At 42.0% G+C, this 288,358-nt stretch overlaps 1 protein-coding gene across 1 annotated transcript; it reads left to right on the plus strand.

The window, feature by feature from the left end:
• Positions 1–7,813: 7,813 nt before the first annotated feature.
• On the plus strand, positions 7,814–126,859 carry LOC124796437 (proton-coupled amino acid transporter-like protein pathetic). The gene is made up of 11 exons (XM_047260631.1): positions 7,814–7,926; positions 75,699–75,707; positions 110,764–110,849; positions 112,033–112,167; positions 112,900–113,050; positions 113,399–113,520; positions 113,802–113,886; positions 116,717–116,998; positions 118,156–118,334; positions 118,739–118,905; positions 123,921–126,859. Exons 1-11 carry the CDS (start codon positions 7,870–7,872, stop codon positions 124,160–124,162), a joined length of 1,515 nt encoding a protein of 504 aa, XP_047116587.1. The 5' UTR covers positions 7,814–7,869; the 3' UTR covers positions 124,163–126,859.
• Positions 126,860–288,358: the final 161,499 nt, after the last annotated feature.

Here is a 288,358-nt window from a genome sequence, read left to right on the forward strand (position 1 = left end):
TAACGACAGTACCAGAAGGCACGACATGATAATGACGTGCAATCTCTAAATGAAGATTAATTATTAAAATGAACTACAGAAATGAATAATAAGCTACTCAACTCGCTGTTTGTTCGTAAACGCCAGTTTCCATGACCAAATGAATACAGAAATTGTGCCCAATTTTCGTTTGACACAACATATTTGTTTTGTCATGGTGGACGTAGAATAAACAAGAATACGACCATTTAGTTTGCATTGGAAGAACTTTGCGTGTTTTTCGTCTAAAGCGTGAACAATAGCGTGAAAGTTAGTCCACATATCGCTCCTCGTCTAATGGAACACATTTGCAGTTGTGTACTTTACATCAATTAATTTTCTCCTGACGCCATCCACAGTCTCGTGAAACATAGCTTCGTAAAAGTCATCTGATGCTGACAAGCCGCGCGGGATTAGCCGAGTGGTCTCAGGCGCTGCAGTCATTGACTGTGCAGCTGATCCCGGCGGAGATTCGAGTCCTCCCTCGGGCATAGGTGTATGTGTTTGTCCTTAGGATAATTTAGGTTAAGTAGTGTGTAAGCTTAGGGACTGATGACCTTAGCAGTTAAGTCCCATAAGATTTCGCACACATTTGAACATTTTTTTGATGCCGACAATCAGTCATTTCACCATGTCAGTGCGACTGCACAGCAGAAAAATCGTGAATTCATTTTCCGTTCTAACAATACGTCACGACTATCCTTACACTTATTTGTGCTTCAGTAAAGGTGCGTCCACACGATGCCTTTTTTCCGTTCAACTTTGCGCATGCGCCAACGCTTCCGGAAGCGCACCAACGCATGCGCATTTGTGCATGCGTCATTTCTTCGAAATGGAGACCGTGCGTAAGGGTGCATTGCTTCCCCGATTCGGTGAGAATCTCTTGCGCTGTTTAGCAGCTTGTACACCCATATGTGTGTGTCGTAGTGTGGTGTGTTGACGTTATGTTTTAGTGCGATTTATTTGCAATAATGTCTGTTGACTCGAAAGAAAGTAAGCTGAAAATTATGTATGCATACAGAAAAATACAAGTCATATGGAACTCTGCTTTAAAGATTATGTGAATAACAATTTTAGGTATGATGCCATGAACTTCAAATGAGAAAGGTATAACTTATGAATACTCTGGACAAATACTGATTTTAGGGAGACTTAACAGCACAGCTTTTGAAGACGCTGATATCTGAACGAAAGAAAACGTGGGAAAAGTGGAGCTCCTCAACAAGCTACTCTCCTGGTACTATAGACAGAAATGAAGAGCACTGATGAAGTAAAAAATATAAAATAGGAAAACACAACTTTCGTCCTAGTGAATTCTGGTGTCTACAGCGTTATCGAATTTTGATGAGCACGAGAATGTTAACCTATCTACAATCTCTCTTGAATGAAGAAATTGTGTAAATAACTTTTAATAAAATCAAATTACATACTAATAGTTAATTATCATTCACAGAATGGCGAAGTAGGTGTGGTATTGTACCTCTCAGTTTCAGGAATAATGTGAAACCGCGCTCCTGCTGCGGTTGCAGGTTCGAATCCTGTCCAGGGGATGGATGTGTGTGATGTCCTTAGGTTAGTTAGGTTTCAGTAGTTCTAAGTCTAGGGGACTGATGACCTCAGATGTTAAGTCCCATAGTGCTCAGAGCCATTTGAACCATTTTCAGGAATAATGGCTGAAACGAGTTGCTCTGAAATGCTAAATAAGTTGTTCAAACTGGTATAAAGGTCGCCAGTTGCCAGCTAACGAAATGTTATTGCTAGCCTTATAGCTGTATTTTCCTAAGCAGGAATTCTTAAATCTCGGTATGTCCAACTTTCATGGAAATATGGAAACAAAACGTCAGAGTCACTTTGTATTTCTCGTGCCTCTGCTGTCAAGATATTATTTTACTCATAGTCGTCTTGTGTTCACGTTTTCTGTCGCCTTTCATGGCGAAAAGCGCTGCACAAATTGCAGAGCAAAGCAATAGGTCCATGGCGGACCACTTGCATAATGAGACAACGTCTGGACACGAGTACTCTCATGCCTTCCTGCGCGCTTTCTAGTTTTTGTACATGCCCTTTTGTTCCCGTGCGTCAGCTATTGTGCGTGAGGAAAAGCTCATCGTGTGGACATACCGTACTCTTCGAGTGGGCGGGCTGGGGAATTTCGGAATTTCGTATTGCTGAAGCGTAACTCAGTGCCCTGCGACGTGGCAGTTCTAGGTATTTGTTTACCTTAGCCACCTTCGCCCCTCCTTTCCTCTACCCCCCCCCCCCCCTCCCCACCAGTCCACGACTCAGAGCCCTCAGTACTGTGTTTTTTCGTTAGGAAAACGGTAGTGAGGCTCTCCGTACCCCCCACGTTACTCGTATTTCTTTCAGGTAGTTTTGAACGTGTGCGCCATTTTCACTTTATCCAAGCAAAGGATTGAACTGTAAAAGTACTTTCCCACGGCAGTATTTAATACATAGATCGAAAAATATGTAAGTGACTTTCTTCTATTTGTTTCTAGGTCCAAAGATTTTATAAAGTTTGAGGACATACTTGCGTACCTTCAAGAGCGCGACGAAGCTGAGAGACTTGGAATAAGTCTTTCTGAGTTAGCTGAAAGGGAAGGTGATCTGAGTGACGAAGAAGTCCATTTCAGCGAGCGAGACCATGAAACTAACTTCAAACAGGAAGAAGTTCGGAAATTGGAATTTACTTAGAAAAATACAAACTATCAAAATGGAGTAAGAAACCTGCCCCTAAAATGAAACTAAGCCAAAAAAAAGTATTACAAAAGTTTGAGCCGGTCTTACAAGCTCTTCAAACAATATTTCTAGTGAAATTGCTGAGTTTTTCAGGTTTTTTCGCAACTGGTATGATACAAGTGGTAGTATCCCATACTAACAAATATATTAAAACCTTACAACAAACTACAAACGTAAAAGAAATTATAAAACTAAGAATAGATATGAAATTACGACATTATTCGGCGTTTTATGTTTGATGGGTATAAAGGTCAACATCTAAATGTAAGAAGTTTGGGAGTCAGACGGTACAGGTATGGATATCCTGAGGGCCACAATGGGCTATAAGAGATTTCTGTTTGTAATGCACTGTTTTCTCTGTCGTACATAAATAAATACTCTATTTCTGCCCTTTGTTGCGTATTTGCATATTTGTATCATGATTTACTTCATTCAGGTGCTGACTGAAACTTTTCAAACAAATATATAACAACATTACTGCAAAACGTAAATATTAAACTAATTCCTAAATGAATTATAACTTATCATAGAAGGTGGGTACTGAATATCTCACGCGGCTAGGCATGCAAAAAGAAAGAAGATGCGTGGCCACTCGAAGGGTAAGAGAGAGCGAGTCGACGAGTGTGAAGCGACGGCATCGCCACGCTTCTCAGACTCGTCATAGTCGTTGATATACCGGGTGATCAAAAAGTCAGTATACATTTGAAAACTGAATAAATCACGGAATAATGTAGACAGAGAGGTACAAATTGACACATGTGCTTGGAATGACATGGGGTTTTATTAGAACCAAAAAAATACAAAAGCTCAAAGAATGTCCGACAGATGGCCCTTCATCTGATCAGAATAGCAATAATTAGCATAACAAAGTAACACAAAGCAAAGATGATGTTCTTTACACGAAATGCTTAATATGTCCACGATCATTCCTCAACAATAGCTGTAGTCGAGGAATAATGTTGTGAACAGCACTGTAAAGCAAGTCCGAAGTTATGGTGAGGCATTGGCGTCGGATGTTGTCTTTCAGCATCCCTAGAGATGTAAGGTGTGGGATGCGTCACCAATAGCCTCTCCCACACAAATGTCAACCTCTCCGGCACGTGGTATCCCCTGCTACGCTAACGAGGCTCTGGCGACCGAGTTTCTCCCGGGATAAGGAGAATCCTCTACTAAGCCAACGACCTTCTAGAGGGCGGATGAGCTGGTAGAGCAAGGGCACCCTCTTGTCCTTGGAGTGAGAAATCACTCCTAAAGACGGAAGAATCACCAAGGGTAGTCAACGGCATAGGATGCTGAAGGCAACGGGAAACCACAGCATTAAAGATCCAATGGATATCCCCAGGAAAACTCATCATGGCAGGGTTCAATGTCAAATTATCCGGAGTTTCAACTCCCCCACTCGGATCTCCGGGGGGGAGAGCCTTGAACAATGCCACAAGTAAATACAAAAATAATGCAACAATAGCAACTTGGAATGTAAGATCATTATACCAACCAGGCAAAGTAAATAATGTTATACAAGATATGAAACGCCTAAAAATTAACATTTTGAGTGTAAGTGAAACAAGATGGCCTGACTCAGGAGAAATGATCATTGACAACATGAAAGTATATTACTCGGGAAATTCTGATAGCCAGCACAGGAATGGGGTAGGAATAATTTTAGATGAGTATGCTAGTAAATCTGTCAAAAGCATTTTACCAATCTCAGATAGAGTAATCAGTCTACATTTACAAACGAAACAAACAAATATTAATTTAATCCAAATCTATGCTCCAACAGCCGACAAAGACCAAGAAGAAATAGGAAAATTTTATGAAGAATTAACACAAGCAATAGGAACCTCAAAAAGCAGAGACATTATTATCATCATGGGAGATTTTAATGCCAAAATAGGTGAAGCAAGTGAAGGTGATCTTATTGGACCTTTTGGTTTAGGAACAAGAAATGAAAGAGGAGATTTGCTGTCACAATTTTGCCAGGAAAACAATCTGTCTATTACAAACACTTTTTTTAAACTCCCTAAACGAAGACTTTATACTTGGAAATCACCAAGAGACTGTAATGAAGAAGTTTGCAGAAATCAAATTGATTTCATACTTATAAACAAGAGGTACAAAAATTCTATTCATGGTGTGAAAACATATCCAGGAGCTGATATATTTTCTGATCATAACCTTTTAGTAGCAAAGTTCCATGTGAAACTGAAAGCCATACAAAAGAAACAAAAGAAGGACTATATAAATACAACTATTCTAAGAGACCCCTTGACTAAACAAAAGACTTCTGAAGAGATTAATAAGGAATTAGTTAGGATAAAGAATAATCAAACAGAAGACATTGATGGCAAATGGGAACTTATAAAAGACACATTAAATAATGCATGTAAAAACACAATGGCGACCAAACACGACAACATGAAAAAGAAGTGGATGACAGAGAAGATATTACAATTGATGGAACAAAGAAGAATAGTTAAAAATAGAGATGAAAGCGAGTATAAAGGATTACATGCAGAAATACGAAAAGAAACACGGCGAGCAAAAGAAGAATGGTACAAGGAACAATGCTCTGAAATTGAGAGTTATGAAACAAGACATGATAGTTTCAACTTACACAAAAAAGTTAAAGATTTAGCTGGACTTAATAAAAAGAAAAGTACAAGTTTATTGTTAGATAAAAATGGCAAAATAATTCCTGATGTTAAAGGTAAACTGGACAGGTGGACAGAATATGTCAAAGAACTATTTGGAGATACAAGAAAAGATCAAAAATTTTATGATAACATGATCGGAGAACGAGGACCAAGCATATCGAAAGAAGAAATATTACATGTTATCAACAAATCAAAGACAGGGAAAGCCCCTGGACCGGATAAGATACCAAATGACATCCTGAAACTCATAGGAATAGACCATATAGATATATTTGTACAATTGTTTAATGATATTTATAATTCGGGAATTATTTCTAGGGATTGGTTGACATCTACCTTTGTTACATTACCCAAAAAGGCTAATGCCAAAACTTGTAATGATCACCGTACAATAAGCTTAATGAGTCACACCTTAAAGATATTTCTAAAAGTTATACACCAACGAATATACAAAAAAGTAGAAGAAGGTATAAGTGAAACACAATTCGGTTTTAGAAGTTCCCTCAGTACAAGAGAAGCATTGTTTGCTTTTAACATATTAGCGCAACGATGTATGGAGGTTAACCAGCCACTATATGTGTGCTTCCTGGATTATAATAAAGCATTTGACAAAGTTCGTCATGATCATCTCATAGAACTGTTAGAAAAGAAAACACTTGATAAGAAAGACATCCGCATTATATATAATCTCTACTACAATCAAACCGCAACCGTGAAGGTAGAAAATGAGTTATCGAATGATATAGAAATAAAGAGGGGTGTGAGACAAGGTTGCGTTCTCTCACCCTTATTGTTTAATATGTATTCAGAAGACATAATCCAGGCAGCTCTATCAGATAAAATAGCTGGCATTAAAGTGAATGGGCTAAACATTAACAATGTTAGGTTTGCTGATGACACTGCACTACTAGCTGGAAACCTCAAAGATCTACAATTACTTCCTGACAAAGTCGCAGAAAAAAGTGAAGAATTTGGCTTGACTCTTAACGTAAGCAAGACTAAGTTCATGGTGATATCTAAAACACACCAACAAGAAAATCTTACAATCAATAGGGAAAGAGTCGATCAAAGTACGTAAATTTAAATATCTCGGAACAATTGTAAATGAGGAGATTGAGAGCTCAGAAGAAATTAAATCGAGAATAGGACAGGCCAGAAGTATCTTTAATAAGATGAAAAATGCATTCTGTTCGAGAGACATTTGTTTAAACACAAAAATGAGGTTGCTAAGATGCTATGTATTCTCAAAATTATTATACGGAATGGAAGCGTGGACATTGAAAAAGAAGGACATGAACAGTTTAGAAGCTTTTGAAATGTGGGCATATAGAAGAATACTTAGAATTAGTTGGGTGTCGAGGATTACTAATCAAGATGTCCTAAGAAGAATGGGAAAGGAAAAAGAATTAATTAAAATTATTAAAGTAAGGAAGCTACAATATTTAGGCCATGTTATTAGGGGAGTAAATTACAAAATATTGCAAATAATACTAGAAGGGAAAATTTGTGGGAAGAGAACGAGGGTTAGAAGACAGACATCCTGGATTGACAATTTAAAAAATTGGTGCAACTGTTCAACGTCAGAACTCCTTAGATCAGCCAAATCAAGATCAGAAATTGTCATGATGACAGCCAACCTTCTTAGAGGAGACGGCACATGAAGAAGAAGAGATGTCGGTCGATCACAATACACTTGCGACTTCAGGTAACCCCAAATCCAATAATCGCACGGACTGAGGTCTGGGGACCTGGGAGGCCAAGCATGACGATCGAGCGCCATCTGTCGGACATTTTGTGAACTTTGTTTCTCTCTCTCTCTCTCTCTCTCTCTCTCTCTCTCTAATAAAACCCCATGTCATTCCAAGCACGTGTGTCAATTTTTACCTCTCTATCTACATTATTCCGTGATTTATTCAGTTTTCAAATTTATACTGACTTTTTGATCACACAGTACAGTGGGAATGAAGGAAGCCCGGTATCACTGATGTGACAGCGGCAAGTTGATTTGTGGGTATGCAACCCGAACATCAGACTCGTCCTCTCTCCGTTCATGATCTCTAGCGGACACACGCTTTTTCGAGGAACCACTGGCGAGCTCAGAGAAGGTGCGGACCAGTCAGGCAGCGCCCGACTGGAGACTGGAGTGCCAGAGGCACCGTGGCCACGGCGGCGGCGCTCCGCCGACCAGCTCCAGAGGACGCGGCGGCGCCAGGTCGGGGAGCTGTGACGTAGCGCGTCGGCGTCGCGTGGCTGGCGCAAGGCGGCGGCGCACGAAGTGGGGGCGGTGTAAACCAGAGCGACGGCCCAGGGGTGGGGGCGGCAGGGAGGGGAGGGGAGAGGGGCACGTGACGTAGCCCGCCGCCGCTGGAGAGAGAGTACGGCGCGCACACGCGTCGCCGGTTCATTCGCGGGCCAGCAGTCATCAAGAGCAGAGGACACCCAGAAGCTAACGGACACCATGCCGGGACACCAAGTGCCACAGCGCGTCGCGGCCAACTCCACCAAGGCTCCAGAGGTGAGTGGTTCCCAGCAATTCTTTACTAAACTACTACACGACTTTTGCCTATTTTTCTTTCCTTCAAAATAGCACCCGTTTATTCTGGACGCGCGCTTTTTTTATGTAGTTGGCATGAAGCACAACAGTGGCGCAAATAATCCGCACACGTCTTACCCTAAATAAGTAGACAGCACGTAGTTGTCATAGCGAACCCGATGACATTTTCGTAGTGCTGTGCTTCGCAGCTCCTCGACCTCATTCGGTTTCTGGTCGGGCGCTGCCTTGGCTTTTGGCAACCGTTGTCAGCCTCCAGGTACGGCCGTCTGGCACCGCAAGGTAGTTTGTGGGTCGATGCGATGCGGTCACTGACCACGGCAGACTCTCCCTGAGCGGGAAAAGAGAAGCGTTCACTCCACGTTCAGCCGAACATTTTCTACACTATGTGGTGCATAATCTGTTGGATTACTGTGTGAGTCTGCCCAGACTGTGCTGGGGTTGGTGCGGTTATCTGCCCGCAAGGATCACTCTATAAAAATAGTGGAAACGTCCGCGTGAAGTCAGGTAAAAAGACGTCGAACTGGTGTCTTAAGATTGGCAAGTATCTTTCAAGAAGGACAAAAGTTAATTTTCCTGTTTTTCGATAAATATAAATATCTGGTAGCCTTTCATTGTGCCGACTGAACTACACCTCGAAAAACGAGGCAAAACTGCCTAAGCCGGGACATCGAGCTTATACAAAGAAGAGAACCGCGATTTGTCACAGGCTTGTTTGTTGCGCATGAGAGTGTGACGGAAATGCTAAGAGCTCTCGACTGATAAACATTCGCTGAAAGACATCAACATTTAGCAAAAGTCTGCTTCGAAAATTCGTAGGAACCGGGATATTCTGCAGATGTTTGCAAGTCGCTCCCGGACTGAACTCAACGGTAAAATTAGACGAATAACACTCCACACTGAGGCGTATAATCAGTGCGTAGTCACTATTTCGATGAAGGATGAATAAATCTTGATATGGGCTCCAACAAATACAGCTGCACACTTAAACGGTGCTTTTCGGAGTTTAGATGTACAATGTGTTGGACAATCAACTGAGACAATTTTCAAAGCAAATGAAGTTAATAATAATGTCATTGTACACCTTCCCAAGCTTTTTCCGTTAATTTATATATTTGTATCTGCATGTTTGTCTCTGAAATTTCTGTGAAGCTTTATTCTGTGTTGGCGCACATTTTAGTCATCCCTCGAGTTGTCATGATAATGTGCAGATTATAGGCTTATAATGCTTGAAAAAGTTTATTAATTGTGCACCTCCTAAGAAAACCGAAAAGGGCTACTACGCCACACTTGAAGATGTAGCGGCGCGGAGTTTTCTACGCAACAGAGGGGTAAAAAAATGGCGGATATCTCAGCGCTCACGTCGTAGCTCTTAACTTGGTCTCGTGACACTGCGAATGTGGCATTCTATCTTAATAACGCACAACTTTCTGTGGGATGGTCTGGCGTCTTGACGTGCCATGGTGATTCACAAGGAAAAAAATAAATATTGTAAACAGTCGGTCAGCTACGCTATCTCAATGAGACTACAACGATGGAGCGCCCCTTATCTGTCAGCAAATTTGGAGTTTCATTGGTCGCCTAATTGCATTTTCTCAACTGTTTCTCTCCCTGGGTAACACTGTGTGTGTCATGTATCGTTCCTTCACGTTCCTGCAAAGCAACCTGGATCGGTTTGTCATCGTTTGCGTCAGCAATAAATTGCGTTTCTTTTTTTTTTGTATATTATTACAACTAAAGACAGACAGGTTTCCACTCTTCTGTTTGCCTTCTCTCGAATCGTCCCGTGAATGCTACTTGAATGGTTGTGGATTCCGATGTCCTGTGTCTTGTTACGTAAATGGCGCCGTAGCCAAATGAGGGCCACGGACTTTTGCGAAATAGTCGCTCGACTCGCAGACTGTTTCCGCATTCACTCCCCCTTCGCTCCATAATTTCGCAAGGTTTTCCAACCATTCAAAGTGCCATATCTGTCGGAGAATGATTGCTTGTTCGTGACTGTTAACAGGGATATTACTGAAAATGAGAGACCACACTGAGCCTACATTAAAGTTAATGGATGTGACGTGTGATGTGTTTTATTTTCATTTTACGGAGATTTTCATTCTAAGCGTTACATGAATGATAGTAGACACAGTCACGGTGTTGTCAGTGTCAGCTACAGCACACCTTAGAAAGCCCGAGTATGGGTAACTATAAGAGAAGTAAGCTTTTTGGTTCATGTGTCCTGTTGATTTTTTTAAAAAAATTAAGCTTTCAAAACAAAAAGAAGTTGTAGTCAGTCAAGTACAGAAAAGTCTGTTAATCACGATCCTTATCACTGAAAGACTCAGTAGTTGCCGTCCGAGAGATAGTATCATTAAGGCAGTGATGTTTGACAAGCTAGAGAGGCGAGATTAAAATCGTAGAGTGATATATTCCATATTTCACCCAATTGACAAATAGGTCGATTATTTTTACAGATAACGTAAGTTGATGCTTCGCCTGTGGAGCTGCGGATGAACGAACGAGAGTTGCTAAATTTGCGACACACCGTTTCCCAACGTGGGCGTTACGTAAGAGCGACTCAATGATCATATGTCACAGTTCGGACCATAATTCTTACCATCTGGCGGTCACGTGCACTTGAAGCCAGCTGTTTCCCTTGATTCAGTTTCTATGTCTCATGATGTGGAGAGCAGGCTGCTGTAACTCACGACCTAACGTACATTCTGACATCGACGACTAACTTTTCTACTGGAATCTTGCAGGTTGGCTAGCCTACATGCGCGGATTATTTTTCACCCGAGAGAGATTTTCCGCGTAATAACTCTACATTTCGTGGTGCAACATAGTCATTGCGTGTGCATATGGATATATGCCACTGCCTAAGTGGGTTCGCTCTGATTAATCTGAGGGCGCGGGTGGGCGGCTTTTTTTACTGTGTGTGTGTGTGCAGCGCATCGCGCCGATAAGCAACTTTTACGATCGATCCACAGCCACCCATTGACTGGCGTACGTACTCGATCCATTCAAGCAGATGCGACTACCGAGCAAAGTTGACATCACTCGTTCGTTCTCCTTGACCAACAAATTAGACTCGTGTTCCAGAAAGGACTCTACCGTATTATCTCTAACTGCTCCAAAGTTGTAATACACTGGTGTACAGAACGTAACGACAAAAGTAGCCTCCGCGAGATGTGTCACTGCCAAGTAACATAGTTAGATAAGACTTGGTCCGTACATAGAAAGAACTGGTATAGTGCAGCACAGAAGCTAACTGAAAGAAAAACGCAATGACAGGAACTGAAATGACACATTCATTCAAAGAAAATAATTCCAATGAAGTCTTTGTAATTCATGTTGGTTCCCTGGACATAACAAAAAGCGGGATGTGGTTCTTAATAACGCGTGTGGTCACCACAGAGTACAAAGATTGTTCTGCAACGTGGCCCCATGCCGCCCACAAGATTGATAAGGGTTTTTGTGTAGGGTTTCCCATTCGTCCATCAGAGCGGTTGACAACTAAATGGCTCTAAGCACTATGGGACTTAACATCTGAGGTTATCAGTCCCCTAGACTTAGAATTACGTAAACCTAACTAATCTAAGGACATCACACACACCCTTGCCAGAGGCAGGATTCGAACCTGCGACCATAGCAGGTTGACAACTGCTGGATGGTCGTTGATACATGTGGAAGTGCTACAGTACATCTCCCCAACGCATCCGACACATTCTCGACGGGATTTAAGTATGGGTGACGGACAGACCATTGCAACCGCCCAGTATCCTCTCGTTTCTCGAGCTCCCCCAGCTGCGTTGTTTGATGCGGGTACGCATGAATTCAAGTCAGAATGCACCCCTGGAAAGGCACATGTGGGGAAGGAGTACTGTGAAACAATTACTTTGGCCGCGTAGTGTACCGTGTTCGAAAATTTGAAGGTCAGTACACACATACAACATTATTCCTCTCCTCAGCGTGACACCTGGGCGATCAAATCGACCATATTCGACGATGCTCGACTTACCCTCATAGGGCGAGGAGTGTTGTTGTTGTTGTTGTGGTCTTCAGTCCTGAGACTGGTTTGATGCAGCTCTCCATGCTACTCTATCCTGTGCAAGCTTTTTCATCTCCCAATACCTACTGCAACCTACATCCTTCTGAATCTGCTTAGTGTATTCATCTCTTGGTCTCCCCCTACGATTTTTACCCTCCACGCTGCCCTCCAATACTAAATTGGTGATCCCTTGATGCCTCAGAACATGTCCTACCAACCGATCCCTTCTTCTGGTCAAGTTGTGCCACAAACTTCTCTTCTCCCCAATCCTATTCAATACTTCCTCATTAGTTATGTGATCTACCCATCTAATCTTCAGCATTCTTCTGTAGCACCACATTTCGAAAGCTTCTATTCTCTTCTTGTCCAAACTATTTATCGTCCATGTTTCACTTCCATACATGGCTACACTCCATACGAATACTTTCAGAAATGACTTCTTGACACTTAAATCAATACTGGATGTTAACAAATTTCTCTTCTTCAGAAACGCTTTCCTTGCCATTGCCAGCCTACATTTTATATCCTCTCTACTTCGACCATCATCAGTTATTTTGCTCCCCAAATAGCAAAACTCCTTTACTACTTTAAGTGCCTCATTTCCTAATCTAATTCCCACAGCATCACCCGACTTAATTAGACTACATTCCATTATCCTTGTTTTGCTTTTGTTGATGTTCATCTTATATCCTCCTTTCAAGACACTGTCCATTCCATTCAACTGCTCTTCCAAGTCCTTTGCTGTCTCTGACAGAATTACAATGTCATCGGCGAACCTCAAAGTTTTTATTTCTTCTCCATGAATTTTAATACCTACTCCGAATTTTTCTTTTGTTTCCTTTACTGCTTGCTCAATATACAGATTGAACAACATCGGGGACAGGCTACAACCCTGTCTCACTCCCTTCCCAACCACTGCTTCCCTTTCATGTCCCTCGACTCTTATAACTGCCATCTGGTTTCTGTACAAATTGTAAATAGCCTTTCGCTCCCTGTATTTTACCCCTGCCACCTTTAGAATTTGAAAGAGAGTATTCCAGTCAACATTGTCAAAAGCTTTCTCTAAGTCTACAAATGCTAGAAACGTAGGTTTGCCTTTCCTTAATCTTTCTTCTAAGATAAGTCGTAAGGTCAGTATTGCCTCACGTGTTCCAGTGTTTCTACGGAATCCAAACTGATCTTCCCCGAGGTTGGCTTCTACTAGTTTTTCCATTCGTCTGTAAAGAATTCGTGTTAGTATTTTGCAGCTGTGACTTATTAAGCTGATAGTTCGGTAATTTTCACATCTGTCAACACCTGCTTTCTTTGGGATTGGAATTATTATATTCTTCTTGAAGTCTGAGGGTATTTCGCCTGTTTCATACATCTTGCTCACCAGATGGTAGAGTTTTGTCAGGACTGGCTCTCCCACGGCCGTCAGTAGTTCCAATGGAATATTGTGTACTCCGGAGGCCTTGTTTCGACTCAGGTCTTTCAGTGCTCTGTCAAACTCTTCACGCAGTATCGTATCTCCAATTTCATCTTCATCTACATCCTTTTCCATTTCCATAATATTGTCCTCAAGTACATCGCCCTTGTATAGACCCTCTATATACTCCTTCCACCTTTCTGCTTTCCCTTCTTTGCTTAGAACTGGGTTTCCATCTGAACTCTTGATATTCATACTAGTCGTTCTCTTATCTCCAAAGGTCTCTTTAATTTTCCTGTAGGCGGTATCTATCTTACCCCTAGTGAGATAGGCCTCTACATCCTTACATTTGTCCTCTAGCCATTCCTGCTTAGCCATTTTGCACTTCCTGTCGATCTCATTTTTGAGACGTTTGTATTCCTTTTTGCCTGTTTCACTTACTGCATTTTTATATTTTCTCCTTTCATCAATTAAATTCAATATTTCTTCTGTTACCCAAGGATTTCTACTAGCCCTCGTCTTTATACCTACTTGATCCTCTGCTGCCTTCACTACTTCATCCCTCAAAGCTACCCATTCTTCTTCTACTGTATTTATTTCCCCCATTCCTGTCAATTGCTCCCTTATGCTCTCCCTGAATCTCTGTACAACCTCTGGTTCTTTTAGTTTATCCAGGTCCCATCTCCTTAAATTCCCACCTTTTTGCAGTTTCTTCAGTTTTAATCTACAGGTCATAACCAATAGATTGTGGTCAGAGTCCATATCTGCCCCTGGAAATGTCTTACAATTTAAAACCTGGTTCCTAAATCTCTGTCTTACCATTATATAATCTATCTGATACCTTTTAGTATCTCCAGGGTTCTTCCATGTATACAACCTTCTTTCATGATTCTTAAACCAAGTGTTAGTTATGATTATGTTGTGCTCTGTGCAAAATTCTACCAGGCGGCTTCCTCTTTCATTTCTGTCCCCCAATCCATATTCACCTACTATGTTTCCTTCTCTCCCTTTTCCTACACTCGAATTCCAGTCACCCATGACTATTAAATTTTCGTCTCCCTTCACAATCTGAATAATTTCTTTTATTTCATCATACATTTCTTCAATTTCTTCGTCATCTGCAGAGCTAGTTGGCATATAAACTTGTACTACTGTAGTAGGTGTGGGCTTCGTATCTATCTTGGCCACAATAATGCGTTCACTATGCTGTTTGTAGTAGCTTACCCGCATTCCTATTTTCCTATTCATTATTAAACCTACTCCTGCATTACCCCTATTTGATTTTGTGTTTATAACCCTGTAGTCACCTGACCAGAAGTCTTGTTCCTCCTGCCACCGAACTTCACTAATTCCCACTATATCTAACTTCAACCTATCCATTTCCCTTTTTAAATTTTCTAACCTACCTGCCCGATTAAGGGATCTGACATTCCACGCTCCGATCCGTAGAATGCCAGTTTTCTTTCTCCTGATAACAACATCCTCCTGAGTAGTCCCCGCCCGGAGATCCGAATGGGGGACTATTTTACCTCCGGAATATTTTACCCAAGAGGACGCCATCATCATGTAATCATACAGTAAAGCTGCATGCCCTCGGGAAAAATTACAGCTGTAGTTTCCCCTTGCTTTCAGCCGTTCGCAGTACCAGCACAGCAAGGCCGTTTTGGTTATTGTTACAAGGCCAGATCAGTCAATCATCCAGACTGTTGCCCTTGCAACTACTGAAAAGGCTGCTGCCCCTCTTCAGGAACCACACGTTTGTCTGGCCTCTCAACAGATACCCCTCCGTTGTGGTTGCACCTACGGTACGGCTATCTGTATCGCTGAGGCACGCAAGCCTCCCCACCAACGGCAAGGTCCATGGTTCATGGGGGGGGGGGGGGGGGGAGGGCGAGGAGTAGGAACACGTAATGCACCCAGGAACATTGCTGAAAGTGGTCGTTTTGGCGAGCCCGGTGTTATGGTATGGGGAGGTATAATGTTGTATGGGCATAATGACTTTCAAATCTGTGAAAAAGGTACACTCACCATCAATGTTATTGTGACACTACTCTTTTACCAAGTGCATCTTTTTCAGGGGTGCATTCTTCCCAGACTTCGCTTTCATGGATGACATTGCGCGAGCCGGCCGGGGTGGCCGAGTGATTCTAGGAGCTACAGTTTGGAACCGCGCGACCGCTACGGTCGTAGGTTCGAATCCTGCCTCGGGCATGGATGTGTGTGACGTTCTTAGGTTAGTTAGATTTAAGTAGTTCTACGTCTAGGGAACTCATGACCTCAGATGTTAAGTTCCATAGTATTTGGAGCCATTTTTTTAACAGTATCCACGGTACTGGGACCAGTTTACGTCTAATCTCATGGGTCACCATATTTCCGCTGTTTGTATAGCATAGCGTCGCGTATTATTCATGGCAAAATTTGCTACATAAAGCCTCAAGTCGAGGAACACCGATTGTTTACTTTTACAATATAACACTGTAAACTGATGTGTATACATTGTTCCTTACATGCAGAAAGATATTTGGCCAGCATGGCACTCGTTGACATGAATGAGCGACAAACATCCTAGAAACCTTGTCAAGCTCCATTGGCCGGCCTGTCCTGCGCAGATCTCACTGGAAAAACAAACTCGCGCAAAATTTCGTTGATGATTGATGTTGTCGTACATGGCACTACGTTGTTACATGATATGCACGCAAATTCACGACTAAATCGCGTTGTGTTATGTACAATCGACAGCGTTCCATTTGCCTTGGCTTTTTCCGCTGTTATTCTAATACGGGAATAAACTTGTTAATACTATGGGAATAAACTTGTTAATAGTCTGTAAATGTCAGCAACGTTAAGGAAACGCGGTGTCTTAAAAGTCATATCATCGGAACTCTATTTAGTTTCCTTGTTGCGTCCCCTGTCCAGTAAATGATTCAGCACGATAAAGTGTAATGATAAGTAGTGACAATTAGCACCGACGTTGGCTGTTGTTGTCACTTCGTTTTTTTTTAAATAGTACTTCATTTCTTCGCAGAGTGCGCGTCTAGTAAGTTGCCTCTTTCGCTCGTTTCCGCCGGAATCATCGAGAAACTATGCGAGGCGTAAAAGTCTGAATAAAAAAACAATATTGCCTCAAGGGTGGAGTCAGGGCCGTCGTGTAATGTGGCACGCTCTCGGGTGTCTGTTGCATCATACTCGCGGCTTCAAGTTGCGGAACCTGACACCCTCTACAGCTTGTCTGCATGTGCTATCGCGTGACACGACTAACGGAGTCTCCTTCTTTACTCCGACACCGCCGACTTCTTACTACTCATTGATGAGGTGCCTATCATCTGACGTTGCAAAGTCGGACCAATTATGGACACGGGCTGTACGTGAAAATCGTGTCCATCAGGACGATTTTCTCGTCTCATGCTTATTCCGCAGGATTCCTTTATCTTCTCTGCATTGACAAAAAGTTAAATCGTTTGACTTACACGAAGGTGGTTTGGTAAGTCTGGTAAAAAAGCAGTAAAAATGTTTGTTTCGTAAACAACGCACCTTACTTCTCAACATAGCCTCCTTTCAGGGATTTACACTTGGTTCAGCGATCCTCCAAATTTTTCATCCCACCGGGAAAATAGGTTCTGTCAAACTATGCAAAATGCTCGTTGACTGCAACTATCACTTGCGTATTTGATGACACTTTCTTCCCAACAAGCCAAAGTTTTGGATTAGGGAACAGGAAGAAGTCATTTTGGGCTATGTCTGGTGAATATGGTGGATGAGGAAGCGATTGATGCACCTTAGCTGATGCTTGAGATGGTACATTATCCTGGTGAAAGAGCACTATTTTGCGTGCCAACCTTGATCTTTTTCCAGCCAACGGAAGTTTCAAACTATCCAACACTGAAGTATAATGGGGTCCAGTTATGGTTCCGCTTTTCTCCAAGTAATCTATGGGAATTATTCCTTGGGGGAAAAAAATGGTGGCCTTCGCCATCGCCGAACCAGTTGAAAGCCATATTGACTGTTTATGGACCGTAACTTCCATAAATATGAAAATGTTTTACAAATATCGCTACCAGTCACAAACTTTGTTGACTGCTTAAATAATTTAATTAGCAGTATGTACCCAGGTAAGACCTCATCATCAGCCTATGGTGGCAGTACATGAAACGTTTAACTCAAGTTCACATAGATATTAAAGTTTGTGAAGTTTTGGTATGTGCTGTGGTTATCTTTGATCTTATTGCGTGGCAGTCTTCTAGAAGTTTATGAACAATGGCCCGCAGGTTTAAAAGAGCAATACAAATAGACCTACCTCGACACATCGTAGGAAGTCTACCATGTCACAAGAACAAGGATGAACACAGGACATACCGAGACTATACAGAAAGGGATTTACATATCTATAGCAAGTGTATATATACAGAGAGCAGAATCTTAAGGAAATATAGCTCACCCATGAAACAAGTGGCTTACAAGGCGTTTGTTCGACTGACTCTTGAGTATTATTCATCAATCTGGGACCCTTAATATGTAGGACTAATAGAGAAGATACAGAAGATCCAACGAAGAGCGGCACGTTTCGTCACGGGATCATCCTTAATCGGCGCAGAGAACGTTGCAGAGACGCCCAACAAATTCCAGTGGTAGACGCTACAAGAGAGGTGTTGTGCATCACGGAGAAGTTTACTAACCAAATTTCGACAGAGTACTTTCCGGAGCCGGCCGCGGTGGTCGTGCGGTTCTAGGCGCTGCAGCCTGGAACCGCGGGACTGCTACGGTCGCAGGTTCGAATCCTGCCTCGGGCATGGATGTGTGTGATGTCCTTAGGTTAGTTAGGTTTAAGTAGTTGTAAGTTCTAGGCTACTGATGACCTAAGATGTTAAGTCCCACAGTGCTCAGAGCCATTTGAACCATTTGAGTACTTTCCGGGAAGAGTCGGACAGCTTATTACTTCCTTCCACCTGCATCTCGCGAATAACCAGGACGAGGAAATTCGAGAAATTAAGAGCTAGTACAGAGGCTTACCAACAATCGTCCTTCCCACGCGCCATTCGCAAGTGGAACCCTGAAAGGGGGGGAGTTCAGTTAGTGGTACCAGAAGTACCCTCCTCCATACACCGTCTGGCGGCTTGCGGAGAACTGATGTAGATGTAGACGTGCACTTGTGTTAATTTTTTTTTTTTTTTTTGTCCTGCCACTGTAGACTGATGATGTCTAATCTCGAAATATGTTGCTAATTAAATAAATCGGTCAACAAACGTTTCATATTTACACAATATTATTGCACTTTTTATGAGCTGTCTAAGAAGACCATCAAAATATTATTGTACAGTAATATCGACCGTCTAGGAGCCGCATAAGATAGTGTAGACAGCCGCAGTGCGGCGGAGTTGATAGAAGTCGTGCCCGTTCAGGAATTCGTTGCCGGTAAATGGACTATCGGAAATCCCCCTCCCCTCCCCCCACCCTCCGCTACCCCTACACACACGCCAGTGGCGCTGGCGCCATTTATGAGCGGAAGGACAGGTCGCGTCTTGTCTGCGGCCGCCCGACCCGGCCCGCGTTCTTCCGGCTGGCTGCTATTGTGCGGTGGCCCGCCCTTTTTCCGCGCCGCCGCTACCTGCACCTGCATTCTGCAGTGAAAGCGGCCAAGCTGGGCTGGGCCGGCTATTGTCCGCCAGCGAGCCGCGCCCTGTCTGCTGACGCTGCTGTTCCTGGCGCCAAAATGCACACGTCGCAGGTGCCGCACCAATACGTTGCATCTACACCGTCGATCACTGATCACGCTGTCTGGTGATGGGTACATATTGTACTGTTGTCACTTTAACCCCTTTCTAATCTCTTCGGGGATGCTGTTAACATACGTACCTCCGTGATCCTAGGCTTTAAATGTAAAGAAATGTTCAGATTTCCAGCCGAATTTCTGCTACTAATCACTTCGTGGTGACTAGTTTCTAACTCCACTGTTTTCAGATTTGCGCTCATCATCAGGTACATTTACTTTGAACAATCATAATTTTAAAATAATAAAACACTCACAACTAAAAAGAAATCTGTGTTCGCCTGATAGCCAAATATTCTGTACTGCCGTCCAATTATAGAATTTACAGTAAGAGAACAAATATAAATACGTTCAACCTTTCGTTGTTAAGGCAGTTTGGGAGATATTTGTGTCAGTTGCGTATAAAACGTGTCAAACTTTCTTTTTTGCGTGGTACCATAGGCACTGAAAGATTTATATTTTATGATTAAAAGTCCGCGGACTGGCTGTTTTTCGGTTTATACACTGTGTCCAGTTCTGTCAGAGACAGCAAAGGACCTGGAAGAGCAGTTGAAACGAATGGTCAGTGTCCTGAAAGGAGGATATAAGATGAACATCAACAAAAGCAAAGCCGGCCGGTGTGGCCGAGCAGTTCTAGGAGCTTCAGTCTGGAACCGCACGACCGCTACGGTCGCAGGTTCGAATCCTGCCTCGGTCATGGATGTGTGTGATGTCCTTCGGTTTAAGTAGTTCTAAGTTCTAGGGAACTGATGACTTCCGGCGTTAAGTCCCATAGTGCTCAGAGCCATTTTTCAGCCAACAAAAGCAAAACGAGGATAATGGAATGTAGTCGAGTTAAGTTGGGCGATGATGAGGGAATTAGATTAGCAAATGAGACACTTAAAGTATTAAAGGAGTTTTGCTGTTTGGGGAGCAAAATAACTGATGATGGTCGAAGTAGAGAGGACATAAAATGTAGACTAGCAATGGCAAGGAAAGCGTTTCTAAAGAAGAGAAATTTGTTAACATCGAGTATAGATTTGAGTGTTAGGAAGTCGTTTCTGAAAGTATTTGTATGGAGTGTAGCCATGTATGGAAGTGAAGCGTGGACGATAAATAGTTTGGACAAGAAGAGAATAGAAGCTTTCGAAATGTGGTGCTACAGAAGAATGCTGAAGATTAGATGGGTAGATCACATAACTAATAAGGAGGTATTGACTAGAATTGGAGAGAAGAGAAATTTGTGGGACAACGTGACTAGAAGAAGGGATCGGTTTGTGGGACATGTTCTGAGGCATCAAGGGATCATCAGTTTAGTATTGGAGGGCAGTGTGGAGTTCCAGAAGGAGTAGTCAATATGCAGGAATATCAGAAGAACGATCATTCGAAACAAAAAGACTAATAAACATTGGCTCTAAAAAACACATCTTACGAGCTGTCAGCTCTTCTTCATTTTCGACAGTGTGAAACAAGTCCCTTGTACAGCAAGCTCCTTGCTTTCCACATTCTGAAAGGTGGCAGCATGCACCAAAACAATAAATAAGTAAATAAGTAAATAAGTAAATAAATAAGTAATCATGGTCCGCTAAACTGCATACATTAAGAGTTACGAGCATTTTTTCAGCTTCACTACTGTTTAATACATAGCTTCTATTCAACAAGTGTTCGTAGCTCCTAAGGTATATGTTTTAAGCTCATCTTTACTTGCTAGTTTTCCTTGTTTTGGTCCATTCTCCAAAATATGGTAAGCAAAATCCTTGTAGTAGAGGAGATTTGTTTCATAGTATCAAAGATAAAGACCTGCTCATAGCTCTTAATGTATCCATTCTAGAGGCTATGTTTACCAGACTTCTTTGCTTCGAATGATCGTTCCTGTCATATCCCTGAATATTGACCGTATCTCTTGGTACACACTGCATTGCTGTAACGTATTTCAGAGCAGGAGCTTTCACTCCGGAAATAAAACTGAAATACAGTCAGTCGACGGACATTTATTCATAAAATATGTATCCCTCACTGCCTCCGTGCGCCACTTGAAAACATTATAGATTCATTAAAATTTGTGTCGCCTGGTCGGGTGATTAAGACAAAAGTACGAGTTAGTAATTACGCTGGAGTTACCTCTTCGAAATACGTACCGGAAGCAAAAACTGAAAACGGTCAACGGACATTTATTCATAAACAATGTGTGTCAGTCAGTTAGTTCCCATCTCACCATGGCAAGTTGTACCTCTCTATAATTTAATTTTAGCCCTGAAAGTCTCATCCTCGAGCGTCCATTTTATTGCCTAAAATCCCATGTTCCTGAATTTGTGAGAAAAGTATCGCTTCTAAAGAAATTTTCTATAATTTCCAGCTTCCTTGTTCCTGTTTACCTAATCAAACGTGGTGCTCCTCTAGTTCCAGTAGTGGTCCTGGATTCGTTTTTCCTTCCGTTCAGCTCGCTGTGGGCATATCCATATTCCAACTGCCTTCACTCGGATCTTCTCTTGTTTCTACAGAGTCCAGCTTTCACACCCACAGAGATGTGTCTCCACATGAACAATTTTGAGAAGAATTTCTCCATTCCTACAAAGATGTGTCTACTTATAAGAATTATTATCATAAACAAAAGTCTTTGATTTTCCTAGACCAATCATTATATCCGCTGCTATCGAACATCTAGTATCTTCTCATAATTATTCTGCAGAGAAGGCAGAACTGCTAAACTTGAGACTGATTTTAGTGACACCAGTCCTCATTTCCATGTAGGTCTTTTTAACTATTTCCTTATTCCCATTAATGCCGATTTTCTTCTTATTTATTTTTATATTCCTGTTTATTAATACAACATTTTGTTGAATGTCTTTCTGAATCTGAAAAATTCATTGCGGTAAAATCGATGCGGTACTTCACTACTGAATTTAATTCGTTTTCTGTATGCCCAGCTCTTCAGAGGTGGTTCGGGACCTTGGATGTTCAGTACAGAACATCAAATCAAGTACCTTTTAGGCGTCTAAATTTCCGAACTGTTATTTTATTGGGCTACCAGTTTCGGTGCTATATTACGCCATCTTCAGGCCTCCTGGCTGACGTGTAGGAAGATTCCAACCCGGGTTCCGATCAATATAGAGGCCAGCATTCAAAGGCTGATGTCTGTAGATTTTTGAGACAGCGATCACTTCAAACATCAGCTGCCGATTCTTCATTTGGAGGAATCATAAGATGTGGCATTTCTAGGAAAGGTCGCGTCAGAAAGGGCCTTCGCGATGCACCAAGCCAATTAAAATGCGGGACATCAGACAGATTCTGAATGAAATCTTCCATATCCTCTGGGCAAAACGCAACGCTCGTCCGTGTCTACCGGAATGTATCACCGTTGGAAGATCGCAAGGAAATACAGAAAGACTAGGACACAATTTCCACTAGGTACAATGAATGGCAGCTCTGTTCTAATGTGGGTAAATGAAAGATAATGCCTACGACAAGGAGAAAGAAACCAGTGTTATCCGAGTACAGGGCTAGTGGCGAAAATATTGAGCACGTCGCATCGTAAAATTATTTAGAGGTAATACCAAGAAGCAACATGAAATGGGACGATCTCGTAAAATCAGTATCAGGGAATTTCGTTGGAAGACTCAGGTTTGTTGGAGGATTCTGTAAAAACGCAATTTATCTGTAAATTAAATCGCATAAGAGGCGGTAATGCGACTGTTTCTGGAGCAATGTCCTAGCATCTACAGTCCTTATTAAGTGGGCACGAGAACAGACATCGAACTAACGGGGATCCTAAGAAGAAGGACGGCGTAGTTCTTGCGAAACCTGAATTGGAAAAAGCCTGTGTGAATATTGGGCTGTCACCATCGAACATGTAGTGAAAGGAACATGGGAATAAGGTAACAGAAATTAGGGCGTACGGTAGCCATTTTACTCTCGCTCAATACGCGCATAGAATAGGGCAGAAAAAGGATAATCTGGTACGAAGTACTTCTCACCGAGCACTGTTCAGTACCTTTCTGACCTTATAATTAGATGTAGATGGACACGCCCATCCAAAACTTTCAGTGTCTGTGGCCTCTGCACGAAATACCGTTACGGCAGGGTCAGCAGTGCGGCGCAGGTAGCAAGAAGCCTGTGTGGGAGACCTAGGTCTAACGGGAGCCGCAAGGGCGACCTTCTGCCACGGCTGCACAAGGACAGAGCACTGTGGCACCTCACCGTCCACAGTGCAGTTTTTGCCGCTGGCGCGACAAGCGAGATCCTGTACTGCCGAGGAGGCCGCAGTGCACTGGTCGTAGCTGGGTCCACGACGCCGCTGACTGGCTGATGAGTTACGGGGGCGGCGGCGGAGATTATTAACGTGTCACCAACGTGATCATAGAGCATTTGCTCATCTGAACAAAGATGCAGGAATCGTGGCCTGGAAATGATTAATGGTAACCACGGAAAACCTAATAATACCAGACGGAGAATTAAACTCCGCTCCCTTCATATTCAACGCCACCTTCCAAATCCACGTGCCACTGAAATTATTGCATGAAGGTTTCTACACAGACAATAGATTACTGCAACAAGTCATTGTGGTGTTACACGTCTACTGCACAATCAAGATTTTCAAGGCAACAGAAAACTAACATTATGCACTGTACTTGGGAGGGAAGAGTGGACTAGTGTTCAGTATCAAGATCACATGACATTAAGCTTCAGTTAAAGTAAAAGGTAAAAAAAAGTAACAAATGAAGGATGAGCGGTCCAGAGAAATGTTAACAATGAGCAGCAACACTAGGGTTTGACGTAGCATCTCGCTGTGCTGTGCCGACGGCGGATGGCAGTTGTCCACAAGGCCTCCTGTGATGGACACTGCATACGCAGATGAATCATGTTGATTGCTCCGGGACACCAACGAAAGGGAGGCTGTGTGACAGGCTGTGTGTCCCTGCTCGATCCTGTTTAAAAATATGGTCCATGAAAGAAAAAACAGACTGGCAGGGTAGACACTAGTTTCTATTGGACCCCAAACGGCCTTTCCTACAGAACGGTATATCTCTAACCAGAGAGTTCTGAGGGAACTACGTAGATCTGTTGAGCAGCCGTTACCTTGCTGATCCTAACCGACAGCTACCTTCCTTCTTCAAACCAAGGACCTCCTCTGACGGTCAACGACATGTGGTGACCACCAATAACTACTGTTTGGAAGTCATTGCCCTAAAATCAGCGTGGCCCAAAATTGCTCCTGTACGGAGGGAATACTGTTAAGTATTTTCCGTCCCGTTCTCGTCTCGGGGGCACACAGACAACCAGCAAACAGGGCTTTTTATTTTAATTTATGACTTGACTCCCTTGCAAAATAAATGTGATATCACTTAACCATTACCATATCTTCGATAGCGTGGATACAGACGCCAAACATCCTCTAATCCCATAAGCTGGAGGGTTCGCTCGTCTGCTATGCTGAGATCGAGTGTTTTTGGACCTTGTTTTATTCGGCCAGTGAGTTGTTCCAGCATTCTGGTTGCCCTACATGGACCGTAGTGATCGTACAGCAAGATCACGCGAAAAATGGTACAATTTTCACGATGGCTCTCGAAAAAGCGTGTTCAATCCACTCTCGACACGCCTACACTACAGAGCTTTGGAGTCAGTTCTTTCATCGTAAATATGCTAACTCCCTTTCACTCCCTTGCTTCGGAAACTAATGGTCATCCACTTTTGTATTTACATGGCGTTACTTCCTCTGACCTGGATCTAGAGATATACTCGCAAGAGACTTCGTTTTTAACAAATCATTTGCAGCTGCCAGTCGCGTGAAAAAAAAAAAAAAAAGCACCATACATACCAGACCTTGGCATACCATGTTCGGTACTCGCTAGCAGTGAAGACAAAATTTAAAAAATTAAATATATGTACACACACTTATTCACGTGGTGTCATTACCGGTTAATGTTTGAATTATTAGCAACTCGTTAAATGTTCCGTTTAAAAAGAAAGAAAAAGAAAAAGGGGAGTTAGCAAAACGATATGAAATTATATTACTTACCCATAATTGTGCAAAAATTTGGTTTGATACGTGATCTAGTTTTCTAGTATGTTAACATCCTTCATTTTCTTTCTTTTGAAGCAGATCATGTGACGATGGCTTGGTAATACGTCGAAAACGGTAACACTAAAGATAGCATTTGAGTGATATACGTGTAAAACTGAAACACATGAGGAAAAAATTAAATGTATAAGAATCGAAACGCAGCAGCAAGTGTTTTGCTGTTAAGATCAGGGTTTAACGTCCCGTCACAGTTTTAAATGCGAACATTTTAGGTTAAGCTTTACTTGAATTATTGACGCTAAATGAAACAACAAGTTTGCTGTTACGAGTCACTGTTCATTTATCTCCACGACGCGTTTCAAAGGTTTAAACCTCCCTCATCCGGTGGATTTACATTTGTTAGTATGAAATGTGTATGTGTTGTGTTACGATATTTTGGAAGACCTTACGGCTCCGTCTACAGATACGTTCTGCCGGCCGGTGTGGCCGAGCAGTTCTAGGCGCTTCAGTCTGGAATCGCGCGACCGCTACGGTCGCAGGTTCGAATCCTGCCTCGGGCATGGATGTGTGTGATGTCCTTAGGTTAGTTAGGTTTAAGTAGTTCTAAGTTCTAGAGGACTGATGACCTTAGAAGTTAAGTCCCATAGTGCTCAGAGCCATTTGAACAGATACGTTCTGTTGTCAAAATAATCCAAAATCATGTTCTGAAATAGTGGTTTGTTTCTCCACTAGAAAGTGTCGTAAGTTCTTCCAAAAAAAGTAACACACACACGTGTCATACTAACAAATGTAAATCCACCTTTGAAACGCGTCGTTGAGATAAATAAACAGTAACTGGTAACAGTAAACTTCATTAAGTCCCGTTAGAGATTAGTGACATTTGTCAAGAGTTACGTTCTGTGAAGGTAACCTCTGATATTGCGCCTCGGTAGTGCAATGGACGCGGATGGGTGAATGTGAGGAGACTACCTGCGTTGTAGACAGTCAGCTTAACCGTAAGCGAAACGAACAGGCAGTGGAGCGTACCGGGCAGGAAGCAGCAACCGTGGGAGGGCCGTATAGTACGGCGCCGACCTGCTCGTTCCACTGCTAGCTGCCTGCTAGCTGCTGACGTTCCAGAGGAGGTGCCTTCCCGCCTCCTGCAGCCACACAGTTCGCGAAAGCTAATTCCGTCACGCCGCTTTGAAAATAACTCGGCTGCCGGCCTTTTCGGCGCCGGCGCCGCCGTCGTCACCGGAGGCTCGTTCTGCAAGTCCGCGGAGCTGCTATGTCCGCTAGCCGCTAACAGCAGTGACAACAGGGCAACCTTGTCTGCTAGCGGCTTGGCTCTTCTGAAGGCGCGACTGCGTCTGACGCCATGTTGGTTCCCATTGGGAAGAAGGGAAGCGGCACATTAGTTGACGGGTTGAATTCTCAACCTCTTCTGAGATAACAAGTGGGTGGTTACTGGAAGCTGATTTATAACTGAGGTTGCCTACCTTCCACGGTTTCCTCGATGATGTATTGTTGTGAATTCGATGTGAGGACGCTGTTCGTTGGGTAACACACCCGAGATTCGTCGATGATCAAAAGCTGCTCGACTGCGGTGCATTTTACTACACTGACAAAATACACCTTCTACTTTTGTCTACCTTATTTTCCGTGGAACGGTGCGTTCTCAAATCAGATTATTTCCTCTTGTTTCGAAAAAGAAAGGAGGAAGATTACGGTTTAACATCCCGTCGATGACGACATAGTTAGAGGCGGAGCACAAGGTCGGAAACGGGATGAGAACCGGTCGTGCCCTCTCAGAGGAACCACATCGGCATTTGCATGTAGGGAATTAAGAAAAGGAAAATCTGGAGGGCCGGGCGGGGTTTGAACAGCCGTGCACCTTAATACAGCCCTTGTTTGATATAGTACACCAGACCTACCTTTAACTTCTGGTTACTCCTTACTGACAATGAAAATTCTGTAGTACCAAATTAGTGAACTCACACGGGATACGAAGCTCTACAGGTTGTAAACAAGCCGTATATCGGCCAACTTCCTCGAGTAATTTGTTCTGGCACAGTAAAATGCGGCTAACTTCCTCTGAGTAATTTGTTCTGGCACAGTAAAATGCCTTAGCCGGGTTTGAAGAACGGCTGTTTTTGTCATCGCAGTAGGTTCTGATCAAACACAATAATATATTTTCAATCGTTTGATGTTCCACCTAACCAAAACTTTCAATTGCCTTTCATATTTCTGCTTTTTGTTCCTGTAGGGCCGGCCGGAGTGGCCGAGCGGTTCTAGGCGCTTCAGTCTGGAACCGCGCGACCGCTACGGTCGTATGTTCGAATCCTGCCTCGGGCATGGATGTTTGTGATGTCCTTATGTTAGCTAGGCTTAAGTAGTTCTAAGTTCTAGGTGACTGATGACCTCAGAAGTTAAGTCCCATAGTGCTCAGTGCCATTTTTTTTCCTGTAGGTCTTGAAAATAGTTTTCCAAACTTAAATTCGATATAGGCTATCACTGCCACTGTAAGTAGTTGACATAATATTCGTACACAATCTACGTATTTTACAGCGAAATCACCGAACTAAGTCTATTTTTCTAGAAACAGCTTTTTAAACTAATTTCCTACTATTTCAAAAGTAACCGTTGCATATGTACACTTTTCCAGGCAGTAAGTAACTAATCGCTGAAGGCAGAAGAGTAGGTACTGAAACCTGACAGAAAAAAAAAAAACACTGAAGGGAATAATTGTGTCACAGTGATTCTTTCCTCTTGTAGAATTAAAAAATAGAAGAAAAAGATCTATAATTTAAAAATGAAAGTGGAGCACAAAACAGAATGGAACTGAGGATCATTTAATGATAGCGTTTGGCGTGAGTCAAAAATCGGACAAAATTTGTCCATGAAATACACTGTATGTCGTAGATTCTTACTTTAGCAAACAATGTGCCTCCGTTTTCTCTTTACATTAGTTTTCGAAGTACAATACGGTCTAAAATTTCATCACAAGCTTCTAACAGAAGTTTTGAGCCATGTGAGGAACCCGAAAAAAAAAAAAAAAAAAAAAAAAAAAAAAGAGAGAGAGAGAGAGAGAGAGAGAGAGAGAGAAAACCTCATACATAGTTTCTGACCTGACAGAATCGTTTCCAATATGATACAGAGCTAACTTAAGCGGGCTGGACATGTACTGAGGTTGCCATGAGATTGATACCAGTCAGAGGTTGTGTAGCCGACTGCACGAGACGAGTGAGGCCTCAAATGAAATGATAAGATAAAATCGGCGGAGGTACTGCTGAGCAGTGTATCTTCCCGAATAACCGTGGGCGTTAACGTGTCGCTTCCAAGATTCGGGGTGGCGAGCCTGTCCCAGATCAAATTGGCCTCGCGGATTAACAGCGAGGGCTGGTGATCCTGCCAACCTGCATGTGTTTTTTAGGCAATTTCCCACACCCATCCAGGTAAACACCGGGTTGCTACCTACGTCTCGCTCCAGATACGTGCTGTGCATACTTTTCGAAAAACTTTCTCACGCTTGAACACGATATTTATTCCAGACGCATACAGAGATGGTACACAGATTCCGTCCCCGGGGGAACGGTAGCCAGCCATCCACTGTCATTAACATTGCCACAACCAATGTTATTATGCCGACGCCGTAGAGAAACGGGAAAGGGCTACGAAGGGAGACGAAAACTGACTAGGCACGAACAGCCATCGACAGGGAAACACGGCGAGGGAGGGGGAGGGGGGAGGGGGGGGTCTGGAGCAAGCATGTAGTTAACTCGGGCCGAAGTGGTGACTAAGCAGCAGAGTTGCTTTTAAGTCAGGACAGCTGAAGGACACAGCCAGAGCAGACGAACCAGGCAAGATTTTCGTTTTCAGAACAAAACAGATCGTCAGAACAAAACAAACCGCAACTATCACTGAAACACTGCGATTTCCGAAACCTAGATATTGTGCGTCGTACAGGGGAACGCCTGAACGTACCCTGATCTGTCGAGGACGCGACAGAGCTTCCTGCAACAGGTGCTGACGAAACCGAACGTGAGGTTCACTGCATATAGCAGAGTGCAGGAAGGCGGTTTCGAAAGCGCCCTTGCCGGCAAACCGGTTCCATCAGCAGCGGCAGGCGTTGCCGCAGGTCGAGGAGAAAGGACCGCACCGCCTGCGGTCGTGACCGCCCGCCAGACTCCTTCCGGGGGTTGTCGTTCTCCTCCTCCTATAATGGTAGGTCAGGACCGTCTCCCAGACTAGCCACGTCGTAACGGCTATTCTTAGCCGCACAGCCAGGTGGTCTCAATAGCCCCCAACTGTGTAAACGTTCGTAACTGTGGACGACGTGCTCTTCCGGAGAGAGCAGCTGACGAACATTAAATGGTAGGCACAGAAGCAGTAACAGTAGTGACAGTGTAAAAAGCAGTATTAGAGATCGAAATAGTGATACTAATGCAGTAATGTGGCCCTTGAAACACTTGTTCTCTGCTTAAACTGTTGGTGTTTTTTGTTTTACAATGACTTATTGGTACTCCCTCTCTGACGAAGGTATTGATGTGATTTTCGGTCCGAAGACTGGTTTGATGCAGCTCTCCGCTCCTGTCTGTCTTGTGCATAACCTACCCTGCTTAGTGTACTCAACCATTGTACTACCTCTATAATTTTCGCCTGCCCCCCTCCCCCCCCCCCCCCCCACTTCACTCTAAGACCAAATTGACTATTCTTCAATACCTCGAGATGTGTCCTATCAACCGGTCCGTTCCTTTAGTCAGGTTATGCCATAAATTTGTTTTCTCCTCAGTTCGATTTAGTACTCTTTCGTTAGTTATCCGACCTACTCAGGTAATCTTCAGCGTTCTCGCGTAGCACCACATTTCAAAAGATTTTTTTCTGAACTTGCCTGAGCAATTTGCCGCCCACGTTTCACTTCCGTACAAGGCTAAAAGTTCTGTAGCGTCCTTGAAGAAACCTATCCCAATATAGTTACTGTATTTTGTAAGAGCGTTCTCAGTACCGTGATCAGCAATCTGGGTGACTGACGTAAGCGGTAGCTGGGCATATATCATATTAAAAGCAAAAAAGGCCGCTTCGAAAAGCACAGACCTCCTATTGGAGATGGAATGCATTTGGTTTCTCCTGAGGTGACTTACCCAGCCAGTTATAAACAGGACTACCAGCTACGGTACCACTTGACACTTTTCACCCTAACAATTTACATTCAGAGCTGAAAGACACAATACCCTCCATTTTTTTCACTTTTTTCCTACCTTCCGGTGTACACTTGAAATCAGTGTAGTGCTACATGTGCAGCCCCGAATGTTTCGCTAACTCTGCTTAAGAAGATTATCTCATATGTGGGAAGCAGAGGAGTTTTCTAAACCACTTCTGGCGTATGTTAGGATGGAATCAAGCCCACACTCACCTCCTTCCCAACCACTAATCATGGTTCAATCGAGCTTGAGCTTAGTCAATAACGACCACTCTATAGACGACGCCTTAATACCACATGTCTCCTAAAAAAGTCCCACGTTAATAGTTTTCAGCTTGTAGTCGTAGGTAGTGTAAGCGTATGAAACCTGCGACTGCGTCGAGTGTTTGTTTCTGTTGTAGAACAGAGTAAAAACCACACCTGTTTACAGAATTCTGGCACGCATAAGCCCAGCTTGTTTATTGTACTATCAATACACGGCCCATCGAAAGAATTGCTGACCCTCAGTTCCAGTTTGGTTGACATAAACTTCCGATTACGTAGGTCGCAATCATCTCCACAAGCACGCACGACCTTAATGCATTACGCTGCCACGGCCATTCCTAAAGCTATTTAGATTGCAATTACAGCTTCCATTGAGTCAGACTACTGTAGACTTCGGCTTGACTCAAGTACAGGAAGTGTATTGTTCGTCCTCCCTCCAATGTTCCCATGCAGCTGGTATTACGTCCACTATTTCCTGAGATTCGACGACGCGAGAAACTATGGTGTCGCAACAGAAAGTTGCTGCTGTATGCACTCCAGCCGGAAGTCGTAAAGGCACGAACAGATCATGTGTCGTACGTCCGAAGGGAAATAAACGCGTGTATCAGTGGCAGGATGCCAGTTGCATAAGAAACGCCCGACGTTTACGATGCAAACTGTGAAAGTCAATTGAGCCCATTTCTTGACGTTTATTTCCTGGAAACGATCGAGTTGCATCAGAAAATGCTGTTTCTGTGCCTTTTTCTAACGAAGGAGCAATTTGAGAGTCTACTTTCCCTCTTCTTACAAACATCCAACTGTCTTCATACGACGGCTGTCGGTCTACGTAGTAATATACACTCTCTCTAGCACTAAAAGGTGCACGAAAGAGGGTACTTTTTGTAAAGTGCAACATCGTTTCACATAACTTATTTACGGAGGTTCAAAAACGGGTTCAAATGGCTCTGAGCACTATGGGACTTACCTTCTGAGGTCATCAGTCCCCTAGAACTTAGAACCACTTAAACCTAACTAACCTAAGGACCGTAGCGGTCGCGCGGATTAAGACTGTAGCGCCTAGAACCGCTCGGCCACTCCGGCCGGCTTTACGGAGGAAATTTATGAAGAATTACTACTTATATGACGCTGTGCGTGTTATTATTAGTCTGATTTTATCACCACTGTCTCTACTGGGACAACACTGGAAGTCTAAAGAATATTTGCTGAGTCCGCCCTAAAAACTGAATCGGATTCTCGTGAAATATTGGGTATTCTTAAGAGTATCTGCCAGTTAAGATTATTCAGTATTTCCATTACTATCCTTCGACGAGTATACAGTGACGTAAATCACTGTGAGACAAGACGGTGAATGCCTTTATGGAAATATGGTTGAGGCTGACGATGGAACCATGATTTTACTCGGGCGTACATCTCTTCGTTTGCATCAAATCGATGACCTCGAATGTCCTTCCCGCAGGACTCCAAATGTATGGAAAACGTATGGGGAGAAATCTGGACTGCATGGAGAACGCGTAAGGACTTCCCAGCGAAATTTCTGCTGCTTAACTAAACAACTCACCAGCAAAATGTGCACTCACATGTTGCCAAATTTGTTTCGCTTATGCCGCGCCGGCCGCGGTGGCCGTGCGGTTCTGGCGCTGCAGTCCGGAACCGCGGGACTGCTACGGTCGCAGGTTCGAATCCTGCCTCGGGCATGGGTGTGTGTGATGTCCTTAGGTTAGTTAGGTTTAAGTAGTTCTAAGTTCTAGGGGACTTATGACCTAAGATGTTGAGTCCCATAGCGCTCAGAGCCATTTGAGCCATTTTTTTGAGCTTATGCCGCGGAAATTTCGATGGGAAGCCCTTACACAGCCTTCATACAGTCCCAATCTCTCCCCATGCGTTTCCCATATGTTTGGAGCACTGTGGAGAGACATTTGGGCCGTCAATTGGGTCGGACGGCGCACGCTTCAGTACAATAACTGTTCCGCAGGCAACCGTAAATATTTTTTCGTGAAGGCACTGACCGTCTCGTCTCGCATTGGAACAAAAATATTAACACTCATGACGATTACTTTTGAGATAGTAAACGGTTTACTTATTTTTTTCCATTTCTCTCGTTTTTATTTGAGTTCCCCTTCCTGCATCTGAGCATGCAGTACAGCTGACGGCTAGTCCCGCCGGTCCTGTCACGTCCTCAAGGCTGCGGCAAGTTGGGACAAGCTCGCACGAGACTCCGCCGGCATTCCATCTGCCGCAGGGTGTGGTCTTTGCCGACACGCACGCGTGCCTTTGCGTGGGCGTGCCAACACGCAGACGTCGCGCGTCTGTGGCCCCGCTCGCGACCAGGAAACGAAATCTCTCAATGCCTTACTGCACGAGTCTACATCTACATTCATACTCCTCAAGCCACCCAACGGTGTGTGGCGGAGGGGTGGTATGATCACCTAGGGCCTCTCACGTCAGGTGCACAGCCTAAGCATATCTCCATTGTTTTTTTTTTTTTTTTTTTTTTTTTTTTTTTTTCTAGTATCAACCTGGGGGGTCTCACATCAAAGTTGTTGAGAAATTTTATGGGTAATGAATACCAGTTACCAACATATGTGCCAACGTTATCAACAACCACGGACTTTGCAGTGTATAAGGAACTTCACTCCTTTCTGTCAGAATCAAATAGAGAAATATGAACTAACTGACTACACTGAATAACTTTGTATGATTTCAGAATGTCGTTTTAGTTGTTTCCGCTTTTGTTTTATAGCACCATTAAAGCCTGTATTATTAATTTGGGCCGGCCGGTGTGGCCGTGGGCTCTAGGCGCTTCAGTCCGGAGCCACGTGACCGCTCCGGTCGCAGGTTCGAATCCTGCCTCAAGCATGGATGTGTGTGATGTCCTTAGGTTAGTTAGGTTTAAGTAGTTCTAAGTTCTAGGGGACTGATGACCACAGATGTTAAGTCCCATAGTGCTCAGAGCCATTTGAACGATTTGCCATTATTAATTTGGTTTGTTATCTAGACGCGTTATTCTGATTTATTTACATGTGGTGGTGTGAGGGATATACTCAAAGGAGAATAAGGCAGTTACATGAGCTGGTATAGATTTCATCTAGGAGTGGTAGACGATGTACCGTTGTAGGATTTGGAGGCAGTAAAAACTGACCTCCTGACAAATTTTTCATAGGTAAACGCGAGTCAGATCGAGTATTGTAGAGGATACTGGAGAGACGCAAGTTCTACAAATGCAGCTGCTACCCAAGCCTGCAGGTTGTGCTGTTGTGTTTGACCACGAACAGCACCTGTGAGTTCCGCTTAGTTGTGAGTGCGTTATTTCGGAGCTACGAGAATTCTAACATGGAAAAATTGTTATTGCTCGTGTGGTCGGTGCTTCCGTAACCAAGAAAGTCGGAGTGTTTGGTGTTTCAAGAAACACCGTACCGAAGATTTATACCTTATACAGGGAAAGCAGAAAACAGCATCCGCTAGGTCACAGCGTGGACGAAAGTGCCTCACTGAAGATGACTGTGACGAAAAATAAATAGGACGACGGATGTAAAAGTCACTTTAAGACTGAATGTCGCACTAGCGAAGCCTGACAGCTTCAAAACAAGACGAGGGGTGTTCCACAATTAGGGAATTACAGGGCGAGCTGGCATTGCAAAACCACTAATCAGTGATACAAATTGCCCGTAACAGGAAAAACGTGCTCCCGAAGCCATGAAACCAGGACTATGGAAGCATGGAAGGAAGTCATTTGGTCGGAAGAATGTTACTTCACACTGCTGCAAATCAAATCAAATGGCTGTAAGCACTATCGGACTTAACATCTGAGGTCATCAGTCCCCTAGAACTAAGAACTACTTAAACCTAACTAACCTAAGGACATCACACACATCCATGCTTGAGGCAGGATTCGAACCTGCGATCGTAGCACCAGCGCGGTTGCTGACTGAAGCGCCTAGAACCGCTCGGCCACAGCTGCCGGCTCTGCTGCCAATGTCTGGCCGAGTTTAAGTCCTAAGAGTGAAACATGGTGGTGGTTTCTTGTTGCTTTTCACTGCCATATCGTGGTATCCCATGGACTCCACGGTTATTCTGTAAGGTCTCATTATTGCCAAGGATTTTTTTTTTGTTTTTTGGGTCTTCAGTCTTCTGACTGGTTTAACGCGACCCGTCACGAATTCCTCTCCCGTGCCAACCTCTTCATCTCCGAGTAGCGCTTGCAACCTACATCCTCAATTATTTGCTGGAGATATTCCAGTCTCCGCCTTCCTCTACAATTTTTGCCTCCTACAGCTCCCTCTAGTACCATGGAAGTCATTCCCTGATGTCTTAACAGATCTCCTCTCATACTGTTCCTTCACCTTGTCAGTATTTTCCACATCTCCGATTCTGCCCAGAACCTCCTCATACCTCACCGTGCCAGTCCACCTAATTTTCTACATTCTTCTGTAGCACCACATCTCAAATGCTTCGATTTTCCTCTGTTCTGGTTTTTCCACAGTACATGTTTCACTACCAAACGTGCATTTTCAGAAATTTCTTCCTGAAATTAAGGCAGATGTTTGATACTAATAGACTTCTCTTGGCCAGGAATGCCCTTTTTGCCAGTGCTAGTCTGTTTTTGATGTTGCTTTATCCGTCATTGGTTACTTTGATGCCTAGATAGTAGAATTCCTTAACTTCATCTACTTCGTGACCATCAATCCTGATGTTAAGTTTCTCGCTGTTCTCATTTCTGCTACTTCTCATTACATTCGGCTTCCTTCGATTTAATCTCAATCCATATGCTTATTCATTAGATTGTACATTCTATCCCGCAATTTATGTAATTCTTCTTCACTTTCACTAAGGACGGTCAGGACTACGTGACCATTTTGGCTGATCAGGTTTATCCCTTATAAAATGTTTGTTCCCCAGTGGTATGCTGAGCTCCAAGATGACTGGTCCTCTGTTCACACAACTCGCATCGTCCAGGACTGGTTTTGTGAGCACGAGGATAAATCTTCACACCTCCCCTGGCTACCAGTCACTAGATCTCAGTATTATTGAACCTTTGTAGTGTACTTTGGAGAGAAGGGTGCGTTATCCGTATCAATTCTGTAATGGTACTTGAATTAAGTAACCGTTATGGTACCTTACCTGAACCTCTCGATACCAGGAATATTCTACTGTATTTCTGTTAACTACTTAACATATTTCTGAGACAACATTCAAATTTGATTTCACTTTTGATACATCGATATGTTTATATTGCAATGATATTATTCTTACGTGTATTCTTTCTTTTGTCACTATGATCTTTGACGTACTTGTTACTCTGATTTTTGGGCGCTTAAGCGATTATTAGTTAGTTAGTTGTTGCGTTGTTAGAGAGTCGGACCTTGAGAAAGTCAAGTCTTGGACGTCATGTTGGAAAGATGCATATTGTAGTTGGCTTATAAAATGTGAGGAAGATGTTTTCAACAAAAGTGTAATCTCCAAGAATGGTTTGTGAAGCGCATCTATAAAACTTTTGAATATAGCACGATAAAACCTAGGCCTCTTTGCATCCGAGCTTGGAATCATAACCACCTAGATTTTCAACGATTGAGCCATGATTTTACGACGAGACCTGCGTGGGAACCACAAAAACATGAGTGCCTAGTTTTTTCATCATTACATGAAATGACTATTAACTGTGCTTTAATGACACCTGCCACATAATATGACTGATGTTGCCCGAAAATGCAGTATTTAGCAGCGTGAGCAACACCACAATCGTTATTAAAATTTTGACCTTTGTTGTGGTAGGGTTGTTAGAACTTCCACCGCCTTTACGTTAACTTCCACTGTTTTGTGAGAAGAATGCTGTAATATTTGCCTGAAAACCGTAAAGGAGCTTTGTTTATCGATTCCGTGGAGACTCTGTTTTGTACCGTATTAGGCATGACAGTGTGCTGTTGGTCTTTCCATATTTTTGTGCAACCCCTGTATGTTCGGTCGATGTGTAACTTGAGTCCGCTGTGGACCTCCTGTGGGATGGTGAGTAGGAGAGTCTCTACGCTAGAGGGCAGTGCCAGATTGTTGTCAAACCACGCCGGTCGGAGTGGCCGAGCGGTTCTAGGCGCTACTCTGGAACCGCGCAACCGCTGCGGTCGCAGGTTCGAATCCTGCCTTGGGCATGGATGTGTGTGATGTCCTGAGGTTAGTTAGGTTTAAGTAGTTCTAAGTTCTATGGGACTGATGACCTTGGAAGTGAAGTCCCATAGTGCTCAGAGCCATTTGTCAAATCACTGGTAGATTGCTTTTGGCGAGAGAGCCTCTTCACCTACAACTCGACACTGCTGTTTGACGTTCCACGGCCACGCGCCGCGTCAGCCAGACCCCACCACCCAGCGGCAAGTAGGCCAGGAGCCCGTATGAGCCGCCAGCAGGGCTGCAGAGGCCGGGAGCACGCGGGTGCTGCGGTCCCTGCCGCAGGCGCCTTCCTCCCGCCGATGGACGCCGACGCCCGTAGTGGACGCCGCGTATAAATAGCGAGCATTGTGCCACCGCCGCCGGCCTACATACTTCCCGCGCATCTCACGGCCTCGCCCCCAGCTCTATCTGCACCGAACGGGAGTGCCTCTCCGGCGTGGCTCCGATTGGTCGTATTCGCACCACTGCGCCTCTGTGCTCGTTTGAGGCTCGTCGCCGATCTCTTCCGTTACCTCACATGAATCCAGGATAGCAGCCGGTACCATTCACTCGTGCCACATTGCTAATGCTTGCTACCTTTGAACACACTATGAACCTCTCGCTGCACATCTCTGCTCTGGTAAATCGATAAGGCGGGTAAGCTCGACTGTCCGTCCCTCTGTGTTGGCATGCTTGGAAGGGGCACTGAGACTAACAACAGAAATGTTTGCCAAAACAGCAAAGTTTCTTGACCCTGCGTGTACGGCTTCGTCAAAGATTTATCATGAACAGACAAACTGCACTATTTCGATAACTACCCTCCCTTTCAAGTGAGAGGTCAACGATGGACACGGAGATGCATGAGGCCCAACTGATATACTGGCTTATAGGTCTTCGCTCTAAAAATGAAGCACTTGGCGAGATAGGACAGTACTTTCCTCACAGGATTAATACACGGAAGAACTCCTTCGGAAGGAACAGACCGAAGACGACGAGATAGTGAGAGCTAGGATTGGGGAACGATGTAGATTTAGATGGTGAAGGAAATTGGTGACGCTCTTTTAGAGGAAACAGCTTTAAACGATTTAGAGATGTCGTGGGAAACTTAAATCTGGATGGCCGAACGAATATTTGTGGTAAGTTCCTATGGACCAAACTGCTGAGGTCATCGATCCCTAGGCTTTTACACACTACTTCATCTAAGTTAAAATAACGCTAAAGACAACACACACACCCATGCCCAAGGGAAGACTCGAGCCGCGCGTGATTAGCCGAGCGTTCTAAAGCGCTGCAGTCATGGACTGTGCGGCTGGTCCCCGCGGAGGTTCGAGTCCTCCCTCGGGCGTGGGTGTATGTGTGTTTGTCCTTAGGATGATTTAGTTTAAGTAGTGTGTAAGCTTAGGAACTGATGACCTTAGCAGTTAAGTCCCATAAAATTACACACAGATTTGAAATTTTTTTTTGGAGGACTCGAACCTCCGACGGGGGAGCCGCGCGAACCGTGGAAAGGCGCCTTAGACCGCGCAGGTACTCCTCGCGGCCCGGACGAGTATTTGAACCACTGCTGTCCCGAATAAAAGTCCATTGTCATACCAGTGTGCCACTTCGTTCGGTAGTCCTTCTGTCCTTCGGTCGTCTAGATTGAGATTTTTGTGCATTATTCCTAAACTGCCGAGGCCATACTCCTACCTTATCTTTGCGCCATTCGAGCTTGTGCTTCGTTCGTAATAACTGAATGTCAACGGCAGTCTCTCTTCGTTTTAGAAATGAAGAAGCACGATACACGTAAGTCTCAAATGATAGTTTAATGAGTCACGCCGCTCGTGGGCGTCGACAGCAAATAAGTGGACACAGCTATGCTACCGAAAACACTTTGGGAAGGAAGTTGATGATATGAAGAGATTAGTAAAATTGGACATCTGTTTGTTGATGAAGCGTCCCCGTCTACTTTGAACTTTGAATTTCGTTGTGTGGCTTATAGTAAAAAAAAAAAAAAAAAGCACCGAATAATTCCTTTATTGAATTGCAACTGATTTTTTTATGGAATTGTATGGGACCAGCCAGCAGTACGATAGACACATCGATAACGTGGTTAAGAACGTACTGGTCTCTATTATGTACTGCTATCGACGCTGATCTAGGATTATGGTTATGGTACATAACATGAGAGAAGCATCCAGCAGTGGCTGGAACAACAGGCCTTAGATATTCAAAACTTTTGTGGTCCTGTAGGCTTGAGCTGAAATTTTATATCTGTAACGAATGCCGTGTTGGCTGTATTGATTATCACTGTTCTTCCACAAGAAAGTCTGTTTTTCTTTCGTTTTAAATACGTAATCCCCTTTTCATGTCTCTCGTCTATAGTAACTATAACTTCAGCTCTATTTCATTTTTTTTAACTGCTGCAATTTTATTCGAAGACAGTGTCTATATCTTTCCGCACATTCCTCTCTCTCTCTCTTTCTCCTGTTATGGCTATACTCTATGGGTTACTGCGGTGTAAGCGTGTTGCTGCGTGGCCCAAAATGTAAATTTCTGCCTTCTGCTGTATTCTTGCGAGGGTGCCCATTTAGCCTGGGTTTGAGGAGTGTTGCATTTGCTGAGTCGTACTTGGTTCTGCCTACTGTTTGTTGCTAAGCGTTGCTTTAGCACTTTTATTGCATTAATGGCGTTGGTACGGTTGTGGATTACGATATCTACTTATCCACACTGTCCACAAATATTTATATGTATCATATTGATACGACGTAGTGACTGTGACGCTATATTGTTGCATACTGTTGGTTACCACCGTTTGTCTAGAATTCGAAATTTGTTTCCAGTGTTTAAGCAGCTACTTCCCGCACGTGACTGTATCTGTTGACGCACCTAAACTACGGTGCAGAATTGAAGTCGTGTTGAGAAGCTGAGTTTTCCGGTATAGTTACGAGATTGTAAAAAAAAATTTTTTTAATAAATTTTCAAACTAAGAACTTTAGTTCTAATAAAGTTATAGTACTTCTGTTCTTTGATCGATTAGAGTGTTCATCTTCATAGGCTGTCTTCTCATGTTATTGGAACTACAGCATAGCTTGGAGGTGTGGTTATTTTCCTGTATTGTATTTGTGTTCCATCCCTAGTTGATTTCTTCGCGTATAAAAAATATTTTTGAAGCTAAGAATAATATTAAGTCAATTTGTAACGGAAATTAGGAAAATTTTACTCCAAACGCTGGGAAATAAACGTTCAGGCGTCATATGTATGTATTTCTTAGGTGCATAATTACAGATCTGGGGTAAATTATAGGCGTTGGTCACACAAGTGATTGAGGTGGCGGCAGAAAACAGGGCAGAGAATGCCGCCATTCTTGCTGGGAGGATACCTCAGTTGTACCCGCAGCGACTATAAATACGTAAGTTTGGTGCCCTTGGCTTGGCCCGCAGATCAATACTGCTGCCCTGTCGGAGGGGGGGCCAGTCTGGCCACGAACACGCTACCGCCGCGCCGCGCAACTAGGGCAGGTCAGGGTGTCTTGGCTGGCTCAAGGGTCGCCCATCTCCGTAGGCCCTTTTCTCACTTGTCCGGCAGCCGACTATAGGGTACAGCGTACGCGGCCGTGCCACCGACAGTTCCAGCAGACGATTGCCTTGCCGTCACCACACTGGAGTGTGTGGTAGTAGGGACTTACTGAACTCTGGTCCCATCACACCGTTCTGGCTCGAGACTAAGCAGTACTAGAGGCAACAACAGAGTGTATATAAATTCATTCATTCGGCTATTATTTGCCTTCATTTTTGTTCTCATAACTTTTTTTTGTAGTCTTATACACGGCACAGGAAACAGAACTGTAGGATTAAGTTCTTTAGTGGAAGAATGGCCAGGTTTGTGGGACTAAATTCTATCTGTTGCCGACAGCCAACGTCTGTATAGGCTGAACAGATCAGCTCAAGAATGTCTTCTTGCGGGGTAATGAATTCAATAGTCGGCCATGAAGGTCATCGAAATTCGATATACTCATTCGAAAGTGTCAGAAGAATTTTTCAGGATAATTCTTGCAATAGGACGTGAAACCGTCCGCATTCACAGTTTTTTTTTAAATAAACCAGATGAATTTGTTTCTCTTTCCTCTTTTGAAACGATGATGAACTAAAACCGATTCCATCAATTGTCCACGTTCCATTATGTCGGGACTGTGCTGAGAGACTGGGAAGAAATTAAAACAAGCGGAACTCGTGTGCCGTGTACAAAAGCAGCCGGATAAATTTGTAATCGCAGAGGCAGCGTTCCGTGCACATGGCTGCCGGTTGAATGTGTTCAAATGGTTCAAATGGCTCTGAGCACTATGGGACTTAACATCTGAGGTCATCAGTCCCCTAGAACTTAGAACTACTTAAACCTAAGTAACCTAAGGACATCACACACATCCATGCCCGAGGCAGGATTCGAACCTGCGACCGTAGCGGTCGCGCGGTTCCAGACTGAAGCGCCTAGAACCGCTCGGCCACACGGGCCCGCGGATGAATGTGAAATGAGCCTAAGAGTCCATACACGCTCCTCTTACATCTAAGGTACGATAGACAGATAACGGATCGTCATCTCAGACTCCGAAAGGTCGGATCTTCAGGTTAATGTCACTCCTCCGAGTCTGTCTCCGATAGTTTTGAAACTGCGATTTTACTGAAATTTGAGCTCCAAACATCCGAACGTCAAATAGCTGACAACGTTACCATCCATATATTCAGGCTGGACGAGGGAATTTGATGTCTCGCGAGCTGCCTCAGTTCACCATTAACCGATGCCTCTCTTTACAGTTCGCTTCAATTATGTCGCCCCTTGTGGAGGATTGGTGAAATGTCTCTAGAACCCTTCGTAAAAGAGAAGAGTATTCGACATCTATAAACTGGAAACTGCCCATAATGACCTGCCTTCAGGACATAAACTACATGCAGACAAGTCACTAGTAATTTTAGTATCTTATAATAAATTAATTAATTCTGAAGTCCGCGAAAAACTGTCTCGTATTCTTATATCCCAACGTGATACCAGAAAATAGTGAAGAACCTAAATGGAACTTTGTATGAGCACTACAACTGGGCAGACAACTCCACCACCACTTGCAGGAAAACTTACGCTTGTTTGTGTCCCCTACGGAAATTTCAGGATATATTTCCACGGGACGCGAAGCAGACAATTGTGCAATCACTCGATGTAAAGTAACTCCGCTATTGCGATATAATCCAATACGACAGTGGTTAATATGGTCAGCTAGAATGATTGCAGCGAGACAAGATCCGCAACTATGTTAGCTGTAGCAGGTACTCAGTGTGCCTGCACACCAATGCACCATATTAGAAATTTAAAAGAAAAGAAAAATGTCGGAAAATCCTATCTCGATTGCTGTACTACACCTTTGGAACAAGCAGCTCTGCGCACAATACATTGCCCTGTTTAGTTTACGAAAGTACCTGTGGCAAATCCTTTTGTCAACCTCATAACTTTTCCCTGGTAAAAAAATATGATTGGCTTCTCTCTGCCAAACAGTAAAGCAAATTCTTCCATTTTTCTCCCAGTTATGCTTCTTTCGCTTTTCACTTGACGTCACTTTCTTTCTCTCTCTTTTCGGTATTTGTCTTCCATCACATTTCTTTTTCTGTCCCTCGCCCACCACTTTTCTCAAGTCCGTTATTGCCAGTGACCTCACTCTACACCTATATCTACGTTTACACTCTGCAAGCCACCCAACGGTGTGTGGCGGAGGGCACTTTACGTGCCACTGGCATTTCCTCCCTTTCCTGTTCCACTCGCGTATGGTTCGCCGGAAGAACGACTGCCGGAAAGCCTCCGTGCGCACTCGAATCTCTCTTAATTTTACATTCGTGATCTCCTCGGGAGGTATATGTAGGGGGAAGCAATATATTCCATACCTCATCCAGAAACGTACCCTCTCGAAACCTGGACAGCAAGCTACACCGCGATGCAGAGCGCCTCTCTTGAAGAGTCTGCCGCTTGAGTGTGCTATACATCTCCGTAACGCCATCACGCTTACCAAATAACCCTGTGACGAAACGCTCCGCTCTACTTTGGATCTACTCTATCTCCTCTGACAATCCGACCTGGTATGGATCCCACACTGCTGAGCACTACTCAAGTATAGGTCGAACGTGTGTTTTGTAAGCCACCTCCTTTGTTGATGGACTGCATTTTCTAAGGACTCTCCCAATGAATCTCAACCTGGCACCCGCCTTACCAACAATTAACTTTATATGATCATTCCACTTCAAATCGTTCCGTACACATACTCCCAGATATTTTACAGAAGTAACTGCTACCAGTCTTTGTTCCGCTATCATATAATCATACAATAAAAGATCCTTCTTTCTAAATAAGGGTCAGTTGCCACTCCCTGCACCAAATGCCTATCCGCTGCAGATCTTCCTGCATTTCACTGCGATTTTCTAATGCTGCAGCTTCTCTGTATACTACAGCATCATCCACGAAAATCCGTATGGAACTTCCGACACTATGCACTTCCCTGTCTTTTTTGTTTTAGTTTTCATAAACTGTATTAAACTCTGTTCTTTTGTACTACAACTATGACTTTTTCCACTGCTTATGTTACAGTTCTTGAGCGTGAAAAGTGATCTCAATGAAATGCACGAGCTGTGACATTTCCAACTATTTCAGTGAAGTCGAAGCAAATAGTGGGAAGCGTCAAATTAAAAAAAAAAGCTATTCAAGAAAAAAATGACTTCAATATTTTCGCTCACTGCGGATTATGAAAAATGCGCCAAACTGGAATACGAAAGAAGTTTTGTTACTTAGGATCTTGAGGCAGCCAGTGGCATATGTAACGGGATTGTACCATCGACATGAGTCACCTTTTGCGATATCATATTGCCGCAAAACAAATGAGGAAAAGAAAAATATGATGTTATCATCCGAACAAGTGGTCTCGAGTGTTAATCAAATACACGTGGCGGCGAATGCTGTGCCGGGAGTCGTCAGACGTGGAGGCCCTGAATTACCGGCGACCTAGACGCAGCAGTTGTTCGTGTGGAACGGTCCGGTTGACGAGGGACGCGGTTAAGTACTGGCGCCGGCAGATAAGGTCCGCTGGGAGCCACCCGGCGTTTGCGCAACTCACCTTCCAGACCCGCGCCGCGCGCCTGAGTAAATTTGTTCAGGTAATCGCCTTCCGCGAAACCAGCAGACTGGAGGAGGCAACGCTGGCGGGGAAGGATAAGCTATCTGCGCTAGGAAGAACCCACGGTACGGCACTGCGGCGAACTTCACTAACTTGATGTCAGCAGCGCCCGGAGGTACATAACTCTCGCACTCCTTGGCGCCTCGTTAACGAATGAATAGGCAACCAATGTGCGCAGTAGAGACAGGAGAGAATGCACACTCACGAAACTAGGGAACAATGGTAATCATGACAGTGAGGCGACTGTCAGCCATTGCCTTCGATTTTAATCTGAGGCGCAACAGATCGAAGTGATAAAAATTTTTATAGGATAAAACACCAAAAGGAAATGTGATGTGCAACTGAGCAGGCGTCTTGTACTATAACTAATTTAAATACGAACAAACTAAAGACAGTAGCAATCACTGGTAGCATAAAAGAGGATGAAGTAAACTACGTAAAAATCGAAACTGGTACTGCCCCATCAGATCGGATTACCTACCCATCTAATCTTCAGCATTCTTATGCAGCACCACATTTTAAAAACTTGCAATCTCTTCTTATCTTAGCAATTTACTGTTCACATTTCATTTCCGTACCAGGCTGCACTCCAGACGTATACCTTCAGAGAGTGTGGTGTCACTGCCAGACACCACACTTGCTAGGTGGTAGCCTTTAAATCAGCCGCGATCCGTTAGTACACGTCGGACCCGCGTGTCGCCACTATCAGTGATTGCAGACCGAGCCCCGCCATACGGCAGGTCTAGTCTAGAGAGACTCCCTAGCACTCGCCCCAGTTGGACAGCCGACTTTGCTAGCGATTGAGCACTGTCTACATACGCTCTCATTTGCAGAGACGGCAGTTTAGCATAACCTTCAGCTACGTCATTTGCTACGACCTAGCAAGGCGCCATATTCAGTTACTATGTCTTCTGAACAGATAATATTGTGACTCATGTACCGTTCATCATTAATGGATTAAAGTTAAGTATCAAACTAATTAGGTCCGCTTTCTGAATTCTAATTCCTTGTCATGTTCCAGACCTCACGTCAGTGTAGTCCTTCCCTCCTCACGGCAGCCTGCGCGAGCTAAAACGCGTGCATTTCTGCCTCCACGAGTAACACGGTGTTGGCTCTTCTGCCAACACAACAGAGAGGACTTCGCCAAACTCTTCAAGTTTTTTAAAATAAAAATCTAAATCTTCACTCTGCATGTCTACATATTTAGTTCTCAACGTAGTCACCCCGGCGCTGTTGTTGATACCGCCGCTGTAGAATGTTTGACTATGATGACGGAGCCACAACGTCACCTCTCCTTACACCGCCCCATCACTATCAAAGCGAAGTCCTTGAAAGTGTTCCGTAAAGTTTGGAAAGAGACAAAAATCGGATGGGACCAAGTCGGGATTGAATAGAGGATGATCGATGACAACGAATCCCAGGTGGCGGATTATTACAGACGTCGCAGGGCTCGTGTGTGGATTGGCATTGTCATGATGAAGGAGACGGTGCTCCATGTACCGACGAATTCTTCGAATTCGTACTTTCAGTTTAGCGAGGGTCTCGCAGTATCTTGCAGAGTTTATCGCGTTGCATTTAGGCATAAATTTCAAATGCACCTCACCTTGAACATCTCAGAACACTGTAAGGTTGTCTTTTCCTGCTGCGGGCATGATCTTGAACTTCTTTGGCGTATGTGATCCTTCGTGGTGAAACTCCATTGATGCTCATTTGTTTTCGGGGTCAAACCTGTGGACCCACGTTTCATCAACTGTCACAATGTCACTTCACGCTCAAAACGCAAAAGACATTATTGAAAAATGTCCAGTCTCCTCTGTTTCACACAGTTTTCTGTGCCGCAGTTCTGCAGTGATGGTCTGTAGACGCTCCCGTGATATGCCATGCTTACCTGAGATCTGTTTCTGTATTATCCGACGATTTCCTCTGATGAGTTCATCAACCTAATTCCGATGAGTCTCGTCGGTTGCCATACGCGTTCGCCCACACTGAGCTCTGTCGCACACGCTTAAGTTAGCACCACCGCCGATTCCTTGATTACGAGCACATAGAACCCAACGTCGCATATTACTGATGTCCATACAGTCATCACCGTACACAGCTTTCATTCTTCTGTGGACGCACGTTTTCTGCGATTAGAAACTCGATTATAGCATGTCGTTTCTCACGCAACAACATATGGCTCTGAGCACTATGCGACTTAACTTCTAAGGTCATCAGTCGCCTAGAACTTAGAACTAATTAAACCTAACTAACCTAAGGACATCATACACATCCATGCCCGAGGCAGGATTCGAACCTGCGACCGTAGCGGCGCAACAACATAGTTACGTTACATACCGATATGTTACTCGCTACAATTTGGAGCCCTCTAGCGGCAGTGGGTTGTCACTTGCGTCGACCGAGTAATGTCCATGGAGTGTAATACCTCAAGCGATATGGGAACAGAATAAAAAAATCAGAGGCGTTGCTTTTGAGTGTGCACTCGTTCATCAGACTAGCAACCCGCCCGAGCCTCGCACGGATAGCACTGCCTCCGACCTGATGACTTGTTTATAATATGCAGTGATGTACACAAATCTTTCTAGTGAATCAGTCTAGTAGAGAAAACCGTATCAAAATCCCTACAATAGCTCCTGAGGTTAGCCATGACTTACAGGCATAAAAACGCAGTACCAGTGGACTTTAATTTATAATATTCATAGATCCCTCTTTTCCATCGTCAAAAATTTTGCTGCACATATGCAGAACCAGTCTACTACATGTAATACGTCATTTCCTAATCTAATTATCTCAGCATCGTCTCGTTGTACTCGATTTCACTCTATTACCCTTGTTTTACTTTTATTTATATTAATTTCATAAACTCTTGGCAAGACACTATCTATTCCTTTCAACTGATCTCCCAAGCCCATTGCCGTCTCTGACAGTATCGAACTTCAATGCTTTTATTTGTTCTTTCGAGCTTAATTTTCTTTCCAAATTTCTCCTAGGTTTAAATGCTTCAAATGGCTCTGAGCACTATGGGACTTAACATCTGTGGTCATCAGTCCCCTAGAACTGAGAACTACTTAAACCTAACTAACCTAAGGACATCACACATGTCGATGCCCGAGGCAGGATTCGAACCTGCGACCGTAGCGGTCGCGCGTTTCGAGACTGAAGCGCCTAGAACCTCTCGGCCACAGCGGCCGGCTTCTCAACTACTGCTTCCCCTTTTATTTCCTTCAAATCTTATAACTACAATCTGGTTTTTGTACAGATTATAGATAACTTTTTGCTCCCTGTATTTTACCCTCGCACATTTTTATTCCAAGAGTGTATTCCACTCACATTGTCAAAAACTCCGTCTAAATCTACAAACGCTGTGTACATACGTTTTCCTTGCCTAGTCTATCTTCTATAATAAGTCGTAGGGACAGTATGGTTTCGCTTATTGCTACAGTTCTCCGGAAAGTAGGTGGATATAGTACTGCAAAAAAGGAAATAGTTTATGGTCTAACATACCGTCGACTACGAGGTCATTAGTGACGGGCAGCTTACTGCACGGTGGAGGAGCGTCCATTCCGCAGGTGGCCTGTGTGTCAACAGGCTGACCTCAAGCGCAAAAACAACGTGCCTCAGTAAGCAGTGGCACAGTAACTAGGGGGCCGTGACGCCGGCGCTGAGAGCCTTGTTGAGACAACGCCAGCACCGCCGCCGCCTCCGCCCTTGATCCAAATACTGGCGGCGAGACGGGCTCACAGGTGACCTATTCTCTGAAAGGTGGCTGCAGAAAGAGAAACGCGAGGCCGCCGATGCTACTGGCAAGATGATGCACCGGCAGCGTCACAGCACTCTGCCGTCCATTTATAATCAGTCCTCAGTCAGACAGCTCTAACCAAGGCGCCTTAGAGAGTTCCTGTGATAGATTTTCCTTGTGAACATTCATCAGTCACGTCTCCGTTAAAGACCCTGAATAACTGTAGCCTGCGTCGATTTGAGAACATCTATCAATAGTTACGAAGTGAATCGTTGAAATGCCTTCACCCTGAAGAACACAGATATTTGGAAGAGTGACATTCTCAAATTGTAGCGCTCACTCTATTTTCAAAAATGCTCCCTTATCCACAATTATCTTGATGGTAGGTGGTGGGCTTATGACTGTTACAATTACCGGTTTCGAATCATATGTCATCATCAGCACCAGTAACTTGCTACCGAAGTTACACGAAAGTGATCGAGATGGGCACTAGATGTCTGTCTCAAGTTTTACTTTAGTAACAAGGATCTGGTCGAAACCAGTAAACCGTCGTAAGTTCGTCAAATGCAATCAAAACAATTATATATACACTAATGGCCATTAAAATTGCTACACCATGAAGATGACGTGCTGCAGACGCGAAATTTAACCAACAGGAAGAAGATGCTGTGATATGCAAATGATTAGCTTTTCAGAGCATTCACACAAGGTTGGCGCCGGTCGCGACACCTACCACGTGCTGACATGAGGAAAGTTTCCAACCGATATCTCATACACAAACAGCAGCTGACCGGCGTTGCCTGGTGATAAGTTGTTGTGATGCCTCGTGTAAGGAGGAGAAATGCGTACCTCCACGTTTCCGACTTTGATAAAGGTCGGATTGTAGCCTATCGCGATTGCGGTTTATCGTATCGCCACATTGCTGCTCGCGTTGGTCTAGATCCAATGACTGTTAGCAGAATATGGAATCGGTGGGTTCAGGAGGGTAATACGGAACGCCGTGCTGCATCCCAACGGCCTCGTATCACTAGCAGTCGAGATGACAGGCATCGTATCCGCATAGTTTTAACGGATCGTGCAGCCACGTCTCGATCCCTGAGTCAACAGATGGGGACGTTTGCAAGATATCAACCATCTGCACGAACAGTTCGATGACGTTTGCAGCTGCATGGACTATCAGCTCGGAGACCATGGTTGCGGTTACCCTTGACGCTGCATCACAGGCAGGACCGCCTGTGATGGTGTACTCAACGACGAACCTGGGTGCACGGATGGCAAAACGTCAATTTTTCGGATGAATGCAGGTTCTGTTTACAGCATCATGATGGTCGCATACGTGTTTGGCGACATTGCGGTGAACGCACATTGGAAACGTTTATTCGTCATCGCCATACTGGCGTATCACCCGGCGTGATAGTATGGGGTGTCATTGGTTACACGTCTCGGTCACCTCTTGTTCGCATTGACGGCACTTTGAACAGAGGACGTTACATTTCAGATGTGTTACGACCCGTGGCTCTACCCTTCATTCGATCCCTGCGAAACCCTACATTTCAGTAGGATAATGCACGGCCACATGTTGAAGGTCCTATACGGGCCTTTCTGGATCCAGAAAATGTTCGACTGCTGCCCTGGCCAGAACTTTCTCCAGATCTCTCACCAATTGAAAACGTCTGGTCAATGTTGGCCGAGCAACTGCCTCGTCACAATACGCCAGTCACTACTCTTGATGTACTGTGGTATCGTGTTGAAGCTGCATGGGCAGCTGTACCTGTACACGCCATCCAAGCTCTGTTTGACTCAATGCCCAGGCGTACCACGGCCGTTATTATGGCCAGAGGTGGTTGTTGTGGGTACTGATTTCTCAGGATCTATGCACCCAAATTGCGTGAAAATGTAATCACATTTTAGTTCTAGTATAATATATTTGTCCAATGAATACCCGTTAATCATTTGCATTTCTTCTTGATGTAGCAATCTTAAGGTCCAGTTGTGTATATTGTTAGGGGGCAGAGCTACGTATCACTCCGATAGGCTACTCTATTTTCATACATGTAAACCGATTCACTGTAGTCTTGTATGAACACTACCGGAGCGGTATCGCATCGCAGTGGATAATGCAAGAAAGAAAAAAGAGTACTGTAGCGGTGCGGTGTGCAACACTGCCCGCTACCGATGAGGGTAGAATCGACAAGCCCAGCTGCTGCAAGCGACGTCACATGCTCAACATTCGTCGTCCACTTTTTGGTATGTGCTTTAAATTGCTTGTCTTAGCTCATCTACATTGTTTCAGGGGTTTTCAACCGTTAGTAAGACTCGTCTTTGCTCTGCTTCTAACACTTCCCGCAAACACGTCACGCAACTTATTACCAGATGTTTTCTGCACGGTCGTTACTATGCCACTAAGTGGACTACGACTGTCAGGATAGACTAAACGTTTTTGGCCCACGCGTCCACATTTCAACGCCTGACCAGCTGCCAAGGGGATAATAAGGATTAATGGCTTGCTCTAGCCACATGTACTTGGAGGTACTAACCAACCTAAAAACATACTTATAATAGCTATAATTATTAGCTTGAAAATGACGTAAACATCACCGTCCTCAGTCAGTAATAGAAATATCTGCAGTTATACCTGATACACTATATAAATTTCAATAAGCGGGATAATATGTCTTGTTTTATTGGAGCATTTAACTTGGTGCAAAATTCGGCCGAAGGAGTAACATGTATTCGAAGGCACTTCGTGCTCATTTTCACAAACGTACATACATATAGAATTAATTGGAGCAGCTATCTGGATGTAAGTAAGCGTTTCTGCGTAAATTTCCTTCGATGTGCGAACGTGCAGTAAAGCTTTCGAGAACATTTTTTTGTCGCCTTTTATTGTAGAACTGACCTTTTAAATGTTAATAAAATAAAGCATGTTGACTAACGGTGAGACTTTGGCACTTATCCAATAAAAGATATCTGACTATTTTCCCTAATTTAGGAACGCTGTGCAAGCGACACGAAACGAAAGAAACACATTCGATACATGCAATACAGCAAAACATATTATTTGTAACTGCCATCGTTACCTTCATTACCTACAAGAATCGTTTAGTGAGGACAGCAAACAAATAATTATGCATTTTATTACAAAACGCTGAATAGGAGGTGGTTTTTTCTTTCTTTCCAGAGTGATCACTTTTTGAATATAGACGATATTATTGTTGAAACAACAATAAGACATGATTTTTCGTCACGTACCAGCCTTCTAAACATTAATGTTTTCAATTAGCCAACGCTGTGAAAATGTATGTCGTGTAATAACTACGTAAGTGTCCCCTCGCACGAGAAAATTGTAGCTGAAAAACTGAATTGTCTCAGTTTCCATTCATTTTTCAGTAGTTTTCAATGTGGATTGTCAAGTAGGTGAGCAAGCTTTTAGTTGGAGCAAGAGTACGCGATCCTCTTTTTAACTAGTGGTGTTGGAGAGCAAATTCCGGACAAGATTGCCCCTCGGAAACCAAAAACCGTAAGCTTGGAAGCGGTCTGTCTTTTCTTTTTCTCTTCCGTGGAGCGGATTACCAAATTACTCTCCTTCAAAGGATGAATGTTACGTGTATGAAAATTGCTCTCGATCGTTTCTTTGGAGCTTATGACAGAAGAGACAAATTTTAACCGTGGAAGTGTTAGCTCTATTGCACAGGTTTTCCTTTGTCACGATTGTTTGTAAGATACTAGTACACCCAGTATATATAAACCTGTCGTATGAAATCGCTGGTGTTGAATAACTGCGGTATTCACACTAAGAGCTGAACGGAAGGACATCTAAAACGGCCCAGGGTTTCTTTTTCCCTTCTGGTTGCCTTGGTACTGTGAACAGTGCTGCCTGCCGATAGAAAACACTTGATTTCCGTTCTAGTTTCTGAAGAATTGAGGCCATGCAGTTTGCGGCCGTCGCAGGAAAGTTTTTCCAGAGTCGTAAAGCGACTGTGAAGAGCGCTGGCTGCCCGAACCAAAAGCGCCCCGCAAACTCTCTTACTGGTTAGACTCTTCAATCTAAACCGCAAAATAAACAAACGCGACGAAACAGTCACAGTAAATAAACACTGAAAAAACACTCGTTGATAGAAAAGATAGCTTTCCGATACAGAAGTGCGTCTAGGCCAATAGCAGTCGTTCTGCTAACTTCTTTTGCAACTGGGTCAACGATTTGTGACATGGTGAAGCTTATACAGCCGACCGTGGCTCACTTTTCACGAAGAAGCCGGATCTGCTATTCGTCACTGTTGTTGATACATCTAGGATTACTAAGATCCGGGATACACCACTAACGTTACTAGTCCCATCGGATCCCAATGCTTAACGCATCCATCTCTCACCCGCAAATCCAGCTGACAGCTGCCCCGTTTTCGTCTTTCTATGCGAATCACTTACAAGCTCTTTAAGTGGTGCTTTTGGAAAAGGGTCAGGGCTGATCTCGTTTATCTCGTTTGCATGGAGTTCCGAGATTTTTATTGCACATCTATTTTGTCAAATAAATGCATAAAGACTCCCTCAGGTAATTTATGGTCTCTTGTTCGAAGCTTGACAGGTGTGCGTTTTGGTATCGATTTGAAATGACAACAATCCTTCTTTACAATGTTCTTTTTCACAAACTATTATCAACATTCCAACTTCCAATCTTTATCAACCATGTACTGAGTCCTTTACTTGTAATCTTAGTAGACAACCGGAATTTACGTGGGTCCGAGAGTATATCAGCTTCGATTTCACAGTCCGCTGGTGTTGGTGAGTTACTCTACACCTATGCGGGGATTGTAACCTAATGATCATAAGTGTAACCTAATGATCGTAAGGTATGGTCAGCCGTTTTCCAGCATCCTGTGAAAACCTCATACATTTCTTAAGATCTGATTGCCCTTTGTCTGTCGGAAGAAAGAATCTGGATCTGTTCTTTGGCATATTAGGTATTGTGGATCACAAAGTATTTTGGAAGTTGCTTAACAGAACCACACGTCTCCGTCATCGCTTCCGTTAACTTCGTACATGATTTTCTCTCATTCACAATAGTTCGCCGTTATTCAGTTCCCATACAAGTCTGGCTAATTAACCAAAAATGAAATTCATTTATTTGGCGTGAGATTGGTAGTCAACTGACGTTTTAAGCGTAGTTTTTTCCAATACATCCATACTGGACAGAAACGCCACTTACTGGTGTCGTCTTATCAGAACTATTTCACTATAAGTGGCGTGAGGCATGTTTAAATTGCTTATCTATCATAAAGCATTTCGACTTGCCAGTAATTATCCTTGAAATAATTGAAGGTTACAAACTTGGCACAAATACCACTTATTCATGCGTCGTATCTACAAGTCCATCAAAAAACTTTAAAATGTTTGTGTTGAATAGATGGACGACGCAAAACGAGCAGGTATAACACGTCAAGTGTAGTTGGAACACCACTTGGGTATTATCAGGGGCGTTGAGTAGTTTCGTTAAATGTTTTCTCCACTCGTAAGGAACAAATGGGAGCGGCGTCGCCTACAGGTTCCCAAGATCTGAGACGTGGGAGGGAGAAGATATGTGCTTGAAGCTGAGGCGGGTTCAGCGAGTAGCAGTCGAGCTCATTCTCTTTCTTTAACGTTACATTACACAAGAAAAGTGACATTCTACGTGATTTTTTAAGAAAGCGCTAAACTTTGTTGCTTCGTTTCTTAGCAAAATGTGGGCGGTTCTCTATATCTTCAACATTCAGAAACTGAATAATAGCAATCTGCTTTTACGGAAGCGTTTTTTTTTTCTTTGCTGAACTGTCGGGAACCGAACACACTGATAATCCCACTACTTCCGAACAACACTGAGTGAAAGAAAGAACGATAAAGTCGATTCAGACAACAAAAGACATTTTCACATCTTAATTTTGGTACTTCAACTGTGATTTGCAGTTATGATTTGAAATTCAGGTATGCATCCTGGAGTCACATAAACTGATATGCAGTTTCTATGGGCAGGGACTAGTTAAATAATGCCTCATCTACAGCCAGTGATCTATGTCGCAAGGCTGGTTAATCTTCTGGGGAAATGTTCAGGTAAATGTAGCGTCTAGTGACTATGAGAATTCGAGGAGCGCGTAATACACTACAGATTTACAAAAGTTTTTTCAAGAATATAGGATAAATATTTTATTTTGAAACACAAGTGCAGAGCTCCCAAAAATAAAAGTATAGAAATATTTCTGGAGCTTGGTATTACCAGCGTATTACAGGAATAGTTACTTTCTGCAACAACCTACTTGAACACACGCAGTGGTGCATTCGTAAGAGCGCTGTATGTACCTGATGCGCCTGTAAAGTACTACTGGATGCCAAGACTTGAGATAAAGTCGTCTAAACGTTACACTCAAGGACTACACAAATTTACATTTTTTTTTTCTTTTTTGTTTCAGTCAGGTTTAGAATACATTTCGTAGGAGCCGGACATAAAAGAAGCAGAATGAACATAAAGAAAGCGACAAACAAACAAACAATTTTGCTGGAAGGGCGACAGGCTGAGAAGCAATGTTTCCAATAAGAAAATTCCTGAGGCATCTACGTGAAAAATGGAGCCCTGAAGACAGAAGGAAGTGAAACGAAAGATTGAAATGTGTGTCTCATCAGGTCGTTAAATACGGAGAGGTGATTTATTGGCAAAAGGAAAGGTGAAGGGATGGGGGCGCAGGAGATTAAATCCGCCATGGCATTTGTGATGGAATCATTTTGACGCTCGTTTGACGTGACTTAGGGAAACCCCAACAATCATCAGGCGAGCTCGCAGGACAGAGATTTCAGTCACGAATACGTGTCTGTATGTTGATAACGGAAAGCGCCGACGCCTGAGCCGGTCCAAAACTTTTGCAATGGCAGCTTACAGTATACTTGTATTAAAATAACTCAGCGACTGACAGACTGCAGCGGCCAGGAGTGGTGTTGTCGGAGTACGGCCATCCGTGTTAGACAAGGCTGTGTGTGTACCTACAACCAGGCAACACGGCTAGCTCATGCCACTCGAGAAAGAACCGCGATTGGCTGGCGGCTGGCTTCTACCATGCGACTCGTTGAAAGGTCCATCACAAAGCTATTTAAATTTTATTATAACGTTAGTCACTCAGTTGGTGATCGTATGATCCACTCGATTCGCAAGTGCGGTATAGCTCTTCAGAGAACTAAAGAAGGACGTTCGTTGTTGTTCAGAATACTGAACTCGAAGTAACACACATTAGAAGTTACTTGAACACACGCAGTGGTGCATTCGTAAGAGCGCTGTATTTTTTATTTTTATTTTAATAATGGTCTGTTGTAAAGCCGTTTCAGCAAAATAGCAAGGGGGCTGGTAACAGGACAAAAAGAATCCCAATTCGGAACCTTTGGCTGGAGATTTCCGCTTCAAGTATTTGCCTTACTACGATGTGAAACCTCTCGAAATCTTTCGTCAGATTCCGGAGATGGGAACTACTTTTAATTTAATTCTGAGCCGATATGTCACAGACAAAAAATATGGAAGATTAGTGTATGTGAACGTGTATTCGTACATAAGTACACTATTTCGGTGGCTTGCTCGAGATGTAAAGTGTACCTGGCACGAGGAGCGGGGTGAGCAGCGTCATATTCAGTAACAGCTCCTTACGTTATTTTCTGCCACTTAATCGACTGTGTGCTTACATGCTGAATATCGTGTTAGCTTTCTCCAGTGACCCCCACCCCTCTCTCTCTCCCGCCAGCAAGCGCACATCGCAAAAGTGCCAGGGCAAAGAATAATATCGTTCTTTATTTCGCCCGTCGTAAGCTGTGGTGAAATAAAAGCGTCCCAAAGCACGCAGTAAGTCGACGTCGATAGGCCTTTATGGCTCAGCTTAATGTACGTTTCTGACCTTTAGAAACGCCGAAGTGACAGGAACGGCACGTTTGCAAGTTCTTGCACTTAGATATGACCTATTTCCTCCAGGTCCCTGCTACTGACTTGTTTGCGCTTCCTTGTCTTGAAGGATAGTCATTTACACATCTGACTCCGGCGGTCTATTCTATTACTGTGCATTGTGGTCTGTCGGGTTGCGGTACGCGTTTCTCACTGTCAGAACCTGAGTTCTTTTCCCGCTGATGACCGAAGTTTTCCTTCAACGGAAAAGACCGAGCAACATAGTACACTATTCGGGAGGCTGCGGCTTTCAAAACCCCATCCCACCATCCAGTTTCAACTAAAGTCTGTTGAGAGTGACTGCAGCCAGCTACGAATCCTTTTATTTCATCACTGTTACAGATTTTGTATCATCAGTCTCATCTTCAGATAGCTGTAATTGCTTTGCCGCATCTTCACTGTCTTTAGCAACATATCATCTTCTCCTGCACGCTATGAGAATATTTAAGCACACGCAGTGCAGGAGTAGACAACATGTTACTTAAGACATTGACGGTGTGATAGAACCGTTGTATTCGTCTGGAGATGGGAATAGTTACCCGAAACCGATAATGGCGATGAAATAAAAGCTTTTTAATGGTATCTGCGGCAGGTTACGGTCTGTCTCAGCAATCATTTCAAACTGCAAATTACTGTAACCAGTCACATTTTCTATACTCTCCTTCAATCACTTCAGAGGATTATAGCCCCATCGGGTGGATTTATGTCACTTAACAGGGTAAGATACAGTGTGTGTATGGTTTCTTGGTAATCTACAGCACTGTCTTTTAGCAGACAAATACTGCTTTTTCACCCGTGCATTATTTACTCTGTGTACACTTTTCATAAACGGAACCAAAAACAAAAAAAAAAAAGGTCGCGCAGTGGTTAACACACTGGAATCGAATTCGGGAGCACTACGCTTCAAATCTGCGTCCGGCCATCCAGATTTAGATTCTCCGTGATTTCGCCAAGACGCTCCAGGCAAATACCGGGGTGGTTCCTTTGAAAGGGAACAGCTGAATTCCTTCCCCGTCCAAGAAACAGTTCGAAGTTTTGTTCTGTTCCTAATAATACCCATGCCGACGGGACGTTAAATCCTAATCTTCCTTCTTTCTTTAAAAAGAAAGTGTACGTGATTTAAATATGACTGGAAGAGCAGCCCCGGGCTACCCAAAAGTCGCACACACGATAATTTCGTGTTTATTTACTGACGTAAATCCATCTGATGATGGAGGGTCGCAAAAGCCAACGCCAGAATACGGCATATCGTTTTAAAATTCACGCCTGTACGCGTGTTGGAGGTGGTAGCACCGATACACAAAATTCCGTGGCCAATGATTAATGATCTGCAGTCAGACCAAGATGGCGGGTGTGCTATGAGAATGTACACGACTAGATTTACGCGATTCCAGTGAGCCGAGGAACTGTCGGCAGAGCACGGCCACGGCGAAATTCGTCCCACGCATGGTTATAACTGTATTTAATGGAAATTTTTGTTCAACTGGATAGAAGAATTCCGTAAAGAAGAAAAAAATCACGAATAAGAAACGTAGTTGCCATCCGTGGTATGCGGTGACTGCAAACTGTTTCCCCGTCTAGGGGTATTTCGCTATTCGCGGGACACATCGTTGTTGTGGGTTGCACCAATTTAAGGAACCAAATAAACTTGTTATATCCTGAAATGTCACTCGTTAGATGCGAACACCGCGACAAGAATCCTATGCTGCAGGCTTTTAACGTTTTGTCGAGCGATTGGCTAAGTGTTTAGTTTTTCGAGAGGAGTATGCAGAAAAGGAAAATAAATTTCAGACTAGTACAGGCGGCTCTGGTATCTCTATTCCCGTTTGCAACTTACCGGGTGATCAAAAAGTCAGTATAAATTTGAAAACCTAATAAACCACGGAATAATGTAGATAGAGAGGTAAAAATTGACACACATGCTTGGAATGACATGGGGTTTTATTAGAACCAAAATGCAGGATGGCACTCCACCCCCATATTGCTAGACGCGTAAAAGATCTCTTACGCGCGTCGTTTGATGATGATCGTGTGCTCAGCCGCCACTTTCGTCATGCTTGGCCTAGCAGGTCCCCAGATCTCAGTCCGTGTGATTATTGGCTTTGGGGTTACCTGAAGTCGCAAGTGTATCGTGATCGATCGTCATCTCTAGGGATGCTGAAAGACAACATCCGACGCCAATGCCTTACCATACCTCCAGACATGCTTTACAGTGCTGTTCACAACATTATTCCTCTACTACAGCTATTGTTGAGGAATGATGGTGGACATGTTGAGCATCTCCTGTAAAGAACATCATCTTTGCTTTGTCTTATGCTAGTTATTGCTATTCTGATCAGCTGAAGCGCCATCTGTCGGACTTGTTTTGAAATTTGTATTTTTTTGGTTTTAATAAAACCCCATGTCATTCCAAGCATGTGTGTCATTTTTTACCTCTCTATCTACATTATTCCGTGCTTTATTAATTTTTCAAATTTGTACTGACTTTTTGATCACCCAGTATACAGGGTGATTCAAAAAGAATACCACAACTTTAAAAATGTGTATTTAATGAAAGAAACATATTATAACCTTCTGTTATACATCATTACAAAGAGTATTTGAAAAGGTTTTTTTCACTCAAAAACAAGTTCAGAAATGTTCAATATGGCCCCCTCCAGACACACGAGCAATATAAACCCGATACTCCAACTCGTTCCACACTCTCTGTAGCATATCAGACGTAACAGTTTGGATAGCTGCTGTTATTTCTCGTTTCAAATCATCAATGGTGGCTGGGAGAGGTGGCCGGAACACCACATCCTTAACATACCCCCATAAGAAAAAATCGCAGGGGGTAAGATCAGGGCCTCTTGGAGGCCAGTGATGAAGTGCTCTGTCACGGGCTGCCTGGCGGCCGATCCATCGCCTCGGGTAGTTGACGTTCAGGTTTCATAACTAACCTTTTTCGTAGGACTCTCCATACAGTTGATTGTGGAATTTGCAGCTCTCTGCTAGCTCTGCGAGTCGATTTTCCTGGGCTGCGAACAAATGCTTGCTGGATGCGTGCTACATTTTCATCACTCATTCTCGGCCGTCCAGAACTTTTCGCTTTGCAGAAACACCCATTCTCTGTAAACTGTTTATACCAACGTTTAATACACCACCTATCAGGAGGTTTAACACCATACTTCGTTCGAAATGCACGCTGAACAACTGTCGTCGATTCACTTCTGCCGTACTCAATAACACACAAAGCTTTCTGTTGAGCGGTCGCCATCTTAGCATCAACTGACGCTGACGCCTAGTCAACAGCGCCTCAAGCGAACAAATGTACAACTAAATGAAACTTTATAGCTCCCTTAATTCGCCGACAGATAGTGCTTAGCTCTGCCTTTTGTCGTTGCAGAGTTTTAAATTCCTAAAGTTGTGGTATTCTTTTTGAATCACCCTGTATATTGACTCACTCTCGTGTAATCTTCCGAAATGCCTAGCAGAAAGTATAACAAATGTGATTACTTACAGAATGTTGCACTTTCAAATGAAACTCATAAAGATAACGGTCAAGCCCAACCTAAAATCTTCTCATTTCTGAACAACCTTTATTTGAACAACTGCCACGGACTTCAACGAGATCCATCATGATATGATCCATTTTTAATTTTTCCTTATTTTTTCATTCATTAGATCCTGATAATTCCTCGGTGGTTCCTTTAACAAACACGCAAGCAGTCCCTCTTTCCCAAATACTGCCTACATAATCTGAAACGTCCCCTTAGAAAACTTATTGAATGACTGTGCTGATAAACCTCTTACATTATTTGATTTTCAAACAGCTGAGCAGAACTGAACGTACTCAGACATTTCGCTCCTTACCTATTCTGATCAACACTAAACTGACACACAATATTTTTAGGGCAACGCAATCTGACTTTCAAGAATCCCTACAAATAATGGCCCTGACTAACATTAACCTATACCTTTGACAAATCACTTACCTCACAAAAATCTTCGTTACTTGAACTACTGCAATACAGCGAGCGCCACATTTGCCGGCTAAATAAAATATTCAAACTACTGAAGGCACTAACTACTGATAGGCATAGTTAGCAAATGAAAGATTTTGATAAAGAACAAACAATGTATTTACCTTAATAGTGTTCAAAAGTCATAATATATATATATCAGTTCATGGCATCCAGTCTTACAAATTTACTGTCTCTGATGGACACAAGTCCAGATCATCCGCTCTCAAAACTCCGCCATCTCTCCCCCCACATCCATCACTGCTGGCGGCTCACCTCCAACTGCGCAACGCTACGCGCTGTTAGCAGCCAACTGCCCAACACTACAATGGCGAATATTACTCCAACAATGCAAACCAACCACAGCCTTCACACAGCACAGTCAGTGATTTTCATATAGAGCGCTACATGACGTTACCAACATAAAAACCTAAACAGCCTACTTACAAATCTAATGTTTCGTCTGAAATCAATGCGTTGTCGGAGGCACACTAAACATTACTGAGTAAGAAATGCTAAATGTCATCTTTCTTGGACTCGATGTTTAAGAACCGGCCGCGACGCAGGGACAGAATGTCAACGGGAGAGTTCGCACAGCCGAGGCGAGCTGTGCGTGGCACGCCAGCGCGCCGGCTGGAACAGTTCCACAGGCCTCGTCGCGACTCCTGCTTAAAATACAGCGTCCGGCAGGCGTTGCCTCACAGCCGCTGCCGCCTGTCCAAAGGCCGCGCTGTAGAAACAACGCGGGGCCCCCCAGTCGCCCCTGCTCTCTGCTCTTCCCCTCGCTCCGAATGTCAATAGCTGAATGTGTTGTTGTTGTTGTTGTTGCGGTCTCCACTCGAACAACTGTTTCGCTGCATCTCTCTACCTTGCGCAAGTCTGTACACACCGGGTCGTTATAATTAAAGAGCGGTGTGGGTTGTGTTTATCGTATGGCAGCAAACCTTGATACATATTCTAATGCGTTAATGCGGAACCGATTTACGCTGCAAAAAAATTAGTTCAAATTTTTGCCACCAGGTGCAAACCTGGGGCTGTGAATGCAAGAAAGGCGTATAGAAATGTTTCCATGTATAATGGATTAGGAAAGGCACGTGGGCTGGGAAGGTCAAACAAGTGAGAAAGGCATAACGTTGATGTTATTATTAACCGCCGTTTATACAAGTGGTTCAACATGAAAGCAAGGGATGTCGACGATATTCTGTACAGCGTCAGATTTGCAACTGGTGGCCAAAACTGGAACTTATTTTTTTTACAGCGTAAATCGGTTTCGCATTGATGCATTAGAATGTCTACCAAGTTTCGCTGCCATAAGATAATTACAGCCCACAGTGTAACTCTGTTGGTAGCTGCACTTTAACTATAACCACCTGATATTTGCGTATCTCTCTCTCTCTCTGACTTCATTTAGTAAAACTGCTTTCTCCTTGCCCTCTCTGACAGACCTACTTTGAAGTTTTATTTTTTCTACCTCAGCTGCTATTTCTTTTCCAGATTTCTCCTTACTTCCAGTTATTGCTTTCTTTATGTACACATTGGACGATATGGGAGCGCTGTCTTAATCGTTTCTCAACTACTGCCTCCCTTTCATGTATTTCGGCTTTTAAAAGAGAGTATAGTGGAATAGTACGCAAGGAAAACATTTTCCAAGTGCAGATGCAATCTTTATGCTACGTTAGGGCTGTTCGACCCTGTTATTCACTTTATTATACTGCTCCCTTGCTTAACATATTACGTTGTCCTCAATGGATCAGCACAATCCTAATCGTATACCTCAGGCTGCTTTCTCATCTGTTCCTGATGAACGAATCAGCTTTTCACATTTCACACATTATTTTTTTTTATACCAGTGCACTTCGTCACTTTTAGAAGCTTCCAGTTTCTATTATTCCATTTTCTCTGCTTCACTATAGCAGGATTTCTTCATTTTCCTAGATTATCTACGTTATCAGAATCCTTCGAAATGAACGCAGAGCGTCTTTTCATAGTTCGCAAAAATAATGCTTGAGCTTACAACTGAGCCTCTTAAACTCGTTACTGATGGCTTCCATAACTGATGCCTGATTCACTTGTAGGAAGAGTGCAGTTATGAACTTTAAATGTACTCTTGGACACAAAATTATTACCATGACGTCTCACAATTTTACGTAAATATCCCAAAAAGCATATCGAGTTTGACAAAAACATCGACTGTTTGCTTAGTCCTATTTGCGATTTGGTTACGATAACCGAATCTCGTTCCGAAACAAAACAAAAAAAAAAGGCTCTGAGCACAATGGAACTTAACAACTGAGGTCATCAGTTGCCTAGAACTTAGAACTACTTAAATCTAACTAACCATCACACACATCCATGCCCGAGGCAGGATTCGAACCTGCGACCGGAACGGTCGCGCGGTTTCAGACTGTAGCGCCTAGAACCGCTCGGCCACTAGGGCCGGCGTTCCGGCCTTCACATTCATGTGCAGCCATCCATAGTGATAACATTTATGGAGTTTTCTTAGCTATTTTTGACGAATTCTACAATGGTTCGTTCAATAAGGTGAATGCCTTTACCTCTTTTGCAGCTGTGTCCTTCTGCGCAAGAATCATGCTCTGACAACCACAACGTAGTTGTGATGTCAAATCGTTCTTTTCGTCTTCTAACTGCGACACTCGGCTTCACTAACGTGTCTAGTGCCCACCATGAACCTACAGTGTCCAAAATAATGTGTAATCACACACTTATGGTCTTTCCTCATGTTTCCGATATTCTCTGACGAGTTAGTCTCTACTTCATTATTAAGTAGTACTATCTTGTTGCTTATTCTTCTTCAAATCTTGCTGTTATCCAGGGACAACAAGCTAACATCGCCATGTAAAGACAGCAGCTAGTAATCCATTAACCTATATTACATTATTTTTATGGGTCTGTGTTTATGCTATGGCAAGAAAGAGAGTGAAAAAACGGGCTACTAAAGCAGGCAGGTGATTCACAGTAGTCTTTCAAAGAAGAAACAGAGCACTTGTTCCTATTAATGGTTTCTTTAGCTTTGTTGCGGATTCTGAAATCTTAAACCAGCTGTCGTATGGAGAGATTTCTCGTGTACAGAGCACCTTGTTATCGAGCGGAATAGAGCCTGTATTGCCAATGCCGTAGACCACACCCACAACACGGACAGATAGCGTGTTATTTCCTGGAACATGACTGAAAGGCTGTTATCAAGAGCAACCGGATGCAACCAATTCGTTTCGTATTTTCCACCATTAAAGTTATCACAAATTTTATTTTCCGGTAGTCATAATGCCAATTTATCCTTAAAATTACGAGCAAATATGCGACAAACAAATGGGATGTTAAAAAAGATTTACGATTCCAGAGACTTATCCTCTAAAATCCCTACCCGAAGGTTGATTTCATTACAGCAGCGCCTTCTTCTCCATAGTCCTCTTAGAGGTTGTATGCCGTTTGCTTCGTTCCGCCACAGAAGTGACTTAACATTGTACGTGGACTCCTTACCATTGTGCTATTTGGTATTTTTCACATAACAGACACTACGAGACGTGATAGAAGCCTCAAGTGGCAGGAAAAATGGAAGGTCCTACTAGGAAGCAAAGCGAGGGTGTTTCTTTTGTGGTCTGCACTTATTGTGAGGCTCTGAGCTATACTATTTTGAAGGCAAAAATATCCTCGTCAGCGAACTGAGGGGAAAATCCAGCATATTTTCCAAAAAGGATCGTAGTCTGTTACTTACGAGAAAAAAACGTTAGAAAGATGTACTGCAATGCTGCATCTCGAATCTATAAGATGGTATAACAATTCTTTGAAGGTTATTGTGAGGCACTGAGCTATACTATTTTGAAGGCAAAAATATCCTCGTCAGCGTACTGAGGGGAAAATCCAGCATATTTTCCAAAAAGGAATGTAGTCTGCTACTTACGAGAAAAAAACGCTAGAAAGACGTACTGCAGCGCTGCATCTCGAATCTATAAGATGGTATAACAGCTCTTTGCAGTTCTCTGAATACACCCTGAGATATGCTACCCAACAAAACCTCGTAACAGTTTTTTCTGTTCGTTTTGAAGTGGAAATTTTTTGGCGAAAATAACGTGCTATTAGTTAGAGATGGAGCAAAGTTCATGTGAGCAGAAGAAGAACGAGAACTACTATCGTTCATGAAGTTATTTCGGAAATCGTTTAAACTGATTTAGGAAAATTATTGATAACAGACATAAATTGTCCGAAATATGAAGCTAAGTCCTTCCGAATACGAGACTAGTTCACTACGACACTACGATCTGGAGGAAGACTAGACTGAGAAATCTGGCGGCCAGCAGAAGCGGATAGTGATAAATGAAGGAGATAGAGTTAAGTACTTCGACAGGACGAAGAGCGCATGAAAGACGGACTGAGAAACACCACCGACATGACGAATCTCGTGCGCTGTCCAACCTCTCGTTTGCCTTACGGTGCAGCTGAACTCACGGCGTGCCTGCAACCCAAACGAAGGCTGTCCGCGGTCACGTGAAAGCTCTAGAGAAAATAAAGCTATGACGCCATAGCTCTTCTAGAGGCGGAGCCGCGCAAACACATGTTGGCTCATGGTCAAGAACCTCCCTGTCTGTTTACGCGGCTGCCAGTAAACAAACAGTCGCAGCTTCTGTAAACGTAGCAGTTACCCGCTGCACATAGCAGTTACCCGCGGGTAACTGCAAACGCAAACTCTCCGACCTGGATTCCAGCCGCTGCGTGGGTGGGATTGCGCCGACCGACGGTCTGTTCAGGGCTTCAGGCAAAGTGTGCCATTTAAACAATGTAGCAATCGTGTGTACGCAGTACCTCTTGGGTGACGTAACACCATTCGCCTGCTAACGTCTATTCTACTATACTCAGACAATTCAATCACATGGATTTGCAAAGCAAATTAAGGATTTCTGATGGCGCATTCTAAACATAGTCTAAATTTTGAGCTTTAAATATTGTAGTTTTATACAGTAAACATTTAGTTACTTTCAACAGTGCAATAAACTCAATACGAAACTGAGCATCGGTGTTGTTGAAGGAATGCATTAGCTTCAAGTTATCTAACTAAATCGCGTAAACACTGCCCAATGTGGCAAGAACTGAATTCGGACCCCACTTCACTCAACAACACGTACGGTGTGTTACAACTGTTTCATTTCACCCTGCATCAGTTATAATGGATTAGCTAGCACGTAAGAATCTGTTAACCAGTGGAAGCTTGTGTCCTGTCAGACAGCTATATGCTGCCCGAATGGTGTAGATTTGTACTCATCCCAGTTTTGTGCTCAGTTATAAGACTGATTCTCGAAGCCAAACGCATGTTGCTGTTACCAACAAAAATTGACACGGATGTGGGATAGTGTTTCGCCTTTACTTGCTCTCCATTGGTCATTTTTGGCTTTTACCTAGAAGAAGTTGCAATTGAAAAAAGTAGGGGCCTATTTATAATCGACATATTCTTAAAGAAGTTGTTGAAATACCCATTTGTGATCTTCCAAACATTAATCGGCACGATCAAAACATAATACACACAGAAATTTGTACTGAAATATCTAATGTAAGTTAGCTACCCCAGATCGAATCAGCGAGTAGCTTACCTCAATCATCCTTGCCATGGTCCAACATGGTGCTCGCTAGTTGGCATGATAGTTGTATTTCTCTCTCGTCCACGCATATCATTCAAAACCTTAACATTCAACAAATGTATTCAGTGATGAACAACTAAGAACAGCAAAGTGTGTTATTTCTTTATTTACATATTTTCATGGACGAGTTTTTTGTACCCCTAATACCATCCAAACCATAAACTGCGGTGACATTTTTACACATGTAAGTATTACTATTTACATTATTTACATATTTTAATGGACAGAGTTTTTTGCCCTCCTAATACCATTGAAACCGTAAACTGCATGACATTTTTACACATGTAAATATAATAAATACCAAATCAGTATCCTAGTTCGCTAGTTGTGGCTGCGCCCATCGTTATGTAAACAACTAAATAAAATTGCTATTCCACATGACTTGTCAGCTAAATCACTGGGAAAGAGATGAAATCGATTTCAAAGTCATCTGACTTCGGGCAGAGTTTGCGGATGGCTGTCGTCAGAGATCGAACTGCACTTCTCCACTGTAAGTCACTTGCAAGTGGGAAGGTGAGTGTTAGGGCGATGAGCAACAGCAGCTAGTTACATGGAGCAGTGTACCACGTGACGCTTCAGCCAACGGCGGCATTACGCTGCATCTGACAACAGTGTGTCCTTCGTGGTCAGAGTAGAACATTTAGCAGTGATTTTTATGTTAGTTTAGGTAATGTGAGAGTACTTAGGCATAATGGAGTTCATTAAGCGAAACTAGGCTTGTCCTTTTCTCGTACGAAATTCTACAAACCGTGGATGAGGGGCAACAGGCGTTTAACACAGTGCTCCACTGCGGACTTCAACCGCAGTACGAGCAGACTGAGTAGATTCCCAGATATGTGAGCGACTGGAACGCAAAACATTGTCCTCGACGACCAGCGTTCATCATAGACAAGGATAACGTCAGGATTGCCCCAGGAAGTGTGATAGCACTGTTCTTGTACTTTAAGTACATAAATGACCTGACGGATAGAGCGGGCAGCAGTCTACAACTGTTCGCTGACGACGCAGTGGTGTACAGGAAAGTCGTCGACGAGTGGCTGTAGGAATGTGCAGGATGACGTAGGCAAAATTTCTCTTTGATGTGATGAATGTCACCTTGCTTTAAGCATAGAAAAACGCAAGGTAATGAAAATAAGTAGGGAAAAAAACCGTAATGTTCTAATAAAGCATTACTGGTGCAATGCTAGACACAATTTGGTCGATTAAGTACCTAGTCGTAACGTTGCAAAACGATATAACATGGAATGGGCACGGAAGATCGGTAGTAGAGAAGGCAAATGATCGGCTTTGATTTATTGGGAGACTTTTAGGGAAGTGTAGCTCACCTATAAAAGCAGATCGCGTTTAGAACACTAGTGCGACCCATTCTTGGGTACTGCTCGAGTATTTGGGATCTGTAACGAGTCGGATTAAATCAGACACTTTGAAGCAATCCACAGACGTGTTGCTAGATTTGTTAGTGGTATGTTCGATCCACACGCAGGTATTACGGAGATGCTTCGTAAACTCAAGTGGGAAGTCCTGGAGCGATTTTTTTCGCGAAACAGTATTGAGAAAATTTAGAGAACCGGCTTTGGCGGGTGAGAGCAGAACGGTTCTCTTGCCACCAATGTACTTTTAGTGTAAGGGATGCGAAGACAATCGGTTTTCCCTCGCTTCATTTGCGGGTGAAACAGCAAAGAAAAGGACTAGCTGTGGTAAAGGTGTGTCCTCCACCGCGCTCCGTATGGTGCTTTGAGGAGTTTGTGTGTAGATGTAGATGTAGAAGCGACAGCGATAGCTTTTTGTGCATTTAATTGTTCTAGGAAGAGTCATTAGTAGAAACAGTTCCTCAATGTGCGCCCACCCTATCGTAGTCAGTTAACGAGATTAGGCAACGGCTGGAACGCTTGGTATGGAAAAGCGACAAGCGAGCGCAGTGCGGAGTCCGCTGAGTACTCTCCGTCTCTCTCTCTCTCTCTCTCTCTCACTCTATCTGCGCAGAACGCGTCACACAGCCGGTTTCCGCCTTGCACGGCACTTGTATCACTGGGTCTGCACTCTCGCAGCCAGATGAGAGCCGGCAGCGTTAGCGGGTTGCCTATCAGGCGAGTGTGAGGATACGTGTTTACCTCGCCTTGAGCGTGCACGCTAGGGGGCTAGTGCCAGCCGGTATGACGCGGCTTTGCGTAAGAGGGTGACTCAGCCACGTCCCATTCAGAAACTCCGCACCCAGTTCCCAGAAGCAAAGGTCGCCGACTTGGCTCCGAGCAGTCGCTCCGGCGCACAGGACTCGACTTCGCCGGGAACACTGTGCGAACTCGTTCCCTTTCATATTACGCGGCTCACTGTACGCGAGCCCACAGATACGAGTATACCAGAATCACTAGTCCACTGCGTATCAAATTTATGCCCAGTCTTGATTTCAGACAGTCTCTTCTTCAATGATCACCTTCAGCTCCTAGTTAGTTGTCTTCATACCCACGCCCACGCTCTGCGAAGAGCAGTTTACGGTGACGCCAGTTAGCGGGGCGGGACCGAGAATGTGAATAACTGTGGCTCAGAGTTCAGAAACTGATCGCTGTGGCAATACGGTTGACATTGAACATAACGGTGAACTTCATCGAAATAGCACCTTAACCACATGTTCCAATTTTCCACTGCAGTGGGCAGCTGTTGATTTCGCAACTTTGGCGTTTTTAAATAGTTCTGAGGCTGCAAATAAGCCCAGTCCACTCCTTAATGGTGCCTGTGCCCCGCGTGCGTTTTCTGCATCTGGACTGACCAAAAACTCCACAGAAGCAACATTAACAACTGTCCACTGCAGTCGACAACTGCACCGTACGATTAATAAGGGCTCTCAAGACTTTCGGTCAATAAAACTCCATCATATTGAAAATTAGGAGCTCTGATAAGCCCAAAAAATGGATTCAATGAAAAAAGACGTAAAAAGCTACTGAACACTGTTATGGCACTTAGCATTTTGAACCAAATGCTTGGCTGCTTCAAACAGACTCCAGTTGCCCAAGAAAAAGGAAAACAAACTATCAGAAATGTAAGGAAACATTTATGGTCCTGTACCATTGCTGACTAGCGGTGATGTTGTTGTGATCTTCATTCCGAAGAATGGTTTGATGCATCTGTTCCCGCTAGTCTGTCCATCTCTCCATAAATACTGCAACCTACATCCACGCGAACCTGGTTACTGTAGCCAAGAGTACTCTGTATTTACCATTTTTTTACTTCCCGTACTTCCCTTTATTGCCAAATTTACTATTCTATGATGCCTCGGAGTGTATGCTATCAACCGATCGCTTCTTCTAGACGAGTTGTGTCTTAAAGAAAATCTGTAAAATATACGAAATGAAAATTATTTATTAAGAAGTTATTAAGGCAGAGAAACATCGAAGAAAAAAATACAGTTCTGCGAGTGCTTAAATAATAAGAATACAACCAGCAAATTGGAAACGTATTTAGACACTAGCTGAACTGGTCTTTTTTCTGCCTGTTAATTAGGTGACAGGGCTGGGTGGGTGAAGAGTATAGTCCTTTGTTTGAGTTAGTGAAGGATGTGACCGATGCTCGAAGTTTGCTACTTCCTTGCTTCTTCCGAAAAGCTTCAACATGTCTCTGGGCTTGACATTCAGGTTCGACGAATGGATCACAAAGAATACTACCTTACACTGAGGTGAAAAAAGTCACGGGACATCTGCTAATATCGTGTTGGATCTCCTTTTGCCCGGCGTAGTGCAGCATCTCGACGTGACATGGACTCAACAAGTCGCTGGTAGCCCTCCGCAGAAATGGTCAGCTATGCTGCCTCTATAGGACTTTGTGTTCTGCCTTAGGGCAGGTCTTGTCATGGGAGAAGCCTTGTCAGAGTAGTCCACCGCATGAGCGTCTAGGGACGTGATTCCAGTGGTGGTTTCCCGTTGCCTTCCACTGATGATGATGGAATGAGAACAACACAGCACCCAGTCCCTGAGCTGAGAAAATCTCCGACCCAGCCTTGGCGTGACAGACCGCCGCGCTGACCACTCAGCTATCGGGTGTCGCCTCTGTAGCTGTCCATAACTGCGAAAGTGTTACCAGTGTAGAATTTCGTGCGCGGATTGAGCTCTCGATTGGGTGATCTGGGTGAACAAACCATTCCATTGAACTGTCCAGAAGATCTTCAAATCAACTGCGAACAGCTGTGGTCCAGTGACATGGCGCATTGTCATCCATAAAAGTTCCATCGTTGAATGGTTGCAAATGGTTTCCAAGTAGCCGAATATAGCGATTTCCAGACAACGATCGGTTCAGTTAGACCAGAGGACCCTGTCCATTCCATGTAAAAGCTCACACCATTATGGAGCCACCACCACCTTGCACAGTAGCTTCTTGAAGCTTGGGTCCAGAACTTCGTGCAGTCTGTACCACATTCGACCTTTACCATCCTAGCTGATATCTGGACTCATCTGACCAGGCCACGGTTTTCCAGTCGTCTAAGAGTCCAGCCGATATGATCACGAGCCCAGGAGAGAGGCTGCAGGCGATGTCGTGCTGTTAGCAGACGTGCTGTGAGAGTCAGTTAATGCCATATTTCGCCTCACTGTCCTCACGGACATGTTCGAAGTACGTCCCACATTCATTTCTGCTGTAATTTCAAGCAGTGTTGTTTGTTTATTAGCACTAATACTGCTACGCAAACGCCGCTGCTCTCGGTCGTTAAGTGAAGGCCGTCGGCCACTGTATAGTCCATGGTCAGAGGTAGTGCCTGAAATTTGGTATTCTAGGTAGACTCTTGACATTGTAGATCTCGGATATTTAATTCCCTAACGATCTCAGAAATAGAAGTCCCCACACATCTAGCTCCAATGTTCAGAGTCTGTTACTTCCAATCGCGCGGGCATAATCTCGTTGGAAACCTTTTCACATGAATCACCTGAGTACAAATGTCAGCTCCGTCAGTAATGCCCTTTTATACCTTGTGTACGCTATACTATCACCATCTTTATATGTGGATGTCGCTATCCAGTGAGTTCCTCAGTGTATATCGTCATCTTTTAAGAAACTAAAGACATAGGCAGAAGCTCATTGACCAGAAAATGTACTACACCATTGTTCGTCTCCTTGACGCATAAACTGTGGCCATGAAATTATTTTCGCCCTCACCGATGAGTTCGAGATGAAAGCGCCCCGTGTTATTCTTTCCGACTGCATGACTACCGAGGAAAGGAGAGAATGAATTGTTTGAACGTTGTGCCACCTTTTGAGATGAGAAAGGCTGTCCTCCGCTAGATGAGAAACACTGGCTGTTCACGAGGGAACGAAGCGTCGGAACGGATTTCACACGCGCTGCACGGAGAAGTTGCGGAGTGGTGGCTGCTGGTGTGGACGTCAGCGTCACGGCCGACGGAATCTGCAGACGGCGAGCGGCGGCGGCGTGACGACACGTGGAGGCGGCCTGATCCGTGTCCTTGGGGTGTCGCGTCTCCAGCCCGCCCTCACGCCGCTCCGCTGGAGACTGCGTCTGGAGTCGAACTGTCCCACGCGCTCTCCGTCCTGTCTGCGGTCCCTACTCCGGAATCGCAACTAAATACCCGTAAGACAAATATCGACCCGTTAACCGCAGCCGCATCACCTATTTGAAGACATTGTTGGACTGTACTAAGGACCACTGTGGAATTCAGTTTCATCTACCGCGTGAGTCATAAGACTCCATACAAAGAGTAAACGTGGTGTCTACATTTTATTCATCTACACCTACATTTACATGATTATTCTGCAATTCACAATTAAGTGCCTGGCAGAGCATTTTTCGAACCACCTTCAAGATATTCATCTACCGTTCCGTTCTCGAACGGCGTGAGGGAAAAACGATCACTTAAATCTTCCTGTGCGAGCTCCGATTTATCTTATTTTATCACGATGATCGTTCCTCCCTATATAAATCGGTGCCAACAGGACATTTTCGAAATCGCATAAGAAAGTTGGTGATTCAAAGTTCACGAGGAGATCCTGCCACTCCGAAAAATCGTTTGCTTTAATGATCGCCACCCGAATTCACGTATCATGTCCATGGCACTCTTTCACCTGTTTTCGCAATAATACAGAAAGAGCTGCCCTTCCTTGAACTTCTTCGATCTCCTCCGTCAATCCCATCTGACGCGGATCCCACACCGCAGAGCAATACTCCAGAATAGGGAGGACGTGCTTGGCGTAAGCAGCCTCTTTACTAGATCTGTTGCACTTTCTACGCGATCTGCCAATAAATCGCTGTCTTTGGTTTGCTTTACCCAAACATTACCTATATGAACATTCCATTTTAAGTAATTCGTAATTGCAATCCATAAGTATGTAGGCGAAATTACAGCCCTTAGATTTGTGTAATTTATCGTGTAACCGAAATTTATCGGATTGCTTTTAGTAATCATGCTGACGAATTCACAGTTTTCATTATTTGGAGTCAATTGCCACTTATTAGTGGAAATGGTGTCATATGGTGTTACACTTGCGTTTATATTCCATGTGTCTCCCTTCCATGACGACACACAGTGATAGTCTTACGAGGGAGGCTTATTACATCACGGAGAGATTTTCTATTGACATAGAGAGCACTTTCCGTAAGTGTCAGATAACGTATTACTTCCTCCCACATACATGTCGTGAAGCCACCACGACGAGAAAATTAGGGAAATATTGGAAAACATAAATCTGGATGGCCAGTCGGCGATTTGAACTGTCGTCCTCCGGAATGTGAGTCCAGTTGGCAACGGAACCTGCTCTTTTCAATTTCTTGATAAGTTTTGCCACTGTATCATAGGTTATTTGCGTTCTGTGCGCTGCCCTGAGAGTGTGTGCTACATGGCGTACCGTTCCCAGCCAACAGAATAATGTCAATCCGTTCTTCTTTGGTTAGTGACATTTCTTTTTAATTGGTCCACCTTCCTGAAAATGAAAAAAAACTTCCTCACGGCATTCACTATTTGTATGGAGATTGGTGATTCTTCCTGTACAATTCAGACTCGTGAGCTACCGAATTTGATTCAGCTGCAGTATCGCAGACAGAAATTTTTTGTCGCCACAGTAGAATAGAATAGTTAAGCGTTTAACCAACTGGGATGTCCTCAGGCCAAGTACTGCCTATCGGCGTGGCAGTAGAGTGTAACATGGGCAATACGAGAGATATGTGATCAAGACCATATCGTGGATGATCAGCACACAGGTCAATTCATCTCTAAGATCGTGCAGGCACTGCGATTTTCACGTCTTGCTGCGGTAATAGAGTAATGTGGGTACCTCCATTCGGACAACATCGGTTAAAGAATGTGATCGCCGCCGACTACCGAAGGTTCTAGCAAAGCTTACAATTCACTCACCAGTTCAGCGCCGGTCAACGATGGTGAGTAGGTATATAACGCCGCAGCAAACCGTTTCTGAAGACTACAGAACTCGTCGTCTTACACGTTTTCCTCTGCACACGGAATATCACACGGCACAGGGACTGCCACAGCTATTGAACACTCGGAAAGTGGAAAAAGGTCCCTTGAAAGGATCAGTACAGACCAGTGGTTGAGTTGAATGCGTGGAAAGCCACATGAGATGACACATTCGAGTTTCCACGGAACACAGATCAGTCAAATGGAGAAGGTATGTGTATGAGGTAGGGAAGGGGGAGGGAGCGAGGGGTTCACGAGCGATGAAACGGGTACCATGGTAGTCTGCCATCGTTTTTCATCAGTGGACGATGTAGGATCCTACAGTTCGAACACAGTTCGGCTACAGCACCTCACAAGCGACAAGACAGTACATTACCTTACCGTACCCATCAGAATATGTAAGAAGAGTTTGAGGATCACTCCAGGAACATGAATTGTTCGAGAGTGTATAGACGTAAGGGGAGGCCTCTAATAAAAGTATTTGATGTTTTCGAAGCGTTTGTCGATTTCGAGTCGCCTGAACAAATGTTCATGCTTCAGAATCAAAACTAAGTCTTTGTCTTCACAAATCTTCGTCCTGGAGGGATAGTTTAGGAGCCATCGTCAGTATCCTACATTCGAGATATGTTAGAAAACTGGATCCGATTTCTGCACAGCCCGGATACCAGAACAGGTTATTATTCTTTTTTCCTTGACCATCTTTATTGCCACGTGAACGCCGAATATATAGCTAAATTGTTTAAAATATATTTCTGAGTTTATTTTACCAATGTTTATAGCACATCATAAATCATAATAACATGCATAAATAAATACCGTTAACGGAGTATCTCAAAAATAGAAGACTCAGGAACTTTACAAACCTTTTGGCTTTGAAGGCACCTTTTACATTGGTTTCGGTGTCTATCAATTTACGAACGCAACACAACAAGAGTATATTTTTAGATGATCTTGGAGCAGTTAGGTAAGATCGAGAAATAGCGGAATCTGTGACTCGTCTACATGTGTTAGATATTTGTAGATTTTTAGATGCTCTTCCCGTACTGCACCGAAATCATATTAAAAAACGTTTTTGGTAAATAGTTAAGTAACAACTGACAATGACCACTGTTCCCCTTTCTTGTTCTGTGTGTTAACGCCAAAGCAAAACGAAGGGGGCAGAGGGAGACAAAAACTGGAACACACGCTAACCGGTTTTAGGTTGTCGGTTATCGTCTTGCGACTGATAACCACTGCGGGTAACGTTCACGACACGTACTCTGCGGTGAAAAGTCACACGCTTCTAACAACTACGTGCTGAAGTACATATTCCGAGCAGAAGTAATGGAAAACGTTCATGTAAAACGAAGAGATTTGACCACCCAGAGGAATTAAAAAAATATTCCTTTGATATTAGACAGTGACTTGCAAAATCCGGTGGCTACCGGAAATGAAACCGTTTCTCTAGGGCCCAGAATTGGCGATGATCTCTTCGACACTAGTATGGAAGTTATTTGAGCAATTGAAACTTCAAATCATTACGAAGCAATTTCTCGACTGATAATTGTAGAACAATTGATAGTTTCTCTTCGTTATAGTCTTCACATCAGAGAGGCTAATGCGGTGATGCTTCGACCTTGATTTACTTTAACGAAACGAAATCATTGTTTTCCAGAAACTATTTCTAAATGATAATATACTCCCGAAACAGGAACAGGCTTTACTCTCGTCGACGTCAGCAGTGGGCAGTGAAAAATTTCCTGTCGTTTTCCTACCAGTGCCGGCTCCAGGAATACTGATCACAATGAGTAGATGAATGTCGCAACCAATATGAAAGTAAAATTTGGCGACGCGCGCAGACACTTTTGGTATTCCGAACAGCTGCTTCGTGCACAGTTGTCACGGGCCGTATCTCGCTGGAGAACAATACAGTGTTGCGAATCACCTTGTGTTTTTTTACTTCTGCTGCCTGCGCAATGAATTCCAGATGCGTATCCGCCAGTTGCAACGCCGTGTACGGTGTCTTCACTGGAGAAGAGAGAGAGAGACAGACAGACAGACAGAGGCTCCGAAGTCATCTTCTCGTAGTAAATCTTGGCACACAAATGAAGTTGTGAGGGCTTTTCGCCTGCTCTAGGTCTCGATCGTGCAACAGTGTCCTGCGCGAGGTACTGCATCGCCGTCTCTTTCAAAATACGGTTGAAACTTTCATTTATACACGCACGAGCCCTAAAGCTTTATCCGTCAGAAAGTATCTCAGTAAAGCACACTTCACTGTAGAGTGAAAGGGTCATTAGGGAAATGGGCCATAGGCTGCGTGTAAGTCGTTTCTCTAAGATGTCACTGTGAAGCCTGGTCGGATAGTTCGGCAGGTAAGAGTATTTCTTGTCAGAGGCATGGGTTTGGGTTCGAAACCAAGTCTAACACACAGATCAGTGTGCCGACAAGTTTAGGCTAAAAATTACCTACTCCGGGAAAAGTATTCATCTTTAATCAGCCATACCGTTAGAACTTGAGAGATCACAACACTCTTGTCACTTACAATTTCGAAGAATGAACTACTTACTAATTCGTAATTAGTTTCATGGCTAGTCTTCGGATGGCTGCACACAATTCGTTTGATAGGCGCATATTATTTTTTTCTGTTATGAATAGCAGCCTGTGTTACGTAATACTGTCCCCCTGCTCCCACGATTCTTACGGATACTATTACGTTAAACGTAAAAGAAACAATTCAAGAACTGTACTTGTCTGTTGTTTGTATTAGGCATTTCGTGTCCATTTATTTTAAAGTATTTGTGATTAATGAAGTGTACTGAACGTGAAGGCGACAGGAGTTTCAGAGAAGTAACTGATGAAACTAAGAAATGAAAGTTTTCGCCGTGTAGCTCACACAAATCTGGATTCCTTGGGGCTCTTAATATTTCCTATGATTTTCGGTTGCGTAACAATTGAAATATGCCCCTATGTTTTACATTTGTTAATTATATCTCTTTCGTTCCAATATTGTTCAGTTTGACTAACAGTATTTTTTTCTTTGTTTCATTTCAGGTCTTCCAGGTGAGTGTGTCTCCCTGCTCTGCAGAAACAAAAGAAACGAAGCGCGTAAGTTATCCAAATTTCCATTTTGTTCACCTTTCAGGAATATGCTGTAAAAATATTTCATATGCGTTTCTTGCCATTTTCCCATATAATTCGAAGCTCTTTCGGTTTTCGGGCGCACATCGAGGACATAATTATAAGGGGCAGTCGAATGAAAACGAGACAAATGGATAAAAATAAGTAAATTGTTTATTATTTCAAAAGTATTCACCATAACTATTAATACACTTATTCCGCTGTGGGACAAGACAGTTAACGACTTAAGGAAAAAATGTTTACTGTTGCATGAGGAACCTTGGTTGTACCCGGGCGTGCACTTTTTCGTCCGAACCAAATCGACGTCCACGAAGAAAGATATTCGTGGCCGTCGATTTGCTTCGGACGATGAGGGCACGCCTGAGTACAATCATGGTTCCGCAGGCAACCGCAAACAGTTTTTCCTTAAGACATTGACTAATTGTATTGATAGTTATGGTGACTACTTTCGAAATAATAAAGAGGTTACTTAAATGTTTTTTCCATGTATCTCGTTTCCATACTCTTCTCCTTCCAGCTCTTCGGCTGAAAACTTGTCTTCACAATATCTGGAAGATTTATGGCGAACATATCGTAACAATAAATAATTATGTACTACTGAATACTGAAAAACTGATGGAAACTTAAATCAAATATTGTACAGTATTTTCTGGCACGGGAAGTTTTCAGTGTTCCAAAACTTTGTACTGATCGGACATTCCTGAAGCGTATGTCAGCTTTAAGTAATATAAAGTCAGTGACAAAACGCCAAAGGTGTCATAAAGAAAAGATGAAAATAATACAAAAGAGATGAAGCGTAGAAAAATAATTAGTTTTTCTGCCGTGAGGGTACAGTCGGTTTATTTTTGTTTTAATTTATTTACTTATTTGCAATATTTTTTAAGCATTTAGCTTTCTCATTACAACTAATGGTCGTGAAATGAAACATGTCCTAAGGTACGAAGAAGCTTTTAATGCGAAGTATGCCTCTTGAATGGTTATCCAGCAAAAAATTTTGAAACGTGCTGGTTAGTATCCAAACGTAACTTCACTTGTTTCGCCAACACTAAATTTTATTTGGGGAGGGGTAAAATTACTGTGGCATCACAACCTCTTGGGTGTGCACTTTTCTGCTGGTTTTGTTCGTTTCAGTCGATTATGCATCTGTACTGAGTTTTGTTTGTGCAACCGACTCCTGTTAGAGATCATAAAAATTTTTCGATCTTAACAAATGTAAAGAAACAAGGAAAGATTCTCTTATATTGTAATTGTGCTACTGCACAGATACAGAGAAGATAAAAGACGTACCATTTCTGTGCTTGGAAAAATAAAATAATTTTGAATAAATGTGCAACTGACACGATTGTTTTTATGTTATTCATGTAACATTAACTGCTACGTGAATTTGAGGCAATTTTTGTTTGGCCATCGCTTTCAGGAGAGGTCTAGGGTACTTTTATATTGGTTTATAGTTCGAGGGTGTGTCAATAAGTAAGTCGGAAACGCCAGAATGAGGTAACTAGTTTTAATTTTCGCGCCCTTGGGTATGTTGGAGGTGGCAGCACATGTCACGCGGAAGGTAGCCGATACACAGTGTTCCGCAGCCAATGGTTAATGATTTACAGTCAGACCAAGATGTGCTGTTCGTGTGTACATGACTAGAACAACGCGATTTTTGTGAGCCGAGGAACTGACTGCAGAGCACGTCCATAGAGAAATTCATTCCGTATATAATTAGAACTGTGTTACCGGTCATTAAAACACAAAGTAGTTCACATTAGTATGTTTCTTTTTTTTTCTCGCGCGTTATATTTGTTAGTAAGTGTAGTGTCTCCCTGGTCATTTTAGACGGTATTGTAAGTCCCTCGCAGAGCCTTTCTTCCACTCTGGCAGTGCTTCTCCTCTCGTGAGCGTGCCATGTAGGGCGGCGAGAGGAACTTTGCTTTGCTGTGCTGTGACTCAGACGCCCCTAGAAGGGAACACAGTCTGTATGTGGGCCGGTACCGCGGCGTGTCCTATTCCGTGCACAGCGGGCCTTCCGTAGTCCTCCGCAGCGTTCCCCTGGCCGGTAGGCCACCCATACGGCAGCGCCGCTCCACGGCACGCTTGTCTGCCGACAACGAGACCGCGCGATAAGAGCGGGGCTCGTATTTCGCGTGGCGGCTGGCTGTGTGACGTGGGCACCGACCGGCACTGTGTGCGGCGTAAAAGCAGGTATCTCCTAACACGCCGAAAAAGTTGGTGCCTACTTGCCGGTTTCCACCAGCGGTCGCAGTACGTATACAAGTTAACAATTCTACGAGGACAAAGGGACGATAGTACGGGATGCCAGCGCGTAATGTATAAATTCACGAACGCACGCTTAGTTCAACGACCATATGTGATCTAATTGCGTGTGGACTTCCGCGGCCAGAGTCAGTTGGCATAAAATCTTTCTGAGTACCGTGCCGCGTCTTAGTGTCACGGATACAGTGGTCTGCTGATCAGTAGACCCGGAAGCAGGACCGTAGCCGAAATGCTGGTTTCTCCAGCACAGATTGCACACTATGACGCGGCACGATACTCAGAAATCTTTTATATCGACATATGTGATCTGTTACTTCTAGCCGGCCGCTGTAGCCGAGCGGTTCTAGGCGCTTAAGTTTGGAACCGCGCGACCGCTACGGTCGCAGGTTCGAATCCTGCCTCGGGGATAGATGGTTGTGATGTCGTTAGGTTTAAGTAGTTCTAAGTTCTAGGGGACTGATGACCTTAGATGTTAAGTCCCATAGTGTTTAGAGCCATTTGAACCATTTCCTTTTTTACTTCTAATATCAATGCATGTGCATATGTGATCTCGTACAACTCTCTTCCTGAAACTTAGTTGCTGAGATTTTGAATACAGCTTTGGCAAGGTGCAGGGAAAAACAAATTTACACAATGGGATGACAAATACTCGGCCATGACATTCTACTCGTATTAATGGACGTACAATTCAGCTATGAATACTTGCCTCATTACATCAGCCTAAAAAGTGCGGATGTCTCGTGTGCACCGCCTGGACTTTAATTGTGTAAGTTCTATTCCATAAGTTTCTGAACTGCACGTATACTATACCTACATCTAATGCCGTGACTAGCTTGTGGCAGCCAGGGCACGTGCCCATTGCACCATTTTGGGATGGGCGAAAAAAAGAAAATGAGACAGGGTGAAAGAAAGAAGGGGGGGGGGGGCGTAGCAGTTGGAACAAGAAGAACGGAAGGGACTAGAGGGTGCTGAAATGGAAAGGGTGTGGAGATTAGGAATGACTGCGCTGAGCAAAAGTTCCGTTAAGACCTAGTTCTCCCTGGAATAGGGACGCTTATGTCTCATTTTCAGCTACTAGACAGAGCTTCTCTCGTGATGCTAAGTGGGCCAACGAAACGAAAGTGTAAATAGTATAATTTGCAAACATAATACCAGAAGTAAACAATACAATGATGACGACCTCACACAAATCGATAGATTAATAAACCAAAGATGTAAACATAGTACACCGTTGTCAAGCTGTCAAGAGAAGTTGTCAGTTTTAGAAACGAATTAAACATCTCAAAATAAGTGCTGGTGCAGATTAACTTATCAACATATAATAAATTTCGACAGCATCACTGACAACGGCGCGCTAAAGACTTTTAAAAATTGTAAAGTAAAAATTATAACGTAATTTATAACTAATGAAAACATACAAAAATTATGTATCAGCATCTACATCTACATTTATACTTTGCAAGCCACCCAACGGTGTGTGGCGGAGGGCACTTTACGTTCCACTGCCATTACCTCCCTTTCCTGTTCCAGTGCCCGCATCTCGTGGTCGTGCGGTAGCGTTGACGCTTCCCACACCCGGGTTCCCGGCTTCGATTCCCGGCGGGGTCAGGGATTTTCTCTGCCTCGTGATGGCTGGGTGTTGTGTGCTGTCCTTAGGTTAGTTAGGCTTAAGTAGTTCTAAGTTCTAGGGGACTTATGACCACAGCAGTTGAGTCCCATAGTGCTCAGAGCCATTTGAACCATTTGAACCTGTTCCAGTCGCGTATGGTTCGCGGGGAGAACGACTGCCTCGAATCTCTTTAATTTTACATTCGCGATCTCCTTAAGAGGTATAAGTAGGGGGAAACAATATATTCGATACCTCATCCAGAAACGCACCCTCTTGAAACCTGGACAGCAAGGTACACCGCGATGCAGAGCGCCTCTCTTGCAGCGTGTGCCACTTGAGTTTGATAAACATCTCCGTAACGCTATCTCGCTTACCAAATAAGCCTGTGACGAAACGCGCCGCTCTTCTTTGGATCTTCTCCATCTCCTCTATCAACCCGACCTGGTATCGCAGAAGGAACATTCAACTTCTCGTAGACCTATTGCAGTACCTCGTTCAATCTCGGTGAGATGCTGATAACGGCAATTTTGTCGCCTTAAAGGCATTCTCGGCCAGCATCAACTCACCAGGTCCAATCTCTAAGCTAACAAACGCTCAGGGCCGTTACAGCGCTTATTTAAAGAAAATTTGATTGGCATACTCTTAGTGGCGCTACTAGCGCAAATCTTATGAGACCTGCACGAAACCTAAAGAGACATCATCTTTCAGATGTAGAAACACGCCTACAAACTTTCGTTTGTGTTACACAGCTCCTTGTTGGTGCCGCGATTTCTTTTTCGGTCAGTGTGTTTAGCTTGGGCTAGCATTATGATGGGTCACCATCCGGTCTGCTGAGCACTGTTACACTGTTAGCAAGCGGGGTGCACTCAGCCTTTGTGAGGCAAACTGGGACTTTCATGAGAGGTAGTGGCTCCGGTCTCGTAAACTGACGTACGGCCAGGAGAGCAGAGTGTTGACCACATGAACCTCCATGCCCGCATCCGGTGACGCCAGTGGGCCTTCATGGCCTGTTGACCTGTTCGGGTGGAGTTCAGCTTTAGTGTGAAATTACAGTGAAATGAACACCCTTAGCTGCTTACAGGCGATGACATACGTCAACGGGGACAGATGAAAGTGTGTGCCCCGACCGGGACTCGAACCCGGGATCTCCTGCTTACATGGCAGACGCTCTATCCATCTGAGACACCGAGGACACAGAGGATAGCGCGACTGCAGGGATTTATCTCTGGCACGCCTCCCGCGAAACCCACATCCTCAACGTATTGTCCCGCACTACACTCGTAGTGCCCCCGCCCATTATACTCATTACTCGCGGCGCGTTGCAGATATCCGTAAGAGTTCGGGCATTGTTTGTGCATTCGCACAGATGAAGAAGATGGTAAAGTGGCCGGTGAGCCTTAACTATACAGGGTGTTACAAAAAGGTACGGTCAAACTTTCAGGAAACATTCCTCACACACAAAGAAAGAAAATATGTTATGTGGACATGTGTCCGGAAACGCTTACTTTCCATGCTAGAGCTCATTTTATTACTTCTCTTCAAATTACATTAATCACGGAATGGAAACACACAGCAACAGAACGTACCAGCGTGACTTCAAACACTTTGTTACAGGAAATGTTCAAAATGTCCTCCCTTAGCGAGGATACGTGCATCCACCCTCGTCGCATGGAATCCCTGATGCGCTGATGCAGCCCTGGAGAATGGCGTATTGTATCACAGCCGTCCACAATACGAGCACGAAGAGTCTCTACATTTGGTACCTGGGTTGCGTAGACAAGAGCTTTCAAATGCCCCCATAAATGAAAGTCAAGAGAGTTGAGGTCAGGAGAGCGTGGAGGCCATGGAATTGGTCCGCCTCTACCAATCCATCGGTCACCGAATCTGTTGTTGAGAAACGTACGAACACTTCGACTGAAATGTGCAGGAGCTCCATCGTGCATGAACCACATGTTGTGTCGTACTTGTAAAGGCACATGTTCTAGCAGCACAGGTAGAATATCCCGTATGAAATCATGGCGGTGAATCGAGGAAGTACAGTACATACTGACGAAACTAAAATGAGCTCTAACATGGAAATTAAGGGTTTCCGGACACATGTCCACATAACATCTTTTCTTTATTTGTGTGTGAGGAATGTTTCCTGAAAGTCTGGTCGTATCTTTTTGTAACACCCTGTATATATATACACTAAAATGGTATCTTCTTTCGGACATGCAGCTCATTAGAACGAAATTACAATGAAATGGACACCCTTAGTTGCTTACAGGCGTTGACATACGTCAACGGGGACAGATGGAAATGTGTGCCCCGACCGGGACTCGAACCCGGGATCTCCTACTTACATGGCAGACGCTCTATCCATCTGAGATACCGAGGACACAGAGGATAGCGCGACTGCTGGGATTTATCTCTGGCACGCCTCCCGCGAAACCCACATCCTCAACGTATCGTCCCGCACTACACTCGTAGCGCCCCCGCCCATTATACTCATTACTCGCGGCGTGTTGCAGATTTCCGTAAGAGTTCGGGCACTGTTTGTGCATTCGCACAGATGAAGAAGATAGTCAAGTGGCCGGTGAACCTTAACTAAATATATACTAAGATGGTATCTGTTCTTTCGGGCATGTCCGAAAGAACAGATACCATCTTAGTATATATTCAGCTTTAGTGTATTTAGCTGCCGAGATTTGCGAGGATTTATGCACACACTTGAGTACTTCCGTAAAATTCGTTGTGCCTACGTAACTCGATAGCAGTCGATTAACGTAATAGACAAGTACACGTCTTTTTGACGTCCCTTCCTAGCAAGCTTCGAGTGAAACTAGTTTCCCCCCCTCCGATGCCGTCTCGTGCTCGCCACGTGGCTGCGACCTGCCGCAGCGGGTGCGGCCGCCCGTTCAGCCGGCCGCGGCCGCTCGATGTGACACGGCATCTGGCGAGACGGCGTCGGCCTACCCGGTTGCGCAACGCGCGCGGCTCGTGGGCGGCAGCGGCACACGAAGGCGCCGCCAGCAGGCGGCCGCTGGAACCGGACCCGCCGTCTGCGCGCCGCCGCGCGGTTCAAGGACGCGCCGCAGCCGCTGGCGACCACACGCAAGGACGCAGACACTTGCCGCGGCCGACCGCGTGCTAAGCGCACCCTGCAGAAACTTAGTCGTCACCAGGAGACACCCTACCAGGCTTTCATAATGGTCTCAAGTCGTCGACGAAGATGATGATGATGATGGTGGTGGTGATGTTTGGCTCGTTGGGCGCTCAACCGCGCTGTCATCAGCGCCCGTACACATTCCCAATCTGTACACAGTCCAATCTAACCACTTTCGTGAATGATGATGGAATAATGAGAACAACACAAACACCCACTCCCCGGGCAGAAATCGTCGACGAAGAGGGACCACGTATTTCTTCACGTGTATGCCATATTCTAGGACTACCAAATTGAGAGGATGTTGATTGCTGCGTTGCACCTGCTGTACCAAACCATTTCAGACATTTTATTTGGGGCTATAATCGGGTCATTTAGCGGCCCATCTGAGCTGCAATAGAGCGTCTAAGAAGACACTAGGTAACGGAGGCTATTTAAATGATCGTTGTTGTTGTTGTGGTCTTCAGTCCTGAGACTGGTTTGATGCAGCTCTCCATGCTACCCTATCCTGTGCAAGCTTATTCATCTCCCAGTACTTACTGCAACCTACATCCTTCTGAATCTGCTTAATGTATTCATCTCTTGGTCTCCGTCTACGATTTTTACCCTCCACGCTGCCCTCCAATACTAAACTGATGATCCCTTGATGCCTCAGAACATGTCCGACCAACCGATCCGTTCTTCTAGTCAAGTTGTGCCACAAACTCCTCCCCAATTCTATTCAATTCCTCCTCATTAGTTATGTGACCCAACCATCTAATCTTCAGCATTCTTCTGTAGCACCACATTTCGAAAGCTTCTATTCTCTTCTTGTCCAAACTATTTATCGTCCATGTTTCACTTCCATACATGGCTACACTCCATACAAATACTTTCAGAAACGACTTCCTGACGCTTAAATCTATACTCGATGTTAACAAATTCCTCTTCTTCAGAAACGCTTTCCTTGCCATTGTCAGTCTACATTTTATATCCTCTCTACTTCGACCATCATCAGTTATTTTGCTCCCCAAATAGCAAAACTCCTTTACTACTTTGAGCCTCTCATTTCCTAATCTAATTCCCTCAGCATCACCCGACTTAATTCGACTACAATCCATTATCCTCGTTTTGCTTTTGTTGATGTTCATCTTATATCCTCCTTTCAAGATACTGTCCATTCCGTTCAACTGCTCTTCCAAGTCCTTTGATGTCTCTGATGATCACCATACCCTAAATGAGTGGACTCAATTCGCAGTACTGAAAACCATCACAGAACCACCTTCGGTGTTCACCCCGGTAGCTGCGCTATCAGGGCAGGGGATTTCTAAACGAAGGGGGCCGGATTCGACTCCGGACCAGATTCGACTCCGGGCCAAGTTGGAGATTTTCTCCGCTCGGGGACTGGGTGTTGTCCTTATCTTCGTATCGTCATAAATGATATTACTATTGGGTGGCTGAATGGGCTCGGCCCGAATGCCAAAAAAATAAGAAAAGAATGGACACCTTCGGCTTGAACGACACTCACCACACCCTGCGGGTAAACGCCCAATTGGGTCGTAGGTTCGTTTCACACCTCGCATCATTTGTGAAAGAGACAGAATCTTCGTACCACACTACACGCCCCCAGCCAGAATCTATCCAGTTTCCTTGTTGTTTGGCTCAAAAACGTGCGGATATTTGCCGCAGTGGACAACGCCCTTTCATGAGGTACCCAATTCCCAGTGTCCATTGCATGCAGTTCCCTCCGTAATGTTAGCTTGGAGACTGGATAAGAAAATCCCTGCATTCATTGAAGCAGCAGTTCATGTCAGGTCTGTAACCGATTCTCGTTGACAAGGCCTGAACTAGTCTCTTTCCTGCGGCCACTGCTGTTATGCTATGTTAAATAGCCGCGAATTATACACAGTTTGTTGAAGGCACTAAGACAGTCCTCTACGCACGGCCCAGCTTTATTCACGGACTCGTCATGAGCAATTTCCGAACAAGACAACCCCTTCCTACCATTCTGTCACATATGCCCGTGGACATGTCTTGCTACACTAATTTCATACAACAGACTGCCACATATCTACCACTTACCTCAGCAGTGGAGTCACATGGTACTAGTGCAAAAGTCAGTAATAGTCAATCTGGTCCCTAATGTCTACTAGTAGACTGAAGGCGGTAGGCGTTTTAAAAAACATTTTATTACGTTTTCATAAAATTTTGATCTAAAATGTTTCGTTGGTAACTATTTTTATATGCTTTAACTTGCTGTAACTCTGCTTTATAAACTTCATAAAGCGAAGTTAGTTCCCTACTTTGTAAATTACCATTACTCTGGAACCAGCGGGTGATTAGAAAAATTTAGTAGCAACAGAGATATATAAGTGTACTGCAGGTAAAAATGGTTGGTTACTCCTGTGCTGAACAGGGAATGTGGGCTGTGTTTTGTACCGTGAATTTACGTTCTGCTGACTCGCTGTATCTCCAGTAAAACAGCTTGATTGAATGGCGTCGGGCAGTGGTACCGGCGAGCAGCCAGCCACGCTTGACAAGGTTCAAGGGGGGAAAAAAGAAAGAAAAAAAAAACCGGTGGCCTCGTGGCTGATCCGTACCACTCGACTCGCTGAAATGACAATTATAAAGTTAATTTTAATACAAGCAGAAAAAAATAGCATCACCAAAGTCGCTTTTTATTCGACTGGGCGGCTTTTATACTCATATGATGATAATCCCCTTTGTGCTATAATAATCAAGTGATCTTTCCACATATACTAACACCAACCACGTTCGGTAAATATGTCATGCATGTAAGAGTTTCAACGAATTACGCTCTCCACTTCTTACTTCGCGACGAAATTAGCTCATTCTGTACGTCGGTTTGTGACCTTGACGCTTGGCACACCACCGTACGGTGTTTGGCGGTAATAGTTGTTTCATTTCCATCGATTTCTGTCCACCATATCGTTAAGAACGATACCGCTGTATTTTCTTGATGTAGAAATGCTAGCAATTTTACTTCATAGAAAATTAATCAGGCTACCAAACACACATTCATAGTCAGATTATATGACATCCAAGGCAGCTGAAAACATAAAAAGGTTTTGTTCAAAGGTTACATATTATAAGGGATGGTAACTCCCCATCTGCAGAAAAGGAAAGCTCGTACCTCCACTTTCTTTACATAAGTACAGTGACAACACTGACAATTTAATTTTAACAGAAAGCTCACAAGAAAACATGATATCAATCTGCATACGCTAAGAGCTATCTCAATGGACAATAAAACATGGTTCTCACCGTAACGTTGACTCCATGTTTATACAGATGAATTGGTAAGTCAGAGAGCTGGAAATGCTAGTGTATGTGTAAATAGACTACTCTTTTCTTTTGCTTGTAAAAACTACTTAGATAGAAAAGCTGAGACCATTAACTATTGAACCAACGAGTTTCAGAAAACAGTGATAATGAATGACTCAGAGTAAGCCATTGAAGCTATATCATCATAAAAGCAACAACAAAAATTGGCCAGTGCCAAAGTTACGTCTGGTGTAAACAATTAAAGGTAGGAACAGAAGTAATCTTAATTCATTTTTCTAAGGATCTCGCCGTGATGAGCTATACTCAAGAACAGGTCGGACGAGACTTTCATAACTGACCCTCCCACTACAGACGAATTTCACTTCCTTAGGATTCTTCTAATGAATCTCAGTGCTTTATCTGGCTTCCCCATAACTAGTTTTACCTGGTCTTCCAGACTTAAATTACTCCAGACATTCGCCACTGTACACCCAGCACTCGTGAATAATTTGTCACCGATAATGACGTTAAACAATATCCAGGTCTTTTTGCTTATTTATTCGCTGTAAATTACATTCGGTCATAATGAGGATGTTTTTCATGAATTGCTTAGTCCCATAAGGACTGACTGTTGATATGTCAAAATTCCTTTGATATCTCACTAGTGACTACCACTAAAATATTCAGTGAATGCCGAAGATTTTTTTTTTTCGTTTTTAATAACCATATCTGACAGCACGGTTTCCAGATTCAAAGTACCTGTAGTGAATATAAGTAGCTTGAAGGCTAATGCGGGCGCATTCCTTTGCGCATTTGTGTGGCACTTGTGACGGTGTCACTCTTCTGTATAGGAGGTACTAACTTATTGCGCAAGAGAATATCGCCGAAGGTCGCCGAGCGTATTATATTTCCCCTACTGCGCACGAAAATGTTACGTAACTAGGTAGATTCTTCATTCGTAGGAGTCGATTACGTTCCATCTACCTCCCAGTCAATGCCAACTCTAACAATCAGAAACGTTAGTGCAGATTGCCTGATCACTCGCATTCCCCTTCTTTCTGTTCTCTTTCTGTATTTCTATATATTGATGTACCTTGCATCCCCCTCCCTATTGCTTCAACGAAGACGTTGGTTGTATGAATGCATACAGACACACTTCCTGCTTTAAGACTACTTAAAATAATGTAAAAATCTAGAATGATTCTATCGGCTACTGGTAGGAGCCGAGGTACAGGGAGAATTGAAGCTGTGAGGGCGGATCGTTAGTCGTGCTTGGGTAGTTCAGTTGGTAGAGCACTTGCCCGAGAAAGGCAAAGGTCCCTAGTTCGAGTATCGGTCTGGTACACAATTTCAATCTCCAGGAAAATTCATATCAGCGCACACTCTGCTGCAGAATGAAAATTTCATTCTGGATGACACGTTACGTTTGATAACGTAGCAGTTAAAAATGTTCTATTTTCGCATTTACTTCCGACTCAGTCTACACTAGGATAAGTTATCCAGTTCTTAACATTAGTGGAAGGTCCTAATGTTGTCCTCTGATTATGACAAGGTATCGATGTAATGAGAATGGTTTAAAGAAAAGGTTGCAACTGCATTAACTGTGAATTCCGAGAATCCAACGAACTATTCTGCTAGGGTTTAGTACAACTGCGTTTTGTAATGCCAGTAGGGTGAAGGTTGCAGGTTACATTCTGTAGTATTTCCGCAGTCCGTTCTGAGATAACATCCATGTCCAATATTACAATAGCGATGCTGTGTGTGTCCATACGGCCCTTACCTCATCTACCACATCCCTTTGCTTGGCAGTTTTCAAGTTGCAGATGATTTATAAACTCTGAGTCTTGAGTCTATATGGAACATCACTTCCTCGGCTTTATGTCTGTAAATTGTGGGCTGCTTTTTGTTTGTAAATTATGAGTGCTGGGTAGAGTGATGTCTATGAGTAAAGTGATTTTCTCACCTTTATCGGTCATTATTGCATAAATTCCATTACAATGAACTGTTTCATCAGTTAATATGCTGCAGTTCCAGTAAATGTTCAGCTTTTCGTTTTCTGCTACAGAGGAATCTTTCAGTGACTGATACCACTGTCCCAGTCTGTAGTGGATTATTTTATCAGCTTCATCATCACTTTTCAAATGTTCTGTGGATGCCCTGGTTTTAAATCCAGGCGTAATGTCCGATGTGATCTCCTTCTAATTCCCACGATCACTGCAGCTACCATCTAGTCCTTGCTCCTTCAGAATATATTTCCGGTGGCTCCTCATCTCAACGACATGGTGCATCGCTGTTAGAAAATCGCAAGTTACTGTTAGCAAACCGCACAAATCAACCCGTTTTCAGTACTTCCGCATCCACATGATCGCGGCTAAGGTAGTCTCCAAGTCTGCATGCAGTTCTTTTCTAATCCTTATTACCTTGGTATTAATTATTTCGATCTTAGACTTTGGGACTGTCTGGATTTGTGGTCTCTCGGTGTCGAGGGCATCGCTATATTACTGACGCCGCTTTGCGCCTTGTACTCTACAGCAACAAACGACAGAGCTCCGCAACCCAAAGTGGGGACAGCTAGTGCTTCCTTCTTTCCTTCCTACACTCCGTGCTGTGTGTGAAACGTCGCTGCTGCCAGCCTGGTTTCGGACGTAATATTTTTAGAGCATGTCAGGCGGACGACGTGAGTTTGAGATGAGAGATGAGACGGCTGTCGACGCTCTTTCATCTCGCAGACGCCCCAGCCGCGCATGCAGTCAAGTGGATGGCTATTATTCCATTGAAACAATTGCTAAACCGGTCATCTAACAGGAATAGCGACACCAAGCACTCAACGGGTGCTGTAAATCTCACTACAGCTACCGTTCAACGTACTCCATCACCACTAAGCAACCTGACAAGCGCAATAAAGAGTTCGCTGGCTCCTTCACTCGTGACATTGCAAAAACTGTGACGTGGTCAGGGCTGGAGATCACCAAATGAAGAGGGCAACCACAAAATATGGAGTCTAGAAACGTCACTGTCCCTTCCTTATTTCCGTATTACAGAATTTAATACGGCTCTACACTTTTTGTAAAAGGAGAGGATTTTCGCTTCGACCCCTTTCATCTAGATTGCAATTAGAAGGCTAGGATAGCCACCAATTCAAAAGTTAGCTTTACTAGGAATGTTCCTAGAGGAGATGAGCTACCCTTGCTCTCACTGGAACTGTAAATAAGCCGCCCGCACACCTGTGGGTGTCATTCTATCATCGGAATCACGTCGCATCATCGAATATTTCACGCACAAAAAAGTATTCAAAGGCGAAAGTGAAAATACGTCCTAAAAGGACTCGGGGAACGACGGAGATTCGTATATCGACAAGTGGATATTAGCTTCAAAGTAAACAAACTGAGCTACCACATTCTGATGCTAACTGATTTAAAGCTAGTGGCTATAGTTGTTACGGATGCGATTTATGTAGTTTTTTCGTCATAATTTATTGGTAAAGTGCTTTCGTGTTTTTTGCCAAGCCATCGGTTCCGTTTTCCGCGCACAGTATTTCGGCGGTTTACCTGATCGCCATCTTCAAATAGTGTGTGCGGTGGTCTTATGTGTATTTGCTGCCTGCTTGAAGTAAAGGCCGCTATTACACATAAGACCATAGCTCTCGGCCTTATCAACGAACCACTTCATCACAGACCAGATGACTGTGTCAGTTAACACGTTGTTCGTCTTGGTCCTCCTGTAATGATCTCGATGTCAACGGGACGTTAAACCCCAATCTTTTTCCTTTTTTCTCCGTTTTGGTCATCTTCACAAGCTGGACCACACTTGTGTAGTTACGGCAAATATATTGTGGTGCATACCTCACATCTATATATTATCAACCGCGATCAGTGACACCGCAGTGTCTCTGTAACACGGTGATGTAATCTAGTGAAGTAACGCTGCAATGGATGATTTTCCTACTCCTCTCATCTTTTCTCCAACTATTTATAACCGTTGTATTGTTCTCCTGTTAATGATGCACTACATACAGGACGGCAAACTTTAACAAAACAAATGTGATTCGTGCAAAACTGATTATTGGGAATGTGTCTTCCACTGAGGTGACGTAGCTCGTTGTCTTCACCAGCTGCATCTGTTGCTCCTCAGATGCCAAAAAAATCTTCGATGCTTACGACAGATCTAACCTAGATATATAAGCATGGACTATATTATTTTTGACACCTCAGTTACATTCCTGATACCTCAGCGGTCTCATTAGCACATGATGATGGTGATGTACGTCACCGAAATGTTGTGCTAACTAGACACTCTCATTCGGCTACACCTAGGTTTGAATATCAACGTCATGTAAATCACTCTTCTTCAACATGGTAGTGACTGAGGTTGCACACTTGTAAAACACTAGCCCTCTTCTCCGTAGATGCAGATTTCGGATCCAGATAGCCTGTCTATCTACCTTGGATCTATCTCTGCTTGTATCCCCATTTGCTCAGATAGTACTCCATCCATGACGTTTCATTGCAAACAGACGAAGGAAAGAAAAAGTCTCAATTTGTCTTTGAATTCCTATTGAGAAACGAGCATCATCATAGTTTGCAATTTTAAAAGACCAGCAGATTTATGTCATATGGGGTGCGCTTGTACGAAAAATCGTGATGCATGCACCACATCTCTTTACCATCAAAAGTGGTCATTCAAATGGCAGAGTGTGCATATGCCTATGGAGTGCTTGTCCTCTTAGCACATCTCTGGCTACTCCGTTCGTGACTAAACTCGATTTAATTTTTTAACGATACGTTCGCTATTAGCACACCCTTTTACAGTGCAACAGAACCGACAGGGCTCCCGTTCGCCCGCAGCAACAAATTCAAACGTTCAGTAAAAAAAAATGGTTCAAATGGCTCTGAGCACTATGGGACTCAACTGCTGAGGTCATTAGTCCCCTAGAACTTAGAACTAGTTAAGCCTAACTAATCTAAGGACATCACAAACATCCATGCCCGAGGCAGGATTCGAACCTGCGACCGTAGCGGTCTTGCGGTTCCAGACTGCAGCGCCTTTAACCGCACGGCCACTTCGGCCGGCCAAACGTTCAGTAGGTATATTCATTGTGTCACACTCGCCGTCACATTCTTCGGCGCAGTGTAGGGCCCACGCTTTCATTCAGCATTCCTCAGCAAGAGAACGGAATGACGCATGCGCAGATCGCTCGTGGAGGGGCGAGCGCTCACTGGCATGGGAGTTGAGGCAGAGCCGCCAGCGTAGGTCGGTGCCATTCGCTGGAACGCTTCCAGTTTCTCCAGGGCGCGGGGGACCGCCTATTGGCCGTGTTCCATGCGCGTGGTCGTTGCCTCGTCAGCTGCGAGGCACGCGGAATCCAGCTGTCCAGGCGCGCCGACGGGGGACCCGGCCCGTACATGGAACCGCTGCCAAGCGAGGTCGGTTCCACCGTGCCACGGCGAGGACCGGTTTGTTGAGCTCTGTAGCCGGTATATTTCCGGCAGACAACAGACCTTTCAGGACTTTTTCCTCAAGCGTGTGAGCAACGGCCTTGCTACACGAGACACAGCCAGCCGCCGCTGTTAATTTCGTAACTACTAAAAAGACCTCTTTGATTGAGGAATGCTCTGTAAAGTTTTCCGAACGTTTCTAATGAACAACTTTTGAAACAGAAAAGCAAAAAAGAATGTTATTCGTACATCCAGTTGGACAAAACGAAGGGATCGGTCGACAGGATACGCCCTGAGGCATGAAGAAATCGCCAGTTTGGTAATTAACGGAAATGCGGTGGGTAAAGATTCTAGATGGAGATCGAGACTTGACTGGTGGGAAGGTTCAAATACTTTTAGCTTGCGATGGTTATGCAGAGATAAACAGGCTTGCACATGACAGAGTATCGTGGCGATGTGCATCAAACCAGTATTCCGACTTCAGATTACGTCATCTCTTCTTTACCTCCTCTCTCAAATGTTCTCTTGCACAAGAATTAGTACCGTAATAAAGTTTTTCATCGCCTGAAAAAATATAAAAGTACGTAAGTAATTTTTCGTCTGTTTACAGGTATACCTCGTGCTCGCTGAAACATCCGCACCACAGTACTTTAGCACACCACTAGGGGAGCCAAAAAATAGCGCGGCCTTCTCCATTTTGTCAGTTGGCGGCGCCATTTTGTTTTCGCCTAGGGGCGTGCTACGTTACTGTGATGCGGATATTTCAGTGCGAACCAGGACTGCAGTTGTGTACCTCTAAACAAAAAATTAATTACGCAATTTTATTTTTTCGAGTTGGTAATTAAAACTTTATGACTACGTCTCGTAGGACGCCTTGAAGAAGTATTCTTCCCTGTTTGGTTGTATTGTATTTTGCCATATGAAAAAGAAGTGTTCCTAGATGTGACAATACGATGATTCCAATATTTCCTTTCCGATTGCTAATCGTTCAAGTTACAGATCTGTTTACAACAAAGTACTTGTTCAGTTTCATAACGATGTGATACATTATCTGCCATAATGTTGCTTCAAGATTTTTCAACCCAGATTTTCGAGTCGAATATCTTCAGGAAGCCAGGGGCAACATAAATTTGCACAGTATGATAGCTCTCCGTAACACGAACGCACAGTTCTGTGACTGCAGCGTCTCACTGAAGCTAAGCAGTTCAAAACAGCCCGCACAGCATACACAGACTAGACAATAAATTTACAATTGCTGTGAATACTTTCATTGCACATTGCTGAAGAATCACTTTTCAGCACGTTGTTCAATAAAATAGGATACACCCCAAGATTCACCCTTTGTCGACCATTTTTACGAGCATACCAGATCAGGTTTCATTTCTTACTGAAATACTTCAGTCAAGCTGTTACTTCTCTGGTTTCTTAATCCGTGATATGTTGAAGCTACTACATTTTGCAGTCTTCTTCTGCTCACAAAAGAACTTTCAGGAGGACAATGTTTTCGTTGCTATGCTAGCGCCAGTTACTTCTTGCGTACGTATATAGCTGGTTGCATTGTAGAAGCAAAATATGTCACATGTAGTCTTGTATTTTCGTTACATGCAGTATTTCTGACAATATGTGTGTACAAATAATTAATTCAAAACAAAAATAAAAAATATCTGTGCGCCAGAGACCGGAAATCGGAGCTTTATCGTTCCACAGGCAACGCACTATTCCAATACGCTTCACAATCGCTGCTAATACGCCTCTATTACTCTTCTGGATTCCAAGGTCTGGGTTCGAATCCCGCACCGGCTAACAGTTTTAGTGTGTCAGGCAAATACGCTGTCGCTTACAGTCCACTGCAGAGTGAAAGTTCCGTTCTGTAAACCACCACTGGTTAACGTCCTTCATTAAAATGTTCCAGTTATGAAAACTAACCCTCAGAAATCGTTGTCAACGCCCTTTTCTATGTACAGTACGTAAAAGTAAGTTTTAACAAAAAAAGTAAAAAAAAAAATGGGAGATCACATGTGTCTCCGTTACGAAATGTTATCTTAAAAATCAGCAGTGGAAGATACAACACTGAATTGTAACAATGCGTACGTGGCAAAAATACCGAACACTCAACCATGCGAGTGTTCGCTTCGCCACCCCGTCTCTCTTTTGCTCCGCTCAGCTTCAAGGCCGTTTCTTGAATGCTAGAGAAAGACTTCCGCCACTCCACCTCCCAGAGGAGTCAACGGCTCGGAAAAAATTTTATCGGCGAAGCGTCCCCGTTTTTCTGACCTCCTTCTGGCTGCGCGTGCATTTTACACAACACTTCTGCCCTCTTGTTCAACACAGCCGCTCCCATGTGTGTCTAACTTACTACAAGAACTACGCATGTTATGTCTTAAAATAGCATTTTCTATTATGCAGAATAAAAATCGTTTGACATAGGCGTTGAATTTCATGGAAATAACTAAGTATTAACTGTTCTTCGGACTCGTCGGCGGTTTAACGTAGAGTAACTGAAATGAATCTGTTGGCATTCGATTTGGCATCACTGTCTCCACTGGTACTAGAAGATATTTTCTGTGACAGAGCGAGGCTAACACAAGGCTGCGTGTGAGTGCTGAGGCAATTCCACTAAGTATCTATCCAATTTAAGCTGTCCAGATTCACTTGTGATGAACTGGACGACAACTGTATGAGAAGTGGGTGATCCAGCCACGGATTTATCGCTTGCAATAAGATTTATGTTACTGTAACGCATCTGAAAAGCAAACAGTTCCAACATATCTTCCATCTTTGCTTAGACTGTTACGACCGGGAAAAGAGGGTTCTGACTGGTATCCAATTGGCTCCATCTTTCAGTCACATTCATTTAGGACATAGCAAACCACCAACGTCAAGTACTGTACATATAATAGGGACCTAATTTAAAAACAAAAAATAGCTATTCCTTTTTGGCGTTCGTTTTTAATAAAGTCTATCCACTACAGTCGTTAATTCCGATAGACGACAGTAAGCCAATTGCACAACTGAAGTAGAAGTCTGTAGGAGTAACTACTTGGCTGAAAATCTGCGCTCGTGGTGAGAAAGACAAAACTGAGGAGGAGATAATATGATAAATCGAATCGCTTCAAGTATAGTGTGCACAAGATATAGAAATATTTTTCTTTCTTCCCCCGGAGATCGAACCCACATTATGCAATATAATTTGGTTTGTTTTCAGTCAAACACGTGGTGTCACTGCAATGGCGTCATCAGTTAGTATACCGTTTATCCTGAAATTAATGTTAATGTTGTTTCGCACTGTCTCTCTTTTTAGTTGGCACACTAATAGCTCTACCCAATAATTACATAAATTGCACAATAAAAAACAATGTAACCACTAACGATTCTGCAACAGTGGCAAAATGTGTATGGCTGAAGAGAAGCGAATTTGTGTTCTAGATGAGAAGGACCCAGTCTCCAAAATTATTTAGGTGCAAACGCGGGAGGAACAGTAAAAAGCTTAGAGTTACAACTACTCAAGATCATTGTTCGATAAGACGAGCCGAATATTCTCGATCTGTTTCACAAAGCGGAAACGCCATGTGTCTAGGGAAAGTGTCTAACAAAGGGCGACGTCCGGAGGAAACACCTGCTGTTCTTTTCCTTGTTGCCTTTGCTGTTCTGTTTTACTTTATTTGAAGACGAACAAAGAGTTATCATGTAGAAGTGGTACATAGTAACTGAAGACTTTTCGTGCAGTGTAAGTCTCTGTAGCAGAGATCCCACAATTATCATAGATTTGGACCCTGAGCGTAACAGCACATGTAGTATGACAGTATGTCGCATTATTGTACGCCTCCATTCCGCTGATACTCAAGAATAAAGCGAGAAGGGTCATAGAGAAGGCAGCATACTATAATTTAGGAAGAGTGGTTTCCGTCAACCACGTTACACAATTTCTGCGATGGTTCATTCACCGAGGTCACGGCCTGTTACTTCGTTAATCGTTTTTCAATTGATCTCCGCCTCGATCTCTGTTAACTTCGAGAATGACTAAACGATGAATTCTAGGAGCTCTGTAGTAACCAAAATGCCAGTATCGGTTGCATAGTAGAACTTATTTAAAATATACAGTTTATTATACAGAACTGGTATCGGCCCTCATGCTCATGTTTAGAGGCACAATACAAAAGACAAATAATAATTTAATAAGGTACATAGTCATGTACCTAATTAACTTGGTCAACAGTTCTGTGCAGTTTCTTGATGGAGAATGCATACACGGATTAAGGTTGCTTTAATACATACTGTTCCTACCGGAACATTTTTGGCATTCCTGTCTAAGACAAGATATACATAAAATTATTAAAAGAGTCATAAACACAAGCATTACAACAGCAAAATAATGTGTAGTACAACTATGGTTGACCAGACAGCACGTAGCCTGGTCCAGTGTATAGCATATTGCAGTTACGATTTTTTTTTTACGTTTTGTTCCTTTATTAAAACAACCATATATGTACATAAGCACAAAAACAAAATATTGAAGTGCTGGAACTGATTCAACACGAATTGTATCCTACAATAGACTGAAGAACACATTTCAATGTAGTGCCATTTGTAAGCTTACAAAAGAGAACATAAATAGTAAACTGACAATAGCCTCTTCAGTCCAGACAGAGACATAGAACCGAAACGCAAGCATATATATAATTGATTGTCTTAACTGATTCATAACCGTCCAAACTCAAAGTCATTTGGAGCATACAAACGGATAACAAGAGATCCACAGGATCTTAAATTAATGAAAACGTCATAATGAAGTTAATAACACCATTGAGAAGTCGGGAGTAGTCCTAGGAACTGGTATAACCCCTTATTCGTTGTGTATTTTGTTCGCTACGTAGTCTTGCCTGTGATTTGTGTCCTTACCGGGCTCGAGAATTACCCTACGCCTTGTTTTTAAAATATTATATCTAACATGTTAGCAAACATCTTCCTGAAATTTGGGTAACGCTTCATCTTCCAGCGTGCTGTTCTCATGTAAGCCTCGAAACTAATGAGATTATCTTCTCTATTGTGGATGATGATATACGTCAAAAACTGTCCTAACAGCCACATCACGGTGTTGTTCTTTGTAGCGGAAAAATGTTTCGTGTCCGGCCTGAGCAGGATGTCGGTGCATTGGCTGGCTGGGCTGCTGCGAGTAATCAGGCCCAGCCTCTGCTGCACCCATTTCCAGTTAATGAGATGACCGCCACAAGTGAAGCGATGGCGTAGGGTGTCGACCAGACCACAGCGGACGCATTTATCACTGTCACTGAAACCGATTCTATGCAACCTTTCATTAGTGGGTATAACATCGTTTACCACTTTATACCATGTGGATGCCATCTCAGCAGTGTGGACAATTAAACTGATGTTGTCCCAAACTGCCTTCCAATGAACACTCGGGTATTGAAGTTCAGTGGGATTCCGGACTATTGGAGGTGTCCATCTTTTTAATAACAGGTGCGTCGTCGGTAAATCCTGCGTCAAATAATGTCCATCAATATAGCTTACTTCAAGAAAAAACTGCTTGACATGTCGTAGTTTGTAATGTATTTTACCTACATCAATGGGTGGATGCATATCGGTGGATTTTAAGGTTCGGAAGAGCCAACTGGTTGCTATGAGAGGTTCCTTGTCCAACAAATGGGTGATTCGTTTAATATATAACGCAGTACACTTTCGGTTAATGTCATGCATGTTGAGTCCGCCGGCCTGTCTCGATCAGCTGTGCAGTATCGTTACATTACAGGGTGCCTACAATTTATCTTTACAACTTTTTACTTTAACACCTTGAAAACTATGCTAGATACGAAGAAATGATTTTCATATTTGTGATAGCTCATAAAGTTTTGTTTCCTCATTCATTTACATCAGTGCGAGCACCATTAGTGACACGGATAATGTCTAGTCGGAATGCCATTCGTCTCCATGTGCTACTCAAGATCTCAACGGTGACATATTCAAATGCATTGCGAATGTGTGTCTTCAAGTACTGTAGGTTCCTAACCTTGATTGTTTCACCAGGTCCCTTACAAAACTCCTCAGGAAGAAGTTTAATCGTGTGAGGTCAGGAAATCGTGGCGACCATCGAATTGGACCATCTCGTCGAGTCCACCTTTCCAGAAATATTTTACCAGGTTCTCAGGTTCAATTTGGCGTCAAAATTGTGTCGTCTGGAGGGTAAAAAAAATGCGTTGTCACTTGTTGAAAGTCCTTTGTTAATATTTCGTATAGTTTTAAGGTTATTAAAATCTTGAATTGTAAGGATAATTTACGGACACCTCGTATCTTCGCGTGAACATGAACATACCAATACAATCAAAACCTTCTCGTAGAGATGGGAATGAGTCACTTTCTACATTAAACACGCATTAACAGTGAGTGCCCCACGAATTCCAGGTTTTCCCCCTTGCTCGCTTTCGCAACCACAGTTCAAAACTAGTCCTGTTTGCAACTGACGAACCGAAAATAACCTGTGACTGTGTTTCGATTTGTCTTTTACTCGCTCTCCAACCGTGGACGGAGTGGAAGTGACATGGCAACAGTGTCTCCCAACTGCTCTTGACCTTCCCCGTACTGTCCTGGCATTCACTGGTCTGAAAGATACCCTGAGGCACTAAAGAGTGACGAAAAATACTACTTCACTAGAGTAATGTCAGGTTTACGTATTTTGTACGTGTAACTCTGCTCAAGACGAGCTGCTTTACGCCCAATAACTTTATAATTTTTCTGTCTAGTCCTCTGTATTTACGAGTATTCAACTCTTAAACGCGAGGAGCAATACTGCTTCGACAAAGAGACTGATCAACAGTACACGTGCTCCCCCAGATTGTTCGTTCTTGTATGTAGTGCTGGTTCTGGAAATAGGTGGTGTCCGTTAGAGACTAGGTCAGTGTGAGAAAGAGATAAGAATAAATCCAGTTGTAGTTAGAAGGCACCAAGTAAACGCTGAAGCGGATGTAATCACAGACGACGAACATTGGCAACGCCATTAATTTATCAGTTACAAAGCGAGCAGTGTCAAAGTGAAGCACGTACGTCTGTCTGGTCGCGCATTGGCCCGTTAGCCGTACAGAGCGCTGGGATCAGCACCTCCCGTGAGATGAGTGTCTCCAGCGCCTCTAAATATAACGCCCTATTACGCCAAGTCTGGCCACCGTCGCCAAAGTGGAAGATTGCGGGCCAGCCGTTGTGTGGAAGAGGCGCGCTGGCGAATGCAGAGCTCGCGCGCGGCCTTCTTTGTGGTCGCCGGAAGCAACGACAATGCGATAGCCAATGTAAACGGCCACGTGCCGCCACCAGACTGCCACGGGGCGGCCGTCTCGTGACCTCGACTCTGAAGCGAAGCATGCTCGAGCCATGCGACAGTGAACCCTGCTCGAGCCACTTTCTCATCTCTCCAATTCATTCTTCATCTCTTAACATCGGTTGCCGCCCCCGCTTTTTAAGAACATACACTGTACACAGTACGACTACGGAAGTTCTGTCGAAATGAAGAGCGTTAACGAGCACTTGCATGGGGTGGACAAAAACACGTAAAAATGGAAAAACCATCCCAATCCGGAGTAGGAAAACCTTTGGCATTCAAAACACTTCCAGTCATTTTGGAATGGATAAAAACAGTTCCTGTGCAGTTTCAAAGGAACGCGTCATTTCATCCACTTGCTCTCATAACCAGCCCAGTACGATGTGATCTGTGTGAAGAGGGGTTGTGTCACCTTGAAACACAGCACTGCCATGGGGAACAAACATTGTACCATGGGATGGACCTGATCAGCGGAGCCGGCCGGTGTGGCCGTACGGTTCTAGGCGCTTCAGTCTGGAACCGCGTGACCGCTACGGTCGCAGGTTCAAATCCTGCCCCGGGCATGGATGTATGTGATGTCCTTAGGTTCGTTAGGTTTGAGTAGTTCTAAGTTCTAGGGGACTGATGAACACAGATGTTAAGTCCCATAGTACTCAGAGCCATTTGAACTATTTTTTTGATCAGCCGGAATGGTCACACAATGCTTGGCGGTAATGGGTCCTCGCAGAGTACGCATGGGGCCAGCGGACTACCACAATATGCCTTCCCAAATCATCACTGAACCCCCACCTTTTTCACTCTTAGGACGTAAACTCGGACAGAAGTTAGAAACAGTGTGCAACAAGACTCATCTGCCGAAATGACTTTCTTCCATTGCTCTAAAGTCCAGATTTTATGGCTTCGCTACCATGTTTTCTTGTTACGGGATTTGCATCACTGATGGGTGCTTTTGAAATGCCACCTTTCCCTGTAATTCACTGCTTGTGGAACTCCCTTCCTGTTGTATTGGTGCTGCCATGGTTGAATTCTGCAATGAATTTTGTAGCTGTTGTCCTCCTATGTTCCGTAGCAATCCTCTTCAATGACAGTCTGTTACAATCACTCAACACACACTTCCTCGTCTGTGTTGTGACTTAGCGGATGACGTTTTTCCACTTTCCTTATATGCGGAATAAATCTTCGAAATGGTGCCTCTTGAAACACCGAACATCTCTGTTTCCTTCGTTACGGAAGCACCCATCATATGAGCACGAACAATTTATTCATGTTCTAATTCACTTAGCTCTGTTCTAATACAGTCGCATCTACACAGAACACTGGTCTGACCCCGAGTGACACTTGCAACGTATTCAGAATACTGCATACTTACCGTTCGCGGTAAAATACAACAATGTCACCTGGAAAATAGCCTCCGTTAGTCAAGAAATAACGTATTGGAATGGTTGACGTGAATGTCTTAAAGCTGAACCTTTATATTACTTTTCGGCATTGTTGCTATTCATATTTAAGCATTTATCGTATCTCTTAACAAGAGATTGCAGCTAGCCTGCCACAATGTCTTGCTGTTATTTGTCGGATGCAAACCGTTGGGATTTGGGAGCCATGCTACTTTGTCATGAGCTTCTGCAGGTGGATGTCTCCTGGAGCCAGTTGGACGACGAGGCGGATGTTCAGACACGTCCCATTTGAATGACACTACAATTCCGGTGTTTGCCGAGCTGTTTTTGACCAACAGTCAACTTTTGATATCAATATGAGAATTTTTGTTTCAACTCTTAAAACAAACACCATCATTAACTTACAACACCTTCGTTCAGTACATTCCATTTGTAAAGAACAGAACATCCGTGACACATGTCAACAATTACTACCGGTTTTCCTGGCTGCTGCGGAAGATGGGCGAGCAAACTAACGTAAATGTCAACAGTTTGGACATTTTTTGTCACTAGTATCAGTATTACCGAAAGGATTCGACATTTGGCAGGTGTTCAGTCGCGTTGGCCACTGTAGACGAATTATTAGCAATGTGTGTTTTTCGCTTCCACGACTCTAAGAACACTGACTCGCCCTCGTACATAGTTTGTAAACCGCAGAAGTCATCTCTAGTATCCCGTTACACACCCTTTCCCTGGAATGACGCAGACTTCGATTTTTACGGTGACGGCGATAGGATTGACGTCGCTATCTGGCAGGTGATACCGCTAAGGCCGTAATCACGGGCTGTCAATCAGGACGCCAAAACGAAGCAATCTCCAACTAATTTGCCTACATTTTACCCATGAGACATCGTGTTTCGTGTCTTGTAGCGATACAGCTTCAACCACTGATTAATAACACAAAACAATCCGTGGTAGATTTTTGTGAAGTGGAAGGTAAATGCCACGAGCGCCTCCAAAAGTGATTTCGCTTGTTAGATGCATAATATATCACAGTTTACGAAGGATTTTTGTGATGATCTACAACATTATTTCTCATAAGGCTGATGTGGTTGAATAAGTTCTTTATCACATAATTAATTCGTAACAACAACTAAAAAACAGGCTGTGTGCTCTCTATTTTTTCACTAAACTGAACATTACTTGAATTTAATACCAAGTAATATCATATAGTAATACGAGTTCCTAACTGCATTAGATTTATACCGCGTGATTATTCAGTTTAACTGTATCTTCAGTTTTATTGATAACAACATTTTCTTTTTTTAATGAGTGACAAAAGTAGACTACTAACAGAAAACGAAATAAGACTTTCATAAAACTGTCCCGTAAAAAAAATTTATCTAGAATTATTTAAAAACTTCAACAGAGGTTTTTGTAGCAGCAAAGTGAACAAGCGCAAGTTCGATAAAAGTTTTAGCAGTGTCAGTTTAGGCGTACTTCCAGAGTTACGTAAGACTATATAGAGAACCACGTAATTACGAATTGTACATGAAGGACTACCCACCCTCTGCCTGTAGGATCTCTTTACCTCCTCTAACAACTGATTACTTAGACGCCGTTAGCATACCTGCGCTTCAACAAAAGGGCAGTAAAAGAATGTTTTAAACAACATACAGCGCATTGATCGATGCGTAAATCCTGAAATGATAGGGAGTAGGGTATGTTACAGGACGATCAGATCCACATATTGAGCTTATATTGAGACAGGTAAGTCAAAGGCGAAATTGGCTAGATGGCTTCTGAAGTATGATCCATGATAGCAGTGTAACAATAATGGCTGCAGAATGAGATTTTCACTCTGTAGCGGAGTGTGCGCTGATATGAAACTTCCTGGCAGATTAAAACTATGTGCCCGACCGAGACTCGAACTCGGGTCCTTTGCCTTTCGTGGGCAAGTGCTCTACCAACTGAGCTACCGAAGTACGACTCACGCCCGGTTTGGAAGGTAGGAGACGAGGTACTGGCAGAAGTAAAGCTGTGAGTACCGGGCGTGAGTCGTGATTCGGTAGCTCAGTTGGTAGAGCACTTGCCCGCGAGAGGCAAAGGTCCCGAGTTCGAGTCTCGGTCGGGCACACAGTTTTAATCTGCCAGGAAGTTTCAATAATGGCTGCAGCTACAGGACGGCCATATGCTTGCCATGTCTATATCCGACCAGATTTATCCACAAGGAATTATAATAACAGATATTTCACGATAAAAGGTCCAGCTACCACTTTCATTAAGCAGTTAAAAATTGTTAACAACTAACCCAAAGTTACGCTCCACACTGTGCGAGTCAACGCACCCGAGAGCGACGGCGCTAGCATGACGTAGCTGGTAGCAATCAGAGCAGCGGGAGCTAAAAATAAAAAAGCGATCGCGACCTCGCTGTCACCCTCCCCCCCCCCCCCCCCCCCCTCACCAGGCAGGTGACAAGGGAGCGCAGCTCGCGATCCGCAATTGGCCGTCCTTGGTGGGTACTTGAGCCACTTGAAGCCGTCGCGGGGGATGTTGACCATTACCGCAATGGGCCACATCCACGCGATCCCTGCCTGACGCCGTGGTCAACCTTCGGGACTCGTTTGCAGCTTCGTGGGAAGAGCCGCGCCGCATTGCACAAGTCTATCACGCACTCATCTCATCAAAGCGTCCCGTAACATACGCTGTCATAACAGCTGGATAAGTGCCGTGTATCCGAGAAGTTCTTGTACCACTAGGTCAAACTAGTATATTATGCCAGTTGCTTATAGAGTGAAAGTACTCACAGAGGCCCAATTTGGGCTGTAATTATTGTATGGCAGCGAAACTTGGTAGATATTTTAATGCGTTAATGCAGATCCGACTTACGCTGGGAAAACATTAGTCCCAATTACAATGTTTCTATTGACCTGGAAAGAAAAGGTCAAACAAGTGAGAAAGGCATGATGTTGATTTTATTATTAACCGGCGCTTGCATAGTTAGCTCAATACGAGCACCAAAGACGTTTACTAGATGTACAGCGCCAGATTTGCACCTGGTGGCTAAAATTAGAACTAAGTTTTTTCCTGCGTAAATCGGTCTCGCATTGACACACAAGCACATCTACCAAGTTTGGCTCCCACACGATAATTACAGCTCACTCTGGACCTCCGCGAGGAGTTGCACTTCAATTATAACTACCCAGCATAATGAAGTAATGAAAACCATGCACTATATCCCGTGATTCTGTATGTACACTACCATGCTTTCCACAGAGATCCATGTTCTTTTCGACGTCTTGTGGATGATGTTATGAGTTTCAATTCGAAAGGTTTCCACAACACGTTTGCTCAGTTCTTCACAAGTCTTGCCAACGGTGAGCCACGTGGCACTTGATTATTCTCCATAATGAGTCGGCCGGCGTGGTGAGGTCAAGGCTCCGTGGTGGTCGTTTCACTGCCGATGGAGATGCTACTGAACCACGCCAGATCCAGTAGTCTGGAAATTGTTCATCACGAAGCTCACGCAACTAAATAGCAAAGTGTGTTGGAGCTCCATCCCGCTGTAGACACACATCATTATTGATTTCCATGTCTTCGAGCTGAAGTAATAAACTACGTTGGCGACTTGTCTAAATACAAATTTCTGTTCAAGTGTCCTTAAAAAAAAATGGTCCGAACAGGCATTGTGTTGACATGGGGCGTTTTGTTTTCCGACTCTTGCACATAATAGGGATTTTCCTTAGATCAGAAAACCACATCCCTCCCAATCAAACAGTGATACATCCCAAATTCATCAGAAAATAACACTCTTGAGCGAGACTCGACATTTCGAAATTTGCAACCAAAGTTCGGCCCTCACTGCCTTCCATTTTTAAATTTTTATCTAACGTAATCGTGCCTTGCTGGCCGCGATACTTGAAGTTCTGCTGCTCTTTTGTGAGTGGATTTCATAGGAAACTACTCAATAGATTGAACGAAGGCGGCAAGTCGGGAGAGTGACTTCTAGAACATCCTGTAGATTGTAACAGGAGTTGACAGCGACATGGGAAAAGAAACTTCACTTCATCAGTAATTTTTGAGAACATTTATCGTGGAGAAACAGTGGACTGCAGTAACACAGATACACCAAAATCGCCGGAATTTGACAAGAACAAACCCGCTTTCATAGCCAAGACATGCGCTGCCTCGAATCATGGTGTTGGAACAAATGTTCATTTCCGCTACTTAGCCAGCAAGTTGAGGAGAGATGGTATCTTGTGCAGTTCCTGATCATCAGACTGCCCATTAAAATCCCGACGTTATTTTCACATACACCAAAAAGCTACACTTACCGGGACATAACACTCGTACTGTCTGAAGGCAGAAAGCCACCATGCGTGGCAAGGTTTCCGATTTGGAGGCTAAACTTGCCTCGGGGTCTGCCAGACAATAATGTGATACGACAGGAATATTCATAGCTTTTTAAATGTCGTAATAAGTACTAAAACAGACAAATTCTGTTCACTAAACTCGAAAGAGAATTTCCTGGACATTCATTCCAAGAGTTGTTGTACAGAGGCAGAAATGAACATATCTTTCCTGTATCTGTGACTAAGCTTTCTGCACGCAAAAGCTCTTACAAGGCTCGAAAGACTACTACAGTCATACAAACCTCTACTGATGTTAAGCCGGCCGAAGTGGCCGTGCGGTTAAAGGCGCTGCAGTCTGCGCCGCAAGACCGCTACGGTCGCAGGTTCGAATCCTGCCTCGGGCATGAATGTTTGTTATGTCCTTAGGTTAGTTAGGTTTAACTACTTCTAAGTTCTAGGGGACTAATGACCTCAGCAGTTGAGTCCCATAGTGCTCAGAGCCATTTTTTTTTTCTACTGATGTTATGTATACGCAAGGATATATGCACCCGCTACTTGTTTAGTTCCCTCAAAACCTCTGCGAAGCTAAACACTGTGAGTAAAGTTCAGCTGTAATGCTTAGCAAGTCAGTGCGAATAATGATGGCAACAAAGTGAAAACTAGCAAACACTGTCACGAAATACGTGGCAGTGGCTCTTTACTGAGAAGCTGTTTATTTTTTGTCGGGCTTAATATCTCGTCGACAGCAACATCGCTGCAGATGGATCACTGGCTGAAGTGAAGAATCACATGCGGAAATCACTAAAACATTAAGTTACCAAGTTGCTGTATTTATTCCGATCCTTTCGAGCATGAGTCAACTGGCTTAACCAAGTGTTTCAAGTATAGCAATATACTGGCACATTTAGATCCAAGCGACAGATATTAAAGAGAAGTCTACAGTACAGATAAATAACTGCTCTGAATTATCCAATGCCTCATTAAAAAAAAAAAAAAAAAATTGTTGGCCAGTCTGCAGACGTTTACCGTAACCTAGAGCGATCCATTGTCTAACGAATGTCTTTTCTAGTGCTCGAACGCCCAGATTACGAAATTGTGATAAGTAAATGGTTTGCGCCTTGAACCCTTCCAACTTAAACAACACCGCTCTCATGTCGTCCAGCTGTCTTACCAAACGCGGTAGTGGGCAAGGGAGATTGCAAAATTCAGAATGCCGCTGCAGACTTGTTTACGTCTTGTTCAGGCAACGTAGCAGGTGTGGGTTGGCAAACAATGCAGGGTCAGGTTTGACGACCGAACGTGACGCCATAATGGTTCTTAGTTAACCGAGCACTAAGCGCTCCTAGGAATTACGCTAATGTTTTAATGCAAGAAGTTTTTAAAAAACTGGCACGGTCTTTCTGTCTCCCTTTGCACGAGGGGCTGGCGAAAAAGGCTCCCGCCAACAATGCAGCCACAGAGGAAGCGCAAAAACTGATTTTTTATTTTTTTTAAAGAGTGCTTTAAGAATTAAGTTACGGTTGAGAGACGCTGATCCAAAACTGAAATGGCTTTGAGGATATTTACGACAATGCCAGTAACAGCATCATCCTGTGGATGCAGTAAGTATTCGTTGAAGCAGACTGTCAGATTTAGCTACATTGTCGATTGAATACGAGTATGCGACACAACTCCTAAGCTCAAGTCAGTGACTTAAGCGGTGAGTTTGCTTCGCTTGAAGCAAGGAAACGCAAAATAAAATTATAAACACACACACACACACACACACACACACACACACACACACACACACACATAGTTCCTGGAAAGTGATATTTTCTCAACAACTAAACAATATTGATAATTTATGAGGAGCAAATAAAATTTGTTCTTTATTATACGTCTTACTAAAACGGATGTACATTAGCAGCCATAAACAGTAAGATTTTTTTTGAGGAAGTTTATACAATTTGTTATTTCTTTACTGCAAAGAAACATGTAATTTGGTGTGTGCAATATTTTTATCTACATACTTAATTTAAGTAATATTTTTCAGTAATGCTTCATTTCTAATTAACCTGCTTACAAAATTACCAAATTTGCAAAATCTGAGCAGAATATTGTTCCCGCGCCTAAGTTACGGTCTATGTACAATGTGTTGCGCTGAAGCTCGAAACATTTGTCCGTACCGTCTCGAATACAAGGATGAAATATTTTGGATAGGTAAAATAATTCTTTTTATCATCTGAACTATCGCTGACGAACTTTTTGACAATTTGCTAGAGGAGACTGAAAAGAACACAAGTCGCCCGTCGTGTCATGGCGGCTAGACAGGGCAGATTTCGCAACAGGCAGTGGGAGACCCGAAAACCGTTATTGTTAGAACACGCTTCGTCTAATGGAGAAACGTAACGCCGTTCTTGCCAAGACATCAGCGCAAGTCCCAAACTTGGCTACACTTCACGCAAAGTTAGGAAATCTCCAGCGTGACGGAATGGCGCATCTGGACATGTTCTGGAATCAGTGCCACGTCACATTTACCACACAGTTTGAGCTAACTCGCAATTCATTTAACAGCCTAGTACTGATGACACATTGGTGGAATGAGGACCCAACCCAAGCGGCAGCTTGGGGTGCCAAGTACAGGGCTATTACAAATGATTGAAGCGATTTCATAAATTCACTGTAGCTCCATTCATTGACATATGGTCACGACACACTACAGATACATAGAAAAACTCATAAAGTTTTGTTCGGCTGAAGCCGCACTTCAGGTTTCTGCCGCCAGAGCGCTCGAGAGCGCAGTGAGACAAAATGGCGACACGAGCCGAGAAAGCGTATGTCGTGCTTGAAATGCACTCACATCAGTCAGTCATAACAGTGCAACGACACTTCAGGACGAAGTTCAACAAAGATCCACCAACTGCTAACTCCATTTGGCGATGGTATGCGCAGTTTAAAGCTTCTGGATGCCTCTGTAAGGGGAAATCAACAGGTTGGCCTGCAGTGAGCGAAGAAACGGTTGAACGCGTGAGGGCAAGTTTCATGCATAGTGATGTGAAAGATTCGGTGTTTAAACCTCCTCTACCAAGAAACGTGCCAGAACTGTGAGCTCGCATCAACAATGCTTTCGAACTCATTGATGGGGACATGCTGCACCGAGTGTGGGAGGAACTTGATTATCGGCTTGATGTCTGCCAAATCACTAAAGGGGCACATATCGAACATTTGTGAATGCCTAAAAAAACTTTTTCAGTTTTTGTATGTATGTGCAAAGCATTGTGAAAATATCTCAAATAATAAAGTTATTGTAGAGCTGTGAAATCGCTTCATTCATTTGTAATAACCCTGTAGATAAGAGGCGTTCAAGTCCAAGATTTGTACACAGGCAATATCATAATTAGCAGGAAAGCTCAGAAGAAGTGACAACGGATGCAAATGTAATTGCTAACACGAACGTCGATCTCATACAGAGTTGGAAAAAAATTAATTAGTCCCACGAGAATGAAGAAGTATTTTACCTACGAGTCTAACAATGAGCCTGTTGATGAACAGGAAGCAGAAAGTTCCTTCACGATAATTTTTTCTGCATTGTCGTCCATGAAATGGATTTTAGGTTATTTACACTTATAGTAAGAGCTTCTGCTTTCTGTACGTTATTTATGATCTGCAGACGAGGGATGGTGGAAAACTAGAAGTCGTATTTACGGCTCTTGAGACTGCATTAAATGATGGTGATGAATGTGGCACCAGTGGGAAGGAACTGAAAGATGATGTTTTGATCTTTGTGCCCAATATTCCTGCTGGAAGTGCTCCACATGCCTCGTCAGACCTACCTTATTTTCCATAAAGCAATTTGACATTTTTCTCACGACTTTTTTAACCTTACAAAACCTCTTGACTTATCCTTTATCTGTAGCCAGTAGTGAGAGGAGATTTTTAAAACTCTAGTTGACAAAGACATGCCTTAGGTCAAGAACGTTTATATATGATGGTGTAGAATGTCAACTGTAGCCATTGAAAATGGTACTTAGAAGTCAATAGATTCATATTCTGTTTTGAGAGATTTTGTCAAGTTAAAGGCTAGCAAAAAATTCAGTATAGTGTGACTGTCACGATGAGCACCGCCTCGGTGCCAGGGAGTGCACGTGATGACCACATACTGTGGAGCAGTGAGCCATTCACACAGGCAGAACGCTTCTTGGAATAAAGTGAGCTGGTTAACACTACATGGGTGGCCGACTTCAACAGTTGCTGGCAGAGAGGTATGACTTTGCCTCTGCTATCTCTTGGAAACTTGGCAGGGTCTGACTGCACGGCATGTCAACAGGGCTCCTGAGGCAACTGTTAGCAACTAAGGAAGAACTTGAGAAGACTACATTTTCCTTCTAGTCAGGTGCTGAAGGAAACTTCCATGCTTGTAACTGTACAAATCCAAATTCAGCCTTTGAAGATCCAGATTATTGGTGCTAGATACTGTATCTCAAGTCCTTGGTGGCTAAGTACTGTTGGTGGCTGGTGTGCCTACTTCACTAAATTCCAAACTTCCATTATTTTTGTGTAAATGGCAGTTGAATCTAATCACTGAATGATATGTCACTTGTGCTGAAAAACGTTCTTGATTCATTTCTGTCAAGATCTCCACAAAAACACAATTTAACTTGAATTTATTACATATAATAGTGGTAACTAGATCCTTGAAAGGTATTGTCAATACTAAAATACTGCATAAGCTATGACTGAGCGGTAATTTAGGTGTTAGTATAAATTTATGATGGTGCAATCAGAACCTTCATAGCATATACACTATTATGCAAGTTACAGGAAAGATAGGCATTTATAATGCATGAATTAGCACCATGTGGTCTGGCAGAAGCGTATAATTGCTATTTTACTTTTCATTTAAAGGAATAATTAGTGTCCACCTCATAAGCAACATGTCTGACAATCATGAAGAGGACCTAGTTTTGAATTTTGGTTTTACACGGGATTTTTTTTAATAGAAGGGCTGGAATAGACTGAATGCAATCATGAGGGTGAGAATCCACTTAAATAGGAAATAATAATATCTCTAAAGGTCAGAATGCTGACAATAGACTAGTATACTGATCCCATACTTCTCCATACTGCATCCATTGAAGTTGTTGGCAGACAGTGATGGTGGTGAGTCTCTATTGTGTGGCCTTCAGGATTCAATGATGGAGTCAGTCAGTTAGTACACTGCCAGAAGTTTGTTGCAGCCACATAGTTTTGCCTAGTTATGCAATGGAAACAGGCTGGAGGAAATCTGAGTGGAGTCATAGTCAAAGTTAGTCCCATACTGATCAGCAAGCATTGAAGACACTGTGGGAATCTCAATTCATTGTCCTGATGAAGCTCCTTCTTGAGATGGTTTATCATTACATTCCTCAGATCTTACATGATATCAAGTGCACATCTGTGTGAAACTGATACTTTGAAGCATGCTTGTGCACTTTATTGAGGTGTTTGTATTGTTACTGATGACCATAGTATGGAACAAAAGCATGGTGAAACTCACTACTAGCACATGTCCATCCCTCTCAAATAGTAAAAGGAGGGCTACCAACCACCCCTATACAAGGGATGGATCTTAATTTACAGTGCTACATGTCCTCATTCTATTAGACACTGTGGAAAGGTTTGACTTTCAACACGGGACATTGTTGCAAAATGTGATGATCAGGCACTACCACTTTTCCCTTGCAGTCCAAATTCTGCAATAGGAAATTTCTTTCACCTCCTGGAATGGGTTGAACTATCTCCAACTGAGTGCCACCAAGTTATCATCGGTTGACAACTTCAGCTAAAGAGGCATCATATTTCAAGAGTAGTTCTTCTGCACCATGAGGCTATTTGTCAAATTTTGGACTGTTTATGAGATGCAGATGTGAATGAAGGCAATAAACAGAGAATGGCCACTCACCTAATAAGAGGATGAGTTAAAAGGGGTTTCATCAGAGATTCACCGGAAACGTGTCTCCTGATCAGTGTACTAGGACTTATCATCAGTCGAGCACTAGCAGTACATTCACTGTTTCCTCCAAAAGCAAATATGTGGCCATTGTCTGAGACGTCTGGCAATAAGGTATCAATTAAGTAAGTTACCTGAGACACACAATGCAGTAGGGGGCATTAATTGCTATCAACATAATTTTTGTCAATACATGCAGCACTATCTAATCATATCCAATTTCTCTCTTTACAGGCAGGCAACCTGCGACCTATAATCACTGAATATGATTCCAAGAAGAGAGGCTGTCGAACAGAACTTGCAGACCTTGTTCTTAACAAGTAAGTAATGTGCTCAAATGAAGTAAGCTTAAAGAAACAGTCTTCATGTTTCAGAGTATAAAAAATGTAGTATGTTTGATCAAATGCAAAGATGTAAGTCAATATTACCAGAGGATCTGGTAAAATACAGACAGTGTAAATACATCTCAAACTAACTGGTAGTGGTTGATCTATTAGTTTGGCTGACTCATAGAGAATTTAAAACAAATTTACTAAAGCATTAAAGGAAAAATGTGGTTTCGAGTCAAATAGAGTCACCTGAAGAGGGAGATGCTAGATACAGCATTGATAAGCTAGAATTTAAAAAAGCAATCAGTGATATTTCAGTCACTCTAACTGAAACACACACTATAAAAAAATGAAAATAAGGACACTAGTTACATACAGGTAACACATGGCAGGAGAACTGAAAACAAAATTAATTATGTTACTGACAAAATATAACATATGTACTGAATTCCACTTTGTGTCATACATGTGTCTGACCATACATGTAATTTACACATCTATCTTTATAAGCAATCAGTGTCTGCCACAACATGTTCTGAACTTGTTTTCATCAAGAACTCACACTCTATAAAGTGACTGATTTTTTTTTCTCTCCTTTTAATAAATGTGTCTGATGTAATTCATCAAACTTCAACTAACTTGATGTGGCAGAAGTTCATGTGTTATCTGTTTCTAACTTCATTAACATCTTGGAAACTGGCTAAAAATAGATATCCATTACCCAAAGCATTAGAAATGAATTCTCATCAGAAAAATTTAATTCAGATAGTTGAGAATCCTAATTACATTTATGATTACAAGCTTCACATATTTAATGTAGGAATTGGTTGGTATCACAATCTCTCAAAGTGTGATCTGTGCTTCCACTGGCACCAACCATACAAGATCCATCCTAGCTATTGTCCACTAACACTACTTTACATATTATTTGTTACAGCAATGTCACACAACTTGCTTGTACAATTTTAACTGTTTGTCCTTCGGTAATCCAGATAACACTCTCATAAGTGGGCGTCTCAATCCAAGATTGCAATTCACTGTATGGCTTACATTATACAAACAAGTGTCATCAGAGACATGGTTGTATTTATTTATTACAATCAGGAAATACTTAATTCATGTTATCTGTTTTAAAGTCCCCTTGAGTGTGCTAACTATCCACTTTTTTTCACAGATATAAATGTGATAAAAATGATGTTCCCATCACTGTTGCTGCTGGATCAACTACTCCACTTGTTGAAAAGCCTGCCAATGATGAGGAGCTCGGTTATAACCCCTTTGAACATCGTGACCATCCACATCCCACCACGTAAGTGTTGCTGTGCAGTTTTCTTTATTTCTTGACAGACTGATAATATTATCAAAACTGACATTATGTGTGTAATGAAGATTCTTCTAAGGCTTCTTATGAATAGTGATTATCATGAGCTCTCCGCTTCATTATCCACTGCATGTGCATATTTTATCTCATGATATCTCTACCAAGCATTGTTTAACTGTTTCTATTATTTTAGTTATGGACTCTGCTGACATGTCTTATAGGATTGACATAATTTTTTTTTTTTTTTTTTTTTTTTTTTTTGCAGTAGACCTGCATCTATAAATTTTGAAATAATATTAACACGAGAGAAATGTACATAAACCTCAGACTTTCATTTAATAGTCATTTCCCTTACCCTCAGCCCTCTTTATGAGATTAAACTGAAAGAGTATGTCACTGCAGAAATATGTACATAATAATTTTGTTTCTCTCGGTCAGTTCTGACATAATTATTGACTGCAGCAACAAGACATAATTCACATACTTATGATATGCTTTAAAATTCAAAGTCAAATGCATATCTGAGTACTCTGAGGAAACTATTTATAACAAGAGTTCACATTTTATTGTAGTTTTGTTCCATGTTTTTCACATCTACTGGCTTAGTAGGTCTCCACAAGTTAGGAACATAATTTACATTCAATTTTATTAACTGTTAATATTTTTCACTTATTTCTGTTGTAGACCACTGATAGATTCTGTGATTTTTAACTTTTTCAGTGACTGTGAGACACTAATACATTTGCTAAAGGGAAGTCTTGGATCAGGAATCTTGGCAATGCCTCTGGCATTCTACAATTCTGGTCTCCTGTTTGGCCTTGTTGCAATTTTCATTGTTGGTTTTGTCTGCACATACTGTGTACACATACTGGTGAGTATTTCATGTGATTACTTGCACAAGTATTCATTTAAATATAAACAATCAATAATGATTTTTCTAATATTAAGAATGTAAATTAGATATATACATTTGTAGCATATTTTGATGACAAACTCAGTCTGAATGACATAAGTAGAACTAGTTATATCTCCCTAAGAGAAGAATTACTTTGATAAACATGTTGTTATAAGGCAAAAAGCAATTTCCTGTCTTTATTACCTTCAGTTTACATAAATTTCTGAACAGGCTATGAAATGGTTGAGCAGTTCATTAGAACTGAGTGGATACTTCTGTACACTCTATTTTCTGCAGCAAGCATAACAAAAACCTCTTTTTCAGGTGAAATGCGCACATATCCTATGTCGTAGATCCAAAGTTCCTACGCTTGGCTTTTCTGAAGTAGCTGAAGCAGCATTTTTGACAGGACCACCAGTTTTGCAGAAGTTTTCGGGAATTGCAGCGTGAGTGCACATATTTATCATAAAAAAATTAAATAACTTTTTTGTCAGAAAAATGCAATATTAAAAAAATACTATATTGAAATTTGGATACTGAAATACGTAAAACAGACATGCTACATTCACAAATTTTGTCAAAGTGTTGTTCTGTATTTTCACATTTTAATTACACAGCTATTGACAACCAAATTAAAAAGATTATTTGCATTGAAGTATAGTTTACAACAATACTGTAACACAAGGTATCTATTTCCTGAAAATGTATGAAATTGTTTCTCTTTCAGGGGCTGCATAAACACATTCCTGGTGATTGATTTAATAGGATGCTGCTGTGTCTACATTGTTTTTGTTGCAAAAAATATTAAACAGGTAAGAAATTAGTTAAATTTAACAAATTTTATATAACAGGCTGGCATTGTGTAACTGTTATGTGTGTCTGTTGACCACGTTACTTACGTGTAAAATCTGAGGCATAAAAATTTCTTAAGTGATCTCAGTGCTAGACATGGCCAATTTATCTCTGTTAAACAGTAAAGCAAGTGCTTCCATCTTCTCCTGGCTATCTGTATTTCCATTTTCATGTTTTATACAGTCATGCTTTTTTCTCTATCCCCACCCCTCATTCTGGATGTTCCTTTTTATCTCCCTCCCCCACCTCTTTCCCAACATTCATTGCTACCAGTATCCAGAGTTTTCAGTTTACATCTACCTCCTTATAATTTGTCTTTGTTGTTTCACTTTCCATGAAATTATATAAAATCTATTTTTACTATTTATGGTAACTACTACTGTTACCACTATTTATGTTATACACTTAAAAGTGTTACATGAAAAATCTTAACGCTTTTTTTAATAAAACAAATGTTATTAAAATTCTAGATCATGTTTACATACTTATTTCTTAATATAGTCATGCTTGTAATAAATATGTTTCTCCCAATGAGAGACCTGTTCATTGATACCTTTCTTGTGGAATATTTAACTTCATTGACAGAGGTACAGCCTTACTCTGGCTTGCACCTCTTCATCAGGTCAGAGTGAAGTCCTAAAGGTGCCCTTTCTTTAAGTTTTGGAAACAGACAAAAATCGGATGAGGCCAAGTCTGGACTGTATGGAGGACAACTGATGAGAGTGAACCTGAGCCATCGGACTGTTATGGACGTCACAGTGCTTGTGTGTGGCCTGGCATTGTCATGCTGTGCTCCATGTATGAATGAACTACATGAATTCAAAACTCGATTACAACATGCTGTTTTTCTTGCACTGACATGGTTACATTACACACCCCCTTGTTACACGCTACCATTCAGAGCTCTCTAGTGACAGAGGACTGCAGAAAAAATATATATAAGGAGAATGTTAATAATGTTTGTTTTATTTAAAAAGCTTTAAGATTTTTCACATAAAAGTTTGGAAGTATTACTCTTCAACACACCTTCATAATTATTTCTAAGTGGTGCAAGACTTGTTATAACATGTGCTGTAATTAACTTAATGTAAACTATGTAAAGTACATGGCTGGATGAAAGGATAAATAAATTAATATATGAATAAAAATAAATAGATATATGTTTTGGGTGAGGTGTACAGAATAAATGAAACTGATGCAGTATCATTTGATTGTTAATAGCTGAACAGTGACTAAGCAAATCTGCAACAGTTCCATGAAGGGCAGAAATAATTAAATATGCATTGTTGACCTTTTTTTAAACAGATGATATGTAGAAGGCATAATGATAAACATGGTAATTTTGTTGCCTCTACAGAATTCCGTATGATTCTTGCTTGCGTGCACTCAATTATTCCAGTTTCAAAGTGAAAATACAGAAACATTGTGATATGAGGAAACATTTTGTTTACCTTTTTGTGTAATTCATTGTGACTTATATCACCTATAGTAATTTAATGTGTACACTTGATCTACATCTTCAGGCTAATCCTGACATATTTAAAAGATAACTCTGAATCAAAAATTTATTAGGCTTCCTACTAACATGTTGTCCAAGACCATTTATTTAGTTTGGTTGGTAATTTACCACTACAGTTTTCATGAACTGAGATCAGATTAATATCTTTAGAATGCAATAAATAAATCCTCTCAAGCCACAAAATACATTTTTTAAATGTGTTTCACAGGTGATGTCATTCAGGTTAGGTAAAATGCAGTTTCACATCAATCACTGAATCCAACAATTTATTGCTTGTTATGTAGCAAAAATGCTTGTTATGCTGATATTCTATTTGGATGATGTCATTGGTGTGACTGAATACTAGTTATATACATAAACTTTGCTGTAAAGTTCTTGTTGGGTGTAAATACCTTAGCCGGCCACGGTGGCCGTGCGGTTCTAGGCGCTCCAGTCTGGAGGCGCGCTGTTGCTACGGTCGCAGGTTTGAATCCTGCCTCGGGCATGGGTGTATGTGATGTCCTTAGGTTGGTTAGGTTTAAGTAGTTCTAAGTTCTAGGGGACTGATGACCACAGCAGTTGAGTCCCATAGTGCTCAGAGCCATTTGAACCATTTTTGTAAATACCTTAGGATTAGATAACACCACTCACCAAAAAGCAGGAGCATTTAGTTCTTGATAGGCAAACACAAAAGAAGGAAAACTTGCTAGCTTTCAGTGTCATCCTTTAATGAGTAAAATACACATACACACTCACTCACACACACAAATATCCATTCCCAAGCCCCTCCATGGTGCCGGGCATAGGGCATGTATCCATGTTTGTGAGTGTGTGTGTTTGTGTATTTTACTCTAGGCCATTAAAAGGTAATTCTGAAAGCTAGCAAGTTTTCCTTCTTTTGTGTATGCCGATCAACAATTCAATGCTTCTGCTTTTTGGTGAGTGGTCTCCTTTAATACTAAAGTAGTTATATATGTAGCTGTTGTTATCTGAAAAAAACTGAAGACACAGAGGGTATTCACAAAAATAATGAACTGTTTGAACTGTTTATTCTTGCCGGCCGTGGTGGTTGAGCAGTTCTAGGCGCTTCAGTCTGGAACCGCACGACCGCTACAGTCGCAGGTTCGAATCCTGCCTCGGGCATTGATGTGTGTGATGTCCTTAGGTTAGTTAGGTTTAAGCAGTTCTAAGTTCTAGGGGACTGATGACCTCAGCTGTTAAGTCCCATAGTGCTCAGAGCCATTTTTTTTAAATTTATTTGTTGGTTGTAACTGCTTCTCTTTCTGTCATAGGTTGTTGATTTCTACTCAGAGACTGAGTGGCCTATTCAGTACTACATGCTGATAATGGCTCCTGTACTGATCCTAATCAACTGGGTTCGAAATCTGAAATACCTCTCTCCTTTCTCAATGCTGGCAAACATACTGATCAGTATTGGATTAGGAATTACCTTCTACTACATCTTCAGTGATCTGCCTTCCATCACCAACAGTGGCCTTCCTAATTTTTCATCATGGGGACAACTACCGTTGTTTTTTGGAACTGCCATTTTTGCCTTGGAAGGAATAGGAGTGGTATGTGGAAACAATCAACAATTTATGTGTGGTTTTAATGTTAAATAAATGTTAACTCTTATGTCAACTAATGAAAAATACTAACAGTTAAAAATGGAAATCTTCTGCATTAACCTCTTTTGTAGGATACATTCAGTTTGATTTAATTATAGAGCAGAATTCAAATTAATGAGACATTTTAGGATTTTAAGCTCAATCAGGATATACATTATTAGCACTGCTGTTTTTTACGATTCTGACAACTGAGTCATTGACTTTCACAGTAGCTTGGTTTTTGCACACCAGGCTTAGTGTTAATGTTTTAATGTTTGACTCACTCACCTTTATTCTGAATGATTCTCTAAAGTACTCAACTAATATCTGATTTCGGACATTCATACACATGTATAGAAAATACTTTCTATCACTGTAGTAGTTGCAATATTTTTTTGCTTATCTGTAATACTCAGTAAAGTAATGAGACAGCATTGATGGATGATCCATGAACCTATTCATATTACACGAACAGCTTCTGGTATTTTATATGACTTGTATATAAACCTCAGTGGACTAATTTCTTAATGACTGTCGCAGTCTCTTCTCATAGTTCAAAGTACTTGTACTTTTATTCATTATATATATATATATATATGCAGCCGTCTATATGGGACAAATGATGTACCATACTTTTCTCTGTCACACATCTATCTCTACCCCTGTCCCCATGCCTCAGTTTTTTTGAGTCCACACTTACACTCATTTCCCTGCAGTTTCTATCTTCCTCTGTTCTACCTCCCTGTCTAAGTCACAATCCATGAAACCACTTCATCATGTGCCACACAACACTTCTGGTACCTGGACCAAAGGAAACTCACTACTTCCACATCCCTATCATGTTCTTTCATTACCTCTCCCTGCCAACATGCAGCACCTGCACTTCCACTGCTCCCTGCCTACTTTCCCTTCCTTCCACTTGACCTGACACAACTCAACACCACAGTTAATCAGCAGAGTTGGGACAATGTAGCCACATTTGTGTATGTCCACTGTATTAGTTATCTTTGAAGGAGGAAATTGTCAAAAAACTTAGCAACATTGTCCATAATATTTGTACTATATTACTAATTATCTTAATCAATCCTTAATTTTGTTTATTTAATTTGAATATCTTTTTGCAGGTAATGCCACTCGAAAACAGTATGAAGACACCGACACATTTTATTGGCTGCCCAGGTGTGCTCAATATTGGTATGACAGTTGTAGTGTCCCTTTACACAGCTGTTGGCTTCTTTGGCTACCTTAAATATGGTGACAAGACTGAAGGCAGCATAACACTGAACTTGCCAACAGAAGAAGTGTGAGTATTAATTCAGAGTCAGTATGGTCTTATATTATTGTTCTACATTATTTTTAATACCGTCTAATGTCACAATGTCTATCATTTGTCCAAAGTGCTTAAATATTATCTAACGCTAACTTTCTTAGCTTTAAAACAATATTAAATTTACAGCACTTCCTCAGGACACTTGCCAGCAACATATAGTGTAAACAATTATTACATATACAGCTGACGAATCACCTTAAAATTCAAATAGTAGACAGATATTTGTGATCTGAGTACAAATATAAATTTGTACTGAATACAAACACAAATCATTTTTGGATGTCACTGTATCACATTTTACAACAAGATACAATGAAGTGACAAAATGCCAATGGAACCAACTATGGAGGTCCATCTTTAGTGCGGGTTTGTTACAGACTGGCCCAGTCAGTTAAGGTCATGATAGCGGTGGCAATTTTCTTCACATACGCACTGCAGTTCTACGTGCCCTTCGAGATCATCTGGAAGGCGACAAAACATCGTTTTGGTTCCCGCAAAACCATTGCTGAGTACATACTGAGAACTATCCTCGTTATCTGCACAGGTACATTTGTTACAGATTTAAATGGTTATGCAATATTAATTGCAAACATAATTAATGACAATGAAACATACTAATTTACATAAAATGTAACACAAGTTTATATTCACAAGCATGTGGAATTTTACTGAGTAGCTCATTCTAACATTAAAAGTCTCCATTGCCAAATATTTACTCTATTCCTTTTTTCTAGTAATGTCATGTACTGCCTTTTAGTTTCTGATCTGCTTGTGTCTCAAATTTTTCTGACCTGCCCTTTTTCCTCTTGATATTACCACTTTTATGTGTGTTTGGTCACTCAAAGGTGAAATATTACCGTTGAACTCACCACCATTGATTAAATTATTGAAGATGGATCACAGGCTTAACCCTATGGCTGCTGCAGATGAGATTGCTAAATGCCAGGCTGAGAGCTGTGGTGTTAGCCCCTGATCACATCTACCCACACTAAATCCCATGTTACCCATACAGCCTGCTTTGCACTGTGCTGAATATGTTTGTATGTCTCCTCCTGTTACTCTAGGATTTGCCACCACCAAAATGGACATAATTGAAGGTGTAAAAATTAGCTCCACCCCCATTAATAAGGGACATTTCCAAGGTCGGGTCGCTGTCTGCCTCAGTGGCATGGATAGCTCTACCATAGTTGCAGTCACGGAGAGAGAGGAAGGGGGTGGGGATGGGGTGGGGATGGGGTGGGAGGAATAATCAATCTGTGGAGAGGCCAGTCAAACATGTAGTTCCTGAAGAGGATCAGCACGCTTTTCAGTAGTTGCAGAGGCAACGGGCTGGATGATTGCCTGATCTGGCCTTGTAATATTAAGCAACATGGCCTTGTTATGCTGGTACTACAAACAGGAGAAAGCTAGGAAAAACAACAGCCATTATATTTCCTGAAGGCATGCAACTCTACTGTATGGTTGAGTCTGGGAAAATATTACTTCATTCAGATCTCTATCTGGGACCTACTGAGGAAGATATCATCACTAGGTAAAACAAAAGTGGCTTTCTATGGGTTTCAGTGTGCAGCATTAGATCCCTCAATTGGATAGGATGAAGTTTGATATAGTTGGAATTAGTGAAGTGTGGTGGCAGAAGAACATGACTTCTGGTCAGATGAGTTATAAAAACAAAATAAAAAATAGTGCTAATGTAAAAGTAGGTCTAATAATGAATAACAAGATAATAAAGCAAATAAGCATCTATGAACAGCTTAATGAATGCATTATCATAGTCAACATAGACATGAAGGCAACACCCACAAGAATAATACAAGTTTATATGCCAATCAGCTCCATTCATGATAAAGAAATTAAAGAATGTATGATGGGACAAATTATTCAAATAGTTAAAGGAGGCAAAAATTTAATTGTGATGGGAGATTGGATTTAAGCAGTGTAAAAAAGAAGAGAAGGAAAAATAGTGAGGAATATGGACTAGGGGAAAGAAATGATAGGGCAAGTCACCTGATGGAATTTTGTGCAGAACATAGTTTATCACTACTAATCCTTGGTTTAAACTCATGAAAGAAGATTGTACATGTGGACTAGAGCAGGAGACACTGGTATCTTTCAGACTGATTACATAACAGCAAGGCAACTTCAAAACTGGATTTAAAGCTGCAAAACATTTCTAGACACTGATGTGGGTTCTGACCGTAATTTGTTGGTTACAAACTGCAGATTAAATCTGATGACATTTCAGAAAGGTAGGAAATTGAGGAAATGGGCCTGAACAGCTTTAAAGAAACAGAGGCAGTTTAGAGTTTGAGAAAGAGAATTAGACAATAATTGACTGAAATAAATAGAAGATAATTGGTTTATTTTGAAAAATGAAATAGTGAAAGCAGTATGGGATCAAACAGGGAAAGCCCAGTAGAGCTCTATTAATAACCCATGAGATAAGGTATCTAACTGACAAAAGCAGAAAATATAGATATCTAGTAAATGAGATTGACAGGAAGTGCAAAATGGCAAAGTAGAGATGGCAAGATGAGAAATGTAAGACTGTAGAAGAATGCATAACTTGAGGAAAGACAGAGGTCACCTATAGAAATATTAAAGAAACTTTGGACAAAAGCAAAGCAGCTCTATGAATATCAAGAGTTCTGATAGGAAATCAGTACCCATGTGAAAGTTACTACCACTTTCAGCTTTTCATATTTGGAAGGACTATCAATTACATCTCTTGTTGGAACTATAATTCTACATCTGCTGCTTAGGACCATGGCTTTCAGGATATGAGGAGCAGTTATCACTTACATCAACAGCAAATAATTCATCTTCAGTGCTGCTCTTCCTGAGTATCTCCATGAACTCTTCCTCAGTGCAACCACAATGCCCTGTCATTTTGTTTGCAGAAACGATGATGGGAAAAACATTGTGATGCCAATCCTGATTAACAGTAAGACGTAAAGCAAAGCTGAATGCAGCAAAAGAGGGTCACAACAAACAAAAGAATCCCAACACAATTTAATGGCAGTAACTGTAAAAAGCTACTAAGATATGGGGCGGAAATTCTGCTGTGTACTTATACTCAGAAACAGTACTCAAGTTCCTGAGTGGTGACATGTCTGTATTGGTAAAGAGTGCTCAGCGGTCAGAGAGGAGGTTCAAGTTGATCAGTAATGCTGAAGGAAAATGCAGAGGTCACAATTAAGTTCTTCAGCAGCTTAGTGAGAACAGTGGGGTTTGATGAATTAATCTATCAACAGCAGTCAAAGTGTTAAATTGGATAAGCCTATGGTGGGAAATTAGCTGTGTCTTTTTGGAGGCTAAATTCTAACATCAACTTTAGGTAATTTATGAAAACTATAAGAAACAGATGGGTATTTGTATATTGCTCTTTCCAAATGCAAGTCCATTGTTTTAAACATCTATGCATTTAACTTACTCACAGCCACTAAGCTCTCACTTCCAAGCTTTGGAACATTTCCTCTGATAATGGGAATAATGTTTAAAAGTAACAAGACTATATATGTTGCTCCAAACACCTTTACTCAGTGTATTTATCATGTACTTTTTGTATTATAACTACAATGTAATTTTTCACATGCCAGTAATGCAATAACAGTTGTGTCACAAATAATTTCTTGAAACTTCCTGGCAGATTAAAACTGTGTGCCCGACCGAGACTCGAACTCGGGACCTTTGCCTTTTGCGGGCAAGTGCTCTACCATCTGAGCTACCGAAGCACGACTCACGCCCGGTACTCACAGCTTTACTTCTGCCAGTACCTCGTCTCCTACCTTCCAAACTTTACAGAAGCTCTCCTGCGAACCTTGCAGAACTAGCACTCCTGAAAGAAAGGATATTGCGGAGACATGGCTTAGCCACAGCCTGGGGGATGTTTCCAGAATGAGATTTTCACTCTGCAGCGGAGTGTGCGCTGATATGAAACTTCCTGGCAGATTAAAACTGTGTGCCCGACCGAGACTCGAACTCGGGACCTTTGCCTTTCGCGGGCAAGTGCTCTACCATCTGAGCTACCGAAGCACGACTCACGCCCGGTACTCACAGCTTTACTTCTGCCAGTACCTCGTCTCCTACCTTCCAAACTTTACAGAAGCTCTCCTGCGAACCTTGCAGAACTAGCACTCCTGAAAGAAAGGATATTGCGGAGACATGGCTTAGCCACAGCCTGGGGGATGTTTCCAGAATGAGATTTTCACTCTGCAGCGGAGTGTGCGCTGATATGAAACTTCCTGGCAGATTAAAACTGTGTGCCCGACCGAGACTCGAACTCGGGACCTTTGCCTTTCGCGGGCAAGTGCTCTACCATCTGAGCTACCGAAGCACGACTCACGCCCGGTACTCACAGCTTTACTTCTGCCAGAAGTAAAGCTGTGAGTACCGGGCGTGAGTCGTGCTTCGGTAGCTCAGATGGTAGAGCACTTGCCCGCGAAAGGCAAAGGTCCCGAGTTCGAGTCTCGGTCGGGCACACAGTTTTAATCTGCCAGGAAGTTTCATATCAGCGCACACTCCGCTGCAGAGTGAAAATCTCATTCTGGAAACATCCCCCAGGCTGTGGCTAAGCCATGTCTCCGCAATATCCTTTCTTTCAGGAGTGCTAGTTCTGCAAGGTTCGCGGGAGAGCTTCTGTAAAGTTTGGAAGGTAGGAGACGAGGTACTGGCAGAAGTAAAGCTGTGAGTACCGGGCGTGAGTCGTGCTTCGGTAGCTCAGATGGTAGAGCACTTGCCCGCGAAAGGCAAAGGTCCCGAGTTCGAGTCTCGGTCGGGCACACAGTTTTAATCTGCCAGGAAGTTTCATATCAGCGCACACTCCGCTGCAGAGTGAAAATCTCATTCTGGAAACATCCCCCAGGCTGTGGCTAAGCCATGTCTCCGCAATATCCTTTCTTTCAGGAGTGCTAGTTCTGCAAGGTTCGCAGGAGAGCTTCTGTAAAGTTTGGAAGGTAGGAGACGAGGTACTGGCAGAAGTAAAGCTGTGAGTACCGGGCGTGAGTCGTGCTTCGGTAGCTCAGATGGTAGAGCACTTGCCCGCGAAAGGCAAAGGTCCCGAGTTCGAGTCTCGGTCGGGCACACAGTTTTAATCTGCCAGGAAGTTTCATATCAGCGCACACTCCGCTGCAGAGTGAAAATCTCATTCTGGAAATAATTTCTTGTCTATGCAATAGAACTATATGATTCATTTGACACAACACCATTCAAATTTTGAACTTAAAAGTTTCTATGCTAAGACATTATTTCATGGAATTAACTGTAAATTGAAAACTAGTCCTTTAGATACATAATAAATATGGAAATCTGGAGTTACAATTATTAATGGCACATTTCTGTTGGAATATATAGCAGAAAACAATCAGTCACTCACAAATCTTGCATTATTTTTACTGATTTTTACAAGCAATATAACTATTCTGCATCATTTCTATAAAATCACAAGTTGTTTCTGAATTTCCATCCATTGCTTGCAAATACATAAAAACTCCTATGCCATAATGTTTACAATGTTTGCCATGTCAATTGTGTGTATAAAATGGAACACTTTCTTTACAGTGGGTGTAGCAGCTGCTGTGCCAAATCTAGGACCAATAATTTCATTGGTGGGTGCTGTGTGTTTATCAACCCTTGGCCTGATGTTCCCTGCCATCATTGAATTGGCCACCTACTGGGAATCTCCTGGACTGGGGAGTTATTACTGGCGTCTCTGGAAAAACGTGTTGATCATTCTGTTTGGAGTACTTGGGTTTGTCACTGGAACCTGGACAAGCATACAAGAAATTGTCGAAGAGATGTAAGGATGTGAGATATTAAGGGAGAATTACTGTGGGAACTGCCTCACACATCCTACATCCGTCCGCATGCAAAGGTTGTGGGAGGCTAATCTCAGTAGTCAGTAAACAGAGGCGGATTCAGAGCTTTGTCTACCTAGGTGCAGGCACCACAGGGTAGTTACAGAGTTGGTATGTGATTTATTAAAACCAACTGTGGCACTGGCATTCCCTGCCATAAGCCCTTTTGGGTGTGCCATTTCCAGTAATTTGGAAGAGATAGACTGTTAACATAGATATACATGCCTATTAGACTGCAGAGCTTGCCATATGGTGCTAATGTTTTAGTTAGTGTTATAACCATGTGGCAAGCGAAAAGGGAGCTTTATTAGTGATAATGAGTTAGCAAAGAGTGCCTACAGGAAGAACTAGCTGTTTGCTGTAATGTGTTGAACACGTTTAAGCAAATTTATCTAGTCATAGCCCACAAGCAAATTTAATTTATATAATGTAAAACTGCATTACATGCATTAGAAAACTGCAACATCCATTTCTTTTTGCATTGCAGTTAAAGGGCTATGCAGTAATAGTAAGGGAACAGAGTAATCCAAAACCATTTTGGAGTTCAGTTAATGCAGCAACAGCTTTGTACCAAACATGACAAACTTTTAAAACCATTGTTTGTCATGCACTATAGTCTGTTCCAATGCAGTCTTTCACTGAGCCGCATTCTGTTAATGTTATTAATTGTTTCCGTAAATAAGATACGAGTTATTGTGTAAGGTGCTATCTCAATTGTTTTTTATTGTTATTTAACAAATGTGAATGTAATAATATGTAGATATAGCATGTAAAAGTTGTAAATTTTATTGGATTGAAGAGTAACCTATTTTACTCTTCTTAAATGCAGTATTTGTATACATAAATGGAAAGATAATTTTTAAGTGTTTTTGCACAGGTGGGTGGGTTGGAAATGCTGAATAGTGCCACACAACTAACAAAGAGTTTGATATCAGCTTTCTCAGTGTGCTTTCTTAGAGAACTGGCATGATGTACAACTGCAGAGTGTGAAAGATTTCCAATATTGTTCCTGCTTTTGTTTCTATTCATGTATAATGTGTATGCTGCTATTGCAGTTCAGAGATTAATTTACTTTGATTTCATACAATGACATAAGAACAATTTATTCACATTTTACAAAGAAACTGACATAAGAAACATATGTCTCTAAAATTGAAATTAACTCATTTCACCTGTTACAACAACTTTGCAAAAATTGTCAAGAAATTTAAGAAAGGTTAAGCTCAGCAGTTAATAACGAAGCCAACTGTGATAAATTGTACAATCTAAGTGAGGATTATTATCTGATATTTTCGACAAACACTGTAATGTACAAAGCAGTTATATTTTAGTAGATATATTTTTGTAATGCTGATGCTTTAAACAAAGTTCCAAAATTTAATGATGGATATGAGAAACTATATTTAAACTGTTTCACAGCTTTATACATTTTTTTAAATTTCAATGATGCTCAACATACTATTTTCAAAAAAGCATTTGTGTATTGAATAAAATACTGTTTGAAATCAGAATCAGCAAAAGTGATAAAACTTTTCAGTGATGTTCGCTGGTTTCTGTGGATTATTATTGCTCACTAAAATTCTTAATTATACAAATCTCTGCTGTATAAAAGCACAAGCAACTTCTGTTATGTAGCACTATTTTTCAATTTACTCTGAATACTGCTATCATGAGATTCAAGCAAATTATTGAATCGATTAACCAGTGGTTCTAGTAAAACAGAAGTGAAAATAAAACATTTTTCAAGTTAGATTTCCATGAAGCTTTTACATTTTTAATACTTTCAAGTTTTTGAACCATTACATGCATACTGCATGATAAAATCTTATGACACCAAGTTATGTTATGCTGTTGCATACAAAATAATAGTATTTTCTGCACAGGTAGTTTTTTACAATGAACAACACATTTCAGATATTTATTTTTAATACTTGTACCACATGGAAACCAGCTTCCTCAGTTTTAGTACCATATTAGCCAATAGATTTTCTTTGTACTTTTGAAACAAAGTTCCATTGTTTGATTGATACTGTTGTTAAGTTTTCATGTATGAGTGAAAGAGGCTGTTGCTTCTTTATGCCATATATATAGTGTAGATCTTTTTCTTGGTAGTCTAGTCCCATTCATTGTGTTATTTTGCATCCTGTGTGTATACTGAATGTTCCTGGCAAAGTATTTTGCTCAGAGCTCAGGAATGTTTTTTAGGTGTATTAAGTGGTACAGTGGCAGTCATGCCAAATGTTTGACATTGAAGGTTATTGATAGTTGTGGGGTGTAAATTATTGGAATGCTGTGTGATTGTAAGGTGGTGCTATGAGTGAAAGAAATATGAAAAACGTTTTAGTCTGCAAAAAATATCTGCAGCTTACCAAAAAGAATGTAATTTATTGTTAAAAGCTTCATAATATTGTGCCTATCAGCTGTACTTGTAACTTATTGAACAGATATTCAGTGGAGATTACATGACAGAATGTGCAACATTCAATTGATCATGTATTTGTGTTACACTTACTAGCAGTTCAGATCTGACTGAATATTTATCAGGGACAACATACTTTTTTCTTTTCTTCATAACTTGAAATTGTCTTTGTGAGTTTTTAATTTCTCTATTCATTTTTTTAAAATCTGCAGATGTACTGATGTGACATAATACATATTATTTTACAAAAACTGTGAGTGTTTTATTTGTGGTATCATCTCTTTATTGTCCTTCCTATCTAAGACATGCAGTTAATATAATTGATCATAACATGAAATCAGAAAGATTCTGTGTGTGATGGGGGAGCAACAAAATTGGACCTGGAGTCGAAATCATAGAAGGTTTGGTTAATTGAATCACATGTTTTAAAACTGGTCTGACAATGTATGTACGTAACTCATTTACATTTAATTTCATGGTAAGTCTGTGTTACATGTTTTCTTTACAATGAGAAGTTCAAGGACTCTCTATTACTTTCAGTAATTGTGAAATATGAACTAATCGAGTCATCTGCAAAGTGACCTAACCAGTAATGTTAACTGGTTCAGGTAGTGAGATCAGTGGAAATAAATTAAATAATTTTTTTTATTTCAAAAGATTGCACAGGCATTGCACCATCAGTAGCTGTTACACCAAATGCAACTGATTAAATTGACTTGCTCTTACTCTCCTCTCCTCACAAACATCACACAGTTCGCAGCTTCATCAAGTAGCCTCCTCCACAGTGTTCTGTCTTTGGCAACTACTTTCCTTGCTCCAAGTGTATGATGTTCCTTGGCCACCTGCTCTCCATCCGGGATTGGAATGACTCCTTACCCTCTCCCTTAAAACCCACTTCCTTTCGTCTTCCCCTCTCCTTCCCTCTTTCCTGATGAGGCAACAGTTTGTTGTGAAAGCTTGAATTTTGTGTGTTTGTTTGTGTGTCTATCGACCTGCCAGCGCTTTTGTTCGGTAAGTCACCTCATCTTTGTTTTTATATATAATTTATATATAATTTTTCCCACGTGGAATGTTTCCTTCCATTTTATATATATATATATAAACAAAGATGAGGTGACTTACCGAACGAAAGCGCTGGCAGGTGTGTCTATCGACCTGCCAGAGCTTTCGTTCGGTAAGTATATATATATATATATATATATATATATATATATATATATATATATATATATATATATATAGAGAGAGAGAGAGAGAGAGAGAGAGAGAGAGAGAGTCAGATCACAATTTGGTAATGATGAAGAGCAGTCTGAAGTTGAAGAGACTAGTCAGGAAGAATCAGTGTGCAACGAAGTGGGATATGAAAGTACTAAGGCATGGTGAGATACATTCAAGTTCTCTAAGGTTACAGATATAGCAATAAAGTGTATTGCAGTAGGCGGTAACATTCAAGAGGAATGGACATCTCTAAAAATGGCAATCATAGAAGTTGGAAAGGAAAACACGGATACAAAGAAACCAATGGGTAACAGAAGAAATACTTCAGCTGATCGATGAAAGGAGGAAGAACAAATATGTTCAGGGAAATTCAGGAACATTGAAATTCAGGTCATTGAGGAATGAAATAAATAGGAAGTGCAGGGAAGCTAAGATAGAATGGCTGCATGAAAAATGTGAAGAAATTGAGAAAGATATGATTGTGGAAGTACTGACTGAGCATATAAGAAAGTCAAAAGAACTTTTGTTGAAATTTCAAAAAGCAAGTATGGTAACATTAAGAGTACAATGGGAATTCCACTGTTGAAGGTAGAGGACAGAGAAGATAGGTGAAAGGAGTACATTGAAGGTCTCTACGAGGGGGAAGAGTTGTCTGATGTGGTATAAGAAGAAACAGGACTCAATTTAGAAGAGATAGGCAATTCAGTATCAATCAGAATTTAAAAGAGTTTTGGAGGACTTAGAATCAAATATGGCAGAAGGGATAGATAACATTCCATAAGAATTTCTAAAATCACTGGGGCAAGTAGCAACAAAATGACTATTCATGTTGATTTGTAGAACGTATGATCTGGTTACATACCATCTGACTATTGGAAAAATTTCATCCACACAATATCATCCACAAGACTGCAAGAACCGACAAGTGCAAGAATTATCACACAATACAGGGCTATTACAAATGATTGAAGCGATTTCATAAATTCACTGTAGCTCCATTCATTGACATATGGTCACGACACACTACAGATACGTACAAAAACTCATAAAGTTTTGTTCGGCTGAAGCTGCACTTCAGGTTTCTGCTGTCAGAGAGCTCGAGAGTGCAGTGAGACAAAATGGCGACAGGAGCCGAGAAAGCGTATGTCGTGCTTGAAATGCACTCACATCAGTCAGTCATAAAAGTGCAACGACACTTCAGGACGAATTTCAACAAAGATCTACCAACTGCTAACTCCATTCGGCGATGGTATGCGCAGTTTAAAGCTTCTGGATGCCTCTGCAAGGGGAAATCAACGGGTCGGCCTGCAGAGAGTGAAGAAACGGTTGATCGCGTGCGGGCAAGTTTCACGCATAGCCCGCGGAAAGTTGGCTCATGCCACAACTGGAGACCGACAGCGCCGACTTCATCTTTCAACAGGATGGTGCTCCACCGCACTTCCATCATGATGTTCTGCATTTCTTAAACAGGAGATTGGAAAACCAATGGATCGGTCGTGGTGGAGATAATGATCAGTAATTCATGTCATGGCCTCCACGCTCTCCCGACTTAACCCCATGCGATTTCTTTCTGTGGGGTTATGTGAAAGATTCAGTGTTTAAACCTCCTCTACCAAGAAACGTGCCAGAACTGCGAGCTCGCATCAACGATGCTTTCGAACTCATTGATGGGGACATGCTGCGCTGAGTGTGGGAGGAACTTGATTATCGGCTTGATGTCTGCCGAATCACTAAAGGGGCACATATCGAACGTTTGTGAATGCCTAAAAAAACTTTTTGAGTTTTTGTATGTGTGTGCAAAGCATTTTGAAAATATCTCAAATAATAAAGTTATTGTAGAGCTGTGAAATCACTTCAATCATTTATAATAACCCTGTATTTAACAGCTAATGCATCCAAGTTGCTGACAAGAATAATATACAGAAGAATGGAAAAGATAGTTGAGGATGTGTTATAGGATGATCAGTTTGGCTTTGGGAGAGGTAAAGGCATCAGAGAGGCAATTCTGACATTACAGTTGATAATGGAAGCAAGACTAAAGAAAAATCAAGACTCCTTCATCGGATTTGTCACCCTGGAGAAAATATTTGACAGTGTAAAATGGTGCAAGATGTTCAAAACTCTGAGAAAAATAGGAGTAAGCTATAGGGAGATGGGTAATATATAATATGTACAAGAACCAAGAGGGAATAATGAAGTGGATGAAAAAAATATTCACATGTTTTTGAAATCTTATGTTACTTAACTGCTAAGGGCGCGAACCTCCGCCGGGATCAGCCGAACAATCCATGACTGCAGCGCCTTAGACCGCTCGACTAGAAGTGGATGACCAAGAACAAAGTGCATGGATTAAAAAGAGTATAAGACAGGTATGTAGTCTTTTGACCCTACTATTTAATTTATGCATCAAAGAAGCAATGCTGGAAATAAAAGGAAGATTCAGGAGTGAAATTAAAATTCAAGGTGAAAGTATATCAATGATACAATTCACTGCTGACATTGCTATCCTGGGCGAAATGAGGAACAGTTACTAGATCTGCTGAATAGAATGAACAATCTATTGAGTATAGAATATGGATTGAAAGTAAATTAAAGAAAAAATGGGATTAATGAGAAGCAGCGGAAATGAGAACAGCAAGAAATTTAACATCGGGATTGATGGTCACAAAGTAGATAAAGTTAATGAATCCTACTAACTAGGCAGCAAAATAACCAATGACAGACAGAGCAAGGAAGACATCAAAAGCAGACTGACACTGCCAAAGGGGCATTCCTGGCCAGGAGAAGTCTACTAGTATCAAACATAGGCCTTAATTTGAGGAAGAAGTTTCTGAGAATGTACGTCTGGAGCACAGCATTGTATGATAGTGAAACATGGCCTGTGGGGAAACTAAAGTGGAAAGAACTGAAGCATTTGAGATGTGGTGCTACAGAAGAATGTTGAACATTAGGTGGACTGATAAGGTAAGGAATGAGGATGTTCCGTGCAGAATTGGAGAGGAAAGGAATATATTGTAAACACTGACAAGAAGGAGGGACAGGATGATAGGATGTCTCTTAAGATGTGAGGAAATGGTTTCCATGGCTCTAGAGGGCGAAAACTGTAGAGGAAGGCAGAATATTGATGACTCAAAAAAGAAAAGAAAATAGGTCATCCTCCTTTGGGTTTCTTCTCTTACACTTCTCATAGTGTCAATCCCTCCTCTCTTCTATAGATGTGCCTGGACCATCTCAGTCTCTTAGTCTTGGCTTCCACAGTAATATCAGGTTCATTATACACCTCACTGAGACAGCTTTTTTTTTCTTCTTCACCATTCTCCTCCCTCACAAATTGGTCCAAATGTCCTCCATAGGATTTTATTTTTGAAAACCCTTATCTTTCTCTCTGTGCACTTATCTACTCTCCTGTTTTGGCCCCATATAATAATACTGGTTTAATGATAGTTTTATATATCCTTAATTTGGTTCCTCATGATAAAATTTTGGATGACAGTAGTTTGTTGAGTGAATATGATGCTCTAGATGGTACTTTTATCCTTGCTTATATTTCTTGTTTCTCATCATTTCTGTTATTCACACCAACCACCAAATATTTAAACGCTTCTGCTTCTTCAAATGCATGGTCATCAATCTGTATGGCTGCGTGTCTTTTTGTTTTATAATTCCTTCTCCCCTTGTGAATTTTACTTTCTCATCATTTACCTCTGATCCAATTCTTTGCTCTTTGAATTAGCTTTCTTTCCAATATTTTCAGGCCATCTATATTTTCAGTGATTAATGCTACATCACTGGCAAAGACCAATGCATTCATTTTTATTCCTATGCTAATTCCCTTCCTGCTTCACTTGTGGCAGTCAGTGATTCCTGTATTACTACACTGAAAAAGACTGATGATGTTCCATCTCATTTTCTGTTTCCTGTTTTTATTCCAAAAGCAAAGGAATATTCTCCATGCATTTTCTCTATCCCTTTTGAATCTCCCAGCGTAATTTTCACAAGATTTGTAATCTTCTTTGGTATTCCTAACTGTTGCATTTCCTCCAACAACTTTTCTTTGTTTGACTATTACAGATTTTTTTAAAATCAACAAATGATATTGCCACTGTTTTTTTTCCAGCATTTTGATATCGCTGCTGCAGTACAAATATCTTATCAATGTAGGACCAGTTCTTGATAAGCCCAACTTGCTGCTCATCTATTGTCTCTTTTAAATATGGTTCCAATCATTTCTGGAGGATCTTGGAGAACACTTTATAGTTGAGTTAATTAATGAGATGCCTTTATAATTTCTATGTTCTCATTATTTGCCCTTTTTATGGATTGGTACTATGACCACTTCTTTCCACTCAGCTCAGATTCTTCCTGTATTCCAAATATTGATCATGAGTTGGTGTACTTGTTTCACAATTTTATCTCCTCCCTTCTTAAGTAGTACAGATGTTATTCCATCTCTCCCTTAGTTGTCTTTTAGTATTCTGACTGTGTTTGCTGTATCTTTCAGTTTCAGCAGTGCAGTAATGGCTCTAAATTCTGATATTTATGTTGTTTCTCCATTTCTGTACTTTCATCTCCAACATTTAACAGCTCTTCCCCTCAAAATACTCTTTTCAAAACCTTATTGCCTCTTTAATCTTCAATGTTATACATCCATTGTATTTATCCTCTTCTGAATATCACTAGACTTTCGATGTGCCCTCTCTTTTTCCTTCTGAGAAAATTTTTGGTTTCCCTGTTAGCATTTTCATATGCTTCTTTGCTTTTTTGGAATATTCCTGTAGGTGTTTTCCCTTTGTTACTCTTCTTTCTTTCACTTTTTGCTCACACCTACTGATGCTGTGTCTGCATTTGTTTTTATCATTTTCCACTGGCCTTCGATGTTAAAGTTGTCTTCCATTGTTAGAGATTCATATCTGTTCTGCAGCTTAATAAACAATTCTCATGCCTTTTTATTATCTTTCAATTTGTTCATACCAGTATTCCATTCCATTCCAACTGCCTGAAGCTTTAAATAAAATCATTCTTAATAAAAATATGTTTCCATGTGAATCATCATTGAAATAAACAATTTCTTCAAATCCTTGATGTATGTCCTCAAGGGGATGAGGAAGTTTTGTAATAGTATTAACAGTGGCAAGAAAGGCATCTTCATGTCATGGAAAATCTTTTGGCAACTGCTGCTTTAGATAGTCACTTGAATGCCAGAACAAATCAACTCATTTACAACAGCTGTAAAATGGTAATCCCAGTCCATTTTTACTCCATACCCTTCAACAATTACCTATGTAGAAATCAGTTTTCATTTCTGAAAAATTGTCTCCATTTTCAAAGCATTCATTTTGAGAACAGTCACATTATTCTAACACAAAGTTAACAGTTTCTTCTGACAAGAAATCCAGTTTTTGTGCAGCAGTCTTCTTATTTTTATATTTCTTTGATTATTTGGACACAGAATCTTCTTGCAAATGGATCCACACAGGTGAACTTGTAAGAATAAAAGATCTTCCTTATATTCAGCTATTATCACTCCTTTTTTGGGAAACACATTGTGGGAATGGAAGCAATGCTTTAGGAGGCACAAATAGTTCCATCTGGAGTTCTTGTTCATGAGGGTCTGAAGGAATGAGAAGCAAATGTATCAGTACTTGAAAGAACTGTATCACTGATAGACACAGGAGAAGATGGAGGAATTGAATCTGGAACTGTAGCAGGAACATTGTTTTTAGTGACAACTCTTTCAATCTCAGATGGCTCAGCAGGACTATATGTCACAAATAATGACAGAAAATTTTCTTAACCAAATGTTTCTTCATTGAAAGGCATCAGTGCTGTAGCTTTGAAATCTTTCCTGATATTAGAAGGCATGAAAGCAGATGTAAATGCTTCTCACACAATGCCTACTACATCACACACCTAAAATGATGATTAATAGCCACATGTCATGTGTCTTGTTCTAATAGAACTTGAAAGGACAGTGAATGGCAACATCCAAATGTTGCAGTTTATCACTGCACTGTCATTGTAATGCTAAAACAGTTTCTTTGGCAAATTTAATGCTCTTATTGACATGATGCTTTCGTGATTGTCAATGATAATAACTTTGCCTGATCATTCACTTTTGACAAAATGTGCCAATACCTCCACAAATATGTCTCCAGTCATACATCCTCAGGTGTGCTGCACCTGCACTTCCAAGTGGTTTCTTGTGAAGCATATGATCATGAAAATGGACATGTGGGAGCACATCCACACAGAAATGTGGTAAATGTTTTACTGTGCCCCCAATAATGCTACAAATGGTTACAAGTTTGTCCCTCTCTGGAGAATTTTTTTCCACTTGCTTCTGCCCGCATGGAGACACTAGCTTTTCTGGCTCCTGTACAATTGTGAGGCCAGTCTCGTAAAGGTTGTGGATGTCTTCCAGTCCAGATTTCAATTTTTGACAAGATTCTTTCTAACTGGTATACAATTTATCAATGTTTGATTTACTGAAATGACTTTCATAACTCAGACTAGTAGCTTCAGCTTGTCACAAAGAGAGTTTTTGTCTCTTCATAAAAAATAAAGCCCTTCTGTAGTTTCCAGTTCGGCCTACGTTCCTTGTTATTAGCTAGAGTAAATTTATATGCTGATGTCCTCACAGTTGTGAACAATAAACAATAATGCATATCAGCACTTTATTTTAAGGTGGAATGCAGAGAAAGATGTTCTGCTGGAGTAAAAACATCTTTGTATTCATTCGATGACTTGAAAGTTTATTTTATGGTTCTCAATAGATTTGCCAGTGAAATATTTTAATTTTGTTTGAGGCATGTTAAATTGCTTGGATGCTGCACAAATGCTAATTCCTGCTTTGATAGTTTTCACTACTAGATCCAGATTTGCTGCTGCATATGACTAGTGGTCTGCTGTATGATTGTAAACTCTTGATATCCGAAAATAAATATTACCAATTCAACAGTAATAGGTCTAATATGCACTCATTCAGAATTTTTACAAAGAAAGTTATCACCAGTAGCATGATCAAAAAGCAAGAGTAGGCACTGCCTGCAGAGGGAGCAGCTGTTAAAACTAAGCTTTTGAAAACAGCTGAAAATTTCACTTAGTATTTTTTATTTACTGATTTCGCTCTTCAAATGAACAAGAGTATCAACAGCATACACAATTTCAAGTTGGTTGACAGCACTAAAGATTGTGTTTGAAGTTGCTGGCAGCTCTAAGGATTAAACTGGTTTATTTATTTATTTAGCAGCGTATGATGTACCTCTATGGAGTAAGTCCAAGTACATATTTGCTTTGTCAGTTTTCCAATAAAATATATTACTTTTACTGATTCTAACTACAGTTTTGCTAAGATAACTAATAAATTTTAGCCACAATATTTCTAGAAATTTACATCATAGTTACAAAATTTTAGATACTGTGAACTGAATGGATTATATGAGGCATACATAACCTATGTACCTAAATTACAGAACGTTTAATTGCAATAATTCTATACTATGGGTCGATAATTTTATATATATGGTATAGTACAGTCATATAGCACATACATATTCTAGATCCCATTTTATTTACATTTATAAAAAAAAAAGTTAACAGCAATAATACTGTAGAAAACAAAATATTTAGGAAAAACAATGCTGTTAAGAAGTTAAAACATTTTACTTTTTCTTTTTCTCTACACCTGTTTACATTTTTTTAGTGTACTATGCCTATTTGCTTCAGTTATTTTCATTTTAAAGAAATTCTCTGATTGAATATAGAGGGGTAGCAGTTGTTTGATTGACTATTTGTACTTATCCTATGATTTGGCATTAGTGATGTGTGGTGATAAAGAGTTGTACAACTTTACTGCCATACAATCACTGCTTCTCTGATACTGAGTTGTGTTATTCTGCGGAATTCTTAATTTCTTTGTGTTTCTGGTGTGGTGGTGGTGTACATCTTCATCTTTATGATCCCAAGCAAGGAGCAGAATTTTATTTATGTACAAGCTATAGAACGTTACAATCTTATATTTTTTGAAAAGAGGCTTCCGACTATCTCTTGTTCTTTTGTTTCCTATTATTCTAATTGCTCTCTTTTGCAATTTGAATATTTTAATTGCCTGAGTCAAGTGGATTTCTATACCATGGCTCATTATAGTGTTGAAGTATGAAAAATACACCATGTGCACATCATCTTCAGTTACTGGTGACTTAATTTGTCTCAGAGCAAAAACAGCACTGCTAAATTTATTGCTTCTATTGTAAATATGATCTTTCCATCCTAAACAACTGTCCACGGTGATCCCCAAAAATTTAGCACTTTCAACTGCTCTTACATCTAGCTCTTACAAATTTGTCAGTTCACTTGTTTTTCTTTCATTGTTCCTAAATAGGATTGCATGTACTATAGTACCTAAAGTTATATCTAAAGTACAGTAGTAAATGATGACATTGAAAGGCCAAAAATTTGGTGCTGTCAATGACATCATTTACTACTGTACTTTAAACATACATTAAATGTAAATTTAAGTACTATAGTACAACCAGTTAAATCTATAGTGTTTCCAACCAACTTTAAACTGTATATTCTAATGATGCTCTTGTTCATTTGAAGAGTGAAAGAAGTAAATAAAAAATACTAAGACTGACTTTTGGCCATTTTAACAACCTTACAAACTTAGGATCTAAACATTTTTAAAATTAAAAAGATCTTTGAATTACAAAAGTAAATAACTATGATTTGGTTAACTCGACTAACTGAGATACCCTAACTGCCTTGGTTTTCCATGAGCCTAATCATAATTTTTTCTTTATAAGGCTGATATTACACTATCAAATTCTGTTTGACAAATATATTTGATATGGTGCAAGTAGCAGTATTATATTCAAATAATATTTTCTTTGATGAAGATCTTCAATATCATAGTTCCTTTGGAATGGCTGATGAAGCCTTATTACAGTGTTATGCTGGTGCAGATACCACAAGTGCACTGAATTTACATTTTGAAGAGGAGCAGAAGAGAAGAGAAAGTAAACATAGGAAGCTGTGGGTTTCTAGGTGAGTTGCAGGAGCTGGAAGTTAATGATGTAAGGCTGTACAAAAATTACTTGTGAATGGATATTACATCTCAATAGGTGATGTAGGAAGTGGCTCCTCATATTACCAAGCAGAAAATTCATCTCAGACGTGCTATATCTACAAAACACAAACTTGCTGTAACATTAATTTGCCCTTGTAGAGGCTTAGTAAATGTATACTGTGATGAAACCATATGTAGCAGTTAGAACAGCATCTATTGACCTGTGTGTAGGGGCCAAAGTGGGCTGAGGAAAGCTGACGTTGTAATTATTAAAGAGCACTCCACTTGTCTCCTCCAGAGGAACTACGTCAGCAGCATAGGGGAAATAAATATAAATAAGCGAGCCCGGAGGCTCAGATCATGCAGTCATGTCACCATTCTGTCCGTTTCTAGAACTGGAGAGAATGATGATTGTTTAACTTGCTGGCCAACCACAACAACCTCTGGTGATGGATATTGACAGCCAACTGGCCTGCTGAAACTACCTCCAACCTCCAACCTCCACTGCACATCATAACTATGGCAGGGTGGGCCACACATTGAAGCTGCACTGGCATGAGGAGTGAGAGGGCCACTGACCTTTGCTCCCTGGATGACACCATCCAGCACACTACAAGCTGCTGTCCACAGGGGTAGGCGTACGGCATGAACTGGCAGTTGCCAGGGAGCGGAGCTTCCTGTGCGCGCTGACCAAGTTGCCCTGGTCAGATGGCCAGAGCTGCTAAGGCTCACTACAATGATGGCAGATGGCTGTTGCCCTTCAGTGCTACACATGGGGCTGCGCTTGAGGGAGCAGTCAGCCAAGTCATGGGGTATCTGTGGAGTCAACATACGTGGCTGCCACTTAGCCATGGCATGAGTAGGAGCAGTACATCTGCAAGGCTGGGCAACCAGACACTGATGCAGCAAATTCCAGCACTGGCGTTGGTGCTGACTCACACAATCATGCCATGTGGCACCTGCACTGGGTTCAGCAAAAAGTTAGCTTTGTGCCTTCGATGCAATAAAGTCAATGGCACACTTGCTGGTGTTTCTCTGCATATTTTGGTATGAGTCACCCCTCTCTCCCAAATCATACCTCTTTGTCATTCTGACATAATACAATCCCTGAACTAGGGGGGTTGTTACAGGTTTTAATTACAGGTGGTCACGACGAAGAAGACTAGTAGAAAGCAGCTTCTCTATTCTTGCCAGCCACATTAGGGGTTTTCTTATTTCTGTACCTTGTAACGGAACCTTTTAAAGGCTTTACTTTACCAAAGTATGCGATACCCTCCAAATTCAACCAGTTTAACGAATATTTACGATTATAGTAAAGTTATTGTGTATGTTACCAATGATTGCATAAAATGTCTCCATAAACAGTCAATCCATTAAATTATACTGAATAACTGACCCACACAAAAGTTAATATCACTTGATCACTGATACAGCAAATGTCATCATGTAAAAACACTAAGTTCATCTTAAATAATTAATATGAAGTACGAAAAATAGTGGCCAACTGACGTATTTTGGATCTCCTTAAATAAAAATCACCCAGTGAAACCTATTTGTTCACTAGGTCTGTTTTCACTCAGTATTCACGTAATCACTCCTATATTAGACAAAAACCAATGTAATTCTTAATAATTCATGTTATTTACCTATTTATGCAAATTAGAGAAGTCAATTGACAAACTTCTAAAAAACGGCCTTTTTGTACCAAAGAATTATTCTGTCAAGTCAACAAACCTGTCTGTCATTTTAATAACATGTTAAAATATGTCACTCGATGTAAATTATCAACTTTTCTGCACAAATTATGATAACAGATGTACATGTGACTTATAAACTATATCTCTTTTTAGTAGTTCTTTGACAAGGTTATAAATACAAGCAGCAAGAAGGGTAGTGAGCGCAGTCGGAACGTCACTTTGATGAGGTGTGTACTGTGTACTATGTGTGTTATAGTTCGAGGTAGATAAACAATGCAAAGAAAAAGAAGTACTACTTTGTGTTGTGTCATCGTCTTTGGTGGACAGTGGAATGAAGGTGGCCACCAGAGTAATAAATAATTGAAGTTTAAATATTTGTTGGTTTCGCTCGTTATTTATCATCAAAAACACAGGACCTCATGTTTTTAAACATTGTTGTTGTTGTGGTCTTCAGTCCTGAGACTGGTTTGATGCAGCTCTCCATGCTACTCTATCCTGAGCAAGCTTCTTCATCTCCCAGTACCTACTGCAACCTACATCCTTCTGAATCTGCTTAGTGTATTGATCTCTTGGTCTCCCTCTACGATTTTTACCCTCCACGCTGCCCTCCAATGCTAAATTTGTGATCCCTTGATGCCTCAAAACATGTCCTACCAACCGATCCCTTCTTCTAGTCAACTTGTGCCACAAACTTCTCTTCTCCCCAATCCTATTCAATACCTCCTCATTAGTTACGTGACCTACCCACCTTATCTTCAGCATCCTTCTGTAGCACCACATTTCGAAAGCGTCTATTCTCTTCTTGTCCAAACTGGTTATTGTCCATGTTTCACTTCCATACATGGCTACTCTCCATACAAATACTTTCAGAAACGACTTCCTGACACTTAAATCTATACTCGATGTTAACAAATTTCTCTTCTTCAGAAACGATTTCCTTGCCATTGCCAGTCTACATTTTATATCCTCTCTACTTCGACCATCATCAGTTATTTTACTCCCTAAATAGCAAAACTCCTTTACTACTTTAAGTGTCTCATTTCCTAATCTAATCCCCTCAGCATCACTCGATTTAATTTGACTACAACCAGATTTAGAGCCAGCATCAGCATCGAGACATAGCAGCGATCCAGCAAGCAGCTGCGATTACTACAATGCATTTTAATGGCGCCAACCTAACACCAAGTGCTAACAAGCTCCATAAATGGGAGTGAAATAGTGCGATTATAGCAATTAGCAATATCTACGACTAGGCGACCATTACAACCTCCAGGAAAAGTTACTACATATATAGTAAATATTGATCTTCTTCTTTATATCATTTCTTGGTACCTTTCACCTCAATGAATCAGGTTTTTGTGTTCAGCATACTGAACATTGAAAAGAGAGACAGTCTCCATTCCTTCCAAGTTAACAATGTACCAGTAAGATGTAGACGAGATGTGGCTTGAATTCAAAGAAATAGTATTGACAGCAGCTGGGAGATTTATACCAAATAAATTAACAAGCAATGGAGCTGATTCCCCTTGGCACACAAAACGGGTCAGAACACTGTTGCAGAAATAGCCAGAAGAGCACGTCAAACTTAATTTTACAGATGCTCAAAATTTAGTAGAGACACCCATGCAACATACTTAAATAGATTCCACAGCAAAATTTTGTCTCAGAAACTGGCAGATTCTGGTCTTATGTAAATTACGCTAGTGACAAGACACAATAAATGTCTTCTCTGCATGATAACAATGGAAATGTTATCAATGACAGTGCTGCTAAAGGAGAGTTACTAAACACAGCCTTCCAAAATTCCTTCACAAAACAAGAAAAAGTAAATAGACCAGAATTCAAATCAAGAAAAGCTGCCAACATGAGCTATTTAGAAGCAGATATCCTCGGAGTCCCCCCCATGAACCATGGACCTTGCCGTTGGTGGGGAGGCTTGCGTGCCTCAATGATACAGATAGCCGTATCGTGCAACCACAACAGAGGGGTACCTGTTGAGAGGCCAGACAAACGTATGGTTCCTGAAGAGGGGCAGCAGCCTTTTCAGTAGTTGCAGGGGCAACAGTCTGGATGATTGACTGTTCTGGCCTTGTAACACTAACCAAAATGGCCTTGCTGTTCTGGTACTGTGAACGGCTGAAAGCAAGGGAGAACTACAGTCGTAATTTTTCCCGAGGGCATGCAGCTTTACTGTATGATTGAATGATTATGACGTCCTCTTGGGTATAATATGCTGGAGGTAAAATAGTCCCCCATTCGGATCTGCGGGCGGGGACTACTCTAGAGGACATCGTTATCAGGAGAAAGAAAACGGGCATTCTATGGATCGGAGTGTGGAATGTCAAATCCCTTAATCAGGCAGGTAGGTTAGAAAATTTAAAAAGGGAAATGGATAGGTTGAGGTTAGATATAGTAGGAATTAGTGAAGTTCGGTGGCAGGAGGAACAAGACATTTGGTCAGGTGAATACAGGGTTATAAATACAAAATCAAATAGGGGTAACGAATAAAAAGATAGGAGTGCAGGTAAGGTACTACAAACGGCATAGTGAACACATTATTGTGACCAAGATACACACTAAGCCCACGCCTACTACAGTAGTACAAGTTTATATGCCAAGTAGCTGTGCAGATGATGAAGAAATTGATGAAATGTATGATGAGATAGAAGAAATTATTCAGATAGTGAAGGGTGATGAAAATTTAATAGTCATGGGTGACTGGAATTCGATAGTAGGAAAAGGGAGAGAAGGAAACGTAGTAGGTGAATATGGATTGGGGCTAATAAATGAAAGAGGAAGCCGTCTGGTAGAATTTTGCACAGAGCATAACTTAATCATAGCTAACACTTGGTTCAAGAATCATGAAAGAAGGCTGTATACATGGAAGAACCCTGGGGATACTAGAAGGTTTCAGATAGATTATATAATGGTAAGACAGAGATTTAGGAACCAGATTTTAAATTGTAAGACATTTCCAGGGGCAGATGTGGACTCTGACCACAATCTATTGGTTATGAACTGTAGATTAAAACTGAAGAAAATGCAAAAAGGTGGGAATTTAAGGAGATGGGACCTGGATAAACTGAAAGAACCAAAGGTTGTGGCAGAGTTTCAGGGAGAGCGTAAGGGAACAATTGACAGGAATGGGGGAAAGAAATACAGTAGATGAAGAATGGGTAGCTTTGAGGAATGAAATAGTGAAGGCAGCAAGTGATCAAGTAGGTAAATACACGAGGGCTAGCAGAAATCCTTGGGTAACAGAAGAGATACTGAATTTAATTGATGAAAGGAGAAAATACAAAAATGCAGTAAATGAAGCAGGCAAAAAGGAGTACAAACCTCTCAAAAATGAGATCGACAGGAAGTGCAAAATGGCTAAGCAGGGATGGCTAGAGGACAAATGTAAGGATGTAGAGGCTTATCTCACGAGGGGTAAGATAGATACTGCCTACAGGGAAATTAAAGAGACCTTTCGAGAAAAGAGAACCACTTGTATGAATATCAAGAGCTTGGATGGAAACCCAGTTCTAAGCAAAGAAGGGAAAGCAGAAAGGTGGAAGAAGTATATAGAGGGTCTATACAGGGGTGATGTTCTTGAGGACAATATTGTGGAAATGGAAGAGGAGGTAAATGAAGATGGAATGGGAGATTTGATACTGTGTGAAGAGTTTGACAAAGCTCTGAAAGACCTAAGTCAAAACAAAGCCCCGGGAGTAGACAATTCCATTATAACTACTGACGGCCTTGGGAGAGCCAGTCCTGACAAAACTCTACTATCTGGTGAGCAAGATGTATGAGACTGGCAAAATTCCCTCAGACTTCAAGAAGAATTTAATAATTCCAATCCCAAAGAAAGCATGTGTTGACAGATGTGAAAATTACCGAACTATCAGTTTAATAAGTCATGGCTGCAAAATACTAACAATTCTATACAGATGAATGGAGCAACTGATAGAAGCCGACCTGGGGGAAGATCAGTTTGGATTCCGTAGAAAAGTTGGAACACGAGAGGCAATACTGACCCTACGACTTATATTAGAAGAAAGATTAAGGAAAGGCAAACCTACGTTTCTAGCAGTTATAGACTTAGAGAAAGCTTTTGACACTGTTGACTGCAATACTCTCTTTCAAATTCTGAAGGTGGCAGGGGTAAAATACAGGGAGCGAAAGGCTATTTACAATTTGTACAGAAACCAGATGGCAGTTATAAGAGTCGAGGGACATCAAAGGGAAGTAGTGGTTGGGAAGGGAGTGAGACAGGGTTGTAGCCTCTCCCCGATGTTATTCAATCTGTATATTGAGCAAGCAGTGAAGGAAACAAAAGAAAAATTCGGAGTAGGTATTAAAATCCATGGAGAAGAAGTAAACACTTTAAGGTTCACTGATGACATTGTAATTCTGTCAGAGACTTCAAAGGACTTGGAAGAGCAGTTGAACAGAATAGACAGTGTCTTGAAAGGAACATATAAGATGAACATCAACAAAAGCAAAACGAGGATATTGGAATTTAGTCGAATTAAGTCGGGTGATGCTGAGGGAATTAGATTAGGAAATGAGACACTTAAAGTAGTAAGGAGTTTTGCTATTTGGGGAGCAAAATAACTGATTATTGTCGAAGTAGAGAGGATATAAAATGTAGACTGGCAATGGGAAGGAAAGCGTTTCTGAAGAAGAGAAATTTGTTAACATCGCGTATTGATTTAAGTGTCAGGAAGTCGTTTCTGAAAGTATTTGTATGGAGTGTAGCCATGTATGGAAGTGAAACATGGACGATAAATAGTTTGTACAAGAAGAGAATTGAAGCTTTCGAAATGTGGTGCTACAGAAGAATGCTGAAGATTAGATGGGTAGATCACATAACCAATGAGGAGCTATTGAACAGAATTGGGGAGAAGCAGAGTTTGTGGCACAACTTGACTAGAAGAAGGGATCGGTTGGTAGGACATGTTCTGAGGCATCATGGGATCACCAATTTGGTACTGGAGGGCAGTGTGGAGGGTAAAAATCGTAGAGGGAGACCAAGAGATGAATACACTAAGCAGATTCAGAAGGATCTGGGCTGCAGTAGGTACTGGGAGATGAAGAAGCTTGCACAGGATAGAGTAGCATGGAGAGCTGCATCAAACCAGTCTCAGGACTGAAGACCACAACAACAACAACAATATCCTCGGAGTAGTGGAGCAACTTATATCACTCAATAAAAGTGTCTTCTGGTCCAGACTGTGTACCATTTAGGTTACTTTCAGAGTATGCTAATTCAGTACCTCCATACTTAACAATTATATACAGCTGCACACCTGATGCAAGATTCATATCCAAAGACTGGAAAGTTGCACAGTTCACACCAGTATTCAAGATAGGCAGTAGGAGTAATTGACTAAATTACGGAGCCATATCATTAACATTGATACTCAGTGGGATTTTGGAACATATTTTGTGTTCAAATGATATGAATTATCTTGAAGAGGATAGTCTACTGACTCACATTCAACATGGATTTAGGAAACATCTTTCTTACATTTACAGAAGGCTATTGACATTATACTTCACAAGCGGCTCTTAGTCAATCTGCTTGCTTATGGAATACTATCTCAGTTATTTAACTGGACTTGTGATTTCCTGTCAAAAAAGTCACAGTGCATAGTACCGTAACTGATGGAAAGTGACTGAGTAAAACAGGAGTTATTTCTGGTTTTCCCCAGGGTAGTGTTACAGTCCCTCTGCTGTTCCCCATCTATATAAATGATTTAGGAGACAATCTGTGCAGCTGCCTCAGGATGTTGGCAGATAATGCTGTCATTTAATGCCTAGTAAAGTCATCAGAAGATCAAAACCAATTGCAAAACATTTTAGAAAAGATATCTGTATGGTGCAAAAATTGGAAATTGACCCTAAATAGTGAAAAGTGTGAGGTTATCCACATGAATGCTAAAAGGAATCTGTTAAACTTCAGTTGCACAATAAATCTGTCAAATCTAAGGCCATAAATTCAATTAAATAACTAGGAATTGCAATTGGAAAAAACCCACTGGAAATATTGTGGGGAAGGGAACCGAAGTCCATCTTTTATCAGCAGAACACTTAGAAGATGGATCAGATCTAGTAAACAGACTGCCCACGCAACACTTGTCCATCTTCTTTTGGTGTACTGCTGCATGGTGTGGGATCCTTGCCAGATAGTATTAATGGAGAGCACTTAGAAAGTTCAAAGAAGGGCAGCACATTTTGTATTATCAAGAAATAGGAGAGAGAGCGCCATGGACATGATACAGGATCTCCAGTGGACATAATTAAAACATAGATGCTTTTTGTTGTGGCAGAATCTTGTGGCAAAATTTCAACCACCAACCTTCTCTCTCAAATGTGAAAATATTTTGTTGATGCTGATCTACATAGGGAGAAATCAACATCATAATAAAATAAGGGAAATCAGTACTCATACAGAAAGACACAGCTGTTCATTTTTATTGCACGCTGTTCAAGCCTGGAATAATAGAGAATTATTGTGAAGGTGGTGTAGTGCACACTGTGCCAGGCAGGTAAGTGTTATTTGCAGAGTGTTCATGTAGATGTATGAGTAGATGTAGCTCTGCCTCGTACATTTATATCAATTTCATCATAGATGTGATGTACCACATAAATTACAATGCCATATTGGTAAACATTAGATGTGAAACAGCTTCAGGAATGCTTTTGATCCAAGCAGTTACATTTTTTCATGCAGTAGACAGATAATAAATAGTTTATTTCATCAAAGCCAAGGCAAGGTGCTAGATCCGACCAAAGAAAATTTCACCAATGCCTAACTTTGACAAAGTTCCTTATTACACTATCAAATTTTATTTCAGAAAGACACTTTTGTAAAGAAAATTTGATAGTGTAATGCTATGCTAAGTCACTAAAACAAGCACCAAATTATGTTCAATCAAAAACAAAACAAACTGCTGTAGTGAGTAGATATTTAAAATTATTGTGGAATATTTGATTTCCGAAAAACTTTTCTGAAATGAAAAAAAAAAAAAAAAAATGATAAACAAAATAAGTGGGAAATAGACTTCTGACCTTTGGGAAAAAACCAAAGGTAGTCAAGACAACAGCTTGTTTCTCTTCAACCAGTTTTAATAGCTTAATTTGTTTGACCAGTACTTTATAAAACAGTTAATTGAAAATACAACTTACGTCTACCATTGTCTTCACTACAAGTAATCCTTCTCCTTTAACCCTACCTACTATATCCCTCTCTCCTCCCTGGGAATGGAAGCAACAGCTCCAAAAGTGAGGTCCGTGTCATCACTTTTATGTATGTCTGTTCAGCAGTGTTAACATCTCATCTCCTGAAGTTAAGTATTTATCATTAATTCTGTCTTGTATTTATTAAATGCAGTTTCTCTATGTTATATACATGAAGCGATGAAATTCAGTTGCAAAATGTGATTCTATGGTTGAGAGTAAATTATGGTTTAGCAGGGATTAAGAAAAATGATCACAGTAAATTCTCTTGTCATTCACAAAGTGCAAATGTCGATAACCATCTTGATATAGTACTCTGTGGGAATCAAATATGAATGACATAGGAAAAAAGAAGATTAGGGTTTACTGTCTCTTGTACAAGGAGGTAATTAGAGCATAAGTTCAGGCTTAGGAAGGATGATGAAGGAAATGGGCTGTGTCCTCCCGAAAGTCAATAAATAAAAACATGGAACTTAAAAACCCAAATGCTTGTATAATTTTTTATTTGGGAACAATAACCTGAAAAAATGTTAGTATTTAAAGAGATGTTAACTAAGTTACAGTACTGCTGTGAAGTAATTATAGCTTATTTATGTTAGAAATTACCTATACTATCAAAGGATCTACATGACTAATACTTGGAAGTCTTGCTGTTTTATTCTGCATCTTGATATTGACAAAGGTGAAGCCATTTATTAAAGCAACTTGTAAAGAGCCAAGATTCAGTTCAGTTTGACAAAATGAACTGTTTGAACCTGCTTTTGGATTTATAGTTTTAGACACCATTTTAGTTTTGAATGATACAATACTTATCTTCTGATGAAACACTGAAGACACTGGAGCCTTTACAACAACAATAGTTCTATTTATTGTCTCTGATTAATGAGAATATTCCTACCAATTCCAATACATAAACATAATATTCTAAAGAGTTAACCACCTTATTAATACCACTTTTAAACTGAAAAGAATACACAGTATTTTGAAAACAAATATATGTCAAAAACATTGTAACTTTTCAGTATTTAATTGATTCAAATAGCAAATGTCAACAAAGTTTGTGAAATAATAAAATTTTATTAATACTGTTGTAGACTATATTTTATTATCCATTATTTAAATAGTTGTCATGTGATTATGAAAATGTAGTTAGAATTAGAAAAACAATCATTTTTATTTAATCTAAAGTCACGGAACGTAAACAGAAGCCTCATAGGCATCCCAATCTGGAAAATTCTATCTCTAAACCATAATTATTTAAAATATCTATTGTCACTACTTCAGTGCTTTCATTTTTCCAAGCAGAAGGACACATAATTTTATTTGAATTTATACTTATGTGAAAACCAGTTGAAAGTAAAATAATTGAAATGACATTAGACGTACACAGACTGTTCTGGTGGGCATGCATAAGTTATAAACATTACAAAAATACATCGAGTCCAAGGCAGTTACTTAAGTTTCTTCTTACAATTAGGTGTTAAATGTGCAACATGTATGTCATCAACAAATATTAATCGAGATTTTACAGACAAAAAAGAATTTGTTGGGGCAATGTCCAAGAATAAAATGCTTACTGACAGATGCTTCAGATGGTATGGTGAAAGGAGAAAGATAAAGAAAGATGAATAGATACCAGTTGATAAATAAAGAGAAAGTGCAAAACAGCAATAAAATGACAAAAAGCATGTTAGAAGGCAGGGGAAAATGAAGGCCAGTACCATGTAAACGCCTCCCTAGGGAACAAAACATCAAATCAAGAAATATATAAATATCAAAAGTATTGGGACAATTGTCTCACCTATCCTTCATTAATTACTGTAGGCTATGAGCTAGGCATAAAACCTGATGAGTGTAACCAGCTGTAGAACCTTTTTCAGGCAAAAATCTAATCATGGAACCCACTTCACAAATAGAGTGAAGAATGGTATTCAAAGCCACTGTTGTTTGCTTTTACCCACAGTCAGATGGTTACAGAACCAAAACAGTCAATTATGATGCTTCATAAACAGTCAACAGATGATTCATTAATTCACCCATCACATTCTATAAAACCCGACATGAGGCAGAGCCTCCACGGATGTTGAACAAGTGCAATTATATGTTATTGGAATCAACCACTACTGGATGCTTCTGTACACTAACAATAAAATATGTACGTCCCTAACCTACTCTAACTGTTTATAAGAAGATGTACTGCTTTGAAAAAAAAATCATTCTTCCTCTTGTAACCAGCAGCAGTTTTCCTTTTATACAATTGCACTGTGCAAATGTCAAAATTAGACAATGGAACTTACTGGGGTCAATCTCCTAAATCCTAGCTAAACTGTAATTTATTCTCAGCCTCAGAGTCACATTTTTGGTGCTGACTTTCATAGTTTCATATGCAATACATTTGTGTAATATTACACACACAGTGTCAACTACCTATACATGGGGATGAATTAAATATAAATGAGAATTTTTGTTGTTATGTACCTTTTTGTGAATGGAGAGTGACATGATCTCTGATTATTGTTGCTTTTGTTTCCAGTGGCTGTTATCCACAGTTCGATTACTGTCATACCATTTCTTTACTTAGTACTGCAATGTCAGAGTAAGAAGTAGCATCATCTTTGTGGAACACATTATAATCAACATCTGAAAAGATTTGTGGGGCAGTTTGGGGACAAATCCCTGGAAAGTCTCAACAGCAAGCACAGCACAAACAGTTTTTATGAGGACGAGAAGCAGTTGATAATGCAGCTCACTGACATTGCCCAAGGACCAGCATTACTGAGGAGAATATTTGCAATGTTAGCCAGCTCATTGAAGATGGTTGCCATATAACAGTTGCTGAAGTTAATACTGAGGTTAGCATAAGCTACTGTAGTGCTCAGATGTTCGTTACTGACAGCCTTGGATTTTTGAAGGTGTCTGCAAGATGGTTACCTCATCTTCCCACTGCAGAGCACAAATTCCAATAGTGAACACACACACACACACACACACACACACACACACACACACACACACACACACACACACAAAAACAGAAGGCACCACAGAATGGTGCAAAAAAGGAAGAATCTGCACCCATCAAAAACAAAACCTATCTCTCCACTGGGAAGGCTTGTCCAACATTTTTCATTTTAAAGCAGTTCTTCTAATCAACTTTTTCCACAAACATCATACTTTGAATACTGCATAATGTTCCCAATTCTTGGACCACATGAAACATGAATATCATTGGAAAATGTGTGCATTTTAAATCCAGAATGTGACTGATGACAAAACTCTATCCCACATAGCTGCTTGAACTCAATAAAAAATTGAGGAATTGTTCTGGATCACACTAGAGAATCCACCCTACAATTCAGATTTACTTCTCTGCAATTTTCACTTGTTTGGATCTCTAAGGGAAGCACCAGAGGACACAGATTTGACAATGATAGTGCTGTTGATGTGCTTAGTTTAACTGGTTCCTATCACAGCCAAGTTCTTTTTATGGAAACAGGATCAAGATATTACCTACTGGGAAAAATGTGTTTGTGTGTGTGTATAAATCTTTCAGAAGCTTAAATAAGCTTATTAAGAAATCAGGTTTGTATTTGATTCATCCTCATACTGGCAAAGTGTGGACCTATTTACTGCAAGTATGGAATATCTGAAATATTCATTCCTGAGTCAAAGTATTCCACTAAATTGTATGAAAACTGACTAATAAGAAATTTGTGTCAACTAATGATAGTCCAGAAAGTATTTACATTAATAAACACCAGAATCATTGGCCTTCTGTCTCTGCTATGTTGTTGTGAGGTACAGTTGGGCATACAGTTTATTCAGACAATAAAGTGCAAATTGTTTCTTATAGATGAGTTATCTCTCTTACGTCCAATGTCTACATCATTTGAAGTAAGAATTCACCTCACAACCTCTCACTTCTACATGTCTACTATCTCCTTCAGTTTGTCACCAACAACAGGTGGTGAACAATTATTACAGGTAAGTGCTGCAGTGTTCGATTTGGCCACCCAAGTAGTTTCTCATGAACTTTCCATCTCACTTTCCAATGACCACCATGGTAGTCCCATCTGCATCAGTTGGATGCAATTCCGCACCTTCCACACTGTGCAGCACATGTGGTTAAAGCCTTGACTGTCCCCTGCCCCACTCAAAACCCCAACAGGGATGTCAGATGACAAACCACACTGACCTTCTTTGTACAGCATTCTCACTAAAAATTTCATGCCCACTGCTGTGAAGATAGCATTAGAATCACCCACATCACTGTCCCTCTTCCATCATACAATGAGCCAACCAACTTCTATGCAGCATGTCCAGGCAGGTGGATTTGACAAGTTACCACAGCTCCACAAGCACAAACCAAAGAAGTAGTTCATCCTGCATCTGCAAACATGGCATCTAAATGATGATGCTTGATTTCTTTGCTTGGTCATCCATCTTCATGACCATACTGATCTCATTTGCAACCAGATTTGAGCTCCTCACACAACCTGAGTTTGCAACGATAAAGTTGATTACATTGCACATCTGTTGTGTCCCACCACAGAAGCGATTCATCATAGCATCCACGAGGAACAACCCAGTGACAGATCACCTTCAAAGCTCTCATGTCAATTTTGGGCACAGGCTGGCCCCAAGATCAATCCATATATCACTCTTTGGACATTATAGCTTGGCTGGCTACCACATGAACTACAACTTCAGCTGCTCTCACATGCAGCAGGCCCCTTAGAGGCTAAGCTCTGGCTGGCAGATCAGGAACATAGACTCATCCATCATTGGTAGCTACTTCCTACAGCCACCCTTCAGCAGACGAGAAGGTTAGTAATAATACTTACATCATCCTCTCATATGCCCCCACTCCCCTCTCCCACCTGCTCCCCATCTCCGATGTGCCTGGCTGGCAGATGTCGTGCAAGAGCTCACACAACTCAGTAGAACACCCTGCTGCTCTCTGGTGGTTGGCCATTAGGACTACATGTGCTGGTCCCCCCTCCACTGATGCCATCCACTGACACCCTGTCTGATTATACAGCAGATCTTCAGTGAAGCTCAACAGATCGTACACATGACAGATTCCACACTGTTGGTTTTACACCACCTTCAGTGATGCAGATAGAAATTGTGACCGAGCGAGGTGACGAATTGGTTATCACACTGGACTTGCATTTAGGAGGATGACAGTTCAAACCTGTGCCAAACCAACCTGATTTATATTTCTGGTGATTTCCCTAAATCACTTCAGGAATATGATGGAATGGTTCCATTGCAAGGGAATGGCCGACTTATTTCTCCATTCTTCCATAATCCAATGGAACTGATGACCACACTGTTTGGTACCTTCCCCCCAGTCCATCAATCAAGAAACCGTTGGCCATTCTGTGCATGGCATTCAAACTCCACAGTGGGCTAGTATATGTGCCACAGCTCATGACAATGCTACAAGTTTTCATTACATGCAACAGTCATTGAACACAGTGGAATTTCTTGGCGGAAGGCTGTACACCTTAGAACATGATAGTAACCTTCATTTTTCTATAGAAACTGGAGCAGAATCCATTGTCGCTTCCCCCCCCCCCCCCCCCCCCCCTCCTGTTATGCCCCCATGTATGTTCTCCCAGTGAAACTTGCCCTTTACACCACCAACATTTCTTACACCAACATCTATTACATGGTTGAACTTCAGCTCCATCTTGCTCCAACTCCAGATACTAGATCTACAGGTTCTCTGGAATTTTTATGTTGTTGACATGTACAGTGCAGTCCTCAGCATTGACTTTTTTTGAAAGCTTTCACCTCTCTCTGGATCTACATTTGGAGTCATTACTACAGCATGTGACAGGCAAATGTATTCCAGGCTTCTTCAGCCCATCAATGCCCCCTTCTTTGATGAAAAGCGATCCAACACTAGTTGCTCCCTCTGAGTGCTCCTTGTGGACTCCTCACCTCATCAGCTCCCTGATAGAGCTTACTACCCAGCCCTCTGAGATCAACACCCTACAGACTTCAATCCCCAAACTTCAAGAGCTGATTAACATTGCACTGGACAAACTGTGGCACATTCACTACAGTATGAACAGCCTAATTGATTTGTGGCTAACTCACATTGCATATGTGCCCACCACAGCAACATAATACCTGTTGGAGTCTCTGTGTATACAAGCAAATGTCAGTGACCTTTCTCCTACTAACATTTCATCTGATCATGCTGCCTTCATATGGAATGCTGCCTGTACAGGCAGTATACCTAGGCACAATTACAGATGTTACCTGACATAGGATAACAATGACAAAGGGTCCTCCCATACTCTACAATGCGTGCCACCTCACACTTAAGAAACTGCACCATGTGAAAACAGTTCTTGAAGAACTTTTAAATGCAGGCATTGTACACCCTTTATCCAGTAACTAGTCTCCCATCATACATCTTGTTCCTCGGAATAATAGTTCATTATGGTTGTGTGGTGACTACTGGAAACTCAGTATATAAGCCATTTTGGACATTTATCCCATCCTAAACATTCAAGACTCCCCCAACTAATTAACAGAACCGGATTGTGCAGTGTTAGTGACTGTTGCAAGACATACCATCGGATCCTTGTGTGCAAAGAAGACTAACCTAAAACAGTAATAATTACGCCATTCAGCTTATTAGAGAACTGATTAAAGCCTTATAGCCTCAAGTAAGTGTCTCAAACTATGCAAAGATTCATTAATTCTGTTTTGTATAACCTACCTTATAGCTACGCACACCTCGATGATGTGCTAACCTACTCCCCCTCCACTGAGGAGCATGAAAAACGTCCAACTCAAGTTCTGTCTACTCTCACCAATAATGGCATGGAAATTAACTGTGATAAGCCACAACTGAGCTGAATGAGTCTTGGCATCCTCAGTCACACTGTCGCAGCCAAAGGTACTTGTCCAATGTCTGAACACATCCCACTAATACACGACCTCCTATTATCCACAACTTATGGAGGGTTCTGCTGCTTGTTGGGAATAGTGAACTTTTTTTTTAAGACATTTGTCACATACTACTTCTCTCCAGGCCCCTCTGAAAGATACTTTGACTGCCAAAATGCCTCTAGCACACAAACTGATTCAAGTGTTTAACACAATTAAGATTTTACTTTGAAACACTGTTACACACATACACACTGATGCATGTATCTCCAGCACTGCTAACATGAGTAACACATCAATCAGCACAGTTGTACAGCAGCACTTCAGTGATACTATACAACCTCTCATATCTTCTCAATGAAACTCGCTGCTCCTCAATGCAAATGATCAGCATTTGACCATGAACTACTCACAGTTTTCAAAGCCATGACATAATTCCATGAGGACAATGAAGGATGTGAGGTCACAATTTTTACTGGCCACAAGCCACTCATGCATGTGATTTGCCACCACACACAGGACCTACCCCTCACAGAGATGCCAACACATGCACCTTGTTAGCCAGTATACCACTAACGTTTGGCACTTCCAGTGGGACAACAAGTGTAGCTGCCTACCTGTTATGAGCAAATTCCATTACTTCCACTTTGGTTTTGGGTGAACTATCTCACCAGGAAGTGGACAGTCCTAAGATTCAATCCTGCAACAGGACTCTAGTTTGGCACTGACCTCGGTGTTCAAAAATGGTTCAAATGGCTCTAAACACTATGGGACTTATCTGAGGTCATCAGTCCTCTAGACTTAGACTTAAACCTAACTAACCTGAAGACATCACAAACACCCATGCCCGAGGCAGGATTCGAACCTGCGACCATAGCAGCACCGCAGTTCCGGACTGAAGTGCCTAGAACTGCTCGGCCACCACAGCCAGCACCTCGGTGCCTTGCCCTTTTCTGGTACCTCCACTCTGAGACTTTGTGATATCTCAACTGGTAAAATCTGTTCCCTTGTTCTGGCTCCTCTATGACAGACAGTTTTCTTGGATATCCATGATCTTATCATGCAGGCATCAAGGCTATAACATGCCTTGTCGTTAAACATTTTGTTTGGTCTGACATCAAGAATGACTAGTGTTCTTTAACATGCATGCACATACCATGTCAACAGAGTAAGGTTGGACGTCACACTCAGTCTCTATTGGGAAACTTCAAACATACCAAATGGACACTTTCATAATGTACAGCACCAACAGATCCAGATATATCCCTTTGGTTGTTGATCGCGTAATCAGATGGGCTGACAGTACCTATTTCAGATATCATGGCTGATTCTGTCTCACATAGTTTTGCTTCTGTGCGGACTTCACATTTCAGATGCTCCACACCCATCACCACCAACCAGAGACCCCAGTCTGAATCCTCACTCATTACCAAATTATGCTCTCTGTGCAGAGTTGACAGGTTCCATTCAACTGTGCATCACCCATAGAACAACAGTCTGGTTGAACATTGGCACCATGCCCTTAAAGTGGCTCTCATGCACAAGGATGGATCCTGGTTGAAGGCCCTGCTGTGAGTCTTACTCAGCATTCATTTGGCTCACAAGATGACCTGAACTCTTCCCTTGCTGATGTCCTCTGTTGCTAGTCCTTAGTTCCATCTGCTGTGTTCGTTGTGGACACTGAGCTTCTGTCTCAGCACGAGCTCCCTGCTGTAGTTGAGGTATCTATTCACACATCAGTAATATATGTACACTAGCACTGTGCCCTCACACGTGGCCATGAATCTATATACATAACGATTTGGAACACTGAGTTTTTGATACTATGCTATGACATCTCTTCAACCAGTATACTCTGGTCTGCACAGGGTTCTTAGCCTTGTGGATAGCACAGTGGACAATCTTCTCAAAAGGAAACATCAGATGGCTTCCTTAAGCACAGTTAAGTCTGCTTGGACATTAGATGAGGAAGCTTCCACTACTACAGATGCACATGCTATACCATCAGACAATATCCTCGCTGTGGGTAATGATAACTCCTTCCAGTGCCCTGTACACCCCCCTCCCCCCTCCCTCTCTCATTCCTTGCCAGTGTGTCACATGAACCAGTACCTCATGTAATGCTTCTCATCCTGAACAAGTGGTTAAGATATGTGGGCATTTTGTTTCTGCATCATCCTGCCCTCCCCTCCCATTGCTGTAGTCTTCACTGTCTCTGTGTTAGTCTTTCTCATCAAGGATCCATCTCTTCAGCTTATTGACAGAGTGTTTTTTGTGTTTGTCACTTTCCCTCCTTCTCCTGATGACTCATCCACAACTTGCATCACCCTTCTTCACCCACTCCAGTTACTGAATGACATAAATGAGGTCAACCCTGTGGCCACCATTGTTAGATGTTGCAGTATAACCACTACATCCCGAAACTTCCCCACAACCAGGCTCATGCAGTGGAGATCCCTCTTTCCCACGCAGGCAAATGGCTGATGCCAGCTAGCTGGTTACAAGACTACATAGTCTACATCTGCATCTCCAACCTGTGACTAACGATTTGTGTGTTGCCTGTCTTCAGAGTCAGCCTACATACACAAAAAATCAGTTACAATGGAATACATTGGACTCCACAGTCCCTGACTACACACAGGGTGTCGATTGTGAAGCACAGACATAATCAACAGTGGAAGTAGCAGTTTTGTGAGCCCATGAACATTCTTTGTGTATTGGCCCACAAGTGCCTAATGTAAACATGACTACACCACCATGGCGGATACCTCATAAATAGTGCGATTGCATACTGCAACATACGATGGCTGGGAAGCTCTGCCAAAACAGATCAAGGTCTACATCATTTGAAGTAAGAATTCACCTCACAATCTCTTGCTTCTATGTGTTTACCAGCTTCATCAGTTTGTCACACAGAACAGGCAGTGGACATTTATTACACACAAGCACTGTATTGTTCCATTCAGCCACCCAAGTAGTTTCTCATGAACTTTCTATCTCACTTTCCAGTTACCACCATGGTACTCCCATTTGCATCAGTTGCTTACAATTCCGCACCTTCTACATTGTGTAGCACATGTGGTCAATGCTTTGCCTCTCCTCTGCCCCATTCCACTCCCCGCAGGAACCTCAGGTGACAAACCACATTGACCTCCTTCTTCGCTCAACATTCTCAATCAGGATTTCTCGCCCTGTTGTGGAGATACTACTGCGATCACCCTCATTGCTGCCCCTCTTCCATTATAAACTGAGCCAACCAACTTCTATGCAACATGTCTGAGTGGGCAGATTCTCCAAGTTACCACAGCTCCACAAGGACAAGCCAAAGGAGTGGTTCACCTTGGTTCATATCATTCTCTGCATATGTGGCATCTAAATGATGATGATCGATTCACTTGTTTGGTCAGCGACCTTCATGACCATAATGACCTCATTCGCAACCTGATTTTGAGCTCTTCTGCCCAACCCTAGTATGCTACCATGAAGTCAATTACATCGAATATCTATTGTGTCTCACCACAAAAGCAATTCTTCATATCACCCACAAGGACCAATGTGGCGACAGATCACCTTCACAGCTCTCAAGACAATTATGAGCACAGGTTGGCTGCAAGATAATGCCAAGTGTCACCCTTGGGACATTATGGCTTGTTGGGCTACTACTTCACTGCTCTCACACCCATTAGGTCTCTTAGAGGGTAAGCTCTGGCTGGTATATCAAGAACATAGATTCATCCATCTTTGGCAGCTACTTCCAACCACAAGCCCTTAGGCAGATGAGAGGGTTCATAACAGTGCCTCGTGTCCCACTACTTCCCCCTCCCCCCAACACCCCTACCCCTCAGCTCCAATGAACTTGACTAGCAGAGGTCAAATGAGAGGACACAGAGCTGCCATCTCTTGGCTGGTCATTAGCACTATCTGCGTCGTTTCCGCCTTAACTGATGCCATCCACTGACCCCCACACCTTACTGTACAGTAGATCTCCAGTGAAGCACATCTGATGGTGTGGGTGACAATTAGTATACTTCCTACCTTGTCTATCCGCTCTGTTGGTTTCAAAACACCATCGGTGATGCAGCATGAATCTGTTACTGAGTGAGGTGGCAAAGTGGTTAGCGCTCTGGAGTTGCATTCAATAGGATGATGGTTCAAACCTGCATCCGACCATCCTGATTTAGGTTTTCTGTGATTTCCCTAAATCGCTTCAGGCAAATGCAGCGGATTGTTCCTCTGTAAGGGCATGGCCAAATTCCTTCCCCATTCTTCCCTAATCTGATGGGACCAATGGCCTCACTGTTTGATCCCTTCCCCCAGATCAGTCAATCAAGAAACTATTTGTCTATCTGGCATGACATTCAAACTCTGCAGTGGGCCAGTATATGTGCCGTAGCTCATGACAATGCAATATGGTGCCATTACACACAACAGTCTCTGAACATGGCAGACTCTCCTAGTGGAAGGCTGCACACGTTACATCATGACAACCACCTTCATTTCCCCATAGACACTAGAACAGAATCCAGTGTCCCTCTCCCCTATGCTGCCCCCATGTATGTTCTGCCAGCAGGGGCGCTGATTTATAAAAAATATTGGGTGGGGGTCATACTGGGGGTTTTGCCCCATGAGATTTTCTAAATTTTAGATGAAAAATAGTGAGTTTTAAAGCTTTTTAAAGCATTTTAGAGTCATATGACCAACATTAGAACCCCGAAAACTGGACTCTCGATAACTCAATGATCCTGACACATGTTTTGGCTTTGAAAAAAGAAACGAAACATAAACAAGCATGGTATTTTCGTAAAAAGCTAATTTAAGCTTACTTCGAATAAGGCTCAGGGTTCATTAAATAAAAACAATATCTCAAAGTTAATGCTTTAATACAGTTAATAAAGTTAATACAGTATGCCCAATACTTTGTCAAAAGTATGTAAATAGTGGGTTTTAATTGGATCTTACACCCTAAAGTATTTGAAAATAACTAATACAGTACTATAGTAATACGGTACTAAACTAGTACTAATATTTCGAAATGGAAAATTTAACATTATATATGTGTTTAATTCTCTATTTCATAAAGATTTTTAATATTGTTCTAAATGCCATTATTAGGGCTAGAGTGTCTTTAGAAAGGAGCAAATGTCAACCGTTTCACTGGATTACTGAATATGAAGTCATTGATGACTGGTCGGATATCCAGTTCATCTGAAACATTTCCGTGGGCATGAAGAACAGCCAATTTGTTCAATTGCTTCTGTCCCATTGTTGATTGGAATATGACTTCAGACGTCTAAGGACGCTAAATGACCATTCTACTGTTGCTGTCGTGATTGGAACTACTTGGAGAAGCTTAATGCACTTTACTACTTCACATAACATTTCTCCAACTGCAGGCTCTTGTGTAATGTGCTTTCTTACATCACGCATGTTTTTTACGACCAGTTGTTTTTTGTTAGCAATATCAGCTAACATATTCAAGTCTCTAATTGTCTAGGTCATTTTTGAAAAACTCAGTTGGTTTTTCCAAATTTGTTTCGTCTCTGTTTACTAAAAGCAAGCACTCTTGTTCAAATGCAATAACCTGTGTGAGTGCAGCATAAGCAAACCGCTTAGTAATGCAAGACTGCACCGTTTCACGAACTTCAATGTAATTAGCTTTGTAGTATTTATTTGGGGTTTTGAAAGCGTGTGGTGAGCTGGCTTCGTTGTTTTCATACATCTTTGGAATACTTTGATTCCGAGGAAGCGAAGGATCATTAACTTGTGAAGGTTTCTCTTTTAAACACAATTCCCAAACGTGTTCAAAACTGTTACGTCTTCCATTCAACACAGAAACCAAGCCATCACATACTTTTTCCAGATCAGCAACACTTATATGGCATTACATTTTTTCATTGACATCCTCTACTGTGTTAATTGCATGGGAATAAGGATGTAAAAAGAAATAAGTTTTGAATTGTAACATTGGTTCAAGGTAACCTGCACATATGTAACTCCCTCTGTTTTGTCCTCTGCAGAAATTGTTTTAAAAAGAACTCTAGAAGTTCTTCAAAGTTTTTCAATATTCTAAAGATACTAGAAGCTCACATAGTCCATCGAGTCGGGCATATGGGTCGTAGACCAGCTTGGTCATTGGAACTCTCACAGCATATGCTTCTGAAAAGTCCCATCCTTTTGTTGGATTCCCTTACAGTGTTTATTAAGTCTTTGGCTAAAGCTATAATATTCCTCATAGACATAAGTTGGCGGACACGTCTACAACTGCCAAGTCTAAACTGTGAGCAGTGCAGTGCACATAACGTACCTTTGGTTGCATATCCAAAAGTAATTTTCTTTAGTCCTTTGAACTTACCTCTCATATTCGAGACACCATCATAGCACTGTCTATTTAAGTTATCCACTGACAAATCAAGACGAGCAAAAACGTCTTTTAAAATACTAAACAGAGTTTGTGATGTAGTGTTGGGGGTGTCGTATAAGTCAATAAAGTCTTCATTGCTGATTAAGGAATCATCGACAATATGAATACAAAATGACACTTGTTCGTGAATCAAAGAATCACTTGTTTCGTCAACCATAATAGATAAATGTTCAGTCTTCTTTATTGAAGCCAATACCTTTCTCAACACAGACTTTGCTTGTAGATCAATGACCTCGTTTTGAATATCGTGGGACGTCCACTTATACCCTGAATGCCCTAACCAATCTTTAAACTCAGGCATGTCATTCTTTCAAAGTTCCAACAGCTGAAAAAAATTTGAGTTTACATCTTTGTGCCCTCTATTTGCTAGTCCTTTTCGGCGTAGAAATTGCATGGTAGTAAAATTTGTCTCAAGAGCTAAACGGTCTTTCTTCATATCACTAACTTTCCATTCAATTGGGAGACCACACTTCTCTTAGTGATAGAATTTAGTTTCAGAACACCTTATTTATGCGTAAACGTATTTTCATGAAGACGGAATTTTTCCAAAGCCTTTTTCCAGTTAGAAAACTCTATGGAAGTAAATACATTTTCCTTTTTTGAAGAAAATTGTAATAGATTTTTAGCATATGCCTCTTTGCAGGTTTTGCAAAAAACGTTTTGGTAGATGCTTCATATTCTAGCCATGTATATTTGATCAACCAAGACTTCAGAAATGATCTTCCCTTAATGGATTGCCAGGTTTTGGCTGTGAATGGTTCTTGCCTGAAGACGATGAAGCAACTGATGACCCAATGATTTGCAGTATCATTAACTTCCATTGCAAAATTAATTCACAATACACTAAGAGACTAAAGTAATTGAATAAAATATAGTTATACAAAATAGTCCACTAGACACTAAAGTCAGAACACTAAACATGTCTGCACTGAACGAAACTACCCACACTGAATGACTGCGACAGCAGGGTGGGCTTTATATAGCCACGGTGTCATAATGTCTTTGAAGCATCAAGGCAATGAGAGGAAGACGGTTCCAGACACGTCTGCTTCAGTCCTTTTGATGTCACCGCGGCTTCAGCGCTGGCCAGCCGGTGCCAGACTTTACCCGTATGCTGGCAACTTTTTCTGGTTCTACTTTAGTTATCTCCCGAATATTTTAAAGGAAAAGTGGATTCATAGCACTGTAAGAATCCAATATGGCGGAGAAATTGTGTGTACAAGTGAGTGGTGCTCATGCTAGATACGAAAATATTTCAGTAAAAATACAGTGTGTGTAAATTGTAGGAACGAAATTATGAAGCTAAATGGGCGTATTTCTAGCCTTCACAAAATCGTAGGAGTATTCAGTAGTGAGATTTCTAAACTTAGAAAAGAGATAAGTGAGCCATTAGTCAAACAAAAGTCCATTTCTCTTCCGCAAAAAAACTGTCACGAGTGAACGAAAATACCATATAAATCCAAGTTATAGCCTAAATACGATGACATCACCGAGGAGTGAAAACAACAAACAACTGGTGGTTAAAAACAAATTTCATCTCTAACATAGGTAAGGGATCATAAACTTTTGAACAAACCTTATCAACAGAATGGTGACACAGGCTCTAAGTTCAGCCTTAAGGCAAACAGTGATAATGAGAAACTGAGCATGCCATCTTTTGCACGTAGTAATGGGACGAATGAGAAAAATAATATCAACGAAAACGTACAACAGTGCAAACACGAAAGTAGTGTATTATCTTTAACGGACAGTACGGCAAAAACATAATGTGCCTTTTCAAAGAAAACAAAAAATACGACGCAACAGCTACTGTGGAGCGAACAGCAAACTTCAGTGTATCGGTATGGGACCAATCTCAGCAGCAGAAGAAGCAGAATCATCAAAATCAGCACACTCATCAGTGGCAGGACCAATCGCAGTAACATCAACACATGCACCGTACTACATGGAACAGAAAGCAAACCCGTCGTTTTTTTTATAGTGAGTAAAGCGAGGGAATAGGATTCCAAGTTTCGTGAAACATATGTCACGTATGTTCAATATGAGTCTTCCACACCTCAAACAATACTATCAACTTGTGTACAGGAAAAAGCCATTCCGAGCAAACATCATGCAAATGCAGGGGTGAGCAAAACTCAAACCTTTACTTTATTCCACAAAAACATATGTAGTCTCAAGAATAAAATAGACCACTTTTTAATAAATTTAAAAGACGAGTTTGAAAGTGAGCCTGATATACTGTGTTTCTCACAACATCGTGTTATGAGTGGAATCCACAAATTGAAAACTCCAGTTTAGTTGCACATCACTGTAATTCTCTTATGAGAAAAGATGGAGTTGCAATACTTGTAAAAAAACAAGGTAGTATATAAATTTAAGCAAATACTGTGATGAACAGAATTTTGAGGTGTGTGGCATCGAGTTAATAGCAGACAGTGCAACAGTTATTGTACTGGGTATTTACAGGGTACCTGCTGGAAATCTGAACGTATTTCTGAGACAGATAGAATCACTTCTGCCCTACCTATGTAGGAAAACTAAATCAACCATTGTTATAGGTGACTTCAATGTGGACTTTTTAACGTAAAATAGAAACAAAACGACCTTGAACACCTGATGTAGTGTTACAACTTAGTACCAGTGGTAGACACTCCAACTAGTGTAACAGCCAGTTCTAGCACTAATAACTAGTTTTATTTGTAGATAAGGATATTTACAACAATTCAACTGTGAAAAATATTATAAATGGCCTCTCTGATCACGAAGGGCAATTCCGCACTTTAAACCAAATAAATGTACAAAGGAAAGAAAATTTCACTTGGAAAAACTTTGGGATTACTAAGAAACACACCATTGAAAACTTTAATCAGTAATTACAGCTAGTGGACTGGACTTCCGTTTATGCTGCAATTGATGTTCAGTCAAAATTTAATATATTTATCAATGGAGTTGCAAGTCTTTTTGACGAAACCTTTCGAAAAACAGTCTTTGAGAAAAAAATCAGCTAAAATCTGGGAAAAAGCCTTGGATTACTAAAAGCATCAAAATATCTTGTAAAACAAAACAAGATACAGCAGCCAGGAGATCAAATGATTCCAGTACGAGTGTGCACTATAAACTCTACAATAAAGTTCTGAGTAAGACCATAAATAAGCAAAGAACATGTACTTGAAGGCAGAAACTGATTACTCGAACAATAAAGTAAAAACTATTTGCAATTTCGTGAAGAAGGAAACAAGGAAAATCACAGGTTGTAGTGAAAACATGCAAATAAAAAATGAGGGTCATCTTGTTAGCAATCCAAAAATAGTTGCAGACACATTAATCAAACATTTTTAACAGTAACAGAAAAAATAGGTTTACAAAACTCCATGAACCAAGTCATCAATCTTTTGAAAGCCAGAGTACCTAGCTCAGTACAACACATGAATGTAACAACAGCCACTGTTCAAGAAATTGAAAGACTTATTAAATCGCTAAAAAGTAAAAATTCTACTGGAATTGACAATACAGTAGACTCTCGCTAATCCGGCGCTCTGTAGTCCGGTCTCTCAGTAAACCAACGCACATCCTAAAACACGTGCACAATGAATTATTGTGCGCAACAGTGTTTGGTTAAATAATGCTTTACATACTGTATTTTAAATTGTAGCTTTCTTTACAGTTCGGAATCATGTCTTCTTAAAGGAAACTCGAAATTTTAGATAAGTTAAGTCGAGGTTCTTCGCAGAAAACCATTGCTGCTGAGTTCAGTGTTGGACGAGCAACCATTTATGACATCAAAAAGCAAGATGATATTATTCGACAGTACTCATCACAAATGGATAGTGAGTTGGGAAAACGGAAGGTTATGTGAAGGAGTGAGAATAAGGAATTGGACGCTTCCATAGCGAAGAGCTGGAGAAAATTGTGTCCATCCATTGATGCTGAGATGGATCCAGCAGTGAGTGACAGTGATGAGCCAGTCAGTTACCAATTATCAATTACTTTGTACACTGACATGTCCCACAACCTGCCAGGAGGAGAATAAATTGATGTCACTAAGCGACTGTATGAGGAAAACTGTGATACGGACCAAACATTAACAGATGAAGAAATAATCAAAAGCGTGCAAAAAAGTGATGATGAAAGTGATGAAGCGGACACAGGAGGAGATAATACGGCTGGTGCTGAAGCAGCTGAGGTCTTCCTGGAGTACATTACGCAACAACCAGATACATGCAGTACCGACGTAATGCTTATAAAGTGGTAGCGTGATAAAACATGCCACCATCGCGAATCATCACTGCGACAGTGAAAAATTAAGAGACATGTTTCATAGTGAGTGATTCGACTGTATAATTATGTACAGTATACACTCAAGGAATAAGTTTTCTTTGAAAGTTAATGTATTTTGGGATGTAATAAAGTATATCCACTATGTTTTAAAATTGTATCCTTCAGTTTAATAAAGAACAGTACACTATATCAGCTATGTTTTCAAAATAAATAAAACACAAAATAAATAAATAAAATAAATTTCAGACACTCAATAATCCGGCACTTCCGCTAATCCGGCACCCACATGTGCCAGGAGTGGCCGGATTAGAGAGAGTCTAGCGTATTTCTAACAAATTATTAAAATACTGCTAAATCCATGCAAGTAAAGTCCTTTGCCACATTTTTTTAAGCATTACTTAAGCAAGGAATAGTTCCTGAGAGGCTGAAATATGCAGTAGTAAAACCGCTTTCTCTGAAGGGCGATAAGACAGATGGTGCTAACTATCAGCCACTATCACTACTGACAAGTTTTTCAAAGGTTTCACAGAAACTAATGCCTGCCAGGATAGTTAATCATCTCAGAGATCCAAATATTCTCAGCGAAAGTCAGTTTGGTTTTCAGAAAGGTTTGTCAACAGAAGATGCAATATTTACATTTGCTGGCAAAGTCTTGGACTCTAACAAGAAAAACCGAAGATGCTTGGGAGTTTTTGTAACCTAACAAAAGAGTTTGAGTGTGTCAATCACCAGATTCTTTTACAAAAAGCTGCACATCTCGGTAGAAGTGGTTCATCAGGGAAATGGCTTGAGTCGTACCTGTCAAACAAGAAATAGAAAGTTGTAGTAGATAGTCAGAATGTAGTCCCATTATCTTCAGAATAGGGTACCATTAGGTATGAAGTGCCCCAAGGCTCAGTTCTGGGCTCCCTACTTTTTATTGTATTTATAAATGATCTGCTTCTCTGTACAGAATATTGTAGATTCACCATTTTTGCTGATCACACCACACTACTTATTGATAATTGAACAGATAAACTTTAGGAAACAGGAGATAAGGTTTTGAGTGAAACATTGAGCTGGTTTAACTTTAATGGCCTTTCTTTACATTACACTAAAACAAACTAAGCTCATTTCCATACAATATTCAAAGATGAAGAAATATTAGGAAAAATAGGTGAGCAGGTTTTAACCAGGGTGGATACCTCAAAATACCTAGGACTGCATATTGACAGCAAACTGAACTGGTCAAACCATATCCTGGATATATGCAAAAGACTGAGTTCAGCAACTTACACATTACGCATTGTTTCTTCTTGTAGAAGTATGGAAAACATGAAGTCAGCCTATTATGGTTATTTTCATGTCATTATGGTATATGGAATTATATTTTGGGGAAATCAGTCACTGGTTAAAAAATCACTGTTAGCACAAAAAAGAGCCATAAGGATCATGTGTGGAGTCCAACCTAGAGCCACATGCAGGCTTAGAATCCTTACATCCACTGTGCAATATATATTCTCTTTGTTGAGCTTCATAAAGAAAGAAAAATCCATTTTTAAACTGAATAATGAGTATCATAGTCATGAGACGAGAAGAAAACATTATATCCACTATAAACAGGCAAATCCAAGTATGGTACAGAAAGGAGTTCATTTCACTGCCTGTAAGATTTTTAACGCCCTCTGTTGAAGAATTAAGTGTTTGGTAGAAGATCAGCTCTTGTTAAAAAAAGGCAAGATCATTTTATACTATACAAGAGTTTCTGAAATACAGTGTTTAGCATTTCTTCTATTGTTAACTGCAAATATATGCCCAACTCTACATTTGGAATCCTGACTATTCTTTTTTGTAAACACATATTTTGCAATGTTTATTTCCTGTAACACTTATTATTTTGTAATATTTATTTATCTCTCAAAACTGATTTTCTGTACTAGAACCTAAATTACTGCTTACTGTAATATGAAATCCTTTTGTTTTGTTTTTATTTGCTACCATAGATTTCTGACACATTCCATATCCTGTGATATTGTCACAACATGGATCACTGGAAAAATAAATAAATAAAATCAGATCCTCACGGTCAAAGATGACTTTCCTAAAAAGCAATAATTACACAGTTCAGCTTATTAAAGTATTGATTAAAGCCTTACAGTCTCAAGAAAGTGTCTCAAACTAGGCAAAATTTCATTACCCCTGTTTTGTATAACCTGAACTATATCCTTGAGGTACATGGTAATGTAAACAAAACTACGTAACTCCAAAAATGACCTACTGGAAATTTTCTTAACTTTAAGTTCAATTACCTCGAAATAATGTTATTTGGCTTCCAGGCGCCACATATCCTTCATTGCCTCTACTTTTCCTGTATTCGGGATTTAATTTCTTTCTCAACCAAGGACTCATCGTTTGGAGAATACTCCTGTCAGCTCATGAATATGTTCTCTGAAATTATCTCGATCTCCTCGGACTCTAGGCACAGTTTTAGAAAATTGGGAACGGTCTGTTCACTGATTACGTGATGTGCATTGGCGCGTTTTTCCACAATACTATCTCCCCATGTCTGAGATCCAGAACCGCACAGTTTTCACAAAAAAATCCAAAGATAGGATTAGTCAGTAACCTCAGAAACGCCAATAAACTCCTTCCAGCTTGTGACCATGGAAACTGAATTCTAATTGCACCTGCTGGTATACATGAATATTTCCGCCAACTACAGCACCTATAACTTGATTTTCCTTAACCCTAACGTTGACCAACTATTGTTCTCAGTGTACCTCCAAAACACTGTATTGGAAATGCTGTAAATCTGACTCCCATTGTTCAGGATCGTTTCTAATTCAATTTTCCCTACCATATTGGTATTTATCAGATGAAAATTTCATGTACTGAGACTCTTCTTCTCTTGTAAAATAATTGCCTTACATCACCATATTCTATCACACTTACTTCACAGTCTCTGAGGTCTTCGACAGGTTTCTCCCTTTCCATCTGCCTCCCATCATCGTATCACACTGCGATGATTACATGACTCAGCAAACCACATTTCAGCAACCTCGGTTTGAGGCGTCAATCCCTCCTGTCTATCTCGTCTCAGCACAAACCAGTAACCATGGTTGTATCAGCAGTTGTTCCATTTAACTCTGTTCTGATGATAAGATCAGAATCTTAAGATCAGAATCGATAATGATGTCATTCGTTGTGACAGAGTAGTGGTCCATCAGAGTCGCACTCTGGTTGTTATTGTCTGTTTCACACATTGTCCTCATCCTGGGCAAACTCCAGGTCTTAGAGTAAGCTTTTGAAAGCTTCTGTATCCTCTTCACAATGTCTGGCAAGATCCCACTCACAGTTGGTGGGTAGCTTCATACAAGATAACCATATGATTTATGAAGGCCCGAATGGTACTGATTTGCTTCAGAGAATTTCACTGAACTTAGGAAATTAAGTTCTTTCAGTTTTTGGCTCTTCATTATATCCTATTTGACTCAGTTCGGCGCTGCACTAGACCAATAATTAGCTAAGGATATCCTTAAATTCCCTGTACGATGTGCATTTTTATGATGTTGGTAACAATCTCGTCACTATTTTACCCTCAAGGAAACTACGCAGAAATTCTAAGCGACGTCTTAGTAGCGAACTAACTGGAAAAGAGTGGTCAAACTGTACAGTCTAAGCCTCTAGGTGAGGAAGTGCATGTAGTCAAAAGATTCGCCTTCTTGTGATTTAGTTCGACTGTTAGTAGTTGTATGCTGTTCTTCCTCACACTTGTGTGAGGAACGAAAACATTCCCATCCATGAATTATTTCCGGCCTAGCATGTGCTCTTTCACATGTGTAATTTTCTGAAATGTGCAAAGCTATGTGCACCAGTTGTGTTTTCTCGGCAGCCTAACACCCGTGTGACCTTCATCTAGAAATATCCGTAATCGTTAGTCAAAGTCTCATTCCTATGATGTTGTCATTGATTTATTCCATCTTGGTTCTGTTTAAACATGAGAAGCAATTGTACTTCCACATTTTACACTTCTGGTATTGGACAGGTACTGTCTGATCCCTACGCACATTTCAGTCCTGCTTTACTATCTTATGTTTACTGATCTTAAGTTGTTCTGTGACCCACACATCCTACATCTAATCTCAACCAGCCTCTGGTTAACTCGCTCCGTTACATTTATGTGTTTTTTTTTTCAGCTCTCGACATGGTTCCCGTGCTCCTCGTGCCGGTGTTCTACATAGCTAATCTTCTGCATTATAGATGTTTGTTCCAGTTGGATCCTAATTTCGACCAAATGCACGTCCTGCCTATTCAACACCTCTGTTGACTATCCCTAATTTCTTTTGTGTCTTCACTCTGCTTACTTAACTTCTCTTTTGTTTCTCGTTTCAGCTCTTTTGTTTCTCGTCTCTTTTGTATCTCGGCTCATTTTTTGCCATAAAACTCGAGTAATATATCAATTTTATCCTTCTCTCCAGGTGGTTCTGACTATGACGTGCTGAGATAGCTCAGTTGAGCCTATCCACGTACAGTGACATTTGATCTGGTGCTGCCTTCTCCCTCGAAAATTCTATCAGTCACGATCACATATACATTTTGCATCATTACCACGCTCTCATTCACGTCTTCATTGTTATAATTTCCCACAATTTACTCTCTATTTTCTAAACTAATAGCGCCCTCTCACCGTATCTGTATGCTGTTCAGAACATGTTTGCTCTCACTACGCTATACCAAGTGATCCTTTCTAACTCCCTTTTTCCTCCGCTCCGATTCCTCATCCTTATTCATTGGCAGTTTAACACAAGAAAGCAATTTTGTCCTCACAAGCCCAACCAACAGACGACGTATCAGCACTGTATCACAAATAAATCTACACAAAGGCCTTCCAAAATTTTATTGATTGGCGACTCCATGGAGTGTTCTGTGCACCACGACCAGATAATGGATATAATTGGAAGGAGAAACAGCATTGGTCGTATTACTGTTTCTCCTTCCAATTATAGCCCTTCCAAAAGTTTTCCATGCTGGCAAACTACTCTATAATGACAACACGACAAGGAAAACACAAGACACAATATAAGAAAAATGTGCTGAAAGAAATAAACATAGGTTTAATTAAGTGCTTTCGCAATTTATTTTAGCTATCGAAAACATTACTTTGAACTGACTTCTTGTCATTGAAATCCCACAGTAGCTATATCAATGACAGTTTATTCATTTTGTGTACGACATTGGTTCAAATGGCTCTGAGCAATATGGGACTTAACTTCTGAGGTCATCAGTCCCCTAGAGCTTAGAACTACTTAAACCTAACTAACCTAAGGACATCACACACATCCATGTCCGAGGTAGGATTCGAACCTGCGACCGTAGCGGTCGCACGGTTCCAGACTGTAGCGCCTAGAACCGCTCCGCCACAACGGTTGGCTGTACAACATTCCCTGTCATTATTAGAGAACTTGAAACAAGCGAATACTAGACAGTATTGCTACCAGCTGAAAAATGCTCCTGTTAGATGGCAAAAATGGCGAATGTGTTCCTGTATTAAAGACACAGAAAGGAAGGGAACCAGATGTCTCAGCCCTCATTGTGCCTTCCTCATCAAAAATTTTGGCATGCAAAGATATTTGCACTCTTAGCACACAACATTCTAAATCCTTTTACCCAGTGCCTTAGTGAAGACTTCATACTCAGCATACTCACATACTCAGTATACTCGCTGCCACTGTCTACATATGTGTCACTCCAACTGTCTCCTTTTTCTCTCATTGGCACTTCCTCCTGTCTGCCTCGCCCAATGTCACTGTCTTCATCCCTCCCTTACCATCATTTCCATCTCTGTCACTTTCACTGTCTCTATGTTGCAGTGCCATTGTGTTTGTCCTGTTTTTTTTCTCTCCCATTGTCACTGTCTCATTTTTTCTCGCTTACAGTCTGCTGTCTCTCTCTTGAACCACCAGTGCCTCCTCACCACACATATCCATGTAGATAGTTTTCTCGGGGTTTTGACCACTCGATCAAGAAACTTTAATGCATGGGTGTATAGGATGGGGGAAATTGGCCAAATTTATTCGTATTTAAGTGGTATGATCTGGTGAGTTTTAGGCCCTCTCCCTCCCCCCCCCCCCTCCCCCAGCTTATGTATGGGCTCCGTTCATCTCTCTCATTTACATTGTCTCTTCTCTCTTTCCTTTTCCTCAGACCTCTACTATCTCCATGCATGTCTCTTCCTTTTTACTGCCACTGTGTCTTACTGGCCATCAGTATCTCCACTCTCTTTGGCTCCCACTGCTATTGTCTTCATTCATCTTTTTCTGTCTCACTGCCACTTTCTGTCAACCATTGTCACTGCCTCCTCTCCCCCCTCTCTCTCTCCCTCTGTCTCTCTCTCTTTCTCTCTCTCTCTCTCGCTCTCTCCCTCCCTCACTCCCTTCCTCCCTCTTCTCCCTCCCTCCTTCACCATCACTTTCTCCAATCTCTTTCTCTCCCACTGGCACTTTCTCCTCTCTCTTTCTCTCCCTTTGGCACTCTCTGCTACTGTCGTTCGGCACAAAAAAGCACAAATATATTTGCATGCCAAAACTTTTGGTGAAGAAGGCAGAATGAGGATTCAGGCATCTGGTTTTCTGTCAGAGTCTTCCAAAGACTAGCACATTCGCCTTTTTTAGTGCTCCAACATGAGCATTTTTCAGCTGATTCCCGCCTTTTCTCTGTTACAGCAGGGTGTGCTGCCTATGTAAAACGAATACTGTAGTTCAGTAAAATTTTGACTGTTTATTTATGTATTTTGACACATTTACATACTTTGACATGTATAAACAACAAATAAGTACTCACAATATAAGCTTAACAAAAAATTGTTTGCCATCCAATACCAGTTCACTTTACACTACTTTATAAAAAGATACTCAACATTTTTAGGCTGCAGTATACCAAAAATGGTGGGATTCGAAATGCGATTTACGAAGAATTTCGTATGACAAATTTCTGTAAGGTCCTTACATCTACATCCTTACTTCGCAAGCCACCTGACGGTGTGTGGCGTCCATATGCCGCCAGATGCGCCATCGGATGATTCCTAGGTCAAGACAGCCTGTACAGACGTGAAATGCCCATCATAGAGAGAGAGCGAAAAAGTGTCGACTAAAGCATAATTTGGTGATCTCAGAACCGTTACGATGACCCCAGACCCTTGCCACGTTTCCACTACATCAGTTAAAACTGCGTTTACGCCTCAGACAGGATATTACACGGCCAGTGCACAAGTAGGGTAACTTTGAATCTCTGAATATCGATAACGGATACTGATATCGAAAAAAAGTTTCACGTTTCCCCAAGAAAAGAATCTTATGAATGTATGGTAAAAATTTCGACAATGCGCCGCAAGTATAAATTATAGAATTGGGCACCCCCACAACTGCTACTTATGGAACCCCAATATAATTGTTTTTCTCGGTTTTCTCAGGAACCACCCACGAACAAATGGTGCTTTTATAAGCCGCCTAAGGCCCATCCTAGACTACACCTAATGCAAAAGAACCAACTGATTTGTTCAATTAGCCTAGGCTAGAGAAAGTGTGTAATGTTTAAATTTTGACCCTGAACTGCAGGATAGCTACAGTGAGCCCGTTATTCCGATGGATATATGAACTGTCGCTAAGTGAAGGGCTATCCAGAACACTTAACTCCTTACCTCTGTGATCAATACAACAAGAATTATTAACCCCTTAATAACGGAATTTTCGCAAGCGACTTTTTGGAACACTATCGTGCACGGACCACCTTTTTATGCAAGACGACGTCTATTATCAGATAATGCCTGGAAAATGAATCCAAAGCAATGCCGACTTCATTTTTTAAGAGGCTCACTTGAATTGATGAGCCTTTCGGTCGTTTTTATAATGTGTTTTGGCTGGAGTGACAGACAGATCGCTGCGCATGAACTCAGATATGGAATTGAATTTATCATGCGACGGATCACATAATAAGAAAAGAAAGTCACTCTTAAATACATTCTTATATAATCATGAAGGATTAATAGTCTGATCCACTAAATTGATGAGAGAGAGAGACGAGAGAGAAGATCCTGCCCCATCGTTCTCCCCTATTTCTCGATAATACAAAACGAGTTGCCCTTATTTGGACTTTTGCTATGTCCTCCGTCATTCCGTCAATCCTGTCTGATTCCACAATGCACAGCAATACTCCGAAAGAGAGAGGACAAGCTGGACAAGCGTAGGTTAAGCAGTCTCTTTAGTAAGCCTGTAATCCTGTTGCGATTTTCTATCTGTTCTGTAAAATAAATCGCAGTCTTTGGTTTGCTTTCCTGTTCGTAATTGTAATCCTTAAGTATTTAGTTGAATTTACAGCCTTTAGGTCTGTGTCATGTACTGCATAACCGAAATTTAGCAGATTTCTTTTAATGGTAAGTGTAAGAACGATCTCAACAAGTTTGTCCCTCAAATGCGTAACTGCTTTTGGAGACGAAATAATTTTTCCAATCGTACCAGAAATCAGAAAAATGAAATGACATCCAAATACCTAAGCCTGATCAGTCACAGATGGGCCCTCTGATATCAGCCGAAATATCAAGTCGTGTTGTTAAATCAGATTTGAAGAAACAATCGAAAACACCTAACACTTCTCCTCTCGTGCTAGCCTGCACTGCAAGCTATTTTCATCAGAATCTACGACTCATAGTGACAAGATCTGTGTCCCCTGTGGCCTGCTGACGGCAACAACGCCATCAGTCATGGAGTGACGAGCTGAATCGCGAAATGTTAGACTAAAGCTCTCTTCAATTTTCTTTTTCCACATCTCTCCAGACAAGTGTCTTTGCCTCTGTCCTGTGATCACGTGTCAATTTATGGAGACACGTGATACATTTTCCCTCTGTTTCAGTGTTTCCCATAAAAAGTCCATGGAAATGTTACTCCATCAATGGGAAGACACGTTCTATGATTAACCAACGAACTTTTAAGAACGAGAGTCCAACACCCCGCTTAGCAAATAATTCTGTTGTCACCAAATGAGGTGCCTTCTCACGTAACGAAATTTTGAGAAGCTGCCCAAACTGTCACCTAGCAGACCTTCTTAAACTCAACCAGTGAACTGCCTTCTATGTTGCGAGAGAGAGAATCTGTTGTTCATGTGGACGGTTGTCTGGGTCACACTGCCCCCCTCCCCCCCCCCCCCCCCCCTCCCCGAAACAGGAGAAAGAAAACTGCGACAATAATTGCTGCAGAACTTTCCCAAGTGAAAGCAGTGAAGTGATTATCTTTCAATCATGATGGCTTCCTCTATTTTTCTCAGAAAGACGGTCACCAAAGAAAAAAAAAAGAACCAATGGGGTGTTTCTTTGAGCACAGATACCTCTTAAAATGATTAATTTTGCATTGAAAAAATCAAACATTGGAAAATTCGGGGTGGATTAATGACAATATTATGAAAAGGACAGTTGCTACTCCCCATATAACAGAGATGCTAAGTCGCGGATTGGTACAAGAAAAATATTGTCAAGCCAAAAAGGCCTTCATCAGAATTAGACAACATACACACACACTCACTCACTCACAAACGCACACATACAAACGCAACTCACACATACATGACCAAAGTCTCTAGCTGCCGAGGCCAGACTGCAGGCAGCAGCGCATCATGGGATACGCCGTCTGGGTGGTGGGTGTAAGGAGACTGGGGCAAGGAGAGGGGAAAATAACAGGGTAGGAGTGGTGGACAGTAAAGTGCTGCTTGTGGGAGCATACTGGGACAAGATGGGGAGTTTAGGAATGGACAGGGATATTGTGTAGGTTTGGTGAGTGGCAGAACACCATTGTGGGAGGGATGGGAGGGATAGTGCATAGGACATTCCTCATTTCAGTGCACAACGGGAGGTAGTCGAAACCCTGGCAGAGGATATGATTCAGTTCCTCCAGCCCTGGGTGGTACGGCGTCTACATCTACATCTACATCTACATGATTACTCTGCTATTCACAATAAACTGCCTGGCAGATGGTTCAATGAACCACCTTCATGCTGTCTCTCCACCGTTCCACTCTCGAAAGGTGCGAAGGAAAAACGAGCACTTAATTTTTTCTGTGCGAGCCATGATTTCTCTTATTTTATCGTGATGGTCATTTCTCCCTATGTAGATGGGTGCCAACAGAATGTTTTCCCAATCGGATGAGAAAACTGGTGCTTGAAATTTCATGATAAGATCCCGTGGCAACGAAAAACGCCTTTGTTTTAATGATTGCCACTCCAGTTCACGTATCATGTCTGTGGCACTATCTCCACAATTTCGCTATAATACAAAACGAGCCGCCCTTCTTTGTACTTTTTCGATGTCATCCGTCAGTTCCACCTGATGCGGCTCCCACACCACACAGCAACACTCCAGAATAGGGCGGACAAGCGTGATGTAAGCAGTCTCTTTAATAGACCTGTTGCACCTTCTAACTGTTCTGCCAATGAATCGCAGTCTTTGGTTTGCTCTACCCACAACATTATCTGTGTGATCGTTCCAATTTAGGTTATTTGTAATTATAATCTCTAACTATTTAGTTGAACTTATAGCTTTCGATTTGCGAAACTTAACGCGTAATCGAAATTTAGTGTATTTCTTTTAGTACTCATATGAATAACTCCACACTTTTCTTTATTCAGGGTCAACTGCCACTTTTTGCACCATACAGATATCTAAATCATTTTTCAATTCGTTTTGGTCATGTGATGACTTTACAAGACGGTAAATGACACCATCATCTGCAAACAATCTAATACGGCTACTAAGATTGTCTCCTATATAGTTAATATAAATCAGGAACAATAGAGGGCCTTTAACACTTCCTGTGGAACGCCGTATATTACCTCTGTTTTACTCGATGACTTTCCGTCTATTACTACGCACTGTGACCTTTCCGACAGGAAATCATGAATCCAGTCGTACAACTGAGGCGATAATCAATAGTCACGCAGTTTGGTTAGAAAACGCTTGTGAGGAACGGTGTCGAAGCCTTCTGGAAATATGAAAGTATGGAATCAATTTGACATCCCCTGTCGATAGCACTCATTAATTCATGAGTATAAAGAGCCAGTTGTGTTTCGCAAAAACGATATTTTCTGAATCCGTGCTGACTATGTGTCAATAAATCGTTTCCTTCGAGGTACTTCCTAATGTACGAATACAGTGTATGTTCCGAAACCCTACTGCAAATCGACGTTAATGATATGGACCTGTAATTCAACGAATTACTCCTACATGTGTTTTCGGGTATTGGTGTGACTTGAGCAATTCTCCAGTCTTTAGGTACGGATCTTTCTGAGAGCGAGGGGTTGTATATAATTGCTAAATATGGAGTTATTGTATCAGCTTACTCTGAGAGGAACCTGACTGGTATACAATCTGGATCAGAAGCGATTAAAGCTGCTTTGCAACACGGAGGATATCTACTTCTATATTTCTCATCTTGGAAGGTTTTCTTGATTGGAATTCAGTAATATTTACTTCATCTTCTTTGGTGAAGGAGTTTCGAAAAACCGTGTTTAATAACTTTGCTTTAGTGGCACTGTCATCAGTGTCACCGTTGTCATCGCGTAATGAAGATATTGATTGCGTCTTGCCACTGGTGTGCTTTATGTACGACCAGAGTCTCTTTGGGTTTTCTGTCAGATTTCGAGACAGTTTCGTTATGGAAATTATTAAAAGCATCTCTCATTGAAGTTAGCGCTATATTTCGAACTTCTGTAAAACTTTGCCAGTCTTGGGGATTTTGCGTTCTTTTAAATTTGGCATGCTTTTTTCGCTGCTTCTGCAACAGCGATCTGACCCGTTTTGTGTACCATGGGGGATCAGTACCAGCACTTATTAATTTTTGTGGTATATATCTGTCAATTCCTGTTGATACTATATCTTTGAAATCTTTCCACAACTTTTCTACGCTTACATGACCAGATCGGAAGGAGTGAAGACTGTCTCTTAAAATGGCGTTAAGAGCATTTTTATCAGCTTTGCGTTTCTTTTTGATGGTTGAAGGTGTTACGGCATTCAGCCTAGCAGCAAGTGCCTTGTGGTCTCTAATCCCTGTGTTCGTCCCGATGCTCAATATTTGTCCAGTATTATTTGTTGCTAAGAGGTCAAGTATGCTTCCGCAACCATTTACGCTTCGAGTGGGTTCATAAACTAATTGTTCAAAACAATCTTTTGGGAAAGCATTCAGTACAATTTCAGATGACGTTTTATGCCTGCCACCTGCTTTAAACGTATAATTTTTCCAGCATATCGAGAGTAGACTGAAGTCACCACCGACTATATGTGTGTGAGTGGGGTACCTATTTGAAATGAGACTGAAGTTTTCTTTGAACTGTTCAGAAACTAGATCTTCTGATTCGGGGGGTTCGGTAAAACGATCCCGTTAATATTTTAGTCCGGTGGTCAAAAGGCAAACTACTTCTGACAGCAATAAATACTCCACCACCAACTGTGTTTAATCTATCGTTTCTGAACACTGTTACACCGTTTGAAAAAATTTCGGCTGAACTTATTTCCGGCTTCAGCCAGCTTTCTGTACCTATAGCTATTTGAGATTCAGTGCTTTCTGTTAGGGCTTGGAGCTCTGGTTCTTTCCCAACACAGCTACGACAATTTACAACTACAATACCGATCGTTTCCATAACTACCATACTGTGTTTTACCTGTGCCCTTTTAGATGGATGCCTTTTCTGTGGTTCCCTGAGACCCTCTAACCAAAAAAACTGCCCAGTCCCTTCCACACAGCCCCCGCTACCCGTGTAGCCGCTTCCTGTGTGTAGTGGACTGCTGATCCATTAACTATTAAGCGGAACCCGGAAACCCATCACCAGATGGTAGAAGTCAATGAATCTGCAGCCTACACAGTCACAGAACCGTCTGAGCCTCTGATTCACACCCTCCACTCGGCTCTGTACCCAAGGACCACAGTCGGTTCTATCAACGATGCTGGAGATGGTGAACTCCGCCTTAATCTCACAAGCAAGACTGGCAGTCTTTACCATTGCCGCTAGCCGCCTGAAACCAGACAGAATCTCCTCCGATCGAAAGGGACACATGTCATTGGCACCGACATGAGTCACCACCTGCAGTTTGCTGCACCCTATACTCTTTATGGCATCCAGAAGCACCCTTTCCACTTCTAGAATGACTCCCACAAGAATGAACATGGAGTGCACACTGGCTTCCTTCTCCTCCTTGGCAGCTATGTTCCTAAGGGGCCCCATTGCATACCTAGCGTTGGAGCTCCCAACTACCAGCAAACCCACCCTCTGTGAATGCACAGACCTTTTGGGTCGAGAAGCTTCCTCAGGAATAGGGTGGACGACTGCATCTGGCTCAGAGACGTCGTCAGCCACAGATAATGTCTGAAACCTGTTCATCAAACGAAATGGGGAGGCCCTATGATGGCTCCTCAGAAAGAGTTTCACTGCCTGCCAGACTTTGGCACGATCTCCCACTTGACGACAGGTGAGGGGTCAACCTCAGTGCAGGCATTACCAGGGGCGGGCATGGCAGTCGACCGATTGGTGGACGTTTGGGATGTGCTGGATATCCCTCACATCCCCACGTCTGACCCCCCACAGTGATGCCCCTTGGCAGCAGCCTCAAACTGTGTGACGGAAGCCAATACTGCCTGGAGTTGTAAGTGAAGGGTCGCCAACACATCTCGCATCTGTACACAGCAATCACAGTTACTATCCATTATGGCAGTCACTCCTGTCTGAAGCTCGTAAAAATATGCAACAAACGAATGGTGTATTCGGTTTATTAGCAGCAGGAATTCCAAGTGCTCTCTTACTAATGGTCTAAACGACACTGAGCTACACTAACTGAAACAAACAAAATCCTATATGATACAAGGGTGGATATCAATGGCCGTACTGTACACTACACTGTTATTACATTAAAAGCTTCTGCCTAGTAAGCACTCCTACATGCAAGAAATTACAAAAATAATCTAGTAATCACAGAGGTATCTGTAAATAAGTCGCTCCTGTTGGAAGCTCGTAAAAATATATAACAAACAAACGGTGTACTCTGCTTATTATCAGCAGGAACACGAGGTGCTCTGTCTCTGATGGTCTATCCAACACTGAGCTATACGAACCAAAATAAACAAAAGCCTGTATATATGAGCCGGCCGGTGTGGCCGAGCGGTTCTAGGCACGTCAGTCTGTAACCGCGCGACAGCTACGGTCGCGGGTTCGAATCCTGCTTCGGGCATGGATGTGTGTGATGTCCTTAGGTTACTTAGGTTTAAGTAGTTCTAAGTTGTAGGGGACTGATGACCTCAGATGTTAAGTCCCATAGTGTTGAGAGGCATTTGAACCATTTTGTAGATATGAGGGTCGATATAATGGTCGATAGCACCGGTGGTACTGTACACTACACTGTTATTAAAATAAAACCTTGTGCCTAGTAAGTACTCGAACACACAAGAAGTTACAAAAAGAATCTAGTAACTACACAGGTATCCGTAAATAGCTCGCTCCTGTTGGAAGATCGTAAAAATTTATAACAAATGAACGGTGTACTCGCCTTATTAGCAGAAGGAACATGAGGTGCTCTGTCTCTGATGGTCTATCTGACACTCAGGGAAATGCTCCTCTGTGGCCAGATGGTGGGACTTTGGCAGGTGGTGGTGACTGGAGGGATAAGGCACGAGGGATCTGTTTTTGTACGAGATTGGGAGGGCAATTATGATCTGTGTAGGCTTCAGTGAGACTCCTGGTATATTTTGAGAGGGACTGCTCGTCACTGCAGCTGAGACAGCCATGCGTATCTAGGCTGTATGAAAGTGACTTTATGGTATCGAATGGGTGGCAGCTGTCAAAGTGGAGGTATTGTAGGTAGTTAGTAGGTTTGATATGGACAGTGTTACTGATGGAGCCATCTTTGATGTGCAGGCCAACATCGAGGAAGGTGGCTTGTTAGGTTGAATTGAACCAGATAAAGCAAATGGGAGAGAAGGTGTTGAGGTTCTGGAGGAATGTGGATAGGGTGACCTCACACTTGATCCAAATCACGAACATGTCATCCATGAATCTGAACCAGGAGATAGGTTTAGGTTTCTAGGTAGTTTAAAGGATTCCACTAGATGGCCCATGAATAACCAGCGTAGGCTGGTGCAATGTGGGTGCCCATGCCTGTGCCAGGATTTGTTTGTAGGTGATGCCTTCAAAGGAGAAGTAATTGTGACTGAGGACGTAGTTGGTCATGTTGGCTAGGAAGGAAGTTGTAATTTGAGAAACTGAAGGGTACTGGGAAAGATAGCTGTAAGCCCCTGGGCATTAGGAGTGTTTGTGTACAGGGGGGTGGCATCAATAGTGATGTGTGGGGCACAAAGTGGTAATGGAACCGGAACTGTTGAGAGTCGGAGGAACTAAATGGTATCTTTAATGTAGGGAGTAGGTTGTGTACAATTAGCTGAGAATAGAAACTCTCTCAGTGAGGGTACAGTAACTGGTCACAATGGGGCATCCTGGGTGGTTGTGTTTACGAACTTTAGGAAGCATGCAGAAGGTAGGAGTACAGGGAGTGGTAGAGGTGAGGAGAGAGATGGACTCCATGGAGAGGTTCTGGGATGAGCCTAAGCATATAAGGAGAGATTGGTGATCCTTCTTGATTTATGGAATGGGATCCGCGTGGTAATGAATCTGACAGCTGCCACAGTCCTTCTGCCAGGTACTCCTTGCAGTTCACATCAAGAGTGGTAGGTCCTATGTCAGCAGGTAGAATTACAAGGTCAGAATCAGTTTTTAGAAGGTGGATTGTGGTACTTTCTGCGAATTCAGTTTTAGCTTACATATTATGCGATTTGAGAAATGATGATGAGGCAAGATTTGAGATTAAGAAATTCTGGAGGTTAGCAGGGAGTGATTTGGGGGCAGCGGGTGTTGATCACGGTTGGAGTGAACTGAGTCAAGCTGGGTTCAACATTGGTCTTTGGTTGAATCTGACTGGTAGTGTTGATGGCAAAAGAGTGTTTCCACTGCAGCGACTAGGAGAAGGAGTGATAGTTTTTAACAATGTGAGACCTGAGTTTCTCCTGGCGTATACAACTTTCAAATAACTTCCGGGAATTCAGCCAGGTAACACTTTCAGCGACCGCCGATATTTCGGCGGGAGAACACCCCGCCATTTTCAAGGCAAACTGCAACGGACGGGCGACGTACATGCAAATTTAATACCTCGGTTCTCGGACCCAAGCAGGAAAGATAACACACACACACTGAACACTAGTGCCACCAAAGATGGCCAAAGTCAGAGCTATCGATAGTGAGACTATGAATTCGCAGGTGAGGTAGCATTGAGTCTGTCCCTCTGTTTCTTGACAAGGGAGAGAGCCGGAATCCAAACAGAGTTTAAACAGAAACCTCCATCCCTGTTAACAAGGTTGCTCGCTAATTTAATCTCAACTGCCTCCCGAATCACACTGTCCCAATAGCTGGACGTGCATGCCAATATCTCGGTGTTATTATATAACATGGAGTGACCAGTATCCAAGCAATGTTCGGCAATAGCAGATCTATTTGGCTGCTGTAATCGTGTGTGCCGTTTATGCTCAGTACATCTGTCCTCCACGGTCCTGATAGTTTGACCAATATATGCCATGCCGCAGCTACAAGGGACACGATATACACCCGCCTTACGCAGTCCAAGATCATCCTTAACGGAACTCAAAAGTGCTCTAATTTTAGATGGAGGTCGGAAAACACATTTCACATCGTATTTCCGTAAAATACGACCGATCTTATTGGACGTGTTTCCTACGTAAGGCAAGAAGGCAGTAGACTTAGGTGTTGACTCAGAATTATCATCAATCACCTGATGTACAGTTGGTCGATAGCGCAACGCACGTTCAATCTGTCTATCACTGTAACCATTTTGACGAAATGTAACTTCAAGATGGGACAGCTCAGCTGGCAAAGTCTCAGCGTCAGAAACGATATGTGCCCTGTGTACCAAGGTACGAAGTACCCCTTCACGCTGAGCCGAATGGTGACAACTATTAGCTTGTAAGTACAAGTCGGTGTGAGTACGTTTCCTGTATACTGCATGTCCCAATGATCCATCATCCTTCCTCCTAACCAACACGTCGAGAAAGGGAAGGCAACCATCCTTTTCCACCTCCATCGTAAAACGAATGTTCGGGTGGATCGAGTTCAGATGTTCTATAAAGACATTCAAATTCTCCCTACCGTGAGGCCAAACAACGAAGGTATCGTCAACGTATCTATAGAAACAGGCGGGTTTTAAAGGCGCCGACTCCAATGCACGTTCCTCGAAGTCTTCCATAAACAAATTTGCGATCACAGGAGACAACGGACTACCCATCGCAACTCCATCTGTCTGCTCGTAATACTGGTCATTAAATAAAAAGTAAGTGGATGTCAACACATGCCTAAAGAGATTAGTTAAATCAGCACCAAACCTGGCTTCAATTAACCGCAACGAATCAGACAGAGGAACACGAGTGAAGAGAGAGACCACATCGAAACTCACTAAAATATCAGAGTCATTCAGCCTCAGTCCCTCCAAACGACGTAAAAAATCAGCTGAGTTCCTGATATGATGTTCACACCGTCCTACTTGTGGACTCAACAGAGATGCAAGATGCTTGGAAACACGATATGTCGGGGCGCCGATGTTACTCACTATAGGACGGAAAGGAACCCCTTCCTTATGAACCTTTGGAAGGCCATATAACCTAGGGGGAACCGCACTATAGGTGTTAAGCCTCTTGATTGTGTCCTGCGACAAACCACTTTTCTTCAGGAGGCTGTTGGTCTTTCTCTCAACACTTTTCGTGGGGTCAGCATCGATTCTGCGATACGTTGAATCAGATAGTAAACGTTGCATCTTTTGTACATAATCATGTTTATTTAAAACAACGGTGGCATTGCCCTTGTCAGCAGGTAAAATAACAATACTGGGATCAACCTTGAGAGAGCGTAAAGCAGCCCTCTCTGCTGCTGTTACATTACTCTTGGGTGGACGAGCCCTAGTCAAAACACGGCATGCCTCCCTCCTAACTTCCTCTGCAGCGTCAGGAGGTAGTTTGCAAACTGCCTGTTCAATTGAACTAATAAAATCAACTACCGGCAAATTCTTCGGAGTGGGTGCAAAATTTAATCCTTTCCCTAGCACGGATAAGGTTGCGTCGTCAAAAGATTTCTCTGTGAGATTTATCACAGAACGTCGAGATATAACATCCGACTCCGCGCGATGAAAACGTTCAAACTTTGCCAAATGCCGGGCAGTAACGGAGTTGTACTCCCAGTCAGCTTGGGTCCATGAGGCACCGTCCAACCAATCCAGGAACTTGGGATTGCATAGCAGCAGAATTTTATAGGTGAAGAGGAGATGTTGCAAGGAAGTTTGGGCCTGATTGATATGACTTTGCAGGATTATGTTGGTGAGGGTTAAGGACTGGCTGAATCTGAATAGATGGAGGTTATTGGGGGAGGAGCTGGAGATAGGTAATCTGATGGTAAGGCCATTTGGGGGGATTCCATGAGCCAGAAAACAAACCAGGAACAGTATGTGGAACTGGGCTCTGGCTAGGTATAAGAAAACTTTTCTGTATTGACGCAGATGGAAGGAACAAGGATACAAGGTACGGGATAAAAGCAAGTAAAAAATACATAAATGATGTAGAAATGTGGGTGGCAAAATTCTAAAAACTACACTAAAATGTGTGGGAAAAATCACAAAAAGGACGAAACTGATGAAATATGGGGAAAGAAGATGAAATCTGAGGGAGTATGCCGACAGTGCAAGGTGAAAACCAACTGAAATCGACGTGAAAACACAATGAGGTCAAAGAAGAAAAAAAAAATGATTGTAACGTGGGTTGCAGGCCTATGAGTGGAAAAGTGTGAAGAGGGCCACAGCAGATGTGACTAGAATGGGTGAAGTTAGTATGTGCAAACTGGAATAAGAGAGAAGATGGATTGGGGGTGGGGAGGAGTTGGTAGGATGAGGCACAGGCTCATGTGACGCAGAAAAGTAAGGAAAATAGCGTATGAAAAGTATGCGAGAGTGATGCAGGAAGAGTTTAAGGGATAGGATTAAAGATATCAGCGGTAGTAATGTGAGACATGAGATGCTGCACCAACAACCAGCGTGGTCTTGTAGCCATCTGTTGAACACAAAAATGGTTCAAATGGCTCTGAGCACTATGGGAATCAACTGCTGTGGTCATAAGTCCCCTAGAACTTAGAACTACTTAAACCTAACTAACCTAAGGACATCACACACATCCATGCCCAAGGCAGGATTCGAACCTGCGACCGTAGCGGTCGTGCAGTTCCAGACTGTAGCGCCTTTAACGGCTCGGCCACTCTGGCCGGCCTGTTGAACACAGCTGAGATGGTTGATACAGTGTGGCTTGTGAGTAGAGAGTGTGTAGAGAGTGTGGTGCAGCTTAGAAGGTGACAAGTAAAACACAGGATAGAAGAGAAAGAAGGATGGATACTGAGTATAGAAATGCATTAGAAAATAGTAACAAAGGAAAACAGCACTGGGTTACAGGCTGGAAGAAAAGCTGTTAGACAAAATCAGACAACAGAAAATCCAGGATGGAATAACGATAATATATAGCAGAGATGCTGAGTTGCAGATAAGCACCACAAAAAGGTTGTAAAGCAAGTAAGCTTTCGGCTAAAAAGACCTTTATCAGAATTAGACAACATTTGCAGAAACGCGCTCATGAAAACCCAATTTATAGACACATGATCACAATCTCTGGCTGCCGGAGCCAGACTCAAGCAGCAGCGCATAATGGAAGAAGCAATCCGAGTGATGGAGTAAGGAAGATGCCAGGACGGAGGGGGGGGGGGGGGGGAAAGCACGGTAGAGGTGGGGTGCTGCTTATGCGAGCATACCAGGCTGGGGTGGGGAGAGGATAGAGCAGCTGGGTGCAGATGGTTGATATAGTGTGGTTCGCAGTCTGGCCTCAGCAGCCAGAGACTGTGTCGTGTATGTGTGGACTGCATTTGGGTACATGTGTGTGTGTGCGTGTGTGTGTTATCTAATTCTGGTGGTTGCCTTTTTGGCAGAAAGCTTACTTGTTTGACTGTTTTTGTTGTGCCTATCTGCGACTCAGCATCTCCACTTTATTTTGCATTGCCCAGGTGTGCAACAATGCTCCCAGAGTCGAGCTTTTTGAAAGAATCCACGGCCCCACAGGGCAACCACTGGAGTTAGTCAGTGACATTACCCACGACATCAACACATCGCTATCTACGAGTAAGTAAAGACATCGTTCGGATTTATATAAAGCAGTGGAATAAAAATGAAATGTGAAACGTATCATCCCAACCCTGGGCTGACCCGCTTCAGGCTGTCAGAAGACACAAAGTAGGAAGCTAGGAATCTCCAAATCAAAAGAAAATTATTAGCGTTAGCTATGACAAATTTTATGATTACTTACATTAACGGATTTAAGATTGCTGTTAGAAGCACACTGGAAAAAAATGTACTTAATCCAAAGGCAATAACTTCTGAATGTGCTCAAAAGAAGCAAATATTTGAGTTTTTAAACACATAGCAAAGCCATTGTTGTAAGTGTGTGAAACGACTCTTTAGATTGTGCCCTATGTTTTAATTCATGTTAAAATTCTCTTTTATTTTTATGAATGTTCTTTTTGTTATTTCAAAACATAGATGAAAATACATTTCACTTAACATGCAGTTGGGCATTTATTTCCAGCGTTCTTGAAATATGAATGCAGTTCAGTGATGCAAACAAAATTAGTAATAAGCAGTTTTCTTAGCAAGGCTTTCACCTTTAATTTTGGGTTATTTCAAAACAGTAGTGTGCAAAATTCAGCCATCCTACATGGCACATCTTCAAACCTTGCGATCCTTCCCGTTACTTTGAGCCACTTAATTTGATTTAGGAGGGTCGTTCAGAAAGTGAAGAACGATACCCAGCATCGATCCGCCCAGCACTGCGATAACAAGCGTACCAGTTAGCTCCTTGCTTCGCCTCAGTGTGAGCCAAGTTTTTTTGCCGAGCTGTCACGCCTCTTGTTTTCTGTCGACTTTCGGAACAGCGGCGCCCATCGAAAATCCCACAAAATGTGACGTATGTATTGCTTCAGCTCGAATGCAGCAAGAACTCCAACGTTTTAAGTGAGAAATTTTGGGACGTTACAAGTGAGAAATTTTGGTACACCCTTATAACAACTCTGCGGTGGCACGAAGTGACTTTCACTCATTCCTGAAAATGGCGAAATTTTTGGATGAAAAACGGTTCGCAAACGATAAAGATCTCAAACGGGTAGCTACATCCTGGCTCAGATCTTTGGTGGAAGATGGTCACAATACTGGAATTGAAAAATTGGTCCCATGTTACAGGAAGTGCCTTGACAGTAATGGGATTGCATTGAAAAGTGAAGTACAGTAACTTTGCAAATTAAGTTTTGTGTTGATATCTTTCGTTTTTATTTAGTTGTGCCAAAACTTTCTTTACTTTCCGGAATGCCCTCGTGAATTTAAAGTACACTAAATAATTTCAAACTAAACGTTGCGTCACGTAAAACTACTTTAAACGCTAAAATATTTGAAAACTGCTTCAAGTATTCGGAAACTGGAAATTAAATAAAGGCGTTCTTGTTCGACGTCAGTTCGGCGTTGATAGTTATGTGACGATGAAGTATCGTGACAGAAGACACATAAGACTGTGATAATTTCAAATTGTGCATTTAAAAAACAATAGGCACAGAAAACTTAAAAAAGCACATACTGGCCGGCCGGAGTGGTCAAGTGGTTATAGGCGCTACAGTCTGGAACCGCGCGACCGCTACGTCGCAGGCTCGAATCCTGCCTCGGGCATGGATGTGTGTGATGTCCTTAGGTTAGCTAGGTTTAACTAGCTCTAAGTTCTAGGGGACTGATGACCTCAGCAGTTAAGTCCCATAGTGCTCAGAGCCATTTGAACCAACACATACTGCACAATTATATTCCATCGTGAAGTCTTATTTTTCTGTGCAAGCACTCTTTAGAAGGAATTATTAATTGTTCGTCTTTGAATAATTTTCTTTCTTAAATTGGAATTTATGACTTTTTAGACAAGTGACAAGTCATTGAATGGTAGAGCAACTACAATTTTAGTCAATAGAAAACAAAATGTGTCCCTTTGTTTTTAGATACTGGGCTTAGTTCTGTATCACTTCATTTTTGTGATAATCTGATACCTCCCATATTATCTTAGAGCAGATATTCGAGCAGAACAATAGAAATGTAGGCGTTTAAAGTCACAGTTTTTGCCTCACAAACCATTCGCACGAAAACTTGAAAGCTTGGGTTACTTCTTAACGTAATCTCCTTGCAGCCGTACACATTTTTCGCAACGTTGACGCCGCGATTCCATGGACGTTGTGAACGCTACTGCAGGAGACTCGTCTGATTACTGGAAAATCGCATCCACGTCTCGTCCATTGTTACAATCGATGAAAAGAAAATCCCATTCATAACATTATCATAATGTGTCAATGTTTTTGATGGCTCTCGATCTTCCACCATAATTGAGTCCATCAACATGAGGTGGCAAATATGATGTGGCCAAGGAGGTGTAAAAGTGGGTTCTACTATGCCAAGACAGCATGGTAGCTACAACAGGAAAACACAATCAATTAGCAGGAGTACAAAATAAGAAAATATTTATTACTTAACTTTGCTGTAGTCCATGATCAATTGGTTGACAATTATAGAAGACGCGACTAGACTAAGCGTCTGTAGAATGACATAATTTACAAGTCACAAATCTTGCAGTGACGAATTAATCTCTCGTAATCTTGAATGTCGAATCCGGTGAATTTGAAGACTAACTTGGAACGGAGCTACAAAGACTTGATGGCAGCAATGACTGAGCTGCAGACGATGACTAACATCGGCGCTGGCTGACCGCAGAGCGCGGATACGAGCTGTAGACTGGCACCACTGCACTACTCTCCTGCTGCACATGAAGTGGCCTAGCGGCGAGCATAAGTACTGTCACTGGCTGTGTACTCTTTGGCTAACACAGCCGTTCTACTCTTCCGTTTATCGAGAGAATCGCATGCGGCGGATCGATCTCTCAGGCGGCGGTGATGACATCACAGTTTTCTGACAACATGGCAAGCGCACAGCCCTGTGGTAGTCCGTAGGCATTCGTGACGCTCACCTTCACGACACTTTCCGCCATTTTAAGTGTCAAAAACAGTCCTCACTCTCGCCACTGCTGCTTAAGTTCTGTGAGCTGTGCTGTGCTTCCACCTCTCATGCATTCACAACACGTGAACAAGCACTATAAAACAAATTCCTGAGGAAGACAATCGGAGTTGTTATAACTTTAATCTACATGTACAGCTACATACACGATCTGCAAGCCACCGTACGGTGCGTGGCGGAGGATCCTACTTACAACTACTACTCACTTCCTTTCTTGTTCCAGTGGCAAACACAGCGAGGTAAGAACGACTGTATATAAGACCCTGTAGCAGCCCTATTTTCTCTTATCTTCGTGGTCTTTACACGAAATGCATGTTGAAGACAATAGAATCGTTCTGCAGTCAGCTTCAAACGCCATTTTTCTAAATTTTCTCCATAGTATTTCGTGAAAAGTACTTCGTCTTTCCTCCAGGGATTCTCATTAGAAGTGAAGAACCATTTCTGTAACATTTGCCTGTTTATCGAACGAGTAACAAATGTAGCAGTGCACCTCTGAACCGTTTCGAAGTCTTTCTTTAACGCAACATGGTGTAGATCCCAAACACACATCCAGTGCTCAAGGAAAGATCGCACTAGTGTTCTACCCCGTCTCCTTTAGAGATGAGTTACACTTTCCCACAATTCTCCAAATAAAACGTAGTCAGCCATTCGCCTTTCCTACTATCAACCTGACGTTCTCAGTCTATTTCACGACGCTTGCTACGTTACGCCCAAATACAATGATCAGCCACAACATTATGACCATCTATATAATAGCCAGCATGTCCACGTTTGACACGTATAACGACGTTGATGGCTCATGGCATGGAAACAATCAGGCCTCGGTATGTCGCTGGAGGGAGCTGGCACCACATCTGCACACAAAGTCACCTATTTTCCTTAAATTCCGGGGAGAGGGCGATGTGCTCTGACGTCACATCCCGGATGTGTTCCTTTGTGCTCAGATCTGGCGAGCTGGGGGACCAGCACAGCAATTGTAGCTCGCCACTGTGTTCCTCGAACCATTCCATCACGCTCCTGGCCTTATGACATGGCGCATTATCTTGCTGAAAAATGCCACTGCTATCGGGGAACATGAAGGGGTGTACGTGGTCTGCAATCAGTGTACGAGACTCTTTGACCGTCATAGTACCTTGCATGAGTTCCTTTGGACCCATGGATGCCCAAGTGAATGTTCCCCAGAGCATAATGGAATCGCTGCCAGCTTGTCTCCGTCCCGCAGTACAGGTGCTAAGGAGCTGTTCCCTGAAAGGCGACGGATTCGCGCCCTCCTGTCCGTGTGATGAAGAAGGTATCGGCATTCAACAGACAATGCACTGCTCTGCCGCTGCGCCAACATCCAGTGCCGATGGTCACGTACCCATTTCAGTCGTAGTTGCCGATGTCGTGCCGTTAACGTCGGCAAGTGCATGGGTCGTCTGTTGTCGGGGCCCATTCTAGGGGCATTCGGTGCGCCGTGTGTTCAGACACACTTTTACTCTGTCCAGCCTTAAAGTCTGATATTAGTTCCGCCTCAGTTCGCGGCTGGTCCTGTTTTACCGGTCTGTGCATCCTACAAGTACGACATCTGTAGTGAGGGATGGCCGCCCAGCCCCACGGCGTGTGGACGTGGTTTCACCTTCGTTTCGCCACGTGATGAAGATTATCACCACAACACTCCTTGAACACCTGACAAGTCGTGCAGTTTCCGAAACGCTCGTGTTGAACTTTCCACCCTCACAGTCAGCCCTCGGTCATACTCATACAGATCACACGCTTTCCCCATTCTACTCACGGACAGTACACTCACTGATTCTATACGAACCGTGAGTGTGTCTAACCAGAATTTATGTATAGAGAAAAAGAGCGATCCTGTCACACTTACCTAGGGAATTCCCGACGACACCCTTGTTTCTCACCTCTTATAAACCACTGAAGTATGTGGCAGAAAGGACTTACAAATGTACCGCGTAGTGGGGTTTCTCATCGGTCCATTTACATGTGGAGAGCGAGAAGAAAGCATAAAAGCACCTGTATCGCTGTGTTTAGTGTAATCTGTCTTCGAGATCCTGATGGGTGCGATACACAAGAGGCTGTACTTTATTTGAGGATTCCTCACTTCCGTGTGGTTTTCGGAACTTATTACTTAGGAATGGGAATCAGTAGACATACTTGGAAACTTCTCGAGGCACTGACAGCAATAACAAGTTTGGACTCTTGCGAAATGGGCTAATAGACTGAGTCATACAGAGGTGCGGTAATCTATTCCCAGCCATTAATGTGTGTGGAATCTGGTAGGCCTACAATGCCAAACAGTGCATGTTCTGTCACTTCATTCGTGTCTGTACTATTCGTCTGGCCTAAGCAGAAGAGAGCTATACTAATAATACCTTAAGCGTCTATTGATGGCTGCAAAGACGAAATCTTCGACCTGAGAATATTTCAGAGATGCCCTTGGAAATAAAGTGCAGTGTCATATTTGTTCCCAACAGGGCTTAATTCGGCCGGAACGTACTGGAAAATCGTCCTGGTACCCCCCAGGGATTGATTTTATTTTTAGTCACTGGGTCGAGTCAGCACCGTAAATTTAAAATAGTACACATGTATTAAATTTGTTGGTACGCCAGCACCAGTGTATGTGAAAATGGGTGATCCAGTAGGTCATCAACGTGTTGCGATGGGGAGGGACGTTTGGTAAGGTACATGTGTGTGTGTGTGTGTGTGTGTGTGTGTGTGTGTGTGTGTGTGTCTGTACACTATACCCAAGGTACGCTGAACTTCGTCCCGAAGTTGTGATCGGTACTGTCAATGAACATAGTGTTTGTACGTGAGAATATGTATAATGTGCTTTCGTTGAATACATATTGTCTATTCCGTGTCGTAATTTATGTCACAGCTGATGATTAAAAGCGCGCTTAGCGCACGCATGGCTAGAATTTAGCAGCGTTTCGAGCCAATAAGTAAACCTCATTCAAAATGTTAAAATATGTGTGAATTCCTAAGGGACCAAACTGCTGAGGTCATCGGTCCCTAGCCTTCACACTACTTCAACTAACTTACATTAATTGCTGCTATGAACAACACACATATCCATGCCTGAGGGTGGACCCGAAGCTCCGGCGGGAGGGGCCGTGCAAACCGTGACATGGAGCCTCTAATCGCTCAGCCACTCCGCGCAGCTAAACATCATTCTCCTCGTAACCCATTGCCCGGGTGCAAGACCTTTTTTTTTCTCTACCCGTGCCCCACACCCTTGTTAGAACACATGTCGACTCCGAACTCTGAAAAATCGAAGCTTGTGATTTCTGTGCCTGGGAAGAGGGGAAGGAAAAGGTCTGAATGATTGAAGAGCTAAGTTTCAGCATCTAAAATTTCAGGAAGAAGCACTGGTTCCCCATATAACAGTTCAGAAAGCCGAAATAACTCTGGCTTATTTCGTCATTTGAAAATATTTAATGCCAGTTATGCAACAGCTAGTAGCCCTTCTTTGTGAGTTTTGTTGTGCAGGAATGACTAATAAAGACTATGCTATTCATTTATCCAGGATGAAAGGTTTTTTTTGAATATACGCTGGGGATCAAACATTTTGATTGCGTCGTCGTATGGCACACATTATAACGGTTTTTGTTGTAGGAGCTTGACTCAATTACTTCTTTACCACCTCTCCTCTACCTGCACGAACAAGTACAGTGTGTCCATAATTAAAGTTCCAGTTTCTAAACGCTATAGAAAGAGGAAACAGTGCTCAGAATGGCGTCAAATTTGAGCAGCATATTACGACACAGTGGCAAACATCACGAAACAAATAGAAATTAACTAAAATTTGACCAATACATGGCACTGTAAGCGTCAGAATATGTGAGAGAGGACAAGTTATTCTCTCACCTAGTTTTCATATACAGAAAATAATTAAAGATTTTGTTACAACCTTATGCACCTTGAGCGAGCCTCTAGGAAGGTAACAGCCTGAGCAGACATTGATGGACCCTGGTAGGGCACTAAAAGCATGGTTTTTTTAGAAACTGCTTGTTGAAAGCTGAAAGCAATTGGCAGCGAGCCTATCTCTCAGTAAATCTTGCTGGACAGGCCCACAGCTGTACAGGGCAGACAGAGCAGCCCCTAGTCGAGACAGGTCTCCAGCAGGACAATGCTGCTATACTTGTATTGGCGCCAGACAAAGGCTGGGCTGGGGCCGACGGACTGAAGGAATGTGTCTACACAGTGGAGTCATAAACTAGTAATTTTTTCTTTCTTTTTCAGAGTCATTGGTTTCTTAACTCTTGCGCTGGTTCAACGTGGGTTTGTGCTGTCATGTAGGAGGAGAGATTTGGCGCCTGTAAAGTCCTGTGATTGGCTCAAGCCGTGGTGAAGGCGGTGTCGTTCGTGCAATTTGCGGGAAAACGAAATATTTCCTGAAGAGGTGCGAGGCAGTCGAGTTCTGGACTTTGGTCTGGAATCCGGAAGTGATCTTCTGGTTGAAGCTCTGGCATGTATGGTTGGTGCTTGGAACCTGTCCTGAGAATGACTTCACTTGCAAGTAGTTAGACTGGAGAGCCTGTGGTGAAGTTCTTACTATACCGACAGTGTGACTTCAAACGTCTCGGACTACTCGTTTGCCGATGGCACACTTATTAGTTTTTGGTTCACCAGTCTTGACGTTTGGTATCCTTGCGCGCTCTGTCTATAAGTGAGCCAAATTGGTCCTTGCTACGACCAGCGAACGGGTGTGTCACACACTAAAATCTACCATGATTTCAGAGCTCTGGTAGAGAGTAAAATGAGACCTGTGTGCTTGATCGCTAGACTGTGAGATTTTTCATTTCTTTCGATTTAAAGGTGCCACTTAACGCCTCGTCTCTGCCGCACACATCTCGCCAGCTGCAAGTTACTCCGCCGCACGAACTAAACAGGGTAACATACTGCTGCTCCGGCCTTGTCGGGGCGTACAGATCTCAATCGCCACTTGGTCTCAGCTGCACCTACATAAACGTCTGTAGATTATCAGTCAAAGCCTGCTCAACGTCAGATGAATTCAGATTGCGTTATCCACGTTTTTAGGCCCAGAGTTCCTGTCACCCAGGATCCTTGTCAATTGTTCTCTTAACTCAACTGTTAGTTGTTTACAGCAATCAATCAATAACTATAATTTATGTCTGTTTTTCTTTAAAAAACAATTATGTTAAATTTTACTACATTCTCAATCATTTTATACAAGCAGTACCAAGGTATAACTTTCATTGTGGCGACCCATGCCGGGTTAACTTGCATATGCAAGCCAACAGACGCCCGTAACACGGTGTTCCTCAGTTTACATCCGAGATGCACAGAGTGACTGTCTCCTTGAGGGACCACTCGCTGCTGGCAAAGCACGTTTACCAGAACAGCCACTGTGCGCTAGCAACACTGCAGAAGTTCCAGACTCTCAGTGGTATGAAAACAGGCCCTGGTCCGATGTTGGCTAAGCAACCCGAGAAAAGATTACAAAATTGAAAAGACATCATCTCCTGAAGTACAAAATTGTAGAGGGAGAAAGAAGTTGATCCTACATGTTCTCAACGTGACTCCTGAGATAGTCCGATCTGTTATGGAACATGCTGTTTCTCGATTTCAGCCTGTGGTACAAAACGATGGATAGCACACTAAATATTTCTTGCGCCAGTCCCACGACAATATTAGAAACCGACGTCATATTGCTTTTTATGCGGATTTTGGTCCCCAGAACAATTAAAAAGCTATGTAATTTTGTTTTTTATGTGGTGTTTAGCCTCAGGACGACAAAAAAAAAACGATTTACCCCACTGGTATAGTACGACCTTGCCTTTGAGGATGGGATAACCTAACCCACAGTGATACAACTAATGGTGTAACATGCAGCTCAAATCAAAGCCATCGTCTTGCGATTCACCTGTCATTTGCAGACGACCCATTTACGTTAAGACGCTTACAGCGTCACCTGTTGGTGAAATTTTCGTTAGTTTTTTTGCCTGACGTTTCCCCCATGTCAACAGTATGCTGTTCAAATTTGGAGTCATCCTGAGCAATGGCTTTCCTTCTACAACGGTTTCAGCTGTTTTAAGACTAACTTTAATCGTGGAGTGTATTTAAATACCTAGACATTTAGATTTTGGGACTGCTTTAAGAGACGAATCACTGTCTGACAAGCCTGTACGCTGCATGCCGTGGTATTTATTTATTTTAGTAGTGCCTATAGTCAAAATCGGAAGCTACCATCAACTGAAATGTCACAATAAACTTGATAAAATATTTCTGGCGCGAAGATGTGAATGTTGTGAGTGGACAGTGACGCTTCAGACGAAAGTCAGAAAAAAATTGAGGTTTTCTTTTGTTCGCAAGGTCTGTGTAGCTGAAAATAAAATAGCTCGATTTAAAACCCACGCGATAAATCAGCGCTTTGTTATTGTCAATGGTGTTTTCGGACAATGGGAAGAGAACTTCCCACGTACAGCAATGTCCTCCGGGTACGTACAACCGCACTCATAGCATTCCCAGGCTTTACTGCCGCTGCCATATCATTAGAATGAGAAACACGTGTAATTCCCGCCGCTGCCAGCAGTAGCATTGGCTACAATCGACGGAGTATTTTGTGCGTGTTGAGCTCAAATATGGTGGCAGGAAGAGTCGTTATTGTGTTGTTTCATTTTTCTTTATCTGCGAACACACTCATTTGTGGGTAACACAATGGAAGTTATTTTGTATTTTACGCAATAATCTTGACGTTGACGCACGAAGAAAAAAATTCTAGTCCATTCTAACATATCGACGAAAGTATTAAGTTTGTGAAAATATTTGCTCCCACGGTCCAAGATGACCTTACGTCTAGCACCATTGCCAACTTTTAGTGAAGACGTTTCTGTTTTGTAATTACCTGACACTGCAAGAAGGAGAGCGATCTCTATATCAGTGTAGAAAGCTTCCAAAGTAGAAGCTTTATTGCCCTGATCGCAATTGATACATATCCTGATTACTAGTTCCTGCAAAGTTATATTGCCGTCTTCAGGTCTGTAAGTGTTACAAACATGTCACTAAGTTTATAAATATCATAATTTCGAACAATATATTAGTTCAGTTCTACATTCCATCGGGTATGTGAATTATAAAGCCACTACATGTGGTACATTGCCGCTAGGTCATTGAAAACACGGAGGTAAAGTGTGAAATTAAAAATGTTACTTAAAAGAAAGCGCTAACAATTTTTTTATGGTGACCCCAACGTTATAGACTTAAATAACGTTAACCTCACAGAAAAGACTGCGATATGGGCAATAAAACTTCTATTTTGGAAGGATCTTTTACATTTCTGTTTATTGTGGTGCTCTTGGGCATATTCACTTAGTTGAGGTAGTTCTCATTACTTAATTACTTTAGCAGAGAGGTAGACGTACTGCAGTATCTGTTTTCGCTTCCGGTGGGTGAGGCAGATTCCAAACATTGAGTCAGAGAATGTTTCGACAGATGAGGAACATAATATTCTGAACATCAACCCACATTATACCGCTACCTTTAAACAACTGCCCCCTACACTAGATAATTTTTCAGTGCATGGAGTATATTCAGTCTCTACACATTCTCCCGTGAAGTCGACAAGAATGCCCTCTAAATTCCAGCTCTGAATGATGATGATGATGATGATGATGGTGGTGGTGGTGGTGGTGGTGGTGGTGGTGATGATGGTAATGGTGGTGAGAGCACTGAAACTGATTGGGATGAAACACTGCCTCTGTGCAGTTTTGCGCTGCCAAAGGATTCTCTAAAACGAACATCAATATGAGTATTTTCTTGGTAACGTTTGTTGAACAAACTATTTTCGACTGAGCCCTGAAGAACCTGTAACAACGAAGAAATGTATGGGCGCGGTAGACTGAAACCAAAGCGCTCATTGCTCATCATTATAGGCAGCCACAAACTGGCACGTTAATGGAACTACTGACGTTCAAATACCCTGCATGTTGAATCAGTGTCGCTAGTGATGATTGATGACTAAAATGTTATAACTGTTTTTTGGAAAACATTCATCTCAACGGTAACTGAAACACAGTGAGGAAGGACGCTCCTCGTTATCGTGAACTGATTAAAATGACGCCAATAAATGACGCTCTAAATGACACTATAAATGGTAATTTCTTAGAGGTATATAATCAGTCATATACAATAACAAAGCTATGGCACCTTTCAAGCAAAGACCGAGCATAAACGCATCTCCCCACGAAGCCCATGAGAAACGAGATGCAAGATCTGGTGCCTTACTGATGCTAAAACAGGTTATCTACTGATGTTCCAGGCCTAGTGTGGAAAAGGGGGAGACAGTGATGTCAATATTTCTCTTGGTGAAAGGGTTGCAGTCTAATTGTACTCGCCTTCGAAGAACAGCGTAGGCATTGTTGCACTAGATAGCTATTTCACTTCCACTCGCTAATGGAAACCAGTTCTGGAAAATGGAATATATTCTGTAGCTAGTAAGAATGAGTAGAAAAGATTTTACAGAAATGATGAAAAATATGACATTTTGCGAGGTAAGATCAAGGCGTTGATCAAAGATTCAGTTGTTGCAACAAAACGACGAAACAGTCATAGTAACAGTTCTGTTCGCAGCAGTATCTTCCAAAGTAGTAAAATTTGTTTCTAGAAACTGAGGAGTTGGTTCCATATGCAGCAAAGCTAGTCCATGGTTTGAACAACTGTATAATGGGTGGTGTGGATCATTGATCACAAGCGAGAACGGTATGAAGATGGACGGCTATCTTTTAAATGGTAGCAAACATTTCTTTAATTTTCTAAATGACGCAATCACTGTGAATGCGTTTGTAATGCAAATAGAGGTCATAAGAAGTGGAGAGCAGCTAGCATATTGTTTACAGTTAGCAACAGAATTACTATCAAGATTCGCGTAAAGGAAACTACGTGGTTGTTCATCTGTATTCCTTTTGAAAAATGCAGACGACATTAGCGTTTCTGATGAACTCAGACTTTCAAATTTAAGTGAACATCTGCTATAGAAAACATGGAGTACGGACCTTGCCGCTTGTGCGGTACAATGGGGAAAAAATAAACTTTTGTTCAAATTCTTTTCTCATTCTGTATGTAAGCCTATGTTCCAGTGTGTTCCATAACATCCATTTAATAAACTTTTGTTAAGCTTTTGTGAATAAGGGATCTACTCATCATTTAAATTTTTAATTTATTTCCCAATGCAATTTCTATAAGAAAAAGGTCCTAAAAAGTTCTGATAGTATCGTAACCAAATTTTCAGGAAAATGGTGTCCATAAAGTCTTTTTCGTAAAGCACAGGCGATTAATAACAAGATATTGAACCACCAACAGTTACCTGTAATAGGCACAGAAAAATGTGCTCCCAGAACCGGTTAAGGTACCGTTAGTGATAATAAGACACAAGCAGTGAGACGAAAACAGAGAAGTTAAGAGCCTGAGAATAAAAATCAGATGAATCCTTACGCTTGAGACCACAGTGAGAACGTTACTTTATTGAAACACAACACAGCCCTTTGTTTTATAACATAAAATTATCGGCGTCTAAGTAGTTTAACGTGAAGAGAGATTTCTAACTGCTTCGTGACACAAGTTATCAGCTACAGTCCTGAAAAAATGAGAGCCAAGCTTCTGTTGCTAACAGAGGAGAGGGGAAGAAGAAAGTACACTCCCAGGTAGTTTTGTTACATTACTACTATTACAGACTATACATTATACGTTTTTATTCCTCTATTTTATCTCATCTTTATAATGTTTATCGGAAGAAAATAATGCATTGTTTAATGGTGCTGCAATAAAACGATCAGATAGCTCTTTAAATAGCAAAATCAGTCCGCCCTTTCACCGATGGAGAATTTGCGAAAAAATGTTTTGTAAGTACCGCAACAATTTTATACCCAGCTAAATTCCTGTTTTCGAAATAGTTCTTCCCTCAAGGCGAACAGTTTGCAGATGTCCTAATGAAATAGCGAACGACATGGAAGCGCAGTCGGACTACAGGAATGAGATCTGGCTTTTTAGCCTTTGGTTTTGCACGGAAGCACTGATGTACCTGATGCTCACCTCTGCCGTGTTTTCGAAGTGTTACCACTGAATTGAACGTGTTGAAAGAATTCCCTGATTTTATCCCATTGCATGACAATTATGGCCGCCATTGGTGGAAGTAAAGCTATAAGGGTGGGTCATGAGTAGTGCTTGGATAGCTCAGTCGGTAGAGCACTTTAACCACCGATGCCAGTGGTGGTCCGACTTTTTTGCTTAAGAGCTAATATTGACATTATGGGGAAGCACCTCGGACTGCACATGTATCGATCTTACTATTAACTGGTTACCTGCATAGATCAGTACCTCATGAGCCTCCAATAGACTGTCTATAGTAAGGGTGCGATATGTTTGGCCAAATTACTGATCATCAAAAACCGGCAGGTTCTGTTTGAAATTGCTGCCACCCTCAGTGACCCTAAAGCTAAGGCACTGTAATTGTCTGACGAAGTGTTGTTGTGTTGTCTGTTCGTCTGTGTCAGCGGCGGATTAACGGAGTAATAGCGGCAACTGTACTTACATTTAAATGCAATACGTTGTATACAATATGAGACACGATCACAAATGTTTTGAATGTTGATCTTCTACTCATTGTGCTGTATTACAACAGCCACAATTCATTTGATGCCCCTTCCTACAAATAGGGCTAAGTACCGCATTTGAAGGCGACTTTCTGTAACGTACATTTACGCATCCATGTTACTTCCGTGGCAAAACCTATGTTATTGCATGCACTCACCTGTGTGTTGTCAGTACTGGAGGACTAACAATAAAACATTCGCCTCCGCACATCCCCTAACAACGCAGTGGTCATGCTGGTTGCTCCTCCGCCTCCTGAGCTAAGCAGTAAGCTTTACCTGTCTCAGCCGGCCGGGGTGGCCGTGTGGTTCTAGGCGCTACAGTCTGGAACCGTCCGATCGCTACGGTTGCAGATTCGACTCCTGCCTCGGGCTTGGATGTGTGTGATATCCTTAGGTTAGTTAGGTTTAAGTAGTTCCAAGTTCTAGGGGACTGATGATCTCAGAAGTCCCATAGTGCTCAGAGCCATTTGAATCATTTTTACCTGTCTCATGGCAAAATTCAGCAACGTTAATTAAAACTAACCACAACCTAAAATATTATTATCTCTGTTAGTATTTTTATTTGTTACTGAGCAGGAAAACTACTCCCAAGAAGCTCTTAACGTTTATTGAAATGGCTTCAGCTGTTAGTCACCAGATGCATATTATTATAAAATACACCTGGGAACCGCAGATTGCATTAATAATGGATTCGAACCGCATGAGGTCCGCAGGTGGAGTTTGTCGCCCGTTGCCATAGGCTGGAGTAAAGATACATCATTTGTATGGAGAGAAATTACAATGGGAGTTCCACAAGATTCGATTACTGACCCACTACTACCGTATTCTTGTTTTGTGTTGATTTTCCATTTTATTGGAGAGGAGGAGGGGATTAGCATTTAACTCCGCTTCGACAACGAAATCATTAGAGATGGAGCACATGCTCGGATCGGGGACGAATGTGGAAGGAAATTGGCTGTGCCCTTTCAATGGAACCATCCCGACATTTTCCAAAAGCGATTTAGAGAAATCACGGAAAACCTAAATCAGCATGGCAAGACGCGGGTTTCAACCGCCTAATGCGAGTCCAGTGTGCAAACCACTTCGCCACCTCACCCAGTCAGAAGCAATCCTGTTTGTGTGTGATAAACGAAGTTTTGAAGTCGAGAAAAGAGCATCAGTAGAGAAAATGGTATATGATGTTTTTGTGAAAGTTACTGACTGGTTATGCTTAAATAGATTAGCTTTAAACTATGAAATAAAAAACATCTCACCCATTTTTGTACTGTTAAAAAATTTCCCACCTCCTATTAACCAATTATACTAACTGTACAATCCTCATCGTCACTGTAGAGTCTTGTACCACAGGAAGCAAGGGAGAGGATGTTGTTACAGGTGGCTGGTATCCACTTTCTACAACGCAAATGCACACATGGATTAACAAGGTTCTCTATTTACATGAACAGACAGCTGCTACTTAACTTTATTAGAGTCCATGTGTTGTGGTACAAGCTCATCTATAACGCTCCTCTTGCAGACAATATCGATAATCTTGCTATTATAAACTTTATTCTCGCTGCTAGTCTCGATTTGGTCGCTATGGACTGTCGTAGCCTGTGACATGAACTACGAATATACTGACAGACGCCAAACTGCAGTGTGAGTTAGTGAGGCTCTTTGGTCAGCGGTGGCGGCTTAAATACTTGCTGCCGAGAGGGCGTTGGCGGCATATTGCTTTCGAGACTGTCTCTGGCGCCTCTCGTAATAGTCGCGCTTGATCCAGAGCCTACCATCGATCTTCGCACTACATCTTTGCCGACCGGTGTGCTGCCGACAGCTAACCCCAGCACAGTAATGACACAAAGTGAACAGGGTAGAAATTTGTAAGTCCTTAGGTGTGCTACTTGATGAAAACTAAGTAGCTAAACCATATAGTGGGTCAGCTGATACATTTAATTTCAGCTACTGTTGCCATAAGAATAATTAGCAATTTTAGGGGTACAGAAGACAGTAAACATACACTCCTGGAAATTGAAATAAGAACACCGTGAATTCATTGTCCCAGGAAGGGGAAACTATCTCCTGGTTCAGATTCATGGATGACATGTTCGTGATTTGGATCAAGTGTGAGGTCACCCTACCCACATTCCTCCAGAACCTCAACACCTTCTCTCCCATTTGCTTTATCTGGTTCAATTCAACCTAACAAGCCACCTTCCTCGATGTTGGCCTGCACATCAAAGATGGCTCCATCAGTAACACAGTCCATATCAAACCTACTAACTACCTACAATACCTCCACTTTGACAGCTGCCACCCATTCGATACCATAAAGTTATTTTCATACAGCCTAGATACGCATGGCTGTCTCAGCTGCAGTGACGAGCAGTCCCTCTCAAAATATACCAGGAGTCTCACTGAGGCCTACACAGATCATAATTGCCCTCCCAATCTCGTACAAAAACAGATCCCTCGTGCCTTATCCCTCCAGTCACCACCACCTGCCAAAGTCCCACCATCTGGCCACAGAGGAGCATTTCCCTGAGTGCCGGATAGACCATCAGAGACAGAGCACCTCATGTTCCTGCTGCTAATAAGGCGAGTACACCGTTCATTTGTTATAAATTTTTACGATCTTCCAACAGGAGCGAGCTACACTCCTGGAAATTGAAATAAGAACACCGTGAATTCATTGTCCCAGGAAGGGGAAACTTTATTGACACATTCCTGGGGTCAGATACATCACATGATCACACTGACAGAACCACAGGCACATAGACACAGACAACAGAGCATGCACAATGTCGGCACTAGTACAGTGTATATCCACCTTTCGCAGCAATGCAGGCTGCTATTCTCCCATGGAGACGATCGTAGAGATGCTGGATGTAGTCCTGTGGAACGGCTTGCCATGCCATTTCCACCTGGCGCCTCAGTTGGACCAGCGTTCGTGCTGGACGTGCAGACTGCGTGAGACGACGCTTCATCCAGTCCCAAACATGCTCAATGGAGGACAGATCCGGAGATCTTGCTGGCCAGGGTAGTTGACTTACACCTTCTAGAGCACGTTGGGTGGCACGGAATACATGCGGACGTGCATTGTCCTGTTGGAACAGTACGTTCCCTTGTCGGTCTAGGAATGGTAGAACGATGGGTTTGATGACGGTTTGGATGTACCGTGCACTATCCAGTGTCCCCTCGACGATCACCAGTGGTGTACGGCCAGTGTAGGAGATCGCTCCCCACACCATGATGCCGGGTGTTGGCCTTGTGTGCCTCGGTCGTATGCAGTCCTGATTGTGGCGCTCACCTGCACGGCGCCAAACACGCATACGACCATCATTGGCACCAAGGCAGAAGCGACTCTCATCGCTGAAGACGACACGTCTCCATTCGTCCCTCCATTCACGCCTGTCGCGACACCACTGGAGGCGGGCTGCACGATGTTGGGGCGTGAGCGGAAGACGGCCTAACGGTGTGCGGGACCGTAGCCTAGCTTCATGGAGACGGTTGCGAATGGTCCTCGCCGATACCCCAGGAGCAACAGTGTCCCTAATTTGCTGGGAAGTGGCGGTGCGGTCCCCTACGGCACTGCGTAGGATCCTACGGTCTTGGCGTGCATCCGTGCGTCGCTGCGGTCCGGTCCCAGGTCGACGGGCACGTGCACCTTCCGCCGACCACTGGCGACAACATCGATGTACTGTGGAGACCTCACGCCCCACGTGTTGAGCAATTCGGCGGTACGTCCACCCGGCCTCCCGCATGCCCACTATACGCCCTCGCTCAAAGTCCGTCAACTGCACATACGGTTCACGTCATGCTGTCGCGGCATGCTACCAGTGTTAAAGACTGCGATGGAGCTCCGTATGCCACGGCAAACTGGCTGACACTGACGGCGGCGGTGCACAAATGCTGTGCAGCTAGCGCCATTCGACGGCCAACACCGCGGTTCCTGGTGTGTCCGCTGTGCCGTGCGTGTGATCATTGCTTGTACAGCCCTCTCGCAGTGTCCGGAGCAAGTATGGTGGGTCTGACACACCGGTGTCAATGTGTTCTTTTTTCCATTTCCAGGTGTGTATTTTGTGTATTTTCAGTCAGTGATGTATTATGGGATAATGTTCTGGGATAACTTCTGAGTTGGGCAAAAAGCATTCATTGCACAAATGAAATTAATTAGAAATGTCTGTGGGGCTCAGATATGTACGTCTCACAGTTATCTGTTCAAACAGCTGGGAATATTAACCACACTCTCAAAATATATTTATTCACTTGTGGAATTTTGTTATTGACAATCCATCCAAGTTTGAGAGTAACAGTTTCGCAATCAAAACAGTAAAAGGAAAAATGATTTGCATTAACCTCTAATGAATCATATTTGTCAAACCGTTTTTAGAATAAAAAACGAAGTATTAAACATTACAGTGATATTCTTTCTCTCAACATGGAGATATGCTCCTAAATACAATGTTACAGTGCTTGTGTTATTCTCATTATGACGCAAAGTTCCTTTGGGCATGCATTTTATATATGATCATTTTATAAGATCCATTCCAACGCTTGCAAGATTCAGCACGTATAAACTACAGTTACATTAAGGTGTTAATTTAGCTTTGCTGTTTTATCACTATTGACCATACAGGAAATTTAGGTTTATAATATATTATGATGAAATGGTGAAATTCGTGGGACAACTCTCCAACCCTTTTGAGATAAAAACTGATGGACAGCAAGGAGATGGACTTTCCCTATTGCTATTTAATTGCGCATTGAGAAAGTAGTCATTGAGTGGAACATGGAGGCCTATGGTGAAATCCGACTAGGAAAAAAAAAAAACAAAGCTCTCAGAATCAATTGTCTGACCTTTGCAGATGAAGTGGCCCTGGGAAGAAGCCAAAGAACAGACCTGCGAACTACAAAAACAAGCAGAAAGAATAGGTCCCAAAGTCTCCTTCTAAAAGGCAAAAATAGTGACAAACGTAAAAATCCCACCCAGACATATTAAAGTTGCAGAGTAAAAATAGATGTCGTTAAAGAATTTAAATATCTTGGAGAATGGATCAACTGGAATGTCCTAGAGAGCAAGGCAAAGGAATCTAGAAGAAGTGAAGCTGAACTAGTTTTCAGCTCACTAAAAACACGTAATAAGAAGTCGCTCTCATTGAAAGCAAAAATAAGTAATGAAACGCAGTAATCAAACCGAAGGCCCTGCATGCTGCCGAAATACTGTCCCTCATCAGCCGTGGCCCAGTTGACAGGGCGGATATCAAAGAAAGGAAGATATTAAGAAAAATCCTTGGCCCCCGATTCCTTAATAACCAACTGATCCATCCCAGAAATAAAACTCTTTACCAAACTAGCGAAAAACTCGGACACAATAAGGAAAATAAGAATTTAGTTTTATGGGCACATGCTCAGAATGAACCCAAATTGATTAAAAAAAACTGGTTTAAGGAAACGGAGAAAGGCTTAAGAGAACCACGAATCACAGAAAATATGGAAATGTGACAGTGTAACACCTAGAAAACGCTACTGAAGGAAACAAGTGACGACAGAAGAGGAGAAATTAATGTTCTTGCTGCAAACGTCAAAGGTTCCATCGCTATCGCATCCCTCTCTCTCCATCAAGTGCTGCATAGAACCAACTATGGGAATCGTGTTAACTTCTGTACATGTGGATTAAGACAGGATACTCGAGATGTATCACGTATATTGTTCAGCGATGAAGCCACGATTACCAATCACAGCCAGGTAAACCGCCGAAGCATGCACTTTTAGTCTGTTGGCAATCTTCGTTGGCTTCGTCGGTGAAACGTCTGCGCCCGTGAAGTGTATGCGTTTGGTATGGGACAGTAAACCTTCAGCTCATAGGTCCGTATTTCATAGACGGAACACTGAATGCGCACAAGTATCGCAGCCTCGTAACAGACAATCTTCCATGGATGCTAGAAGACGTTCCTCTGCAGAGCAGGAGGAACCTGTGGTACCAACAAGACGGATGACCAGCTTATAGTGCACGATTTACTGCAGAATGCCTTCATGAATTGTTTCCAAACCATTGGATTGGATGCAGAGAAATCTTGGCCAAACCGTTCCCCTGATGTGACGCCTTTAGACTTTTTTCTGCGGGGAAAGCCGAAAGACGCTGTCTACCAACTACGCCCGATGACATGCAACCTGCTAGGACACCTCCGCTGAAATGCTAGCACGTGTGCAGCAGTCGTTCCATACCAGACTGGAAACGTGTATTTCCGCTGCCGCTGATCATTTTGAATACCACCTGTAATGGTCAACTGTCTCGTTACTTGTCACAAGTCACATAATTAGTGTATGCACTTGTGGTGTTATTTAGTCTGTGCTACCACAGGTATTGTACAAGTATCTGTGGGGAAACTTTTCAGATGCGATATCTCGTAAGTGATGCGCACTATAATCCTTCAACAAACCCTACTGCTATTCTACTTTACCCTACTTTTAGTTTCTTAATATCAGTAGGCATTGCTTCATTTAAAAAGTAGGTTTGCACAAAAAATAGCTTTACAAGTACGAGGGTTGGAACTTTAATAGTGGCAACTATTTATTTAAAGCTCGTACAAAACAGGTACGTGTTTCAAAGTTTTACTGACCTTCAAACTAGTCACCAGCATTATGTGTAACCCGTTGCCAGTGATGTGGAAGTCGTAGAACACTCTTAGCAGTGCCAGTTGTGTTGACAGTTCGAGCGGAGCGGTCTATTGCCGGACGAATTTGTAGCAGTTCTGGAAAATGGCTATAATGAAGGTTTGAACAGCTAACCTCGATTACAATTTAGTTTAACTTTTCGATTCAGAACGTTCAACTGTAAGACAGGTTACAGGAGAGTACCACACATTCTTAAAGTCTATTGTGTGCTAAGCCCAATAAACGTTATCTAGGCCAAACTTATTTTTCCCATTTGGTACGTCTTATTTTAAAGCTGTACTACAGTCATGTAACAAATCATCGTGATGAACAACGAAAACAAGCTACCACATACCAGTCACCAAAACCGTCAAAACGACCACAACAAAAATTATTAACCAGCATGAAAGTTATTACATCTGCTGTTCTTCAAACCGAATAATTTTTGTACCAATATAACTTTCTCTGGCTCACTTTTTTCACTTTCCTGGTCGTCTATTCTGATGCGTCTATTGCTCTTTGCATCTTTTCTAGGACTACAAAGTTAAGGTAAGCAAACGAAACGTAAGACTTAACTACTTGTCTGAAAGTACATACCTTGTTGACGATCCACATATCATGTCCAGCGAGCGGTCTAGACGCTCAGTGACATTGGAGACGAGAAGGTCCGCCCAGTCAGCTAACGTGGAGATGGCCAAACCTCCGTATAACGTTCTCAACCAGCACCTTCGCTACTGTGTTGGCATCTTCCCTTTCAAAGCGTTCAGCTACCACAAACTTCGCTAGCGCTTCCTAAAACGTAAGGACATACTTTCTCCCTTGGTCTGTCTGGTTTAAAGGATCTACTATGTCAATGTCACATCTTTCAGAAACGTATTCAGGCGTCTTCGTGATATCTACAAGCATCTTTATGTGCTTCCTAGTGAGCTTATCCTGTTGACAACTTAAGCATTTCGGGTTATATTCTTCTATATCTTCCTTCATACCATTCCGTACTCAGTACTTCTTTATTGTCTCAGCGGTTTGTTCTGTGCACTGGTGGTCACCAGTGGGAGAATCGTGAAACTCGTTTAATATTGTGGCTTTTTCAGTCGCACTTATTTCTTCAGTCTTTCCCGACTGAGCTGTTTCTTGTATCTGGATATACTTTTCTATTTCTTTGATATAGTTTTCACATCCCTGAATAATATCTCTTACCGTTCTCGGACGAACTGTTTTGTGAACCGAGTCCTTGTCGGCCATGCCTGCTGCCTGCTCGTGTGCACCAACAGCCCTGCTGTCAGCGCCTGCCGGTGGGTCCTTGACACGTGTCACAGCTTCCATTTCCATCGTGTTCTGAAATAGGCTGCTGTCACCTTCTGATCGCGCACTAGCTGCCCTGGCCTCTCTCACACACGAGACTGCTTTGGCGACTTGATTTCGTTTGCCACACTTTAATGGGACCTGATAGTCGTATTCCTCCAGCTTTAACCTAAATTTTATTACTGTGGGTGACGGATATGATATACTACTACCCAGCTTAGGGGTTTTTGGTCACTACATATCAGGAAGTTCCTTCCAAATACATATGATTTGAAATATTTCACTGACCAACAAATGACCAACATATCCGTATCAGTCATACTGTAACCTCTTTCTGCCTTGTTCGGCGTCCTTGAGGCATATGTGACAGGTGTGACTTCCGATTTTTCCCTGACTTAAAACAGCTCCAATAACTGACTGCCTAGCGTCAGTGGTAATTATGAAGTCCTTTTCATAGACCAGGTAGTGTAGTATAGGTGGACTGATCAGACTGTTGCTTGACATCCCTTCTTTCTTTGATAATTCATGAAGCAGCTTCGCGATTTTGCTGAAGTTGCTAGCAAAACACCACTAGTATCCCACAAGGCCTAAAAACGACTTTAATCGCTTCATTGTTTTCGGTTGTGGAAAATCTTTTAACACCTTCTGTGGATCGGGCCTCGAGTCCTGGGCCATAAAATATGACCCAAACAGCATACTTCCTTTCGCAAAAAGTCGCACTTGTACAGTCGTAACTTTTAATTGTAGAGTCTAAGCCTTTTGAATACCTCCGCCAGCTGCACATTATGTTCCTCTAAGGCTAGGCGCAAATTGAGACACGTATAGTGCGTGGGGCGCGAAGCAGCGCAGCGCACCTTTTTGTAACTTCGCAGGTTCAAATGGGACCACCGGGCAAATTGCGACGCGACGCGACTGGGACGCGACACGCGCCTGCGCCAGGTCGCACGGCGTTGTGGTTGCGGCACAGTTTCTCGCGCCGCGCGTCGCGCGTGCCACGCTAACACAGTGGGAAATTTGAGGCGGGGAGCGGAAAAGTAGAACGGCCATATGCTCACATCGGAACGGCGCATATGAGCAGTGGTAGTATTGCCCATACGATAAATTTTGCCTTACTGTGTACTAAATTTTATTGCCTTTGGGTAGTGTTGAGGTTTTCCCCATTTAAACGCTCCAGCTTTCTTCGTTACTACATTATATTTTTCTATTATTTATATCTGTATAGTTTTGTTTTGTTTTGTTTTTCTTCTGTCAAGAAAAATGCATGCTACAGTAACTGATGAGCCATTGGCCACTGGAATTGTATCATATGGCTCCGCGATGTTTTCAGATCGCAAGAAGGGGCAAAGGGTAGTGAATAAGGAAGCAAGGAATATTATAAAATCATGTGATTAAGAATCAAGGCAAGAAAGTAAAACAAGCTTATCTCTTCGCTGCCTAGTATGCTGGCGTATCTGTACGATCTGTTACAAAAATTTAGAAAAGGATAATTTCCACAGGTGTGATCCCTTTGTGCTCCTGGTAAAAAGCGTCCAAGATCTGAAGTATAGAAGTCTCACTGTGATTACTTGGATATGGATGTAATAATGTAATACGACACACTGTACTACATGCATGAGAATATCACATTTCCACTGAAAGCTAGAAACAGTCACAAATAACAATGTTTTAATTGGTTCGCCGTGATGAGAAAAAGCATTTCAATTGACGCATGCACATTATCAGTATTAATAAACTAATTATACAACAGGCTACACAAATGAAGGAAATGGTCGGTATTATTACGAAAGTAGGAATATCCTAAAAGAGTGTTATGATTAGATATATTTAATTTGTTGAAACGTGCTGCTGACGCCGCGCAGGATTAGCCGCGAGGTCAAGGCGCTGCAGTCATGGACTGTGCGGCTGGTTCCGGCGGAGGTTCGAGTTCTCCCTCGGGCATGGGTGTGTGTGTTTGTCCTTAGGATGCTTTAGGTTAAGTAGTGTGTAAGCTTAGGGACGGATGACCTTAGCAGTAAAGTCCCATAAGATTTCACACATTTTGTACTGCTGACAAAAGCAAATCTACTTTCATGACAATGTTTTTCGAATTCCAACTCACAAGGCACACATGGCTAGCTTGTGCGTTCCTGTCGCGCCCATTATCCACCGCTGCTGACAATATAGTCAGTGTTGTGCGACAGAACAATTGTTTATTTTTCTCAATAACAACTATTTTATTCGCGATCACACACTGTCAGTTTGGAAAACCGTAGATGAGTAACCAGTATCTGGCATGTGCCTATCATTCCGCCTGGAGGAACGCTCGTCATTATTTTAATACTGCTCAGATCAAGAGAAGGAATAAAATTCTTTGGTAAGTTTCCATTCCAGTTGCTCAGTGCTAAAAATATGATGGGTTACGGGGATTCCACCAAAATTCCAACAGAGTTGGCAATCTATTTTTGTGTGAAACCTCCTGGCAGATTAAAACTGTGTGACGGACCAAGGCTCGAACTCGGGACCTTTGCCTTTCGCGGGCAAGTGCTCTACCATTTTTGTGTGAGTTGTTAACCTTTTCTCATTCGAAGAATCAACACCGTTTGTGAGTAACGGCCACATTTCTCTTTGTGACTGGTTTAATAGTACTTTCTTTGTCACAGTGTAATTTGCCAAACTCATCTCACAGCAGCTATTGAGACAAAATTCCGAAACGGAGTGCCTCGTTAAACAAGTAATTGCCAATCACAGAGCTCAATAGCTTACGGAAAACCTCATAGTGTCGGTTTGCAGGAACATAAAAGAAGAAATTTCATGTTTATTTTCATACTAGTAAGCTCTTGTTTCGTTGGCTGTCGATAACTCTTAAAAAAATACAGTCACTGGAGTGAAATAAATAAAAAGGGAAATATAAGTACTGATATATAGATAAGAAAGTTCCGTGTGTTTAAGAACTGGCAAAACACTCTCCTCCTTGTGTGCTATCATTCTCCAAACTTTCGTTTCGATGTCTCGAGCGGTTTAGGAGATATGAAAGATGTTGCCAGTGTTTCATTCCCGCGGGCATGAGATCGGAAGTGAGCGCGCTACATGGGATCCATTTTCTCGAGATCAAAGGCAGATAGAGACCTCCTCCTAAGTCTAAACAAAAATTCAACATGTTAGCTGAATTTCATACGCAGCAACATATGGTGTAATACGCACCAAACGCAAAATCATAGCGACCCCTAATTTTCGTTGCGTACTTTTTGAGCTTTGCGTAGTGCCTTACTAAAATGTGTGCATCACAATAAGAATTGTCATTAGCTGGATCATTGGCACTTCACCACGAAGCTGACATATAACGTTACAAGTAAGGCAAAAATCAAATATTTTCAGAGAATAGTTTCCGTAAAATCGTTTGAGGAAGATAACAGGTTGCGCGCGCTTCGGTTCTGTCAGCGCAGAGCGTCGCCAATCGGTGCGTGCGAAGTATGGTGTACGCGTCGCAATATGCAGTGTCGTGTCACGTCACACGTGTTATACGCGTCTCAGTTTGCGCCTAAAGAAGAGCCAAATATTACAACGTCCTCCAAACAGATGAACAATTTGTCACCTTGTAGCCTTGTCAAAATGGTGTTCATTAACTTCTGAAATGTACTAGGGGCTGTGTTTTAAGACCCATGGGCATTCGTGTGTACTTGTAATGGCAGTATGGCGTACTGAAATCCGTCTTTTCTCGATACTGTCCATCTCAGAAGACGTGATAACGCTAAGTCGAGGATCGAGATGTACTTTGCCTTTCCTAGACCGTCAACAATTTCGTCTATTTTTCGCAATGGCTACACTGGATTTAGGGAGAGCTCATTAAGTCGCCTATAGTCCTCCGCTATTCGCCACTTTTGCTTTCCACTTGTATTCGTCTTTTTCGGAAAATTCGAACGACTTTTACTTGATACTATAATGTTATCCTCTGACATCTTTTCAATTTCCTGCTGGAGCATCTCCTTTTGTGTGAACCGCGCGACCGCTACGGTCGCAGGTTCGAATCCTGTATCGGACGTGGATGTGTGTGATGTCCTTAGGTTAGTTAGGTTTAAGTAGTTCTAAGTTCTAGGGGACTGATGACCTCAGAGGTTAAGTCCCATAGTGCTCAGAGCCATCTCCTTTTGTGCTTTCGTTATTCTGTAGCGTCACAAACATATCACCATATCTTTTGTTTCTGATAGCAGTTTTATTTAGCGCTCGATACTACCTGTGTAAGATAATAAGTCACCAGACAAACAGAAAACATTGCTGTACATGGTGCATAGCTATGATTGCTGCCGTATCTTCACATTCAGATGACTTGTACGACTGTTCTCCTTTACTACACTTATTCTAGATTTCAGCTGTGGTTTATTTTTACTGAGACAATTCACACTGAATGATTGCCGCAACAATGTCTGCTGAGGAACTGCTTCTGCTGCCACTCATGGGCAGTCTGCTACAGAGACATTCACAACTTTAGTGCTCAGAACACTCATTAGGCATTCTCTTGATTCTGCTTTTATTAATACCTCAGGTAAGTACACGCCCTTGGTGATATCCTGTTTCGGAAAGATAGCATCTCTCATTCCATTCGCTTCTATTTTTATTTGACACATCCGTTCCTCCAAGGGTCTTATTCTTAGTGATGAAACAATTTGCTTGTGCTTCTTCGCTCATCTCTGGATTACCTGTTACCTGTCTCTGCTGTGTTCCGATAGTTAATGACTTTTTGTCACTATTCGCTCTCGCCTCTTCTCATGTTTCTCCCTTTGCGCTTAAGCATAATTCACAAGACCCTTCTATTTTCTTTGAATGTACTATGCGGAGCTCACCCTGTGACTTCGTCTTCATTTCCTTACACGCATTTCGCTTCGTGTCTGAGATTTCTGTGGAAGAGCTTTGTATTTTCTGTACCTGTACAACCGTATTAGCAAGTTTCCAAGTTCTAATACCAACTTACATTGAGCAGAGCTCACACACTTCCTCTGTCTTCATCTGATACGTTCCTTGCAGATCCACAGGCTTCCTGCGACAGAACTGATTACGACTCCATGTTCTTTGAAAAAGTCTCTGCCCACTACCCCATCAAATGGAAGATCCACATCCTTCCCTATGCTGTGGAAACGATGTCTCACTTGCATTCTGTTTCTCGTTGGTATTTCGAGAGTTACAGTTCCCTCTGTCCTGACAACCGTATTAGCGATTCCCCAAATCCTAATACGTTTGGCTGTACTATACAAAAATACTTCTCCTAACTAGGCTTATCTGCAAATTGCTATTCACGAGAAATTTCAGGCAATTAGTAATCCCGTTCTGACACTCTCACCTGTAAAACACATTTTTACATTCTCATTCATATGTTAATATCTTTCCAGGTATGACGTAAAGTGACTGCTTTCTTACGCCGTTACTCAGTTTTCTGCATTCTGTGCGCGGCGAACGCTTTGTAGGCATTCTATCATGTAAGGACTATTTCGTTTGCATCTAACTTAAGTCACGGATTTCAGATGCACACATGGGACTCTATGACTTTCCGAATTACATTTTGAGCAACTCACAACTTGTGATTTGTCTGTTTCCCTGCCTTTTCTTTTATCTGCACGACACTCTCGCGCTAAATGCCCTGGTTTCCCCCACATCAAACACTTGGTGGCTTTCTTCTCGGTCCACGGCACTACAACACGGCCTCAGACGATCATTTTTTCTCGGACCGAGGCAATTGCACTGTCTTCTGTCAGCGCTATCTCTACAGCTCTGTTAACGTTAACTGCTCACCTCACGCACGCACCATTGTCTTTATCGAAATGGTTCAAATGGCTCTAAGCACTATGGGACTTAACATCTGAGGTCATCAGTCCCCTAGACTTAGAACTACTTAAACCTAACTAACATAAGGACATGACACACATCCATGCCCGAGGCAGAATTCGAACCTGTGACCGTAGCAGCAGCGCGGTTCCGAACTGAAGCGCCCACAACCGCTCGGCCACAGCGGCTGGCTGTCTTTATCCTGTCGTCATAAATCCGTTGGATAAAGAGTGCTTGGCTTAATGGAGCAATCTGCCTTCTAGTTCTGAGTCTGGCATGGTACCTCTGATTGGTTCCCTGAAATAGTACTGGATCGCATCAATCCTCGAGCTCCACTGAGCCACACTTTCCCCACATTCCTGCCGACCTGCAAACGTCCGACATGTGTAGAAGTCAAGTGTCCTTTTACTAGCATAGTTTTCTACTAATATGACACGCACATGTCGCCAACTGGCGCTTCTGTCACTGACTGATAACTTGCTACCTGCTGAGCCCACAAGTTTTGTTTTAAGAAATTTGAAATGGGTTTCATGCTGCACTGGGTCTATAAGTTCAAAGGCAAAATCACAATGGTCAAGAAACTCATTTAGAGTGTTCCTAGTGTCATCAAACTATTGCGGTATTAATTTTAGCACATCTAGCAAACTAACAAATTGCCTAGTGTGTGAATCAGGCCCATCAGAGCCTGCGCTGGAAACATTATCTTCGTCTCGTGACATTCCTGCTGTCTTTTGGTGAACTTACCATTGAAATTCTCACTGCTGCCGTCACTTTTGTGCGCCATCTGCTGCAAAGAGATGCCCATGTGCCGCCGTTCTTCATCGCCACCGTCGCCGCTGCTGATGTCTGCCTTTCGCTGTCTCACGCCGCCGCCTGTGTCCTGGTGCATCTGGCTGCACTGCTGGCTGACGTCACACAGTGTGTTAACCGCGCGCCGCGACACAGACCTACCAACAAAGACTAGAAAACTGGATGACAAAATGGAGAATCCGACCAAATCCAACCAAAACCCAAATGGTTTTATTCAGACACAGACACCTGACCAAAAAACGACAACAAAATACAAATGACATACAACTGACGCTGTGGGACACACCACTAAGACTTAACGACACTGCTAGGTACCTAGGAGTGTACTTAAACTGGAAAACATACCTTATTTACCTGCTAAAATAGACGAGAAAAAGACAATGCCTAATCAGACAAGTACAAGGACGATTCCACGGATGTGACGACCACACGGCGATCCACACCTACAAGACGTTCATTAGACCAGTAATAGAATAAGCAGCAGCCCCCCTAGGAGGCTTGCACAAACCGGTAGCAGAACGACTTTACTCGACCGAAAGACGATTTTTACGCAGCATCTGTAGACTGCTAAGGCTCACGCCCAGTGACGACGTATATGACATCACAGGCGTGGAGCCACTACAAAACAGACTGACCAAACTCAGAGCAAACTACGGGAGACACATATTAACGAAACGCCCAGACATGGTAGACATTTTGACAACAAGACCACGAGTGAACAGACGACCAAAATTTAAATATACCCAACCAGCGCGTACAGTGGCACACAACACCAGCCAAGAATACCCAGACCTCGCCCCCATTATGGAACCACTAACACAAGGCATCCCACTTCCTCCACACCTGACCCAAAGACACAGAAACTAACCCCAGAATATACACACACACACACACACACACACACACACACACACGCACGCACGCACACACGCACGCGCCCGCGCGCACACGCACACACACACACACACACACACACACACACACACACACACACACACACACACAAAAACACACACACGAACTGTAGACCCAAGTTACAAAAAAATGGTTCAAATGGCTCTGAGCACTATGGGACTTTACTTCTGAGGTCATCAGTCCCCTAGAACTTAGAACTACTTAAACCTAACTAACCTAAGGACATCACACACATCCATGCCCGAGGCAGGATTCGAACCTGCGACCATTGCGGTCGCGTGGTTACAGACTTTAGTGCCTAGAAACGCTCGGCCCCAAGTTACACTTAAAAAGTAGTATAGAAATAACAAATTAAACATTAAAAGTAGCATACACATCAAAATTACTGTACTATTATCGTATGCTACAACCTCTATATACACTAAAGTATTCAAAGAGAATTTACCGAATAATCATAAAGAAAAATATTGTATAATATATAAAATATACACTATATTTCAGTATGACTTAAAATCTGTAATATTTAAACCTCAATTTCTAACTTATTTTTAATATACCTTACTTTATATAATAATTTTTTGTACTTATTTTAAATTTTGTGTTATTGTATTATTTATAATTTTGTACCTTGGTATATTTTATATTTTTGTATACTCAATGCTGTCAATATGACCAAATGCACTTTTGCAAGAGATATTCAATTAATAAATAAACGAATGTACTTGTACAGCAAAAGGCTGAAAAGGGTAATGCAAGCACTCAAGTAGCCCGCCCACCCCCTCAGGGGTGGGAATGAAAACTGCAAAATAAATAAATAAATAACAATAAAAAAAATAACTGCTGTAAAAGTTGTTACTGTTTGACAGATGGACCGACACTAGCGCTCCAAGCGGCGAGTAAGATGAACGTCAGACGTGTCGTAAGCATAATGTTTGTTTTGCATCCACTTCCTGCGTAATTTACGAAATATTTGAGCTATTTTCTTTCCTCTAAGAGTTTTTGTAGTATCAGAAGGCATATATGTTTCTAAAAATGATTCTCAAATAAGCGCAAGTATGGACAAAAACCGTGAATCGAGTGGCAAGATACAACACATTCATGAAGAAACCCTTGTGACACTGGATAGAACTGCAGTTTACCACATTGATATCAAAAGGATATAAACACACAGATTAACACGTAAGAAGCACAGACATGTACCTCTACATGCAAAAGCGATCGACAGCTCATTTATCGTTCTGTAGGCCTACTGTGTTTGTAATTTGTTGTCACCTGTTGCCACAAGTACGACCTTCATCTTTATATTATTCTAAGTGGGACAAGCAACTGCCAAATAGTTGAAGAAATATGTTGAAAACATTATAATGTGCTGATTACATTACACTTCACGCAAAACTAAATATCTGAATAATTTTCAAACAATCTGTCAGTGAACAAGGTGCTAACAAAATAATGTCATCACACGAAGGAAGCAAGGAAAATTAAGTGACTAACAACAGAAGTGAATGAAATACATATCAAACGCTTTTGTAAGACACGAATAACTCCACTTAATCTAACCACTTCATCGTCGAAGCATGTCTGTGTTGACGATTCACACGAATTTGGCACTGATACATGGAGAGTTGAACTGGCTACTTCTGTGTCATAGGACTGTTTTACAGCTCTAGATGGATTGTCGAATCTTTGTGGAAGTTTCCTCTTCATCGTCAGTTGAGGTGGCTTATTTGTGGGTACTGCAGTCTACACGAGTTTATTATTGTCTGCGTTCACGAACTGGTTTTGTTCGAAATGTATCGAACAAAACTTAATATTATTATACAGGTAAAAAGGGTCTTTTTTCATAAGGTCTTCTAGTCTGCTACTAACTAACCATTTTCTGTTCCTAAAACGAAACATTAATCATTAATTACACATGTAGTTTGCAAGTGAATCCTGACGATACAGTTTAGTAACATGATGCTCTCAGGATCCTTAGGAAACGTAAAAAAGACAGTTGTGGTGTCTTCTTCCTGTTGTTGCTGCAATTTATTGCGCTAAAAACGCTCCAGCTTGTAAAAACCATTGTAGAAATCAGAATAAACAATCACTATTCGCTTTCACGATCGCGCCGAGCTCACAGTTTAAGTTACTGGCCGCTAGGGGCGCTGCTGGTGCGGCAGGCAACAAAATCGAGGCTAACAAGGGAACCTCCCCATCGCACCCCCTTCAGATTTAGCTATAAGTTGGCACAGTGAATAGGCCTTGGGAAACTGAACACAGATCAATCGAGAAAACAGGAAGAAGTTGTGTGGAACTATGAAAAAAATAAGCAAAATATACAAACTGAGTAGTCTATGCGCAAGATAGGCAACATCAAGGACAGTGTGAGCTCAGGAGCGTCCTGGTCCCGTGGTTAGTGTGAGCAGCTGCGGGACGCGAGGTCCGTGGTTCAAGTCTTCCCTCGAGTGAAAAGTTTACTTTCCTCATTTTCGCAAAGTTATGATCTGTCCGTTCGTTCATTGACGTCTCTGTTCACTGTAATAAGTTTAGTGTCTGTGTTTTGCGACCGCACCGCAAAACCGTGCGATTAGTAGACGAAAGGACGTGCCTCTCCAATGGGAACCGAAAACATTTGATCGCTAAGTCATAGGTCAACCGATTCCTCCACAGGAAAACACGTCTGATATATTCTATACGACACTGGTGACGGCATGTGCGTCACATGACAGGAATATGTTGTCGACCCACCTAACTTGTACACTTGGCGAATGGGTAAAACGATTCTTCTACCTTGCCCGATTTAGGTTTTCTTAGTGATGTGATAATCACTCCCAAAAAAGTGATGAAAACATAAGAGTTTGTCACATAAACTGAAAATAAAAAAATTAAACTTTTCACTGGAGTGAAGATTTGAACCAAGGACCTCTCGTTCCGCACCTGCTCACGCTAACCACGGGACCACGGCGCTCCTGAGCTCACACTGTCTTTGATGTTGCATATCTTGCACATGGACTACTCAGTTTGTATATTTTGTTTATGTTTTTCATAGTGCCACACAACTTCTTCCCGTTTTCTCGATTGATCTGTGTTCAGTTTTTCAAGGCCTATCCACTGTGCCAACTTATAACTAAATCTGAAGGGGCTGCGATGGGGAGGTTCCCTTGTAAGTGTCGTGACTGTTATGTTAGACTGTGTGGCTACTCCCGTGCAGTCTGCGGCCTGCGCCGCAATCTGCCAACTGCCACTGCCTCTGCACTGCGACCCGTGCCGTGGCTGCCGGCTAAGCTAGCGCCATCGTCCGTTTCCCCGCGCTACCATTGGCCACCCCTCGCCGCTTTCCGGGATGTCCTTCTTGGCTCCTTGCGCCATCCTTCCGCTGCTACTGAGGCTGCACTGCCCCTAGATGTCTTCCGGGATGTCCTCCTTGCCCCCCAGGCGCCATTTGCTGTTGGACTAGTCCTGGCCTTTCCTTCTTTCTTCAAGCGCCATCTTCTTCTCCTCAAAAGTGAGAGAGGAACTCTCTACCTTTTCTGTTCTGGCTCCTGGCTGTGCCACTGGCCTGCGTACGGGTTATTAAAGTAACGTAAAAGGGGTTACCAATGCTACTCCGTCGTGAAATCGAGTTGAGCAGATTCGACCGTCCAAACATCCCTGAAACTCGGGGCGTGATAATTGCACGCTAATCCCACGTCCTAACCCTACGCACTTGGTACCATAAAAAAAATTCCCATGTCACGTCCAGGCGATCGATCTAGACGCTCAATGACATTGGAGACTGGAGAAGGTCATTCCAGTCAGCTAATGTGGACATAGCCTACTGGAAAAGACAAGACTTGAATAACTACAATCTTTAATTGCTCATCTGATAAAGCATTGGTTAATGACTTGAATAAAAAGTACACTGCCCGTTATTGCAAAATCCCATGAAGGGAGGTACGTGGCTAAGTATGAACTTGAGCAGAGCGAGAGTTAATACTACAAGTCCTGGCCCCAGGTCTGACGTACATAGACGTCCCCCGCGGACCGCTATCTGTACTGAACTGCCCGCCACCTCTGCCTTCATACCGTGCGGTACGTCAAGCCACCTCTTCCACACTGGCGTTTCTGGCCTCCGCGCTGCGGGGTCTCATGTGCCCACTTGTGGTCACCAGCAACGCACTGCCATGATTCACAGCTCTCCGTGTGAGCTCAAATGATACCTCATGAGTCTACGTAATATTTCCAGCCAACACCTAAACCAACGCCCTTTCTGTGACACCACATTTGCTCTCTGAGTACTTTTTAGAAAACTTATTCGTTCTAGGTGCTGTTCTGTTGCCTTTCAGGCGTTTCATTTTTTAAATATGAGATACACAGCTGTATGAAATAAATCGAAATTTATTCGCTGACTGCGAATACTTTGAGATCAGTTGCATCAGGTATACAGGGTGAAAAGTATTTAAACCGACAACTCGGGGAGGTTGTAGGTGACATCAAAACAAAAATTTTTCCCTAATGCCATTTTTTCCTATGAGGAGTATTCAAACCGGTAGAGGAAGATTTCTCTGGCGTCGAATTAATTAAACCAATAAACACTTTTCCTTTTTTTATGACCAAGAGACAACACATTAATACAACCCAATTTCAATTACAGTAGATTTTGAAAAATGCCTCCACTGATATGTAAACAAAGGTTACCTGTCGGATCATGTTCTATCTGACACGAGCAAAAACCCCAGGAGTATCCTGAATTGTTCCTGCTCCTGCTACTATCCGGGCAACCAGATCCTCTTCTGATGCCACAGGAGTTGCGTAAACAAGGTTGCGCATCTCTCTCCACAGAAAAAAGTCCAGAGGGGACTTATCTGAGGATCGAGCAGGCCATGGTACAGGACCACCTCTGCCAGTCCACGCTTCTGTGAACCGTCGGTCCAGGAATTGACGCAGACGACGACTGAAATGTGCCGGTGCCCCGTCATGTTGGAACCACATGCGTTGTCTTGTAGGGAGCGGGACGTCTTCCAGTAATTCTGGCAACGCTCTGGGGAGAATAATGTAACAGTGCCTGCCATTTAATGGCCTAGGTAGCTGATACTGCCCAATTAAAGTCCCCAAAAACACCAACCCACACATTAACGAAGAACCGCACTTGAGGAGCGCTAGTAACTGTGGCCTGTGGGTTATCCTCACTCCAAACATGCGAATTGTGCATGTTGAAGACTCCGTCGCACCCGAACGTTGCTTCATTGGTAAACAGCACAGAGGATGGAAATGTAGGATGCATTTCACACTGTTGCAGATACCACTGCGAAAACTGTGCTCTGGGTGGATAATCAACTGGTTCCAGGTTGTGGACACGCAGTAAGTGAAATGGACGTAACAATTGCTCTCGAAGGACTGTTCTTACATTCATCTGAATCGTCCCCATGTTACACGCAATTGCACGAGTGCTGATTGAAGGATTCCCGGGATATGGCGATTAGGATATTATTGTTGATAAACCCGCTGTACAGCTCGTCCGTTGTGGTGCGCTACGTAGTACGCACCAACCATATCAGTGTACTCACTCCAGGTGTATCGCTTCATTAGTAAACAGAGACAATACACTACTACACTAATGGACAGCAGTTGCCTACAACTGAAGAGCGTAATACGACCTCTGACAACTGAAGAGCGTAATACGGCCTCCACCAGTTTAAATAATCCTCATAGAAAAAAATAACATTAGGGAAAAATATTTGTTTTGATGTCCCCTACAACCTCCCAGAGTTTGTGTGTTTAAATACTTTTCACCGTGTATACTATTTACTAGTGACATATGAAAATTTGTGCCGGACTGGGAATCGAACCTGCTGGTCGGAGTGGCCGTGCTGTTCTAGGCGCTACAGTCTGGAACCGCGAGACCACTACGGTCGCAGGTTCGAACCCTGCCTCGGGCATGGATGTGTGTAATGTCCTTAGGTTGGTTAGGTTTAAGTAGTTCTAAGTTCTAGGGGACTGATGACCTCAGAAGTTGAGTCCCACAGTGCTCAGAGCTTTTTTTTTGAGAATCGAACCCGTATTTCCCGCTTACGGATAGCCAAGTGGTTAAGACGACCGCGATAAGCAGGAAATCTGGGTTCGAGTGCCGGTCGAGAACAATTTATCATATGTCACTAGTAGGTAGTATACACCTGATACAGCTGATAAAGAGTTCACAGTCCGCAAATAAATTTCAAATCATATCTGAAAGTCTCTTCTTTCAACACTCGTTTTGCTTCTTTTCTACACGAAACACCTATTCTCTGCAACGTGAAGTAGTATGAACTGGCCGCACCATTTTCAGTTTTATCCACATGTCGTTTCGCTCCTTCGCATTGCAAGTTAGTAACACAGCTTATTATCATAGAGCAGTTTGTACTCTAAATAAATATTTCACAAATGTGGTGAACTATAAATTCGTCAAAACACAGTTCTTGATTTTTCCACATAAGTAACCCAGGCGTGCATCATTCACCCTGGTATCAAAATGACCAGTAGAGCTACTCTTGCCGTTGCTTATCTTACCACACCAGCATTGTCCACGGGAAGAAAGGAAAGTATAGCGTTGAATGACTGACTCGGCCTAATGGCTGTATCCGCAATGAAATGTAAATGCTGTGGTAGAGTGTACGTTCACATGGAGACTCCTAAGAGGTTAGTGCTGTGAGTTAGTCCAGGACAAAGTATTTGACACGAAAAGAATTCCGGAGGCCATGTACAAAGCATTTTTAAAAGTATTAGTTCTAACAAACCACGTTTTGCAGTCGTTGAGGTCATCCCTTCACTTACACATTAGCTTTTATTTTATTACTACATTTATTTGTTCAGAAACATTTAGTTTTTAATATCTACAGGCTTGGCAAGTGTGTTACATTACGGACTCAATCACGACTATTTGAGATATAACTTAACTGACGTAAAATTTTTAAATTCCAATGACACTCTCACTGTTAAGTGATCACAGAATTTTCCCTTAAGTCTGTCCTTCCATGGTGTAAGTAGTTTCACACCTTTATCCCAGCCAACATCTAAGCCTTCTTATCAAGAGCCACGTAAGCAATCTTTTTTTCAGTCTAAAAGTTGCTTAATGATACATTTCTTATGTATCCGTTGTTGTTTTTGTTAGATAATGTGCGCCATCACCATGTGCAGTCTTTTTTCTTCGAAGCTGAAACGAGTTTCTTAAACTTACAGTTCAGCTTTCACGCTACGTACATAAATTAATAACGTTTACATGGACGTCTTTGTTTATTTTGCTTTATCCTGACGTATTTCCTCAGTCAATTACAAATCACGTTGCAGGTTTTAGGAATAATTTTAGTTAATAATTGTGGGGATACAATAGCACTGAGTTTGAGGTTCCCTTAACTTCTGCCACTAGCTAGAAACGTAACGTAGCTAACAGCCTCTCCTCGCAGCTTAGCTCCTCTGAATTACTGTATTCTTTCTCGTTAAGAATGGTTTGATGATTTCAGCAGCTCCGAAACGAACGATTCATCCGTCGTTAGATATTTACGTAGATAATTAGATAATTACATTAGATAATTACATAATCGGCTCCCAGCTGCTTAAATAACAGAACGTGGGTAAATTTCTTTCCTTGAATTAGCTACTTCTTTGCCTACAGGTTTCTCTCGGATTTTTATTTCAAACCTTGTTACCCCTAAAACAGCCAAGGCAAATCGCCGTTTTTTGTTTCTGTGCAAAACCAAGCAGGATCTCGTAGAACATAAACACAATGAACTTACGGTAAACAAATAACAACAACAGGGCGGTGCTGTAACCCCTGAATGCAGTCGGTCGGGACGTATGTAGACTGCCACAAAATTGGTCGGTCGATCGATGAATTGATATGTGTGTGTGTAGGGGGCTTTACTTGCCGTTAGAACGACAACTATTCCTTATAATATGGTTTAAAAAAGTGATAGTGATTAGTATACGAAATAATAAGGATGCCTCATAGATCAATAGGGTAACTCGTATATGTGTTATTTAACAGCAGCAGCAAATATCATGCATATTACGACTAGTGGCGTCGTCACATATAATCAGGTAGTGACATCTGCTCGTCTCTTTGGAAAGTAAGACATCGGATTCCCGATGAGTTGTGAACAACCGCACAGTGTGTGGCGTAGCAGCGTCCGTGCATTAGACAGGTAAGGAGACTGTGTCACGATGTACGTTGGGAGGAGTATTGGTGGTTGTGCGCACCTCGTGTAGTATACTTTTTAATTACTTTGTGTGTGATCTCAATACCGGTCAAAGCAGTGATTTTTCTTTTCGAAACTGCCTTAGATGTAAGAGTACTCCTTCAGGCTTAGCCATCCTTTATTTAATTGACGTTCACACTTCCATTTTGTTCGCTCAAATTGCGTAAAAATGTGCAACGGATAATGAACATACGGGGTGACCTGGCTTAGTCTCTCGTGCTCTGCTCTGTCAGGTTTGAATATCCATTTTCTAGGAAATATTATAGTGTGCTATCATGAGTGGTTATTCTGCATGGCGTCCTCCAAAAGGCGGTTGCCTCTAACTTCAGTAGTCATTTAAACACGCCATTCTCATTGAAGAATGAAAATCGTAGCTGTAACGATAGTCCGCAGCTTGTTCATTAGTAGAGTGGATGTAGGAGATGAAAGCAAATATTTGTTTACATCTGTAATACTTAGCTTAAGTAGTCACTTTTGAAACGTACTGTGATTGTATGTGCATAAACTAAAAACGGTCGTTTCAGAAACAGACATCAGAGACGCGCCAGCTGAACCGGTCATTTCTGTCGCAGCAGCCTGCACAATCCGAGCCGATCTCCATGTCTGATGCGAGGGAACCTGAACCGGCTTCCGGTTCACTTAGTGAAGAAGCTTTTGCTGTATCTTCGCCAAACACGTAAGTACTGTAGTTGAGCGTATGAGATTTCAATCGGTCGAAATACTTTGCAACAATTTAGTATGAAAGGAGGAAAGAAACCATAAAATTTGCAAACTAAAGATTTTTCAAGTATTGTCGGTTAGCCACTGAGAATACTTACACTTCTAGGTGAGCATTTCAGTTCAAAATATTTACTTGGTTGTAAATTGACTTATTTGAGACAAATCACAATGTTTCTGACGAACTTAAATAACGTAGATAGAAACCGGTAAGGAAATTAAGCGATTTTCAAATCTGAAGTCTATTTTATGCACTCATGAAGACACTCGTAAAGATTACCAGTCGCGCTTTTAGTAGTTGGTCCTGTATAGATCAAAATTTAAGGGCGAAGGAACAATAGGACGTGCAGTAAGTTTGCATGTTAATAAAATGTAACGAAATTTGATTTCCCCTAAACTGAGATTTCCATAGCTTGCATTATTCTTAAATAAAAGAAAACCGCTGGAAATACTGTCTTTTCTTGTTTGTTACTGCCACACATTTTTTCTGAGTGGGCCCTACAGCTTCAATAAGCTTGAAAAATGACATTCCGCAGTCTGTTTTTGAAATTCTAATTGCACTTTTGGTTTAGGTCATCGTCTATTCTCAAATGTATCTATAGTAACAGATGTGGATACGTTGTTATAATTTTATTAAAATTTTTTCCATGCATTCATGCACAAACACATAGTATGATTCGTAGTAAATATTGCGGGATGACGGCTGACGGCAGTGCTGTGTCCGAATATAGATGGTATGTTGTTTGGACTAAGTCTCCACATGTTAATGTAGATGCATTTGAGAATATAGTATCCGCAACAAGTAATGTAAATAAAATATTTCAAAACCCAGCGGAATGGAATGTCTATTTTCAAATTGCCACAATCAATGATGATTTTATGTAATGTATAAAACTCTAAAAGACAAAGCGACTGACAAATTTAATAAATTAGCTCCAGCTGCTCCTCCTTTTCCCCTGCGAAATTATGTGAAGTTCATTCCGTATCAACTCCGGGATGAATGAGGACGTGTTGGCGTGGAACTGTGAACGTTGAATAGCTTCTTACCAGAAGATGGCCACTTCCTATTGGCACTAGAAATACATTCAACCAGTGGCCGGAGGACGGAGACTACTGAAGTAGATAAGTGCTCTAAAATATGTAGCTTAGTTGATGCGTATTCCAATATCAATTTAGTGAATTACGTGAAACGTGGATGGTTAATTCAGTTCTTGCCCTCAAGACATCGGGCAGTTTCATAGAAAATTAATCTCCATAACTGTGCTGCACAGGGGCATCCTGCTTCCTTGTAAGTAGCTAAATAGTAGGATGCGCAGATGTGTGCAAAATATTGTAGTGTTTTTTGTTGTACGCAACCGAAAACTTGTTTTGTAGAGTTTTCTTGGGGCGACAGCTATCAGATGGTTCTGCACGTGACTTTGTTTGCCGATGACTCGTGGTCGAAATTAAGTGGGGTCCTAGGCAGCGAACTGAAACCTTACGTTACAAATCACCTTGTGTAAAGTTATATGGATTCGCTCACAATTAGTTCATAAAATGAGGAAATCAAGAGTTTGCGACTTCAGGTCTGCGATGTTGGCATGGAGCTGACAGCTTCGTAGTTTTATTAAAGCTGTTACACATTCGCATAATTTTTCCTCTTCCCCCGCCCCCCCCCCCTCCCTTCTCCGCGCCCCCCTCCCCCCCTTCCGAATAGAATATTAAGAATTTGAATTTGTAAACATGGACCTGTGAGTTTCTGAGCTTTCGCTCGAAAGCGATAATTCCCTTGGCGCGGCCGACTAGCTAAGGTGACAAGAATCGTCTAAGTGTACTACACATAACGAAGGTTATAATTGGTGTAGGCTTCACTTCGCACCAATAGTCTTTCGGCTACATCCCTACAATTTCTTTTCGCAGAATTGATGGGCTGTTTGAGAAGCTGAATAGCACGAACTTGTTGTGTACCTCATATTTACTTTTGATTCCGCAATGACGTCCCAATTAGATTAGAACAATCTGACGTAACCTAAGAGCTTGTTACATGGCTTGAGCTCAGTATGAAAAACGAGTAAAATGCCACTTGACAAAGAAGGCAAAAGATTACGCTCATGTGTGAAAAAACAATACTGTGACTGCTGGAAAGAAAACTGACGGTGTTGCGATATATTAAAACGTAAAAGTTCACGTTTATCACTCGCATATGCCTAGAACACAGTTCGTAACACTTGGAAACAGAGCTTTTATGTCGGTTACGGCAGTTTGCAGCTTAATTTCCAAAATATTTGTAATGAACGTTTTGGACTTCTAGCTCGTTTCGGTTTTTCATTTTGTCTACTTCAATGCTGGGATGAAGCAGCTAAAGACTCTTTCTGTGAAACTGCTAAAGACGCTGTGACAACCTAACTTTGCGTAAGGCTGCTGACAAGAGCAGATGATCTGGCTCTTCAGTGTTTTGGAATTAAGTTAACATTACATATGTTTTTGGATGGGGTGCGCCATTAGCAAAAGAGTTTTTTTCTTTTGTCCCAAACATGTTTCACTGCACTTGCAGCATCAGTGGGCTTTTATTTTATGGTCGTTAAACAAAATGTTCTTTAGTGTTAGTATCCATGTAAATATTAGTTTTTAAACGGTAATTACAGATTTTTGATGAACACAAAATTATGTATTCGTACCTTTCTACCACATGGTATGGTAAAGGGCTAAAGGCGGACCCCACCAAAGAACATACAGTATGTATTGTTAAGGCAAACGCGGTCGAAAGAGCTTCAACCTCAAGATGAGTTCGCCTGTTTATACTATTTCAATCTCTTGCATGAGTTCTACCTGAAGTAAACTAAAGGTAAACTTCGTTATTTGAAAATCACACAAGGTGTCGCCAGTAAGCCTTCATTCTTCCACCTTGTACTTCTGATAATCGAAAATACATTTCCTTAGGAATATTTGTTCGTAGCGGTATCTTCAGTCTTCCAAAACTGCTCATCCGGAACATGTAATTCCGTACTTTCTTCACCAAGGAGGTGGCTTAAGTCCTAATTATTAACGTCTGCTACTATTCCTTCTTCCGTAGCTTCCGGATGGTTTCTTGTTGTCCATGATTGACTTAAGTGTCTTGTTTACCGGTTCTAAGATTTTGGTGTTCTAATGCTAATACAAAAATGTAGTAAATCTCAACTGAGAATCCATCACTAAAAGACTTAGTTTTCCAATGAGAAATGAATTTCAGCCACGCCAGTGAAGCGGTACCTGTGCCAGCTTCGAAAGTCTTCGGCAGTGAGGAGAGGAATGGAAGTGTACAGGATGCGTCAGAAGGCACGAAAAACAGCCACTCCAGAGGACATTACTAAAGCTAAGAAATCACGGAAAGGTTTGAAACAACAATGATCTACTGCCAAACAGTGAGGAAGTATTTATTAGAAAAATGTTAACGCTGTGGCGCATAGTCTTTTCGCTATAGTGGACAGCTTTTAATGTTCACTCCTGGCGTTCTGTCATGAGGCTGCAAATGCATTCAGGGCACACAAGTATGGAGTACCCAGTGGAATGTGTGCATTTGCAGCGTGAGGACTGACTGAAGATGCCAGAAAATTGACCATTAAAAGCTGTCCACTGCGATAAAAAATTATGTGCCAAAAGATTAAGGACAGAAGTTAATGTGGTACAATACCTGTGACTTACTAACACTTCCCGTCAATTTATAGTAATGCACTAATAAATAATTTAGACAAAAGCAACTCTTACGAATATCACACTAGATACAGAGAGAAATTACAGCATTAGATAGAGCACGTGTCAAGCGGAAGTGCACGAGCAGCGGCCACAAGCAGCAAAAGAAATAACGCACAGTGCTAGTGGTCATGCTTACACATGCACTGTCGACACAACCTGTTACTTCAATGCAAAAAATCAATAATACAAATAAACAGTAAAACAAATATCCTCTCCTGTGCTATGTTAAGGTTATGTAGTTTATGCAACACATCTTACAAACTGTATGAATTATCTGATACCTACCGAGTAAACCCCCCCATGAACCATGGACCTTGCCGTTGGTGGGGAGGCTTGCGTGCCTCAGCGATACAGATAGCCGTACCGTAGGTGCAACCACAACGGAGGGGTATCTGTTGAGAGGCCAGACAAACGTGTGGTTCCTGAAGAGGGGCAGCAGCCTTTTCAGTAGTTGCAAGGGCAACAGTCTGGATGATTGACTGATCTGGCCTTGTAACAATAACCAAAACGGCCTTGCTGTGCTGGTACTGCGAACGGCTGAAAGCAAGGGGAAACTACAGCTGTAATTTTTCCCGAGGGCATGCAGCTTTACTGTATGATTACATGATGATGGCGTCCTCTTGGGTAAAATATTCCGGAGGTAAAATAGTCCCCCATTCGGATCTCCGGGCGGGGACTACTCAGGAGGTTGTTGTTATCAGGAGAAAGAAAACTGGCATTCTACGGATCGGAGCGTGGAATGTCAGATCCCTTAATCGGGCAGGTAGGTAAGAAAATTTAAAAAGGGAAATGGATAGGTTGAAGTTAGATATAGTGGGAATTAGTGAAGTTCGGTGGCAGGAGGAACAAGACTTCTGGTCAGGTGACTACAGGGTTATAAACACAAAATCAAATAGGGGTAATGCAGGAGTAGGTTTAATAATGAATAGGAAAATAGGAATGCGGGTAAGCTACTACAAACAGCATAGTGAACGCATTATTGTGGCCAAGATAGATACGAAGCCCACACCTACTACAGTAGTACAAGTTTATATGCCAACTAGCTCTGCAGATGACGAAGAAATTGAAGAAATGTATGATGAAATAAAAGAAATTATTCAGATTGTGAAGGGAGACGAAAATTTAATAGTCATGGGTGACTGGAATTAGAGTGTAGGAAAAGGGAGAGAAGGAAACATAGTAGGTGAATATGGATTGGGGGACAGAAATGAAAGAGGAAGCCGCCTGGTAGAATTTTGCACAGAGCACAACATAATCATAACTAACACTTGGTTTAAGAATCATGAAAGAAGGTTGTATACATGGAAGAACCCTGGAGATACTAAAAGGTATCAGATAGATTATATAATGGTAAGACAGAGATTTAGGAACCAGGTTTTAAATTGTAAGACATTTCCAGGGGCAGATATGGACTCTGACCACAATAAATTGGCTATGACCTGTAGATTAAAACTGAAGAAACTGCAAAAAGGTGGGAATCTAAGGAGATGGGACCTGGATAAACTAAAAGAACCAGAGGTTGTACAGAGATTCAGGGAGAGCATAAGGGAGCAATTGACAGGAATGGGGGAAATAAATACAGTAGAAGAAGAATGGGTAGCTTTGAGGGATGAAGTAGTGAAGGCAGCAGAGGATCAAGTAGGTATAAAGACGAGGGCTAGTAGAAATCCTTGGGTAACAGAAGAAATATTGAATTTAATTGATGAAAGGAGAAAATATAAAAATGCAGTAAGTGAAACAGGCAAAAAGGAATACAAACGTCTCAAAAATGAGATCGACAGGAAGTGCAAAATGGCTAAGCAGGAATGGCTAGAGGACAAATGTAAGGATGTAGAGGCCTATCTCACTAGGGGTAAGATAGATACCGCCTACAGGAAAATTAAAGAGACCTTTGGAGATAAGAGAACGACTTGTACGAATATCAAGAGTTCAGATGGAAACCCAGTTCTAAGCAAAGAAGGGAAAGCAGAAAGGTGGAAGGAGTATATAGAGGGTCTATACAAGGGCGATGTACTTGAGGACAATATTATGGAAATGGAAAAGGATGTAGATGAAGATGAAATTGGAGATACGATACTGCGTGAAGAGTTTGACAGAGCACTGAAAGACCTGAGTCGAAACAAGGCCTCCGGAGTAGACAATATTCCATTGGAACTACTGACGGCCGTGGGAGAGCCAGTCCTGACAAAACTCTACCATCTGGTGAGCAAGATGTATGAAACAGGCGAAATACCCTCAGACTTCAAGAAGAATATAATAATTCCAATCCCAAAGAAAGCAGGTGTTGACAGATGTGAAAATTACCGAACTATCAGCTTAATAAGTCACAGCTGCAAAATACTAACACGAATTCTTTACAGACGAATGGAGAAACTAGTAGAAGCCAACATCGGGGAGGATCAGTTTGGATTCCGTAGAAACACTGGAACACGTGAGGCAATACTGACCTTACGACTTATCTTAGAAGAAAGATTAAGGAAAGGCAAACCTACGTTTCTAGCATTTGTAGACTTAGAGAAAGCTTTTGACAATGTTGACTGGAATACTCTCTTTCAAATTCTAAAGGTGGCAGGGGTAAAATACAGGGAGCGAAAGGCTATTTACAATTTGTACAGAAACCAGATGGCAGTTATAAGAGTCGAGGGACATGAAAGGGAAGCAGTGGTTGGGAAGGGAGTAAGACAGGGTTGTAGCCTGTCCCCGATGTTGTTCAATCTGTATATTGAGCAAGCAGTAAAGGAAACAAAAGAAAAATTCGGAGTAGGTATTAAAATTCATGGAGAAGAAATAAAAACTTTGAGGTTCGCCGATGACATTGTAATTCTGTCAGAGACAGCAAAGGACTTGGAAGAGCAGTTGAATGGAATGGACAGTGTCTTGAAAGGAGGATATAAGATGAACATCAACAAAAGCAAAACAAGGATAATGGAATGTAGTCTAATTAAGTCGGGTGATGCTGAGGGAATTAGATTAGGAAATGAGGCACTTAAAGTAGTAAAGGAGTTTTGCTATTTGGGGAGCAAAATAACTGATGATGGTCGAAGTAGAGAGGATATAAAATGTAGGCTGGCAATGGCAAGGAAAGCGTTTCTGAAGAAGAGAAATTTGTTAACATCCAGTATTGATTTAAGTGTCAGGAAGTCAGTTCTGAAAGTATTCGTATGGAGTGTGGCCATGTATGGAAGTGAAACATGGACGATAAATAGTTTGGACAAGAAGAGAATAGAAGCTTTCGAAATGTGGTGCTACAGAAGAATGCTGAAGATTAGATGGGTAGATCACATAACTAATGAGGAAGTATTGAATAGGATTGGGGAGAAGAGAAGTTTGTGGCACAACTTGACCAGAAGAAGGGATCGGTTGGTAGGACATGTTCTGAGGCATCAAGGGATCACCAATTTAGTATTGGAGGGCAGCGTGGAGGGTAAAAATCGTAGGGGGAGACCAAGAGATGAATACACTAAGCAGATTCAGAAGGATGTAGGTTGCAGTAGGTATTGGGAGATGAAAAAGCTTGCACAGGATAGAGTAGCATGGAGAGCTGCATCAAACCAGTCTCAGGACTGAAGACCACAACAACAACAACAACCGAGTAAACATACCAGCGTGTGAGTACTGGTGTTTGTCTGTAGTCCGTACAAAAGGAAAGTTCAGCTCCACTCCAAAGACGATAGAGAATCCTGCAGTCTGGACTGTTATCTTAATTCGTGGAAATTACAGGACGTGATTCACCAGCCCCCTTCTGCCCCCCCCCCCCCCTCGCCCCGATCACAGGGAAAGGAAATGAGTGCCCTCAAGTGCTTTCCCTTCAAGAAAATGAGAAATGATTCGGAAGTGGAACTTCATGGCTACCTAATAATCGCCATTCCTCTTCGGAAATAATAAAAATACTCCATACCACCAGACGTCGCCCTCCCCCTCCCTCTTTCTTTCTTCACAAACAGTCGTATAGGCGCCCTTGACGAATTTTTAGCATACCGGAAATTAGCTAATTCTCTTAGATCATACAAGACTCTCTCCTTTGGTGGGACTAAATAGTGGCTAGTAGCGCAGCACAGATTGATCGCGGAAAAGAGAAATATCATTAAAGTTCAAAGTGCTCAATTTAACAATCCCTAAATGTTCAATAACGCAAGTTAATCCCCAAAGACGAACAAAATTTGGTATACGTGTTTATGAAAAGTGGAAAAAATGAAATTAAAATTTTTGGTAGATAAGCTGCACCATTTCAGTACCTTAACTCATGTAGTCAATTAAAACGAAGGGCAAAATGGGTCGGCATGTTTGCCGTAGGGTTTAAGTACAGTAACATTTGTTTCAAATGCTGTGGAATATTGCATTTTTCACTTACCTTGTCCTTGAAAATGTAAAGCTGCTTCACATATTCATTAACTGATATTAGTCACATGACATCAATCGCAGTTACAACGAAGCACTGACAGCAGATTATTCTACCCAAGTCTCCTCTTCTGTAAGTTTCCATACGCTGAAATTAATTCGTGGCATTCCCGTCTGCAGTCCGAAGCCTAGTTTGGTAATACTCCTATTGCTACTGTCCCCTGCAAGCCTCATCTCCAGATAAATACGGCAACCTTCGAAACCTTCTGTTAGTCAAGAGTACCACGCAGGTGCTCTAGCCACGACGAAGCAGTACTCCTGCAATCCGACTCACTTATTTGTTCACGTTGAATTGCAATAAGGATTATTTACATAAAATTTGTTTCCTGTTATCCACTGGTTTACAAAGCACCCAGACACCTGGATTGTTTTACTAGTAAACGCTGACAAACCGCCTCAAAGGTGCAGAGCTACTATGGATGGGAAACACATGAGACTATCGGGGTATGGGGGCCAAGTTAATCTTACTGTATTCATCTCTTGGTCTCCCTCTAAGATGTTTTAATCCATCCACAATTCCCTCCAATACTAAATTGGACTGATCACTTCTTAGTTAAGTTGTGCCACAAGTTTTTTCCCCAATTCTATTCAGTACCTCACTGGTTCCGCTACCTACCTATCTAATCAGAGCTTGCCTGTAGAACCACACTTCAAAAACATCTATTCTCTTGTCTAAACTGTTCGTCGTCAATGTTGCACTTCTATACGTGGCTACACTCACGACAAATGCCATCAGAAAAGACTAACATTTGAATGTATATTCGATGTTAAATTTCTCTTCTTGAGACTTTCCTTGCCATTGCCAGTCTGCTTAAACCATCAGGTATTTTTCTGCCAAAATAGCAAAACCCGTCAACTTATTTGTCTCGTTTCCTAATCTGATTCCCTCGGCATCATCTGGTTTAATTACAACATTCCATTGTCCTTGTTTTGCTTTTGCTGATGTTCATCTCGTATCTCCTTTTCAAGAACATGTGCTTAGCATTAAACTGCTCTTCAAAGTCCTTTGCTGTCTCTGTTAAGTCATCGGCAAACCTTTATATTAAGACAATCAACACGGTTCTCTTTCTGGAATATTCTGCAGTGGAGCTAGACCTGGGGAAGTCCCTTCACTTATTGGTACCATTAACAAACCTTCCTTCAATTACGTTATCTCTAGCAATTCCAAGATAGTCCTCCTGGAAATTAGTTTCGAATATGTCACTAACGTAATATGCCTATCCCTCAATCTGTAGTGAAACTGCAACTGTTACTATTGCTGATAGTTACCTCTGAAAAGCAAATATGCGAATCCCGTCTGAATGATTTTAAGCACTGGCAGTGAAGAGAAACAGATACAGACAGCTTCCTCTGTCGTTGGTGAGCCGCAGAGGCCTTTGGAGGCATACGACCTGCACGCCAGGTTATTGCGTGGTTTTGCGTACTGCACTTAATACGTCCCGCAGTCCTTAAATTAGCGAAATAGAAAACAACCCTGACTTCTAAGACATAATTTTATAGCCTAAACGTTCGTAAACGGATACAAGTAAAATTGCGAAAAACGCTACTTCGTCATATGAAAATTAGAACGAGTTAATGTATTACTTCCAAGGAGAAGGAAAATATAAATCTGTATTTAACTTAGTTTTTTAAAAAATGTTGGTAAATTGCTCAGAAAGTTAAATGCATGTATCCTAGTATGACTGTCTGTAGAATTCCTGCTGTCGGCTGGTGTTGAAGATACCAATAAGCAGCAAAGATTTTTCATGAAATGGGAAAAATGGAGATGATTTCGCCATAGTTACACCTCATGTAATCCTGCCTCGCAGGCAGAAAAAGTTAGTGCGGTAGCTTCGAATGGGGTTTAGAAGATAAAACTTAAGATCTGCGCTTATCAATAGAGAGCTTAAGGCCTTAGTTTTTCGACAGGATCCAAACTGTACAGTGCAAGCCCCCTGTCATTGGTCGTGAACACTCTAATGCTCTGAAAGACAATGCTACAGTTTCAGATCCCTTATTCTAAACTTGGTTACAGGGACACTGCTTCGGCAAAAGAAACGCTAGCGGTGAAATGTGACAGCCCGCCCGTCGATGTGGCTGAAGTGACACATGAATTAGACATCATCAATGGAAGAGAGACCAGTGGTAACGTCAGCACAGCACCGGAGGCGCAACAAAAACAGTGAGTCTGTGTTGTAATTACTGACATGGTAACAGGCAAACCATGCAGTAAGACACGAAATTTTCAACTCGGAAACATAAATTTCTTTAAACAGAATCTGGCATATGAAGGCCAACTTTAAACTAACAAATTTGTACTGCTAAAACATGTTAATGTAGATAAGTACTTCGTGGCCAAATAATTGTTGACGGTTGAGTTAGAAACTCACACTAACAGTAATTTTCCTTCACACGTTCCAAATTGAAATGTTAAACTTAACGGTAGAGTAGGCATACAAGAGGATTGGGATGCCTCCCAATATCGTATCGGATCTCATCCTGCTCAATGTAGTTCAGCAGTTCTACGTGACGTCGGCTAAACAAGTCCTTAAAAGTTCCCTTCAGAAATATTGAGACGCAGTTTAGTCCCTTTACTCTCCAAACAAACCAACCAACCTAATACTACTGAGCTATGATGTCTCTATCCGCCAATCATTACGAAAGTGTTACCGTTGCAGAATTTCGTGCATTAACTGACCCCTCAATTATTTCCTATAAATGTTAGATAGGATTCACGTCGGGCGATCTGGATGGCCAAATAATTCGCTCGAATTGTCCAGAAAGTTAATAAAACCAGTCGCGGGTAACTGTAGCTCGGTAACAAGGCGCATTTTCATCCATAAAAATTGCGTCGTTGTTAGGATAGACGAAGTCCACGGATGGCTGTAAATGGCCTCAAAGTAGCCGAACATAACTATTTCCATTCAATGACTGGTTCAGCTGTAACGGAGAACCCAATCCATTCGATGTAAACACAGCCTATACTACTATGAAGCCACCATCAGGTTACCAGTGCTTCGTTGACAATTTGGTTCTATGGCTTCGTAGGATTTGCGCCTCACTCGAATCCTACCATCACCTCTCACCAACTGTATCGGGACTCATCTAACCAGGCCATGGTTTCCAGTCGTCTAGGGTCCAAATGATATGGTCTCGTGGCTGGGAGAGGCGCTGCAGGCCATATGCTGTTAGTAAACGCGCTCACGTGTGTCGTCTGTTACCATAGCCTACTAACGCCAAATTTCGCAGCACTGTGCTAACGGATAGGTTAATCGTATGCCCCACATTAATTTCTGCGGTTGTTTCAGGCAGTGTTGCTTGTCTGTTAGCACTGACAAATTTATGCAAACGCAGCTGCTCTCGGTCGTTCAGTGAAAGCCGTCGGCCACTTCGTTGCCCGTGGTGAGAGGTAATGCCTGAAATTTGGTATTCAAAAGGAATGTCCTGTGCATTTAGCTCCAACTACCATTCCGCGTTCTGATTCTATAATTTCCATCGTGCAGCCATTATCACGTTGGAAACCGTTTCACGTGCATCACCTGAGTACAAATGACAACTTCGGCAATGAGCTGCCCTTTTACACCTTGCCATCTGTACGTGTACATCTCGTTATCCCATCACTTTTGTCACGTGTGTGTAAACTGAAACTTAATTTAAACAATACATTCCTCCATAGATGTAATTTTTTCTCGTACATAATTATGAGAGAATTGTCTAAATTTCCGGAAATAACTAAAACACTCCAATAAATAGCTATTGTTCAGACAAATCTATGGACTTCAAATCTCTGCCGCACGCAATAGCTTGATAGGTAGCTTTGAAATTAGCGTTACTGTGGAAGACAATTATGAAATGTTAAAACGCATTGTAGACGTTTAATGACTGGAAGTGGTTTGGAAGCAGTTTTATTAGTTTCAAGTCCATGAAATTAAAATATGGTTTCACCAATTAATGTACAATCACATTATGTTAAAATTAACCTATCAAAATGTTAAGTCTGAGTTTTCCCTTGTGAACATTACCAATCTTGCTTTGACAGAGGCAGCGATGCAGCAACGGAGACGGGCTCTGCCAGTCCAACGCTCCAGGGATACGGAACCTTCGGGGAATCGGTGCCCGGACGGTGAGTGTTCCCAGGAAAGTCAGTTCTTTGCTGATTTCCCTCCAAGCTTTAAATGTAGTCCCCAGATACTAATGCATAGCTGAAGTAGTCAAAGTACAATCTTAGAAAATACACCGTTCTAACTGGAGAAACAGGAGTTTCTCCTCCTACCCCAATACATCCCCTCACTATTAAACTCTTGTATAAACTCACGGATACTTCCTTCGGCAGTGGCAGTGTGGGGAACCGTTATGTAATTCTACTACTTCATTGGTTGCTGTAAATTATTTTTTGTGCTGAAGCCTGAAAAGCAGCAATATTTAAAAGTTAAATTATCTGGGGAAGGGTGGGGGGTGGGGAGGAGAGGAGGGAGCGGCTTGGTATGGTGGTTAACATCAATTAAGTTCCTGAACAGTTAAAATTATTCTACATCCTCAGAAGTATCATAGGGCAGTTAATTCAAACTTAAGATGATTTCTCTGTCTTTAGTTTGTAGATCTCCAAGCAGGAACCAAAAGCTTCCAAAGTTGAAATAAACCATAAGCTTGGTTTTTACAGTAGTTAAAAATATTCTATTATCATTGGATGGCTTCTCCTTCTTCACTGTCTACTTTGGAAAGAATAACGTTAAGTGTGGCAATGACGCATCGTAATCTAGCTCCGTAAAGCAACTCCGAGGCACTAGCAAAATGAAATTTCTCGCCAGAGAAAATACCCTTCTAGATACATAAAATATTTCACATTTAGCTGCTTTAAATGTTAAGTATTACTCAAGCTACACTAAATTTCGTATAAATTAAGATAGGATAGTTCCCAGAAGGTTTATTCTTGCTTGTTTATTCACTTTTTCTGTGTATTGTATGTAAGTTTTGCTAGACTAAATGTTCTTTCTGCAGTAATTTGATTTAGTGTCCAAAAACATACGGTAATCTGAAATTAGTAGCTAGAAGAAATGTACCGCGGGTGTAATGCATCGTATACAGCTGAAAATGCTGTTAATATTTCAAATTTACGTAACGCCCTCGCCTTTCGTGATCCAATACAAATTTTAAAGCTTTCGGAAAACTACAGTAAGATAAATTTTGTTGATGCGCGTAAACACGAGTGTAACGCAACCATGTAGCGGTCTTTGCAGACACAGAAGTTGATAAATTAAGAGGTTGTAAAATAGTCATCATAAAACCATACGCGAGTAACTCTTGGTGTTTCCAGAGCGCGAACCACCTGAACTCTACTTCGGGTGTTTACTGCGCAGATCTTAAGTGCTAAGGCCGTTGGCGTATCTAGTGACACCTACTTTACACTGAAGCTCCAAAGAAACTGGTACAGGCATGCATATTCAAATAGATACGTAAACAGACAGAATAACGCGAAAGCTATAATACTGTTTTCTCCATGCGGGAACTCCAACATGCACTCTTCTCGCTCCTCCGCCCCAGGACCGGATGGTATCCACATCCAAATGTTGCTGCATTTATCAACCCATAGTCTGCGTTACCTCCTTCGCCTTTATAATCGAATTTGGACCGACAGTACTTGTCCCAGACGATGGCGGGAAACCTGGAAAGGACAAACATCTCCCCTCTAGCTATCGCCCCATTTCTCTCACGAGTAGTGTATGTAAGGTTTTAGAGCGTATGGTGAATTGCCGTTTAGCTTGGTGGCTGGAATCCCGCAGTCTTTTAACACCTGCCCAGTGCGGTTTCCGAAAGCATCGTTCTGCAGTTAACCATCTTGTTGCTCTCTCCACTTATATCATGAAAAATTTTCTCTGGAAACTCCAAACTACAGCAATATTTTTTGATCTGGAGAGCATACGATACCTGTTGGAGGACGGGCATCCTCCGCACACTGTTCTCTTGGGGCTTTAGAGGTCGGCTGCCCCTTTTTCTTCGCGAATTTATGGCAGAGCGCACATGTAGAGTGCAGGTGAACACTACTCTCTCCCGTACTTTCTCCCAAGAAAACGGGGTACCCCAGGGCTCTGTGCAAAGTGTTGTACTGTTTGCCATTGCCATAAATCCAATTATGGATTGTCTCCTTCCTGATGTCTCGGGATCCCTCTTTGTGGACGATTTTGCGATCTACTTCAGCTCTCAACGGACCAGCCTTGTTGAACGACGTCTTCAAGGATGTCTCGATCGCCTCCACTCTTGGAGCATCGAAACCGGCTTCCGTTTTTCTCCCAGTAACACCGTTTGTGTTAATTTTTGGCGACGTAAAGTTTCTTCCAACCTCCTTACATCTAGGACCTGTCAACCTTCCGTTTTCGGCCGTCGCTAAATTCTTGGGTCTTATGTTTGACAGAAAACTGTGCTGGTCCTCACACGTTTCCTATCTTTCGGCTCGCTGTCTGCGATCCCTCAACACCCTCAGTGTCCTGAATGGTACCTCCTGGGGAGCGGACCGAGTGGTCCTTCTCCGCCTCTATCGCGCCTTAGTGAGCTCGAAATTGGACTATGGAAGCATAGTCTACTCCTCTGCTCGGCCGTCTATTCTTTGGCGTCTGGATACTCTCCACCACCGTGGATTACGTTTAGTGTCTGGCGCTTTTTACAGCAGCCCTGTGGAAAGCCTTTATGCTGAGACTACTGAACCTCCGCTGTCCAATCGGCGAGCAGTCCTTCTGAGTCGTTATGCTAGCGATCTGTCTTCCTTGCCTGCTAATCCAGCCCATGACATTTTTTTTTCGACGCCTCCTTGGATGTATGGTATGCAGGCCGCCCTTCCTCCCATCTACCACCGGGAGTCCGCTTCCGTCAACTGCTCCATTCTCTTTCCTTCCGCTTTCCTAAAACCTTCTTGACAATTAGGGGTACAGCACCGGATCTGCCTGCTCCGTGACCTTTGTCAATTTCCCAAGGATGGTACCCCTTCACTTGTTTATCGTCGGGCATTTGCTGTTCTATGTGCACAAATGAAGGAAGCCACATTTATTTACACTGATGGCTCGAAAACATCGTTAGGTGTAGGGAGTGCCTATATTGTTGGCGACACCCCAAATCGATTTCGGCTTCCCGACCAGTGTTCGGTGTATACTGCGGAGCTTTACGCTGTTCTCCAGGCTGTCCAATACATCCGCCGCCATCAGCGGATACAGTATGTTATCTGTTCAGATTCTCTCAGCTCTCTCCTCAGTCTCCAAGCTCTCTACCCTGTCCACCCTCTGGTCCACCGGATTCAGGACTGTCTGCGCTTGCTCCACCTGGGGGGCGTCTCGGTGGCGTTCCTCTGGCTCCCAGGACACGTTGGTATCTGGAAATGAGGCGGCCGATATAGCGGCCAAGGCTGCAGTCTCTCTTCTTCGGCCAGCAATTCGATCGATTCCCTTCGCCGATCTTCGGAGCGTTTTATGTCGTAGTGTTGTTCTTTTATGGTACGCACGTTGGTCGACACTTCCCCATAATAAATTGCGGGACGTGAAAGCTCTTTCCTGTGCTTGGACCTCTTCCTCCCGAACGCGTCGTCGGGAGGAGGTAATTTTAACTAGACTCCGGATAGGGCACTGTCTTTTTAGCCATAGACATTTTTCAAGCGGCGATCCTCCCCCACTCTGTCCCCACTGCTCTCAGCTGTGGACGGTAAGACACCTTTTAATGGAGTGCCCCTATTTTACTCCGTTACGCGCCCGTCTACAGCTGTCGCCTGACATATCGTCCATTTGAGTAGATGACACGCGCTCGGCCGATCGCGACCTCGAGTTTATCAGTGCCAGTGAGATGACGTCAGTCATTTGAAGCTTTTTTGGGCGACAACCAACCCCTTTCTGTAGTGGATTTTTAAGCTTTCCTTCTGCTTTTGGTTTCTCCAATTTTTTGTTTCTTTCCCATTGCTGCTGGCTTCCATTTTCGTTTTTTACTGTTTCCTAAGTCACGGACCGGGCGCTAATGACTGTAGCAATTTTGCGCCCTAAAAACCAAAACAAAAACAAAGACTGAATAACGCGCTGCGGTCGGCAGCGCCTGTATAAGGAAAGTGTCTGGCGCAATTGCTAGATCTGTTACTGGTGCTACAGTGGCAGGTTATCAAGATTTAAGTTTGGAAGTGGTGTTAGTCAGCATCTCCGAGGTAGCGATGAAGTGGGGAGCTTTCCGTACGACCATTTGAGTGCACCGTGAATATCAGGAATCCGGTAAAACATCAAATCTCCTACGTCGCTGCAGCCGGAAAAAATCTGCGAGAACGGGACCAACAACGACTGAATCGTTCAGCATCACAGAAGTGCAACCCTTCCTAAACCTGCTAGAGATTTCAGTGCTGGGCCATAAAAAACAGCGTGCGAACCATTCAACGAAACATCGATATGGGCTTTCGGAGCAGAAGGCCCACTCATGTAGCTTTGACGACTGCACGGCACAAAGCTTTACGCCTCGCCTGGGACCGCCAGCACCGACACTGGATTGTTGATGACAGGAAACATGTTGACTAGTCGGACGAGTCCCGTTCGAAATTTTAGCGATGAATGAATCCATGGACCTTGCGTTACAACAGCTGGTGTAGGCTCTGTAATGGTGTGGGCGTGTGCATTTGGAGTGATGTGGGACACCTTGACATGTCTAGATACGACTGTGACAGGTGACATGTACGTAAACATCCTGTCTGATCACCTGAATCCATTTATGTCCATTGTGAATTCCGACGGACTTGGGCAATTCCAGCAGGACAATGGGACACCCCAACGTCAAAAATTGATAGAGCAGCTCCAGGGAACACTCTTCTAAATTTAAAGATTTCCGCTGGTACCAAACTCCACAGACTGAACATCATTGAGCATGTGTGTGATGCCTTGCAACATTCTGTTCAGAAGAGATCTCCACCCCCTTGTACTCTCAGGGATTTATGGACAGCCCTGCAGGATTCATGGTGTCAATTCCCTTCAGCCCAACTTCAGACATTAGTCGCGGCGATTCCACGTCATGTTGCGCCACTTGCACGTTCCCACGGAGGCCGTACACGATATTAGGCAAGTGTACCAGTTTCTTTGGCTCTTGAGTGTAGGTGTGAAATGCGCAAGTACAAATACACACATCAAAAAGAGTTGTGCATCACCCCGGTTGCCAGAACTCCTGAATACAGACGTCGAATGTGGATATTGTATCACACACAGTTTGTTTGACTGTTCAGAGACGTCACTACACCCGTCCGAAGATACAAACAACCATGCGTGAGCAGCGCCTATTAGACGGAGACGGTCAGACAGGTGATCAGTTCCAGTCATTCCACCAAGATGGTGGTACACAGCTCGTGTTTTCTGTAGTTCAACCATACCTAGACGGTAAGTACCACTGTTAGAGAGCGTCGGCATTGTTACTTTGTGCCAGGAAGGGCTCTCAAAAAGGGAAGTGACCAGGCGTCTCGGAGTGATCCAAAGTGATGTTCGGACATGGAGAAGATAGACAGGAACCGTCGATGACATGCCTCGGTCAGGCCGCCCAAGAGCTAACACTGCAGTGGATGGCCAGTACCTACGGATTATGGCTCAGAGGAACCCTGACAGCAACGCAACCATGTTGATGGTTTTTGTGCAGGCACAGGACGTCGTGTTAAGACTCAAACTGTGCGCAATAGGCTGCATGATGCGCAACTTCACTCCCGACGTCCATGGCGAGGTCCATCTTTGCAACCACGATACCACGCAGCGCGGTACAGATGGGCCGAACATTATGCCGAATGAACTGCTCTGGATTGGCATGTTCTCTTCACCGATGTCACATATGCCTTCAACCAGACAATCGTCGGAGACGTGTTTGCAGGCAACCCGGTCAGGGTGAACTCCTTAGACACATTGTCCAGCGAGTGCAGCAGGGTGGAGGTTCCCTGATGTTTTGGGGTGGCATTACGTGGGGCCCATGTACGCCGCTAGTGGTCATAGAAAGCGCCGTAATGGCTGTACGAGACGTGAATGCGATCCTCCGACTGATAGTGTAACCATATCGGCAGCATATTGACGAGGCATTAGTCTTCATGGACGACAGTTCGTGCCCCCACCGTGCACATCTTGTGAATGAATGACTTCCTTCAGGATAACGACATCGCTCGACTACAATGGCCAGCATGTTCTCCAGACGTGAACCCTATCGAACATGCCTGGGATAGATTGAAAAGGGCTAGCTATGGACGACGTGACCCACCAACCACTCTGAGGATCTACGCCGAATCGCCGTTGAGGAGTGGGACAATCTGGACCAACAGTGCCTTGATAAAGTTGTGGATAGTATGGAATACAGGCATGTATCAGTGCAAGAGTGCGTGCTACTCGGTATTAAAGATACCGGTATGTACAGCGATCTGGACCACCACCTCTGAACGTCATGCTGTATAGTGGTAAAACATGCAATGTATGGTTTTCATGAGCAATAAAGTGCGGAAATGGTGTTTGTTGTTTTCTATTCCAATTTTCTGGAACTCTCAGAACCGAGGTGATGCAAAACATTTTTGGTGTGTGTATAACTCTCGTCTTCTGTACAGTATCGCACCAACTTCAGAGATTATGCATTTGCAATGCAAAATGTAGTAAAACTTAGTCGTACTGACAGGTGATCACTCTACTTGTTTCATAACACAAAGCTGAGTTAGCGAATGAAGTTTGGTGAGCAAACGAGCAATTACTATCGCTATTTGATAAGTTACTCTTGTCAAGGGATTAAAAAAGTCCTTTTATTTTCTCTGCAGATCCGAAAACATTTGCAGCACTTCAGAGACGGAGAATGAGGAAGCGATGCTCCTGCCCAGTAATGCTTCGAATAATCCGGACTTGTCGTGAGTATGCCTTACTGTGAAGTAATTTAATACTGATTCTCATTCAGGATGAATTTTAGATATTTCAAAGTTAATACAGATATTAGGTTTTGTATGTATCGTGTAGAACGACTCATGTCGTAACAGCTTTCGTAATTACTGCCATTAAAGCACTGATGCCAATGTACCTACCACTGTAACAGCTATGAAGTTAAGCGCAGAGAATACCCAATATTATACCTGCCCAGAATCAAAACTTCGGTTCTATAATCAAGGAATTCAGCTCCTTACTTTAGCTGCAGAAAAGTAACGCGAAATTCACCTCCCAACAAGGAAGATCTTACAAAAGGGTTTTTAATATTTAAAATATTAAACCATTTGTGTTCATCGACGAAATAACCATTATAACAGATTGTTAGAGACACATGAAGCTTTAAACACTCCTGGTAGCATATTTGGTGTGGATTAAAATGATCGTTTCTTTTAGGAACTGGATGGTTTTCACGAATCTTACGAAAGCCTCCATGGGAACGGGCATACTTGCTATGCCGATGGCTATACGCAACGCTGGTTTGATAGGACTTCCCTTGTTTGCAGCTATAGCAGTTGTCTGTGTCTACTGCATCCATCTACTGGTACGTATGCTTCTGAATTTCTGTTAACATAGCATTCTGTCTGCACTGTATGCAAGAAGTATAGGGTCCTAAAATCCGACTGCGATCATAAAATTGCCTAAAGTACATTACTAGGCAAAGAAGTACTTGGAAGTGTTGATGGAGAGCGCAAGAAGTGACAGCCAAAATAGGGTAAAAGTATCACCGTGTTTTAATACTCAAAATTGTGAAGTTAGATTGTGAATTTTATAATGCTGAGGAACTGGGATTGACTGAAAATTAAATCCAGATCAATCGGTCGATCAAACAATAGAACTGCGAGAAAGGCATCTGTTCTCAAAAAAATTTATTACGCTATTTGAGTCTGACACAAAATGATTGTGTTAAAGGTTGACCCCGAATGTAGCCGATTTGCTTAGAAATTGCTGTACCGGAACTATAATCGTAACTACACAATAATCACTGAATAAAACACATCGGACTTTGTTAAATCTGTTTGAAATCACAATGTGGCACACATAAAAAATTTTACTCGCATTAAATCTCTGAAGGTATGCTGATATTCTTGTCATAAATGCATTTTGACATACTGTGCTTGACTCTGAATATGTACTTACCGTCATAACACCACTAATGGCTTACCTGAGTAATGGGACTCTCGCCTGCTCTGCAACCTTGTTTATAAAATAATGAGCCGGCTGTCAATTAAGTTTTACTCACCGTTCCCTCGGTGTGCAATAGGAGATGGAATTTCATGAGTACTCAAATGTCACTCAGCACACAACTCGTGTTGTACAATCAGAGTGTGGAGTCAAATAAAACCATGAACGCAAACGAACTAATCTCATCGACAAGGAAATAACTGAATCGACACTTCAAGTTTTAACTGAGCTTCGTTAAGTCATAGCAATAATAACTTTCCACACTTCTCATACATCAACTAATTAGCAAAATGTCTTTAGGATCTGTCACTGCAGTGAAAGAACCATGGAACCTAATTACAAAAGGAACTTAAAGAAAATCCAAACCATAACCACTGTCATAACAATCAGCGTACTGAGTAATTATAAACATAATAAACCATGTTATCTCCAAACATTACCTCTTCTCATTGATCCAGTATTACAATCCTTCTGCTTACCATCTCTCTTTAAATAGAATATTACAAAAATCGCTCCAAATAATGCTGCCTCCACTCCAGGGCAGACCAGCGTTCCGTCAGTTCTAAACCAAGCGTCACCACACAGTTGCTATTTGTCCACTCTGATTCTACACTGACGAAGTAAAGCTAACCTCTCTAAAATATATAATTACAAAGGCTGTTAAAGTGATACTAGAAGGCTTGAGAAAATTTGTAAAACTTAGGAACCAAATTCTGTTTGTGGCCCATGACATACGCAGAACTATAATAGCAAATAAAGAGCCGCCTTTCAGTATCACCATAAAATTAGATCTCATTCGAATCTGATTGTACAGTAGGCGACTTCAGGTTGTAAGGCCTCCTGTTGGAAATAGGGATGAACTTTTTAAAACCGACACTGGTATTTTAGTTCTGAATAGCCGATATTTTTTGGTGTTTGTTTGGTCTTGGTTTTAATAGGTTTTGTTTTACTAATAAGAGCAGAAAACCGGAATGTCATTTAACCATAACAGCAGCGCAAAAATTTTTCGTTTGTAAATAAACCTTTCTTAAAATAAAGGTGTAATTCTTAAAATTTGCCTTGGTTTGGAATATGAAAATACGAACACCGATCAGTGTTTTTGTTTTATTAACTATCCTGACACTCTAAACGAGCAACACAATGGCATAAGAATTGGTACCGCATTGCTGAGACAATGTCCCTCTTGCGAAGCGATGTGGCTTAATGTACACGTGACAGCGCAGTGCTAAAGAGCTAACGCCCGCCTGGTTTAAATGGTAGTGTCTCGCTGTCTTCGCGGGATATCCACTGTATTTCTGAATGGCACAAACGCTAGTCTGGAAATACTTCTATGAAGTGGCATAGCAATGAAGTACGATGCGTTATTTGGTTTAACGTATTCGATTTGTCTCATTTCTGCAAAATAAGAGAAAGGAATTACCGTAACAGTAATCAATTACAAACTTAATTCTTCCATAGGTTACAATAAAAATAAAAAGTATCTGATCTGCTACCTGTGTCAACATAAAATGCCATCATCTGCTTGTAGCCCTTCAATACGGAGAAATTATCACCATCTCAGCTTTCACCCTTTAGCGTCGACTATTAATAATGCCCAAATAGTGGTATGATCACCGAATACATCATTATTTTTGAGCAGTTTCATAAAATTACAAACAGTAGGTATAAAATGGGGATTCTTTTTTGCTGTACTGAACCACTTGTCACTTCTAGAGAAAAGCAGCGATCAGTCGAGGGACTGTGTACTTCTACCTACCTATTTAAATTTGAGTCTATCTTGAAACTGAGACTCCCAGGTCTGTCACAGGAAATAATGGAATAAAAACCGAAAATCGTTTATTTCAGAAACCGATTATTTTGAGCGGTTTTAAGTTAAACTAAGGTGGAATAAAACAGTCGTAAACCGGTTATTTCAGCGATATGTCATCCTTAGTTGAAAAAGAAATAAAACCAACTTGTAAGAAATTATGACCTAGTCCATAGACTAAAATGTTAATACCGCAACGGGAAAACTTAAGTCAATCAAATAAAACGTCAAAAGGTTGGTTATTTTAGGCGCAACCACTTCATACGAGAAGAGTGAACAACTAAAGATTAAAATGATTAAAGTGCCATAGGGGGTAATCGAAAATAACCGGATTGAATGTTATGCGTTCTTTTTCGGTAGTGTTGCAAAATATTAGTGCACTAGCACATTTACTTCACAGTAAAATTACGGCTATTAGTGGAATTGCGAACACAAACTTGGCAACAGAACCTTTTGTTAAATAGGTGCTGTCTTCCCGTACGCTCAGACGAAGACTAATGGTTCCAGCCTTGGAATACGCCGACACTGCTGCTGCAGCTTGCAAGACCTCGAGGTCACCCGTCGTGCGGAGAATTGCTCCATTTGCCAGGTAAGTGAACTCAGCTGTCAAAATACTAAATTGAAATATATCTACATTTAAAGCGAAGTACCTCGGAAAGATTTGGCTCCCGAGGCTGAAATCGCTGACGTGTTTATTAAGGTTTTGTAATGAAAATAAATGTACGGTGACAGTAGTTCGAATTATCTACGAAAAATCTACGGCAGATGTGCCACCATGAAGTAGTGGGTGTGATCCCTTCACCGCCTTGGCCTCGTGCGGCAGCCCGTGTTCATCTTGGATCTCATTCGCTTCCCAAAGACACTGCTACGAATTCGATCCATAGCTGTCAGTTTCTCTACCTTCGCGGTCAAATTAGCGATAGCACCTTCGTGTACACTGATGGCACAAAGGCGGACTGTAGCGTCGGGTGTGCCTTAGTCTTTGGCATCGACCATTTTCGGTATCGGCTTCCAGAACACTGCTCGATTTTCACAGCAGAGCTTTTCGCCCTCTATCAGACCAGCTAGTACATCCCGAGATACAGGCTTTTTAATTGTCACACGCTCAGATTCTTTGTGCTCTTCAGAGCCTGTGTGTGCAGCACACAGTCGAAGCCTTAGTGCAGTGGGTCCAAGAAAGCTTCCACTTGCTCTGTGTTAAGGGAGTCACCGTGATGTTAATGTGAGTTGCCGGTCACGTCGCTCCGACGCGAAATGAGGCTGCTGCCAAGGCTGCAGTCCTTCTACCTCGGCCTGCTAAAGGTCTTCCAATGCTTCGGATGATCTCTGTGTGGCCGTCTGTGGGCAGACGGTGTCACTTTGGCGTCACCACTTGTCTTATCCTAACAGGAACAAGCTTATGGAAATGAAACCTGTCCCGACGGCTTAGCCAGCCTCTGTCTCGGCCGTCTCATAGCGAGAACATCATTTTAGTTAGGTTGCGTATTGGGCACTGTCATTTTAGCCAGCGCCATTTGTTCCGTGGTGATCCTTTCACCACTTCGTGTTCATTGTTATCAACCTTTGACGGTTCGCCATTTCCTGATTCAATGCCCTTTTTTAATCTTACTTTCCAGTGTGTTATCGGTAGTTTTAGAATACGAGGGACGGGCTACCGATAGCAATATGGTGAAAGACATTAAATTTTTGGTTCGGGGCCTCCGCTGTCTCTACAGCGTGCTTCGTGGACCTTTCTCAAAGGGGACGTCCTTGCTTTTAGCTCTTTCCGTCCGGCGGCTGGGCTTGACATAGTCACTTGACTTTATTGATGTTCCATGGTCATGACCTGGGTGTTTGACCTCAGTTGTTTTTTTGTGCCCTAAAACAAAACAAAAAGAAACTGCAGTACTGGATAACTCAATCTTTCCACTTAATTTGAGTTCCAGCTAATTCAGCTCCGCTACGTACGATCCAAGACAAACCTGTCCATTTGAACAGCAATTAGCTTGTTCGTAACGATTTGTTAGTATTTACTTGTAGTCTCAAAACATAAATTGAAACTTAGAAATAGCAAAGCAGAGAAGAAGTTTGATTAAAAGTTTGTCATTTTCCAGAGGTTTCACGGAAGTCGTCTTACTGGTTTACATGATAGGAGTTTGCAGTGTCTACGTGCTGTTCGTTAAAGAAAACTTAAAACAGGTGAGTAGACAAGTAGATTGTTGAGAGATACCTGTTCAGATAAGTCTTTTTAGCAAGAAACTACATGACTTGTATCTGTTTTTAGTGTTAGCATAAAAATGAATAGCCGTTTGGGAGCGCTGAAGGAGGGATGGTTAACGAGAGAAGCAAAGTACTTCTAAACAATTTGACTGAAATGAACAGCAGCAGTCTATGCTAAACAGCCCCATCATTCCCCCAAAACACTCAGCACTTGTAGCCATAGTAATTAGCTACGTTAATCTATTTAACTAGGAAACCGAGGACTAAAGCTAACATTTCGTTCTGGTCGTGGTATCGTCCCAGTCTCATTGGTTGAATGATGACTCTTCGCATAATGATAGGCTTCGCTCCTGAGAAAAATTCATTGTGAAGTAATCCTGCAAATTGCCTTCAGGTTTCCCTATCATGAAATAACTTAAGAGCTATTAAAAGTTTCGTAACAATTTAATGGGAACTTCAAAGGATTTTAATAAGCAAAAGTAACAAAATTTTGAAGTACTTGACAAAGTGCCTATTATTACTCAACGAAAACTTTGAAACCTATCTGAGTAAACTAGTGTCTGTGATAGAATATCGACGTGCTGGACTTGGGTACAGTAAAGTAATCTGAAGGATGGGGGTGGTAAAGTTTGGGTTTCTTCTCTTCAAGCAGGTTGAACGCTGCTAATCGTAAGGATTTTGCGTGAAAGTTTATTAAATGGGAAGCTCTTTTGGTCATTGTAACATTGAGATGTAAATACAGATAAAACGATGAGACCGTAAATGTCCAAACCTGAATGGCGTCTGAGAACGAAGAAAATCAAGAGACTAAACTGGTATAGGAACTGTCTGCACCATGAAGTAACTAACAGCCTAATATCACAAAAATCGTAATGACCAAACAAGCCCTAAGACTTAAATGTGAACTATTAAGGAACAAATAATTTCACTCAAAAATAAGTGGCACAACAGCAGTAGGTTTCCGTATGGGAGAAGAAGATAGTAACAAAAATGTCTAGAAACAGAGGCAATGTTAAAGCAAAATGTTTCATCTATAAAAAATGAAACTAACTAGAATATCTGATTCAGCACAACTTCTTAAGAAGGAGAGAAGACAAAATCCTAGTAATTAGTGCAAGCGTGGAAATTCTTAAATATCAGTGGAATCAATGATAGACCACGTGTTGCAGATGGTCAACAAATATGGTCTCTAGCGGATGATATTTACTCAAGACAGGATGAGAATATTACTGTGGGGCTAAGTTAAGCATTTGAAGAAAACTGGAGTAGCAATGACTGCTAGGCAATCAATTTCTACAATACATGTAATGGTTCTTAAAGGCCAAGCAACCATAACTGATTTTATGTAATACTCAACTCACGCGAACTCACTGGACGACTGAAACTAATTTTTAATTTTCATTAACGGGCTATTGGTTATAGGAATTTCCTAATTTGTTTTGAGGAAATGTCTAATCTCACTAAAAGTTAAGTGTTAGAGCACTACTGGTAAATGAAGCTACCTTAACACTGCCCTAGCCATTTGCATTTGCTCATTGTTCTGAGAGACGTGACTATCGGTACGATATAACTTTGCAGTTATGAAGTCTATAACGTTATAAATTACGAAATTATAACAATGGAAAAATTTAATGGCCTTCAAATAAGTTCACCAAATCCGCTGAGGACTGTGACATTTCCCCGAAGATCCCAGAAAAATAGGGCTGATATAAAAGGAAATGGGATTTCTAAAACAAGTTAGACGCATCATGCTAGCATACAGTAAGTTCCTAATAAAACCACACTGTTTGAAACAAAACTAAATGTTTTAAGCATTTCATGTAGCGTAAACAATAACTAAAACTTACTTTACAGCTCATCGACGTGTCCTGCAAAGAAAACGAGTGGAGTTCAATTGATTATTTTCTGCATCTGGCGCTGGTTCTAATGGTTCTGGTTGCTATACCAAACCTGAGTAGCCTCAGCATCGTCTCTTCTATTGCAAACATAACAATGGTTGTTGGCGTGGTGATGTGTCTAGGCATCATCTGTTACCAAATATACGTTGACCAAGCTGCATCAGTGGAATACAACAGGAAAACGGATACATGGTCGAATGTAACAATATATAACGTTACAGTCGAAGCTTGGGCTGGTTGGGATAGAATACCGCTTTTCTTTGGGACCGCCGTCTTTGCACTCGAAGGAATAGGCGTGGTAAGTAGTCTCGATTTTGACGACTATTTTCAATTATGGTATATAATCAGTCAATAATTTAGCAGCTTTTGTTCAAATCTAAAGACTGCATAAATTAGTCTACTGTTGCAACCGTAACAGCTGAACTGATTTGAGTGATAATCCTTGGTTTTCCAAAGTAGCCTCGCGAAAGCCTTTGTTTAAAGTAGTCCAAACTAATACATCTCAATTTTCATATTAAATGAGACCACCAGTAGCAAATGAGTGTCGTTCGCTGACCGAGCTTTCTCGATAAAACGTAAGTTGCTCCTCTCAAAATTCTGTAGTAATAGGGTGAAAGATAAAAAAAACCAGTAACTTAAGCTATGTGAGACCTCAGTCTTGTGAAGTCATCAAACGCTTCCTTGTAGGCTACGCAGCAGACACACACATTGGAAGTAGCCCGTGGTAGGGCAGTCCCGGGCTTCATATAATATGGATCAGTTCAACTGTTAGTCTAGACAATGTAATAGGGCTTCGTTCTTGCATGCTCGTTCATATGTGTAAGAGGAAAGAAACTGCCTCGTAAATTTAGTCTGTAATGGCTAAACACTGTAACCTAAAGCACATGCCGAGTCCTACATTTCCAATTCCCCGTACATAAATATTTGTACTTCGTGTCGCTATTCTCACAAATCACATCCATTTTTGTATTCCTTTGCGAAACATTCTCAGCATCGCATAATATGAATAGTAAAAACTACTTGACTACCTGTCTAAAAAATTTCTCCCGTATTACCGCCATTAGAGAACCAAGTCTCCATACATAAATCTGTCGCCACACACAATGCTAAAAGTTTAGAGTGTTAGAACTGGTTTTAATAAGACAGATGTATAATCCGAGAGTGCAGGCAAGGCTCCCGCTATCAGATGAACTTGAAAAACTGAGGTGTGTGCTTGTGAAACCATACTAGAATGATGTAACTGTTCAGACTGCCATAATCGTTATCTCAGTACTTCATACTCTGCCCGCAGCCGCGAGTGGGAAACTTAATCAGGTTCTATGGAAGCCCCGTGGACATGAAGAAAGGAAACACTTAAAAGTACCAACTATAGGTCACACGGTCACCGTATAAAGACACGGAAGTCAATGCCAATACAGCTGAAGAATCAGTAATGGTTAGTAACACCATAGCAGCCGTTAAATATGAATATTGATTTAGCCAATACCGAGTTTGCTTCAAAAGCTGTTGGGAGATTCCTGACTCCCCTCCCTGGCCAAGATCTTTCCTTCTCTCCTTTTTACTGTTTTCATCGTTTTTTAAATTTGGTTAGTCTCCTTTTACATTACGCACTTTTATGTTCTAGCGGTTGAACGCTTTTGAATAGCAGGTGGTCTTCAGTGTACTGCATCAAAGGTGGGATATTTCCTGCCTCTAGCATAACCTTGGGGTTGCCCACTGGCTGACTTCCCTCCTTTTTTCACCATTGACAACACAATTCCACTTTTACGTTTTTTAGCCTTTTACCATTTATCGTTATGACCCTTCTGATACGTAAATCCATCCTAATGGACCACCTTTGAAAAAGAGACTGATGACCTTGCTATTTGGTCCCTTCAACTCCAATCAACCAACCAACCAACGAAGATTACTTCAAAGTTCCCATTTTCATGTAACTTGTGTGGAAACTTTACTTCTAGCAGGCTGAGTGCTCTGCATGCATGTAGTTTTCATTGCGTAAACATAGTTCTCCCACTTGAAACAATCTGATCTATAAAAAAGTAATTAAGCTAAATTCACCGCATCATTAAATGATCAGAATCGTGTGAGATGCCTGTATGTCCCCAATCCTATACGCTAGATCAGACACGCGAAAGACAAATGTTCCTTAATTTAACGAACAGAACATATACGTTGCTTTTTCTCAAGAAAATTTTCAGTTATTCGGGAAATTAAAGGTATCCACGCGTCCATTTCAGGCCATAGAGCAGGCTGGAAAGCTAGTCATGGCAAATACATAGCACTATTTTCTGGTTCCTGTTTAAGTATTCGCTAAGAAAAATACCAATGCGTAAAACAGTGAGCTATCCGCTGGTGGACGACTTGGAACATCGTAACACAACTTTTTTCTGTAATTACATTCAAAACTGTAGTCTAGTTTCCACAGCTAGAGAAATCTCCATCATCAAAGTTAGTATAGAAAGTGATGGAAGCCTAAACTTAATTGATAATAGTGTTCTGTTTAGAGGTGACTAACTGCTCGTTGTTGACAGGTATTGACGCTCGAAAATCATATGAAGGATCCTACTAATTTCCTGAAAGGCTGTGGCGTTCTGAATTTTGCTATGGCCATAATTACTATCCTGTACATTCTGATGGGCTCCTTGGGTTACCTGGCATACGGCGAGAAAACGAAAGGAAGCATCACACTGAACCTTCCACCAAATAACACGTAAGTAAATCTTAAGCTTCGTAGATTTCAGTTCGAAGAGGGTCGGGGAGTGCATGGTGTATACCTACTGAAACATAACACAATTGGAGAAAAGCTAAAGTTTTAGTGGTCCAAAGAGAAAATGCAGTAACAATATGTGGTGTTCCACTACTGACGCAACATGTCTAGCGCAGGTCTAATTTGAAAGCTAGATAACGAGGCAACATATTGCAAACCACTTAGCCTAACATCGTGCCTGTGATTCCGCAACAAGTTCATGATTTTTCGTTGCATTACGATTTTCTGTATTTTCTTCGGCACTGAATCCAAGATATATAGAAGACACACCATTGTAAGCTATTAGAACACTAGCAGGATTAATTGGAAAGTATTAAGTTAATCAAACTTACAACCAGCGGCAGTTCCAAGAGTCTTGATACTGTTAAGAGAGAGAACATGGACTAACTTCGGGATTTGAACTAGTCTACCAATTTGTCTGCATTTCCCCGGTGTACTCACGCTAAAACTTAAATGGGCTGAATAGTGTTTCATATTAAACACACCTCCTAAATTGTTCTCCGGCGGCAAAGAATCGTGCAAAATGAAATTGCATAGTCTGACAGTACCTGAAAGACACAAACCACGAAAAGCTCTTCCATCTTTAAGACGGATTTATAATTTTTGCATGAAGTGCAAAACTACTTGGAACCTATTTTCATCGCTGTAGACTAAATAGTGATAATCTTCACTATCTGAATGCATTCTGATAACTATTGTAGCGCGAAAAAGGAGTTTAAGTAGTGTTAAGAGGTTTCAGTCAGATGTCATAACATGAATATTTATTCCGCATAGGTTTCCATTCTAGTGAAAATGGTCTTGAAACCAATGATCGCGAAAAAAAAACACCGATGGGTTGAGCGACATAATCTAAAGTTAGTAGGCGTGTTTCGGATTTAGAGCTAGGAACTCCGCTGAAGAAACACACAGTTCGCTTTAAATACACGTTGTAACGGTCGTGAGCATTAGTTACCTTTGAGATTGGACGTGGTGAGCTGATGCTAGTTCAGAATGCCTTAAAGGCAACAGACGTCATTAAGAACACCCCATTGAGTCTGAACGAGGTCTTGCAATAGTGTCGCTTCCAGCAAGCGGTTCAGACGCTCAATGACACTCAAAAAAGCCCAGTCAGCCAACGTGGAGACGGCTAACTGGGAGTTTCAAAGAGTTATGGAACTCCCGGGGGAAACAATCGAACAAAGACAAGACCTGAATAACTACGACCTTCAATTGCTCGTCTCGACAAAAATTGGATACTGACCCGAATGAAAGTACAGTACTTCTGATTGTAGAATCTCATGGCGGTACGCAGCTAAGTATGCGTGCGAGCAGAGCCAGAGCGAATACTTTATCCAGGAACCGGGCCTGACCTACACGGACATCCATCCTGGACAACTGTCTGCACTGAACTCTCTCATGGGCTACGATGCCTCCACCTTTTTACTGTGCAGCATGCCACCCCTCCACGTTCGTGCTTAGACACTGCCATGCGGGGCGTCGTGTATAACTATATATGGTCATTGGCAACGCACTGCCGCGCCTCGCTGCTAGACACAAGAGCTCATGTGATATCTTGTCTGTGTAACATTCCCAGCCAGCTCCCAAACCAACACCCTTCCTGTGGCGTCTCGTTTGTACTCCAAGTACTTCCTAGAAACTTATTCGTTCTGGCTGCTGTTCAGTTGCCTTCCAGACATGGCATTTCTCAAATATGCAACAATAGGGCTATTGCAAGTTGGATATTCCTTCTGCGATAATGCAGAAGGACTTGGCAGGAATGTGGCCACTGTACATGACATCTGACAGCTGGCAGCTGTGGCCACAGGAATGTAGGGTCCCAAGAAGACTGGACTCCAGACGGCCACATGGCACTACTGAGAGGGAAGACCATGTTCAGCGTATGGCTGCGGCACATCGTACAGCATCTGAATCAGGAATTCGAACAGCAGTGGCACCACGCTGACAAAAGGAACTGTTACAAATGGGTTACGTCAAGAACAGCTCGGAGCCAGACGCCCTGTAGCGGGCATCCCAGTGACCCATAACCACCTCCATTTGCGACGTCAGTGCTGTAAAGCTAGAGCTATTTGGAGGGCAGTGTGGTCTGTTGTTTTCAGGTGAAAACTGGTGGTGCCTCGGTGCCGCGATGGCAGTGTGTTGCTTATGAGGAGAAAATTGAGGACCTCCAACCAACCTGTTCGCATGCTAGATACACTGGACATACACCTGGAGCTCTACTCTGGATTTCGAACGACAGAAAGAGCACTGTCGTGATTATCCTATACGTCCTGAGGGCAAAACTGTAGGTGAATCTGGAGATTCGACCTGTCGTGCTGCCATTCAACAATAGTATTCCTTGGGGTGTTACAGGACAACGCTTGCCCACAGACCGCTGTCATAACCCAACATGCTCTGCAGCGTCGACTGTTGCATTGGTCTTCTCCATCACATGGTCCGTCTCCACAACCAACATTAACCATCCCTGTATTGACAGATCAGGTGCAATAAGCGTGGAACTCCAATCACCAAACCGAAATCCAGCTTCTGTACAAACAATGCATGCCGTTTGCCTGTTTGTATTCAACTTTCACGGTTACGCCCTTTTTTTAATATAGCAGTATTTCACATTCGCGATGGCTTATGTCGCGCTTACAGTAACCTGTGATCTTGGAATGATAATCACTTAAATATGCCACCTAGACAAATATATTTCCGAAATTTCATTACTGTGAGTTATTTTTTGGTGTTAATTTTTTCCGTCAGTGTTGAAACGCCCTAAAGTCCAAAACATTTCATGACATGATCCCGTTGAAGGTAGCTTAAACAGAAGGGCACATGTAAAAACACCAAGCATGTCAATTGTGAAAAACTTCTAAAACATTTTTAATAGTCATGAAATAAAGCTGCAGACCTTCCTTATATTTCAGCATTTAATAATCTTACAGGTTGTAGTAGCTCCATGAATATTACACACGCAACTGAGGGCGATTTTGGGGACGAAAATTGAAAATTGTATGTACAGTACAGATTGGACTTGGCTATTTCTATTGTATTTTCAGCTACTTTCAGTAGACTGTCGCTAGTACGGATACAGCACGGTAGTCACAAAATTCAGAAATAAGGAAGAAATAGTAGTGGTAAAATCAAACTTAGAGCTTATCAACAATAGCTGATTCTTCTGCGTATACACCGCTGATGACGCCTTTCCTTTGCAGCCTGGCGTTGTGGGTGAGAAAAACGGTGACGCTGGCAATATTTCTGACGTACCCGCTGCAGTTCTACGTCCCGGAAGAGATCCTATGGAAATGGATGAACGTGATAATACAGTCTCGTTTCCGTGTGGGGTCACTACAGCGCCTTACGCACTGCGCCGGAAGGCGCGAAGAGGTCGGTCAAGCGCCCAGGTTCCTCTTCAAAGTACTCCTCATGTTGGCCACAGGTAAGGCCACTCAAGCATGCAGTAGAATGGTATTTGGTTACCAAGTGCGGGTGCGTACAGTAACCTAAATATCAAAATTCTAGCAGAGATCAAAACATATTATTCTTAACGGAGATATCTTAAACTGTCTGCAAACGGACTGTGCGTTCGAACATTGAGCGTGCCGAGTGTCTGACGTCATACCGTGAAAAATTCACGTTTGGGTATTCAGTATGTCCTACATTCTGAAGGCGTGTTTGAACGTAGACGCCGCGCGGGATTAGCCAAGCGGTCTTAGGCGCTGCAGTCAGACTGTGCGGCTGGTCCCGGCGGAGGTCAGTCCTCCCTCGGGTAGGTGCGTGTGCGTGTCCTTAGGATAATTTAGGTTAAGTAGTGTTTAAGCTTAAGGACTGATGACATTACCAGTTAAGTCCCATAAGATTTAACACACAATGTTAGGTTGTATGGGATTTCAGTTACAGCCAACATGTATATTTCGCGTTTATAAACACCAGAGAATTTCGGATCTCTCAAAAACCCGTTGTTAATTATGTGATTGGTTGCAATAAGACGGGAATCGTCATATTGGCCGTTAAAGAATTGCTGTAATTTGCGTTTTACGAAAGTACGCAGTTTGAAGGCAATGTCACATGAGGCACCATAAAAAGTTTTGTTCGAACAAATGGTTATGATTTAATGTCAAAAACATACTTACCATAAAGCTTTCAGAAAACGGTAAGACGAAAAGTACGGTCGTGTCTTTTATGCTCAATGCAGCGTAATGAATGAATGGATATGCAGAATGGTAAAGTAAGAGGTGATGTGTTGCTGGTTCGCGTCTTACTGGATTCAAATGTTTTTTAGTAACTTTCGTGTTTTCGAATGGATTTTGATACTTTATTATTAGTTTAACAAAATCGATTCTATAAATTCGATGTTAGGTAAATACTAGTGTGCTCTACCTAGGGTGTTTGGCTTGCATTACTTGCACAAGATATTTCGTGTATTCTTGTTTCGGGATTTGTTTCACGCGTTCTGAAGAGTCTGCTACTGAAAAGGAGCAATGTTAAAGTAAGAATGACCTTAGGGATTTACTAAAAAGTGAGAAAGATAAAATAAGGTAAAAATTATGTGAATAACTATTGCAAACTTGTATCGCAGTTTTTCTAATGGAACTTTTATAAGCCGATGTTCTTACTGACTGGAAAACGTACATTGGTTTTATTTGTCTGCTACAGACAGAAATACATGACTAGCATATGGATAAGGCAGGAAATGTGCTTTGTAATTGGGCTAACGTAGTAATTTTACTCCCGGCCATTTCATAAAATGTGATTTGCGATCCACATAAGGACGAAAAGTGCATCTGGAGCGCCCTGCGATAGCGTACAACACGTAAACACGTACCGTACGAACAAGTGGCGTCGTATCTCAGCGTTCAGAAGCACGTTGAACTGGCCACGCCCATCGTTGTCGTTCGAAAGCACGGTCCGTGTGGCATCGGCTTCGTAAAACTGTATTAGTGTACTCCGAGGGAATATTGCTGAAGACAGTATAGTTTTACGACCATATAATACGGTGAGTTAACGACGAAAGCTTTGAGAGATTAAGCGATGCTGTTAAGTATAGATAAATAATTTTAGAAAGTCGTAACGAGGTACAGGAGTTTTTACCTTCAATACGCTAGTATTACGGAAATGCTTCAGGAACTCGGGTGGGAGTCTCTAAAGGAAAGGAGGAGTTCTTTTCGTGAATCGCTACTCAGGAAATTTAGACAATCTGCATTTGAGGCTGACTTCAGTACAATTTTTACTACCGCCAACTTACATTTCGCGGAAAGGCCACAAAGATAAGAGATTAGGGCTCGTACAGAGGCATATAGGCAGTCATTTTTTCCCTCGTTCTGTTTGGGAGTGGAACAGGGAGAGAAGATGCTAGTTTAGGTACGAGGTACCCTCCGCCACGCACCGTATGGTGGATTTCGGAGTATGGATGTAGATGTAGAAACAGGGAGAAACTGTTACTACAAGACTCATATTGCCGAACAGTCAAAATTCAAATGAGTGTGCATAGAGAGGTGTTTCAATTAGGACGATCACTTAAAACTAATCGCAGGAGAGATACCATACTGAAATTCACTGCAAGAGGCCTCTGGAAGTGTTCTGCCTCGCGAAGTACTTCCCAAACCCTTGATCACATGTTCGCTTATTGAGTGAGTGATGATTACCAGTTCAACCTCGTCAGATGCCGAAGACGTTCTAAGGGGCAAGACGTTGCTAGAAGTATAAAACTGCTTACTTCTACAGACTTCACGTGAAATAAGTACGGAGCTTAGAAATGAAAATCAACCAAACAGTGTATTTCTAAGAGGTTGAAAACTAACAGTTAAAATACTACGCTGTCGGAAAAAGTTAGTACACTTGTACAGACGATGTCGATTTTGGTCAGATGACGGCCTCTGCCAATTGTGCGCGGGGGGGGGGGGGGGGAGGAGGGAAGTAGTGGCCCTGATACTGGTTTAAACGTCGTCCACCAATAGTGTAATGACGTAGCTACCAGACCACGATTTCTCTCTGCCCTTAAATAGGCAATGCTCAGTCAGAAGGAACTCTGTGGTGCAAGCAGACAACCATTCTACAGAAACGCACTCGCGCTTCGTATAGCCAACTGGGCGAGGTCAAAGTGTGGCCTTCCGAGTAGCGAGATGGGCCTTTCGGAGAATTGCCACACGAGCTGGACGTATCGTTTCAGTTCTGCACAGATACTGGTATCAGTGGTCTTCCGAACATTCACATCCGTAGACGAGATTCTAGATGCCCATGCAGCACACACCTGCCAGGATTGTTGTACTGTAAGGGCAGCAGTGGCAGATCGTACAGCTACCACAGGTAAGAGGGCCTGTGTTCACCAGACGTGGCAATGCGAACTATTGCGAAGTGATTATTAGCAGTGGGACTACGGGCATACATATCTTCAGTGAGTTTTCCACTCACACCACAGCATCCAGTGCACGACCTGGCTAGCACCATCAGAGGATCACTTGGTAAATGGCGCGCTGTGGCCTTCAGTGATGAAAGCAAAAGTTGCCTGAACGCAAGTGATGGTCGTTTGAGCTTACGGCGTAGACCTGGTGAGCGCGGTCAAAGAAAAAATTAAAACTCTCGCTCACCTTTGGTGGTTCTGAAGGGGACGCTAATCAGCGCTCGGTCCACACGGAATGATACTAGACATGTTCTTTTGTCGTTCCTTCAACAGGAAGGTGATGCGCTGTTCCAACAGGATAATGTTGGCCCACGCACTGCCTGTGGAGCTCGATGCGCTCTTCAGGACGTGCAGCAATTTCCTTGGCCGGCGCCATCTCCGGACTTGTCTCCAAGGAAGCGTGTGTGGGTTATGGCTGGACGAGCAGTCAATCGTACGACTCGTCAACCAACAGCTCTTAGACTACGTGAATAGGTCGGGCAGGCGTGGAATAACGTATACCAGGACAGTATTGTGCATATGTACGATCGACTGGATGTCAGCCAGCGCCTGCATTGCCACATGTGGAGGCTGCACCACATACTGATGTGTGCGTGCCAGAATGTGTCGATACCTGGTACCTCACAACCACTTCTGCAATTCATCTGTAAATGTAATAATTTCATGTACTCCATATCCTCTACTGCAACTTGGCTGAACTGAAATCGTCTAAAGGTTGAACTAATCTTTCCGGCGTTTTATGACAAATCTACTAGAACCACACACATAAATTTGTGCTGTAAAAACGAAAAGATTAATATGAAGTGGATGTGATGTTGCTTAACTTAATTAGAAGTACGATATTTGAGAAACTCTCAAAATTTAATTTTCATGAATTAGAAATAATTCTTTCACGTATACGGGGCTGTAAAGCGTATAGATACAGCTATTGTGGTAATTAGTACTGCAGTATTTACGAACTTCAGTGTTCTTCTCTCTTTTATATGCGTCTTTGCACTCACGCGCAAACAATAAACAATAATTTAAAACCTGATGTTTCCTACACTGTCATAATTTCCCTGTGAAGTTGACAATGCCTGTCACTATGAACTGTTACGTGTCCACACTTTGATGCCTGATCTGGTGACGAGGAGAAAGCAAACATTTATGCCTTGCTTGTTCCCTGCGCACTACGAGATATTAGCCAACCTACACACTGCCCAAAAATGTTGAGTCATTAGTTATCTGACTGGTTTGATGAGGCGCGCTACCAATTCCTCTCGTCTGCCAAACATTACATATCAGAGTAGCACTTGCAATCTACTTCCTCAGTTATTTGTTGGATATATTTCAATATCTTTCCTCCTCTACAGTGTCTACTCTCCACAGCTCCCTCTGGTACAATTAAAGTTATTCCCCAATGTGTTAGGGGGAAACCACAGGGTGACAGTCGAAAAAAATTACGGGATTCGGACGTATATACATCGAAGAATTATTTCCCAGAATATTATGCGCCAACTCAAAAAAGCAGCTATTCTGTGAGCGCTTGAAGCTAAAGCAAACTGTGGATTTGAAAGTTATAAACACAAAAGCCCATGCCATCAGCCCTGTTGGTACCGATTTGAATAAACCTGATTTGCTGGAGCATCGTTTTGGCAGTTCTACTCTAAATGTGAACGGAAATTTCAATCTGATTTGGAGATTTTAGTACTACACTACTGGCCATTAAAATTGCTACACCAAGAAGAAATGCACATGATAAACGGGTATTCATTGTACAAATATATTATACTAGAACTGACATGAGATTACATTTTCACGCAGTTTGGGAGCATAGGTCCTGAGACGTCAGTATCCAGAACCACCACCTCTGGCCGTAATAACGGCCCTGATACGCTTGCACATTGTCAGAGCAAGAATGGCGTGTACAGGCACAGCTTCCCACGAAGCTTCAACACGATACCAAAGTTCATAAAGATTAGTGACTGGCGTGTTGTGACGAGCCAGTTGCTCGGCCACCATTGACCCAACGTTCTCAGTTGGTGAGGGATCTGGAGAATGTGCTGGCCAGGGCAGCAGTCGAACGTGTTCTGTATCCAGAAAGGTCCGTACAGGACCTGCAACGTGCAGTCGTGCATTATCCTGCTGAAATGTAGGGTTTCTCAGGGCTCGAATGAAGGGTAGAACAACGGGCCGTAACACATCTGATATGTAACTTCCACTGTTCAAAGTGCCGTCAATGCGAACGGGTGGTGACAGATGAGTAATAAATGGCACCCCATACCATCACGCCGGGTGATACGCCAGTATGGCGATGACGAATACACGCTTCCATTGTGCGTTCACCGCGATGTCGCCAGACACGGATGCGACCATCATTATGCTGTAAACAGAACCAGGATTCATCCGTAAAAATGACGTTTCGCCATTCGTGCACCCAAGTTCGTCGTTGAGTACACCATCGTAGGCGCTCCGGTTTGTGATGCAGCGTCATGGGTAACCGCAGCCATGGTCTGAGTTAATAGTTCATTCTACTGCAAATGTCGTCTAACTGTTCGTGTAGATGGTTGCTGTCTTGCAAACGTCCCCATCTGTTGACCCAGGGATCGAGACGTGACTGAACGATCCGTTACAGCCATGCGGATAAGATGCTGTCATCTCGACTGGTAGTGATACGAGGCCTGGAACCCAGCACGGCGTTCCGTATTACCCTCCTGAACTCAGATTCCATATTCTGCTGACAGTCATTGGATCTGGACCAACGCGAGCAGCAATGTCGCGATAAGATAAACCGTAATGGCGATAGTCTACAATCCGACCTTCATCAAAGTCGGAAACGTGATGGTAGGCATTTCTCCTCCTTACACGAGGCATCACAACGACATTTCACCAGGAAATGATAAATCGGTTGGAACTTTCCCCATGTCAGCACGTTGCAGGTGTCGCCACCGGCGCCAACCTTGTGTGACGGTGCGCGCTCTCTCTCTCTCTCTCTCTCTCTCTCTCTCTCTCTCTCTCTCTCTCTCTCTCCCTCCCCCCCCCCCCCTGCGCGCGCGCGCGCTCATAAATGTTATCTCTGACAGACATTACTTTGGACTTAAATTTCATCGTACTGATTACAGTTATTACTGAGATATTTGATAGCTAATTACAAATAACCCTTCTTTCTACCTTTATATCATGAAATACTCAGTAATTATTGAAACTGGTGTTCATCAAAACTTCGTGTTATATTGTCAAATTTGTCGTACCTGTCAGGATAACAATGTTCCCTACTTTAAATAATCATGACATTCTTATTTGGGTTTCTTGGGGTATTACACTTGACAGCACAATAATCCTCTAACGCATCGTGTACACGAAAGTTCATTAACGGTGTACTGTAATGGTTCTTCAGTGCAGCCTTCGTAAAAGGAACAGGATAGGACAGATGGACTAGATAGAACATCCGAAGTACCCTCATTCACACACCTTAAGGTAGCTTGCAGGTTGTAGCTGAGACATGTAATGTTTTCTACTACTTACCTCACACTCCCTACATATTTGCAAGAATACCACTCCCAGCTCTTTTCTCCCTCCCCAAGCTCTCCTGCCAATGGGGTCAGAACTCTGCTGAGAATGTGCTTGATTACAACAGGGTCACAGCCATTGAAGCACTAATTCCCTTTCTATACAGCAAGCCTATACATCCACTATCCCTTTTCTCCTGTCTTCCCATCAGACGGTCCTCCTGGCATAGATCTCGCTGGGACGTGGTATTCGATTTAGGACCTTATTTTTATTTCACTCCCAGCACTTTCTACAGCTTTGGATTAATAAATGTATGGACCTCATTGTTGTATTTGATGTGGCATGACTTAACCAAATTTTTCAGAAGTGCAGATCATGCAGGGATGGTTGCTGAATGTGGTGTCTGTTCCACGTTTGTGCCTTTTCACCTTCGGACACTTACTTTCCAGTAAGGCAGTACGCCCAAAATCCGCCCTAGCCAGGGGGATCGTAAAGATCCTTCACGGTTGTTGCCCCAGACATTGCAGAGATGACACTGTTGGTACCTAAGCTGTGAAACCTCCGTGTATATTCCAAGGAATATGTGCACATCATGACTTGGGCACTGCGAATGTGAGCAATTGATTACTGGTCACCCAGCCATTGCTGCAGCTGGGTGGCGCCCATATGGGGAGCCCTCGTTCTGAATGGGGAAACATCACGGCAGATGAATGGTGTGAGTCGGAAGCAGCTTTCTCACCTGGTGGACATACAGCCCCTGCAGTCCCTTGATAAGGAAAGAACTTGTTCAGTGCAGACAAATAAGACACTATAATGTCTTCACCTGGCTATGCTGTGAGAGGAAGGTCAGGCCAAACAACAATTAGAGGATAAACTCTGCCAAATACCTGGTCTGTACAAGAATGGATGGGGATTCCTTTTTGGCTGCAAGACATTCATCCTTTGTAGAGACTATACAGTTCTTTGGGGAAGTTGCAGTCATCTCCAAAATGAAGAGTGGGTCAATTTTGATTGAAACAGCATCCCTGCCCATTCATAGGCGTTGCGTTCTTATGTGCTGGTTAACATCAAAGGGATGTACACTTGTCTGTAGAGACCAAAGGACACTAGGGTTATTACTAGGGCCTTCATCTTCGCCTTTGACACTGATTCGTTGCCTAAAAGGTAAACGTGATAGAATATCGATCTGAAATAAAACTGTCCCCCTCACCCCTGCAGTGCTTAAAATGTGTGAAATTTGAGCACATGTCTTTGTGTTAGACGCCAGCCCAATGGTTAGAGATTGTGGACGACCCTTACATGAAAACGTTTCTTGTGATCTTCCCCCTGTCTGCATCTGTTAGCGAGAACACCATTCTCCCTAGTCACCAGACTGCAATGTCTTCAATAGAGAAAAGTATAAGATAAATGTGAGACTCGGGTGTTACTGACATACCAAACACCAAGAAAAATTGCCTACAACCTGCACACATGACAATGACATACACAACTATGACGGTGTCCACCTCTTTGCAGACAGTATTCTCGCTGTTACAGCTCCTACAGCGAGCGCTTAGAGCTGCTAGACTACGCATGTCCCAGTGATGTTTGGCTTTCCTCCTGCTACATCCCCCAAACCCACTTTGGAGGCAATGACCAATAGCTTCCCACCCACATGGGACGCTGATCTCGATCTGCTAGCTGGAAACACATCACCCACATATGGCTTCCCATCCCAGAAAAAGGGTCCCTCGGATCACTCCCCTAAAAGCTTTCGCCTGGTCTGCAACTGGATACCAGCCAGTGGCTGCACAGGCTGCTGGTCATAGGGCTTCACTATCGTCAATCTCTGAAACTAATTCAGGGAAGCCCTCCTAGTCAACAGAACACCCTAAAGATAAGACGAAACGTTCCAAGATAAATTACACCACAAGGCTCCAGACTTTCTGCTTCTGTGGCCATGGCAGCGACCCAGGTGGCCCCTGAGGCTCCATATCGCAGCTCACATGCTTGAACCTGTCTCTGCTGACAACATACAGTCACAACCAGTGACAGCAGGTGACCCTGGGACATAACTAGCCTCCTTGGTTCCTTCACGCCCTCGAGATATACAGACAGCACGTTTCTCTATGGAACTGAAGCGGTTTTTTCCATCACCTGGCTGAGCTATGACATTTAAGCTGCTCCGCCTGCTTTTTGCATTTCCCTTCTGGAAACTTTGTTTCTAGCAACATAGACCAATGCCCTTTATGGTTACTGAGGATATTTTAAGAATACTGCTGATGATGGTAACATGTCAGGTGTTTATTTTATAGTATCAGGTGGAGTTTTCACATACATACTAAATTCTGCATATATAGCGAACTCGCCCTTAATACAACTTAAGAGGCTGTGGCTGTTTGGGTAAGGGTATTTCAGGACTTTATCATCTGTAATGTTTAATGGTGGAGTATCGCAGAACATAGTCTTCATTGCTTCCTCAGCTCCCCAAAGCGCCCATCCCAACTTCTGCTAATCTTGGGCTACGTCAAAGCCCATAATCGCTTGTAACACAATCACTGGCTGCGGTAGACATCAAAAACTTGCTCGCAGAGCTCGACCTCTGTCTCGTCAACACTGGTGCCTCCACACACTGCAGTGTGGCACATGTAACTTACTCGGCCATTGATCCTTCTATTTGCAACTCTGGTCCTCTCCCATCCATCCACTGGAGCGTCCATAAGACCTGTTGGTTACGACCAGTTCCCAATTTTCCTGTCTCTCCCTCAGCATCACTCCCTAGATGCCCATCTACATAGGCTCTTCAAAATGCCGACTGCGATGCTTTAAACTCCAACGTCGTTCTGAGTTCTCCGCTGAATGGAAGCATTACTGAGGCCGCCCAGAATGCAAGAGCAGCCATTCTATCAGCAGTCGCCTTAGCTATCCCCTATTACGATCACCTCATAGGAAGAGATGGTAGTACCTTGGTAGACCTCAGAATTTGCAGAGGCCATTAGGGATTGTAGGCAGGCTCTCAAACGCCCTGTGTCATCCATTGAATGAGTGCGTAATTGCCTTTAAGTAGCCACAGGCCCAGGTCCGCCAATGAATAAAACAATGGAAGCAAGAATGTTGGGAATGAGACATTTCAGCCTTTGGGTCATGTAACATCCATTGCAGGTCTGAATGATCAGACCTTTATGGATACCAGTCCTCTGCAGCTATATTTCTTTCGTTGAATGGTGCTATTTTCACTGACCTAGCTGCTGTACCCAAACATTCTGCTCTATATTATGCTCAGGTATCAGCGTCTGAGAACTATTTACCTTGCTCTTGAGTCCTTGAGCAGAGGATGTAGCGATTGCACTTACCTTTCACTACATGCTACCTGGAGTTCTATTAGCTCCATTCAGCGAATAAGAATTCTTCAGTGCCCTAGCCTTTTGTTCTGATGCAGTCCCAGGGCCACACCATGTCCATAACCAATTGCTCAAACACCTATTAACGAACTGTCAGCGTTATCTGCTTACCATCTTCAATTGCATCTGGAGAGAATGAGTTCCCATCTCAGTGGCGAGAAAACACCATCGTCCTGGTATTGAAACTGGGTAAGCATCCCCTAGAGATGGGCAGCTATCGCCCAATTAGTTTTACGAATGTTATCTGTAAGTTACTTCAACGTGTGGTGAGCCGACGCCAGTTTTGGCTTCTTGAGCCTCAAGGCCTAGCTTTGTCCCAGGGCGGTTTCCACCAATGCTGTTCCACGTCTTATAATTTGATTTGTCTGAAGTCGAGACAGCTTTTTATAGACTCAAATACCATGTTGCTGTGTTCAACCTACAAAAAGCTTAGCTACCTTACATGACTCGGCTTTCGAGGACCTGCTGTAATGTTGTTGCTTTAATTTGTTCTGATTACGGTGCTGATGGTCAATAAAAGCGGGTTAAAAGCTGTGAGCTGTCTGGTGAAGTTAACCTTGCATTATTGCGCAACTGTTTCACCAGGTATCCAGTCTAGCTTACCAAATTCCCAACCAGACTAACATTAATTATAATCTTTTAATAGTCATACGACAACCGGTGAGATTATATATATAGAGTGTAGGAAAAGGGAGAGAAGGAAACATAGTAGGTGAATATGGATTGGGGGACAGAAATGAAAGAGGAAGCCGCCTGGTAGAATTTTGCACAGAGAATAACTTAATCATAGCTAACACTTGGTTTAAGAATCATGAAAGAAGGTTGTATACATGGAAGAACCCTGGAGATACTAAAAGGTACCAGATAGGTTATATAATGGTAAGACAGAGATTTAGGAACCAGGTTTTAAATTGTAAGACATTTCCAGGGGCAGATGTGGACTCTGACCACAATCTATTGGTTATGACCTGTAGATTAAAACTGAAGAAACTGCAAAAAGGTGGGAATTTAAGGAGATGGGACCTGGATAAACTAAAAGAACCAGAGGTTGTACAGAGATTCAGGGAGAGCATAAGGGAGCAATTGACAGGAATGGGGGAAATAAATACAGTAGAAGAAGAATGGATAGCTTTGAGGGATGAAGTAGTGAAGGCAGCAGAGAATCAAGTAGGTAAAAAGACGAGGGCTAGTAGAAATCCTTGGGTAACAGAAGAAATATTGAATTTAATTGATGAAAGGAGAAAATATAAAAATGCAGTAAGTGAAACAGACAAAAAGGAATACAAACGTATCAAAAACGAGATCGACAGGACGTGCAAAATGGCTAAGCAGGGATGGCTAGAGGACAAACGTAAAGATGTAGAGACTTATCTCACTAGGTTTCAGATAGATACTGCCTACAGGAAAATTAAAGAGACCTTTAGAGAAAAGAGAACCACTTGTATGAATATCAAGAGCTCAGATGGAAACCCAGTTATAAGCAAAGAAGGGAAAGCAGAAAGGTGGAAGGAGTATATACAGGGTCTATACAAGGGCGATGTACTTGAGGACAATATTATGGAAATGGAAGAGGATGTAGATGAAGATGAAATGGGAGATAAGATACTGCGTGAAGAGTTTGACAGAGCACTGAAAGACCTGAGTCGAAACAAGGCCCCCGGAGTAGACAATATTCCATTGGAACTACTGACAGCCGTGGGAGAGCCAGTCCTGACAAAACTCTACCATCTGGTGAGCAAGATGTATGAAACAGGCGAAATACCCTCAGACTTCAAGAAGAATATAATAATTCCAATCCCAAAGAAAGCAGGTGTTGACAGATGTGAAAATTACCGAACTATCAGCTTAATAAGTCACAGCTGCAAAATACTAACACGAATTCTTTACAGACGAATGGAAAAACTAGTAGAAGCCAACCTCGGGGAAGATCAGTTTGGATTCCGTAGAAACACTGGAACACGTGAGGCAATACTGACCTTACGACTCATCTTAGAAGAAAGATTAAGGAAAGGCAAACTTACGTTTCTAGCATTTGTAGACTTAGAGAAAGCTTTTGACAATGTTGACTGGAATACTCTTTCAAATTCTGAAGGTGGCAGGGGTAAAATACAGGGAGCGAAAGGCTATTTACTATTTGTACAGAAACCAGATGGTACTTACAAGAGTCGAGGGACATGAAAGGGAAGCAGTGGTTGGGAAGGGAGTAAGACAGGGTTGTAGCCTCTCCCCGATGTTGTTCAAACTGTATATTGAGCAAGCAGTAAAGGAAACAAAAGAAAAATTCGAAGTAGGTATTAAAATTCATGGAGAAGAAATAAAAACTTTGAGGTTCGCCGATGACATTGCAATTCTGTCAGACAGCAAAGGACTTGGAAGAGCAGTTGAATGGAATGGACAGTGTCTTGAAAGGAGGATATAAGATGAACATCAACAAAAGCAAAACAAGGATAATTGAATGTAGTCGAATTAGGTCGGGTGATGCTGAGGTAATTAGATCAGGAAATGAGGCACTTAAAGTAGTAAAGGAGTTTTGCTATTTGGGGAGCAAAATAACTGATGATGGTCGAAGTAGACAGGATATAAAATGTAGACTGGCAATGGCAAGGAAAGCGTTTCTGAAGAAGAGAAATTTGTTAACATCCAGTATTGATTTGTCAGGAAGTCATTTCTGAAAGTATTCGTATGGAATGTAGCCATGTATGGAAGTGAAACATGGACGATAAATAGTTTGGACAAGAAGAGAATAGAAGCTTTCGAAATGTGGTGCTACAGAAGAATGCTGAAGATTAGATGGGTAGATCACATAACTAATAAGGAAGTATTGAATAGGATTGGGGAGAAGAGAAGTTTGTGGCACAACTTGACTAGGAGGAGGGATCGGTTGGTAGGGTAAAAATCGTAGAGGGAGACCAAGAGATGAATACACTAAGCAGATTCAGAAGGATGTAGGTTGCAGTAGGTACTGGGAGATGAAAAAGCTTGCACAGGATAGAGTAGCATGGAGAGCTGCATCAAACCAGTCTCAGGACTGAAGACCACAACAACATTATATATATATATATATATATATATATATATATATATATATATATATATATATATATATATATATATATATATATATATATATATATATATATGAGAGAGAGAGAGAGAGAGAGAGAGAGAGAGAGAGAGAGAGAATTTAAATAAAAAGAAATCAGTTTATATTTGGAAATTTATTTTAACATTGATCATTGAAATTTCAGCATCTTACACTTGATTCATAACTAAACTGGTGCCTTATTTAGGATTGTGAAAATGTGAGATTGTAGTCTTACGGAACACATCAAATATGGAGCCAAGATTGGGAGACTGCATACAACACTGCATTCATAAAATAACACACGAAGAACGTTGAAACATATGCAAGAGGAAATTAACCACAACCAACCGATTCAATTTTCACCCAAAGAAGTTACGTTCGTAGCACAATCCTGTCCGTCATGTAATTACCACACACTGGTATACTAAATTCATACTAACTCTGTGAAATCTTTCCGAAAAGAATAACTTAGGGCTACTTTGATGATTACACCACATGCTTCACGTGGTCAACTTGGTTTACACAAAGAGTGTAACTCCACAATAATTTTGATCATTAAAATAAATTAGATCGAAAAGCAATTTACAAAAGAAAAACCTCGAACTGGTTACTATCGTCTAACTATTAACCTGATGGGTCAAACAATTGTATAAGCACGTGGTACTAGTCTCACAAAGTACACCGCACGTGGGTTGAACATAAAGAAAAGTTGCTATATTGAAAAATATTGTCAAGACGAGACGTTAATAATCTCACGCACATTCGCATTTAAGATTGATGAACTCAGTTTCTGTTCAACACGTGGTTCCACTTTACTCACAAAGTAGTGACAAAGCAACTACCGGAATATATTCTGAACTTCACACTCGAATTAAACTGCGTTGCAGTTTAAGATAACATTAGATATTTTAGAACTAAACCTGAAATAAAGGTGATTAAATTTTCAGTTAGGCTGATCTTAAGAAATCCCTTGTCCTACGGACTTACGACACGCGCTTAGCCGGAGATCTTGCCACTTCAGACTCTCTCCGCGGACAGACTGACGTGGTCCCTTCCTGAGGATGGCTCACAAATACAAACAGAAGTGACCATAGAGGCAGCTTCCTATACCAACATGACAAGGGATGGACAGGACCATAATAAGAATAGAAACCTCTCTGCTTTTAGAAAGCATAGCTACCTGTTCCGACGTTGGTCCTACTGTTATCTAGGAGACAGGCTTGTCTGCTACCCTCAAGCATGCAACTAGAAATATATTTGCTCTTTCATCCTCTCACACAGAAGGGAAGGGGGATGACAGTATCCTATCATATACAGCATACAAAAGAAAGCGGATGTAGGTTCCGTATGAGACTGTGTGACATGAATTACATATAAGCTGTGTTTTAAAGTGTAGTACTGTGACTGATCGTTCTTGTTTATGTGTAAAAGTAACACGTTTCACTGCTCAGTCTCCTCCCAGATAGAAACGCCACAGTAAATTTAGAAGAATTTATGCCGTAAATGAAAACAGATTTCAGAAATTAACATGAAAGGAATAACACACCTTTCACTGCTTCCAATTTTTGTGTAAAACGTCCTGTCGCACAGTGCTTACGTGGTTAGAGTGGTGCTTCCTACAGTAACACCCTCATAGCCAAGAGAATTGGGTGCAATAGGGCTCTGTATTAGGTCTCCCTCTTTTTTTAGTGGCCATCAACGGTCTTGCAGCTGCTGTGAGGTCCTCAGTATCACACCCTCCTTGTATGTTGACGAGTTTTGCTTCTATTATCGCTGCTTTAGTGTAGGTGTTACTGGAAGCAGGCTGCAGAGTGCCATTTCAAAGTCACTCAGGGATGCTCACCCATGGGTTTCAGTGTTCCACCGCAAAGATTCGGGTCATGCCCTTGTCACCATCATACCGTCCATCCATAACCAGAACTTTACCTGGACTGCAAATTGCTCAATGTGATGGAGACTTAACGATTTTTGGATCTGGTCTTTGATGACTGGCTGACGTGGCTTCCCCTTCTTCACCATCTTAAGCAAAGGTACTGGTTGCATTAACACTCTTCGTTGCCTCAATAACACCCTTCTGCCGCTTTATGAAGCCAGAACCTGTGCTTTCTTGATTATGGGTTCGGAATCGCCCTCAACATTGTGGTCACTGGACCATATTCACCACTGCGGGGTCCAATTTGCAACAGGAATGAACAAGGAGACCGTTTGGCAAAGTTAGATACCAGGATGCCAATTCCAGAAATGGAAGGCACCCAGAAATCGACATTTCGTCGACTCTACTCAGTTTGTTGGATGTCTGGAACTCAAAACAGTTCGTCCTGGACTCACCAAACAGAGGGCAAAAAAAGACACCACAATCATGTGGCAGTCTTCCCTTCGCGCTTCTACCTTACTGCAGGTGTGTTTCCTGCCTGACAGTGGCCCGCATCCTACTAGGCTGCCCAAATTTGGCTGCTTTTCGGCGATCTCTCAACCTTCCTTACACGCTACATCTGGTGCTACTGGAAGATGCAGAAGTGGCTGACCTGGGTTTACTTTCGGTCTGTGAAGGTGGTTTCTGCTATCTGTAAGATGGAGCACTTTGGCTTCATTGACCCCCTTAGGGGTTGGAGGGGCACCACTTGCTTGCTCTGGCCCAGGAGTCCCATGGCGGCCTGTGCTTGGAGGTCAGGCCTGGCCTCCATCCTTCCTGCATTTTTATTTCCCTTGTTTTGTATTAGCAGTTTTTAATGTTTTATCGTTCCTAAACTTTCATCTTTTCTGTGCTGCTCATTCCCTTTGGGTAATAGACTGTGAGGTGGCGCTGCTGTGTGGCAGAGGGTGCATCTCTCCCTTCATACCATGCTCTGGGTACTTCCAAATGTCTTCTGGGTATAGAGGCTCTCTCACCTTACTCCTCTCACTCCCCAACTACTTCTCCTTGATTTTTCTCTCTGCCTTATTGTATCTTGCTTACAGTTAGGCTTCTCAGGATTTGCCTTTTGTATCCTCCTTCCGAGGATTAATGCTGGTTCGTTACATAAAGGATGAAGGAACTGATGACTTCACAGTTGGGTCTCTCTAACTCCAACAACCACTCACTCTTACCCTATACTCTGGAGACGGTAACTAAAGCTTCAATTGTGCTTCAGTTTTCTTCAATGTAATGACAAAATTGTTAGCTATTCGAGATGGAATTGTCGAACGATATTTTATAGTGATCTGTCTCTGTAATATTCCTGTTCGCATTTAGGAAGAATAGTTTCACAAATATTAATACCCAGTTACTGGGTGGAACTGAATTGAAAACCTAATATTCGCATTTTTGTTTCAGCCTGTTTGCCACTTATAGTACCGAGACTGGGTCCAGCAATTTCACTGGTTGGCGCAGTGTGCCTGTCAATGCTCGGGCTTATACTCCCAACGATTATTCATGCGATCACATACTGGGAGGAAATATCTCAGAACATAAGAGAACCGACGGTATGGTCGCGAATGGCCTTGCACGTGATTATAGTCATTATTGGTCTTCTAGGCTTAGTTACTGGTACCTACGTTAGCTTGAATGAGTTAAGTCAAGAACCTGTATCATTAAATGCAGTTACTGAGTAATTGATAACGATGAAATACTTCAGCTATGGAAGTTTCATTGTGTAAAACTGCAGCTATCAGTATTTCAAATTGATCTAACGTTTAAAGCTGAAAATTGTAAAAAAATATTGGTATAAGATAATCATTTTTTGCTCTGTGGTACGCTAAAAGCGTAAAGGCTTAATCTCCTCAATTTTTATGTAAGCATTTTTACATAGCTCATACAGTTAACTCAGTGTTATTGACTTTATTTCTAAGTTTAAGGCTTTTCATTCATGCCCTGTAAACAAGTGATATATAATCCATAACATCCATTTGATACATAAAATAAGTTTCTTTTAATGTTTCGAAAACATTCAGAAACTCGGGTGTCGCAAGTTCGTGAAGTGTTTGGCAAAATTTACAAATCTGTATTACAAAATTGTTTTTTACCAAATAAAATTATTTGGAAGCAATTACATAAGTTGCACACAAATTTGGGTACTAAGTTCTATCGTCATACCTATTAAGTTAAAAATCTTAAAATAAAAATCTTACAGCAAAAATTAAAACATGTCATTCCTCAGGTGAAATTGTACGGTGTAACAGAAATGTCACGTTACGCACTGAACAAATTGGAGCTTAAGCCTATTAAGATGGTCTTAGCATCCCATAAAAAAAATACGGTGACATCTGGACTATAGCGCATTGTTAAAGTATCTGTAATGCTTGCTACACGTACAAAGGAATAGCATATTTTTGTATAGAATGGACTTCATTCCACCCATCATAATGGAGTCAGTGCCAAAATCGTTCCAGGCTTCACTTTAAGGTCTTGATTCGTGTAATAAAGCCTTTTCTATAATAAACGCTCCTAGTAGTAGTTCCTGTACCTACAGTTCGTCAAAATGGAGGGGATTTCTACTACAAGCTTCAGATGCTGAAAAAGCAAGAGGGTAGAGGAGTAGTAATGAAAATAAATGTAATGTTTTCAAACATGTAATTATTCTAGAAATGCAACAAGCATCAAGCAACCCGGGAGCTTCGCGGGTATGTTACAATAGAACTTAAGAAAATGCGAGTTTATTATTCATACAATCACACTAACGTTTGTCCTTATTTTCTTTTGGGAGCCGAAGATGATGCTTTAACAGGATTTCAGAGAAGGAACAACTTAGTATGCTCACAAAATTGTAAAATTAAAATACAGACGACGAAAAGACATCTTTTCTAGTCTTGTTAAATGTAAATGTGTAATTAAATTAATATCAGCAGGACACAATCTCATCGTAAAACAACTGTACCGGTTACGTTTTCTTGTGACAGTTAATGCTAGACGTATTGAAGTCTGCAGAAAAGCTTTCCTCACTTACTGCAAATAAATGGGGAAAAGAGTACGAAGGTTACAGAGCCTTGTTCTTAAAGGTAAATCTCTAGATACGAGACGTTTAGAAAAATAAAAGCGTTTTCCCCAGAACGGTGGAAACCAGTGAAAGGGTCCTGTAGCCACCTTTCATTGCCAACTCTCGTAGTGGTAAAGTCGGCAAAGAGGTTTCCGCTACTTGTGAGAAATCCACCTGCTTTAGGTTGGTGACGGAAATGGCATCCTGGGGTTTTCCGGTCCACGCGGAGCGTGGAAGAGGCTGGAGAAGCGGGAGGCAGTCTGCCACCGGTACGGGAAGCGTACACAGCTTTGCTCCAGTCGAAGAAGGGTGAGTTGGACTGACCGCGTGGCGCGTTGTCACATAGAGAGGGGAGCTTTTAGCTTTTGGTCTCGAATTTCGTCTTAAAAAGATTTACTTGCTGGGTTGCAGCAGGGAATGCAAGGCTTTTGTAGACTTTCAGTTTGATTCCCAATGCAGTCTTGACTTTGATCCGTGAGAGGAACGCAGCCCAAAGGAGTTGCATATTTTGATGTGCCCTCGGTTCAGTGTGAATGTTTGTGCCTACAACTGTGTGTGTATGCTTCTAATCTTTTCCGGATCTTGGTAATTTTTGTGTATTTTCTTTGTCTCATGTGATTAAAATTTGGCCATGGTCCATAGAAGCTGTCTCCGCGGACTGAGTGGGCACGCGAGTCTGTTATGAAACGTATAGTATTTCACAAGCAATTGTACATAGTTAGCATGCAACAGCAGTCTATAGATGCACTACATCAATGTTTTAAGGAATGAATAATTTTGCCTTCAATCTTATCTTGTGTACCGATGTTACGTCGCCGTTACCTTCGCCATTTACCTTGTAGTTTTCCTTGTTGGCCCACCTATAGCGTTTCCATGTGCACAGGTGTAGTGATTAGTGTCCCTTTTTTTTATCTGAAACAAATGCTCTGGAATAGATCGTGTTTTCACGAATCTTGCTGCAGGCTGCACTTACGCATGGTGTTCACGACCTATTTACTTTACTCAATATTTGATTCACGGGAAGAATGTCTGGATCATATTAATAACTACATCCCATTCTTTATCAATGACTTTACAATGAATGTTCTTTTGTGAGTTTTTCTTATTAATAAATTAAGTAATTTTCCGACTCAGTGCTACCTCTTCTTTGTCGTGTGGCTAGAGTTGGTGGCGACCCTATCTTTTATATTGATTTCAGCGTCAAATAGCATTTTCTTATTCAAAGTGCGCGTGGGTCTTTTAGCTATCAGGATACATTCAAAGGGCGCTTCATGCTTCTTGCACATAGCGTCCTTTTATTCACGCTACTTACACCAGTACATGACCACAGACTCCTTTCCAGTACATCAGTACATGTTTCTCGCTACAGATCGGCATTATATGTTACCGGAGAAACGTCCTGAATCAGGACTTAGCTATAAATGTTATGCTAAGTACTTCAGAGAGAACATTAGTCTTGCCTTTCGTTATTCTCAGGTGGTTTCTTAGTTAACATGTGAAGAGTTGAAAGTGAAAAAGTTCCTTTTTTAGTGAAGCTGATAAACGAGCGGCTATTGCTCAATCAATGGTTTATCACTGTTGTAGCAAAAAATTGTATTCTGCAATGGAAAGAACTAAGAACGTTGCTAGAAAGACAATAGTGTGCTAGGCCTGTGTTTTGATTTTATGCAGACTTGATCATTACTACACTGACCAGGATGTATTTATATCTCGGGCAATTCTGCGTTAATTTTTGTGTATAAAAATATGAAATCTACTGAGAGATATAACTTCAGGAACAGCAAAATTAGGGAGAATATGAAGTGTTTATTCCTGTTAAACTATAGACATCCAAAGCATTAATTTCCAACGCGTACTCCATCTTTCCTCCTGACTGTTGTGCAATAAACATGATTTTACAATTTCGTCTGCTAACTTCGTACATCCGAGGGACGGCATCAGATGCACCATTGTCCAAATGCCAAAAGGGGCATTCAAACAACCTTCGACCACGGCTTATTCTGTAATTGCACACTTAGTTTCGTGGACAAGTTCTTTCTAGATCAGGGGCTCATTATGTTTCGACTGAGAAAGTGCTTCATCACCAACGGTGACAAAAGGTTTTGGCTTCCCAGTTTCATCATCAAGCATAGATTTTGCTCGAGGGATATTTACATTAGCCGCATTTAACTTATCACTAAGTGCTGAAGTCTTCGGGATGTTTGTATGACCTAAGACCCTTCAACAGTTCCTGTGAAGCAGTAGTCAGTGTCAGCTATAGCAAGCAATACAATTGATAATACAAATAACTGGAAAAACAGAGGTCGAGAGATAAAACGCTTCTGCAGTCTGATGCGTTTGCCGTCAATTGCACCAACGCAGTTAAGCAAAATTGATCCTTCGATAAAATAATGTCGCAATAGCCCCCCAACACTCTCCGATTTTGGCAAATGTATGAAGTGATTGTACACGTTACCAAAATTGTGCACAAGTACGTTGCAAGGCTTCCAGTAGTATTGGCGCCCAAAAGCTACTAAAAGGGCATTACATTAAAACTTTTTTTTTTGCAAGGTACATGGAAATAAAGCCGCAAATCAGCTTACAAAATCGAATAGTTAAAATATTAAGTTTTTCATACAGACATAATAATTACAATTAACATTTTACTATTGGTTCAAGAACAGAGGTTCGGAAAAAGTGGACAAATTTAAAGAACTGCTTTCTAAGAGTCAACAGAAAACAGTATCAGGGAAAAAAGAGAAGAAAAACCGAAGAAAGGATTTTAATTTAGTTATTTTGGTGCCAGTTCTAAAGTGTATAGAAAGTAGCAGCAACGTTTCCCGCAATGAAAATCAAGAACAAGGGCTTATTGAGGTAAATACACCCATCATGATCAATATGCCAATACCAGTTCTGTTGACCAACAGACCACATCTTTACTGCCCAGCAAAAAGAAAAAAGCATAATACTGTACAGTCATATGAAGCATCATTATTGGACATATTAAAAGCGAAACAGAGCTACGAAGTCAGTGACATGAGGTAACGGGCGAGTTGTGGCGCCCTGGAAATATTCAGTTCGGAGTTGGTGAGGCCGCACACGACGCTCGTCAAAGCCGTGGCTCGTTAACAACCGCGTGATGCCGCACAGTAGCTGGACCACGTGGTGCCGAACGTTAGCCGGGGTCCAAGCGTGGCGTGGCTGGGAATTTCTTGGTGATGAGGACGGTGCTTCGTGTCGAAGGAGATTTCTATGCCAAGAGTGCCAAAGACGGCGGACTTTGTGAAACCTTAATGGCAGCTATTTCAGAGTTTGTATAGAAATTAATAGTAGCCAGATGACTCGTGATACCGTAAAAACAAACATGTACATTACTATTATTTGCTTGACGATTCTGATGGTGTAATCAATTTTCAATATATTAGTATACAGGTTAGTATCTGACGGTAAATTATAGAAGTAAAACCTAGCAACGAATTTCCAAAATCTAAACGGTTCTTCAGATTTCCTCGATCGACGTGTAAACGTAAATTAATATAAATTACAGGCATGTAACTTGAATAGTACGTGAGTTATTGGAGGTCAAAGTGGCTGATTACTACAATGGCGTCAGCCCGTAGGTACTCCAGTGACACGAAGCAATGTTAGCAGCACGCTTATAAATACATTTATTCGTCTTTGTTTATATCAGAGATATACTATTCATGAAGAAAGTGGTTACATATTTACTGTATTTTAGAAAGCACAGAGGCATTAGGCTACTGGCCTACCTTCTATTTCTATTCCTTGCATATGTGTTTGATTTATGTATTTAATTATGTGTGTTAGAGCGTGTTTATGGTCCAACCGTAGAAATATTTATTTAATTTCAAGTTATTTAAATGTAAATCCGTTATTTCGAATGTGTTTCAATACGTTTGTGAGTGTAAATTTGCTTGGAGACATGGAGGGAGCGCTCTAGCCAATCACAGCGCTCGTTACTAAGGAAGGCAACTACCGAAGTGAGTGGAGGGAGAGTACGGCACAGGACACGGGAAGTGCCGGGACGGTACGGCGTGAGGGACGCACGGTCTTGGGAGAGAATCGGAGAATGTGGAGCGGTTTGCGCGTGTTCGCGAGAGATAGAAATACTTCAGAGTGCCGACCTGTGCACTCGTGAGATTTCTGTGGCTTCTACAGTGAACACGTAGTGTGTGTTTAGAAGTGAATATCTCGCGAGCTACGTTATCGTTCATAACTAATTATGTGCAGTAGGAATCCTTTTTTCCCTGTTAACTTATATTTTATTTAATTGCAGGACCATTAACACCAATAAGTGGTTGCCAGAAATACACCGCATTGTCAAAAGTACTACCAATGTTGTATTCATTTAGAGTCGTTAGGATAGAACATGCAGATTCTATTAAATTGCATTCTTTCACTTATAAATGTAGTAGCGGCACCACCGTTTAGGATAGGGGAAGTTAGTTTTGTGCGATATTCTGAGCACAACTTACAGCAAAGTGCGGGTTGGATTGCAGTCAGTTACGCTGACCCGCCGTTGCGAAGTGGAATGGAGGCCACAGGGCCGTCGAACCGCTGAAAAGAGTAAACGCAGCGGTTCGCATGGCGCAAGGTATAAACAGAAGAGGCCCACTGGCGCAACGAGGGTGTGGTGCGTATGTGACGCGAAGCGATCCGTTAGCGAACCAGAGGCGCGCAGCCTAGTATAAAGAGGCGTTGTTATCTAACGAGAATCATTAAAGTGTGGCAGCTCTCCTGGACGGTGAGCCGTGTCACTCCACCGGGATACATGCAGCAACAGATTGGGCGACAGCGTCCCACTCGACAGAGGGTAGTTGGTTCGACCGTCTGAGGCCGACGCGGGGTCTGCAGCCAGCCAGAGCGGGCCACTCTTCGGCTCGCTACTGCGGGCAGTCATCTCGGCTCCCGACACACGCCGGAGACTCTAGAGACGAGGCCACGGGTTCGGATTGCGGGCGGTCATTGTCGCCGCATTCCCAGCTACACCAGCCAAGGAAAAAGCAATGGGGCCAGCCTACGGCTCCCAGCGGAGCACCGCGGAGACGAGAATAGTGGTCACTGAGTCAGCTGCTGGCGCAGCCATCCTCACGTAATCGGAACGGCAGCTGGTGAAAAAGGCCGGCACGACACAGCGTTGCTTCGCACGGGTCACTGGGGCAGCGGCATCAGCATTGCAGGGCCTGTGCTGTGCACCGAGGTGATTGAAGCACTGTAGTGGAAACGAATAAATCGTTTGGAAAGTTCTTGCAGAGTTTTAATATGGCACCTCCTGGAACCCATCCACTACATTTGGTGTCTTACGCCACACCTGGCGTCTGATACTATTACAATGTCTATATTACGTTCAAAATTCGCAGTTTCTGAGTGATCAGAACCTTCAACCATTCCATTCATGTCTATTCATATTGTATACTGTAGACTCAGCAGTATTTGCCTTGTAATGTGGCAACTATGTATCCCAGCCCCTAGACAACGAAATCAGCCAAAACTTTGCAATATTGCAATGTTGAGTCGGAGGGTACGTAGTAGGGGGCCGCACCTCATCCTTTCATAATACACTGTGAAAACCCACAATGAAGATATAAATTTTGCACTAATGTTGGTTCCAATGTTAGGAAAACTAAATGAATAGCCAAAACATTACGCAAAAATTGTAATTTTAAACATCATGCAGAGCGCAAGATATTTTAATTCGCAACCAGTTTATCCAGAATCATCTCGTCATTATGAACTAGCTCCTGGTCAAAATTACTACACGCATGATCAAAGTTATATTCTAAATCTGCATTCGCAGGGTATGGATCGTTCCAGAAATTTTACAGTGAATTTCCGGTCAGCTTTGTCACTGTCTTCCGCAAGTGGGAGTGATATGTTCGATCTGACAAACCAGTAATATAATTAAACATTAATGCGAATCAGTAATATTGTATATTACTACATTAAATAGGTTGCTAATATCTTTACTTACTATGTATCACAAGAAGTTAGGTCGATGCATGAAAAAAGAATAGTTTATCATACTATTCTTCACTTAGTCCCTAACAAACTTTCTTTGGTGGTATTTACTTTCTCTACATCGTGTAATATATTATTCATGGACCTATTATTTCCCACCAATTCGTCAAAACTGCTGTTTGGCATTCATGTAATAGAGCATAAGCTGAGAAGTTTTTTTTTTGATAAGTTTTTTCTCAGATTGCTCCCATAAATATTGACATAACATTATCGTGTTCGGCGTATGGCTCTGGCGCGTATTACTGTATCTGAAGCAGCAATCTGAGCAGCAATTGGCAATGATTTGTTATTGGATGAACCCAGTAAATATGTTTGCAACGATTACTTCTTGCTCGAAGCAAAAGATCGACCACACAAGAAGTTTCAATGACGGGGAAACAGTTTTAATTTAACGATTTATTTGTCGCAGCAGGTGTAGTTGCAGATTGTGTGCGACAGCCATTTTGTGACGCTGCGAGTAGAGATCGCTAGAAGAGTCCGAGCCAAGAGCCTGGTAGCTATCTGACAAATGTCTGAATCAACCAAGCGTCTTCCTAAAAGCGGTAGTCACAGTACAGCTTTTACCATCAGGATTGAAACATTGTGATACCGCACAGCCAATAGGGAACCATTTCACCCTGAGACCGCTAGTAGTTAATATTAAAAGTAGATTCTTGCCATGAAAAGTATGATCTTCAGAATGCAAGTGATCTGAAGCACACAGTGGATACTTCTGAATCTCGGTTTAACTGGAATAATCAACAACACTGAAATTCATTCTTCCAATTAGCTAGCCAAAAAATCACTGGAAGGCTGAGGTGAGGTGTTTCCGGTAACGGCTCGTGGTGGCATACTTTAGCCCATCTCAAGGTGGTGTATTGTGTGGGAGACGACACTCTGGCAGTGACGGCCCACTGGCGTTATTTCGTTGCCTGGTGAACGCACTCATTGATGAATTTAGTGGGTAAAAATTCTCCCCAGGGAAAATATATGCCTGCACTGACGAAAAAAAATAGATTTGTGAGACGTATGCGAAAGTTGAGTTGCTAGTCGTGTTTCTCGACCTGAAAAATGTCTCTACACATTTAGCGCCAGTCGCACAAGAGTGGCGCTAGTAGCCCCACTAAGAGGACGCAAATCAGGTTTACTTACAGGACACGCTGTAACGGTCGTGAGCGTTAGCTGCCTTAGGAACTGGTCGTGGTGAGTTGCTGTTAGTCAAGAATGTCTTTAAGGCGACAGATACACTATTAACACCACCTCATTGAGTTCGAACTGGATCGTGAAATAGGGCTACAACTAGCTCGATGTTCCTTCTGCAGTATTACAGAAAGACTTGGCAGAAATGTAGCCACTGCACAGGATTGTTGACAGCTGTGGTCACGAGACTGTACGGTCGCAAGAAGACCGGCCTCTGAACGGACGCACCTACGGTCAGCGAAGACTAGCGTGTTAGGCGTATGGCTCTGGCGCTTAGTACTATAACTGAAGCAGCAATTTGAGCAGCAGTTTACACCATAGTGACTCACTGAAATGTATAAAAAATAGTTTACTTCAAAGACAGCTTCGAGCCAGACGCTCTATAGCTTGGACTCTGTGTGCTGAACACATTAGACCTACACCTGAAGTTCAGGTCTGGATGCGGTTTCGTGTGACAGCTGGAGCACTCTCGTACTTATCCCACGAACCCTGACTGCAAATTTGTCACTCGGGTGATTCGACCTGTTGTGCTGCTATTCAGGAACATCATTCCAGCGGACATTTTGCCAACAGGATAACGCTTGCCCACACGCAACTCTTGTACCCAAAATGCTCTACAGTGTGTCCACAAGTTGCTTTGGCGTGCTCGATCACCAGACCTGTCTCCAACCGAGTACATATGAGCCATTATCGGACGAAAACTCCGTCATCCATAGTCAACTATTATATATTGCAAGTAATCAAATGTCACCATCCTAGTGCAATTAATCACCAGAAAATATAGACTTCTCTTCATATTTCATTACAGTTCAACACAAAAGGGCTAAAACCACTGTAACTCGTCACTAACGTAGTCAAAAACTGCCTGCAGTTATTCCTTCCTTCTTTATGGTCCACAACGGTACCGATAATTATTGATTTTCATACATCCTTGTACATCTCTCTTATCTGTTCACACTGAATTATATTGTGCACAGGAAAAACTAAATTCAGTGTCTTATTAATAACGTATGGTAACCTGCAACAGTAAAGTGGTATCATATAAGTGCAAGAAACAGTACAAAAGCATAGTTGGTTGTTTTATAGAAAACATACTTCAAATGACATTGTGTTATAAATGTATTGATGATACTTAAAGATATCACAGAAAAAATTCAAAATGGTTAAAGATTTTCTCCTAAGAAAACTGCGAACCTAAACAAGTGCTAAACATCAGAAGAAATAGAAAAACAAGTGTTGGTAATCACCAAGGGAAAAAAGAGAATTCAGTGAAAAGCTTGTGGTTCAGAACAGTTGGAATATTGTTGTGGTGGATGGAAACGAGATCGTTCATTTAAGGCGAAATTTTGGTGATTGCCATAATTGTCATCATCCGTCAATATTTTTCCTACAGTTAAACTACCGCTGTTTTGTTGATTAAAATTTTGCTGTCTGTTGTACTATTCGCGATGTTACGGTTGTTGTATGTTACTTGGCCAGTTGCTGTTTCTGTTCCTAAAATTGTTGCAAAAACTATTCTGCTGTGAAAATTGTTGCAAAAACTATTCTGCTGTGAAAATTGTTGCAAAAACTATTCTGCTGTGAAAATTGTTGCAAAAACTATTCTGCTGTGAAAATTGTTGCAAAAACTATTCTGCTGTGAAAAAGATCACGGGGGAGCCTGCTGATCCTGATAGTTCTCATGATTCCAGTCTTGGCCTATGTTACCTGAAAACTGGTCATCACAGAGATTCTGATGATTGTAATTCTGCCATTGTTAACATGGCGATGATGAGAATTGTAAACAGAATTTTGCTGTCTCCAGTTACAGCTATGAAGTCAGTTTTGATAATTACGTGAAGAAAAATTTATTCACTGTGAATCATGCAAATCATTAAGTTCGAGAAGCTGTAAGACATCCTGAAAAGCATTTTTTACATTTTTGGTGATAAGTAGGTAAAGGAGTGCGTAAAGAGTTTGGCAGTTTTGAAAGACAAAATTGTATAAGCTCGGATGGACTGTACGAATCCGTTAAGATTTGGTTTTACTGTACCATGTATTGAAAAAATGTGTAATGGTAGCAAATTGTGACCCATAGAAATGTGGTAAACTATGAAGCTTATGCTTGACCTTAAGTTGTGTTGTGTGACCAATATGTATCTAGAAAATCGTTTCGAAATTCTTCCAGCCTGTCGTGCAATTGGTGGCATTTTAATGACTAGTTCGCCTCTTAAATGGCTACATATTAATTCCACTTATTAACTTACCGGCCGTTGAGATGGTAAGGAATAAGTAAATTGATGCATCTAATCGTATGGGTGTAAATCATTTGCACTATTCCGTAAAACTTTGAACTTAGGAATTGAGATGAAGAGTTTGGAGCCAAAGCCGTCACGTTTCGGTGAATTACCATATACTGGTCTGTTGAAATCAAGTTGAGAGTAGCCGATGTTAAAAGCCACTCTCACGTTTGATGGGCCTAATTTTTGATGTTGCTGTGAGGCGTGTATATCGTCGAACAAGTTTGGAAAACGGTTGTACAAAAAATTAGAAGCAAGCATCCTGTTAATGTTTGCAATCTCAGAATTTATGTTGCATATCTCCTGCTTAAGTCTGTCGTTCTCAGTTGATTGATTTTCGTCAGGTTTTGCACATTTTTAATCCACCAAATTCTCCAAAATTTGCCGGTTCTGTTGAGTTGGAATTGACTTTAGTATGTATATCAATTTGTGCAACGTTATTGGCTACGTCCTCAATTTCAAATTGTGCTGTGAGAAATTGCTCTTTAACATTATGCACGTAGGCTTGAATGTGCTTGATCTGTTGGGACTGCAGTTGCGTCTTTAGGTGGACCTAAGTGATCAAAACGTTTCGAACTTTCTTATTCATCATGGTAATCAATAAAGTTTTGGCCTCTTCGTGAACGTCTGTAATGTTTTGTGATTTTTCGCCAACTACCGTCTGTTGTTCTGTGACTTGATATTTTCAATCTGACTGGTCATTTGCTCTCTCTTCGATTTGCACATTAACAGTGTGCAAACCCATATAAAAGTGTGTTTGAGTCGTTTGTCACATCCTTCTTGGTTTCTTTTTTATTTTTATTTATTTTTTGTCTAAAATCTGTTTGAGCTGTCCTGAGACAACTTAATGTCGGCATTGACAAAAATGTTGTAATCAGTAATCGGTTGCATAACTGTACTGAAAATTAACTTTTTTTTGGGGGGGTGGGGGGGGGGGGGGGAGTGGATGCAGGCGCTTGCTGCATTATTGCACTAATGTTCGTGACTAAATTGCAAGTAGAAATTTCGGAAATTAAATTACTGTCAGTACCTGAATTTTGCTCAGAAACAGTTCTTGTAGCACTAGAACATAGCGATTTACTGTTAGTGGTCGTACGCAGTTTGACCATTATTGTAGCAAAGGAAAAAAAAATTTGAAAGACAAAATAACACAAAAATCACAAATGAAATGCGGAAAGAAATATACCAAATGGTTACTAAATGAAATGTGCAGTGTCAATAACAATACACAAAAATAAACTAAAATATTACAGAAAAGCAGAGCACATAATGTCTACAGAGAATATGTCAAACTACTCAGATCATACTGCAGAGAGGTGTCGACAGGTAAAAGTCGTTAATGTTTTTTTCTCCAGTAATATTACATGTATTTAGCGGTATTTTGTCTGGGAGGTAATATGAAGCTGAGATCATGATTAGGGAAACAGTTAAGCTCGTATTTAAGATCGTAACTGATCTCATATTTCTTGAAAAGTGATTAGCAATGCAAAAGTTAAGAAGCCACTCCTACGGCGCGCGCGCCCCCCCCCCCCCCCCCCCCCCCTCCGCGCCCACTATTACCTATCGAAGCTTAACCTCTGTGTCTCATATCCAAAATTTCTATATAAAACAAAACCATTGCAACAGTACTCAGTTACATCTTTGATTTATGACCTAAGAGTATTGTGTACATAAATTGTCACCACAACTTGTCTTATGTTGATCCTACAGTAGTAAGAACAGATTCTACAGCTATTCAGATGACAAAGTAAGAATTACACTGCAAACATTAAATCCCAGTCAGTTTTTATGAAGAAGTAGATCACATGCGTAAAAAGTGCGTACTGATCTAAAATGTCTTCTCAGCATACCAGATACAACAGTTACATAGTGATAATGTAAAATACACACAATTTGGCTATGTCATAAATAACAAGCAGGAAACATCCAGAACACAACAAGATGCTTAAACTGCTGAGAACTTACAGGTAAAAGCCATTATAGACATACAACCTAAAATCACTAGAGTAAAATATCCGAAGGTTATTACAGTTTTCCTGCTGTGCCACAAGGTGTTCAATGGATCCCTGGAAAATGTTTGCTGTGGCCTACAGAACCATGATTTTTGCCCAGACGTGTACCTCTTCATCTGAAGCAAATCCAATCACCATGAATCCTTTGTTCGTACATGTTGCAAAGTTTTCCAGCTACGCTGCAAAAATTTCATTTGAAAGCCCATTACACAGTCTTGGCACAGTCACAATCTCTCCTCATGACGTTTCGATATTTCTGGAGTCCAGTAGAAAACTTCTGTGATTATCCATTTACTTCAGATGATGATGTGCATGCTGGGCACAATTATAGGTGTGTAGATGACAGCAACGTTTTCCATGAAAACATTGACCATCTTGTCCCTCAAACGACAAATGTGTTAATAGTCATAGCGATAATTTTTGAAATTTACTTACTTTCCTATCATTTGTCTTAACTTCATTTTACTGTCCCTTACACAAAGGGCATATAAAAGACATTTGTAAGTATCATTTACAGTGAGTGAACTTGTCACCCAACTAATGCAATGACGTAATTCCATATTTATGATGCAATGTCAAGGGTAATCTTATCGCAAAGCATTCATAACTACCATACTGTATAGTGACAATAAGTTACAACATCCGGCAGCTATTACACGTATTTATCATTGAACCAATACGAAACACAGCCAATAAATAAAAATTACTAGTAGTACTGACTTGTATATAGGACAAATTAATAAGCATATTGAAACCCACTTTTCAGCATGCATGTTAAAGACACTAGTTGTCTTTCTAAGTGTGGTTGAATGCTATGTTTTATATAATACAAAAGACAATTATAAACTTAAGTAAATAATGTAGATCTATATTTTGATTAAGAATCAGTGGATATACATTGTAAAATCAAGGTTACAAGTTCAAAGTAACATAATCATCAAATGATAGAAACAGGTTTAACACTGTTTATGTAAGACAACGTGATTTTTATAATTACAAGAACAATGAAACATATTAGCAAAATTGTATAAGCTAAAATAATTACAGGTGAACAATAAAACATGCAGCGAAAACTTAGGCCTCGGGCTGCAGTTGATGTACAAGATGCAAACATTAAGTATAACAGATCATAAAACGTAAATCTGTACCATAAGTATTGCAAGTAATCATACAACAAAGACAATAGTATACAATATAGACATGGATTACTGGTCACCAATAAAACATAAATGCAACAGACCTAGGCCTCAGGTTACAGATGTAAATCCTGTGATGCAGATGACATAAAACGTTGATGTAACTGAATCGACACTACGCCACAGATGACATAAACCTTTGGAATAACTGATCACAAAAATTAAATCTACATCTACATTGATACTCTGCAAATCACATTTAAGTACCTGACAGAGGGTTCACCGAACCACGTTCACAATTCTGTTATTTCAATCTCGTATAGAATGCGGAAAGAACGAACACCTATATCTTTCAGTACGAGCTCTGATTTTCCCTATTTTATAGTGGTGATTGCTTCTCCGTATGTAGGTCGGTGTCAACAAAATATTTTCGCATTTGGAGAAGAAAGTTGGTGATAGGAACTTGGTGAGAAGATTCCGCCGAAACGGAAGACGCCTTTCCCTTAGTAGATCTGTTACATTTTCTAGGTGTCCCGCCAGTAAAACGCAGCCTTCCCCCACAACATTTTCTGTGTGTTACTTCCAATTTAAGTCGTTTTTAGTTGTAATACCTCGGTATTTAGTTGAATTCACAGGTTTTAGATTAGACTGATTCATTGTGTAACCGAAGTTTGAGTTCCTTTAGCACTCGTGGGGATGACCTCACACTTATCGTTATTTAGGGTCAACTGCCAGTTTTTGCACCATTCAGATATCTTTTATAAATATTTTTGCTATTTGTTTTGATCTTCTGATGACTGTTAGTCGATAAACGACAGCGTCATCTGCAAACAACCTAAGCAACCTAAGACGGCTGCTCAGATTGTCTCCCAAATCGTTTATATAGACAAGGAACAGCAATGGGCCTACAACACTACCTTGGGGAACGCCAGAAATCACTTTTGTTTTACTCGATGACTTTCCGTCGATTACTAATGACAGGAAGTCGCAAATCGAGTCACGTAACTGGGACGATATTCCGTAAGCAAGCAATTTCAGTACAAGCTGCTTGTGTGGATTATTCCTAATACCTTTCTTGAATATTGGTGTGACCTGAGCAACTTTCCAGTCTTTGCGTACGGATTTTTCGTCGAGCAAACGGCTTTATATGATTGTCATGTACGGAGCTAATCCATCAGCATACTCCGAAGGGAACCTAATTGGTATACATTCTGGACCAGAAGACCTGCTTTTATTAAGTGATTTAAGCTGCTTCACTACTCTGAGGATATTTACTTCTACGTTACACATGTTGGCAGCTGTTCTTGATTCGAATTCTGGAATATTTGCTTTGTCGTCTTTTGTGAAGGCATCTAGGAAGGCTGTGTTTAGTAATTCTGCTTTGGCAGCACTGTCTTCGATAGTACCTCCATTGCTATCGTGCAGAGAAGGCACTGATCGTTTCTTGCCACTAACATGCTTCACATACGACCAGAATCTCTTTGGATTTCGTCAGATTTCGAGACAAAGTTTCGTTGTGGAAACTGTTATAGACGTCTCGCATTGAAGTCCGCACTAAATTTCGAGCTTCTATAAAAGATCGCCAATTTTGGTGATTTTGCGTCTGTTTAAATTTGACATCTTTGTTTCGTTGTTTCTGCAACAGTGTTGTGACCCGTTTAGTGTACGAAGGAGGATCAGCTCCGTCGTTTGTTAATTTATTTTGTATAAATCTCTCAATTGCAGCTGATCCTATTTCTCTGAATTAAAGGCGCATCTGATCTATGTTTATATCATTAATTTGTAAGAAGTGGAGATTGTCTCTCAGGAAGGCGTCAACTGAATTTTTATCTTTTTGTTTTTTTTTTGAATAGGTATATTTTTCGTTTATTTTTGTAAGATTTGGGGGTTACAATATTTAGTCTCACTACTACAACCCTTTGTTCACTAATCCCTTTGCCCGTTTTGATGCTCGTTATCAACTCAGGATTATTTCTTGCTAAGAGATCAAGTGTGTTTTCACAACCGTTTACTATTCGCGTGGGCTAATGAACTAAATGTTCGAAATAAGTTTCAGAGAATGCGTTTAGCTCAATTTCAAATGATGTTTTATGCATTCCTCCGGAATTAAACATGTATTTTCGCCAACATATCGAAGGTAAGTTAAAGTCACCACCAACTATAATCGTGGGAGTCGGGTACGAGTTTGAAAGCAAACTCAAGTTTTCTTTGAACCTTTCGTCAACTCTATCTTCTGAATTGGGAGGTCGGTAAAAGTACCATGGAAGTCATTCCCTCATGTCTTAGCAGATGTCCTATCATCCTGTCCCTTCTCCTTATCAGTGTTTTCCACATATTCCTTTCCTCTCCGATTCTGCGTAGTACCTCCTCATTCCTTGTCTTATCAGTCCCCCTAATTTTCAACATTCGTCTATAGCACCACATCTCAAATGCTTCGATTCTCTTCCGTTCCGGTTTTCCCACAGTCCATGTTTCACTACCATACAATGCTGTACTCCAGACGTACATCCTCAGAAATTTCTTCCTCAAATTAAGGCCGGTATTTGATATTAGTAGACTTCTCTTGGCCAGAAACGCCTGTTTTGCCATAGCCAGTCCGCTTTTGATGTCCTCCTTGTTCCGTCCGTCATTGGTTATTTTACTGCCTAGGTAGCAGAATTCCTTAACTTCATTGACTTCGTGACCATCAATCCTGATGTTAAGTTTCTCGCTGTTCTCATTTCTACTACTTCTCATTATCATCGTCTTTCTCCGATTTACTCTCAAACTATGCTGTGTACTCATTAGACTGTTCATTCTGTTCAGCAGATCATTTAATTCTTCTTCACTTTCACTCAGGATAGCAATGTCATCAGCGAATCGTATCATTGATATCCTTTCACCTTGTATTTTAATTCCACTCCTGAACCTTTCTTTTATTTCCATCATTGCTTCCTCGATGTACAGATTGAAGAGTAGGGGCGAAATGCTACAGCTTTTTCTTAATACGAGCACTTCGTTCTTGATCGTCCACTCTTATTATTCCCTCTTGGTTGTTGTACATATTGTATATGACCCGTCTCTCCCTATAGCTTACCCCTACTTTTTTCAGAATCTCGAACAGCTTGCACCATTTTATAATGTCGAACGCTTTTTCCAGGTCGACAAATCCTATGAAAGTGTCTTGATTTTTCTTTAGCCTTGCTTCCATTATTAGCCGTAACGTCAGAATTGCCTCTCTCGTCCCTTTACTTTTCCTAACGCCAAACTGATTGTCACCTAGCGCATTCTCAATTTTCTTTTCCATTCTTCTGTATATTATTCTTGTAAGCAGCTTAGATGCATGAGCTGTTAAGCTGATTGTGCGATAATTCTCGCACTTGTCAGCTCTTGCCATCTTCGGTATTGTGTGGATGTTGCTTTTCCGAAAGTCAGATGGTATGTCGCCAGACTCATATATTCTACACACCAACGTGAATAGTCGTTTTGTTGCCACTTCCCCCAATGATTTTAGAAATTCTGATGGAATGTTATCTATCCCTTCTGCCTTATTTGACCGTAAGTCCTCCAAAGCTCTTTTAAATTCCGATTCTAATACTGGATCCCCTATCTCTTCTAAATCGACTCCTGTTTCTTCTTCTATCACATCAGACAAATCTTCACCCTCATAGAGGCTTTCAATGTATTCTTTCCACCAATCTGCTCTCTCCTCTGCATTTAACAGTGGAATTCCCGTTGCACTCTTAATGTTACCACCGTTGCTTTTAATGTCACCAAAGGTTGTTTTGACTTTCGTGTATGCTGAGTCTGTCCTTCCGACAATCATATCTTTTTCGATGTCTTCACATTTTTCCTGCAGCCATTTCGTCTCAGCTTCCCTGCACTTCCTATTTATTTCATTCCTCAGCGACTTGTATTTCTGCATTCCTGA

The sequence above is a fragment of the Schistocerca piceifrons genome, chromosome 4, assembly GCF_021461385.2.
Source record: "Schistocerca piceifrons isolate TAMUIC-IGC-003096 chromosome 4, iqSchPice1.1, whole genome shotgun sequence".
NCBI classification, from domain to species: domain Eukaryota; kingdom Metazoa; phylum Arthropoda; class Insecta; order Orthoptera; family Acrididae; genus Schistocerca; species Schistocerca piceifrons.

Bases quoted from the DNA above. Each gene is read 5' to 3' on its own strand.
- LOC124796437 (XM_047260631.1), top strand. From the start codon at position 7,870: ATGCCGGGACACCAAGTGCCACAGCGCGTCGCGGCCAACTCCACCAAG. The intron at 113,051-113,398 runs GTGAGTATTTCA...CCTCTTTTTCAG, and splicing joins CATACTGTGTACACATACTG to GTGAAATGCGCACATATCCT. The intron at 116,999-118,155 runs GTATGTGGAAAC...ATCTTTTTGCAG, and splicing joins CCTTGGAAGGAATAGGAGTG to GTAATGCCACTCGAAAACAG.